This window comes from Schistocerca americana, chromosome 1 (assembly GCF_021461395.2).
Source record: "Schistocerca americana isolate TAMUIC-IGC-003095 chromosome 1, iqSchAmer2.1, whole genome shotgun sequence".
Classification (NCBI taxonomy): domain Eukaryota; kingdom Metazoa; phylum Arthropoda; class Insecta; order Orthoptera; family Acrididae; genus Schistocerca; species Schistocerca americana.
Genome location: NC_060119.1, coordinates 387,456,642 through 387,740,944, shown reverse-complemented (window position 1 = coordinate 387,740,944; position 284,303 = coordinate 387,456,642). Strand labels below are relative to the sequence as shown.

The window sequence follows — 284,303 nt, the reverse complement described above, 5'->3', positions numbered from 1 at the left end:
TTTCTGAAAAGCATTCTACTCAATATCATGTCTATGATTATTAATGAAAGTAAGGTCGTTTGGGGTACCAAGCAAAATATGTGACTGGATTGAGGATTTCTTGGTAGGGAGGATGCAGCATGTTAACGTGGATGGAAAGTCATCAACAGACGTAGGAACACTTTCAGGTGTGCCTCAGGGAAGTTAGTTTGGACCATGCTGATTGTTCTGTTGTTAATGATGTTGCAGACAGTGTCATACACTCGTGGAAATTGAAATAAGAACACCGTGAATTCATTGTCCCAGGAAGGGGAAACTTTATTGACACATTCCTGGGGTCAGATACATCACATGATCACACTGACAGAACCACAGGCACATAGACACAGGCAACAGAGCATGCACAATGTCGGCACTAGTACAGTGTATATCCACCTTTCGCAGCAATGCAGGCTGCTATTCTCCCATGGAGACGATCATAGAGATGCTGGATGTAGTCCTGTGGAACGGCTTGCCATGCCATTTCCACCTGGCGCCTCAGTTGGACCAGCGTTCGCGCTGGACGTGCAGACCGCGTGAGATGACGCTTCATCCAGTCCCAAACATGCTCAATGGGGGACAGATCCGGAGATCTTGCTGGCCAGGGTAGTTGACTTACACCTTCTAGAGCACGTCGGGTGGCACGGGATACATGCGGACGTGCATTGTCCTGTTGGAACAGCAAGTTCCCTTGCCGGTCTAGGAATGGTAGAACGATGGGTTCGATGACGGTTTGGATGTACCATGCACTATTCAGTGTCCCCTCGACGATCACCAGTGGTGTACGGCCAGTGTAGGAGATCGCTCACCACACCATGATGCCGGGTGTTGGCCCTGTGTGCCTCGGTCGTATGCAGTCCTGATTGTAGCGCTCACCTGCACGGCGCCAAACACGCATACGACCATCATTGGCACCAAGGCAGAAGCGACTCTCATCGCTGAAGACGACACGTCTCCAATCGTCCCTCCATTCACGCCTGTCGCGACACCACTGGAGGCGGGCTGCACGATGTTGGGGCGTGAGCGGAAGACGGCCTAACGGTGTGCGGGACCGTAGCCCAGCTTCATGGAGACGGTTGCGAATGGTCCTCGCCGATACCCCAGGAGCAACAGTGTCCCTAATTTGCTGGGAAGTGGCGGTGCGGTCCCCTACGGCACTGCGTAGGATCCTACGGTCTTGGCGTGCATCCGTGCGTCGCTGCGGTCCGGTGCCAGGTCGACGGGCACGTGCACCTTCCGCCGACCACTGGCGACAACATCGATGTACTGTGGAGACCTCACGCCCCACGTGTTGAGCAATTCAGCGGTACGTCCACCCGGCCTCCCGCATGCCCACTATACGCCCTCGCTCAAAGTCCGTCAACTGCACATACGGTTCACGTCCACGCTGTCGCGGCATGCTACCAGTGTTAAAGACTGCGATGGAGCTCCGTATGCCACGGCAAACTGGCTGACACTGACGGCGGCGGTGCACAAATGCTGCGCAGCTAGCGCCATTCGACGGCCAACACCGCGGTTTCTGGTGTGTCCGCTGTGCCGTGCGTGTGATCATTGCTTGTACAGCCCTCTCGCAGTGTCCGGAGCAAGTATGGTGGGTCTGACACACCGGTGTCAATGTGTTCTTTTTTCCATTTCCAGGAGTGTAGTAACCTCACATTGTTTGCAGATGATGCAATTATTTATAATGAAGTATTGTCTGAAAATAGCTGTATGAATATTCAGTTGGATCTGATAAGGTTTCGTAGTGGTGCACTGGTGAAATATTAGGGAAATGCAATCAGTCTACAAAGGAGACTGCCACTAAAAACACTTGTGTGAACAGTCATAGAATGTTGCTCAAGTATGTGGGACCCATACCATATAGGACTAACAATGTACACAGAGGAAGGCAGTGCAAATGATCACAGGTTTGTTTGACCCATGGGGGAGCATCACGGAGATGCTGAAGAAACTGAACGGGCAGCCACTTGAAGCGTACTTACACAAAGTTCCAAGAAGCACCTTAATTGAGTAATCTATGAATATATTACAATGCAGTAGGCATTGCAGTGACAAGATTGCACTAACTACAGTGTGCCAGAGGCATTCAAACAATCATTCTTCCCACACTCTATACATGCAGAGTTGGAAGCTCTGTGCCATACCTGGTGTGATGTAAATGTGTCTGCTGGCAAACACTCAGCTGCCACATGCTGTCCAAGGAATAGCTCAAAGAAATAATACAATGCAAACCAAATATCTGCACTACCACATAATATCATATGCGTGAAAATATGCTCTTGTGTTTTATTTGAATCATACACTCCAACATAACGTTAATAAACAACACATTTACTCGCAGATTAGAACTGTGTGCCGGACCAAGACTTGACTCGGGACCTTTGCCTTTTGCAGGCAAGTGCTCTACCAGCTGAGCTACTGAAGCACGACTCATAACCTGTCCTCAGAGTTTCAATTCAGACAGTACCCCATCTCCTACCTTCCAAACTTCACAGAAGCTCTCCTGCGAACCTTGCAGAACTAGCACTCCTGCAAGAAAGGATATTGCAGAGACACGGCCTTGCCACAGCCTGGGGAATGTTTCCAGAATGAAATTTTCACTCTACAGCAGAGTGTGCGCTGATATGAAACTTCCTGGCAGATTAAAATTGTGTGCCGGACCGAGACTCGAACTCGGGACCTTTGCCTTTCGCAGACAAATTCTCTACCAACTGAGCTACCCAAGCACGACTCATGACCCGTCCTCACAGCTTCAATTCCGCCAGTACCTCGTCTCCTACCTTCCAAACTTCACAGAAGCTCTCCTCCTGTGAACCTTGCAGAACTAGCACTTCTGAAAGAGCACTTGCCCGCGAAAGGCAAAGGTCCTGAGTTCGAGTCTCGGTCCGGCACACAGTTTTAATCTGTCAGGATGTTTCATATCAGTGCACACTTCACAGCAGAGTGAAAATTTCATTCTGGAAACATCCCCCAGGCTGTGGCAAAGCCATGCCTCTGCAATATCCTTTCTTCCAAGAGTGCTGGTATGCATGGTTCGCAGGAGAGCTTCTGTGAAGTTTGGAAGATAGGAGACAACGTACTTGCGGAATTGAAGCTGTGTGGATGGGTCATGAGTCGTGCTTCGGTAGCTCAGTTGGTAGAGCACTTGCCTGCGAAAGGCAAAGGTCCTGAGTTCAAGTCTCGGTCCGGCACACAGTTTTAATCTGTCAGGATGTTTCATATCAGCACACACTCCGCTGCAGAGTGAAAATTTCATTCTGAACACATTTACTCAGTTATAGACGACGAGTGTACCAAAACGTTTGTACCTCTGGGACTTGAGGGAAAAATCTAAATTTAAATCCACAAACATTCTGTACCCTTATGCATGCTGCCCTATATAGATGGGTAAATATTTAACTATTTGTTAAGTAACCTAATTTAAACAGTATAGAGTCATCTTTTTCATTAATTAATTATCCTTCTGCTTAAAACATCATCATCTTGGTTCTTAAATGCTGCCAGATCAAGTTACATCAGGTACGTATATGCTGTTTTTATATTATCATTTATTATTATCATTTTCCTTCTTGTTTTAATGTTAAATAACCATCTAGGCCTCAATACAAACAGTTTTGTTAATGGAATCAGTTCTGTTAATGTGATAATATTCCTATATATATCGGAATAATCTTTATATATAGGGTTAGCCGAAATGATTCACCGGGTTTCAAAGCACTGTTTATTTACAAGTATATAATACATAAAGACGGGTAACAGATGACAAGATAGATGTCTACTAAGAGTCTTGATAAAATGATTACAAAATTAAAAAAGACAGATTAAATCCAAGAATGGAAAACCCAAGATGGAATGTAACAATTTTATGAAATTGATGAAAGCCATGTTGGCCGAAAGCTCACTTTCGGACAGTCTTTTTGTTGTGCCTATCTGCGACTCAGCATCTGTGCTGTATTGTCAGTATCAACTACCCTTTTCATAATATTGAAAAGACATGTTCTTTGGAAGTGCAGTGTTCCAGAGGGAAGAAAAAAGTTGATCTGACGTCCGTTAAAGATGTAGCCACAGCATTACAAGAGGGGTCGAGTGGTGGTATGCAAACATGCAGTGCACGGGAAATGACCCAAACATTCGGCACGCCTGTGAGCATGGTGTATATCATCCTGAGAAGCATTCTGGATTGCTATCCATACAAACTCAGCCATGTTCAGAAGATGCTTCCTGCTGACCTGCCAGCAAGACAGTTGTTCACTCTGAAATTTCTTGTTCGCATGAAAGTGGAAAATTAATGGCCATGGAATGTTTTGGGACAGACAAAGCCTACTTTCATTACCAAGGATATATCAGTATGCAGGTTGCAGAATATGGACAACACAAAATCCGCATGCACATCAACCTGTACCACTTCATTCTGGAGCGGTAACTGTGCGATTGGTGTTGACAGCATTGTTTATGGTAGGATCATATTTTTTCAAAGTGATGAATTTTATGCCTCCTGTTATGTGTACTGTCACTGGTAAATACTATGAGAATCTTTTACAGATCAATGTCATTCCAACCACTGGACAGTGTGGACATCTGGGTAGGATCATTTTTTTGCAAGATGGCACTCCTCCACATGTTACACAGCCAGTTAAGCAGCTGCTGCAGAAGCATTTTGGAAATGCTAGAATTATCAGCCATCATTTCCATACAGCCTGGCCATTCTGATCGCCTGATCTTAATCTGTGTATTCTGGCTGTGGGGTTATCTGAAAGGTATTTTGTTCATTTATGAACATAACTGAATTGAAGGCAAGCATTGCACAACACATTTTGAACGTGACACACCAGATACCCTGATTTGTTGTGGAAAATGCTATTTCTTGATTTCAACTTGTAGAAAACAGGGGCACCATACTGAACATGTCTTGTGCCAGTCTCATGACAGTTAGAAACTGGTGTCATTTTACTTTTATGCAGTTTTTGGCCAAAAGACAATTAAAAACCAATGTTGTTTTGCTTTTTATGCTGTTATGGCCTCAAGAAAATTGAAATAAGTTTTTCCCATCCAAAATGGTATGACCTTTCTGTGGTGGATGGTCTTACCTAACAAACAGTGCCACAACTGTTGATTGCCGAGCTGGTGCAGTAATACACATTGAACAGTATGGATAGTGGAATGTGCAACTCAAACCATAGCCATCATATTGTGATTCATCTGTCATTTGTAGCTGACCCCATTTATGTGAGGATACTTACAGCACCATTTATTGGTACCATTTCTATTAAATTATTCTCTTCTTTTTATTTTCTCTTTCTTGCTGTAAGACATCTCCCCCTGCATCCATTGTACACTGTTCAAATTTAACATCATTCTGAGCAGTGGTTCTCCATCTACAACATTTTTAAACTGGAACTTTAAATATGGACACCTGGTACGTTTTGTGATAGCCTGCCTGGTTGACCGTGCGGTCTAACGCGCCTGGTCCCCGGCATGAATCCGCCGGGCAGATTTGTGCCGAGCTCCGGTGAACCGGCCAGTCTGTGGATGGCTTTTAGGCAGTTTTCCATCTGCCTCGGCGAATGCAGGCTGATTCCCCTTATTTCGCCTCAGTTACACTATGTCGGCGATTGCTGCACAAACAAATTCTCCACGGACGCGTACACCACCATTATTCTACCACGCAAACATAGGGGTTCGACTCGTCTGGTGTGAGATGTCCCCTGGGGGGTCCACCGGGGGCCGAACCGCACAATAACCCTGGGTTCGGTGTGGGGCGGCAGAGGGGTGAAGTGGACTGCAGTAGTCGTCTTGGGGTTGTGGACCACTGCGGCTGCGACAGGGACGGAGCCTCTCTGTCGTTTCTAGGTCCCCGGTTAACATACAATACAATGTATTGTGATGGCATACTGACATTACTGAGTGTAAATATGCAAAATATGTCAGGAGGTTGTTTCATTTGTTTCCAAGAGTTGCAATTATACTTATTTGTTTGAGCAGCTAAGCAATATGCTTCTTCCTGTTCAAGTTGAACAACATCCCAAAGAAGGACTTTTCTGATAGTTTCACTTAGTTGTATGAAAAGTCTGTAAGTTGTACTCAAGTGTGTCTGTGTTATTAACCCGGTCTTGAGACTTTGGACCACAAGGTACAGTGGCAGGTTGAGTTGATGATATTGCTTTGTAATTTATTGAATCAATTACAAGAAAAGGCATTTGAGTTTGCCTGGTACTCAATAGCCCTGGATGAATGTGCAGACATCTCTGATACTCCAAAGTACTGTTGTTTTTGAGAGATATTAACACAGATTTCAAGGTACTGAAGAACTAGTAGATCTGATTTGCTTAGTTGGTACAACAAGTAAGGATATCTTTCAAGGGTTACATTTAACTTAAGATAAAAAGTATTACCTTTCTGTTTCTCAGTTGAAATGTGTGACAGCAGGTGGGGGCAGTAGTGAGTGGGGCAATTACGCAAGTTTCATTGGAAGACTGAAATCAGAAGTGAAGCCAGTGGTGTTGTCAAATCCTTCACAATACACTGAGTTCTTCAACAGGAAGCAATTTGTGCCAAGTCAGTGTTCTGTGTAATGAAGCCTGTAATTTCTGTAGTCAACTGCTTTCAATGTCATGGACGCAAACACTGTCCATTCAAGTTTTGCCTAGAAGAAGTAGACTCTCTTTCAAGTGATCTCCCATACCACATTGCAGTAAGGTTGTTAACCTGCGGTAAAATGTTGTCAAGCTCTTTTTCTTTGAGAACAGAGACTGAAATGTTTCTGAATGAGAATAACAATCCTTTGTAAGACCAGTCGGACAAAGAATGGCAATGGAAACTAACTTTCTTGACTTCTGTTGCTCTCCGTTTGAAGGAAATGAATAACACACATCAATGGGAGGACAATATTATTTGGGACCTGCAGTATCTCAAAAGGCTTGGTCACTGTGTGTGAATTTTCAGAGTAGCTGTTATGTGTCAGTTAAAGTCAGAGGTGCTGAGCACGTGTATATCATGGCTGCCAAAGTTCAGTTATTCCACGGCGTCTTGCAACAGAATGTATGAATTAATACTCACTCTGCTCTAGGATTCTGGTCTGATAACTTGATGAGAAAGGATCTATTGTTGAAATACAGCCATGTTGTAATATATGATTTGGATGAAATAAATCTGCTGGTTGTATTGGTGAAAATTGCCATAAGAATATTATTTTTGTAGCAGTATTCCTATATTTCACAACATTATTGCCGCCAAGATTTGCCACGTTGATGGTGAAGTACGAAAGAGCCAGCAGTCTTTAGAGAAAGTATTTCAGTTACAACTTACAAGAATAAAAATAAGAGTTGCTAACCATTAGCTTGGGAAATTTGTACACTCATTGCAGTCCCTAAGACACATCTGCAAGTGTAGAGACAATAAAATGAAAAATAATAATATAGGGTCTTGCACATAAAGAAAAGAAATGGTTTTCTATGATGTGTCAAATTAACACCTTTACACACATCTTAAAATTTCAGATGGAAACTTATATATTTCGAGCAAACCACCAGACAGAAAATTTTCTCACAGTCATTGAAGTATGAATATGGTTCAAATGTTCCATTCCTCTTTGCAATAGAATTCCTTGGTGATCCTAAGCAAATGTTATCTTCCTTGTTCACAGATTTAGATTCTTGTGAAGTGGAAGATGTTCACACAGCGCTGCAAATGGTAATTATTGATCTGCAGGTGACGACACTATGAAGAATAAGTTGAAAGAAAGAAGCCTTGTTCTGTTTCACATGTTTCCTCCAAAAGGAAACTTCCCCTAAGATCAAAAAGCTCTGCACAAAGTTCTCTCTCTCTCTCTCTCTCTCTCTCTCTCTCTCTCTCACACACACACACACACACACACACACACACACACATTGTGTGTGTGTGTGTGTGTGTGTGTGTGTGTGAAAACAAACAGTTTATTTGTTAAAGTTAACAAAATCTAAAAACAGAAGTAAATGCAGCAGGCTAAGAGCCATAGTTTGAAAAAATAAGTTGGTTTCAAAAGACAAATTTCATGTCTCCCACTAAGAGTAATTAAGTGTGCCTGCAGTTTGCTCTGAATAATGTTTGTGTTAAAAAGACAATAAATGTTGTTACAATTTTCTTCTTCAATTTCTGAGAAAATCTGATATCCTGTCCCATTGAGGTTTGAATCTTGATATGTGGCCCTCATGGTCTAATAATTTGGAGACCCCTGTTGTAGAGTGCCTTCACAGGCTGCCATATAGTGTGCACACACAGCCTTGAGGCAAGCTTTTTACACTTGGTGAGAGTATCTTTCTTTCTTTTTTTTTATGTATCTCCTATCTATGAATGTCATGTACTGGTGAACAAGCAATTTTGAAATCCAATGAATCATTCAGTGTAGCCCTGTATATTCATTTAATAATATCCTTACTTCATTATTGAAGCTTAAAGAATACCAGTGTAACTAGATCCTACTTTGAGGTATCTGTCACAACTAACCTATCAAAATCTTTTACTTATTATAACAATGTAGTCTGTTGGCCTTTCACCACACTATATTGTCATCATCCATCAATTATGTCATTCCATTAATTAATCATTTCAAAATAAATCCAGAAAAATGTGAAGTACATTATAAATGCTAAGATGTTAAAATATGTCATCCAGAAGCTAGTATTGCTACAGCTGGGGCAATCCTGTGTAAACAGGTTTAAGCATACAAACAAAAGAAGGGTTCACACAGTGGAACTATAGAATATGGGAACAGGGAGGATGCATTGATACCGCAAGAGAGGAAATAAGAAGGGAATGGTAAAAGTAGTAATGTTAAATCTAAGAAAGATGAAGGCAGACCTCATAAAGGCAAATACCTTTCCCACCCCCAACCCACAATCCCTCCCTGGTGGAAATATTTCACTGACAGGCCAGAGGACAAAGAACTGAAAATTGGTTCTAACAACCTATTACAGAAAGCCTATGGAGAGAATGCAATGAAAATAAATCCTGTCCCAGTCTCAGTGCCCATCTCTTTATACTGTCTCTTGATTTCCTTCTGCCCTCTCTTGCTATCCATCTCCTTTAGCCCCCATCTCCCTATCCATCTCCTTCTGACCCCTCTCTCTAACCTTCTCCTCCTCCTCTCTCTATGTACTCCTCTTGCCTCACTTCTCTGTGTCTATCCCCTCGTGCCCCCTCTCTCTGTCCAACCTCTCTCTGCACACCTGCTCCTGTCGCATCTCCCTGCCTATCCCCTCCTGCTCCCTCTCTCTGTTCATCCCCTCTCTATCCATCTCAACCTTCCACCTAACCTTAACATTCTGCACATGTAGCCCTGCCCAAAAAGTTGGTGAAGCAGTCCAATACTTATCAAACAGGGAAGCATGCATTTCAAGTGCTGGAAAACCATTTCTTACTATGATATGCAGGCTGCTCTGCAAAGCATATCGATAAGCCAGGATGAAACTATTCTAACCCACCTGTTGTGATGGCAGCCTATATGCCAGGTACCAAAAAACACGTTCTTTCCTGTTGCTCCACTCCTATTAGAGCTAGGAGATTATAACCCCCCTAGTGCTGATACTTATGAAGTTTACTGGTGTGTGTCAGTTTTGATGCATTCAATCAAAGAGTTTGGGAGAAGATGCCAGACATACACATGTATATACAGTCTGTTATGTACAGCATATTAACTGTTACTTCAGCTGCATATGCATTTGACACATATATTGACCACACCACCTTCCACCCCTCTTTGTGTCCACCACTTCCTCCTTGTCCGTCCACCTCATCTGCCCACCTTTATCTGTCTGTTGCCTCCTCCCCACTTTCTCTAGCTCTCCATCTTCTCCTCATCCTCTTTTTGTCCATTTCCTCCACACCCTATCTCTGGCCAATCTTCCACCCTCTCTGTCTGACCATATCCTCCTCACATCCTCCTTTTCCACCTGCCCACCACCCCTCTACACAGTCCATCTGTTCACGCATTTCCCCTTTTTGGCTCTCTGTCCATTTCTTTCCTCTTTCACTCAGTGCAACCCCTCCTCTATCCACATCGACCTGTCTCCAGCATGTTTGTCAGCACATGTAGCCCCTGCAATACTCAACAAATCAGACCAGTGCTACTCTTACAACACACTTGTCATACAGGAAGGCTACGTATCAAGGGCTTACAAGTCATTTATTTGCCCCTTACATATAGGCTGCCATGCATGTTATGTCGATAAAGCAGGCTGCTACTGTTCCAACACCAAATGCCTGTCATCTACAGCAGCCTACATGTCGGGGCCTGGAAAATAAGTTTCTTACTCCTGACCTGCAAGCTGCCTTGCAAATCAGATTGATTTGGCAGGCTAATACACTTCCCATGAAATGTGCCTGTCATGTAGGACAGCCTATATTCCAAGACCTCCAAAAAAACCTTTTATATCCTTATCTCTGCCACTATTGGATATAGGAGTTTATTAACCCATAGTGCTGATACTTGTGAGGCCTACTGTTTCTGTGCCAAACTTGGTTGAAATTAACGTTGGCGTCATGTAAGAAGGCGGCCCAATTATCAACCTTTCTGTGCATGCCCCTCCACTAGCCGCTGGCGGCCAACAATATTCATGCTCTGTCTGAGCGGGTAGCAGAGAGTTACAGTTGGAGAGTGAGAATCTCGCTCCTACGTGCTGCACTGTTGCTGTACTTCACGACAACCAAATTATTCCTTCAACTATCAGTTTTTTTCTTTCCTTTTCCCCTTGCAGCAGTATAGCTGTGAATGTGTATCTTGTAAATGTTTAAGTGTGATTAAAAGAAAAGTCAGGTGTCGGCAATAAATGTGAAGTGCTTCATAAGCAGGTGAGGTGAATTATTCACTGCATTTATAACTTTTTCAAATGTGAATTTAAAAGCAGGTTTCCAACTGTTGACACTGGAGAACACAAGAATGGATTCCAGAACCATGTGGTGTCAGCAAGAGAACTGTAAAGAGGATTGTAAATGAAAGTGTCAGAGCTGTAGGAACCGTAGAAACAGTTGGTTTCACGTTGCCTCAAAAGCATCAAAATCGCAAGGAACGTGTAACAGAAATGGATGGTTTTAACAACGATGTTTTAAAGTGCTCCATGTGAATGATGAATGCCCAACATAACAAAAACATGTTACAGTTATGCAGGCTTCAATGGTAACCTCTTATCAAGGTAAAGAATTTTAAAAGATGTTGGTTCCAAATATGTTAAGAAGAGAGTTTTTAGTTCACGTAAGTGACATAGTTGCAGCATGAACTATATCCTATATACAGATTCATGATACAAGAGAGGGAGGTAGTTCAACAGCGTATTACCTTGATGAAACATAGGTCAGTTAGAATCATTCCAAGAAGATCTGCTGGAAAATTAGGGATGGTACTGACAGTTTTAAAGTTCTCATATGGATAGGCTCTCGGATAATAATTCTGCATGCAGACTTTTCTGGTTTTATTTCTGAGAGTAAACTTGTATTTACGTGTAAGAAAAACAGCTGTGATTACCATTTGGAAATGAACGCTGTCAGTTTCGTGAAGTGATTCACAATTCTTGTCATGCCTTGCTTCAAAGTCGGTCATTGGCAGTTATAATTCAACTGTTATAGAGAAAACATCAAGTACAAACATCAAAAAAGGGGATACTTTACCCAGCTTAAAAATAAAATTATTAACCACTTCATAAATCAGGCTCGTTAATTTATGCAAGACACATGACAGAATGTACGAACTTGATTTCCTTGCACGTGAATGGGATCACACAGTTTTGCATGTCACTGTCATTGTAGCTCCATAGAATTAATATTGGCAAAGTTTTTTAAGGCTATGTGGGAGAAAAAACAAAACATTCAAGATAACATACAGTGAATCGCTTGTTCATGAGGCAATACACAATGAGGTAACAGACAACATCCCACCTGTAGCATGGGCACAGTCTGTATGGCATGCTGAAAAGCTTCAGAAAGAAGAATTTGACAGGGAAGTGATGACAGATATAAGCCTTGAACCTATCATCGTAAACTTATGATCAGGTTGTTCGGAAACAGAGTCAAATAGGAGTGACAATGATATTACGATGTAGACTTTGGAACAAAGTAATAATATTTCTTAGTTTCAAAGACTCGTGATTTAAAAAATGTGATTGTCAACATATCAGTTGCATACATAATAATGAGAACTTCCTAGCCTTTTTGGTTAGGACTTTGTATCCTAATTATGCAGACTATATTGTTCAACACGTTGCCCAAGGAGAAGTTAAGCTTCTCACACCACGTTGTAAAACTCTTGTCATTTTCAAGGCACGAACTGGATAAGGGCCTAAAATGACAGTAACTGTTACTTGTCGAGATATCGGTGGTTTTCGATGTTATTAGTCAGGTTCCCTGGAGTTATTCGGAGACAATTGTTAATTGTTTGCTTGTTCAGTGGATTATAAATGCGGTCTCTCACTGTAATATCGAATGCGCTAGTTTACACTCATAATGCCCGTTAACAATGAAAAATATGACAATTTCCTGACCATTTTTACAATAGTCTTTTACATTAGTCTTTTCTACCACTAATTCTTTTTTACATGCAGTGATCACACTTAACTATAGTCAAACACACACACATACCTTACACATTTTTAAAAATTCTATTGAGCAGAAGCAGTTGTCAAGCAAATATAATGATTTCGGTTTGTGCTTGAAGTTAATTTTATTGTGTATTAAATTTTTACTTATAATACAGTTCAAATCACAATAAATGGTAGTTATTGCAAGCAGTTTCAATTACATTGTCAGTTTGAGAAAAATTGTACTTCACAAAGCTGAGTCAGCTGTACTCGCCTCCCGACGTCACGCAGAGTAAATCTGTGGAACAGGGGACACAAAGGCGTCAAGATGTGAATTAATATTTCTTTCATGACGACTGATCGAAATTGGTTTTAATATTTATTATTCCCCTCATAGATATGAAGGTATAATATAATGTACCGCAGGCAAACAAGTCTGACTGTTGTCCGCAGCAATGCAGTTCGGCAACATGGACTTTTTTTGCCCGCTCTCTGCATGCGCAGTTCTTGCTTGCTTCCGCTCTGCCTTTATGCGCGGAAGTGCCATGCTAGGTGCCGAAAGCTATAATACAAGGCTTTAGGAGATCCCGGACGTACATGGCTCAACCAATATATGCATTCAACACATATATTGAATACATTTCCTGCTTCCGTCTCTCTGTCCATTACTTCCAGCCTTCATCTCTCTGTCCAACTCATTACAGTATCTAGCTCCACCTTCCCACTCTCTGTCACCTTATCTTCTATTCCCTCTCTCTTTGTCGATCTTCTCCATGTCCTCTCTCCAACCATATGTTCCTTCTCCTTTCTTTGTCCATCACCTTCCTCCACCCTCTGTCCACATCTTCCCTCTCTCTGATCCTCCTTTCCTTTCCCCTCTCTCTTCTCCTGCCCCCCTTCCTCTCCTCTCCCTATCCATGCCTTTCTGCGTTCCTCTCACACTGTCCATCCCCTCCTCTACCCATCTCAACCTTCTTCCAGCCATACACACATACAGACAACCTGCCTCCTTTTCTCTGTGGTTTTGCTCTTGTACTTGTTTGACTCATACATTGCACATATCTCCTCCTCAACCCTCTGTGTGTCCCTCTTTTGCTACCCCAATTTCTCTGTCCACCTCGTCCTCCAGATCTATCTGTCAATATCCTCCTCCCCACTTACTTTGTCTCTCCGTCACCTATTCTCCTCACTGTTTGTCCATTTCCTCTGCTCCCTCTCTTCCTGCCCTCTTACTTCTGACTATATCTTCCTCCTCCTCTCTCTGTGTCCATCTCCACATGCCCCCTTTTTGTTTCCCACCAGTCTGCTATCCCTCTAGATCTTCCACCTGCATTCTGCATCTGCCCCTTTCTCTATCACCGTGTCCCCCTTCCTTTATCTGTCTGTTTCCTCAGTTGCACATGTCCAACTGATGCCATCCGCCAAATTGTGTATGTCCATGTTATTCCTCCCATGGCTCCGGCAAACTTGCACCACCTATCTGCTAGTCGCCACCTCTCACTTCTGCAAGAACATTTCTTTTTCCTCTTCACTCTCACCATCCCCACCTCATCCCCATGTCTGTATCTTCCTCCTTTCCTCTTATTCTGCCAATACCCCCTTCCCACCCTCACAGGCTACGTTCCTCTCTCCCCTCTCTTTGCTCACCATCTCCCACACTCATGTCCATCTGATGCTACACACTCTGTGTTTATCCCCCTCCTCCTTCTCTCTCTATCTGTGTGTCTCCTCCTGCCTCCCCCCCCCCCCCCAGTGTCTGCCGATCTCCTCCTTCTCCTCACTCATTGTCCACTAACCCTCCCCCCTTCCCTAGACATCTCAACCCCCTTATCCTCTATCCATGTCCCATGCCCCCTAACCACTCCACTGCCCCATCCCCCTCCATTCCCCCTTGCCCCATTCATCCACCTCCCCCCACTCTATCCATCTGCTCAGCCACGACCATGAGCAGTTGTAGTTCCTGCAAAACATGTTAATAAAACAGCTTATACTACTTCCACACAACATGCCTGTTGTGCAGGGCAGCCTACAAGTGAAGAGCTTGAAAGGCATTTTTATGCAGTTACTCACTGGGTGTCAAACAAAGCTGGTTGATAATGCAGCCAGATACTACTCAAACAGAATACGCCTGTTGTCACAACAGGCTACACCTTGGAGGATGAAAGACCATTTCTGGCCCTTACGTAAAGGCCGCTCTTTATAGCAGGTTGACAAGGGATGCTGATACTATTCCCACGCATCGTGCATGTCCTGCAGGGCAACCTATATGGCAAGGGTTGAAAACACACATCTTGTCGTATCTCCACTGGGATTGGAACTGGGAGGTCATAAGCCCAAAACTGCTGACACTCATGAACTTTGCTATCTGTGAGCCAGTTTGGTAGAAATTGGTCCATGAGTTTGTAAAGACATACCAGACATCCATACATATGAGAATGTTTGGCATATACATTCCGTAACATCTATCTATGTCCACATCGTCCTCCCCCAGCCCATCTGTCCTTTTCATACTCCCGCATCCTTCTGTTAAACTCCTCCCCCACACTTTGTCTTTCTGTCTCGACCCTCTGCCCAGTGCTTCACCTACATATGTATTCAACACATATCATTGTACCCATACCCTAATCCTCCTCTCTTTGTCCACCTCTTCCACTCCAATCTCTTTGGCCACCTCATCCTCCCACCACTTTCTGTCCACCTCCTCCTCCCCACTCTCTCTACCTCTTCCTACTCCCATTCTCTGTCCACAGCCTCTGCCCCCTCACTCTGCCCAACTCCTCCTTGTCTTCATTTTCCACCTTCCACTACTCCTTCACATCTTTCACCTGCCTTCTGCATCTCTCTCTTGACTCACTTCTCTGTCCACCTCCTCCTCCTCTCTGTGTCCGTCTCTTCCTCCCCCTCTTCTATTTCCACCTGCCCACTACTCTTCTACACCTTCTACCACCTTCTGCATCTGCTTCTCCTCCTCCCCTTCTCCCTGTCCATCTCGCCCTCCCGTGTCACTGCATCAATCTCCTTCTACTCTCTTTGCCCATATATTCCTCCTTCCCTCCTCTCTATCCATTTCCTCCTACATGCATCAACCTATCCATGGCCTCGTCCCCACTCTCCCTGTCTGTCTGCCTGCCTGCCTCTGTCTCCATTTCTCTCTGCCCTTCTCTCCTGCCTCTTTTCTCTGTCCATTCCCTCCTGCCCCTCTCAGTATCCATTCTCTTCTCTCTATGTTCTCCCCTCACCTATCCATCACATACTTCCCCCAACCATGCCCATCCGCACTTGTAGTCCGTGCCAAGCAGGTCCACAAGGAAGCCCAAACTACTCCATCAGATCACAGCTGTCATGCAGGGCATCCCATATATAAGGAATGGAAAAAAGTTTTATTGCCCTGATGTGTAGGCCACCAAGAAAGAGCAGGTCGATAAGGCAAGCAGATACTGTTGCTACTCAACATGCCTACCATGCTGTGCAGCCTTCAATTGGCTGAAAAGAAAAACACATTTTAGCCAATATTTCCATAACTATTGCAGCTACGAGGTTATAAATCACACAGTGCTGAAACTCGAGAAGTTTACTGTTTGTGGGCTACATTTGGTTGAAATCAAGCAAGGGATTTCAGAAGAGATCCTGGACATACAGAATAGAATCTGCTTTATATATACACCCAAACAGGCCCTGGAAGGCCCAACAGTACCGACCGGCCGCCATGTCATCCCCAGACAACTGGCGTCACTGGATGTGGATATGGAGGGGCTTGTGGTCAGCACACCGCTCTCACAACCATATGTCAGTTTACGAGACCGGAGCCACTACTTCTCAATCCAGTAGCTCCTCAGTTTGCCTAACAAGGGCTGAGTGCACCCTACTTGCCAACAGCACTCAGCAGACCAGATGGTCACCCAATCCAAGTGCTATCCCTACCCGATAGTGCTTAACTTCGGTGACCTGACGGGAACCGGTGTTACCGTGGCGGCAAGACTGTTGGCTGCTTTGTATATAGAGACTAACCATTGCACAGTGACTTCATTCCCACATTTGACAGTTATGTTGTAGACATTTCCTCCTCCCTCATTCTTGTGTCCCCCTCTTCCTCCCCTGTCTCTCTGTCCATCCCATCCTCTCAGCTCTATCTGTCTATCTCCTCCTCCCCACTCTCCTTCTCATTTGTCCAACCCCTCCTTCCCCTTTCTCTAACTATAATCTCCTCCATTCTCTCTGCCTGTCCATCACCTACTCCCCCTCTCTCTGTCTATCACCTCCTCCATATTTTTCTCTGTCTGTTTTCTTCAGCCTCAATGTGTCTTTCCCTCTTGGTCTGCCTCTGTTTTTATATCCATCTGTTACTGCCCCTCTCACTGTTGACCTTCTCCTCCACACTTCTCTCTGTCTGTATCCATGACCACCTACCCATTCTCTCTGTCCATCCCTTCCTGTATTCATGAGAATCTTCCCTCAGCTGTGTCTGCCAGAACGTGTAGCTTATGTAAAGATATCAAAACAGGTCAGTACTACTCCTACAATAGGCCTGTCATGTAGGGCAGCAAAGATGTCAGCGGTTGGAAAACTGTTTATGCATCTGATGTATAGGCTGCCATGCAAAGCTGCTTGCTAAACCAGGCTGGCACTATTCAAACACAACATATCTGTGTCACTGAACAGCCTAAACATCAGGTGCTCAAAGCAAGTGTGTAGCATTAATCGCCATTCCTTTAGGAGCCAGTAAGCTCCCTTAGTGACCCTATCTCTGTTTTCCCATCTTCCTTCACACTCTCTCTATCAATCCCATCCTCCCCCTCTCTGTCAATCCATCCATTTATTGCCAATCTCCTCCTCTGCCTTCTGTCCATCTCCTCTTCTCCCCTCTCTCTGTCCATCTGCTCCAGTCCCTGGGTCTCTTTCCATCTACTCCTCCTTCTCTCCATATCCATCTCCTCCTGCTCCCCTCCATCCGTCGTCACTTTCTCCACCTCTCTGTGTCCATACACTCATGCCTTTCTTCTTTCTGTTCATCCCAATCTATAAACTCTCTATGTCCATCCCCTTCTTTATCCATCTCAACTTTCTTCTAGTCATACTCATCCACAAAGATAACTTCTGCAAAACTGTTCAATACAGCAGACCAACAATACATATCCCGTGCCTGTCATGCGAGGCAGCCTACATTGCACAAGCTGGAAAAATATCTTTTAACCCATATCCCCACTCCTGTATTTGTGTACCAAACTTAGTTCAAATCGATTGAGAGGTTTCAGAGGTGATGTCATGCGTGTAAACATAAAGTCTGGTTTATACAGGGTGTTTCAAAAATGACCGGTATATTTGAAACGGCAATAAAAACTAAACGAGCAGCGATAGAAATACACCATTTGTTGCAATATGCTTGGGACAACAGTACATTTTCAGGCAGACAAACTTTCGAAATTACAGTAGTTACAATTTTCAACAACAGATGGCACTGTGGTCTGGGAAACTCTATCGTACGATATTTTCCACATATCCACCATGCGTAGCAATAATATGGCGTAGTCTCTGAATGAAATTACCCGAAACCTTTGACAACGTGTCTGGCGGAATGGCTTCACATGCAGATGAGATGTACTGCTTCAGCTGTTCAATTGTTTCTGGATTCTGGCGGTACACCTGGTCTTTCAAGTGTCCCCACAGGGGTTCATGACTGGCGAATAGGGAGGCCAATCCACGCCGCCTCCTGTATGTTTCGGATAGCCCAAAGCAATCACACGATCATCGAAATATTCATTCAGGGAATTAAAGACGTCGGCCGTGCGATGTGGCCGGGCACCATCTTGCGTAAACCACGAGGTGTTCACAGTGTCGTCTAAGGCAGTTTGTACCGCCACAAATTCACGAAGAATGTCCAGATAGCGTGATGCAGTAATTGTTTCGGATCTGAAAAATGGGCCAACGATTCCTTTGGAAAAATGGCGGCCCAGACCAGTACTTTTTGAGGATGCAGGGACGATGGGACTGCAACATGGGGCTTTTCGGTTCCCCATATGCGCCAGTTCTGTTTATTGACGAAGCCGTCCAGGTAAAAATAAGCTTCGTCAGTAAACCAAATGCTGCCCACATGCATATCGCCGACATCAATCCTGTGCACTATATTGTTAGCGAATGTCTCTCGTGCAGCAATGGTAGCGGCGCTGAGGGGTTGCCGCGTTTGAATTTTGTATGGATAGAGGTGTAAACTCTGGCGCATGAGACGATACGTGGACGTTGGCATCATTTGGACCGCAGCTGCAACACGGCGAACGGAAACCCGAGGCCGCTGTTGAATCACCTGCTGCACTAGCTGCGCGTTGCCCTCTGTGGTTGCCGTACGCGGTCGCCCTACCTTTCCAGCACGTTCATCCGTCACGTTCCCAGTCCGTTGAAATTTTTCAAACAGATCCTTTATTGTATCGCTTTTCGGTCCTTTGGTTACATTAAACCTCCGTTGAAAACTTCGTCTTGTTGCAACAACACTGTGTTCTAGGCAGTGGAATTCCAACACCAGAAAAATCCTCTGTTCTAAGGAATAAACCATGTTGTCTACAGCACACTTGCACGTTGTGAACAGCACACACTTACAGCAGAAAGACGACGTACAGAATGGCACACCCACAGACTGCGTTGTCTTCTATGTCTTTCACATCACTCGCAGCGCCATCTGTTGTTGAAAATTGTAACTACTGTAATTTCGAAAGTTTGTCTGCCTGAAAATGTACTGTTGTCCCAAGCATATTGCAACAAACGGTGTATTTCTATCGCTGCTCGTTTAGTTTTTATTGCCGTTTCAAATATACCAGTCATTTTTGAAACACCCTGTATATATTTTAAGACAAAAAAACATGCACAATGAAGAAATTATCTGAATGAGACAGAAATCTGTATAAGTGATATACATGTACACACAAGTACAAATTACAAATTCAGAAAAAGTAGATGATTCATTCCAGAGAAACAGATCCACAAACTGAGCACGTCAACAACACACTGGCCCACCTCTCTCCCCTTCTTCTTTTTAAGGGTGTATCCAACTTGTCATTTCCCAGCAGCTTTGGTCCCAACTTAGACACTTATATTGCACACATCTCTTCCTCCCCCCTTTCTATGTCAACCACAGTCCCCCCCCATCTCTCAGTACACCTGCTCCACACAGATCTATCTACCAACATCTCTATTTGGCCATCACCACTTCCACGCACTCTCCAGCCATTTCCCGCAGCCCTCGTGTGTCTTTCCAGCCCCTTCTGTCTTCCTTTTCATATCCATCTCCTCCTGCCAACTCTCACTATCTACCTCCTCTGTCCATCCCTTCCTGGCCCTCTGTCCCTATCCATCCCCACCTACCCCCTCTCCATGTACATTCCCTCCTCTAATCTTCGGAAACTTACCTCAGCCATTCTGATCAGCACGTGCAGCTTCTGCAAAGTTATCAGTAAAACAGGTCAATACTACTATTACAATATGGCTGTCATGCATGCCAGCCTAGATGTCAGGGGCTTAAAAACGTTTTTCCCTTGACCTACAGGGTGCCATGCAAAGGAGGTCAATAACAAACTCCAATACTGCTCATACACAACATGCCTGTCATTCAGGACACCCTAAACATCTAATCTCCACCCTTATAGAAGTTAAACACTAAGACAAAAGAAAACAAATGCGAAGCTCCATGAAGAAATTACCCAAATGGAGCGGAAGTCGGTACATATGATGTAAGTGTACAGGCAAACAAATATTTAAAATTTCAGAAAAATGGAGTATTTACTCAAGAGAAAGAGCTTCACGAACTGAGCAAGTAAATTTTGTGGTGGTTCACCTCTGATCCCTGTGTAAGCAACTTTTCAGCATACCATTGATTGATAGAGTTGTTGGATGTCATCCTGAGCAATATTGTGCCAAATTCTGTCCACTTAGTGCATTAGAATGTCAAAATCCTACACTGGTTGGGGGGCCCTGTCCATAATTCTCTAAACGTTCTCAATTGGGGAGAGCTATGCCGACCCTGCTGACCAAGATAGGGTATGGCAAGCACAAATACAAGGAGTAGAGAGTCTCGCCATGTACAGGCAGGCATTACCTTGCTGAAATGTAAGCCCAGGATGGCTTGCTATGAAGGGCAACAAAATGGGGCACAGAATATTGTCGATGTATGATTGTGCTGTAAGGGTGCAGCAAATGATAGCCAAAGGGGTCTGCCATGAAAAAAATGGCACCCCATACCATATCTCCTGGTTGTTGGGCCATATGGTGGGCAACAGTCAGACTGGTATCCCACCGCTGTCTGGGAGTCTCTAAATACGTCTTTGGCCTGGAATGTCATTGTGGTAAAATTATCTTCAGTGATGAGTTCCGCATCGAACTGAGCCCTGGTGACCTGTGAATACATGGTTGAAGAGGCCCAGGACAGGTGGGATATCAACCTCAATGTCACCCACAGTACAGTCCAACAACCAGGAATGATGGCCTGGGGTGTCATTTTAGCACGACCCCTTTGGTTGTCACCTGTGGCACGCGACAGTATATGAGAAAGATATTCTACATCCCATTTTGTTGCCCTTCAAGCCAAGACATCCTGGGCTTATATTTCAGCAACATAATGCTGGCCCGCACACAGCAAGAGTTTCTACTGCTTGTCTTTGTGCTTTCCAAACCCTGCCTTGCCCAGTAAGGTCACCAGGTCTCTCCCTAGTCGAGAATGTCTGGAGAATTACGGGCAGGACCCTCCAACCAGCACGGGATTTTGACGCTCTAACGCACTAACTGGACAGAATTTGGCACGATATCCCTCAGGAGAACATCCAACAACTCTATAGACCAATGCCAAGCCAAATAACAGCTTGCACAACGGTCAGAGGTGGACCATTGCATTACTATCTTGCTCAATTGTAAAGCTCTTTCTTTTCAATAAATCAACCAATTTTTCTGAAACTGTAATCATTCATTTTTCTGCACATGTACATCCCATCTATCAGTTTCCATGTCATTCAGATAATTCCTTCATGGTGCATCATTTCTTTGTCTTACAGTGCAGCCGGCTGTAACTCCCATTGTGACACCGTATCTGTCCATCTCATCCTCCCCCTCTATATCAGTGTGACCTCTCATTGCCTCTTCTCTCTCCATCTCCTCCCCCTCCTCCATATGTCCATCTCCTCGTTCCCCCTCTCTCTGCCCATGCATCTTATCATTTCCGTTTCCTCCTCTCCCCTTTCCAGCTTTCTCCCCATTCCCACCTTTCTCTGTCCATATCTACTGCCTTCCCACTCTCTGTCAACCTTCTCCTGCTCAACTCTGTCCTTATCCTTTCCCACCACCTCTCTCTGTCCATCCCATCTTCTACATCTACATTTATACTCTGCAAACCACACTGAGGTGCATGGCAGAGGGTACATCCCACTGTATCAGTTATTAGGGTTCCTTCTAATTCCTTTGGTGTGTGGAGCATGGGAAGAATGATTATTTGAATGCCTCTGAGTGTGCAGTAATTGTTGTAATAGTATCCTCACAATCCCTATGTGAGCAATATGTTACCCAAATTTAAAGCCGGTTATTGAAACATTGTCAATAGACTTTCTCAGGATAGTTTACGTCTGTCTTCAAGATTCATCCAGTTCAGTTCCTTCAGCATCTCTGTGACACTCTCCCACAGATCAAACAAACCTGTGACCATTTGTGCTGCCCTTCTCTGTATACGTTCAATATCCCTTCTCAGACCTAATTGTATGGGTTCTGCAGTACTGAGTAATTTTCTAGAACCAGTCACATAAATGATTTATAAACAATCTCCTTTGTACACTGCTTGTACTTCCCCAGTATTCTACCAATAAACTAAAATCTACCACCTACTTTATCCATGACTGAGCCTATGTGATCATTCCATTTCATATGGTCTACAAATTGTTAGACTCAGGTATTTGTGCAAGTCAGCTGAATCCAACAATGACTCATAGACATTATAGTCATAGGATACTACGTTTTACAATTCTGAACATTTAAAGTAAGTTGCCAATCTTTGCAATTCTTTAAAATATTATGGAGACCTGACTGAATATTTACGCAATTTCTTTCAGCTAGTACTTCATTATAGATAACTGCATCATCTACAAAAAGTCTGAGGTTACTATTAATGTTGCCTGTAGGCTAATTAATGTGCAACATGAACAGCAATGGTCCCTGGGGCACACCTGAAGTTACTTCTAAATCTGACAATGACTTTCCTTCCAATATAATATGTGGTGTACTCCTTAACAAAAAGTCCCTAATACATCACAAATTTCAGTCAGTGCCCCATATGATCGTAGTTTGACAACAAGCGTAGATGTGGTACTGAGTCAAATGCTTTTCGGGAATCAAGAAATACTGCATCTACCTGCCTCCCTTGAATCCAAAGCTTTCCATAAGTCATGTGAGAAAAGTGCGAGTTGGGTTTCACAGGACTGATGTTTTCGAAATCTATGCTAGTTGGCACTGAGAAGGTCATTCTGTTCAAGAAACGTCATTATGTTTGATCTCGGAATATGTTCTAGGATTCTACAACAAATCGATGTTAAGCATATTGGACAGTAGTTTTGTGAAACACTTCTTCTACCCTCCTTGTAGATGGGTGTGATCTATGCTTTTTTCCAAGAACTGGACATGGCTTTTTGTGTGAGGGATCTATGATAGATTGCAGTTAGAAGACGAGTTAACTCAAGCTCAAATTCAGTATAGAATCTGATGGGGATTCCATCAGGCCCTGGAGCTTTGTTCAGTTTTAATGATTTCAGCTGTTTCTCAATGCTCTATCCATTTCAACTTTCTTCTTACTGCACCAGTCCGCCCATGTAGACCATGCAAGCCAATAAAGAAAATTGATATTACCCCTACAACAAGCCTATCTTATAGGGCAGATGGCACTTCAGTGGCTGCAACAAAGCTTTTACATCTGACCTATGTGCTGCTATGTGAAGCTGGTTGCTAAACAGGGCCAATACTACTTCAACACAACAAACCCAGTGTGAAGGGCAACCTATGCGTTGTTGGCTGAAAAACAGTTTTCTGCCCCTGATGGGTAGGCTTCCTTGCAAAGCAGTTTCATAAGACAGACTGATACTAGTTCCACATAATATATCTGTTGTGCAGAGCAGCCTACATCTCACAAGCTGGGAAGACGTTTCTTACCCCTTGCAAAGCAGATTGGTAAAGCAGCCCAGTATCACTTCCACACACCATACTTGTTGCGCCGTGCAGCCTATATCTTTTGGAATGAAAAAACACCTATCTGACCATACCTTCACTCCTATTGGGGCTTGGACGTTATAAACTATGCAGTGTTGATACTTGTGGATTTTGCTGTTTGTGTGCCAAATTTAGTTCAGATATATCCACTGTCCAGGGGATTGGGAGGAGAGCATAGATATAAAATGCTTATACAGTCTGCTTTATATACATGTATCTACTAATCCTCCCTTACTGTGAGCACCTTTTCCTTCCTACACCTGTCTGTGCTCCTCATCCTCGACCTCTATCTGTCCAACTCCTCCTCCCCACTCTCTCTCTCTTCATCTTCTCCTCCTCCACTCCTTTTCTCTATCTTTTGTCCTGTGTCTATGACTATATTTTCCTCTCCAATTCCTATGTCTGTATCTTAGTGCCCTGCTCTACATCAGTCATCTCCTCTATCTCTTCCTTTCGTAAGCGATCACTAACCCTCTACACCTTCTATCTGCCATCTGAACATCAGAGGCAGAAAACTTTTTTTGCATGTATCAATGCTCCTATGGGAGCTTAGATGTTCTAACCCCATATTGCTGATTTTCATGTAGCAAGCAACATGTGTACCGTATTTGGTCTAAACTGATCGTGTGGTTTAGAAGGAGATACTGTACATACACACATTCCATTTTATTTATATACTACCATTCTTGCAACTACTTAAATGGCAGGCACATCAACACATATATTACAACATCCACCTCACTGAATCCCCCTCTTTCTAACCCACCTCCCTATCCATTTCACTCTCACACGTCTATGTGTTTGTGTCTTCCCAATTACTCTCTTTGTCTCTTCAGCTCCTCCTTCCCTCTCTATTTGCCCATCTCCCCTGCCCCTTCTCTATAACCATCTTCCTCACAATCCTTCTATCTGTAACCTCTTCCCACTCCCCTGTCTATCTCCTCCCACCTTTCCATGTGATGAACTCCTTCTCCCCTTCCCCCTCTCTCTGCATGTACACTCCTCTCTCTGTCGATTTCACCCTGTTGTCGCTCTGTTCAACCCTCCTCTATCCATCTCAACCTGTCCCCGCCTTGCTCATCATAAGTGTAGTCCCTGAAATGCAGTTCAAAAAAGATGGCCAGTACTACTCCCACAACATGTCTGCCATACAGGGTAGGCTGCACATCAGGGGCATCAAAATCATTAATTGCCCCTGACATACAGACCACCATGCAAAACAGGTCGATAAAACAGGATGACACTGTCCCAAAACAACATGCCTGTCAAGCAGAGCAGCCTGCATGTCAGGGACTTGAAAACCGTTTCTTGCCCCAGATATGTTGGCTGCCCAGTAAAGCAGGTTGACTTAGCACTCCAGTACTGTTTCCCCACACAAAATGCATGTTGTGCAGGGTAGCCTACACTCCAGGGGCTGAAAAAACACGTTTTGCCCATATCTCCACTACTATTGTAGCTGCGAGGTTATAAACCACATAATGCTGATTTTGGTGATGCCTAATGTTTTTGTGCCAAATTTGGCTGAATATCCAGGGGCTTGGAAAGAGTTCACACACAAACAGATTAGCCTTATCCCCCCTGCTTCACCTGCATACACATTTGACACATATCATTGCACACATCTCCTACTCACCGTCTCTGTGCCCACCTTTTCCTCATGATCTCTCTGTCCAACTCTTCCACCCACTACACTCTTTCTATCTTCTACCCCCACTCTCTCTGTCTCTTCATCTCCTTGTAAGCCCTTTCTCTGTCCCTCACCTCTGCCCCCTCTCTCTGTCCATCTCCTCTCACCTCCGTCCATGTACTCCTACTCCATATCTCTCAGTCCATCTCCTCCTCCCCCTCCTTATTCCATCTGCCCACTACTCGTGCACACCTTTCAACTCTGCTTCTCCTCCTCCCCCTCTACCTGTGCATGATGTCCTCCTCTCTCACTGTATCCATCTCCTTCTACCCTCTTTGCCCATATACTCCTCCTCCATCTCTATCTCCTTCTACCAACTTCTCGCTATCTATGCCCTCCTTCCTACTCCCCTATGCATCTCTTCCTCCCTCACCTGCCCCTTCTCCATATCCATTTCCTCCTGTCATTACTCTATGTTCATCCTTCCATTGTCCATCACATACTTTCTCAGCTATACATTTGCATGTGTAGCCCATGCAATACAGTTGAACAAAGCAGGCCAATACTGGTCCTGCAACACACCTGTCATGCAGTGCAAGCTACATGTCATACGCTTGAGAATCATTTATTTGCCCTGATGTACAGACTGTCACGCATAGCACGTCCATAAAGCAGTCTGACGTTGCTCCATCACTTCATGCCTGTCATACATGGCAGACCTGGGTTTGACCTCCATACTTCCAAATTCTTCTGAAGAGTGAGCCAATTGGGGAAGGGTGCCTTACATGGTGCATTGTGTCCATTGTGCATTGACAACTTTAGCCAGTTTTCTCGTTGCCGCATTGCCGTCCCGCTCGTTCTCCATCTCTTGGGCGAGGATACATTTCTCGGTGCGATTTCCACCATGCACTGTGCAGTGTTGCTTTTTGCGGAGATGACAACCATGGACTTACTTGCACCTAATATCCTGCACAGTAGCCAGTCCGCTGTGGTAGGGCCACCATGTACCCTGTTGTTTGTACCCCCCTGACAACACAGGGATCGCTCTGGTGATGCCTGCACCGTTAACTCCCCAAGTATGCCAAGGAGTAGATGCCTATCTCCCTGGGGCATCGTGACTCCTGGCAATGGCCATCCTGCCAGGTGGCCCTTGCTGAGGCTGGGTGGTGCCCCTGGGGAGGGCCCTTGGTCAGAGTGGGTGGCATCAGGGTGGATGATCCGCAACGAAGCGTGGTACATCATCACTTGCTGGTGGCCAGCCACCAGCAGTCTCTAAGTGTTCTCGGGCTCAATTCAACACTCAGAAATATGATCCCAATTCGTTCCCCTCCCTAGCCACACCATCAGAGGAGTGTTAGCCTCAGGATGGCAGGGACACTTACTTGCTCCAGTTCCTAGTTTGTATGAGAGCTGATAGGGAGTCTTTCATGTCAACGAAGCCTCAATTCTTTGTAGAACATTTAGAGGACAAGTTTGTGGAAGTGGAGGGCTTGTCCAAAATGAGCTCTGGGTCAGTATTGATAAAAACGGAATCCTGTGCCCAGTCACGGAGGTTACTTGGTTGTGACAAGTTGGGGGATGTTTCAGTTACCATCACCCCTCATAAGAGCTTAAATATGGGTATTATTTTCCATACGGACCTTCTTTTGCAGTCTGATGACGAACTGCACACCAATTTAGAGCATTGAGGTGTTCATTTCATCCGGCGCGTTCATTGGGGTCTGAAGGATAATCAGATTGCTACCGGTGCCTTCATCTTGGCCTTCAAGGGTGATACATTACCGGAAAAGGTCAAGGTGATGGTCTACCACTGTGGTGTCAAGCCCTATATCCCTCCCCCAATGTGGTGCTTTAAGTGCTGGAAGTTCGGTCATATGTCTTCCCGCTGTACTTCCAGCCTACATGTCGAGATTGCGGACACACATCACATCCCAATACTCCATGTGCCCCGCCTCCCATCTGTGTCAACTGCGGAGAGCATCATTCACCTTACTCGCCAGACTTCAGGATCTTACAGAAAGAGTGGAAAATCATGGAATATAAGACCCTGGACCGACTGACCTATACTGAGGCTAAGCAGAAGTATGAACGACTCCATCCTGTGCGAATGATTTCCTCATATGCCGCTGTTACGACAACTGCGATAGCCCCATCAGTTCAGCGAATTCCAGTCGGCTAACTGACTCCACATGCCCTCTTGCCCACGGTGTCCACTACCCACCCTGTTGCTCCTGCGCCACCTACCTCGGGAGCAAGACCCACTCCCCCACCCACCCATCTTCTCTAAGCCGGAGAAGCATCCAACTTCTTTGGCTCCTCTCGCTCGCAAGGGGCTCTTGGGTCCCTCCCTTCCCAGGTTTCCACAAGTGGGAAGGATGACGCCCGGCAGTGGCATAAGTGCCCACAAACAGCTGGTCGTAGGGCTTCGTGATCCTCCTCCGTCCCAGAGACAGAATCACTGAAGCCTTCCCAGCCAGTGAAGCGGGAACTTGCAGTGGCACCCACCCCACCTCAACCTACAAGCTCGTTGTCTGAGGGCGAGGTAGAGATTCTCGCGTCCACCGAGGACCTAGATCTCGCCGGACTCTCAGACACAATGGATATCACTCGCACAGGTACTCAATCGGTGGCAGCAGGTGACCCAGCGGCATAATCTACCTCCTCAGTCCCTTCATACCTTTCTCAGCCATGGACAATGTCATCCTCCAGTGGAACTGCAGCGGCTTTTTCCTTCATCTTGCTGAGCTGCGATAACTTCTCAGCCTTCACCCTTTCCTCTGCATTGCTCTTCAGGAAACTTGGTTTCCAGCGATGTGAACCTCCACCCTCCGTGGCTATCTGGGTTATTACAAGAACCAGGCTGCTTATGAGAGGGTATCTAGTGGCGTCTGCATCTATGTCCTTCACTCCATTTACAGCATGTCCGTCCCTCTATAAACACCTTTAAGGCTGTCACTGTTCGGGTGTGGACACCTCAGGCTGTTACTGTGTGCAGCTTCTATCTTCCACCGCATGGTGATGTCCCGCAGCATGTCCCGGCTGTGCTGATTGCCCAATTGCCGCCACCTTTTCTGTTAGTGGGCGACTTCAACGCGCATAACCCTCTGTGGGGTGGATTTGTGGCAACAGGCCGAGGCAGCATCATTGAGCAAGTATTGGCACAGCTCGACCTTTCTCTTTTAAATAATGGTGCCTTAACACATTTCAGTGTGTCGCATGGCACATACTCAGCCATCGACCTTTCAATCTGCAGCCATAGCCTATTACCATCTGTCCAATGGAGTGTGCATGACGACTTGTGCATAGTAACCACTTTCCGATCTTTCTGTCACTCCCGCAGCGTCACTCTTCTGGGCACCCCTGCAGTTGGGTTATGAATAAGGCTGACTGGGACTTGTTCACGTCCATTGCCACTGTTGAGTCTCTTTCCAATGACGCCATTGATGCAGTGGTTCACTCGGTCACCACCGGCATTGTTACTGCCACAGAATCAGCCATTCCCTGTTCTTCTGGGTGCCCTCAATGGAGGACTGTGCCTTGGTGGTCGCTCGAGATCGCTGAGGCGATTAAAGATTGCAGGCGGGCACTCCAGTGTCACAAGCGGCATCCCTCATTGGCACTCGTCATTGCCTTTAAACGGCTCCGTGCACAAGCTTGCTGCCTCATTCGCCAACGCAAGCAGCAGTGCTGGGAAAGTTGGCCTCCGTACCTCTCCATGGCAGGTTTGGGCCAAGATTAGGCGACTCTATGGCTGTCGGACCCCAGCCAGTGTACCTGCGCTTTCACTGGATGGAGCAGTCTGTACTGACTCCAACACAATTGCAAATCACTTAGCGGAGCATTTTGCTCAGAGTTCCGCTTCTGCGAATTACCCAATGGCCTTCTGCTTCCTGAATGAGCTGTTGGAAAGTCGGGGCCTTTCATTTCACATGCGACACCCACAATTGTACAATGCTCTGTTCAGTGAATGGGAATTCCAAAGTGCCCTAGCTACTTGCCCTGATACGGTTCCCAGGCCAGATCGCATCCACTGTCAGATGCTCGAACACCTCTCGGTGGACTGCCAAAGATGCCTCCTACACCTTTTCAACCATATCTGGGTTGAGAGTCAGTTCCCGTCGCAATGACGGGAAAGCATCATAATCCCCATGTTGAAACATGGCAAGAACTCACTGGAGGTGGACACCTACTGCCCTATTAGCCGCACCAACGTTCTTTGCAAGTTGCTCGAACGCATGGTGAGTCTGAGGTTGAGTTGGCTGCTTGAGTCTCGGGGCCTTCTGGCTCCCTCTCAGGGTGGGTTTTGTGAGGACCGCTCTGCCGCTGGTAATCTGGTGTGCCTGGAGTCTGCCACCCTTACAGCCTTTGCCCGCCGTCAGCATCTGGCCACCGTCTTTTTTGACATGCGGAAGGCAACGATATGACATGGCGACATCACATACTCTCTACGCTTCATCGTTGGGGTCCGCTCCTGATTTTCATACAAAATTTTCTGTCGCTTTGTTCCTTCCGCATACAAGTTGCGGTCTCCCAAAGTTCCTCCAGAGTTCAGGAGAATGGGGTACTGCAAGGATCTGTCTTAAGTGTCTGCCTCTTTTTAATTGCTATTAATGGACTCACTGCAGCAGTGGGAACATCTGTCTCATCTTCCTTGTATGCTGACAAATTCTGCCTCTACTTTAGCTCCACTGGCATCGCAGCTGCTGAACGGCAGCTGCAGGGCACTATCCACAAGGTGGAGTCTTGGGCTGTAGCACATGGCTTCCAATTTTCGGCTGCCAAGACCTGCGTTATGCATTTCTGCCGGCAACACACTGTTCACCCTGAGCCATGGCTTTATCTTGATGGCGAGCCTCTTGCTGTGGTGGAGACGCATCGGTTTTTGGGATTGGTTTTTTATACCCGGTTGACTTGGGTCCCTCATATTTGGCAGCTTAAACAGACATGCTGGTGGCATCTTAACGCCCTTCGTTGCTTGAGTCACACCTGCTGGGGTGCCGATCGGTCTACGCTTCTACGGCTGTACCAGGCATTAATCCAGTCCCATCTAGATTATGGGAGCCTGGCTTGTGGTTCAGCATCCCCTTCTGCATTGCGGTTGCTGGACTCCATCCTTCACAGCGGGATCCGACTCGCCACTGGAGCTTTCCGGACAAGCCCTGTCAACAGCATACTTGTGGAGGCAGGTGTCCCTCCATTGCGGTTCTGGCGCCAATGATTACTGGCCACTTATACTACACACATTTGTAGCTTGCCCAGGCATCCCAGTTATCGTCTCGTTTCCTTAGTCGGTTGTCCATCTTCCGGAACAGTGGCCTCGGTCAGTGTGTACGATCATATGATCGCAGTTCGTGTCAGAGCTCTTCTCTCTGGGCTTGAAGTTTTCCCTCTTCCACCTCTTTTCCAGGCCCCTCTGTGTATATCCCCTTGGTGTTTTCCCTGCCCATGCCTTTGGCTCTATTTGGCACAGGGCCCAAAGGAATCAGTCCATCCTGAGGCCCCTCTGCCGTCGCTTTCTTTCAAGCCTTGCCACGTTTCAAGGCTCTGATGGTTCAATGGTTGCTAGTCGTGTCGGTTATGCTCTTACCCTAGGGGATCATTATGAACAACACTCATTGCCGGCTGGCTGCAGTGTTTTCACTGCCAAGCTGGTCGCCATCTCGCGCCCTTGAGTATATCTGCTCCTGCTCAGGTGAGTCCTTCATTATCTGTAGTGACTCCGTGAGCAGTTTACGAGCCATCGACCAGTGTTTCCCTTGCTCTCGTCTGGTGTGGGTATCCAGGAGTCCCTCCATACTCTTGCTCGTTACGGCCGCTCTGTGGTCTTTGTGTGGACCCCAGGTCATGTCGGCATCCCTGGAAATGAATGTGTTGACACACTGGCCAAACAGGCTGTCGGTGCACCAGCCTTGGAGATTGGCCTTTCGGAGAGTGACGTGAGGTCAGTTTTGCGGCAGAAGGTACTTCAAACCTGGGGTGAAGAATGGCACACCCTTCCTTTACCCAACAAACTTCGGGCTATCAAGGAGGCTACCGGTGCGTGACGCTCCTCCTTGCGGGTCTCTTGCAAGGACTCTGTTGTCCTCTGCCGATTGCGCATTGGCCACACCAGGATAACACACAGCTATTTATTGCGCTGCGAGGACCCACCTTTAAGTTGCTGTGGGTCAACTTTGATGGTGGTCCACATCTTGTTGGACTGCTCGCTTTTAACTCCGCTCAGGCACACGTTTGCGCTGCCTGATACGCTTCCTGCACTTTTATCAGATGACATTGCGATGGCAGATTTAGTTTTGAGTTTTATTCATGCAGGAGGTTTTTATCGCTTGATCTAAGTGTTTGTCCTTATTTTTGTGTTGAGTCTGGCCTTTGACCTACGATTTTAGACTGGGGTTTTTAGTGCATTTCTTAGTGGTTGGCTTTTCCTTTTTTGTTTCTATGGTTGGCCAACCACTGTCACACTTGGTGAGATTTTAATTCCTTTCTTCTGGTCTCCGTGTCTTTCTTGTCCCATGTCGTCTCTTGTCATCCACATTGTTTGTTTTTATTCTTTAAGGATGTTTCAAGTTCATGGAAAAAAGGGACCGATGGCCCTAGTAGTCTGGTCCCTTCAATCCCACAAACAAACCAACCAACACAAGTGCACAAAGTTGCCTTTCCCCATGGCTTTGTTCGCATATGTGTTTGAAACAGATATTGCACACATCTCCTCGTCCCCCTCTCTTTGACCATCTCTTTCTTCCCCTACCTCTCTGTACATCTCATCCTCCCATCTTTACCGGTCTGTCTCCTCCACCTCTCTCTTCAGTCTCTTCACCTCCTCCTCTCCATTCTTTGTCTACTCTGCCTTGTCACTCTAACAATACTTTACTCCCTTTTTTCTGTGTCTGTATCTTCCTCACCTGCTCTGCGTCCACCTCATTTCCTTTTCCTCCTGCTCACCCCCTACCCTTCTACACCTCCTACATGTCATCTGCATCTGCTCCTACCTCTCTGTGTTAGTCCCCTCCACTCCTCTCTCTCTGTCCATATCCTCCTCCTTGTACTGTGCTTGCCTCAGTCCTCTCCCCCCGCCCCCCCCCCCCTCACTGTTTTCTCATATACCAAGCAGTATGTGTTCCAAATTTGGCCGAAATCGATCCAATGGTTTAGGAGGAGATGCTGTACATAAGTACATACACACCACATATCTTACATATACACTACCCTTCCCCCCACTGTTCACCTACCTGAACACATATATTGCAAATATCTCCTCTGTCCACATCATCCTCACACCTCTCTGTGTTAGTGTCTCCCCCACCCCCCAAAACTCTCTGACACTTCATCACCTCCTCCACCCTCTATTTGTCCAAGTCAGCCACCCCTTCTCTATGACCATACCTTCCACCATATCGTTGTATCCACATCCTCTTCCTCCACCCCTGTCGACCTGTGTCTACTCCTCTCTCTGGGCATTTCTTTCTCCCGCTCTCAGTAGACATCTCCTGATCCCCATCTCTCTGTATATATTCTCCTCCCCCATCTATCTGTCCATTATACATCACCTCTCTCTCACTAAAACTATCCTCCTCCCCCCTCTGGACAGTTCTGACGCTCAGCATATGTAGATCCCACAAGGCTTACCATTAGCACCCACACAACAGGCCTGCTCCCCTCGTACATGTCTACTTCCTCCTCCCCACACACGCTATCATTTCCACCCTACCTCTGCCTATTCATCTGGTCCTACTTCCTATACTATTCACTTACTCTTCCCCCTCTCGCTACCTATCCATCCCTTCCTGCCTCGTTGCTTTCTGTCCCTCCCCTCCTTCCCCTGCGTCAATTGTCTCCTGCCCTGTATCTCCCTATCCACCCATCTCGCCCTTTTTCTCTATCCGTTCCCTCCTCTACCCATCTCAACCTTCTCCCTGCCATTCCCATCTGCATGTGTGGTCCCTGCAGAATTGATCATTAAAGCAGGCTGATACTATTCCCATACAAACCATCTGTCATGCAGGGACCTATAGAGTACAGGTTGAAAAAACATGTACTTGTCCTGCCGTTACTCATGAAGTTTGCTGTGTGTATTCCATATTTGGTTGAAATCGCTGAACCGTTTGGGAGGAGATCCTAGACTTACATACATAGACACAGGCTGCTTTGTATATGTACTAGCCTTTTCCTCATGGCTTCACAAGGTTACATGTTTCACATATATATTGAACACACGTCTCTGTATCCACTTCATCCTCCCACTACTATCTGTCTACATACATCTGCATCTGCAAACATATTCCACAAGCCACTTACGAAGCATGTCAGAGGGTACCCTGTACTACTACTAGTCATTTCCTTTCCTGTTCGACTCGCAAACAGAAAAAGGAAAAATGGCTATCTATATCCCTCCATATGAGCCCTAATTTATCACATCTCATCTCTGCAGTTCTTACGCAAGTGTGTATCGGCGGCAGTAGAATCATTCTGCAGTCAGCTTCAAGTACCAGTTCTCTAAATTATCTCAACAGTGTTCTTAGAAAAGAATGTCATCCTCCGTCCAGGGATTTCCATCTGACTTCCTGAAGCACCTCCCTGCTTGTATGTTGCTTGGATCTACCGGTAACAAATCTAGCCTCCTGCATCTGAAATGCTTCTATGTCTTCCTTTAATCCTACCTAATTTTGATCCCAAACTAGCATTATATATGCGGTCTCCTTTACAGATGATCCACACTTTCCCAAAATTCTCCCAGTAAAACGAAGGCAACCATTCACCTTCCCTACCACAGTCCTCACATGCTCGTTCCATTTCATATCGCTTTGCAGTGTTAGGCACAGATTATAAATGACATGACTGTATTCAGCAGGACACTACTGATGCTGTACTTGAAGATTATGAGTTTGTTTTTCATCTGAATGAACTTAGATTTTTCTACCTTTAGAGCTAGCTGCCATTCATTACACTAACTAAAAATCCTGTCTAAGTCGTCTTGGATCCTCCCACAGTCGCTTCTCAACGACGACACCTTCCCGTACACCACAGCATCATTGCCAAAATCAGCACCTGCTCATCCTGTCCGTCAGATCATTTATGTATATAGAGAACAATAGCTTTCCTATCATACTTGCCTAGAGCACTCCTGACTATACTGTTATCGCCAAAGACAGATTGCCATTGAGGACAACGTACTGAGTCCTGTTACGGCCCATAAAATATTCCTGCTTTTAACTTTTCTATACTGAGACCAGAAAATAATTGACAAATGTATTCAAATCACTCACTATTATTATCTAGCTTTAACAAAATAATTTATAAGCCCAAGTTTAATATGTAGTGGCGGACGAAAGATTTTATCCCGACTGGCCAACAGTTCATGAATGATGTTATCTTTCCCTATAGTCAGGTTCATTCTCAGTGGCAAGTCTTCCCTACTCCAATGTTCATTTTCCGCATGACTATCCCACAGACAAAGAAAATGGGTATTTAGTGTATCCACTGTGCTGATCCAATAAAAAATTCACCATTTTTAAAGCTACACACCCTGACCACTAATGTTTATGAAATGAAACTGCCTCTAAAACAAGTTTAACATTTTATTATGTAAAAATAGTTGAATGAGCTATCAGGATCAAAGCTAATTTATTTCCATTATGCAGTAACAGAAGTTTAAAACTTTTTTTTAGCTATCTGGGAAAAGTCGGCAGTCTTTTGGTTGATATATTGGAAGACCCATTACATTTAAAAGCCCAGAAATATCACTACAATACATGATATCATTCATCTCATTAAAATATGGAAGAATGTCACGCTCCCTAATTCTATAGGATGTTACTGGTATGGCAGGCTGAAGGCAATGTTTTTCTTTTGGTCTTGACGCAAGAAGCTCAGCTTATTTCTTAGATAAATTTAAATCTTGAAGCAAGTGGTTTAGCCCACCCTGAGAAAAGTCTCGCAGTGTAGGACTTCATTCTTCGCATTCACTTTCACTATTCCTTTTACTCTGACTATCTAACATTTTGACATCATCACAGAAATCATCTGATAAGGACGTAAATACCACTATTGGCAAATCTTCACTGTGCAAGGTTGGTGGCTTACCAGACTGTAAGTTGGGATAAACTCAACAACACTTTCTGTGTCGATTTATACCTTTTACATTCACAGCACAAAAGTAGCTATCATCGAGGTGGTTTCTTCGTGCTCTGTCCATGTCATCGGTTTCCAAACAGAAGCCCTTTTCATCCTCCATGACTCCAGTATCGAAGTGACCCTACACAAGTTATACAAACATTGTGTGGGGCCCAACATTTATCTTGTTGGCCAAGTTGTTTTTCAAAATATGCCCAATAGCTTTATTTTGCAAAATCATTTATATTCCATCGTTGCTTTTCTTAATAATATTTACCATACATGTAGCAGAAGTGGTCAGAGTTATTAACACAAGACTTCCATAAAGAACTCGTACTTTCTGTAACAATAACGCCCAAACAGAACAGTTGTATGAAGTAATTGATACAGTCACGTTTGCAGAGAAATTGTAATGCAAGAAGCTTACTTGCACAAAATAATAATGACTAAATGGCAAACAATAGAAGCTCACCTGTGAAATGACTGACAGTCATGGCACTCTCTGTGAGAAGCAGGGATAGTTAACGTAGTCTTCCAAAAGCACATGAGGTGCCATCTGTCACATTCCTGTCATAGTTACCAATACAAAGGCACTAGGCCATATTGAATACAGTTACCTTACTTCGAAAAAGGCATCTTAATGAGGGTAGGTTAGTAAAACATGTTATTTTTTATAGAACGGTTTATCATGGGAACCAATTCCAACAAAATAATTTATAGGCTAACTACTTCATCATCATATATATCTAAACAGACTCTGTAAATTTATGCTGCACAAAAAAATTTGTTTTGTTCCCCTGTGTTATCGTTAGTCATCTGCGTACCTCTTAAAAGAGCAAATTGGTTGTTTGGGGATTACTGCAGACAATGTAGAGCTGATGCCAGGCTGTAATGTGATCTTCCATCACTGACTTAAGTCATGGCAGTGAGGTGGTGTGTGTGTGTGTGTGTGTGTGTGTGTGTGTGTGTGTGTGTGTTAGCTGGTTGTATGGAATCAGAACACATAAGAGAGATCGATATGACAGAATTACAGAAGGGAGCCATTGAGTTTGGAAGTGCTCATGACCACACCATGAATGAAGTTGCTCAATTTGTTGGTATATCAAAGCAGACTGTATAACATGTCCACAAGGAATGATATACCTCTTGCAGTCATGTAAAATGGTGTGAGAACAATTTTAAAATAACCCTAATGAGGCTAGAGACTAGTCTCACACCTTGTCATTGATAATCAGTTTCAATCCTGACAGGAATTACTTCTGGCAGTAAATGCAGATCCACCTCGTCCAGTTTCAAATTTTGCACAGGGAACTGCATACAATTGACATTTGGAGTCATGTAACATGCGAAAGGGCATTGTTCACCGCGGCAAATCTTTATCAAACAACATGGAAACTGGACAATAGCTGACTGAATGCATGTGGTATGGTCTGACAAGTAGTGATTTGCCTCTTTCCAAATAATGCAGGGCACTGAGTGCAAGGTTGGCCCAGTAAGGCGGCTAATCTACAGTGCGGGAGGGTTTAGTTTAGGATGGAGGTACAACTGTGATGTTTTGGGGAGGATGTTTATTTCAATGTTCTTGTTGAGCAAATGCAGCTATTTCTTCTGTACGTTCATGACGAGTATGCTGAGGTCATTCCCATCTTCCAAGATGACAATAATCACGTTCACATGGTTGCACACATACATTCCTGATTTAAAAAGTCCTCAGGCCCCCTATTCATCTCATCTGGCCTGCTAAATCAATTGATCTTAGTCCCATACAAACTGCCTTCGACTGCTTGAAACAATAAATGAAACATGTCTTTAACATGTCCACAATCTATGTTATCTAATCACGAACAAGCAGTTTCAGCTGGATAAGGTGTACCTGAAGAAACTTGTGGACTTTCCTACTCTCTGAACTGAAACCACTGTGAAAACAAAATGCAGTAACATACAGTACTACCACGGTATCTCTTGTGGGTGTGTGTGTGTGCGTGTGTGTGTGTATGTGATAAGTATGACAAATACATGTACTGGAAAATCTGTTTATGCCAAGGTATATGACAAGGACTCATTAAGATACGTTATCTGCTTTTACAGAATATTCTTATTCCTTGCCTTGTTTTACTTAAGTTCCATTGCCATGATTAGATAATTCTACACAACAGCAGGGAAAAAAGTGTGTGAAATAAGTAAGCACTCGCCAAATATAAAACATTGTGATCTAAGATTCTTGATAATTTTTATGTGGACTCCATTTTAGCTGGACACTAAGGACTTTTATACATAAAATTTCATTTAGTATGACAAACTATCTGCTGTGTACCAGTAGCAAATGTGTTTAGGTATGATGATGGTTCTATCATCAGTAAAAATACAATTTTTGAACCATCATTTAAAGTTACTGGAAGGTCATCCGTGGTGTTAAAAAGAGTGGATCCAGTATTGAGCTGTACAGTGCTTTGTATTTTATGTTCACCTATTCTGTGTTTAGTTTCACTATTGTAGAGCAATTTGACAATGTGACCTTCATTTTTGGCTAACCTTTATATACTGTATTTGCCCAAGTATAAGATGACCCTTTCACGGGTAATGGGGAGATATCTTCCCACAAACTTGAATGTCCTCCAGGGCCAAAGGACTTGACATTCCCACATCTAGCTGATGCTGTCATCTGTAGACTAGAATTAGGAACATGTGAAAATTCCCACCGCTGCCAGCAGTCACTCTGGCAACAATTGACAAAGTAGTATGTGTCTTTTGGGCACAATCTTGTGGCAAGTAGTCATCGTTTTGATGTAATTTCATGATTTTGTTTCTATATCTGCAGACAATGACATTTGGAAATAACTCCGTTGTACTTACTTTATATTTTATGCAATTTTCTACATGTTAATGCATGAAAGAAATTTTCTAGTCAATTGTAACACATTAAAAATATGTTGTAAACATGTAGGAATATTTGCTCCCACGGCCCAAGTTGGCCATATGTCTGGCACTATTTCAAACTTTTAGTGCAGACAACAGACATGATGTTTTATTAGGCATATTCACTTAGCTTAGGTGTTTCTCATTGCAGAATTACTTAACCAGGTGAAGATGTGCTAGAATCTCTCTCCTCGCTTCCTGAGAATGAGTCAGTTTCTGACATTGGATCAGACAATGTTTCAACTGATGAGCATCCACCCACAATCTCCTGCTACTTTTTAACAACAAGTGCCTTCAGTATGAGACAATGTTTCAGTCCAAGGACTGTGTTCAGTCTCCGCAGGTTCTCCCACAGAGTTGAAAAAATTCCAGCTTTGAGTGAGTGATAGTGATGAGTGTGCTGAAACTGACTGGAATGAGACACTGCCTCCGTGATTAGACATAGATTCTGTTAGGAAAAGTTAAGCATTACCGAAGAAAGCATTCTCTAAAATGAATCATCCATATGAGTATTTTCTTGAGATCTTCAACAAAATATCATTCAGAATATTGCCGAACATACAAACTCGTATGATCCCAAGAGCGACACAATTTTCGACTAAGCTCTGAAACACCAGTAAGAACGAAGAACTGGGTGGACACAACAGACTCTGAAATAAAAGCATTTATTGGATTCCTTATCATTATGGGCATCCACAAATTCCACATTTATCAAATTACTGGATTTCAGATACCGTTCTGCATCTTGAATCAGTGTCGAACGTGATGACACCAAAACAGTTCAAAAACATTTTAGAAAACCTTCATCTGAATGATAATTCGAAGGCAATGGGGAAGGGTGCTCATGGATATGATAAACTATATAAAGTGTGCCCTGACTGATGCCGTAAATGCTAATTTCTTAGAGGCATATAATCATTCAGGCAAATTATCTGTTGATGAAGCTGTGATACCTTTCAAGGGAAGATCAAGCATAAAATAATATACACCAATAAAGCCAATAAAAAAGAGGGTACAAGGTCTGGTGGCTGGCCGATGCTAAGACAGGCTATCTACTGAAGTCCCAGATCTATGGTGGAAAAGGGGTTGACAAAAGTGCTAATATTCCTCTTGGTGAAAGGTTTGTACTTGAATTGTGTTCATCTTTGAAAAGCAGTAAATGTATTGTTGCATCTGACAACTATTTCACTTTGTATGTCCTAATGAAAACACTTCTAGATAATGGAATATCTTCTGTGTGTACTGTTAAGAGTCAAAAGAAAAGGTCTTCCATAAATGGTGAAGAAAAATAACAAGGCGACTTCAAGGCGCAAATAAAAGATCCAGTCGTCGTGGTAAAGTGGCAAGACACAAGGACAGTAACAGTTTTGTCTACAGCAACATCTCCCAAGGATGTAACATTCATTTCCAGGAAAGGGTGAGATGGTTCCATATGTGGCACTGCTTGTCCATGTGCCGTAAGTTAGTACAACAGTGTAATGGGCAGTGTGGATCTCTTTGACCAGAAGCGAAAACGATATGAAGTTGCATGGCGATCGCTAAAATGGTGGCACAGAATTTATTTTTTTTCTAGTTGATGCTGCCACTGTGAATACATTTATAATGCATACAGCAGTCACAGGAAATGGAGACCAGCTAGCAGTCTGTCTACAGTTGGCAAGAGAATTACTGTCAGGATTCTCATCAAGGAAATGATGTGGATGTCCACCTGTATTCATTATTAAAAAAAAGACAGACAGCATTGGTGGTCCTGATGAACTCAGACTTTCAAATGTGGGTGAACATCAGCCAAAGAAAATTGTGAAGTACAGATGTCGTCATACGTGCAGTACAAGAAAAGAAGAAAAAAGAATGAGAATAATATGCTCAAATTGCAATGTTGCTTCGTGTCTAGAGTCATGTTTCAAACTGTTCCCTAACATCCAGTAATTGAATTTTTGTTAATATTTTGTGAGTGAAATATAATCTAGTGATGATGTATATTTTTTATTTTGTTTTGCAGTGTCAATATTTACAATAAGGCAATTCCTACAAATTTGATAGTATCATCCTGCAGCCATCTTCCCACATAAATTTTCAAAACAATGGGTGCCTAAATTTTTTTTGTGTTTGCATGGTATGGCATAGGTGGTTCATAACAAGTCACGGAACTACAAACTTTCACCTCTAATAAGCTCAGAAAAATGTGCCCACAAAAGTGTGAACTAATCAAAATTGCAAATTGTTTTAGTACCACAATGCATCTGCCCAAAGAAGGTTAACATTATACCTATTCGAAACTCATGTCATTTATTGATTGTCCACTTCTTGATAATACTTAATCAATAAATTAGAAACAAAATGGTTTACATTAGTTTTTATCTTCACTTCATTTTGTGCTTACTAAAAGCCAGTCCTCCATGCTGTAACTCCGTTTAATCACCACTGCCACCACAGGTATCTTTACCTTCATTTCTAAGCCTACTAGTACTTCTATCCTTATATGCTTCCCACTTTAAGCCACCTTCTGAACCACCCATAGCACTGGATATGCAGCACTTTTTGAATCCTTTCACAGCAAGTTCACTTGAGATTCTGCCCTAGACAGTAATGATACACTGACCCAGCACTGGTCTTGAGAGTTTCTTTAACGTCCACCCTGGAATGAGGAAGCCAGTCACACCTGAAGTTCTGAGATCAGGCTATCAGGAATTACCACCAGGTTTGCGCCGTTCTTTGCTCAACTTCTTAAGTGAGGTACCCCCCTGAAGAAATCCACCATAAACATTTTCCTTCTATTAACTCTTTCAGGGGCAATGGTTATCTCCAGGCACTCTCTCTTTCAATGGCGGCAGTTATAAATTTTAACCACCTATTTTACGACACCTGGTGACCAAATGGGGCGGCAATTATCACTGCGAGCCACACAGTTGAGGGAGTTCTCCCTAGATGGCATGGCATTGGATATCATGCATTTTGCTTTCCTGTTGTTGGTACAGCACAATTCGTTTGTTGCCTTGCAGCAGTTTTGTGCCGTTTAGTTGGTGTACATTTTGAAGAACAAATTTGGCACATATATACTACTTTCATTTCAAGTATGTATTTCCATATGTAAATTTAGTTTATGCCATGACCTTCAGTGCAATAGTTACGTGAAATAAGTTTATTTATTTCATATTTTTGTTAATTTAATCTAGGTTAGCACTACTAAGCACCATGCAACTGGGATACAGCTTTCATTCAGTATGGCTAGGAGGTGTCTTAGTGATGATGAAATACAAAAGCTACTTTTCGAGGACCTTCCATCAGACTAAGATAGTGAAATAAGTTTGTTTAAAGACTCTGACACTGATCCTACATATGAACCTGACTGTGATAATATTGTGTTATGTGCTGAAGAGAGTAGCAATGAAGCAGATGATAATTTACCTGAAAGTAATCATCACTTGTGCGATAATAAACAACCTTGCGTGGCTAAAATTCCATCAAATGATGAATCACTTTCTCTGTCCATGGTTAGACGTTCGAGACCACCACTGGTTAAAGCAACAACATCTGTGACAGTTAGTTCTTCACATACACAGCCAAACATCCCAAATCATTCCGGTACCTCTGGTGGATCTGGAAGTGTACGCATTGTTCAGGACGATTCACCACAATGGAGCCAAATTTCAGAGTTGAAGCACTGCCTAATTTTGTGGAAAAAATTGGCGCTATAGCTGTTTTTACACAGATGTCAAATCCATCACCACATAAAATATTTTGTGAATTTTTTACTGATGAAATGGTAAAACATATTACATTTCACACCAATTTGTACGCCACACAAAACGGAAAGCCTTTCATCTTAACTACCGAAGGAGAGATAAGGGTTTTCTTGGGCATCAATTTATTTACTTATGAGTGTCAAAAAATTACAAAGTTATCGAGATTCTTGGTCTTCAACTCCAGATTCAAATGAGTCATATATATGTGACTCGATGACTGTAAAACGATTCAGTTTTCTCCTCAGTCATATCCATTCAAAATGACAACCCGATGATGCCTAAAAGGGGACAGGCCGATTTTGACAAGCTTTTTAAAATAAGGCCTCTTGTTGAAATGTTGAATAAAAGGTATGCACAGTGCTATCAGCCTCATCAAAAAGTAGCAATTGATGAGTCAATGGTGAAATTCAAAGGCAGAAGCTCAATGAAGCAGTACATGAGGGACAAGCCTGTGAAAAGAGGTTATAAAATATGGATGCTATGTGATGAATCTGCATATAATTTCGAGTTCCAAATATATACTGAAAGATTAGCTACAGAGAAGTCTGAACTGGGACTGGGTGCACGGGAAGTAACAGATTTATGTGAAGAACTTTATGGCAAAAATCGTATCGTTTTCGTGGATAATTTCTTCACATCTTATGATCTTTTTGTCCTACTAAAACATTTTCAGTTTGAACGGTGAACCCTACACATAAATTCCTCCCAAAACTGAAGGAAGATAAAAAGATGAAATGAGGGGACTTTGACAGCTAAGTCAGTAATCATGGTGTAGCATTTTACAAGTGGATGGACAAACGAGCTGAGAGTTTGATCTCTACTATGCATAGTCCAAGTGACACCATAAGTGTAAATAGGTAGGAAAAAGATGGATCAACTACTGTAGTGGCATGTCCCCGTGTATTGAGTGACTATATCAGGAGGAAGAATTTTGTTGACAACTTTGATCGTCTATAAGAGACTATGATTGTGATCGCAAAAGTAAAAAATGGTGGCATAGGCTTTTTTCCCACTTTATTGATATGTGTGTAGTGAATGCGTTTATCACACACAAAGAAACTGAAATGGAACAATTCACGAATAAAGACTTCCGAAGGAAAGCGTACGAAGTACTGCTTGCCAAGGTAATTGTCCATCGCAGTGGCTTAAGTCAAACAGGGAAGAGCATAACTCTCAATAAACATAAACCACATGTGGACAAACAAATCAGATTGGAAAGTAAGGCACATCAGCCAAAACAGGCCACATCAAGATGATGTGCAGTATGCAGCACACGTGCTGTTCCTGTTAGAACGGTGTGGATGTGTTCTTCATGTAATGTGCCTCTTTGTCTACGAAAATGCAAACCTTTCTTTCAAACATTTCATTCTCAATAATGATGTACTTTTGAGTTGTTTGTGTAAATAATTTCCTAAGAAAACTGTTCAAAATTTCTCAACAAATAAGTGACTTATGAGTATCATGTGCGGTGGTTAACAGAGGTAACCACAATTTAATTCACTGTAATTAAAAAAGTAAGGAATATTGTAAAATAGTATTAAAATAAATTGTTTTGTTTGGTAAGAAATTTTATAATTTTGACAAATCACATTTTCATTTTAAAAAATTTCCTGCCCCTCAAAGAGTCAAAAAATGTGTCGTTAACATTGATAACCACTGCCCCTGAAAGAGTTAAGCAGAGTCTCTTATTCTGTTCAAAACAACCTTCAACCAATCTACCATCAAGTCATTTGTCATCCATTCCTTTTTGTGGCACCTAAAGATAAGTCCTGCAGGCAGTTTTTCTTTCGGTATCATTTTCTTGCAAAGAATTGCATATGGGGGCAGAATCCATCCATTTGCTTTTGCATCCAACATCAGTGTTATACTGGCCTTCTAACTGCTTGAACTTCTTATAGGAACACTTGTTATGCACTTCACATCTAGAGTTAACATTTGATGTCATATCAAATTAAAAGGCATCCAATCTGTGATGTCCATGTGACCCAACAAATAGGCATGCTCTTTCCATAGAAGCCTTTATTCGAATAATTTGCAGAATAATCAGGAAACTTTCATTGACTTTCTATTACACTTACTACACAACCTACTGCTCTAATTTGTGAAACCTTCCCTGGTTTGGTCCCCTGAAAGTTTGGCATGTAGAAGTGGTGTTCCTTTAATTTATTCTTCATCTGATGCTGCCTCCGAACATACTCTTCTGCGACACCAAATTTTCTTCCTGCTCTATAGTTGTTTGTAGCCTCTGCTTTATAAACCACTATTAACTTCAAAGTAGCATCATACTGTCTGCATGAACCAGTTGCGAACTGCAAACTTGTAGAACCATATTTCTCAACAGCTGCGGCTGTAATTGGTAGCCGTTATTGATCGTTACAATTTACAGCTATTACAGCACTGTCAACATAAGCAAACTAAATTACAGCCTGATGTCCTCTTGATTCACTACAACTTAATTGGCAGAAATCTAACAACATCAGATTAACACTGTAGACCATCTTCAAAATCAACAGTGCTGTACAGCAGTCACAGTTTTAGGCCCATTGCTGAAGCTCATGCTTCATTTGCTCTTCTATGTCTAAAGTATACTGTGTGAACATAGCATTAATTTGTCTCCTGGGTCAAGAATAGTAAGGGTCACTGCCAGTCAAAGCTGTGTATCTCGAATGCTTACAGACAGGCAATGCGTCAGCCACGTATAGCCAATAGGACAATAGTTCCAGCTAGCAGATTTTGCATGTACATACTTGAGAATGTAACAAAACTGATTAGTCTCTTGCATCCAAACATGTCATCCAGCCACTGCTCTCTCATTGTGTAAAACCAGCAGCTACCACACCTTTCTTTCCCGTTATACATCATAGTAACCATTCACAATATTGCTGAAAGAAACAAGTATGCCACTGGCCCCTATCTCCTGCATAAATGTATACTGTTGCTGAATATTTGGCAAATTTTGAAGTCAGTAAATTCTAACTGCAAATGGATTCAGGCAAACTCTGGTTTAATTGTGGTAGATCTTCATAAAAAGCCATGGTATGCAGTATACATTCCCATGGTTATCAGCACAAAATTTAGTACCCACTTACGACTTCCCATCTTACATCCATCCCAGTTCACAGCCAGGCTGTGATATTGATCTCAGTGGCAATAGTTTAATCCGCGAATGTAAGATGATCCTGTATTTGTCTAATGACGAATTTGGGAAAAACTTCATCTGATAGTATAATCAGAGTGTGTGTGTGTGTGTGACTACAGCATATTTATGTCCGGCAATATGCCTTTATTCATTGACTGATAAAAGGTGACTCAAGACAGTACTATCAAGTAAGCACTGCACTTCAATACTCTATTAAACACATCATACGCAGAAGAAAACTTTTCAAACTAATGTCCATAGGTACTCTGTCTACCGCAGTGAATGTACGACATGTATATTTGGTTTAGTCAGGCAGAGTTTAAATGTTTTGCAAACTACACGAGTGCTGCATCATGATACAAACCCAGACAATTTTCCGTTGTTAGAATTTAACCATCTTTCATCACTTCACTTCAGTACATAAAATTCCAATATAGTCAGAAGCTTTGTCATTATTTTGACTTAACATTGCTTGACAATAGCTATTATTGATGGGTTTTGCTGCTAATATGATACAGCTGACTTTTCAGGCCCAGACCTCTGGCTTGACACAGATTGTGTAAATCAACAATATTTAATCTTGTGGTTGCAGTAGTCAAAAAAGTTGAAACATTATCATCTTCACTGTGACATAGCATATCACTCCATACATACATTTAGTACAAACAGGACTCGGGGATTAGGCCGTAAGTCTCTTCTGACTGGTCGACTGCTGCATACAAGGCATGATCCATGATTGTGATTCATGTAATCAATGTATCGTCAATCCATCCTGCCATTATTATCAGTAGATGAATCATGGTGAAGCCACTGCTTAACTTCCTAGCTCAGAAAAATCAGAGGAGACATATATTTGGTGTAATGAAAATATAGCAGTGCTTTAGAAGGTCACACTATGACAGTGGCAGTTTATGGATTGAATTCCTAGTGATGTTACATCCCTCGTGACAGCATTCCAGACATATTCAATAGAACAAGCAACATTAACAATCATTAAATTAGATACATATCTTCTGTACCTACAGTGCTCATAACACACAGTGTCATCCATCTTTGTTGCAAGATGGACAGTCCCGTTTCGCCAAGACAATGGCAGTTTATGGGATGAATTCCAAAAGATGTCAAAGACATTAGGGGTCCTGACCACCGACATCTGCAGATATGTTCAGATGTGAAATGAGCTGATGCATTGGAAGTAAGGCAAATATCTGCCAGCCACAGTGTTTCGTGAGAAATACCAACTCAGGAAGCGATGGGTTTGTATTTTGTATTGCTGAATCTTCAGTTACACACCGAAATGCTTGCAGCAAACAGATGCTGTCTAAAGTTTTGTATTGTTCACTTATGACACACATCATGTATACCAGATGTTCTGTTTCATATTATGTAAATGTGGGGTGCAAACACTGAAATGAACTGCATCCTACTGGCAAGATGGGACCCTGCCTGTGTGTTCTTTTCGATGCATTTGTACCAGTTGGTACATCATACCATTCTTTCCTTTGCTGTGCGTATTTCAACACAGCTTTTCTGTATCCGTGTAACTTTTATGCCCTGCAGTTTATCCACTCATGTAGTACAATGTATTCTATACCTCAAACCCAGAAGAAGACCCAGAGTCATATGGCTGTATGTCATGCCAAGCTATTCCCTTCTCTGCCACCACTGCCTCGCGAGGCCTCATAAATCGTAATTTCCCAAGCATGGGTAAATTCGAGAAACACCCCACCCACACCTACCCACCCCAAAGCCCAGTGAATTTAATATTTGTTCTGCATTTCCATATACACTGACAGCATTTTACTTATAGTCTAAATAGGAAAATAAGATTGTTTAAGTAATTCTGAAGACAGTGGCTGATTACCTCATAATTTTTAAGGTAATAATTTTGTCTCAAAAGAGATGTAAAACCTGTTATAAATATATGTAGAAGTCGTTTGTACTCACAGATGAAAAGTAATGCGTACAGTTAAGTAGAATACACAACAAATGTCACTGGAAATATTATCCGTATCATTCACTATAAACGTAGCTCTTAAAAGTAAATATTTTCAAATAACTCACTAAAATTGTATTTTAGTTTTATATCATCTTGTTCTCAGTCTGAATGGAAATGAATCACGACCGACTCTTCAACACACAAATCTGCTAAAACATAGAGCATTGTGAATTTTACGTAGCATCGGCATATTTGTTAAAATATAAAATGAAAAGCCTTCCATATTCAAATAAATAGAACTAGAGCAATTAACAAAAGTGATGTCTGATTATTCATAACTGTTTTACAGCAGAAAAAATATTTTATTGCTTGTATGGGGAAAAAAACACTTTAGAAATACACATTAAATATGAAATATATATATTGTGTGAACTGTACTTCATAAATTTTCCATCCACTGTGACGACAAGATTCTTGATCCTATGAGTCAGACAACATACCTTCAATTTAAAAATATATTACAATCAAATTCAAGAAACATTCAACCTAGTTCTTTATGTAAACTTGTCAATTAGCACTGACTAAGTACCAACAAGGTTACAATTAAAACACAGGTAAAATTTGTCTCTGCTGCAGAACAGTTCCATCAAAAAGCTCATAAGCTACATCAAATATTATAGAAAATATTTTAATATAGCTTTTATTAATTAAATGGATCTGCTTTCTATGTTCACGAACAGTTGATTTCTATTTTTCAATTGAAAATTGGGCTGTAGGTTTCAGTGTTATTTACACATGTTGTAGATCCAAAGTGGGTCATAATAGTGTTCCACATTGCAAAATGAACTAAACTTCTATTTAAAGATGAAGTTACAGGAAAATTAACAAAAGAAGAATTAACAAAAATCCACTCTGGAACATAACACTATATGCTGCAACTACAAAATTGATATATTTGTACAGGGTGTCATATTTACCCTAACCCACATTAAAAACAAGCCAAATGACAAAATGAATAAATTTTGGGTATAAAAAAAATCCTTTCTTCCTATTTGCTGTAATACTGACATTCTATGTGACATGAGCATACACACAAATTGTGATATTCACTTCCAACTTACCTACAATACTTCATAGAAAGAGAAAGTGTTTAATGATGAAAACATGGCTAAAAAGAAACATTCCTTACAGACGAGGTTTCCCAAGTCAATATCATTTGCTGAAAAATGGAACTGTATGTGTGAATGTCTTGCAAATATAATGCTAGCACAGATGTGGTATTTTATTAGATATGGAATTACAAACTGGTCTGCACATCACCACATTGCCACTTGCATTAATGTCTTTAAATATGGCAATAACAGTCAACAACAGGAAGAAACAGACATATCTTAAATAGGATACAGATCTTGGGATGTAATATACATATATGTACAATAATGCAGAACAGGAAAGAAAAAAGTCTATTACTGCTTCCTTTCCCAAACCAATTCTCACATGGCAAAGGTCTCATTACATACACATTCAGATTCACCGAACAGTGCACTATGTGAGGGCCAAAAGCTTTCTTGTAACTAGCAATCCCATTTGAGTTATGTATCAATTTCTTGTCATAGGTGAGCAGTACGTACAACTCCAGTCACTTTTTTTTTTATTTTTTTCCCGAAAAAGAATTTCTTGGCACACACATTCAAAAAATCCACAATCACTCAAACAGCATGACAAAACTGTTCTTGAAGTGATTAAGGACCTGCTTCCAGATACACAGGTAATACAGCGGCAGTTAACAAGACACAATAAACTTGTCAGTTTTTCATACCAATAAGCACCAGTAAAATTCACTCTGGATGTAATAATCGCGGAAGAGTAATTACGTATAAATTTTATTTGTGCTTCAAGTTATAAATGTGAATCATGAGCAAAATTTAACAATTTTCCACCATCAAATGTTACTTACATAAAAAAATTATCACATTCAGGTGGCAACTTATTGTAATGAGTAGTAAGAGGAATGGTAAATCGTTGATACCCTTCACTTTACAAAGAACACTCTTCTGGACAGCCTGTTTGTAACAGAGAAAGGCTGCATGGAAACACAAACACCACTTTTGTGCTACACATATTCCAATTATACGGTGTCCGATAATAGCACCTGTTTTGACAATTTCACACTGAAAAATGTGTACAAGAAATCACCATCTGTTTCAGCACATACAGTTCTACCACTTGCTAGGTAGGCAGTGGGCAAGTATTTGTGCAGCAGTTTTCGTAAATAATAACTGAACATTTTGGTACAACGAAAGTTACTATCTTCAGGACTTCACTTCACTTAAATGTCTTCAGAAGTTCACAGCACAAAATTCATGCATGTACACATGAATGAACTAATCATGCACACAAATCTGCATTACAGCAGCAAACACGAGATCCATCTTGAATCGCAGAGCAGGCTCCCATCTCAAAAGTATAAATTATTTTAACAACAGAGAGTCTGTGGATCATTTTGTCAGTCAAGAATAACCACCATTTCATCTGTCCCCTTGAAGTTGAGTTTTCTCCACGGTTTCCTGGCTGCCCGCCTCAGTTCCGTACCCGTCAACTGTCTTCTCATTTTCCTGAAAAGTATAATAATTTCTTTATATTTTTGCACATCTGCTTTTAGCAAAACAAAATACTATTACTCCTCCACAATTACTCAAGAACAGTTGTCTAGAAAGATGAAAACATTTGTGCTCGATGCGCACAGTAGTAGCGCCCAAAACCACCATCTTTTTTCATATTACCCTGCATACAAATCGATTAAGTAAAGGATGAACCTTGCAAACATAATGCGTGGGCAGCTTCATATTTACAAATTTGAAACATACATTTTGATCCTTAAACGATTTAGAAAAGCCACAGCAGAACTAAACTGAATTGGTAGTCTTGCAATTGAAACTCCCCACCCCTTGAATACAAGTTCAGTATCTTCACCTTATTTGGTCAAAAACATTCAGTTTTAAGGGGGAAGACATTTCTCAATGATTAATTTACAAACCCGATGAGTGAATAAATAACTATGGATGACAGAGATGAGTCTTTTTTATTACATTGTGGGCAAAGATAAGACAACGAAACACTAGAAATCAAGTATCACCAATGTTCAAACGGCGTTTATGACAATTATTAGCAATTTTATATATTCTACGTGGGAAAAATGCATCTAAAAACAAAGATTCTGTAACTTACCAAACGAAAGCGTTGGTACGTTGATAGAGACAATAACAAACACAAACACACACACAAATTTCAAGCTTTCACAACCCACAGTTGCTTCATCAGGAAAGAGGGAAGGAGAGGGAAAGACGAAAGGATGTGGGTTTTAAGGGAGAGGGTGAGGAGTCATTCCAATCCTGGGAGCGGAAAGACTTACCTTGGGGGGAAAAAGGGACAGGTACACACACACACACACACACACACACACACACACACACACACACATATTTGGTCTGTAAAGGCCTTTACAAATGTCTGCTTGTGTCTGTGCATGTGCGGATGGATATGTGTGTGCGTGCGCGCGCGAGTGTATACCTGTCCTTTTTTCCCCCTATGGTAAGTCTTTCCGCTCCCGGGATTGGAATGACTCCTTACCCTCTCCCTTAAAACCCACATCCTTTCGTCTTTCCCTCTCCTTCCCTCTTTCCTGACAAAGCAACCATTTGTTGCGAAAGCTTGAATTTTGTGTGTATGTTTGTGTTTGTTTGTGTTTGTTTGTGTGTCTATCGACCTGCCAGCACTTTTGTTTGGTAAGTCTCATCATCTTTGTTTTTAGATATATTTTTCCCACGTGGAATGTTTCCCTCTATTATATATATATATATATATAAAATAGAGGGATTGGAATGACTCCTTACCCTCTCTCTTAAAACCCAAATCGTTTCGTCTTTCCCTCTCCTTCCCTCTTTCCTGACGAGGCAACCGTTGGTTGCCACAGCTAGAATTTTGTGTGTGTGTGTGTGTGTGTGTGTGTGTGTGTGTGTGTGTGTTTGTGTGTCTGTCGATGTGCCAGCGCTTTCGTTTGGCGGGTCGCGTCACTTTGCCACGAAGAAAAGAGAGCAGTACACTCGTACTCTCTGCTGGAAGTATCACTTTGCCACGAAGAAAAATGATCCTAATCCTACCCCTAATGATCCAACTCCCCAAGACACTATCCAAATTGAACCCTGCCTGGAACAGTTCCGTCCTCCGTCACAGCGGGACCCACCTCCTCTTCCTCAAAATCACCCTCTCCAAACCTTCCAGGAATTTCTGACTTCCAGCCTTGCCTCTCAATCCTTCTTAAAAAACCTTAATCCTACTCCCAACATCACCACTGCTGAAGCCCAGGCTATCCGTGATCTGAAGGCTGACCGGTCCATCGTCATTCTTCCGGCGGACAAGGGTTCCACGACCGTGGTACTTGATCTTCGGGAGTATGTGGCTGAGGGACTGCGTCAGCTTTCAGACAACACCACATACGAAGTTTGCCAAGGTAATCCCATTCCTGATGTCCAGGCGGAGCTTCAAGGAATCCTCAGAACCTTAGGCCCCCTACAAAACCTTTCACCTGACTCCATCAACCTCCTGACCCCACCAACACCCCGCACCCCTACCTTCTACCTTCTTCCTAAAATTCACAAACCCAATCATCCAGGCCGCCCCATTGTAGCTGGTTACCAAGCCCCCACAGAACGTATCTCTGCCTACGTAGATCAACACCTTCAACCCATTACGTGCAGTCTCCCATCCTTCATCAAAGACACCAACCACTTTCTCGAACGCCTGGAATCCTTACCCAATCCGTTACCCCCAGAAACCATCCTTGTAACCATTGATGCCACTTCATTATACACAAATATCCCACACGTCCAGGGCCTCGCTGCGATGGAGCACTTCCTTTCATGCCGATCACCTGCCACCCTACCTAAAACCTCTTTCCTCATTACCTTAGCCAGCTTCATCCTGACCCACAACTTCTTCACTTTTGAAGGCCAGACATACCAACAATTAAAGGGAACAGCCATGGGTACCAGGATGGCCCCTTCATACGCCAACCTATTCATGGGTCGCTTAGAGGAAGCCTTCTTAATTACCCAGGCCTGCCAACCCAAAGTTTGGTACAGATTTATTGATGACATCTTCATGATCTGGACTCACAGTGAAGAACAACTCCAGAATTTCCTCTCCAACCTCAACTCCTTTGGTTCCATCAGATTCACCTGGTCCTACTCCAAATCCCAGGCCACTTTCCTTGATGTTGACCTCCACCTGTCCAATGGCCAGCTTCACACGTCCGTCCACATCAAACCCACCAACAAGCAACAGTACCTCCATTACGACAGCTGCCACCCATTCCACATCAAACGGTCCCTTCCCTACAGCCTAGGTCTTTGTGGCAAACGAATCTGCTCCAGTCCGGAATCCCTGAAGCGTTACACCAACAACCTGACAACAGCTTTCGCATCCCTAACTACCCTCCCGACCTGGTACAGAAGCAAATAACCAGAGCCACTTCCTCATCCTCTCAAACCCAGAACCTCCCACAGAAGAACCACAAAAGTGCCCCACTTGTGACAGGATACTTTCCGGGACTGGATCAGATTCTGAATGTGGCTCTCCAGCAGGGATACAACTTCCTCAAATCCTGCCCTGAAATGAGATCCATCCTTCATGAAATCCTCCCCACTCCACCAAGAGCGTCTTTCCGCCGTCCACCTAACCTTCGTAACCTCTTAGTTCATCCCTATGAAATTCCCAAACCACCTTCCCTACCCTCTGGCTCTTACCCTTGTAACCGCCCCCCGGTGTAAAACCTGTCCCATGCACCCTCTCACCACCACCTACTCCAGTCCTGTAACCCGGAAGGTGTACACGATCAAAGGCAGAGCCATGTGTGAAAGCACCCACGTGATCTACCAACTGACCTGCCTACACTGTGACGCATTCTATGTGGGAATGACCAGCAACAAACTGTCCATTCGCATGAATGGACACAGGCAGACAGTGTTTGTTGGTAATGAGGATCACCCTGTGGCTAAACATGCCTTGGTGCACGGCCAGCACATCTTGGCACAGTGTTACACCGTCCGGGTTATCTGGATACTTCCCACTAACACCAACCTATCCGAACTCCGGAGATGGGAACTTGCTCTTCAATATATCCTCTCTTCCCGTTATCCACCAGGCCTCCATCTCCGCTAATTTCAAGTTGCCGCCACTCATACCTCACCTGTCATTCAACAACATCTTTGCCCCTGCACTTCTGCCTCGACTGACGTCTCTGCCCAAACTCTTTGTCTTTAAATATGTCTGCTTGTGTCTGTATATGTGTGGATGGATATATGTGTGTGTGTGTGTGTGTGTGTGTGTGTGTGTGTGTGTGTGTGTGTATACACCCGTCCTTTTTTCCCCCCTAAGGTAAGTCTTTCCGCTCCCAGGATTGGAACGACTCCTTACCCTCTCCCTTAAAACCCATATCCTTTCGTCGTTCCCTCTCCTTCCTTCTTTCCTGATGAGGCAACAGTTTGTTGCGAAAGCTTGAATTTTGTGTGTATGTTTGTGTGTCTGTCGACCTGCCAGCATTTTCATTTGGTAAGTCACATCATCTTTGTTTTTTAAATTTCTTTTGTGGTGGTGGGATCGGTGACATTGCATGCATTTGTACCCAAGTTGTTCTCATTTAAGACGGTGTTCTTCGGAAGACAATCCTCACTGACTACTTTAAACATTTCGAGTACGGAATGTTTGAGCATGTGTCGCTAGCAACGTAATCCTAATTACCGAGTGATGGTGGCCTCTTTCCTATGCTGAAACTTACGAAGCAGTGGTGCAGTGAAAGAAACTGTCACTGAGCAGCTAAATAACTTGAGTAATAAGTGTAGAAAAACTCATTTTATGTTACAGTAACTGTTTTGCTTTGTGTTATGACTAAATAGAAAACTATTTTTAGTTTTTCACAAGTCTCCAAGAAATTTTACCATATTCCCATAATTTCTGCATTTTTTTTTAATTTGAAGATGTTCCTTTTCTGAACTACACCTTTAAAGCGAAGGCACTGTTCTCATTACGTTGTGGAATATTAGTTCATTCCATATAATATATCTTCAGAGTTTATACCAAAGCCAACTGCACAGAACTAAAACATTGTAAAGCAACAGATTAAGAGCTTCAAAACGTAAAAACTACACATTACTAAACAACATACAGAATCCCCCACCCCCCATATTTTTTAAAGAAAAGGGGGAATGATGTAAAACTCTTTATCACCAGAGAAATCACTTTCAAGAAATCCTTTCACAAGAGGTATACATATAGATTAAACTAATAATCTGTTTATACTAGATAACTACATAGCTTTTTTCAGTTTGTCAAGTCAAATAAAACACATTACAGCTATTAAAGGACAAAACCGATAATCAAATACTGCTAATGGTTATTGTAATGGGGGGGGGGGGGGGGGGGGGGGGGGGGGGGGAAGAGAGATTTGACTTGAAATGTGGTCAAAAACTGCAATAAGACAGTTTTATGCGTGTGCTCATAAATAATGGAATTGTGATAAAAACAAACAGATAACACAGTAATTTTACACTATCATAGTGTAAAATTCTATGTGGGATATAAACAACTAACACTTTGACTGCTTTGGACGAGTTAAACTGTCATACTCCACTCTTCCCCAGGTGCTGAGCACGTGTTTAAAAACAGCCTGTGTGTTTTCCTTAAGCACTATTGACGTGTTTAGTTGTTCCCTTCCACTAACCCTCTCCACTGCTGAAGATGAGTTACTTCCATACCTCAGTGAATAAAGAAGTTTGTAGTTATCAAACAACATACATGACTTTTTGCAACCTATCATTTGCCAGAAACCTCGTTTTGATATCTTCAACCATTTATGAAATATGATAATTGCTATGAACAAAATTTCCGATGTACAGGAACGCAATTGGGCACACCACAAGTGACAGTCCACTGGATATAAAGACAGGTAACTCTAAAACAAAATGAGATATTGTTCTGTTCTCAGTTTTATATAAAATTCTGATATTTTGCCACAGGGTTAATGAGTGAAGAAAACTACTCACTGTATAATAAAGATGTTTGCCCTCAAAATAGAATACGTACAGCTCACAAAATAGATGCACTGGAGAGTTCCAAATAAACCATTAGCAATATCCAAGAAAAATCAGAAGGAAATCGTGAATGTGAAAGTTGAGGAAAAGACAAATACCATAAGGGACCACTACGTAAAACTTAGCAAGATTTTTTTGGACAAACTATTAAACTGCAATGAACCAAAGAGACATTTCCCAATTTCATTCCTGAAAGATACTTATAGAACTAATTCAAGACATGAAAAACAACAAAGCAGAAGATTAAGAAAAAATTGCCACAGGACTCTGGAACTGACTAATGGAAATCGATGGCAAACAATAAAACAGATGAATATCATTCTTAACAGTTATAAACAGGGTCTTTTCCCAGGGCCCTACATGATAGGTTAGAGAAGTAGGTAGATGCAAAGATTGGGGAGTATCAAGGTTGATTTTGGAAAGGAACGTAATTATGCAGAGCAGATCCTGCATCATGAGCTCATAATCCACGAAAGAATAACGAGATGCATGCCCTACGTTGCTGTGTTTGTGGACTTCAAAAAGTTGTGTGACTCTGTTGTCAAAATGTCTCTGAAACAGTGGGAGAGTCGAGTATGGATGAGAAAACAAGAAAAAGATTTGACAAAAACTAATAAACACAACATCTAAAATTAAATCTTTAGGCGAGATATTGGAAGCTTTCGAGGTGTGAACATGCGTTAGACAAGGAGATGGTCTATCCCCTATTTTGTGCAATTGTGTCCTCAAAAAAGTGATCGAAGAATGGGAAGAACAACTTGGAAAAAGTGGGGTAAGTGACCTGGCAGACTATAAAAACAAAAATCTCATAATTCGCTGTTTCGTTTTTACTGATGATCTTACAATACCGTCAAGAGCCCCATTGCAATGAACATAGCAGAAAAATCAGTCTTTCAAGTATCTTATGCATAAACAAAAGATATAACGACTATAAAAGATGCTCCAAAGTACAAGAACACTGATTACAGAAAAATTAATAGTATCAATAAATTTAAGTAGCTTGGTGAGATGATAAAAAAAGAATGGCTGTGACAAGAGAGCTAACAAATTCAGAACAAGGATATTGGAAACAACTTTGCAGTTGTTAAAACAAACTATAATAAAATGACTGCCTCCTCTCAAGAAAAATTACAGTACTATGCTAAAACAAAATAAAAGGTTTACACACTGCTAAATGCCAGATTTCACTGAGGTGGGAAGAAATAGAAAACATGGGGAAGAAAGACAGGAAAATCTTAAGAAAAATTTTGGGTGGATGGGTGTGTGTGTGTGTGTGTGTGTGTGTGTGTGTGTGTGTGTGTGTGTGTGTGTGTGTGTGGGGGGGGGGGGGGGGGGGGGGGATGAATTTCAGAATAGAAATAATGAAGACTTCTAAACAAAAATTTAACAACTAAATGTAACTTTGAGAAAACTCTTCATGTTTTACAGCCATCTGGTTTAGATGAATGAAAACAGGTTATGCAAGAGAAATTCTTAACATGCTGACCAGAAAAAATCTCCATGGCGCAAGTGTTTCCAAGCAATCAGAAGCACTCTGAAAGAGGTGAAAATTTAACATCAAATTCTGAATTGAGATACTAAACTCTGACTTTAGATACCAGCATCCAGAGAAAACCAAAAAAGAAAACTGGAGAAAAATCATCAGAATTTCATAAACAACTCTGATCCAAGGAAAAACGAATGGCAAAACCGGAAGTTGCATTAGACATAGTTATTTTTGTGGTCCACAGGACGCCCAAACTAGATAAAACAATGTTTAGTAGCACGCCACCACCCCAACAACAATTTCTCTGTGTAATAAAGGTGTTTAGAACAATACAAGAGTAACAATAAAAACAGCAGCAACAACATCAAGCACATGTGCTCTTTTTCGCTTTACCACAACTAACTAGGATTACCACAGTCTGCTTCCTCTAATACAGTGAACATTTTTGGAATGTGAATACAATCTGCTGTCATATTCCATTACAGCTTCTGTTAATTCCCCTGTGAAACTGACCATATCGATCTTCCCTTTTTCTTTTTTGTGTTAAATCTGGGGAAGGAGCTTACAGAATACAAAGACAAAATTTCCACTGTCTTGTGTCAACATAGTCACCTGTTGATTTCTTTATGTAATAATTACAGACATTTTATTCTCTACTTTTATTCTTATGCATCATAGTTTCTACATGAAACAAAAATGATACTCACTAAGAAAAAACTAAGTGAAATGTCCTGTATGAGAGACAGGGGACGGAAAACTGTTTAAACAGGTGTGTGTGTGTGTGTGTGTGTGTGTGTGTGTGTGTGAGGGTGGGGGGATGTAGAAACTCTCTAGAAATAGAAATGGACACTCTCTCTCTCTCTCTCTCTCTCTCTCTCTCACACACACACACACATTGAAAAGCCAATATTTTGTTGTTCCTGTCATGTTTACACTTCTGAATCTATTACTATAGAAACTGAACCACTCACCCCCACTTCACAGCCTATAAAAACAATAGTAATGAAACAAAAGCATGGAATTTTATTTTTCTTATTAATGTGTAGTGCTTTGCCAAGAAGGCATAGAGTACCAACTGAAGCAATTGCATATCTCACTTGCATATGTATCACCTAAGGGTTTTTTGATGTGCATGTCTTCTAATGTACCGAAGAGTTCACTCACTTGGTACCCTCTGTGGATCTAAAGTACACATCATCTGGTGCATCTGTCCAAGATGTTACTTGCTTTCGACCACTACCAGAACGGATCATTGTTGCCATTTTGGGTTTTCCATTCAGGTGATTGATGACAGATCGCCCCACCACAGGTGGGAAGTTTTCTGGTCCTCGCGAAGGTGCTATTTCTTTATTGGGTCGTTTCGCAGGAGGGCCCGGTTGTGGTACAACAATACCTGAAAAAGTTGATGTTTCATAAGTACACACATCGCAGCGTATTTATGAGACAATAACCATATCAATATAAAACAAAGATAGCAAGATGACAACATTTATAGAATTTAAAAGCAGTTATGACTCAATGATTATTTAATCAATATGTGACAATTCAAGGCAATACAGATACGTCTTTCTCGTTTTCCTCCGCAGCATAACTTTTGTATATGACTTGAGAAATCTTCCCTGTCACTCATGATCACTTCAGAATACTGTTTACGAAATATTACAGATACATTGTCTACTTTTTATAACTGTCCATTTCTACCATTGCAGGTTCAGCTATCAGTGAATACGAAAGTTAAGACCTGAGTTACGTAAATTAAAAGCTTTAAGAACATACCTTCATCCCATTCCAGATCTGATTTGAAGCCACCAACAGAAAGAAAATAAATGTTATGGTCAAATAAATTATACTCTCAACAAAAACAATTATGTATACATAATCACTAGACAATAACAAACTGTTCTGAAACTTAAGAAGTCAAACTGTTGCAATGGTTACATCTATGCAAGTACATATGCATACGTTCCACCGATATCAATGCCGATGTAAATAGCATACAAGACTACTCACATAAAAAGAGATATCTCTTGTGTTTTAGATCTTCTGTTTTCTGTCAGTTCTGACAGCAGATTTACACATAGGCATACCAAACTGCTACTTCTGCTACGTTGCATAAATAATAAGTTTAAAACTATCTCAACATTTCATTCTGAAGAGTTTTGTCTACTATATATTTATAATATTTATAGGGAAAAAAATACTTATTGGAAGCAACAAATGGGACGCACACAAGGAAGGAATTTTATACACGTCAGCTTTTGGAACCAGGGGCTCCTTTCTCAGCAGACAAATAAAAATGTCAAATAAAAGGAAATGAACCTGACAACACTTTTTCTGTATCTTGAAGCTGTGCTGACCCAAATGTAACCCATACTTTTTTCCCAAAAATTTGGCTAGTGATGGTTTTTTAATTTGGAAGGGAGCAACAATATCATTAGTGTTTGGAAATTAATTGTTGTATATGAGGTAACAATGTCACCACATTACATTGTTGAAATTTCTTTTAATAACGGATTCTCATCATGTTCACAGTTCTGTTACTCTTAAAGACAGGGTATGCACAGCTTTTCCTCTAACTAACAAGCAAAATAAAGTCTTCACTATTGGGTGGTAATGTCAAAAGAAAATTGTCAGCACTGTTATGATTCAAATTCCAAACTCTCCATTATTTGTTACACAAAGGGCACATCTAATAGAGAAGCTAACAAAAACCTGGTGGAAAACAGTCTGCACTTGAAGCTAGGGTTCATATTTTTTTGTACTAGTTAAAAGGACAGATGGAATAAAAATATCTTGATAAATAATCCAGTTAAAGGCTTTGGAAATAAGTGAAGACCTCAAGCATACCACAGACTGAATTCCATGGGAGTATCAGCTGGTGCTGCAGTTTTACACACAGAAATGACCTCTCTATCTGGGGAAGCACTTCACTAGCACAGACTCTGTCAGAAGTAAAGTTTAATTCAGTTACTACTTTCCAAGTACTTTCTGTTGTGATAGCAGAGTCTCATTTATGGGTGTAAGACTAGGATCACTCTGATCAGAAGTGAAAAATCATACGATTTAAATCTCTAAGATTAAATGTCTCTTGCATTATGTATAGCACATTGGTCGTTGTCTAGAGACAGGTAATAAAGTATGGTAGTCACTTGTACGTACCCTCTATACAAAATCGGCACCAGCGATGAGTACGAACAGGAAAATTTTGCGAAAACAATAACACGAAAAATAATGCGAAATTAGTAGCTTTTAGCAAAATACGGCAAAATCAGTGATTTTTATGAGATTTAACAAAAATTTGTTATTTCATTACATAACAATTTTATAAATCTGAGGATGTCAGTTTACTATTCAAAACTGATAGTTACTGAATGTTAAAAGTGCATTTTGACTTCGTATCTTCTCAGGACTGAAGGTCATTATAATCTTAAACAACAGTTCAGTTACCGTGTAATGAACTTTGATGTGATGACAAAAACAGCACAGAATTTAGAGAAAATGCCGAATTCAGCAAAAGTCAATGGCGAATTTGGCAAATATCTGCAGAGAGTTTTGCAAGTGACCAACGAATTTGGCCAAAACAACGCCAGATCAGGTACAACAACACTGAATTTGGCAAAAGTAGTAGATTTAGAAAAAATACAGAACCAACACTGATTTGGGCAAAAACACCACCAAACTCTACAAAAAAACTACGCTGAATTTGAAAAATACACCATATTCGGCAGCAAACTACATCAAATTTGTCGGGAAAAAAAAAAAAAAAAAAAAAAAAAAAAAAAAAAAAAAAAAAAAAAAAAAAAAATTATATATATATATATATATATATATTTCAAAAAAAAACCAACTTGGTATACAACAACATCTAAAACAAAAAATGGAACTTGGCCAAAATACAGCGCATTTGTCAAAAAACTACTTTTAAACTTACGAAAAACAATACCGAATTTGGCTAAGAAACATACAGAATGTGGCAAAAAACACCAAATTTCCACAAAAATAACATTGAATTTGGCTGTAAAATAAAATGATTTTTTTCTGTCCCTATTGATGAGATGAACCATGGACCTTGCTGTTAGTAGGGAGGCTTGCATGCCTCAGCGATACGTATAGCTGTACCATAGGTGCAACCACAACGGAGGAGTACCTGTGGAGAGGCCAGACAAACGGTTGGTTCCTTAAGAGGGGCAGCAGCCTTTTCAGTAGTTGCAGGGGCAACAGTCTGGATGATTGACTGATCTGGGCTTATAATTTCAACCAAAACAGCCTCTTGTGTTGCTACTGTAAATGGCTAAAAGTAAGGGGAGACTAAAGCTGTAATTTTTCCAAAGGGCATGCAGCTCACCTGTATGGTTAAATGATGATGGGAGTCCTCTTGGGTAAAATATTCCATATATATATAATTAAATAGGGGTAAGGCAGGATTAGGTGGGGGGGGGGGGGTGGGGGGGGGGGGAAATAATAATAGGAATACAGATAAGGTACTATGAACAGCACAACAAATGCATTATTGTAGCTAACATAGACATGAAGCCCACACCCACCACAGTGTATATATGCCAACTAGCTCACAGATGGAGGAGGAGATTGAGGACATGTATGATGAGAGAAAAGAAATTATTCAGATAGTTAAGGGAAATGAAAATTTAAGTCATGGGGGACTGGAACTCGAGGGAAAGGAGGAGAAGGAAAAGTAGTGGAAGAATGTGGACAGGGGGACAGGAATGAAAGAGGAAGTTGCCTGCTAGAATTTTCCACACAGTTTAATTTCATCATAACTAACACTTGGTTTCAGAATCATGAAAGAAGGTTGTATACATGAATGAGACCTGGAAAAATTGGAAGGTTTCAGGATGATTATATAATGGTAAGATGGAGATTTAGGAGCCAGATTTTAAATTGTTAAGGCATTTCCAGGGACAGATGTGGACTCTGACCACAATTTATTGGTTATGAACTGCAGAATAAAACTGAAGAAACTGCGTAAAGGCAGGAATTTAAGACCATGGGATGTAGATGAACTGAAAGAGGTTGTATAGAGTTCTAGAAAGAGCATTAGGGAACGATTGACAAGAACGGGGGAAAGAAATAAAATATAAGAAGAATGTGTAGCTTTGAGAGATGAAATAGTGAAAGCAGCATAGGATCAAGTAGGTAAAAAGACAAGGACTAGTAAAAATCCTTGGATAAACTGAAGATACTGTATTTTATCGATGAAAGAAGGAAATATAAAAATGCAATAAATGAACTGGTGAAAGGGAATAGCAATGTCTCAAAAATGAGATCAACAGGAAGTGTAAAATGACAAAGCAGGGATGGCTAGAGTGCAAATGTAAGCATTTAGAAGCATGTATCACTAGGGGTAAGATGGATACTGCCTACAGGAAAATTAAAGAGACCTTTGGAGAAAAGGGAACCGCCTGTATAATATCAAGAGCTCAGATGGAAAACCAGTACCAAGCAAAGAAGGGAAAGCAGATAGATGGCAGGAGTACACATGGCAATCATAATTAATAGCGTAAATGCATACAGTGAAATATCTAGGGAAGGAAGAATAACTAACGAAATTAACAGGAGGTTACAGAAGGGAGGCAATTTCTACCAAACAATAAAACACCTGATTTGGAATAATGAAGTTTCAGAAAGAGCAAAACTCCTTTTGTATAAGAATTATTATATCCCTATTGTCACCTATGGTGGAGAAACATGGACAATGACAGAAAGGGACTGGAGCAGACTGCAAGCAGGGGAAATGAAATTTCTCAGAGCAGTTAAGGGTAAAACAAGAATGGACAGAGTAAGGAATGTAGAGGTTAGAAAGGACCTTAAACAAGGAAGTATGAGAGAAGAAATTGAAAGAAAAGATTAAAATGGTATGGGCATGTTAAGAGGATGCATGGGCAGAGACTCCCCAAAATTATGGAAGAACTAAAGATGGATGGGAAAAGATCTAGAGGGCGCCCAAGAACACGGTGGAAAATGGGAGTGAGAATATCTGTAGAAAGGAGAGGTGTGACCTGGCAGCAAGTGGAGGAAGAAAAGTGGTGGAATGACCGAACCAAATGGAGAGGACTCATCATCAGCACCCAGACCCGGCAGTAGCTGGAGCAGGATTTGGATATAGACAGAAATGCATACAGTTGAGAGTACATGATACTAGAAGCAAAAAAGTCTCAGAAACAATAGGGGTGTTGAGAGGCGTGTTAATTATCGAACTATCAGTTTAATAAGTTACAGATGCAAAATGCTGATAAGAATCTTTCACAGAAGAATGGAAAAACTGGTAGAAGCCAACCTCGGAGAAGATCAGCTTGAATTCTGGAGAAGTGTAGAAACAATATTGACCATATGGCTTATCTTAGAAGATAGGTTAACGAAAGACAAACCTCATTTAGAGCATTTGTAGATTAGAGAAAGCTTTTGATAATGTTGAATGGATGATGATGATGATGATGATGATGATGATGATTTGGTTTGGTTTGTGGGGAGCTCAAGTGCACGGTCATCAGCACCTGTACAAAGTCCCAATTTTGACACTTTCCAATTTTTACACAATCCAATCAAGCCACTGTCATCAATGATGATGATGATGATGATGACGATGATGACACACAAACACCTAGTCCCTGGGCAGACAAGATTCCCAACCCAGCTGGAAATCAAACCCAGGACCCCATGATCTAGAGACAGACAATGTTGACTGGAATACTCTCATTCAAATTCTAAAGGTGGCAGGGGTAAAATGCAGGGAGTGAAAGGCTATTTACAATTTGATGGCAGCTAAGATAGACACGAGGCACGAAAGGGAAGCAGTGGTTGAGAAGGGAGTAAGACAGGGTTGTAGTCTATCCCTGATGTTATTCGGTCTGTATATTGAGCAAGAAGTGAAGGAAACAAAAGAAAAATTTGGAGTAGGAATTAAAATCCAGGGAGAAGAAATAAAAACCATGGAAGATTGCGGATGACATCGTAATTCTGTCAGAGACAGCAATGGACTTTGAAGAGCAATGAACAGTGTCTTGAAAGCAGGATATAAGATTAACATTAACAAAAGCGAAACGAGAATAATGGAATGTCATCTAACTAAATCAGGTGATGCTGAGGGAATTAGATTAGGAAATTAAACACTTAAAGTGGTAGATGATTTCTGTTATTTGGGAAGCAAACTAACTGATGATGGTTGAAGTAGGGAGGATATAAAATGTAGATAGGCAAAGGCAAGAAAAGTGTTTCTGAAGAAGAGAAATTTGTTAACATTGAGTATAAATTAAATGTCAGGAAGTCCTTTCTGAAAGTATTTGTATGGAGTGTAGCCATGTATTTAAGTGAAACATGGACAATAAACAGTTTGGACAAGAAGAGAATAGAATAGAAGCTTTTAAAATGTGGTGCTACAGAAGAATTCTGAGGATTACATGGGCAGATCATGTGATTAGTGAGGAGGTACTGAATATAATTGGGGAGAAGAGGAATTTGTTGTACAACCCGACTAGAAGAGGGATTGGTTGGTAGGACGCATTCTGAGGCATCAAGGTACCATTTGTTTAGTGTTGGAGGGAAGCGTGGGCAGTAAAAGATCATAGGGGAAGACCAAGAGATGAATACGATAAGCAGATTCAGAAGGATGTAGATTGCAGCAGTTACTGAGAGATGAAGAAGCTTGCACAGGATAGAGTAGCATGGAGAGCTGCATCAAACCAGTCTTAGGACTGAAGATCACAACAACATTGATGAGATGCTGGTCTTTTGGGAAATGCCGAGCAATATGAGAATGGCCTACAAGAAGGAAACAGGTGCCTCATTACAAATACCTGGAAATGAAAAACAAAGAATTACTGTGATGTTAGCAGTTACTCAAGAGGGCAAGAGTGTGGACAAGTCCCTCTATGTTATTCTGAAGTGTAAAATTTTGAGCAAGGAAAATTTCACTTAGAGGATTGCGATTTGTTGCCAAGAAATATGCTTTATGACAAAATTAATGATGGACTAGCCAGCTGCAGTTTAAAATCGCAGTCTTTGTGTACTGTTCAGTATGAGTGTGTTGCTTGTGTTGGACGTCTTTAAGCATCATCTCACACCTTAAGTAAAGAATAAAGTTGCTGCAATGTAGGCAGACCTAGTTGTTATGCTTGGAGGTATCACTTCGAAGCTGCAAGAGCTTGATGTCATGGTAAACAAGACATTTAAACATCACCTCTGAAAACACTAATGCAATTAGCTTTTAGAAGGGACTCATATACTCACGCCATCTGGCAATATTAAAAAGCCATCAGTCAGCTGAAAGAGTGTGTGTGTGTGTGTGTGTGTGTGTGTGTGTGTGTGTGTGTGTGTGTGTTCCCTCTTCATGGTGTACAGTATCACTAGTTAATGTCGTCAAAGAGTTCAAGAAGTACTGCATGTCTAGTGGGAGGACAATGTATTTAGTCAAGATAGTGGCAAAATATTCAGAGAGATGAAACAATACCAGAGGTAAAATTAATATTAACATCAGAGAAGACTGACAAGATGGCTAATATTTCTATTTAATTTACTTACATAACAACATTTTAAAAATTGTTAATAGTGACCATACTGTGAAAAGTTTTTGTAAATTGATAAGATGACAAATTTTTCTCTACTATGTACCTCCCCCTCAAAATTACAGATGTACCTTACATTCATGCCAATAATGCTTCAAACCTTTCCTTCTGCCAGATGAATGTGCTCTTTGTCCCAAAACTTAAAAAAGTTAACAACTTCTCTCAGTTTCTTGGTCACTCATGAATCCTCTAACGCCCACCACCACAACCACAACTTCATCTGACATCTACTCCTGGATCAAGGTCTTTTCTGGGCCATTATATGCATTGTTTTTAGTTAATGCATCCATGTGGCTCCAGCATATATTCTGATACCATGCATCCATGTGTCTCCTACATGTATTGTAACGTCATATTGACACCTTCAGTTAGGTCACTATCTCAGTCTTCTGTTATCTCTTGGAATCCAGTCAAGAGCTTTCTGGGTTGATCTACAATGTAATTGCTTGGCTACATGTTCCACTCTACTTAGTTTCCTGTTTGCAAGTAACAATTACATACCTCCTCCAGTGGGGCACTTTCAGTCTGCTTGCTTTTCTGTCTGTGTTAGTCATTCCCAACATATACTTCTCCACTGCTCACTGCGAGGAAACCCTCAGTTTTAGTATGGTTTTTACATTTTCTCGTTGCCACAATACAAGCTGGTACAACACACTGACTGTAAACTTTCACTTCCAGACAGTTCAGAAGCTTTTTGAAAAATGTATTTAGTTTACTGTAAGTAGTCCAGGTGAGCTTTACTCTTCTTTTTATTTCTTTCCCTGTCAATCCAACTATCTTCAACTGCCCTAGTTACAAAAACTGAACAACTGGTTCTCCAACTACATTATGAAATTTAACTGATTTATTTTTGATGTATATGTTATAAATGTTTTTAAGTCTTACAGTAACTGATTTTAAGGTCTTTAAGTTCTTCCACTAATAGTTGCAGTCTGTCAGCAAAACAAAGATAACTGAGGTATGTTCCATCAACAAATACTCCTTCAATTTCTCAGTTCAAGGATCTGAAGACTTTGTCTTACACTGCTGAGAACAGTTACGGTGCTGTGGAATCTCCTTTCTTGACACCTCTTTCATTTACGAATTACTCACTAAACTGATGAACTTACTTTGATTATTATTTAGTTTTATCTTTTTACAAGACTCAAATATTGTTATACCTGATGGTATCATTATCTTTACTGCAAATATCACTAAAGTTAATACATCAGCAAATAAGAAGAAAAAGTCTCTTACCATCCATACCATTCACTTCTTCATAAGCTCGCCGCTTCAGAAGAGGTGCAGGTACATTATTGAGGGCAGCTTTTTCAGCTTCTGGTTTATTTGGGACACGTTCATACAGGAGAGTGCCATCTGCAATTATAAGAACAGTATCCTGAAGAACAATTTATGAATGATACTACACTAAATCTGCCAACAGCAGCTGCTATTAAAACAATGCTGTTGATAACAGCAACGGTTTGTGGCTTATTTTACCTGACGATTTGCCTCTCTTATAAATCGTCTATTCCGTCAAGTGTTGTTTCCTGTTACAATCTTAACGTGTTGCGAAACAGGTGCCATGTTCAGATAGGTAATAAAACTCAAATCAAACATGGCACCTTCTTCACAACTATCATATAACGCTATTTTCTTCCAATCACTTTTCAAGAGTGGAAGTATATGTAATGTTAATAGTCCTAAAGACATACCCTTCTCCGTTTCCACTATACTGAACTGCAGAAAATTATGTATCAAGTTGCAGTATCACAACAGCAATCCTAAATTAGAGCTAGTCACACTGAAATGAATACACCCCTATCCACTGGAATTCTTATGTGTGGAAATATTTTATTTTGTTTGAATTGTCTTAGAGTGTTGAGTGGAAAGCTCAATATGAGTGCACCCTTTGTGGAACACTAAAGGAATTATTACTATGAACAGCAATTGGCTACATTAGAAACTTAAGTACACAAGAAATCACAAAAACTGACATGACATGAAATCTGACGTATCCTTCATGTTATGAAGAAGCCAATCTCATCACAAACAGTATAGTATTGCTCATCAAAATAAAATATACTCTGTCTGTAATTGTGAAAGGGATTTGAATGAGTTTCCACATTCTTGGAAACCCTGCACGATCACACTTTTTTTAAAAAAGTTCACCAGAAAATCTATTCCCTGTGGTGAAATGGAGTTAACACAAGAATAATGGCAAGTAATGCTGAGATGATGTAATCAGTGTGATATCTCAAGTTGTTGCAATTCATATACTATTCCGCAGAGAAACTGTTCCAGACTGATCTTATAGTTCAGTCGACATCTGTCTATCAGCAAAATAAATGATTTCCTGCCTCAATATCTGCCCACACATGTCTCTTAAGAGAGCAAATATGTCAATGATAGTAGAATGGAATGTCACACCTCTCCTACATTAAAGGACACAATGACTAGATGACTGTGTGGCCAAGTTGTGAAGAGCAGCAAATAGTTCTATTCACAATGCTGAGACATGTCGTCAGAGCCTATTGTATTATTCAGCACAACAGTGCAGGTGTGTGTGTGTGTGTGTGTGTGTGTGTGTGTGTGTGTGTGTGTGTGTGTTTTTAGAGAGAGAGAGAGAGAGAGAGAGAGAGAGAATTTTCTTGGCTGCTTAATGATTTGCATGTTCTGTGTTGATGCAAATATGGTTAAGTCATCAATATTGTTTTTGAAGCGATACTGAAGTCAAATTTTGCATAGTACTGGAGACTTTCTCCTCTATATATAGTGTGTTTAGCATTGACAACAGAACAACAGCAAGAAAGATTATAGTTGAATTAAAATTACTTGCCAGTTGATGTCAATCACTTGCTGTTGCATAAGTGTTTAAGTGCTGTTACATGTAATGCAGGGCAACGCTGGAAACGGCTGCAGTCAGGTATGATGGCAATGCCAGCTGTCCACAGCTAATTTTAAGTTACCAACGACTTAACCATATCAGACGTCACGTTTTCTAACCCAGAATTTACACTGATGTCCTAATCTAAGAACAATCTTGTGATGTGCAACATATCTGAGAAAACTGTGGTCAACAACCTGTGACAGAACTATTAATCACACTCACTTTTTTCCTGTGAATAAAGATAACCATTACATGCAAATTCAAGACAGAAAAATTTCAGTTTCAGAACTGAAAGCAAACTGCAATTTCTTACTTTCATTGGTTGCCTGAAACCGTCCTCACACTGACTACATGAGCTGAAGCAATACCAAATGATGAGCATCCTTGTTGGCACTCTGTTACAGGTTGTAGGCAATACATGCAGATTGCAAACGAAAAGAGAATGATAGGAAGAAATAAACATGAGTGAACTAAAAAATCCAATACAATTATGAAAATGACGTGGCAAAGAATAAAAAAATTAACTGAATAAAAATAATAATCAAAGTCATTTGGATAAATATTTAAAAATAAAGAAAATTTATCACCTGTTGAGATTCAAACCCACAACCTTCTGAATGAGTAGACAGTTACTTATCCACTACATTACAGCACCACATATTGTTACAGTTCTGTATTTAGTCCTTTACAGATCCAGTCACAATGATGATTTGGTGCCTTCAAGTTCGGCCACACACAATGTTGCATGAAGCTTATCTATTGTAGGCTGACCTCTATGATGATAACTGATTATGTGACACTGAATTGTGTTTTCTGCTAAATGATCCAGTAGTGCAGGTTAGTGATGTGTGTGAAATGTGCATATTTCATTACCATTGTTGTGTCTGTGTTGTTTTTGGTGTGGTTATTATGTCTGATGACATGTGAAATGAAAGGGCCAGATCCAGAATTTAGGATCCAAACACATCAAGAAAGAAAGCAGGACAAGGAGTTGAAAGTGAACTGACTGTTCCTTGTGACAATATGGTAACGGTGAACATTTTGGTGTGACACTGAGTGCTCGGAATAGAGGAAACGAGCTCCAACATGTAAAATGTCAACTGACAAGCAATTTTAATGTTTAAGGACTTTTCTATGGTGAGGAGAGGCACAAAAATTACGTATAAATGACATTTTTAAAATGGAAAATCAGTTTTTAGCAACATAAAGCAAAACATGGAAATATTTACTAAATTTTATGAAACTTAGTATTTTCCATGTTCTTATTTACAAAGTGAAATTGTTGCGAATCTCAATTCCACAAATCATATGAATTAGAACACTTATGAATTATTCCACTGGAGCACCTATGAGTCAGCCTCAGGGAGGAAGTGTTGTCTCAATATCTGAGAAGCGATAATGGATATTGCTGACCAAGTGGCGCCAGAGAACAAACAGGACTACGTGGTTAGCTGTGCCTAAGGAGACAGGCCACACCAGGAGAAATATTGAATATGTAACTAGCCTTGTCTAGTGCATCACAGAATATTCTAGAAGCCGCCCTGTGACGCCATATGAGCCGTATAAATAAGGGCACATGAGGACTCAGTAGGGAGCTAAGATCTGCGGTGTATAGAGACACAGACTCTGTCATTTTGTGCCAGACACGGGGCTTAGCACTATTTGCTAGCCTTGGCTCTGTAGCACTCATGGAGATAGGTTCAGCAGACTGGAACTAGACTGATAGTGGGAATAAGTAGCAGTGCCAGTACGGGCTCTTCATTTTTCAGACGACAAGAAACTTTTGACTTATAACCATGCTTCCCTAACCTAACCTCATCAAGTTCCGTACTCTGCACCGCCTCACAGCCTGATTCTTCCAGCCGTTGGAGTTTCAGAAGCTGCCCACGCCTACTTCCACGCATCGAGAAGGTCGGCTGAGGTAAGATCCCTGAGTTGTAGCAACGTGTCTAACTCACTCCCTCTCAGGACATGACAAAATTTGAGGATATTAGTTTACAAATATTGGTAACTGACTTATTCAATGCTGAATTTAGATTTTTACTTTTTCACAAGGCTGAATGATCAGATTTAGTAGGTTTCTCCTTTTATCAAAGTAAATAAATGTGATGTGTCATGTCAATTAATATAATGTAATTGATCAGTATGTAACGCAGCAAAATAAAGCAAAAAGAATGAATATGCAGTACAACTTCAAAAATAAGCTGCTAGGAAAAACACAAAAACTGGCAAACAAACAGAAAATTCCACTGAAACTGACAAAACAAAATATTACACTGAATTTTCTGTTCCTTGTATATGTAAATAACTTATCTGAACCCCAAAATTGCATGGTTGTAAGCTATGCCGATGACATATCCTACATCAGCTGTGGCAGTGATATGCAGCCTGCAGCTAACAGTACCGAGATCAGTTTCAATACTCTGTCCGCATACCTCACAGCAAACAAGCTCCTTGTAAATAAAGACAAAATGGTAATAATGAAGTTCATCCTCAGTTATAATGCTGCCATAACTGATACTGTATTTACATCCCCATTGGGTCTTGCATATGCAAATTCACATAAATTTTTGGGCATTGTCGTTGATGAACACTTCTCATGGAAAGAACATGTAGATAATATTTGCAAGAAAATCAGTAGAAATTTGTATCTACTGAAATGGGTCTCAGCCTTCTTGGACCATGATACTTTAAGGCAAATTTATTTTGGGTTGATTCATCCGCACCTTCAGTATGGTATTGAGATATGGGGTGGGGCTACAGCAGTTCATACAGATAGACTTTTTAGATTAAAAAAAAAAAAGCAGTAAGAATGGTAGCCACAGTAAAGAAGAGAGAGCCTTGTAGAGACATCTTAAGACTATATAAAATTCTTACAGTGTACTTCATGTATATACTGCAGACAGTCATGTTCGTGAAACAAAATCCTGAATTTAATATGACAAACAGTAATGTACACAGCTATGATACACGGGGAAGGGAAAAGTTTCATAGAATTGTGAGCAATAAAAAGGCAACGGACCACAGCCCACATAGAATGGGAGCAATTTACTACAATGCACTACCCTGTGAACTCCAGAAAGCAAATCTAAATATGCTAAAAAGTAAACTGAAGCAAGTATTAATAGAGAAGTGTTGTTACTCTATAGAGGACTTTAAGTTGTAGTGCCATCTTGGAAAACAGTGTATATAGACAATGTCTCCAATCTATCAGTGGTATGAAACAATGTAATTACACACAGTATTATGTGTACTGCACTATTATAAATATAAGCTAAATTGTGTTACACTATAGTGGACTCTACTTTTAGTGCCCTTTTGAAAAACAGTGTCTACAGACACGTGTCTGATCTATATGTTGTCTGATCCATATGATGTTATGAAAAAATGTAAATATTTTACTGTATATGTGTAATGTAAGCTAAATCTTCCTGACAATGTCCAAAAACTTTTTGTTATATGCACAGAAAATAAATACATAAAAAACAAATAAAAATTGGCAAACAAAATAACACCAAAATAAGCAAATTCTTAGAGAGAAACACACACACACACACACACACACACACACACACACACACACAGACAGACAGACAGACAGAGACAGAGACAGAGACAGAGAGAGAGAGAGACTACTGCAAATTTATTTCGCTTGTTTTTCTCACCATATGTTCCTTTAATGACACATACCTATACATTAAAATTTTATGTGTAATAAAAGATAGAGCTATTATATCCTCTTTTCCGCTCACAGGACGTTCTTGTACAGTTCTGTTTTTCTACACCATCTTTCTGGATATCACACAACACTCTAAGCCCAACAATATCAATAGATATTCTATTTCTACAACACATGAAACATAATAATTACAAACCTGGTGCTTTTGGAGGTTTTGGAAAAGAAACATGATCAGGTTTTGGCAGCATATCTTTGGCTGTGAGGATTAGCCAATCAGGAGTGACAAGATTTGACTGTCCCAACCTGTTTGCAATGTAGGTTACACTACCTCTCTCTTTTTTCCGATATCTCATTAACTCTTTCAGTTCCAGCATTGTCTTCCCTCCCATATGTAGCTGGCCTGAAAGTACAAAAGAGGAATTTCAAAATTAAAAAATAATTGCAACATATCTACATACTTAAATTATATTCAAACATCTGTTACAAGTAATGACACTATCAATTGCCACTAAAAGCAATTATGGTGTACCACTTTCAAAGAAATTTAACAATAGTTAGCATGCATTACAGCTCCTCACTACAAACATTTGAGCTGACTGGAAAGATTAACTGTCACTGCCAAATTTCAAGTTCATTAATATTGTTATTAGATATAGAAAATGAGGGATGGAATGTTTTGCACGGCCAGAGACTTTTTGTGCAAAATTATTTCATATGTATGGTGTATGTATTACTTCCTCAAAGTTTCATCCTAACAGTAAGAAGGGTATGAAGAACACTGATGTGAAGCTATAGGACTATTCACTTAGTATCAAAAATTCATTTACAAGCATTCACCACCATTATCAGCATGACTGAAATTTTTGTTTTCAAAACCTCAAAATTACCTCAAACATTAAATGCAGGCATGGTCAAAACAACAACAACAAAGATGTATATACACAAGAGTTGTAGATTTGGGTATAAGCTAGTATGATTTAATTAAATGTGCCAGAAAATAAACATACATGGATCTCAATAACACCTTTCACTTGGCAGCAAAGAAAAAAGAAATTCTGATGACAATATGTTGCCCGCCCATCACATGAAATCATCATTACTGGATACTTAAAAGTTCCTTTGGTCAATGACTATAGGGGGTATTTTGTTTTCCTGTGCAGCTCTAGCGAGAGAAGCCTGAACTATGAAACAAACACGGCACGCATGTCACTGTCGTCAACTCGTGATGTGTAGTTCAATATCTGTGGGCCAAAGGGCACAAACAGAGCAAAATTTCACAGGGGTATGTGAGGCATGTATGGGGATGACTGTATGGACCATAGCAATGCCTACAAGTTATGTACATTCCTTCGAGAGGGCTGTGTGAACCTTAGTGATTCACCAAGGCTCCATATGGCAGGTAACAGCAGCAACACCACAGAATGTCAGAGTCATTGAGGCACCAATTTTGAACAACCAGCATGTGCAATTGTCAACCTTATAGCAGCAGTTCAACATTTCCTTTGGTACAATGTATGATATTGTTCGTGACACTGAAATTTTGTAAAATTAGTGCTCCTTGGGTGCCTAAGAACCTGACAAACAACTACAAGGGCTAGCGAATGATTACAAGCTTGGATCAATTAATGCACTATGCCACAGAAGGGTGTGACTTTCTGAAAGGAACCATCACTGGTGATGAGTCGTGGGCATTTCAGTAGATGCCCAAAACCAAACAGGCCTCTATGGAGGGAATTATGCTAGTTCCCCAGTAAAAAGTCAAAGTGACTCAATCTGCTACAAAAATACTCATGACATTGTTCTGAAATATGCATGGTGGACTCTGCTGAACACACGACCACTGTGAATGCTGCAGCCTACATTAAAACTTTGGTTACTTTGCATCATGCACTTCATGGCAAACTCCACAACATCAATGCTGATCGTGTCAAACTTCTTTATGACAATGCTCGCCCCCATGTTGCTGCTCCTCTTCACGAGAATACGTCTAATTTGGATGTGAGGTGTCTAACGCCCACTGTACACTCCAGACCTTGCACCACTGGACTTTTATCCATTTGGTCCCACGAAGAAATTCGTGGCCAGCCAATGGTTTGCAACGGTTAGGAAATGAAATCAGCAGTTTGCAGATGACTTTACATCATCCAACCAGACTTATATGAACAGGGAATGTTGAAATTGGCAGCCATGATAAGAAAAATGTGTTGAGAATGTTGATGACTATGCAGAAAGAGGGTAAAATATGTAAATTCGTTCAATTTTTTTTACCATTTGACTTAATGGTAATAACATTCTTGTGTGTTTCTTTTCAATCCTTCCTTCTACTGGTTGAGTTTCATTCAGACATATTTCTTGTGCTCCATTCAGACCGTACTTGACTGTAGATAACTGCATCATGCGTGAAAAGTCTCAGGTTTCTATTAATACTGTCCACATGATCATTAACATACAACATGAACAGCAAGGGACTCGACACGCTTCCCTGAGGTACACCTGAAGTACTTCTGCATCTGTCAATGACTCCTCATCCAAAACAATATGCTACATCTTCCCTACCAGGAATCCTCAATCCCCTCACATATTTCATCTGATACCCCATACAACTGTACTTTTAATAATAAGTGTAGGTGTGGTACTGTGTGACATGCTTTTTGGAAATCTAGAAATACTGAGGCATTTTAAGAGTTCCTAACCAGGAGCGAGTTATTTAGTCTTACCTGTGTGCTTTGGTTCTTTAGTTTTTTAATCTCTGTGAGTTACTCTAATTTATTAGACACAGTTTTTGCGTTTTCCTCAGTGTCTACAGTAGAAGTCTGCAGCATGTGTTGATAGTCCTTTGTTTGTCTGTGTATGGTAGTTTTCCACGATAGGGACTTTGACTGCTGTGTATGGACGCTAGCCGTGTCGGTGACACTTCGCTCTCAGCTCCACACTGTGGAGACCTAGGTTACACAGCTTGAGGCTGCAGTGGATGGACATCATTGTTGTGGGCCAGCTGTGGGAATCCAATGGATGTCCAGCATGACCCATGAGCCCACCAATTAGTCTACACCAATGGCCAGCCCAGTTACTTCCCACAATCAGGTTGACCCTCACCCGTATTTGAGTGGGTGGTCACCTCGAGAAATGGCAGGCCAGAAAAGACTTCGCAGGGGGTCAAATGTAAGGCCTCTCCAATTAATCTGACAAACAGTTTCCAGGTGCTGTCTGTGGCTGACACTGTCCCTCAGTCAGATGCAGTCACTTGTCTTGTCTCCGAGGAAAGCACTCAGCCTGCATGATCCGGGCACTCACAGAGGATGGGATCATTGGTAGTTGGGAGATCCAATGATAGGCGCACTATGGGGACCATTAGGGACATGGCTCCCAAGGAGAGGAAGAAAGCCAGTGTGCACTCCATGTGCATACTGGGTGGAGTCACTGCAGATGTGAAACAGGACATTCTGGGTCCCATGAAGAGCACAGGGTGCATCCAACTGCAGGTGGTGGCTCACACTGCTATCAATGATGTGTGTTGCTTTGGATTGTAAAAGAGTCTCTCTGGTTTCGAGCAGCTATCGAAAGTGGTAAAGGCTGCCAGTCTTGCTTGTGAGATGAAAACAGAGCTCACCTTTTGCAGCGTAGTTGACAGGACCGATTGCGGACCTCTGGTACAGAGCTGAAGAGCATCTGAATCAGAGGCTCAGAAGGTTCTGTGACCATGTGGACTGCAGATTCCTTAACTTGTGCCATAGGATGATGGGCTTTTGTGTTCCGCTAAACAGGTTAGGAGTTTATTACATGCAGGAGGTTACTAAACAGGTAGAGAGGGCTGTGTGGTGTGGGCTGGGCAAGTTTTTAGGTTAGAGGGTCTAGGGGAAACACAAGAAGTGCTACAGTTTCAAAGGATGCAGGTCAAACACAGGAAGAACATATATCTAGGAATTATCGGTATAACAGTTGCAAATTGTCATAGTTGTGCTGGGAAAGTAACAGAGCTCCACGGCCTAAAAGAAAGCACTGCTGCTCAAATTGTTATAGGCACTGAAAGCTTACTAAATTTGGAGATAAGTTCAACCAAAGTTTTTGTTCGCGACCTAACAATGGATAAGCTAAATGCAGCTGGTGGTGGCCCGGTTGTTACTGTTAGTAGTGGCTTTATTTTCCAGTGAAATTGAAGTATGCAGTTTCTGTGAGTTAGTATGAGTAGAGGTCATTCTTGGCAACTGGAATAAAATAATAATTGTATCCTTCTACTAATCTCGTAACTCAGATGATACAATTGCTGAAAGGTTCAAAGAAAACTTAAGTGTAATTTCAAACAGTCATAGTTGGTGGCGATTTCAATTTACCTTAGATACGATGATGAAAATATATATTTAGATCCTGAGGTACGCACAAAGCGTCATCCAAAATTATGCTAAACGCATTTCTTGAAGATTATTTCGAGCACTTAGTTCATGAGCCCACTCGAAGAGTAATAGTTGCGAGAAGGCACATGACCTACTAGCAACAAATAATCCTGAGCTAATAAGAAGCATCAAAACAGATACAGGGATTAGTGAATACAGGGCTGTCCTAGCAAGACTGAATACCACAACTCCCAAATCCACCAAAAATAAATGAAAAATACACTTGTTCAAAAAAGCAGAAAAAAGTTTTGCTTGACGTCTTTCTGAGAGACAATCTCCATTCCTTCCAACTTAACAATGTAAGTGTAGACCAGACGTTGCTTGAGTTGAAAGAAACAGTATCAACAGCAATTGAGAGATTTATACCAAATAAATGAACAAATGATTGAGCTGATCCCCTATGGTACACTAAAAAAAACCACCACCACATGCAAAATTGAAACGAACGTAAAATCCCCAAAATTAGTGATCTTTTACAGAAACTCAAATTTAGCATTGACTTCAATGCGAGATGCTTACAATAGTTTCTAAAACAACATTTAGTCTCAAAACCTGGCAGAAAATCCACAGAGATTCTGGTCACATGCAAAGTATGCTAGTGGTGAGACACACTCAAAACCTTCTCTGGATGACAGCAATGGAAATACAATAAATGACAGATTTACTAAACACAGCCTTCCAAAATTCCTTGACCAAAGAAGACAAAGTAAATAATCCAGAATTAGAATCAAGAACAGCTGCCAACATGAGTAACTCAGAAGCAGATATCCTCAGAGCAGTGAATCAACTTCTTGTCCACACTATATACCGATTAGGTTCCTTATAGAGTATGCTTATAGAATAGCTCCACACTTAAGAATCATATACAACCACTTGCTCGACAAAAGATTAATACCCAAAGACTGGAAAGTTGCACGGGTCACACCAATATTCAACAAAGGCAATAGGGGTAATCCACTAAATTACAGGCCCATGTCGTTAACAACAGCATGCAACAGGGTTTTGGAATATATATATTGTGTTTGTATATTATGAATTACCTCAAAGAGAATGGTGTATTGACACACAATCAACATGGATTTAAAAAACATCGTTCTTGTGAAACACAACCAGCTCTTTACTCACACGAGGTGATGTATTCCTCATTTCCTGTTAGAGTGTTCACAGCTCACAGTAACTGACAGAAAGTCATTATGAACAACAGAAGTGATTTCTGGTTTTCCCCATGGTAGTGTTCCTTATCTATATATACAATTTAGGAGACAATCTGAGCAGCTGCCTTACGCTGTTTGCAGATGATGCTGTCATTTATCATCTAATAAAGTCACCAGAAAATCAAAACAAATTGCAAAATGATTTAGATAAGATATCCGTATGGTGCGAAAATTGGCAACTGACCCTACATAATGAAATGTGTGGGGACATCCACAGGAGTGCTAAAAGGAATCCGTTTATCTTCAGTTACACAATAAATCAATCAAATCTAAAGGCTGTAAATCCAACTAAATACCTATAAACAACTTAAACTGGAAAGAACACATAGAAAATGTTGTTGGGAAGGCAAACCAAAGACTTCATTTTATTGGCAGAACACTTAGAGCGTCCATCCTCTTTTGGAGTACAGCTGCATGGTGTGGGATCCTAGCCAGTATGGATTAACGGAGTACATCAGGAGTGTTCACAGAAGGGAGCATGTTTTAGCTTATCAAGAAATAGGGGAGAGAGTGTCACAGAGACGATACAAAATTTGGCGAGGACATCACTACAAGAAAGGTGTTTCTCATCGCAACGGGATTGTCTCATGAAATTTCAATCACCAACTTTCTCTTCCAAACGCGAAAATATTTTGTCGATGCCACACTACATACGGAGAAATGATCGTCATAATAAAATAAGGGAAATCACAGTTTGCATGGAAAGATACAGCTGTTTGTTTTTTCCCATGTGCTGTTTAAGAGTTGAATAATACAGAATTATTGCGAAGGTGGTTCGATGAACCCTCTGCCAGGCACTTAAGTGTGATTCATGGAGTATCCATGTTGGTGTAGATGAAGATCTACCTGCCCTGGTAAATGGCTTTCAGTATTTCATGTGAGAAAAGTGTGAGTTGTGTCCCATATGATCTATGTTTTCGAAATAAAAACTGACTGGCTTGAAGGAGGTCTTTTGTACGAGCTACAAGGTCCGTTAGAAAAGTATCCGACCTTTTGCCAGGAAAAAAGAAAAACTGGCTTACCTGCTACATTGGATGCCTGATCACCCTCAATGAAGTCTCTTGCCTGAAATTGCGTTCCTTTCAATGACCCTGGGAGTTTGGGGAATAGCCAGAAGTCACAAGGGGCCACATTAGAAGAGTAAGGAGCCTGATGAAGCACAGGAATTTGGTATTTTGCCAAAAGAGTCTGAATCAAATGCGATAATGTGCTCAAACATTGTTGTTATGGAGGCACCAATTTCCTGTTGACCGCAAGTCCAGTCTCTTGTGCTGCACAGTGTCGCATAGGTGGTGGACTACATCCCTGTAGTAGTCTTTGATGATTGATTTACCCTGTGGTGCGTACTTGTGGTGTACCATACTGCGGGAGTTAAAGGAAAGAGTCAGCATCACTTTGTTGTTGTACACTTGGCGGGCCCTCTTTGGCCTTGGTGATGAGGAATGCTTCCACTGTGACGACTGATTTCGTTTCCATGTCATGATTATGGTGTTCACAAAGTTGGAGTCACTGTGGAGCCCAGCATGTCCTGTGGGACTTCAACATGAAGTTGCTTTAGCTCCACGAACAGTAATTTCAGCACAAATTTCGCCAACACTCTCTTCATGGCCAAATGTTCGGTTACAATGGATGTGTCAGAAACTGGTGATGCCCATCTCTTGCACAATTTCTCTGATAATCACACAATGGTTTCACCTCACCACACAGCATTCACTTTGGGAATGACATGGTCATTCTGATACCCAATCATGTGTGACTCGCTCTCCACTGGAGTGCAGCTGTCTTTAAACCAACTGTACCACTCCTTAATCTGTGTGACGCCCACAGCATTGTCACTGAAAGCCGTTTGAGTTTTCCAAATGGTTTCCACTTTGGCTGTCACCCAGTTTCTTGTAAAACTTAATGCAATAGCACTACTTCAATCGTCCCATCATTTCCATTTCAATGAAAAACTGATGCAAGCACTACACACTACCTCACTCAACTGTTTCTTGCCATCAACTGATGCTACTGAGGAGTGGGAAAAATTCACGCAAGCACACAAAGGTTCAAGCTTGAGTCAGCAAGCGTGCTAGGTTCAAATCCATCAGGTTTGTGCACAAAAAAAGAGTAAGGTCAAATACTTTTCTAACAGGCCTTGTATCTCATTATGTTTGAAGTCAGAATATGGTCTAAGATTCTACAAGAAATAGATGTCAGGGATATTAAACGGTAGTTTTGTGGATCGCTTCTACTGCCCTTCTCATATGCATGTGCAAGCTGTGCTTACTTACTTCCAGTTACTGGGCACAGTTTCTTGTTCGAGGGTCTACGATAAATTGCAGTTAACAAAGGGGATAAGTCAATTGCGAATTGAGTATAAAATCTGACAGGGATTCTGTCATGCCCTGGGGCTCCATTCAATTTTAACAGTTTCAAATGTTCTCCATGCCACTGACACCAAAACCTATTTTACTCATCTTCTCAGTGGCACGAGAATTAAATTGGGACAATACTACTGAGTTTTTCTTTGTAAAGTAACATTTGAAAATGTAGTTAAGCATTTCTGTTTTTGTTTCGCTATTTACAGTTTCAGTTCCTGACTCATCCATGAGTGTCTGGACACTAGCTTTGAAGCCTCTAACTGGCTTTCCATATGACTAGATGTCGTAGTTGCTCTATGTGCTGCTACCCTGAGTCAAAAGTTTCAACTTCCTCACTGAGCAATGATACTATTGTTTCTCTGTCTAGTTTGCTGAATATATCAATCTTTCTGCTTGTTTCAGATGCCCTTTGTGTTTTGGCGTTCATTGTTGCTATAAGTGCTTCATGGTCACTGACACGAGTTTCAATATGGACTTCCTCAAAGAGGTCAGTTATGTTTGTTGCCATTACGTCTAATATACCACAGGTGGGGTACTGAACATCTGTTCTGGGTAGTTTTTAGAGAAGATATTTAGTAATGTCTCACAGTATATCTTCTCACACTCATCAGTAATGGAACTATAATTATCCCAGTTGATTGCTGGATGATTAAAGTCTCATCCAATGAGTACAGCATCATTAGGGAATGTATGTACAAGTAAATTGAGTTTCCTCTATAAGTTTTTTCAGTTACATCAGGAAGAGAATCTGAAGGTCGAAAGACAGATGTTATCCTGATTTTTTTGCCCGCCCTTGGCACTGGCTCTTGCCCTTACAACCTAACAGGCTGCTTTGTTTTTATGTTGGTGGAACTGAATTTCTTGTCTACTACGGCAAATACACCACTTCCATTTTTCATTTCCCTATCCTTTTGGTATACACTTAAATTTTCCACAAAGGTCCCACTACTGTTAACTTTAGGTATTAACCAGCTTTCTGTGCATAATGTTGTATAAGATTCAGTGCTTTTTAGGAGCACTTCAAACGCATTTTGTTGTGAATGCTTTGGCTAGGATTTTAATACTCTCACCTGCAGAAGGCATTTCCTTGTACCTCACACTGAGTCTTCTAGCTCATCCCAGAGCCCTCAGAGTCTCTGTTGAAGCCTTTCTCTTGCTGCAGAACCAGGGGGCCATGATCTGTTCTGGGGAAAATGTTGCAGATTGCGAGCTTCACTGAAACACTGTGAAAAAGCTGGTATTCTCAACTCTCTCTGCTAGTTGCCATAATTACTCAAGTATGACCTAGGAACCCAGATGACAGGCATCATCTGTTCCAACATACACCACAATCTGTAGTTGGTTGCATTCGGTTCCCTCAATAGCTGGCACAGTAGCCTCTTCAACATACTGAGTGTACGTAATGTTCCTTCCCATCCCCTGCTGCCACTTACTTAAGTAGTCAAGGTATTTCCCATATGTTCGAACTGCCAATGATTAATAGACCCCCTACTCATTTGTGTTTGGCTCCTCTTGACACAGGACAAAGCTGGTTTCCCTGGAACACATTGAGTGATTCATTGAGTGATTCCCACTAGCTCAGTTTCAGTTTCAGTGAAGGCAGCACACTCCACTTTTTTCCGAGAGGCATTGGTATAACACCGTGAGTCCCCCCCCCCCCCCACCCCCCATGCCCTGTCTCTCCTGTATATGATGAGGAGACCCAACATTGATGCACCACTCACATCAAGTGGATGGGTAATGATGGGACTTTTCTTTCCTGCCGGAGAGACACTGTCTGCAAGGGAGGATAGAACTTAAGGTATCCTTAGTACCTCTGGTACACAACTGTTGGTAGCTCTCCCAACACATCCATTCACAGCCGCTTCCAATTGTTTGACAGATGTTTGGGTGATTTCCAGCTGACTGAAAACAGCAGTGGAGCTGCATAACACCTGGTGTAATGTTTTACAGAAAACTAAACAATTTATGCCTGGTGCAGTATTTTACTGAGTAGCAAACAAATAACTTTATACTGACCTTGCTGATTTTCTTTTACTTTATGAGTTTGATATGTTACAAATACAGGATGTATACGTGGACAAGGAAAAAAAAATTGCCGGATTTTTCCCGGATTTCCTGGTTGAAAATACACTTTCTCCCGGGTGAAAATGCACATTTTCCGTGTTAAATGAGAGTATACTTTCCCTTGGCACTGTAAAACTCATCAATCGTTAGAATGTTTATGGTTTTCTACAGAGACGTAGAATTTGCCGGCACTTTAGGAAACGAAACCCAGGGGAAAAAAAACACATTTTGAAAAGATCTTTGATGTGCAGCAACATGTAGGCTGCATTTCTTCGTTTTACGGAGGTATAAATTTGAATTCCACCAAACACTGCATGTTACTTTCCGATGCAATGAAACTGAGATTGCGACGCGCTTTTGTAAGCCAGTCATAGCTCATGTAACGTGACCTCGGCAGCTGATGACAGCACAGGACACATAGGGTAGTCAACCAAGATCACTCTTAAGTAGCACGGACACACAAAAAGAAAAGTTAAAGGTTTAAATTAATATACATAGTTTTGCTAGAAGAAAAACAAAGCTTTCACAAATAATATTGGTCTCGAAGATTAATAAGCTACAAGAGAAGCTAAGCTTCCACATATAATGCTGATCATTTTGCGCGTGTTACACTTTAAGATACATCACACAAATGTGCCAGTAAAATTTTTAATAACGACGTAAAGGTCTGATCTTCTGGGCTCGAAATTCTTCTACATGGTCATTCTCAAAGAGTTGATTTTTAGATGAGAGTCAAACGCTCTGTGATTTAAGAAATTCATCGTACATTCTCGCATATAGTTCATCTTGCGTAAAAGGAAATTTACTTTGAAAGTAACACTTTTCAAACCACCATTCGTAATACTTTTCCGTGACCTGCTAGAAATTGGTTCGTTTCAGCAGTTGCCAGAGAGCGCCAGATAACAGGCGTCACTGTGCCTGCGCAGCTACGATGATGCAGGAAGCCCGCACGTTCGTACGTGTAAAACATTACAAAGATCTTGCATTATGTCATAAAAGAAACAAGACATAAAAGGATACTTCAGGAGCATCGGAAATTCGTGAACTATACTAAAATGCATAATTTGGCTTAAAATGCACAATCGTTTGCCCAGATTCGGATGTAAATTTTCTTGAGTACCAGTACTGTATTATCTCGTGTTTGGTTCTTTATTATGGCATAATGCTATACAAGCCAGAAGATGGAAAACGTGCACTTGAAATGAAGTGAACAGTTGAAACTAGCCAACAGTGTGAAATTAAACACTTCGTTTCAAATAAATTGACTGCCTCAGAACAAAATATTAATAAAAGCCAAATCTCTTTAGCAAACCGACAAAAATAACTTCATTGTTCTGCAATGTGATTAATGCTTGACTGTCAGAAAGGTGAAACTAGTTACATATTTTGGCCTTCCGTAACTATGTGAACATATTTTAATTCATATGGTGGCTCCCGGCCACAAAAATCCAATTTTTGTTTTCATTTAATGTGAGAGCAATAAACGAAGAGGAAACAGCAAAACCACTAAACGTAAACACAGGTGACGTGGAGACTACCCACCTCCCCACTACAACTCAAGACTGCTCTATGCATCAGCCCTGGATCTACAATGTTTCCGAACCGGAGCAACTAGATAGTGGCACCCAGCCACACATCCGTAGCCAGAAGCGGGAGAACGTACTACTCACAGGCGACTCAACTGCGCATGCGCAAGAGCCCACCCGCAACTGCTCAAATGAATCAAATGCAAACAGCTGTCATGTCACGCTCATCAGAGGCAATTTGTTGTTAGGAAGCACTGCATATTCTTCCTAAAGCCTTTGACACACTTTGGCTGGCAGACACTTGTATGAGCACTGTGTTTTGTTGTTGTAGATGGCGTATTTCCTTTGCAACTTCAATTTTATTTTCGTTTTTTTTTTTTTTTTCTCCTCTCTCGTTCACGTTTTTATGCTGCAGCATTGTTCTGCAGAAGCGGGATACAGTAATATCCTTCGTTAGAGTACTGGTTTTTACCAGTCAAAATCACAAAAATTTTATTGGTGACTAAAACAAGGAAAAGTTCCCGCAATTCTAAAAAATTCCCGGGTTTATCCCGGTTTTCGCCCGGACGAAAAAATTCCCAGATCGTATACACCCTGAAATATTATCTGCAGTCTTTTGGAATTTAAGTAATTTATAACCAAAAACGTGGTCTCTATTATGGCAACAGCACAAAAAAAAAAAATGTTTAAATCTTACGTCAAGCTTTTGTACCTAAGTTTCTGAAATGAATTCAGGTAATGCACATGATTTTATTCCAAGACAAAGGAAATGCTGGGAGTCTGCTTATATATGTAAGTAAACAAATGTGCAAATTGCATGGATTTTGTCATGCAGCTGACTTTGTCCTCCCTTTTACACTAGCATGCCAAAGATGACAATATCACATCTAGTTAACACCATATTATTTCAGGTTTTTATATCATTGGTCAAAAAGGAACTCGCAAATACCCAAGTTATGTAAAGAACATACTCTTAAAATAATACTGCTTACATTCCTGCTTGACGTGAGCAACATTGATAGGCCAGAAAGGCGCTCTGGCTGCATGGCGAGGTTGTATAATGTGCCTGCAAAGGCGACGAGAGAGTCTCGTCAATGGAGTCGTGCACAGGTAAAATGCTGTGCGGGTTTTCATGATGGGCCTCGGTGAACCAGAACGTATTGCCAAACCGTGAGCTGTGGCATAGTGCCTTGCCAAGTGTGCCTTCAGTTTGAACTCCTGAAATCACAAAAGCACATCTTTTGGTAAACTGGAAAAAAAAGGAAAGCTTTTTTTAATTAACAGTATTCTGTTTGGATCACATGTCGACACAGCCATTCAATTGTTCTTAGAATATAGAGATTTTTAATTAAAGATCTTCCCCATACTAAGAAGTGATTTTCTTACATACATGCCAGGATTTCTAGAATATTTCTGCAGTTACTCTCTTTTCCCCATATTTAGCATAATTTTAGAGATTTTTTTTATCTTGTTTTTACTCAATATCACGCCAAAAATTATGAGTGAAAAAACGAAAAATATAAAAGACTTACTTTTCCACAATTCACTAAACTACACCTGTGTGGTCGATGAGAAGTCAAGTTTGATGGAGCCCTCTCTGTAACAAAATGATAGATTTTGTGATTACAAAATAGCTAGCCTGCATAGAATATCGCCTTTTCACAATTTAGTTTATCTCTCTTTCTCCAGATATGAGATTAAATATTCACAAAAACTTACAGTTAATAATTTATTATTATCACACAAGTTGTACAAGCACCCAACATTTATAAGCTATTTCCTTCTGCTCACACAATATCTTTTAGGTAAGAGTGTTGCAACTGATTCCCACGATAACAGCTTTATAAATAATAAGAGCGAGATGAGCAAGCCCAGTAATCTCAAGTCTATTAACAGTGAGATACACTGATATTTACTGTCAAATATAATTTATGTCCGATTCACATTTCAGAATTTAGTGGACTAACTTCAGTGACAGAACTACTTAGCTGCTATGATTTATCTCAGTCAATATCAAAACTACAATCTGAATGTCGTGAGTAAGAACTGCTGAAGAACACAAAAATAGAGACAGACAGATCTGACTACAATTTAGAGATAAAAATTCAGCAGAAAAAAAAAAGACTAATGACCCAAAAAATTGCAGAAACTGGTCTGTCTCCGATGTGTTGATGTGGATGCTCATCAGCTTCATGTTTCCTGAACAATAAATAATATTGCTATCTTTTCAATTACAAGCAGTACCACTAATGAATATTATAAATGATTACCATCATCAGACATGTTTCCAGACTTCTTTTTACTGTCAGGGTCATTTTCTCCTGCGGACACAAAAAGGAGACACAATATCAAAAAATGAAATAATGCACTAAAAACTTTTCTAGTGATGATATAAGGTTAGAATGGAATATTAATACTTCAGTGCATGCTTAACGTAGAACAAGCAGGTGTCATAGGTCTAATTTCCAGAGATATTTCATAGGAATCAACATTCTACTCCAATGTTCAATGTTACACTAAAACAGCGCTCTGAATGGAACTTCAAAAGAGTGCAACAAGAAACAAAAACTTATACTGTGGAATTTAGTTATAAGCTCTTTCAAAAATTATTGATCTTAATAATTAAATAGAACAGAAGGAAACAGTAAGAAGTTGCTGTGGATCACAAATTAACAAACCATTTGTAGGGACAAGCACCCACAATAAGCTATAAATGAAGATTATGGGTAAATAAAGGCTAATTTACAAGAAGACACTAGGTTCCAAAACTCACTTCATGAAAATACTTTTTCGAAACTGATCTGTAGGCACAGTGACGCCACAGTACAGTTCAGTTAAAAGTCGTGTTGTATCTTACTCATGTCTGAAATGTAAGTTTTGACAACTGCATGAGTAATGGTTGAATTAACACTTGCCCACATGGAATACTCCCCACTTCTGGATCGACAAAAGTCTGCTAACTCCGGTCTGCTCATGTTTTGTGTCTGGCCACTGCCAAAGTAAGTGACCTAATACAGAACCTTGCATCCGTACCCAAAGTGACTGTTGTGCCATGTTCCGTTGTGTCGCAAATTAATACATCTCTTGATAAGCTGGCAAGGCAAACATTAAAGTACACAGGAACACTTTGAGAAGAATTCAGAATTTTTGCAAAGATAATCCTGTGAAATCACCAGGGACTCCCGGTAATTCAAATTTTTCAGTTCAACAGTGATTGGAAATTGTCTTCCCCATTGTCTGAATTACTTTAAAATTGTCATTTTGTTTGTGAGTAAAAGCACTAATATTTGCCGTAGGAACTACCGGTACTGTTTGCCTTACAAGGAGAAGAACCCACCCAGAGGTGGGATGGAATTTTTGAAACCACCTATACAGTTGAGCAGATTATGGTCCCAGGCATTATATCACACTCTGCAATTATTTACCTGTTATTTACAAGTAATAAGAATCATTGCATTTCCTGTGATCCACTAAATGACTAAAGCTGCAATAACAACACCAATTTCTGAACCCCCTCTTTTGCATAGTAGTTCACTTTTTTGGCTGGTATACTGCCACGTGTCACTTTTTAAATATCTTTATAGAAATGACTGTCATCATTATTTTAATTCAATTAATGGCTGATGCAATGTGAATATGGTTCTCCCAAATCTTCCTGGAAAGACAGACATTGTGATGAACAACACTCCATATGGACAAGTGGACAAACGTGATATGAAGAGAAAGGCCACACAGTTGACTACTAGCTACCCTATGTTGAAATGCGGTGGAACTGGCATGGGCAACAATGAAATGGTAGTTTAGAAAGCTCAACATTTCATGAGGCACGTCCAATGACACTCTGTTTAAGATTGCCAAGGAATTCTTTTAGTAACAGCTGATGACTGGGAAGGGTGCTGAAGGAAGGTCCAACAACTGGAAGAAGACTATACTAGAGTCACAAAGGTGCTGTTGAACCCATTAATAAACAAAATCATTATTGAAACTGTGGAATCACATAAAAGTAATGATAATAATGAATTATGCACAGATGAGAAATATAACAAGACTGATTCTAAAAGCTTTAAGTTTGCTTACAATTCAGAATTACATATGGCAATAAATTTTGAAAATTTTAATCATTCTTTTTTGTGCCATGGGAACTGATGGGGAATTAGTAGCAACAAGCATCACCACTGAAGACTAAACTATCAATCTTGATTTCATGAATCCTGTATGCTTTTGTTAGGCTCCTGTGTCAACTTTTACTTTCACGGAGGTGTTACATGCAGCGGCTGGCAGTTGGTAAGATGGCCAATAGAAGACACTTGTCAATGCCACTTGAAGCATAAATCAATATGTGAACAGACATGCGGTGCCAGCAGTTTGTGACATAAGCATGGCTAGAGTCCCCCCACCCCAACCACCCGCCCCACGCTATGCCTGTATGCTGGGAGCCAGTGAGCATACCTTGCTTCCTCCACTTCCCACAGAAATCATTCATCTCCTTATGAGCAGACTAAGATACTCAAGAATGGAACGATTTCTTCTGTTCTCAACTTCATATTGTTCCTATGCTGCTGATATGACATCTAGCCTCAAAAACATGTGCAACTAAAAGTTCCATGTCATCGAAGTTCAGACAAGCTGGAACTGCTTTGTTTCACCAACAACTTGTGCCACTACATGCTGCGCCTGTTCAGTGGCCTGGAAGCGCAGTTCACGAAACCTAGAGTCGTCGCGTAAACTCTTTTCATCCTTTATCTAAACTTATTCAAATGTGTGGATGGAGGGTTGTGGAGTAGCTTCCCTTTAATGAAGCCTTATTTCATCCTTTCCTCCTTGCTTGCCATTAACTGTAGTAACAGGAATTAGTAATGGGAGATTTCTCAATCTCATCATCACACAGACATGCATTCCTGAAACCTTTAGCTATTCAAATTCTGAAGATTTATTTTACACAAATATTTGTTTGTAGAGCTTTATTTAATTTCCTACCAAATCTGACTGTTAATTAGACAATAATTTATCAACACAAGTTTTGTTTTTAAAGAACTCTTACCAATTATGTACCTAGTGCATCTAGTAATAAATTGAAAGCAACTACCAAATATTAAAATAATTTACTAAGGCCAATATTAAACTACTTGTACCGTTAATGTTTTTCTACATGTACCTGCCAGAAAATAATTTGGTTGTTTTGTCAACCAACAGCTTGATGAAACTGCAATGTTACTTTAGAATACTGTGTATAAATCTAGAATGATTTCCAAGCAACACTTCTTCAGTTGCATACATGTTTTTGTGCATCACTATCTTCCCCTCAAAGTTTACTCTTTTGGTTTTATTGCATTTAAAAATGAAAATTTAAATTTATTTTCTTTACAATGTGATTCAAAATTCGCTATATCCAAAATTAGGGATGCCTTACCAATTCTTGATGGTACTTTGAGTCCACCGTACTTCTTCCAATACAGCCAACAGTTGTGACACAGCTTACACTGCATGTGCGATGGTCCCCAGGCATACCACTGGCTTGAGACTGTACCTAAATATAAGGGTACACTTCCTATTAGAAAGAAACCACCCTCTCTCTGCCAGTAAAGTAAAATGTCATGCAACACTGACAACGACAGATACAAATTCCTCATTGCTTCTGCATACTTCACATAAATATGGTATAAAGGTAAGTTATACTAAACATGAGTATCTCTACAGAAACAGTATTTCAGTTTGTTTTACAGTAACAGATGCAAAAATTTTATATTTAAATGCAAAACAAACACATATAATTGACAGTACCACTGCAGGATTCACAGGCTTTCCCACCAACAGCAGCTTCACCATTACTGCTACCATTAACAACATTCTTATTGTTGTTAATTACAGCTGGATTGGGTTTGTTGCTGCAAACACAATAAAAGAATAAATTAAAATTTTGGAGAAGGTACAAAATAAAGAGTAGTAAAGTTGTCCTTGACAGATTTGAAGTATTATGTGGGACTAATACTCACTAGTTTGGAATGTAAACCTGTTTTAGTTTAGATTCTGCTTCGACAGCTTTCACCCGCTTCTGCTGCACGTAACGATCTGTGGTTTTCCACATATAATAATACTCTATAATATTTTTCAAAGTCTTCCACGGAAGCTGGAACAGAAGTGTTCACAGTAAGCCCAACAAAACGTACATAAAAATTAGTTTGTGAGTTGCTGAGTAACATAAGATGGGAAAACAGGAATTCATTTTCAAGTAACTCACAAAATCTTGCCGAATATCGTTGAAGTCTTTTCCATATTTTTCAAGAGCCTCTTCAAAAAGATTTGCCTCAGATGCAGACCACTCTTCCATTTCATCACGACATAGTACAGGACCGGTAGATGGAATCAGTGAACTAATAGCTTCTGCTAAATTGTATGAATGTTTGTGTAGTGTATCCATTGCATGGAACTGAAATCAAGTAATGTATACCAATTCAACCATAATGTATTAAACACACAACTCAGCTTAAAATAAGTTTCAGCCCATGCAGATTCTTACCAATGTGATATCTCTTGACGCTGCGGCTGCACTCATGTGAAGACTAGGCTGCTTCACAGAACTTGAACAGTCGAGTGCCCGTGCAAAGGTTCCAACCGATCTCGATATTACAAGAAATTGGTCAATTTGCCTATCATTCAGATGGTGATTTGGTGTCCATACCAATGTTTCTAATTCTTCTAGATTCCTTGTATCCTCTTCATCTGCAATTTACGAACAAATCTGAAATGACACTGACTATTGCTTCCTAATCATTATGTCTGACAATGACATCTGCAAGATCTTATATTTACAAGTAATAAGTAGTGTATGCATCACATTTTGTAGGCGAATAAATAAATCTTGGTAAGTAATGAGTGTGTGACTTTTCTAGGAATTGCATACATCAAATAAGAGTGAACTTAAGAGTGGAAACAAATACATACATTTTGTAATATTGACCAGAAATGTGCATGGTTTGAAAATTTTTCATTCAATAAAAGGCAAAAGTGCAATGCAGTCCACAACTTCTCAGGATACAACAGGAAGAGAATTCTTCCTGCATTGTGACTTAAGTTTGTGTTCGGAGAAACTCGATTTTCTTGGACCAGTACTTGAGCAAATGGACAAAATATATCAACTTACAAAAAACATAGAATTTATCCTTGTCAAGATTAGCATCATATGGGCTAACTGACCTTTTCTTGGCGTGAATAAAACAGTTTGGAGGTTTCAATGGAACAAGATTCTTTATTGTGGTAACAATGTCTGCCAAACAGATTGGACAAGTGGTTACTCTTTAAATTCAGTAGGAAACAAAACATGTAACTCACAGGCGAAACATTCTGTGGGGGTGCATATAACTCAGAATGGGGCAAGTCAGAAAAACAGTCGTTGACGCTGCATCCCTGAGTGACTGAATCAAGGATGGAACATACAAAATCATATAAAAATTCACAAAATCATATAAAAATTCGGATAGCAAAGAATAAACAACACAAGATAATGTAAAAGCGTATTATGAAACACAGCGTCCCTGGTGGTTGGCACGAATGCTGTTTGACAGCTGCAGCTTATTTGTTATCATAAACCACAAGATTGCACCACTGAACAAAATGGTATCGCAGTTGGTGCGAACTCCGTAGCACATGAAACATCCTAAATTCAGCAAGCTCTGTCAATGTTGCAAATGGTGAACAATTTGAATAAATTAATTCATAGCAAAAACTCCAAATAGTTATCAAATCATTGTGGACCTATATGATTTGTCTTAACCTACTGCACTATGAAGCTCATTCTTATCACTGTGCGATACACATAGCCTGTTCTCTGCAGTCCCTCACTGTTTCTGTGATCTTCATGTTAAAGTTTACACTGATTATTAATCATGCTGTGGAGAAGTATGTGCTGAGTAAGCAGATTAAGAATGGAAAAGACCCAGCATGGTTTAATAAAAAAATTTGGAAAATGCTGAGAAAGCAGAGGTCAAAAACCAATGTGGAAATGTCGAAAGGAAAAAGTTAATAGAAGAGACTTGCACATGATAGAATAGAGCAGAGAACTGCATTAAACCAGTCTTCAGATTAAATATGACAGCATGTATAAAAAGATTAGAATGTGGAATGTGGATCATACAAAAACTTTCGCTGCCATACCTTAATGACCATTTTGCAGAGAACTCAAGAAAACTCTGATCCTACATCAAACAAATGTTTGTATCCAGTCAATCGTTGACCAGTCTGGTGTGGTAATAGAAGACTGAAAAAGGAAAGCTGAAGTTTTAAATTTCATGTTTAAAATATCATTCACATAAGGAATCATACAGATATACCATAATTTGACCAATGCCCAGACCCCCGTATGGAGGGCATAGAAACAGGCATATGTAGCATTAAGAAGCAACTGAAAAGAGATGGAAACAAATAAGTCATCAGATAGCATGGGATCCCAATTTGGTTCTACAGAGAGTACTTTCTTTGCAGCACTCGCACCTTACTTAGCTTGTATTTATTGCGAATATATAGCCCAGTGCAAAGTATCAAGTGACTGGAAAAAAAGCGCATATAAGAAGGGCAGAAGAAATTACTGACCAATATTATAACATCGTTTAGCTGTAGAATTTGAATATAACAAATTCTTCTTCTTGTCCTCAATGGATGACTTAAAGAATGTCCAAATATATGGACCAGGTTCTCAGATATGTGAGTGGCTTGAAGACTTCTGAAGCAATAAACTCAGTACGTTGTCCTTAATGGCCAGTGTATTGTCAGGAGTGCCCCAGGGAAGTGTGGTAGGACTACTTCTTGCTCTCTAAATACATAAATGATCTCATGGATATGGTGACCAGCAATCTGTGAATGTTTGCTGATGACACTGTAGTATATGGAGAAGTATTGCGGTTTAGTGGCTGTAGAAAGATACAGGATGCCTTGGACAGAATGTCTATTTGAAGTGATGAATGGCAGCTTGTTTTAAATGTAGAAAGATGTAAGTTAAAGCAAATGAGTAGGAATAACACTCTGTACTGTCCAAATAGAGCAGTAAGGAGTTGCTGCTTAACAAAGTAGCATCAGTTAAATACCTAGGTGTAATGCTGGAAAGTGATACAATATGGAACAGGCTGTAGTCGAGTTGGTGTGAGTTGATTCCTGACAGCTGCAGTACCATAATATGATTTTGTAAATGTCTGTATGACGATACCTCAGTGCTGTCATAGGTCTACAGATGGTTACCGTTTTCACTTTCAGCCACTTGCCGAGGGAGGACAGTAGTAGAGAAGGCAAATATTGGCTTCTGTTTATTGAGAGAGTTTTAAGGAAGTGCCGCTCATGTACAGAGGAGGAGACCAGGTATAGAACACTAGTGTGACTGATTAGTGAATACCGATGAAGTGTTTGGGGTACTCACTAGATTGGATTTAAGGAAGGAATCGAAGCAATTCAGAAGCATGCTGCTAGGTTTGTTACCAGTATGTTCGATCAACTCATGTTGATGCTTCATAAACTCAAATGTGAACCCCTGGAAGGAAAACTTTCTTTTCACAAAACACTTGAGAAAATTTAGAGAATGGGCATTTGCTGCTACTGCAAAACAATTCTAGTGCCACCAACATATAGATGGTTTTCTTTTCTTCCCCCACCTCCATTTGCGAGTGGAACAGAACCAGAAATGAACAGCAACAGTACATGGTACTCTCTGCTATACAACATATGATGGCTCGCGGAGCAGATCAAACTGCTTCATTAAACAACCACTTCATTTATGAGTTTTATTAGTTCTCTACAAAAGTGTGGCACATAACTGACTTTCTTTGATACTTAATACCACTGAATTCATTACAGAAACTTAAAACTAAGAAAAGGTATAATGGCACAGAAAATAAATGCCAGACTAAAATTTAAAAGAATTTATTCACAGAATAACAGCAGCAGTGCATACAGACCTGTAACTTACATTTAACAGGCATCCCTCTTCCCTAAATACAACGTGTACATTACTAGTTCTGAATCCAAAAGACAGAAAAGCTGCATCTCCACAGAAGAAATACTTTCGCTGAACATTGTTAGTTCTATATATACCTCTACATATACTTTTCCATAATCTTCTTTGCATACAACTGTGCAAATGGGAATTCATAATAGGGCAATCAACAGGACTCTTTTTCTGCACAGAAGAACTACTACCGAAAAACACCCCTCGTATCAATGAACCTTTAGGTTGGACGCAGGGCACTGGGGCTGTTGACTTTGCAGACACTTCAGCTTAATTGCTGTCTCTCATAGTTTTAATCTGTGACAAACGTTCGTGTCACAAATCAAAATGCAATATAGTGACCAACTTAAAATTTTTTATTCAGTTGAAGCACTACAATAAAATAGAATTTTAATCATTTCAATGCACAGCTGTACCTGTCAGGGTAATATATAGCTAAATGTAGTCTGTACATTGCATATCAAGCTTCACAAAATGCTGTATTTGTTTTAAGGGATCCATTTTTAAATACTGCTGTAGCTGACTAACTACTGGATTAAGCTAGACATCTAACCTTCTCTAAGCAGAGGTGTTGGTTCTGCTTGGTATCTGCTACCGACTCTTATCTCCCCCTTGTCTGCAAGAAGTGTTTTGTGTGTTGGATCAAATACCAGACAATAGAAGAAAGTATCCTGGAAAGAAGAGACAAAGAAACACAATTTGAAACATTTATTTTTTTATTGTTAAAATACTATAAAAGAGTATTGACAAAACAACCAAAAATATAGACATACAACTTTAATGACTAAATGATCGTGTTAATATAATATTTCCACAATCTTTCAGAATCACAAGTTACTCTTGTTAGGCACATAAGAAATAAGTGAAGTCTAGGAATGGTGTACTGTCAAGGATAGCAAGCACTAAACAGGATAGCAAGCACAAAACTTTAGAATCTAAATGAATTCAACCCTCTTGTCAATTTATTTATTCCATTTTGCATTTACTTTACTAATAATGAATGACATGCCTGTATCTCATTTTTCCTGGTGTAGTACTGACTTTGTAAAAGTAACCTATTTCTTGATCAATACGTTGTCTCAAAAAATTGTTAGATCCATAATGGAATGAAACAATAGCCTATTTGGGATTAAAAGGCATAGTTAAAATTTGGCTACTTTTGGTAAATAAAAACCTGATTAGAAATTCAGCATTCGAAACTAAAAACATATTTATTTTACAACCAAGTGATACTGTATCAGTACAGTAATCTGTGCAATATCTCCTACTTAACAAAGGCACCCCTACAGCTCCAAATTGACACATACTGCTCACCAAGTAGAAGACTTAACACAGAAAGGCTATAAATTTCTATGTTCATTAATGTAAAATAATTATGACACAACTTATGCAGGTGAATGGAAATGAGAAAACTTTGCTTCCTAAGTAGATTACAAATACTGATGGTAGCTCTTCAATGTTTAAGATAATTTGGCTCTTTTTCATCACTGAAGAACAATTTCTGTGGCTACCCAAACTATGGCAAAGACGCACCATATATTTTTTGTTTAAACCATTTACATTTTTCCAGACCAAAAATTATGTCCCATTCACGTAATTTGTGATATATTTTGTTAGATATGTATTAGCCTGTAAAAATTGTTTCACAAAACTTATTTTATAGAAAAAAGTCCTTTGAATTTGATGTACATATGGAGACTTACGTCTTTATTGAGATAGCTGAGCAAAGACTCAGTCTCATTTAGTAAGGTAACAGAACATTTCCCCCTAATGTGTGTGGCTGGTAGCGTTTCAACCTGACGTGACAGGAATAATTCTCTATGCTTTAGCTGATGACGCTGTTTTCCATTCAACAGCTGGTGATCCTTGTCACGGCTGTCACATTCCTCTTCTAAGGCACCTGCAAAACACAAAAACAACAAATTTAGACAACTGCCAAACACAAATGCTTCACTCAGTGTCAAATCAAAAAAAAAAAATTACAACCAAAATAATTATTTCTGATGCAAATCAAAAGGCAGAGGAGTGTGAAGAAGCTTTCATCATGTGTTCCCATACAAGCGAGTACAGAAGTATCTATCTTCTCATTACAATATTAAGATACCGGAAGAACTTAAAGTGTGATAAAAGTGACAGACAAAAATTAGAATGATGACTAGATTCATCCACAATAAAAATTCATTACCTATCAATGGCTTAATACATCCATACAGAAGGGAAAAAAAAGGTGGAACTCTTTCATGTCTAAGAAATATTGAAGTGAAATTCAGACACATTGTGTTGTCAACATTTTGCCTACTTGCCTACATTTCTTCCCATTACAAACTGATTAAATCTTTCAAATGACATTTGATCTATTGCTCACTAATACAAAAACAGGAAGTATTGAAGTAGAGATATAGAAGAGTGTGAGTTAATATAATTCGGTACTTACTGGTGTTACTAACAGTAGGACAGCAAAAGGAGTCAAAAGACACTTTTCAATTTTTACTTCCAAAATAATGAAATCAGTTTTTAATATCCTTCCACCCAACCTATTGACTTTTCCTCGTTTCTTCTACTTTCGGCAATAGTGCACTGCAATTTTATAAATTTTCATGATTTCATGGAAATTTCATGAAGTACACCTAGAACAGTGGGAGAAGTCAATCGTTCCCTTGTGTAACTCTTTGTTAGAATACTGGTGTCCTCATTACTGCAAAGGTACATGCATTGTGTATTGTTTTGGTCAACGAACTCTGGCTCTAATGGTAATGTACATCTTGTCGGAAAGCTTTTCATGCTGGAAATTGTAACATAACTTTTCAGAAATGTTTCATGTGTAGCTCGTTACTCACCACACCAGTGAGTGTGGTTTTACTTTTTTTCTTATAATTACGTTGAGTCAGTGTGGTCTTACAAGAGAGGAGACTGTATATTCTCGATAACTTGGGTACTGAATCAGAAGGTGGCTTATCGAATTCAGTTGATGACTGTCTACCAGAGGCAACTGATTATTAACCTAGAAGAAGAGCTGCTTTGAATGTATTGAGGGAGACAGGATGCTCCACTGCATATGCCTGCCACAAAGGGATGACTCAAACATCAGCGCCCCCCTACTTCTTTTTGATTAATAAGTGCTCCAAAACACACAGAATCGAATACTTGGAATGAAACAAAAAATGTCACTTGGACAGTAACACTGGAGAACTTGAAGGCGGTGACTATTATCATGTATGCTGGAGGTACTTCTTGTTCTACAGGATTTTGTTTGAGACTTTTGGTCATGTTACTGGGGTCCTCATCGGGGCAAAAAGACAACAGAAAGATTTCTCCGCTTTTATGGCAAGTCATCCTGATCACAATACATTCCTTATGAAATAGTCACTCTTATTTCTGAAATGCGGAATAACTTCAGACAAAACTGCCTCTGCTGTTACCACTCTGGTGAAAATATTACAGCTGATGTGCACTGACTTCCAAGTAAAGCAAGATGCAGGTCTACCCAGTTTATGACAAATATAACTTTACAAATATGATCACAAATTTTTGACGGTTGCAAATGTAGCATCCAAGAACATTTGCAAAACCTTTCTATACCTCGGTAAGAATTGGGAGAGTATGGTGTTCCTTGCCTCATGGAGTCATCTCTAAACCAAGAATGAATGTGACAACAGGTAACTCCTTTTCATCCCTTCAGGTTGCCAAGAAACTTCAACATAAGAAAACATCATTAGTGGGAACAATGAAGAAGATTCACCGAAATCTCCCAAACTACGTGAAGAAGACTGATGAGACACGAGTGCACCTTGACAGCGTACCAAGTGAAAAAGATACTAATGTTATTATAATACTTCTTATTCTAGTTTCAGAGCACAAAAATATTTATAAATCACAGTATTAATTTTGGTTGGTACTGATCATATTCATCTTCTTCAAATATCAGCAGACAGACATACTGTGTCTGCACAGGCCTTAAGATGATCATTACTAATTGAAAGTAATAAATAGATTCATAAATATTTTCAGGGCACATAACTGGAATAAAAAATATATAAATATCTTACTAGATCACTGGCAAATTCTGCTCCAACTATGTCGCATCTCATGATGAATGTCATAATTCTCATAAAACTACATCTGAAAGTAACAGTGAACAAAGAGGGAAAGAAGAAACCCAAAGCTGTTACGTTTTATAATGTTATACAGCATGGTCTGGACATTGTATAGCAAATAATTCTCAATTATTCAACTAAAGTTGCCAGCAGGACATACCTGATTCATGTCTTTTATAATATCCAACATATGGCAGTAATAAATGAGTGGATCAACTACAATCAAATAGTCAAAAATAATCTGAAAGGAAGGTGTTTATTCTTCTGCTGGTTAAGTATTAATTTCAGTATTTCAAAACAAACAAGTGAAATAAATGAAGAATGTTAGGATCTTTAGAAATGTGCCACATTTCTGAGTAGCTGAAAGGAAAACATATAGGTTTAACTTTTTCTCATTTTGTTGATTTTTAAAGTGTCTCGTTAGGGGACCCCTTCCCACTGTTCTAAGACTGCCACTTTGTCTGCTGTTCTAGTACTGAATTAGTCATCAATGAAGCTGCTTTTGAAAATAACTGACCTGAGCTTCTGATGTTGGTTAATGTTTGGTGAACAAAGTGGTAGTTTTTTGTTTGTACAAAATAATTTACAAGAGGTAAAAGTCATAATAAAGCGTTATTTTGAAGGTAATTACATATTAGTGCTCTGATATAAAATTAAGCTCTATCACTAGACCACCAGCCAAAACATTCTGTTTCCTTTTGTTGCATACTACAATGAATTAAATGTCTAAATAATGTCTTCAGTTCTGACTACTTGGAACACAATGTTAACATCAAAACTGAGCTCAACATCAAAAGAAAAATTGCCCAGCACGAAAAAGATAATCCACTACTCCGATGGTAGTGCTGCACAATAAAAACTGAAACAATGCTCAACACACACGACCTATTAAAATTTTGATGCAGAATGGCACTATTTTGACACTTCATATGGTTAAGGTGCTTTGATGGACTTTGGGGCACTGTCAAAAGATGAGCTTCTAAAGCAATTTTACAAGAAGAATGCTGGAAAAATTAAATAAGATTATTGCCCCAGTTGAATACTTTAAAAACCATCTAAGGGACTCTCTCATTCAGGTATTTGAATTTCAAGCTGCGATTAAGCCATCATCTACTGGTTAATCAAGTATGCAAACCATTTCTGAACAGCATACATGCTTAGAGGATTTGAATTCCACTGAAGCTTGATTGTTTACAATTGCCTTAACCAATAGTGGCAGTTCTCAAAGTTGGTGGGAAGTTGTTTGCATTCTTGAAAAGGACCATCAATCTAACAAATTCGAAGTTACAGCTTTTTGTCTACAAGAATCTGGTATTTCATTTTTCTATTCCTTATCTACAGCCTGGAAACTCGGATGTGCCAGCTAATCACATTCAGAGAAAGGATGCCTACTGGAAGATTCTACATACTGATCTCAGATGAGATGATAAGAACGCTTCCTATTAAAAAATACATATAAATGGAAGGCAACAAACGGGAAAGGTTCCAAGTAAAATACTTCAAATTGGCTTTGTGTAGCATTTTTATTTCATTTATTTTTATCCTCAGAATCAGAAAATTGGCAGATCTTCTAATAAAAATGCAGATGATGATGATGATTAAAGTCATTTCTGTGCAGCAGTTTTTCTATTTTAGATAACTCTTATTACTTACATATCTTACCAGGTATTTACTACACAATGAACTGACATTTAATTTCTTAGTAAGCCAAATACCTAAACTTGTATTTTGAACAAAAGCATTGGTTGTATTACAGAAAAACAATATTACTATTTTTATTTCTCAAGAACACATTTAAACAACTAGCATTATATTACTCCATTCATGACAAACCATGGCTTACGCTAAGACCTTTACACTGACACCACTTCCATGTTCCTAGCAGGGATAGTTTTAAAGTTCGAGCAGTTCTGTTTCATTGTACCTTCAAAAAATTAGCAAACTTGTAATTTCAAACATAAATGAACTGTGTGGGATGCAACGAAAGATTGTGAAATATTGTTCTTTATTAACTCTATGGGGCACATATATTGGTTGTTTTGATATGGGCTGATCCGTGGGTTGGTGAGATGATGGGGAGGTGGATGCAACACTAAGCCAGTCTCGCCAAGACGGAAATTAAAACACACGGCAATTATTATTTTGGGAGCATACTTTTGAATGATATTGAATGAGCACATAGACTAATAAGTTTTATATCCTATAAAGGTTTCGTATTACTCTTGGGTCTTTGGCGTAAATAGCTGAATAGTTGCCTCACAACATTAATCACTCGCTTGCAGCCACGCACCCGTTTTAATTCTCTTCTCTATAAATATACCAACTATATGAGTTAATTCGTAATCTTCTTTCATTTACTTAATAAAGCTTCGTGAAATGCTTTTATTTTACTCAGTAATATTTTTAATGTTAAATTTAATAATTTTCTTTGCAAGACAACTAACTGGCTGGGCGGCTCGCCAGTGGTGAGTCTCTGGTTAACATGCATTGGGGAAACCTACGTTACTTTCGAGTCACCCTGTGTCGACAAAACAGCGTCAATAAGGCGAGGGGCCGCCGCTGCTGCTGCTGCCATGGTTGCCGCTGTACAGCGGCGAGAAAATGAGTACCCGTTCGTAGTCTGTCCTCTTTGTGACACTCCGGTCGTTCCTTGGCACCTGACATTGTGTGAACGCCTGGAATACTGTGACGCAGCGATTGGGATACGCCGATGGAAAACTATGGTAATGACGTATATGCTTGTAACGGCTTCCGAGATGATAACTTGGTTAAGTCGTAAGGAGATTTAAAAAAAAAAATATCAATGAAACAAAGGCTTCATTCGTCGGTGCAATGGTACGTACCATTCCGACACTTGTGTAAGCTGAAAATCAGAATGTGCAGAGTCCTTCGCTGAAGGTAAAATGAAGCCACGCTTTCAAGAACAATAAAATAATTAATAAAATAGGACTTTCTTCATGGCTGGAGCAGTGGATGCCTCTCGGAAATGCTTCGTTCTCAGTTAAACTGAAACTGTGAATGTCAAATAGAAGATAAACCTATGCCCAACCCAAAAATTTTGAAACGATGCAGTGCGTCACTAGGCACAATCCTATTAGAGATTGCATGTTCTGGTTTTCCTCCGGTCTTCGAGCTATTTCTCCCGTCAGTTAGTGTGGGATTCGGGGGTCGGGGAAGCGGGCGCAACGGTTGAACTTAAAAGTCTCCGAACGACCGTGAAATTTTGCATGTTTCATATACTCAAATGACTACAAGCTGTAAAAGCAGCAATAGAAGACATGAAATAAATCATAGGACTGACAGTGTTGAAACCCAGACATTGGAATTTGTAATCTGACACACCTGACAAAACTGAATGTCCAATACGAAAAAGTTCCAATTGAGCAATTTGCAAGTCTGTGCAAAATGATTTAACCTATATCTTACAGCAGGGGTAGTCAACATTTTATACCTATGGTCTACTTTTGTAGATGTGTTAGTAGTAAAAATTTCTAATCGCCCACCAATTCCACAGTAATGGTAAATTATAAAGTAGCGAAGTAACTTTACTCTATAAAATTTATACAGCAGCGTTGCAGCAAGTTACAGCATATAATAACAACAACAATGATTACTTACCAAATGAAAGTAACTCATACAGTCAGAAAACAGCAAGCCAAACTTCGCGCTCTTCTCTCAACAGAAATGATAATCATAACCGACCGTCTCACACAAAAAAGCAATAAAATATAACAAGCAGGCTACAACACTTACGACAAAGGAATAAATAAAAAGATGTGGCGAATTACACAAATGGGTACGGTACAAATAATTCAAAACTCTCACATTTACGAATGACTCATGTGCAGTCGTCCTTTCTGTGGCGTTCTTACTCGTCTGTAAGTGAGCATATGCTGCGAAAGATGAACTTGTAAAAACAGATAATTCCACATTTGAAAGTTTCAACTATGTGGTAGATAATCTTTCGCAGCATATGCTCACTTATAGACGAGTAAGAACTCCACAGAAAGGACGACTGCACAAGTCATTCGTAAATGTGAGAGTTTTGAATTATTAGTGCCTATTTGTGTAATTCGCCTCATCTTTTTATTTATTCCTTTGCCGTAAGTGTTTTGTAGCCTGCGTGTTATATTTCTATTGCTTTTTTGTCTGAGACCGTCGGTTACGGAAGGCATGCTAAGTACCACATGCGCAATGTGTTTATATTTCCCCCAAAAGCGACGTACACGGAGTCAAGATATTTGTATTACCCTGTAAATTAACGCAAAGTCCCAAGTACGGTTCCATTTATTTCAAACTTAGATTGTACCAAACAATTGGAAGAGAGACAGAGAGAATACCTAAACGAGAATGTCTTGTGTGTCAGTTCTATATGGCGACACACAAATTCTTTCTTTTTAAGCCAGCACAGAAACGAGGCATTTCTCTCGTATAAATCTTTTTCTTAAGTATAATAGGTTTACGCCTTACGTGAAGATCAAAATGAAAACGCTTTTCCCTTTCTTCAGCGCCTCGAGCGAGGTGGAAGTGAAATCTCCTCCAAGCCAAGAAGAATCTTTCAGTCACTACTCTTTGGAATTAAAAACATTCTGGGTACCTGCTAACGAATTGCGTAAGAGTTGCTCAGTTTTTTATGATGGCTCTTGGGGTAATTCACAGACTGAAATACGTGGCGATTTATAAAGCTGCACCTTACTTAATCTCCACTAGGGAGTTCTGACTATACTTCCTCCCCCGCTCCTGCTTTGTAACGTGTGAGCCAGTCCTTTCAGCCCATATACGAAAAGTACAGCAGAGCATAGTCACTACCCATTAAATATATTTATGTTCCATCATTTCGCTGCCAATGAAAGAATTATCTCCTATCCTTGCAAACACTTTACTTGACAATTAAAAAGAGCAGTCACTGAATATTAACGACGATTCAGTAAACAGCACTGCGCCAAGTTTAGTTAAACCTTGACCGATCAACTTTGATTAGCCTCCTTTAGCAGGCATTAAGAAATACCCTCAGAGAAACAGACATTTCCAATGCATTTAATGGACTCTTCTTCTGGGCAGGAGAGTTTTTCCGACCACAGAGCGACCACCTGAAACACCATGTTTACTTCTTGGCACATGAGTTTCGGCATAAATCTATGAAATCTTTCAAGTCAAGTCTGAGCTGTCCTTTTTGAACCGGGAATATGCTACTTATCCGCCGTGAAAATTCCAACGGCATGTCATTCGTCCGCATCCAGTACCAGCAATTTGAATTTTAGACGGTAGTGATCAGTTCTTGGGACTGTACCCCAGTTAACAATCTATCCGTCAAGATATTTGTGTGGCTGAACGAATAATCGTCAAGCTGAACTTATAAAGGTTTCTAGACCATTTTTTTTATCAATGATTATCTAGTATGAGAAGTGTCAAGTTGTACCAAAATTTACAAGTATGAAAAACATTACGGTATATCTACGGTTGCCATAATCTCGGAATCCAAAACCAGGACAAAACTTACGGTCACCGTAGCCGATCGAAGGAAATAAGAGGAATAAGGGGTCCTCATGCCCATAAGCTAAGGGAAATGTGCATTTGATTAATGATCCAGAGTTTAGGAAGGACTGCTTCATTAAGAAAGCATTTATTACAAAAAATAAAAATATGCATTACATTATTCAGTACACGAAGTTCTATTGTCATCATTTGAGCTTTTCTTATACCAACCGTATTTCTCAGAACCTTGAATAGATGAAAGGAACTTAATCTGGTTCTCAATCAGTTTATGAAATTCACTGCAACTTACATTTTTCATATTGTACTGTATTTGCATCGTTGCATTAACTGATTTTACTGTTAACCTATTCCTTTCTTCTGTCCATTACTGATTGAAATGTAGGAACTGTGAAGAGGAAAAACGTATAATAGAATAATTTTTCTAGGAAAACAACGATTTCAATGGGTCTGTGTATAATCGTAATGTTACTCACCCGCAAATTTTGCAGAAAGCTTCGTATTCAGTTCTTCCTCACTTTATACTTGGAAACTGTTCAGTATATTCCTCCCTGTACTTAACCTTCCGTCTAGCCGACATTATTAAACCACCAGGAAAATAACAACAACTACTTAATACAATATAACACAACGAAACCGCAAGCACAAAAAACCATGCGAACATTCAACAAGCTAATCAAAGAGGATAATACTCTTCATTGCCAGAGATGACTGACCGCCCACTGTATCGACAACTCGCAATGTCGCAAATCGAAGAGGATGTACCGTACGCCTGAGCCTGACTGCCCATTGTTTCCATATCTTGAAAGCTGTTCTGTTCTGTTTGGATTTTATATAATGTGATAACATATTGATGCTTCTTTGACAGCAATTTTTGAAGTTACCGGAAGTTGACTTCAAATCCAGCAAATATCGCGGACATTTGCCTTTATGGCCCGGACGTTTTCATTTACCCTAAAATCGCGGACTGTCCGTGAAATCCGTGGCGTATGGCAACCCTAGGTATATCACTTCCAATAGGTCCATAGCTAGTGAAACACTGCACTGTCAAAAGCACCCAACAAAGAGCTGCTGTTCGTCAAAAACTGTTAATTGGCTACCACAATAGAACCATTCATCACTAGCTGGCGAGGACGAGCTGAAGAAAACAATGCTAACTTTATTCTTATCACATTTTCAAATATTTACGGTTCTTTTTCAAACAATCAGTGATTCACTATTTTTTCTTCGTATTCGGTATTGCTTTGCTTTCTCTTCACGAACGCCAATGTCACTGAAGTCACTTTCCTACAAGTGTTTCTCTCTTTTTTACCCTAATTTACATTCTTTTCCCCTCTTCCTACTGCTCGATTTCTTGACCTTCTGATGCTTGCATTACATTCAGTCTTCGTCTATAGCAATATTACAACATAAACTGTGAATAACGCAGAGTATTCGTAAATTCCCTTTACAAACTTCTAGGACCTGTAGAGGGGAGTGAGTACGTAATATACTGAATAGGGACCCATGTCTGGAAACTCACCGTTTCTGTCCTACAACGGTTTCAGTTCAGATGTTTAACTCATCCACTTCTGCTTGAGTTAATTTCCTGTCGGAAATGCAGTGGCACAGCTTTCAAGAATGGGTCAAATACGTTTTGTAGGAAGACCAAGTATGCATGACAAGTTGTCTTGTGTGGAAACAGGCGTGAACGCATTACACATCTGAAATGAAACCGTCGTAGAACAGAAATGGTACTTTACCGGACTCGAGTTCCTGTTAAAAATATTATGTATTCATTCTCCTCTACCAGTCCAGAAGTTTGTAACGGGAATTACCGAATACCCTGTATTTTAGCACCAATGAAAGGAGGCAAATACTCGCGTGCGCGCAAAACGCGCTGAAGTGTTCCACACGTTCAATAATTTGAACATGGATGCGCTTCAGCAACGGTTACAGACCATTAAATGAATCCAAAGCAGCTAACCAAGCTGCAACTGATTGGCTGCTTTGGATTCATTTACTGTTCCATACGTCTTCGACCTTGCGAAAGTTCAAGAAAACGATCGTTATGTCTTAAAACTGAGTCGTCGTTTATTTGTGGAGTATTAAACTCCAGGTAAACTGTTTGTCTTTGGCTGCATGTGAGAATTACACACTAATTTAGATTCAGTCTGCAAATTAATATATCCCTTCGGAATGTTTATTATTCGGTCAGCAATGTGTAAATGTGTTCGTTAAATTAAATTTCTTGTGACAGCATAAAAGAAAACCAAGTGGCATTTCTATTTAAAAACTATTTTAATACTCTTTTGCAGGATGTTTAAATCACTGACTTCAGACAACCTTACTTTTTCTGTTAGCAGAACAAGTATTCTCATTTTTGCTGCATAAGATCAAATATTGATACTGTAAAACAAAGTAAGTAGGTAGGCAAGATTCTAAGCACATAATGAGCCACAGTCAATTTAATCGATCAACTTGTAAATGAAATGATTCCAAATCTTATTTACGTGGTCATAAATATAAAACGTGTCTGTCGCGGTACTCGTTTAATGTATGCTTGGTTGCTTGTATTCCTGTGGAAATAGTAGTACGAAGTTACGTGAAAGATTTCAGACTGTAATAACATGGTGGCGACGAAAGCCTCCCAGCACACCTAGACAACCTCTGCTGGGCATTCGTGTTACGCGGAGATCACTGGCTAGGACGAATCCGCCCATCGTAGCGAGCACGATTCGAGCTATAGTTAGCTCCTGCTCGCTCTCGTTCCAGGCTGCCCGTCGGTCACGCTACGTTCTCCATTTATCTACAATTTTACGGTTTGTAGCCAGAATCGCGTAAGTTATGACAGACCGCGTTAAAGTTGTGGCAGACACAGAGCAACTGCCCTGCTCACACATTACAAGCGGCATGTCCGTTTAGTACAACAGTCCGCTCAGTGTAAATAGATTCAATAAGTAATAACAAATTTTATTATATATTGAATGAACTTGCAAAACAGTGTTTTCTAATTGTATTTTACGGAAAACAAATGTTACAACCATATTTGGCGGAGGGCATCACTACGGGTATTTACCGTCGCTCATAGAGAGAAATATTTCAGTTCGTCTATTATTTCTTTGACATGTTCTTGTATTTCATCGCAGCCTTACCTCGGCTTTGATTTTCCAATTAGTCTTTCTATGTTATTTCTTTAGAAGCTACACTATTGCTGACAAACCGCTGGGAACAACATTTGCCGTAAAACATCTAGTAGTAACTATCCGGAGCGACTTTAAGGCGAATGACCATATAAAACTAATAGTGGGAAAAGCAGATTCCAGACTCACATTCATGGGAAGAATCTTAAGGAAATTTAACTCATCCACGAAGAAAGTGGCTTATAAGGCGCTTGTTCGACCTATTCTTGAGTCTTGTCCATCTACCTGAGATCCGTATCTCATAGGACTGATAGAAGAGAGAGAGAAGATCCACCGAAAAGCGGCACGTTTCGTCAGTGGATGGTTTAGTTGGCATTAGAGCGTTACGGAGATGCGAAAACAAAGTTCATTGGGAGACGTTACAAGAGAGGCGTTGTGCGTCACAGAGAGATTTACTACCGAAATTTCGCGAGAACACCTTCCGGGGAGAGTCGGGCAACATATTACTTCTCCCCACATACATCTCGCGTAATGACCATGAGGAGAAAATTCGAGAAATTAGAGCCAATACGGAGGCTTTCCGACAATCATTCCTGCCGCGCGATATTAGCGAGTGGGACAGGGTTGGAGAGCTCAGTTAGTGGTACAAACAGTACCCTCCACCACACACCATCAGGTGGCTTGCGGAGTATGCTGTGGATGTACATCTACTGCCGTATTCCTTACAGTGACCGCGGAAGCTCTGCACAACGAAGATGACGTTCTTGGCTGAGAGATTCCGTGGAGTTGAAGGCGCCTAAGTTGTAAGTTTTGTTTACCTGTGTGCACTGGCACATTTCTGGTATGAATCACCACTGTCGTCAGTTTCAAGCTTTAGTTTTAATCATGGATAACATGGGTATATGTTGGCTGCAGCACATGACAGCCTGCTAAATTCCCTTAATATACCATCAGTTCGTAAGTAAAACATTTTATCGTATATGTTACATGTGGCATGATGTGCAGTAATATTCCCCTGTTGTAAAATTCTCTTGTAACATCGAGCGCAGTCACAATGGAGTGCCTCACAAATATAGCAGAGAAAGTTGAGAATTAAAACAGCATTTTATTTTTAAACCGAAATATGTACGTTTTCGTTTCACCAAAAATTCTCTGATACAATTTCCAATCAATGAATAAACAGCAGCCAATGAATAAAATGCTGCTCCAGTGAAACATGTTTGAACCATACAATCTAAAATTACACCACCACCACAACCACAAGAACATGTCAGGCACATAAAAGGGGCAAGGCAAGAATTCTACAGAAAGTAAATAATTTTTGGATCTGCAATATATCTAAAAACGCTTAAAACAGTTCTTGGCTAAGTTGGGAAGGAAAATAAGTTTAAGAATGTTTAGGCGAATATCCAGCACACTTAAACACAAACGGAGAAAGATTGATTAATGTGTGTAAAACGTTCCAGTTAAAACCGATGTCTACACATTTTCGCAACTACCAAGAAAAGCCAAAACTTTGATGTCACTAAATACAAACTACGAAAATTTCAACTGTATCACACTGCCGCGTGCAAAAGGAGTACCAAGAAAATTATGAATGCTAAAGTGGTCGGAGATAAATTTGATTCTAATCATTACCTCTCTAAGTTTAAAATACGATTTCTCCCATCTAAAACAAAGAAGATAACCCAGAAAGTAATAAGACAAGTCCGGCAGAGCCAATATTACAACAGAAAATGCGGAAAAAGTTAGAGAAGAAGGAATTGAGACAACTAAAAAAGGTGACTGGCATGAACAACACGTACATATATTAAAGGTGTAGAAAAAAAATTACGATTGACCAAGAATAAAAAGACATGATGGAACAAGAATTGTGATGTAGAACTGGAACAAAAGCGCTCAAAAGCGGAGAAATTCAAAAAACAACAGCACCCACAACAATTCAGACAACAGAAGAAACATCGAATATTATACTGAAAAGTCTAAAGAAACTTAGAAAAATATCAGCTTACAGAAATACAACGAAGTTTCACTAAAATAAACGTAGCATTATTTATGAAAATTTTAAAATGGTTGAAATGGCTCTGTGCACTATGGGACTTAATTTCTGAGGTCATCAGTCCCTTAGAACTTAGAACTACTTAAACGTAACTAACCACAGGACATCACACACATCCATGCCCGTGGCAGGATTCGAACCTGCGACCGTAGCGGTCGCGCAGTTCCAGACTGTAGCGCCTAGAACCGTTCGGCCACCCCGGCCGGCTATGAACACTTACTCAAAGGTCGATCAAGCACGACGATTTGTTTCAAAGATGAAAATCACAAAAATATTATTACAATTTCAAAGAAAATTGCGAAATATTAGCAAAAAGTTTTGACAGGCTCTTAGACTGTCTAGACCAAATAGTCAAATCAGAATACCAATAGCAGAAAATTTTAAGAAACATTTCCCATCAACAGAGCTAGAAGTTCATGTGCTATCAAAAACAGTCAAAAACAACAAAGCAAGTAGTAAGGACTCAATTGTAGCAGAATTATGGAAATGTTCAGAAGGAACTGTTATAAGTGATCTACACTTGCTTTCTAAGAACATCCGAAAAACAGAAACCTTCCTGGGAAGTGGAAAACAGTGTTAATGCACCCGCTTCATTAAAAGGGAGACAAAAATATCAACAATTACAGGGGAATGTCATTTCTGTCAGTGTCACATAAAATATTATCAAAAAATTACCTCAATAAAATCGACGAAGCTTTAGAAAAACAACTGGGAAAGTATCAGAGTTGTTCTCGAAAGGCACGATCTTGCACAGGATGGATTTTTAACTCAAAGTCAATGATTTGCCACAATGTTAAACAGCAAACCTATAATAGTATCTTTTATTGATTTCAAAAAACAATTTTAAAGCAAAATCAGCAAACATAATTCGGGAAACTCTTACCAAGTAGTTAAGTTAAATTCAAAGCAGAAGTATCTTAACCATTTAAGTTAAATACGGATATTAGACAAGGCGTGGCATATCACCTTTCCTGCTCAACTGCGTTTTAGAAAAATGTAAGTATTTGGAACTAACACAAAATTGAACCAATAATTCAGAAAAGCAACAAATGGGCTAATGTAAACTGTCTTTTGCAGATGATTTTTGCAATACTTTCAGAAATCTGACAGAAGCGTCTCAAGCTCAGCTGAAAAAAATACATTCATGAAGAAAATTAAAAATGAACCAAAATACATAGAAACATAAGCACGTAAAACAGAGCGAGTTAGATAACATACACTATGATACAGGATTCTTCCTTTGCATCAACGACTTCAGTTCCCCAATGCTGTATCATGCGTTACTAGTGCGGTCGTTTACTAACGAAATCACTAACCACCACTTATCTCAGCTGATCAAGAATAATTGTTTCAAATGAAGGAATGTAACCCCAGTCTTGCACTTCAGAAGTCTGTCGACCCTATTATACAGTTAACAAGTATACTGGAACTCCTCAGACTCCATATACATTACAATGGGGATAATTCACTACAGCATCTATGATTATTGGCTGCTACCCTTTCAAAAATGACCCTTTTCTTTAAAAGAGGTATCTCGGTCGTAATGAAGTGTGGAAAACAAGTTTCTATTCGCCACTAATTGAAGAGTACTAGATAAGACGGGGAATTTTTTGGAAACGACTTCGCCGTCCTCAGAGGGACGTGTTTCTCATCGCAAAGAACGCCAGACGAGGTATTCGTCGTGGTTACTACACGCTCTGAAACGACCTCCTACATCTCAAGGAACGTGCCCCTCGTCGAACGTGACCGCAGCCCTCTCCAGCGGCGGTCGGTTGTCGTCTGCATTTGTCGTGCAAATTCTGTTTACGAAAATGGACGCGCGTAAATCAAATGGTTCAAATGGCTCTGAGCACTATGGGACTCAACTGCTGATGTCATTAGTCCCCTAGAACTTAGAACTAGTTAAACCTAACGAACCTAAGGACATCACAAGCATCCATGCCCGAGGCAGGATTCGAACCTGCGACCGTAGCGGTCTTGCGGTTCCAGACTGCAGCGCCTTTAACCGCACGGCCACTTCGGCCGGCACGCGCGTAAATCGTCTGGGTTAATTCTGTTTGCGATCGTCGAAGGTGGTGAAAATCTGCCAGTGACATAGGCTGCAGTCACGTAATTCTCTGTTCAATATTCCTTGAGCCCATTAAAAATCTAACAAACTCTCTCCTGGGCGGGCAGAGCGCTCTTATTTATAAAACTGAATTCTGCTGATCACACTTCTACTACACTAACAAGAAAGCCCTATCTTTCAGCAAAAATAAGGCGAAAGAAATTATGCATTTACCAAGACGCCAACCTGCTCCCTTTGCACTGGCAGTTCACAATGTTAGTAACTAAGGTAACCTGCCCGGATAGCTGTGCGTGTTAAAGCGCTACTTTCGAGTCCACCCAGCGGATTAACGATGAAGGTTGATGTACTTCCCCGTCCGGAAGTGGGTGGTTTCCCACATCTGACTAGGTGAATACCGGGCCGGTTCCCCCAAGTACCGTCTCAGTTACAAGACTCGCAAACATTAAAAAACTTTCACTCACTAACAAATAAATAGAACTACACACAGACTGCTGAGGCGCACACTTCCCGTCTCGGCGATAACGGGGTGGCAATAGAGAGGGCACTCCGCCACTCCTTAACTTAAGCATGCTAAATCCATTACCGACCACGCCGCCCCTGCGCAGATGTCTGATGTTTACAGACTGCAACCGTAGACATTATTTAATGTTTAACTATAACCAATTGCGCCAAAAACAACGCGCTTTTGAAAAATCATCATTGCGCCGTGGCGTAAAATGGATGTAGTTCCATAGTCAGCAAGTTTCAATGCAATAGCGTCAAATACGAGACGCCTTCACCTACCGGTACGTAGTTTCCCATCATTTTATTGTAACAAATGGTGCGAAAACAACTAGTTTTTAGGAGAGCCATCGTGTGCCAGCGCTTTGAAGTAGCACATATACACACACGCGCGCACATTATAATTAGAAAACCAGAAACTACAGAGATCGACTACGTATGACTTAATCCATTATGAAGTGTTCTAAGTCCTGCTTGTGACGTAAAACCGATGTTGCACTTCATTGGCCACGTTCCTCCCCCCAAGTAAAAAATCCGACTTTGTAGATTCTTGCTTTCGCGCTTCGCAATGCAGCGGAACGAAATAATGCAAGTATCTTCATAGTTGAAGATCTGAACCACATTTACACTCTATCACTGTACAATAAATGTTAAATAGACTTAAGTGAGTTGAACAGTCGTGGACGTTATTAAAGATCAAAACTAGAATATGTACAGGGCGACCGTGGAAATTACTAATACACTGTACTGGAAACGCTTCAGACTCTTTAAACACCTTTTTTGGATTTGCAGTGTAAGTGGTATGTAATAACATCACAATAAACACTCCATTATATATTTGGAGATATTTATCTGTTCTGTTCTTTTAATGCAACGATATATAAACGGCGTCCGGTAACTTGTGAAATGAGGACTACACTGTCAACACTTGTTAACGTTTCGCAAAAGATTACAGGAACAGTATTGAATATGACGCTGCATGTATGCCGGCAAAGTGCAGCTTTAGTCACATTATTCGATGTTATTACGACTGGGGCGGTACTCTGCTCTGTCGGCAAACTCGGACTTGTCACTCATCACAACGATATTCCGTTTTTGTGAAACGTTTGAATATCAGTAATATGGGGGCCGCAAAACCGGCCACTAGAGGGCGTTACTAGGATGTGAGATCGCTACCTTTTTGTCAGTTGTTATTTTTAGGAGGACAGTTCAGAAATTATTGTTAAAAATGATACTGTGCACAACGTACACTACCTGATCAAAAGTATCCAGACAGCCGTACGTAATGCTGAACTGACCATTAGATGTCACGAAAGGTGGACCACCCAGTATAAAAGTTGGCGGTCAGTACTGTGTTAGCAGAGAAGCAGTAACGGCAAAAGAGCTAAACCAAGACCACGCGGACCTCTTTGTACTAACGGACAAGGCCGTCGAGCGTTGCGGATGCTGGACGGTACATGAGTGACGACGAGTGATTTGGGCAGATGAATAAAACTACACACCCTGGCAATCCGATGGAAGGGTCTGGGTTTGGCGAATGCATGCAGAACGTCACCTGCCATATGTTTAGTAGCGAAAGTGAAGTACGGAAGAGGTTCTGTTTGCATTAGGGTATTATCTCCTTAATGCGCTTAGCAAAAAGCTAAAAATGCGAAAGGATTTAACACATTTTTACAGCACTGTGTACCGCGTACAATGGAGAAACAGTTCGGAGACGATGACTGATTAAATCAGCATAACAATGCACTATATCATAAAGCAGTGTCTACAGTATGTGGCAATGGTTTGCCGAAAATAACATTCCCGAAAAGGACTGACCTGCTCATAGTCCCGACATGACCCAAGGGAACACTTTTGGGATGAATAAGGCCACCGACTTCGCTTCGGGCCGCAACGTCCAACATCCGTGCCTCCTCCGATTTTAGCTAATGAGGAAGAATGGGCTGCAATTTCTCCAAAGGCTTTCAGACAACTAGCTGAAAGTTTCCGCAGCACTTTTCGAGCGTCATAAAGACAAAGGATGGTCAAAACCTACATTCACGTCCACTCGTAGGTGTCCGAATACTTTTGATCACCCAGTGTAGTTGAAGGAGTTCGGCATGTGCCCTACCGTCAGATAATGGCATCCTTAGGCGTACCGAAGACAGCAGTACCTGTGATAACGCATTAATATAATCAGAAGGCAACTGTTACGAGTTGAATTGAGAAAAATGAATTAGTTCATCCGCAGAGCACTTCCAAGAAAAGGTAGCTCGTTTCTTTGGTTAAAATGCATACGTCGCGAACACAGCTTCACCGGTTGTTAGAACAATAAATGCTGAATGCTATACAAAATTAATTTGCCATAAGATACCTATGAAATGAAGAAAAACAACAGAAAATGGTGAATCGTTCTTTATCAAGACAATGCCACACAACATGTCAACTGGTTGGATGTTACTCTCCATTAAATAAAGTACTGACCTATTTATCGCATAATAACTTCCTTTTGTTTCCATATGTCAAATAAAAACTGCCTGGAGAGCAATTTTTATCACATTACGTAAGCTATTCTTCCACTTTTGGAAGGTTAGAACGACAGACTGGGAAAAATATTTCCAGAATTGTTTCGAAATCATGGAAGTGTGTAAAATTTAAAGGCGGAAATTTAAGAACCAAAACTATTTGTACAAAAATTTGTTTTAGTAGAAAACTTAAAAGGCGGCCTAGCCAAATAACACGGGGAGTGTTGTCGCATTTGAAGAATTGCCACATACGACACCCGAATAATGCGGGTTGATGCGCAGTACAGCGCAAATGTAGATGGAATATACTTTGTAAGCGGGCTGATAGAGGTACGAGTGTAGTGTGCAAGGCACCACGTCGCGAGTGGACAATAGATGCAAGGTGCTTGGGTCATTGCGTATCTCATACTGGGCAAGATTTCCGGTTTTCGAAGACAACAGTAGCTTTGGTGGATCTTCAGTTTACGAGAGACAGTGTTCACACACGCATAAAACGCCCACACTGGACGACCACAAGTGTTTGACGAGCCTAGCTGTACGGGTCCATCGGCTGTCTCCAGTCAATCAGATCGTAGCCGTGCTGAGAGTCAGGAATACACCGTATGGAGAAACACACCTCACAGGTATCTGCAGCTGACGACCGACTCATGCCCCGTGCTATCCCAGACTTTTGGCCACTCAGTGTATAGTTACCATATCCAACAGATACAAAAGGTGGATTTAAAATCAATTTCTGTACAAATTACAGCTTTATTATTATATTTCAGGGAAAAATGTATACCAAAGTAGATACTGTTGAAATGGCATTCTTTACCCCAGGCCACGAAACACTGGGACCATCTTAACCCGCACGCTATCGATTTCTACATTCATTACACAAGTCACATTCTTCCTGCATACAGTAGGTACGCCGCAGTCACATGAATCTCTCTTACACAGCAGGCTGTTTTTAAGTAGCGTTATGACGGCGTAAACATTTTGATAATCGTATCCGCAGTGAAAGCTACCAAAAAAAAAAAGGTTTACATTTCTGCTGCTCACATAGGAATTACACAGTCTCACCTTACGGCCCAGAAAAGTAAAGTATTTATTGTTTGGCCTGCTATCAGGTCATGGTCAGTGGAAATTTACAAGGACTCTTTTTAAATCATCAGCAATTCGGTTCGTTTAATGTTGTCAGTTTCAATCCCTCATCCAGCATGCTATGCCTTCAATATGTAATATACATTGGCCATCTCAGTTTTCCCCTGCCGCGACAAATGTGCAATATACTTTCTCTCCTGATTCTGTCTAATAAGCACTTCGAGTCATCAATTTAACTGTTTATTTCAAGTTTTAAAATTTTTTTTTACTGGCTCACGTAACATATATTCTAATTTTCTTCCTTACAAAACTTCATTCTGTTTACGTCTCAAGTTTCATGCTGAACTGCACTGTAACGCACCGTCTCAATCACTTCAGTTAAACTATGCCACAACTGACAAGCTAATTCTTGATTAACAATAGAAATATTGTCAAATGGTAGTAGGGGACCTTAAAAATGTTCATCTAATAATTTATCATGTCAACATCACCCAATTACCATAAGATTCAGATTACCTGTTTCAGCATATCTTCACCTGTGATGATAATCCACAAGTAGTTTCATCATGATGTGTAATCTCTAGTTATACGCAAATTGAACATTACGAAAAAGGTATAAACTTTATCTAGAAAATATGCATCATGTCGTCACATGATAAAAGAGCTACCGGTAAAATCTGTCACCATGTGATGGAATTATGCATATTTTACATACATATTTCATACGATTTTCATGATACTCAGTCTCCATTCGGTGGGTTTTGAAAGCTCTGATTATAGGCGTGCTCCAATCAGACTGTGAAGCAATAGTACTGCTCAGCTGTCCTCCAATGTACTTTATTAATTACTGTATTTATCACCATATTTTCTCTACTTTGCCATCAACTTTTGACGGTAGCATGCAAGTATTGCGCAATGACAGTTCTGGTTTCGTTCCAAGTCTGACAAAAATAATTCTGTTCTCTTATAGTAAGACTTTTTCTTATTCACAATTATCTGAAAATCTGTTACACTAGTAGCTGATAGCATGGCCATTATTCTTCAGTTCTTGGCTTAGAACCAAAGCCGTCCCTTTATTTCCGTAACATATACTCATTACATTTTCTGTAGATCTTCATACTTTCAAGCTTCCCTCCAACATTTAAATTTGTCACACACCACTCGGAGGGCAAGAGCTTGACTTACCTCACAAATAATCCTTCGTCAATAGCCCTTATTCTAATCTTTGATGTCACAACTAAGTTACTTCCACCTACACCGTCGACCCACTTTCCCTAGCGGAATATCAGAAAAAATCATGAGATTGTGCTTACAGTGCAGTTCCGCTTGGTGGATCAATTGTTCTTAATAGCAATGGCTTCCCAATGCTTAAACTGCCATTCCTTGTAGACACGTTCACGTTAGTCTAAATTTTCTAAATGGTTCAAATGGCTCTGAGCACTATGGGACTTAACTGCTGTGGTCATCAGTCCCCTAGAACTTAGAACTACTTAAACCTAACTAACCTAAGGACGTCACACACATCCATGCCCGAGGCAGGATTCGAACCTGCGACCGTAGCGGTCGTGCAGTTCCAGACTGTAGCGCCTTTAACCGCTCGGCCACTCTGGCCGGCCACGTTAGTCTCCCGTGCTCTTTTGTGAGAAATAGCTGGCAGAAAGTTTACTAAGGGTTGTGAAACATAAAACCTTTCCTAATTCTTCGCAGTGACTGGGATTGAAATTTTATGATTTCGAACAGTCATCAGTAACGTTAATCATTATAATGTGGTGCATACTACATCGATTCATATAACATAAACATTACTTGAAAAAAGAACATTACGCCTCTCACACAAGGTAACATGAAATACCTGTTAAACATAACTGTTTATCAGTGACCTAGTAGACTAAGTCGGAAGCTCAATGAACCTTTTCGCGGTTGTGCTGTTGTATAAAGAGAAGTCGCAACGCTAGACAATTTAGCAAAATGCGGGAAGACATGCAGAGGATCGACGTTTGGTGCATGGAATGGCAACAGACCTGCAACACAAATAAATGTAACGTATTGCGAATGGATAGGCAGAAATTCGGTTTATTGCACGACTGCAGAACAATCGCTGGAAGCAGTTACTTACAACATCTAGGAGTATGCGTACGGAGCGATTTGAAGTGAAATGACCACACAAAATCAATCGCGAGTACGAAAGATGTCGGACCGAGATTCGTCAGAAGAATCCTCAGGTCACGTAGTTCAACAAATGCAGTATGCAGCTTATAACACTCGGTCGACCAATACTTGAATACCGCTCGTGAGTCTGGGATCCATGCCAAGTTGAATTGACAGAGGAAATAGAGAAGATCCAAAGAGCAGCAGCACGATTCGCTACAGGTTCATTCAGTATGCGCGAAATCATCACGCTGATGTCCACCCAACTCCAGTGGCAGATGCTGCAAGAGATGCATTTTGCACCTAATCTACTCTTTGAAGTTCCGAGATCGTACATTCCTAGAAGATTCAAGCTACATATTGCTTCCTCTCACATATATCTTGCGGAAAGGTCATAAAGATAGAATCAGACAGATTGGAGCCCACAAGGAGGCCTAACAGCAATTCTTCCTCTCGCAAACCACACGCGCCTGGAACAGAAAATGGGGGAAGTGAGACTGGTACACACAAGTACCCTGTGCTACACAACGTGAAGAGACACTTGCGAACACTGAGGTGACAAAATTCATGGGATACTGTCGTTAAAATATCTGGGCGTAATGTTGCAAAGTGATATGAGATGGAACAAGCATGTGAGAACCGTGGTAGGAAAGGCGAATGGTCGACTTCGCTTTATTGGCAGTATTTTTGGAAAGAGTGGTTCACTTGTAAAGGAATCCGCACATTGGACGCTGGGGCGATGTATTATAGAGTACTCTCGAGTGTTTGGGACCCGTACCAGGTCGGATTGAGGGAAGACATCGAAGCAATTCAGAGGAGGGCTGCTAGATTTGTTAGCGGTAGGTTCGAACAACACGTAAGTGTTACGTGGATGCTTCGGGAAATCAAATAGGAATCCCTGGAAGAAAGGCGACTAACTTTTCGGGAAACACTAATAAGAAAATTTAGGGAATCGGCATTTGAAGCTAACAGTCGAATGATTCTACTGCCGCCAACATACATTGCGCATAAGGACCACGAAGATAAGATACGAGAAATTAGGGCTCACACGGAAGCATACAGATAGTCGTTTTTCCCTTGCTGTATTTACGAGAGGAACAGGAAAGAAAATGACAAGTAGTGGTACAGGGTTCCCTCCGCCATGCACCGTACGGTGGCTTGGCGCGTATCTACGTAGATGTAGATACTTCCTAATATAATGTCGGGCCTCCTTCGCACGGCGTAGTGCATCAACTCGATGTGGCATGGAGTCGACAAGTCGTTGGAAATACCCTGCAGAAATATTGAGCCATGTTGCCACTAAATCCGTCCACAATTGCGAAAGTGTTGCTGGTGTAGGATTCTGCGCACGATATGACCTCTCGATTACGTCCCATAGATGTTCGATGGGATTTAGTGTCGGGCTATACGGGTGGCCAAATCGTTCTCTACAATGTTCTTCAAACCAACCGCAAACAACTGCTGTTCGGTGACATGGTGCACTGTCATCCACAAAAATTCCATCCTTATTTGGCAACATGAATCCAAGAATGGTTGTGAATAGTCTCCAAGTGGCCGAACATAACCATTTCCAGTCAAAGATCGGTTCAGCTGGACCAGAGGGCCCAGTCAATTCCACGAAAACACAGGACACACTTATGGAGCCACCACCAGCTTGCACAGTGCCTTGCGAACAACTTAGGCCGCTGGCTTCGTGGGGTCTGCGGCACTATTACCAGCTCTTACTAACTGAAATCGGTGGTTGCCTGACCATGCCACAGTTTTCCAGTCGTCTAGGGTCCAGCAAATATGGTCACGAGACCAGGAGAGGCACTGCAGATGATGCCGTGCTGTTAAGAAAAGACACTTGGTCGTCAGCTGCCATAGCCCATTAACATCAAATTTAGCCGCACTGTCCTAAGGGATATGTTCGCCGTACGTCCCACATTGATTTCTGCTGTTATTTCACGTAGTGTTGCTTGTCTGTTAGCACAGACAACTCTACGCAAACACCGCCGCCCTCGATCGTTACGTGAAGCCGTCTGCAACTGCGTTGTCCGTGATATGAAGTAATGCTTGAAATTGGTATTCTCGGCACACTCTTGAACTATGCCTCTCGGAAAATTGAATTCCCTAATGATTTCCGGAATGGCATACCCCATGCGTCTAGCTCCAACTAACACTCCGCGTTCAAAATTATTAATTTTAGTCGTGCGCCCACAACCACGTCGAAAATCTCTTTGCACTAATGACACACATGACAGCTGTGCCAATGCATTGCCCTTTTATATCTTGTGTACGCGATACTACCGCCATCTGTATATGTGCATATCGCTATCCCATGATTTTTGCCACCTCAGTGTAAATCCTAGTGTAGGACGATATTAAGCGTACTACAACTCTGGGCCGAATTCGGCGCGGGACGTTTTTACACTTTAACTACACGAACCAACGTTATATACCAAGGTCCACAGTAGTATGAAGATCCATAGTTCGAAACCAAGTACAGATTTTTTTTTTTTTTTTTTTTGTAACAACAAGATAATTTATGGTGTGCTTGCTTCATAAAATAGGCATTCCTTGTAGCTTTAAGTGAGACACGACGCATTTCAAAACCTCCATTGAGGAGACGAAAGAAGTGTGTCGCACAACAGACGCTGAATTACACACGAGACAAAAGTAGTGGGAAATACACAGGAAGCGTGTGCCCAGAGCGACTGCGGGCGCGAAAGGGTTGTGGAGCAGCTCGGCGGGGCCAGAGCCGCCGTAAGCAATTACCGGCCGGCTGCTGATAGAGTGCCTGAGAGGGGAGGCGGCCACTGCACACACCTATCGATCGAGCACCTTACATACGAATGGCCCGGCCCGGCTACCACCGAGACCGCCACCCACGGATGCGCCTCTTCCCAGTGATACGTCCTCCCGCCCTATGGACGGCACAGCGAATTACCAACACTATTACTTCGGTTCGGGACAGACATCAATATCGAGCAATGACTCACGAGCCACTGGTGCTTTGTCCAATATGGCATGCAAAGTTACGGACCTTCTGTAACAGTCTACGGTAGGATAGAAAAGACTATTATCAAAAGCAATATGTACCAAGAATACTTAATACCGATAAGAGGATTAAACAGGAAAGGGGGGAAAAAAGGAGAATCGCGCAAGTTGGCGCAGTACTGAAGCATTAAATTCAAAGGCGGGAAACCGGGTTCAATTTAGGGCCCGGCCAATCTCATTCCTGTCAGCAGTAACTTCCCAGAGTCAGATCGCAAATAGCGCATTAGTGCCTCCACCATGATCACAACCGCTGTACTCCAAATATTCTTCGAAAACGTGGAATCACTCCAGCTCTACTGAGACAGCTGACAGTTATACTGACATTCAAATTTTACGTTAAGTTTATTGTCCCAGTAATATATCAATAACGTGCGTATTAAGAAACTTCCAGGCAGATTAAAACTGTGTGACAGGCCGCGACTCGAACTCTGGATGTCTGCCTTTCGCGGGCAAGTGCTCTACCAACTGAGCTACTCAAGCACGATCACGACCCTTCCTCGAAGGCAGGTAGGAGATGAGGTACTGGCGGAGGTAAAGCTTTAAGGACAGGCCGTGGGTCGTGCTTGGGTAGCTCAGTTGGTAGAGCACTTGCCCGCGAAGGACAAGGTCTCGCGTTCGAGTCTCACGCCGCCAATTTCGATCTTCACGGAAGTTTCCTACCAGCGAACAGTCGGTTGCAGAGTGAAAATCTTATTCTGGAAAAATTACCCAGGCTGTCGTGAAGCCAGGTCTCCACAATATCTTTTCTTCCAGGAGCTTCTGTGAAATTTTAAAGGTAGGAGATGAGGTACTGGCAGAGATAAAGCTGTGGGGTCGATTAGTGAGTAGCTCAATTGGTAGAGCACTCGCCCGCGAAAGGCTAAGGTTAGGAGTCCAAGTTCGGTCCAGCACACAGTTTTAATCTGCAAGCTGAGAACATTCCAGATTACCCGAGAACTTCAGAGAAAATAGCAAAAATGAATCTTCAAAGAAACCGTAAGATGTTAATATTTCAACACTGGGAAAATCTCCTCTTTTACGTTTCGGGACCCTGTTAAATGCTGATATCGCTTACCGCACAAAACTACACTACACCATTCATTACTTTAAGCAGTTCATCCCCACTTAAATTTATTTCACTTTTTCTTTATCCGCTGTAATCGATTTCCTAACGCATCTGACGCAAGCGTCTCGCCCCCAGCTATACAGGTTGAATCACCTAAAACATACAACACAAATATTGCGGAAATGGAAAGTGCTATTGATGTGCGTGTTTAACAGAATGGGTTGGTGGTCAGGGGCTCGTACTGTTAGCCAAGCAACAGATTGTAATAATAATAATCAGAAAGTGTATTTTTGTTCAAACACACACATTTTTTTAAATGGAACAATGGCTATTAAAAATAACAAATTAAAAGTAGGTTAAATCAGAATGTCAGTGGTGTTTGTTGCAAAACTCTAGTGCGAGTCGTTTACAACATATCGTATTTTGAAAAGTTCCCAAACCGACACTTGTACAGTACTTGTGGTAACACACACTAAGAAACAACGTACATACACTAGTTATGTGGATTCTGACCAGAAAGCAGACAATTGACCATCACAGGTTATGTTCAAAATGACCATCGGCAGCGGCAATATACGCTTCCCATCTGAAATGGAACGACTTCTGCACACGTGCTAGCATTTCAGCGGAGATAACCGAGCATGCTGCAGTAATATGTCGTCGCCTATTATCGGGTGTAGCTAATATGTCGCAGTAGATAACGTCTTTCATCTTTCCCCACACAAAAAAAGGGTACAGGTGTCAAATCCAGGGAACGAGCCGGTCAAGGTAAAGGTCCTCTGTGTCCAATCCAACGATTTGTAAACAATTCTTGAAGACACACGGTAGTACTTCAGCCACTATGGGGTGGATAAGCTCCATGTTGGTATCATAGGTTTCTCCTAGTCTGAGAAGGAACGTCTCCTAGCATCTGTGGAAGATGGTTGTTAGGAGGCCCCAATGCTTGTGCGCGTTCGCTGTTCCGTCTATGGAAAACGTGCCTATGAGCTGATGGTTCACAATCCCACGCCAAACGTTTACATTGCTTCAATGCTGACGTTCCCCTTGACGAAGCCAACGCGGACTGTCAACAGACCAATAGTGCATGTTTCGACATGATGGTAGATGTGGCTTCCTTACTGCTTACTCAACAAGGTACATGATACATCTGGAGCGTCCTGTATTAATACCCATCCACGGAAGTTAACACAATTCTCATAATCGTTTCCATGTAGGTCTTGAAGGAGAGAGATGTGCTAGGAATGGAATCTACGTCGATGGAGAACGCCTGACTCATGTCATTTCCTAGCCCTATTGTGCAGGATCTAACGTGCGGGTGCAGAACATTCATCTTCCCCTCTTCTGTCGTCACTTGTTTCCTTCTGTAACGTTGTCTAGGTGTTTAAGAAGCCGATAAATAATTACCACGGTAGCTGACGTCTATTGCGATATCTTGCCACATACACCGTGCAAGAACGAACTGCAGTCTTCCTACACTCTCCATACACCATGGTCATGTCGGCTTTTTCTGCATTGGTAAATCCCGCCGTCCACTCATGATCTACAGCTTGGAATGTCACAAGCTGACTGACCAACAAGTTGTAGTGCACTTAAGGAAAACACAAGTACGATGTAAGCGAAGTTAACAACATCGTACCTACCAACTACGCAACAAGTGTCGCTGTAGAAACCTTTCAAAATACGATATCATACTAGAATCCTGCAACATATTCTAATGTACCCTAGTTTAAGTTTCTTAATGTCAATACGCATTGTCCCGTTTAAAAGTATATATTTGCACAAAAAATACACTTTCTCATTATTATTACAATCTGTTGACGGCTAGCAATACGAGCCCCTGACTACCAATCCGTTCTGCAAAAAAACGAACAGCACTTTCCATTTTCGCAATATTTGCATTTCAAGTTATAGGTGACTTGCCCTATACATAACCTTCTGAACTGGTACGTAACCCCACAACAACAGGGTAAGATAATATTGTAGAACATCCTGGAACATTTTACACTGTCGAAGGTACGTTCTGGCCAGTCTCCACCGCTTCCACACGCTATTCACAGACGCATGATCAACATCCCATACGAACAAGTCCACTGGTGTGGTGCTTTTTTCCCTTCAAATGACTGCGGTACCAGATCGAAACCCTCTGTAGAGATGGAGGAGAAGGGCTACCATACCACATAAACCCATGGGGCTGCGCGGGTGAGTTGAGGAGTCAACAGTGCCACGCACGGCTAAACCAACCTCACATTTAACTTACAGTACATACTGATTTATCGAAATTCTTTATTTCAGCTTCACATAGAACAGCAGCCATGTCTTCTTGCACGATAGTCAGGATGACAGATTATAGTTTCCGGCGCTGTGTCCGTAGTACGCTACTTATCTCAGAGCGTTTAACAGTCTGTACCAAGATAACGTCAAACCCTCTGGGTAAGACTTCATGATATAGCACAGGAAAAAGATAATTCCACCTCGTCACAACAACCGCAACAACCGAGTGAGAATGCAAAGCGGCAAGAAACTATATTTTCTGGAAGAAATAGAAATTCACACTCATATGCGCAACTACCCGAACAAAATCCAAAATGAACAAACTGAATTAAGACACAGAAACTACATCGATAACTTTATTGACATCATCGAAAACGATCATGGACAAACAATTTAGGCAAACACAATATCAGTAAACAACACAATGATATTAGTATACACATCCGTACACTAATAAACCACAGACGCCTTGTCACGGTCCGCATGGCTCCAGCCTTCGGAGGTTCGAGTCCTCCCTCGGGCGTGTGTGTGTGTGTGTGTGTGTGTGTGTGTGTGTGTGTGTGTGTGTGTGTGTGTGTGTTGTCTTTAGCGTAAGCTGGTTTAAGATAGATTAAGTAGTGCGTAAGCTTAGGGAACGATGACTTCAGCAGTTTGGTCCCATAAGATCTTACCACAAATTTTTAATTTCCACAAACGTAAACAAAGTACATCGTTATAAAGTTGTAAGATATTGGGGTACTCGCGAGAAAGATGCTTCATATTCCCGTCCCACCATTCTGACTTAGGTTTTCTGTGATTTCTTAAATGGCTCAAGGCGACTGTTGAGATGGTTTCTTTGATAGTACATGGACTCCTTCCTTCTCTATCTGTATAATGACCTCGTCGTTGGCAGGACGTTGAGACCCAATATTTCTCTCTTCATAAGATCTCAATCTAAATTATGTCAAGAAGGCGCCATAAAAATAAACATTACGAAGGCTCACAGAGTAATAAAAACAGGCCACGATTCATTCCGTATTATACTCTACGTAGGATATCCCCAAACTAGAAAATTCAAATTTATACTTGCGGAATAATAATAAATTGACAACAAATAATTTTCACAAATTGTGTTCAAAAATCATCGATGCCATTAATGATGGAGCATTAAGTTCAGAGGGTACCAGAATAAGCACGAATAGTTTGCTGGCCTCTTTAAACAACCATCCCAGTATTCGCTTGAAGTGGTTTAATAAACCGCAGGAAAAACAGGATTTGAATTACTGCCTCGCTAAACGGGTTACAGACAATAAGACGTTTCCCCCTTTTCCCCTTTTGCGGTCGTTTTCAGTTTATAATCACATTACAATACTTGCGTATCTCGTTGAAATATAAAGTGCTCTAAGATACAAACGCTTTTCTAAATTCAACATGAAGCACATTTTCTGCTGACCAACCAAACTGATGATTCAATTTTTATGATCAATATTTCGACAGCTGAATTCCTCGTCTCGTCTCTGTCAGATGCTTAGAGAGCCTGTCTTTATTCAAATTCACTGTTCTAAAAAAACATAGTATTGTGCTGATTTCTATGCCATCATTCTTTGTTTACTTTTGACGACATTTAAGACAAAATGATCCACAGAGTAATGACAAATTCTCTGAGACACTGTCTGTCGTCAAGAGTGAATAATGTGTTTGCCACGGGTTGTTGACATTTCCGCACTATACAAACCAATGAAGTGGTGCACTTCCTTCGTACCTATTATTTGGGCTTTTTCCCGTTCCAGTTATCTACGCCTCTGTGCAAGATGTAACTAGTCAAAGCTTGTCTTTTCAATCCATAAAACACTGATACGCGGAGGATGGTAGTAGATTCCAAGATTTCTAACTTAGTGCTGGTTCTTGAAACCCAGATAGTAAGCTTTCTCGAGATTGATTGCGTCCATCTTCAAGCTGCCCTATTAATCTTTCCAGCATCTCCATTACATACAAATCTTTGGTATTTTGTGCTGTCCTCCTCCGTAAACGTTCAATATCCCTTGTTAGTCCTATCTGGTACAGGTTCCACACAGTTAAGCATTATTTGAGGACGGATCGCATTACTGTTTTGTACATTGTTAGTCTAACCGTGTATAAAATTAAAAATGTGGAAAAAATGTCTAATTGTTGTAGCACATTCTGTGTTTTCGTTGAAACGCACTTTAATTGAAGAGCTCATCAATCAACCTTGATTTCTTAATTTGACGGCTAATTCCTTACTCTCTTCTAGATCCATTCGATCAAGTCTACCCATTCCAATGAGATAAAAGTCGACAAAACTGACTAAATACCGGACATAATTTCCCATGTGAGTCACATAATCTTTAACCGTGCAGAAAGGTAACACGTCCATTACTTTATTACACTGTATTCAACTAATGCACTAAATAACAAATTCCACTACACACAACCCGAATTATTAACGCTGCCACGTTAAAGATGCGATTTTCTCTTCCTTTTGTGATAAATGTAACACAGTTTTAGGTTTCAACTAGCGTTTACTAACTGAATTAGTAACAATTAAATGACGCCAATTTAATTATTGAATGCTAGCTGTTCCTGGCCACGCGTTACCGTGGTTCAGTCTTTTTTTTTTTTTTTTTTATTAAGAAAGAAAGAAAGAGAGAGAGAGAGAGAGAGAGAGAGAGAAAGCACACGTTTCTAATATGTGATGACGATGACGTCCCATAATCCGAGGAGCGTAGGGGACGATGCGTGAGACCCACACCGCAGGCTAGGTAAGGTCTTAGCGATGGTGGTTTGCCATTGCCTTTCTCCTACCGTAGTGGGGATGAATGATGATGATGATGATGATGATGACGGCGCACCAACACCCAGTTATCTCGAGGCAGGGAAAATCGCCGACCCCGCCGGGAATCGAACCCGGGACCTCGCGCTACCGCAAGTACACGAGCTGCGGACTTCTAATATATACGGGAACTGAATACACGTCCTAATCTCCTTTTCCCCCTTGTCTCTATCTTCCGCTCCATTCCCTCTGTCCATATTCTCCTATCCCCCCTCTTTCTATCTCCATCTCCTCCTGTGCCCTCTCTGTCCATCACCTTTTACTGTCAATTTCTCCCCCCCCCCGCCCCCTCCATCTCATTCTGCCCCCCCCCCCCTCTCTGTCCATATAGTAATAATATATATATTACAAATTATGAAACCTGTATTTGCCCATACAGTAAAAATTTGAAGGAAATTGGTCGAGTGCTCTGAGATTTTTAGTAACAATGTTTCTTCTTTATTTACATAAATAAAAATCAATTGCCACATGTATGAAAGATCATCACTTGATAACGGCTCGACCGATTTGGCTTTTGTTGTTGTTTTTGTAGTTGTCTTGGAAAATGTACGAGAAAAGTCTGAAATTTGGATGGTATTTTGTATAAAAATCTCAACGAAAGAAATGTGACCGTCGTTTCGACAGTTGTGCTGTCACATGTTTCCATAACAACTGAATATTGATATTTCGCGAAAAAGAATGCAATTGAAAGCGATATTTCAGTGTGTTATCGGTGGTGATTGTAAATTTGACTTGTTGAAAGACTGAACTGATGGCAGTTCGTGGTAACTCGGTGTGCTGTAAACACGCAATTGATTTCACTTCGTGAATTATTTCTTTGGAAAAATTGTCACCAGACAGGCGTCAAAATATCAGTCTATTTATACCACGATGCACACGGGTCACTTCGTTGAAATTTTCTGATGGACCTAACGACATGGTGTAAATTTTGTACCCGCTCTTCAAAAATAACCTAATCTCTCCCTAAGTTTCTTAAAACGAGTTTGTTTTTTATTCGTCAGTGACATTTTGAATAGAAGCAATAAATAAGTTACACATAAGTCTATACGAGCATCAACTGCATTCCTAGGGTGGGCATTAGACTTGCAGCACCTAGTAGTGTTTTCAATGCGTTTTCAGAATCCAAATTTTTCCAGTGAGAAATTTCTCTACTGTTAGCATAAACAAAAAATTCAACTGTAGGCCAGCAGAACCACGAAAGCAGGAATATCAGCGTTTCCCTTCCAAAACCAAATGATAGATTCCGAACAGAAGCTACAAGACACGTGTCGGAAGGTATGCTCTCTGAGGTTTAATGTGACGTATAAATTTGGCTTTCCCCTGTTTCAGCAGAGCGGTTCGCCAACGACCCTAGTGACTGTGTCATTGCGACCGGTTCAATCATTATATTACTCACTGTAGGACGCTTGGATTACAAATAAGTTACCTTGGACGTTGTGGGTGTTCCAACGCAACAAATTATGACGATCTATATGATTAGTTGCAAAATAATTACATAAACGATGTACGAGTAGATAAACAGCATCATCGACGAATGTTAACACCTGGGCCCGATTTACAAAGTGGCAGTAAACGCAATGCACCCAACAACACTCTTGGCTGTACTGTACTTCCAAGCAAACCTGACGCATCTGTGGATGTTTCCAAGTCGCAAACAAAGACTGAAGACCGAAGTGTCATTCATCCATCCCTAGAATACATACCATACGCTATCAAACAGAATAATAGCAGAAGGTGAGCTGTTTGCTTTTAAAGCTTATTGACACATTTCCATTGCACGCAAGGTCAGACACCGGGAAATAAAGTTGTCAGACAAGCGGCGCATCAACAACAGTTATGTAAAGGAAATTACTTTCGCAGTATTGTGAATCATCTAAGAATCTACGTGTGTCGGAGAAACTTGTGACACACTATTTTCTTTTACCAGGCATCTTAAACCTTATCAAAGTTCCTGAATAATGATGTAATAACGATAAGAATACATGGCATGGACGAGTTTAGCAGCAATTAAGTGCATCCTTATTATTTTGTTTTCTTCTTGCTTCAATCGCGAATGGATCGCATAGGGCCACTGCAATCAAAATTTATTGGGGTTCCCATTTTTTTCAGTGTTCTTTCAAGCGTAACTAGTAAACATTCTTCCGTTGTTCCCACCATGCATGTTGTTTCGTCCTTTCTTCATCCTCCTCTGAATCTCGTGTTGTGAGATTTTCCTAGTTGCACATCAGTACTGTAGTTATGGTGATACTAAATCGACAAAGTATTTTTCTGTTTTATTGCACCAGTTGGTCTCCTGACACTAATAGGGTAGCCTATTTGGAGCTGCATTGTAACCTAATTAAGGGATTAGCCCGTGGATTCCTGCACTGTGTTTTGGTTAAAGTATTCCGTATTTTATTCAGACCTAAGATTTTCTCCATAATTATGCGTAAACTTACTGCTAATTTCTCTTTTAATTGACGTGTTAGAAAGGAAGCGTCTCTAAAACGTAGAGTTCTTGTCTTGTAGTTCGGTGACTACTGTATGATGTTCCAGAAAAGGAAATTTTTGTTGCAAATAGTTTTTGGTAACAAATGCAGTTTCTACTTTCCGAAGCCTACATTCTATGGACTTCTTCCTTAAAATTGTCATTACCGGTTCGCTTAAGCATTGGAATATTTTAGCAGGGAATACTATGTTATCGCCAATTTTCAGCTCACACATCGATGCATAACACACAGAGCCTTGCCTCACGTACACCTACAATATTGACCAACATTATTGTAGACAGAAATTAAAATACGATTGGAAAGAATTGCATAATAATGCATACAACAAACGTTAGGTGAATCAAGAGAAAAACTTAGAGAAAGTATGAAATAAGATAAATACAGGTATGTTACTTTTGAAGGCTTGGCTGTAAATGAAGATCAGCTGCATAATAGCATGAAATAAGATAAATACAGATACGTTACTTTTGTAGGCTTGGCTGTAAATGAAGATCAGCTGCATAATATGTTCACTAAGATGGAATAACCTAAATTAACGTAAGATCAAGGGTAAGACAATTGTCAGCATAGTTAATCTTTCCCAATATTGTGTTTGTTGGATATTAAAGAAGAATTTATCAATTAGGGAAGTAATATAATGTCTGATAAAATAATTGCATGTGTACGGTTCTAGATAGGCACGATATCCTAAAAAGCACGACTAATATTTCAGGAAAATCTACACCTTGAAATTAAAAAACCGTTTTCTGGGAGGGAAGTCACTGTTTGTACTACAAGTAATAGCAGCTGGAACATGGCTACAGAATCAGTCATTCTTATCGTGCTCCATTCGTTAATGGAACAGAAAAAAATCTCAATATGCGGTGCAATGAAGTGAACACACAGTCAAGCATTTTGCGTAAGTCACAAATACTGAAGTTTTTTGACAAAAAGATATAGTGTGAACCATGTCAATTGGTTTATTTCTTTGCAGACAGTATTGGTTAGGTTTGGCAATGATAAGAAATATAACATTTGCTATCGACTCCGATTACGTGAATATGTGTGTAACACAAACTACGCTGGACGAAACTCGAACCGGGATCGAGGACTGCACTGAAAGACGTCGTTCTGAAACCTGAAGCATTTTGATGATGGAGAAAACCTCAAATAATCTGTGTAGAACCAAAGTACGAAAACCAATCACTTGTGTGCAATAGGTTTTATGAAAATAAATGGAACAAAAATGACTCTGCGGAAGTTTCTAGAAGAAAACGAAATGAGTAGAGCATCAAGACAGGTATAATAAAATTACAGGTAGAGTAGGTATTGCTTAAAGAAGCACCGTATGTTACTGTTCAATGCAAATCGTTTTCAGTTAGGTCTAAAATTAGAATTACGAAGGATCACATACGTGGGGACTTCAGAAAGTAAGTTACCCATGTCGTCCCATATCGAGACCATTGTGCAACAAAAGTGACGCATTGTCACAAGAAACGTTCCAGGTTTTCTGCAGAGGGAGTTCTGCTGCGTTACGGATAACAAGTGCATCACAGTGTGGGAGTGAAACGGCATGGTAACTGGAAGCGTACTCCATAGTTGAAGGGCGTGGGACAGTACAATTATTGTGGGTAAAAGGTCTAAATTGGACCGCACAGATAAAACGTGAAATTCTTGGGATGTATGGACCAAACGCACGCGATGTCTTGTCCTCTCATAGTGAACGGGAGCACAATTTCACCATGGCCGCACAAACTTTGGTAACGCCAGATCTTGTATCATGTGATTTCCATCTTTTAGGCAAACTGAATATCCGGGAGGGGGAGATTTTTCCAATGACGAGGACGCCCACACAGCGATTTTCAAAAAAATGTTCAAATGTGTGTGAAATCTTATGGGACTTAAGTGCTACGGTCATGAGTCTCTAAGCTTACATACTACTTAACCTAAATTATCCTAAGGACAAACACCCATGCCCGAGGGAGGACTCGAGCCTCCGCCGGGACCGCGCCTAAGACCGCTCGGCTAATCCCGTGCCGCCAGCGATTTTCGAATAGATCCTTGGTCAAGGAGCGGATCTGAGGAATTGAACGATTGGTAGAACGTTGCGACCGCTGTTTAGAGAGACTTGGTAACTATGTTGATAAGTATTGCCTTGTTTCTGGGTCACACTGGTGTGTAGTACAACATTTCAATAATAGTTGCTTGGTCTGCCAAGTTCCCTCGTATAACACTGTTCAACTTAAAGCGTTAGAAAAGACTACCCGTATGCCTATGTTTTACGTCTCGTTCTAGCTGTCCTGTTTATGGAAGAGTCTAACATGTTACCTTCCTTGACGCACTGTATACGATGAAAGCAGGAGTTAAAAGGTTAGAAAAGGCGAAACAATATAAGCGAGGCTCAAATATATAACTTTATCCGTCCTATTTTGTCGATACTTTATACTTGCCAACTTTAAATATGAAATAGTAATGATTGCAAATCCGCACCACTGACACACCAAATTCTAATAGCCACGTCACAGTCGCTTTGTCTAACTCTAACCTCGCTATTTGACTGATCATAATGATATACGACTGATTTTAGTTGAGGCCAAGGGGAATCTACGCTACAGCCTAGCATAAATATAGAGAACAACAGTAATGCAAAAGCAACATGCAAATTCTGGAAAGTAAGTTACCCGTAATTATTCTATAGTAGACATTGTTGCATTTTACTGAGATGAAACAATTATATAAAGCTACTTTGACGTATGTAGTTTCGTAGACAAAACATTAGAACTGAGTTGTAGCAAAAAACCTTTAGAGGACCGAAATATTCTTTTCTATCAATCTGGACTAGGGCTGTTAAACTGTCGTAGACGCCTAAGCAAGCGTAGACTACGCCATATTTCCTAGTGGGTTTGGTCAGTTAAGGTTACAGGCGCGTTACCTGAATGCTGGGCGTGTTTCATGCCTATCATGCGCTTTTTTTACGTATGCGATCAGATGTCTTACTAGATTCTCCCAAAAAAGCGGCAGCGGTGAACCGTCTAGGAACTGAGTAAGGATATATATATAATGCGCCGGGTAACCCATGGAAATTTTTGTTCTACATAGTTATCTTCTCATCCATCACTTAAGAATAAACAGTTGTTGTTGTTGTTGTTGTTGTTGTGGTCTTCAGTCCTGAGACTGGTTTGATGCAGCTCTCCATGCTACTCTATCCTGTGCAAGCTACTTCATCTCCCAGTAAGTACTGCAACCTACATCCTTCTGAATCTGTTTAGTGTATTCATCTCTTGGTCTCCCTCTACGATTTTTACCCTCCACGCTGCCCTCCAATACTAAATTTGTGATCCCTTGATGCCTGAGGACATGTCCTACCAACCGACCCCTTCTTCTAGTCAAGTTGTGCCATAAACTTCTCTTCTCCCCAATCCTATTCAATACCTCCTCCTCATTAGTTATGTGATCTACCCACCTAATCTTCAACATTCTTCTGTAGCACCACATTTCGTAAGCTTCTATTCTCTTCTTGTCCGGACTATTTATTGTCCATGTTTCACTTCCATACATGACTACACTCCATACAAATACTTTCAGAAACGACTTCCTGACACTTAAATCTATACTCGATGTTAACAAACTTCTCTTCTTCAGAAACGCTTTCCTTGCCATTGCCAGTCTACATTTTATATCCTCTCTACTTCGACCATCAGTTATTTTGCTCCCCAAATAGCAAAACTCCTTTACTACATTAAGTGTCTCATTTCCTAATCAAATTCCCTCAGCATCAACCGACTTAATTCGACTACATTCCATTATCCTCGTTTTGCTTTTGTCGATGTTCATCTTATACCCTCTTTTCAAGACACTGTCCATTCCGTTCAACAGCTCTTCCAAGTCCCGTGCTGTCTCTGACAGAATTTACAATGTCATCGGCGAACCTCAAAGTTTTTATTTCTTCTCCCTGGATTTTAATACCTACACCGAACTTTTCTTTTGTTTCCTTTACTGCTTGCTCAATATACAGATTGAATAACATTGGGGAGAGGCTACAACCCTGTCTCACTCCCTTCCCAACCACTGCTTCCCTTTCATGCCTCTCGACTCTTATAACTGCCATCTGGTTTCTGCACAAATTGTAAATAGCCTTTCGCTCCCTGTATTTTACCCCTGCCACCTTTAGAATTTGAAAGAGAGTATTTATAGAAAAATTTAAATAGTCAATGTTTAAATTAAGTTTCATTCGAAAATTATTGATTTGTAACGTCAAACAGAGGGATGTTGTAACAAAAATAAACAATACAGATGTTATTGCACAGCGTTAGAAACGCAATTTCCTCAACAGAAAGATAAAATAAATAAAAATCGCAATAGAAAAATTCATCAAACATCGCTCCACTACTTCGTCGAACTTATAGTAAACAAATTCTGTTGCTCATAAACAAGTTGCGCATTTGTCAATAATAACAGGAATCACTTCCCCCACAAATATCAAGATGGCAAGGTCAAACAGCGACTGCAGCATACGGGGACATAGGTGGCAACGCTCTGCGAAGCCATGTTGTGAAGAGAGTGCGCCCCAAGGGCGACGCGTAATGGCCGCGAGGTGCAGGTGCGCGTCCACGTCCGCATCCGCAGCGGCAAATAGTGCTAGCGGAGCGTCCGGCCGCGTCCGACGCCGCCAACACCACACAGCCGCGCCGAGAGCCGTGGTGGGGGGGACAGCACAGTCATTACCGGTCGCGCTGAGCCGAGCCCGTGGCGCCACCGCTCTTTCAAAGCGTAAGCTTTGGCTTTGGAGAATCGGCGCGTTGTACCAGCAACTAATGAGCCAGTGACTAGCACGAATCCCTCAAATATTATTTCCAAAATGCCTTGAGTATTTCCTTTCAAGTATACAATAAGTATCCTGTTATGCTGAAACCTTTCCTCCGACTCTTGGTTCGAAGGTAGTGAAGGTTAGAGTTTAGCTAGCCACGAAAATCGAAGTCATAACGGAGTACTAGTCCGGATGGAACAAATATGAGGTAAAAGAGCTAGCTGTCCCCTAGTTTAAAAAAACAACATGTGCAACTGTCAAAGAGGTTTGAGGAATTTATGTCAGGGCAAAATTTGAATCCGTGTCTTCCAATGCACGGTCGAGCTACACGGTACTGTGGTAAGGCACTGTGTCTAGACTCGGGTGGGTGGTGGTTCAAATTTCTATTCGGTCATCCAGATTTAGTTTTTCCGTGATTTCAGTAAATCTGAGGGCGAGTGCCGGAATAGTTCCTTTGAAGGGACATGGCCGTTTTCGTTCCCAATCCTTTCCCAATCTGATTCTGTGTTGCGCCTCTAATGACGTCACCGGGACGATCAACTGTCTTCCGTCCATTTCCAACAAATGAGTATAGCATCTTAACATCTTAATCACTACGAGATTTCGCTCGGTGCTAGGAATGGGGGTGCTGACAATAGTTTTTGGCGTCAGAGAACCGGTCCCAGCAGAGCCAAATAATCTCTCTCCCCTCCCCCTAACAACCTAAAATATCATAAGGCCTGAAAAGTGATCTACCAACGTCAGATAGATACCCTATGAGCATGTCCAAATAATCAACTGTATGTAGCGTTATTGTGTTGTGTTTATTTTTGTTCGGAATAATCAGTGATCAACCAAGCGGCTTAAAACACCAAACCGCAGCTACTGTACAAAAAACTGAAAATAAGCAACAATAATCGTCTGTCCATGTACAGAATGACAGGACCACAGCCAAATGGCCTATAATTACCTACTCAAAACACACACACACACACACACACACACACACACACACACACACACACCAGTCAACATTTATCCTCATCTGACTCGATCACACGAAAGCGATGTAAAAGAATTTACGCTGAATCACAAGAAGTTGACATGACTACAAGGCATATCATCAAAACGTTAAGTCTTTGAACGCCTTCCAACTATTAGTTACCTATGTGTTTCACTAATGTTTCCTCTAGCAGAGAAAACCATGTTTAACTGGCAATGGTTCTGCCGATGGTAATGTGACATCGCTTCTCATCTTGTGCAAATAAAAGTCACTGAATGGAACATAAACAGCCTCTGCCCCTTCGTTTCACTAAGCACTTTATCAAATTACATTAAACAGCATGTTTAATCATTATAACTTGTTTCCCTACGTCTTCCCGCCAAAACAGAATTTACATTTTTAATTACAACCCCCCTAGATTCTTTAAAAGTAAAGCACATACATTTTTCTCACGTAAATCCTGCCTCTAAGTTCACTATACTTTTAAATGCATGAAATCCAAGTATTTACTTACTGAACGCAGAACGAAGTACTGTGTTCCCACATATGTCGTACAACAATTTTCTTCTCACATGTAAGTAAATAAAATACCGTACTACGTCCTTAAAGAGAAAGCAGTATTGCACACACATGTTGTTGGATATTTAATCACATAAGCGTACAGGTGGAATTACAGACGGTAATTCTACATGAGTAAATAACGCAACTACAGAAACGTTTATTTGCAAGTATTAATGCGTACCACTAATTCTCAATCGCACACTGGACGAACGAGATAGCTTTCAAACCGCGAAGGTTCATGAGGAATTGTACATAAAGAGGAAAAGACAGACTTAGTTACTGCGGTTTCATAAATATGATGGAATGAATAGTGAACTCCAACTGGGGTCGAATCGGCGCTGCTTCGGTCACGTAGGAACACAGTGTGTCCGGGGGTCCATCTTAGTCGATCGATCGCCAGAGGGTGCGCGTCAGGCCCAATCCCCACGCGGCTTTGTCAGAATGCTATATTAAAAGAGCGGCTCGCAAAACAACTGCAATTAATACGAAGAGAAAAGAAAAACACCAACCTCGTTTTCGCACTTATTTCAATCCTTCACTAACACAGCTGTGCAATCACGTCGTGAAAGATATGAATGAAGTAACACATTGTGCTTTTCGAACAGAAAATAAAGATTAAAGAGAGAGAGAGAAACAATGGATTTCGTTTTAATCATTTCAATGAAATATTGCTGCAACAGCTCCGGCAAATCTTCAGTTACTGTGCAATAAATTAGAATTTTCTAATAGTTTTCGATTGATTGGGCCCAAATTAGCGTGCAGCTTTCAGTCAACGAAAAATAAGTATGCTAGTTCAAAGCAGATAATGAGAATGTTTAAATATAGTAGCATTAGGTCTAATCGATGGTATCATAACGTCATACTAGACGTTCCACAACTAAAAATTAAGAATTAACTTCTAGCACGTTCGTGACTCTGCTTCCACAACGCTCTGGAGGCGTACCAGACTGTTATTCGCGGTTTGTTTTAAATACACCTACGATTTCATCGTAACGTCTCATGTGCACATCGACACTGATAAAAAGTCCTTTGTGAGAGAACAAAGAGTTACGTTGTTTTCCGCCCCAAACAGAGACTGCCGTACTTCACAGACGTATTTTCCTATTTTATGTCAACATCAATGCTGCATAAATTTCTAAAAGGAACTAAACCATACAACGATTTACTGTTTCCCAGGGCGCTAGTCTGACAAGATGTGCAGGAAACCTTCTATGGAGCTAGAAAAGTAGATAATATACTGGAAGGAGTTTAAGTTTCGTCATGCCTTTTAATTGTCAAGAGTTTCAGTTACTGTGTATTCTATCAACAAGATTCAAACTTGGGGACGGGGGATTGAAGGTATAGGAGGAAGGGGGAGTGGAAGTGGAATCGCCATGGCTGTTTTGAAATCACTTTACAATGCAATAATGAAGCAAACTGATCATGATGAATTAAGGGCATAGATAAACCAAAGGGTAAACTGTACAGACACAAACGGCGAAAATAGCCCTATCAATGCATCTTGTTCAAAGATGATACTCAACGGTAATCATACCATAACGGATGTAGTTTGGTTCAATACAACGTCCAAACTGATACCATGAGATGACGCTAGAACATCAGTCATACGAGCTTAGATATCAACTAATACAAACAACGCAAGCGGATTAGCAGCGAAAGGTGCTTTTCCAAACGAGTTTCCCTTTATTTTCAACTACACCGATAGGTGCATATACATTAAATGTTAAGTGCCATTATCAAGTAAGCGTTCTAGAGGACCGAACAAGACGAACCGAAAGCGTGACTGCATGGGAAACCACTTAATTCTCTGTCACCTAGGCTCTTTCTTCGACACACATTCTCGCGCTACATCTGTTTTCTTTTTACCACCAACATACATGCACACAGACAGATAGCGTTAGTACCGTGTATACAAGATATAAAATGTCAGTGCATTGGCGGATGGTGGTGGTGGTTAGTGTTTAACGTCCCGTCGACAACGAGGTCACTAGAGACGGAGCGCAAGCTCGGGTTAGGGAAGGATTGGGAAGGAAATCGGCCGTGCCCTTTCAAAGGAACCATCCCGGCATTTGCCTGAAACGATTTAGGGAAATCACGGAAAACCTAAATCAGGATGGCTGGAGACGGGATTGAACCGTCGTCCTCCCGAATGCTAGTCCAGTGTGCTGCATTGGCGGACCTGTCATTTGTATTCCGGTGGTTCATGTCAAACGGGTAGGACGTGATTATGGCCGCACGACGGGAATTACGATTTTGAACGGGGTAGGATAGTTGGAGCTAGCCGCATGGGACATTCCGTTTCGGAAATCGTTAGGGAATTTAATATTCCGAAATTCATACTGTGAAGAGTGTGCCGAGAACACCACATTTTGGCTTACACAAAACGACCGAGAGCAGCAGCGTTTCCGTAGTTATCAGTGCTAAGGCACAAGCAACACAGCGTGAAATAACCGCAGAAAGCAATGTGGGAAGTATGACGAACGTATCCCTTAGGACAGAGCGGAGAAACATGGCGTTAATGGGCTATTGCAGCATACGACCGACGCGAGTGCCTTTGCTAACAGTACGACATCGCCTATTTTGTCAGCAAGGCACTATGCAAGCTGGTGGCGACTCCATAATGGTGTGGGCTGTGTTAACATAAAATGGAATGGGTCCTCTGGTCCAACTAAACCGATCACTGACTGGACTTTGTTCTATTCGGCTACTTCAGACCATTGACAGCCATTCATTGGCTTCATGTGCTCAAACAACGATGGGATTTTTATGGGTGACAATGCGTAACGTCTTAGGGCCGTAACTGTTCGCGACTGGTTTCAAGAGCATTTTGGATGTTAGTTCGTGCACAAAATCCTGCAAGGCCCGTCCAGCTATAGGGGCAGCATGATTCAGTATTTTTGCAAGCGACTTCCAACGACTTGAGTCAATGCCACGTCGAGTTGCTGCACTATGCTGGGCAAAAGGAGGTCCGACAAGATATTAGGAGGTGTCCCATGACTTCAGTCACCTCAGTGTGTAACATTGCAAAGTACCTAAGCAGGCACGCCTTACTGGCTTGTCCGTTTACAGTGCGTGTTAGTGAAAGAAGCGTATAAAAAGCTGCCAACTAATAAACAGACCTCCTCTGCTCAACCAAAACATTCAAAATCAGCCCTGAAGCATTCACATCTCTCTGAAGAGACGGCGGGAGCCTTACTACCACCATATGGGAGCTTTGTAGTGATGGAAAAAACCGAATGAAATCAATCGGTTCAGTCGGTTGGACTACTCATTTATACCTTTGAGTGAAATCAGTCTGCAACCGAATGTGAATAGCGTTCAGTTGGTCGGACTACTCATTCATTCTTTTGACTGAAACCAGCAGGTAGGAGCAATCATGTCAATCGGTTGTAGTTTTACCTGTCGTTTGGATTATTATTCATTTACTTTCTTTGAGAGGTAAGTGGTAGCAATCGAATGAAAAGATTCGACACCGTTGTAACTTTGCATGTTGACTGAATCACTCATTCTTTCTTTTCAAATGAAAACAATCCGTTTAACTAAAATCAATCTTTAGTGTTTTAGATGACCGAGCTATCCATTCATTCTTCTGACTGAAACCGCCTGCAACAATTTAATTAGTTGAACTGAAGCAGTGCTTCATTATACTGACAGAGGGTGGTTTTAAGTGAAGACGTATCTCTGGGATATACCAAAGTTAAAATAAGCAGTAAACATGTTCATTTAATTATGTTCTGAATGGAGTGATTTTTCATCATTCAGAACGGTTTCGTGTATTGTTGTGAATTAAATTGTTCCACGTACCATTAACGCGTAAATAATTAACCTGAAGTATCGCTGGGGTAAGCCTGTCATCATTACATTGCCGACCCCAGAGAAAACTTCGAAAACCCCAGACATCTAGGTCAACTAGGAATTTTTTTTTTTTTTTTTCAGTCACAAACAGTCGGTACACGATAAGTTGGTCGATGGCCACGATGTTGCGCGGGGAAGGGGGCCAGGAGAGGGAGAATGTCTTCTCGCTTGCGCTTCAGTGGCGACAATGCCAGCGAGCGTGCGCCTCCACCCCATCAGCCCATATAAATTACACGTGACAGTGACAAGGATTTGTGAAAGCGCATTACAGAGACATTCATGTTCAGACGTAGTACTATTTTGCAGGAACGAATATGAACGCAAATGATATTTTAAGATAGGTGTATTCAGTTGTCCGGCGGGCAGAGCAGCGTCGCGGTGTAGGGCTATTAGTCCAGTAGAACTAGCATTCAAATCTGAAATAATTGCTACAAAAGGTTTTATTGTTTTAATGGCTTCGTTTGTGTTCCAGTATGACTATTCTAGGTTTTCCCCCTCGGCGGAGTTGTGGAAAAGTGGTATTTTTCGGTTTTGTGATTATATCTCGTAAATGACTCACAATATCGAAAAGATAGTGGAACTAAAAATTGCAGGGCATGAAATTGTGCATTGAATGAGACCACCCGTTTCCATACTAGTGCTCTTCAAAACTGGACCAATTTTACGTGTTCATGAAAAATTTTCGTTTTTACCTCTGTTTTTTCGTAATATCGTTGAAACTAACCCACCTACCAATAATGTCATTCATAAAAAAGATACGGAGAGATAAATTCTGCATTCAATGAAACCAAAAGTGAATTTATTGGACCACCCACTTGTGTACAGCTCCTCATTAAAGTTGGACCATTTCTAATCATCAATGAAGACAATTTCAAAGGTAGTTCTTCAGTAATTCTTGTGTACACACTTTTAAATACAGAGCTATAGCAACCCATTGTCTTGTACTTATTTAATGTAGTAATAGAATAAAATATTAAATTTTTGTAAAATTTGGAAAATAATATTAAAAAGTTTTTCATATATCGAGGGTTAAGAACTAACACCTCATATCTGACAGACGTCAGAAAAAGTCCTAGCCCAAAAAAAAAACTTGTAAGTGAAAAAAATATATGTTATAACAAAATGATGCAAAGAAGACAATGCAAAACCTTAGAGTAATAAATGATTATGCTCTAAATAAAAAAAAAAACAAAGCAATCAAATTTTGTATTAAAAAGTTATGTTTTTTAACTCCCCTGTAAAAATTGTCTTTTGACAGATACGTGATTTCCGTTCTTAACCCTCGATATAATATAGTGATACCCATTCAACTGATATGAAGGAGGCAGGAAGAGAGACACACTCCTTGAAATTAAGTAGTCGCTATTATATTTCGTAATTACAAAATTTTACATAAATGTATGAGATGAAAAGGGTAAAAGTAGGTATGTACACAAATTTCACATACGTCGACGTTTGACTGTCACTGCACCACTTGGCTCCTCAAAGCCTGTAATTTCATAGTCCGACGCCCCGTCACTCGGCTCCTCAAGTCAAAAATTTTCGTCACCTCATTTATATAGTCCAGGTCTTCGTCAACATCTGGTTTGTCAGTTTCATCTGGTTGGAGGGAGTCAGTGCATGAGTTCCCCTTGCAGTTGACACAACTTAATGATCACTTAGCCTTCTGACATCCACAACTACCTGCACAGTCCTCGTTGCATTTGCAGGAAATTGTTGAGAGAAGAGACTGTGGAGCTGGTTCTTTGGAGGTAGGAACGGGGCCAAGACCAAACTCTGAAGCCTGCCATCCCCAGAGGAGCGGATCCATCTGGTGTGCTATCCACATTTGTACTTGTAAGTAGGTCCTCAAGCAATACTGGCGGGCTGCTTCCGACGTTGGTGGTAGGGATGCTAGGGTGAATATGGATTTCACAATCGCTTTGGAAAACAGGTCGAATCGCAATTTGTCTGAAGTGTCTCTTACCGGACCTCCATAGAGGGTAGTTAAAAATCGGAGGCCAGCTTCGACTATAGCTTCAGCTTGAGTGTCATGCTCTAAGAAAGGTCTGATATCTTCCAGAAGACATTTATTTTTGACCAGTAGATTTACCATCTTCTTCTTGCCCTGACCTGGCGTGGAGAAATATGAGTGGCCTTCTGATGTTGTTTGCCAGTTTGAAACTGCTGGAACCGAATACTTTCGATGAGGTCTTTCCTTTTCCAGGTTTCAAGAAATATATATTTGCTGATGGTTTGGCTAGGGCATTGAGCATGATGAGAAGGTCCGTATCCTCACCAACAACCACAGCCTTCTCGTGTTCCTGTGATACCTCCAGCGCTGTGGCAACAATTAGGTAGTCTGCGTCTTCATTAGCTTGATTTACTGAGAAGCCTTAATCTTCAAGCCTCGAAATAAGCAAGCTAATGAGACGTGCTTTATTTTTGTCGTTGGAAAGGAATTGGTCCTGAGTCATAGTCACCATCATTAACTCGGTAAAGATGACCTCAGAAGTACTGTGTCTTTTGCTTCGGCGGAGGCGCTCAGCATATCTGATGTTCGTGGGCAGGTCTTCTGGATAGCCATCGACCACCACACTTGTCGCACTTCCGCTGTAGTGTCTTTTTAAATATTCAACGTATTTGGTTAGCATTAACTGAAATGTTTTACCATTCTTCCATACAACCCACAATCGATAACAAATGCTGCTTCTTCCAAGTTTACATCATCCAGTGGTGTGAACAAGTCATATAAGACTGACTTGGGAGTCTTCCTCATTCCAGATGCATCGAACAGAGAGACAGGTAGGGTGCCAGCTCATATCGGAAGAATTCTTTAAGCTGCTCGTCAGATTTCTTGAGAAGTGCTATCCGGTGGAATATGGTTTCCGGGTTCACTGGTACATCCTCCCCATGAATGGTCACCTTAGATTTAAATCCCTGTATATTCACCATTCTTTTCTTTAGCACAAACTTGATGTTGTCAAAGGCTTGAGCAACTAGGGCGAGCATTGAGTATTTGTCCATTTCAAAGCCTCTGTGACAGTTGATTGAATCATCTCCGACGATTCCTGTGCTGATGGACATAGCAAATTTAGTAACAGGAAAAGGATTATGGGGTTAAAACCACTCAATAAATTTCTGAAAGTCTGCATTGTCACGCTGAACTCTAGCATCCCTCGCATCAACAAGTTGCTCTGGGGTAGTGAGCGATACCCCACAAAAGTCTTCAACCTGCTGGTTCACTGTAGTAACAGTTGGCATCGTCAGAATCCATCTACTCAGAGTACTGTCTGAAATGCCGCGACCATGACTGAGCACTCCGGTACTTTTCAACGAGCGCATTAGTTTGCTCAATCGTCATGTCAGACCATATCCCACTCCAAAACTTATCAGACCACCTGATAGTAAACCAGCCTTTGAGTGCAAACTGTGTCTAGTCTTCCGATATTTTCTTTTCAAGGCCCATCATGTCTTGTAAATACACTGTACAGATTTAGCACACAGAAAATGTCCACTGGCATGAAAATAGGGTAACATTTTCGATGGGTTACTTTCAACGATATTACCAAAAAACAGAGGTTAAAACGAAAATTTTTCATGAACATGTAAAATTGGTCCAATTTTGAAGAGCACTAGTATGGAAACGGGTGGTCCAAAAAATATGTGGATGGTCTCATTCAATGCAGAATTTCATGCCCTACAATTTTTAATTCCACTATGTTTTCGATATTGTGAGTCATTTGCGGGATATAATCACAAAACCGAAAAAATACCCCTTTTTCCGGTACATTTTTGCCCCACCACTTTACCACAACTCCGCCGAGGGGGAAAACCTAGGATAGTCATAATGGGCCACAAATGAAGCCATTAAAACAATAAAACCTTTTGTAGAAATTATTTCCGATTTGTCTAATTTTTAGATTTAACCCTATATGCGATCACCCGTTGTCGGCGGCTTCTCATTGTCTCAATAATGAAGCATGGAAACTACAGGGCGTTCCGAAATTGTCTTTACAGCTTTGATCACATATATTTCAGGAATGGGGATACGTAAAAAAGCGCGACTTGCGGCATAATGTTCATACATACCTAAGGTTCTAGTAGCCGCTTAACAGAGTTCATTGTGTTAAGGTGACTATATTTTCTAGAGTCAAATTCCTGACACATGGAATTTTTTTGATGTTGCTAAAAACGTCGTAATTGAATGTAATAAACGCAAACTATCGCTTTAATTATTTACAAAAAGTACGTTAATTTATATTTTATTAGTACCTTCTAAGATTAAGGAGTGCGAACATAAATGCAGTATTCAACAGTGCTGTAAAATTTCTTCGGCATATCTACTCTTCAACAGCATTATGAAAACATTCAACTCAAGTTTTATCATTATTCACTATAGTAACTATCACTCCTTTCATAGTTTCTACAATAAACTGTTATGTCGCTGCTCCGTACACAACTCATTTGGGAAAACACCCTTTCAGTAACAGCACACAGACACAGATGAAATGAACATATAATTCGGGATAATAGTTTCATGACTGTTAAATCCAGGACCAATACTTTTCCCGAATTAATTTGGAAAAATTTCGGGACAGACCTAGGAAAATCTTGATTGCCACCAAAAACGGAGGGGGGGGGGGGGGGGAGGAGGAGGAGGGACATTGTCCCCTCAAATGTGCGCGACATCTGTAGCACACAGGTTATTTAAACGATATTCCAGTTCCACGTCCGGCCTAGGATGTCATCCATTGAAGTGTGCTATTGCTGTTCGTCGAAGTTCCACCCGAAGAAAGAAAAAAGTGTCAGATCTGGTCTGTGCCAACCATTCCACACTCTCTGCCAAGAAAAAAAAATCAGATTTGTGTGTGTGTGTGTGTGTGTGTGTGTGTGTGTGTGTGTGTGTGTGTGAACATTATGCTGTAAATCGCACCTTTCTATGTATTCTAATTTGTAAAGTTGTAAAGATCATTTTGGCACATACTGTATGCGTATAGGAGAGCTTGCCTCTGCGTTTTAAATAAACTAAAACGAAGAAACTATCTATGCTTATCTTTTAATGAATTTTAACTGAAGCTTATTACTTTCTATTTCCGATCAATCTAATTTCAATCAGGACCAATCGGGGGAAATCCGACGTATTGCTGCCCTATTGGGAATGCAAAGATGAGCACAATGGTTCCCTTAATGACATATGAAGAACTCTAGAATCTTGCCTAGCTTTAGTGACAGTTAGCCTTCCGTTTTATAGGCAATGTGTAATAATGTCCAAAAATGCAAAATCATTTGAATATTCAGCGATTTATTTGTGTGGAAGATGGATATTTTGTACAGGAAATTACGACACAAGCCACATACGTGTCCCCGTCATTTTCAGTTCTACAGCTAGTGTCAGAGGTAACAAAAATTCGCAAGCACAAATTTTCAGGACTATCTGTTTGACGTTAGAAGTCTGTCTGGGGCTAAGAGATATTATTTAATATTTCTTAGTCCGTTTTATATTAAAAAGTTTCTCTATTTAAATACTTTGACTGCTTTTTAATCTTGTGTGGTGAAGTTTTTCCAACTGATTTAAAATATTTTGATGAGATTACAAACAGAGACATGGGGTAAACATCAGGTTTATTTCAGTTTCTCTTCAACTGAGTCGACCAATAAATTGCTTTCCCATTCGCATATCCCACGATAGGACCGCAACTGTAAAAATTAGTCACAATCGAGCTCACAGGGAAGATTGGCACACTCATTCTTGACTGTGAAACATTCGCGACCGGAACAACAAAACCGAGAAATAGCAGTGGTACACCGAGTACCTACTGTCCGCCACACACCAGAAGAGAAGGCGAGTTAATACGGATTGTCGTCCAGTTCTCAGTTAAGTTCAAAGTTTCAAGTATATAGCTTATCGAGAAGTTAGTTGAAAATCAATTGCAAAATTCGTACAAAAAAAAAAAAAAAAGAAAAAGAAATCTACCTAATAAAAACACTAAAAAGTGATTTTTCATATTCATATATAAAAGTCTACAATGCAGCACCAGATAATAAACTTTTAAAACCAACAAAAAATTGATATTTAATACCACAAGTACGAAAATTCGTACTTCTGTAGGTAAATACGTGAATTTTATACTTTATTTTTAGAAATATCCTTTTCATTCAGTTCTACTTCAAATAAGATAACACTTCATTCGTCTCTAAAAACGTCCTAGTCGTGGTTCATATACAATCGGAAAGACGTAAGAGATGTAAGTAAAATCATTCAAACACGAGGAGTGAGTGAAAAAATTCATTTAACGGCCGTAACCTACGGAGACTTGTTTCAATCGGCTGTCTCACACTGAGTAAAACCACTCAAATGCGGTGAGTGACATTCCTACCGCTGACATGGCTGCAGACACTAGTTTCATTCGACTGAAAAAACCGACTGAACGAAAAAACAATCGACTGACCAATCGATTGTTAAAAACTGTCGATTGTCCAATCACTAGAACTTTTGGTCTTTTCACTGCGCGAGATATTAGCCACGATGTCATCTATTTTGAACGAGGACTCTCCCACGGGCGCCGCACAGCCAGTGCAATGACGACCTGGCGCGATAGCCACTGCTGGGGAGTCCCAGTGCTTCCAAAAGTATTGGCAGCTAGTCCTCCGCATAAGCGGGGAGGTACCAGCTCTGGCAGCAATAGTGCGTTCCATGCGTTGTCATGAAGCTACCACCTTATGTGTACCTGACAACTCTCCACCCCCAGCCGTGAACTGGTTTACCATGCTGTGCTTTAGGCGACCTTTCCCTGCACGGCTATACATCTGCAGAAACTTCTGAGGGAAATCTGTCCTACACAGTAAGTCAGGAAAGTTGTAGTCAAACTTAAGTCAGAATAGTTACAGTCAGAGCTCGAATGCCGCACAGGAGAGGAAGAAATACGGCAATGGTTGGGACCCCATGCTCACAAAGCAAGTACTCACAAGAGTTGTGGGCCTCCTACGCTGTTACTCCGATAAAATTTATGTGAATGAGCAGTTCTGGTCGATTACTAGAGATTGTGAACATGAAGTTACTTTCTTTATATTTTTGCCGCTAATCGTAAAGTCGTTGCATACTCTACATCCAAAGGTTCATACGTCACAATGAATGCGGTAGAAGCAGCCCTCCTTGGCGCCTGCTTCACCCCTGTTTATTGCGAGTATAGACCAATAAAAACAGGAGGGGGAGGAGACTACTCTCTGAAGCCGGGATTTACGAGGAGCAATGCGAAAACAGTCTGCAGTTTAGCTTTATATAGACGAATAAATATAACAAAAATATTCTCCAACACTCTACATCACTCCTATACATGGAATCAATTAGTAGTTGTCCGCGCCTTTATCTCACTACTGAATTAGGACGCACTAAATTGCTAAAGTTTTTTCTCCCGTAATAAGGGGAAGATGCTCTCATAGTCAATGTGCTACTTTGCCACCTGCACCTGAATTCGTCTAGTGTGGCGACCCAGAAATAATTAAGTCTTATAACTTACACTGGCAGTTATTACATTTTCAGGATATTACTGAGTTATTTTGAATTAGTTTTGAAATTTAATCACAAGGTTCAAGGACACCCTCACTTTCACATAAAGAAGAAAGTAAATGACTGCGTTATCATCGAAACAGCAGTGACAAAACACCGCGCAAAAAAAGTTAACGAAATGTTGAATGGAATACGAGTGCAGCAGCGCACTTATAAAAAAACTATCAAAGGAGCTTTTTTAGCGCCTGCTGTCAACAACAAACCAAATCCCACGGTTACGAAAGCTGACAGCATATCGTGACATAAAACAAGCTGGTATCGAACAATCACGGATAATAGACCAGCAACTGACGACAGAATGCTGTTGTGAAAATTAATTATGCCTGTTAGGACTGGAATAAGTGCTTGACAACTTACATGCTAACTGCAAACACCGCCAGTGGCGAGATAGTTGGCGGCAAATCAACAGGTTACACAGCGCTGATGCAACATTTTGTTTACGATGCCGCTATGAAGAGGACACGGGAGGGCGAGAGATCCGGCCCAGTCCACGGCTATCAATAACGGCCCGCCACACGCGGATGAGCTATGAGCTGCTACAACGGGGCAATATAGGAAACACTGGCCAAGTGGGAAGCTGCATTGGTGAATCATTCGTCATCGCTTAAACAGTCGCAAGATTTGTCACTCAATTTGAATGGCATTTGAGGCATGTTGCCAGCACCATATTACATTAATCGCAAATTAATGTGGATATGTACAGATCACATTCTTGTTGAAAAAACACGTAGGTTACACTGTCTTCAAAATGCTACGCTTATTTAGGAAGTTTTTCATTTTATGATGAAAGGGTAGTGAAGATATTAGTGGGAATTTTTTTTAGTCTCTTACACTAAGTTACTTGCTTATCACTATACCATTTAGAGGAAAAGATGGTCATTTAAATCACTTTCCGGGTGTTTAAGCACAAGATCAAGCTGGGGAACCTAGCGCCTATTCTGAGTATGTAACCTGGGAAGTTTCCCAAACGGAAACGCATCCTTGTCACTGACACTAGATATCTACCACGTGAACAATACTTAAAAATAATTATCTCCTCGGGGAGTAGGTAGCACATTATAGTACTGGCTGCCTCTCAGCCGTCGTATTTAGTAGGCACCGTCAACGAAAGATGTGCAAGAAAAGAAGCCAATACACAGTCGCTGGTATGCGAAAATATGTATCAATAATGACTGCTTGCGAAGCACAGATATAAACCATGTCGGAAGAATGTCAAGAGTTTAAAATTTCACCGTCAAGGAAATTATTACGCCCATGGCAAATAACGCAGAGAAGGGTCTACCCGGCAACTAGGCAATATACCCGGCAAATAAATTGACCAACAGCTGCGAAAGCCTTAGAAGGATCAGCGTACCCATTGGCCCGTTCGCACGTCAGATATACACTGATCAGAACGTGATGACCACCGACCTAGTACCGACACAAACCCGTCCAGGAGATAGCAGCGTCACATGGCGAGGAGTGACTGCTAGTCAGACACACGCGCAGTGCATGTAGTACCAGTGAGTGTGCTGTCTGTGTGTAGAATGGGAGGGCGCGCGATTTATCTGAGTTAGACCGGGGGCAGATTGGGGTGGCCCCGGGGCTAGCCATGAGCTTTTCGGAAACTGCACGATTCGTCGGGTTTCGAGGAGTGTTGTTGTGAGTGTCTTCAACACGTGGTGAAACCACGTCCAGACGCTGTGGGGTTGGGCGGCTACCCATTATTACATATGTCGAACGTCGTAGCCTGGGTAGACTGGTAAAGCGGGAGAGGCGGCGAACTGTGGCGGAAATAACAGCAGACTTCAACGCTGGACAGAGAACAAGTGCGTCTGAACACACACGGCATCGAACACTCGTAACGATGGGCCTCTGCAGCCGAGGACACATGCATGTGCCAGTGTTAACACCACGACATCGGCAACTACGACTGAAATGGGCACGTGCCCATCAGCACTGAACGTTGGCGCAATGACAGAGCATTGCATGGTCTGATGAATCCAGATACCTTCTTCATCATCATCATGCCGATGGGAGGGCGCGAGGAAAACATTCACGTTGGCATCCATGGGTCCAGTGGAGCTCGTGCAAAGCACCATGACAGTCAGGAAGTATCGTACACTGGTTGCAGTCCACATAATCCCCTTTGTGACGGCCACGTCTCCCGGCGGCACTGGCATTTTTCAACAAGATAATGCGCCATGTCACAAGGCCAGGAGTGTGAATGAGTGGTTCGATGAACACAGTGGCGAGTTCCAACAGTGTGCTGGCCCTCCAACTCTCCAGATCTGAACCCCGAACTCTTCTGGGATTTGATTGAACGAGGCATCAGAGCTCATCGCCCCCCCCTCCCCGAAATTCACGGGAATTAGATTACATGTGTGTGCAGATATGGTACCAACTCCCACCAGCGACCTATCAAGACCTCGTTGCTTCCATGCCACGACGCTTCGCCGCTGTTACCCGTGCCAAAGGTAGACATACTGGCCATTAGGTAGATAGTCATAATATTCTGACCAGTGTACAGCCCAGCTGCAGTCTACACTAGGCCATCGTTCAATCTTTCGTGCATCATGTTAGCCTTCCTCAAAGATTAATCATTACATTAACTACATTGTTATGAAGAACGAACGCGTGGTAATAGCAAGGTGATAACTCCGGACTGTTGGGCGGGTAATATAAATCCTCCCATCCGAAAGAATGCAAAGTATTCTGTATTCCATTGGCAATGTGCAGCACTGCCTCATCGTGAAGCTTAACTCCACCTTGTGACGACTTTGCCCAGCCGTTTGATTTTAATAGTTCTTCTAAGGTTCTGTGGAGAGTCGCAACAGGGTCGAAAGTTGACTGTTGTTCCGACCGGCATTTTTACTTTAATATCAAAGAAGACCAAATCGGCTTTTTCAACCACAGGACACGACTCTGCCACCTTCTTTGGCCTGAACGACGACGGATGTCGTCATTTCAGGCACTTCACTTTTGTTGACAGTTGTTGAAAGTTGGAAACGATAACACTACATTTTATATAAACACACAATGCGCTCTAAAAATACTCTCCTAATCTGATATCTGATCAGATGTTCCAGGAACAGCCCCATGAGCATGTCTCTGCTGGATGCGAAAGTGTTGGGCGCTTTCCGGTATCTCAGTATATACACAGCAGTGTATGGATCATATGCTTGGGCGCTTTCCGGTATCTCAGTACATACACAGCAGTGTATGGATCATATGCTAATGTTCATTGCAGTTAACAATGCGCTTATAGTTATGAGGCGATCCTCCGGCTGCCTTAGCCGGAGCCAGTAAATGGTTGCTGCATGCAGCCCACCAGTTATCTGTTAAGTCGAATGTTCCGTGCAGTTACGCCACATCGTCAACTCGACTACGGTTACGAACTCGTGGCCAAATGGGAACTATTGCTGGCGTTACGGGCTTCGCCAGAGTTACCTCTGCACATCTTTCTCCTTGTTCACAGAACATACGAGGCTGAGCCTACTCCTCCACAGCACTCAACATGCGGGACGGAGCTTGCGTCCTTTGCAGTCCACACAACTCTCTAAACTGGCTCAAGAAACAGGTGTGTACGTACATTTGGCAAACTTCGTCTCGTCATATCTTTTTAAATGGATAGAACATAAAGGTCTATGCACTGCAACCTCAGTCTTCCGAGCAGTGGAAGAGGATCGTCTTCACATTTACTGCCTCATGCAAGTTTAAGCGTTGGTGAGTATTTCGTGAACGATCAAAATTTTTGGTACAAAGCCAGGCAATGAAGAAAACATGCTGCATTCATTGACATACAACATCTTTTCACACCACGTCAGTTCAAAGAACGTATATTTCACCTCGTCTATCTGATCAGGTGAAATCAGGTGAAAGCTCGCACTCATGATCCATGAAGTACACGAACTCTAACACCAAAAGGACGTGAGGTGCAGTTACACAAGAAAATTTGACAAAATACATATACATATACATATATCAACAGCTACTTCCTTCACTTTGTCCCTTTACCATGCAGTGAAGGCAAGCAATTAAGAAGGGACGATACGTTGAACCGTTACATGAAACTCAAGTCCTGCTTCGAATACAATGTCAGACAGAATTCGGGGGCTCTTTACAACGAATTATCTATCTATAGTGCATTCATTTCAAAGCACACATTAGACATGCAACCTTGAGAACAGTGGTACCTGTCATGCCTGAGTGTTAGTATACTGGATTTTTTGATAGTGCCAGTACTTTTGTGTGTTTTCATACATATTGTCTGTTACATAATAGAAATAAATAAATAAAGCGGGAAATGCTGAACAATGCTAATCTGCGGAAACTGTGTACAACTGCAGGGGCCGGCCGCGGTGGTCTAGCGGTCCGGAACCGCGCGACTGCTACGGTCGCAGGTTCGAATCCTGCCTCGGGCATGGATGTGTGTGATGTCCTTCGGTTAGTTAGGTTTAAGTAGTTCTAAGTTCTAGGGGACTGATGACCACAGATGTTAAGTCCCATAGTGCTCAGAGCCATTTGAATTTTGAACTGCAGGGGCAGATTCACGAGCGATAATTGTGCACCGTGGCTTCAAAGTGAGGCACTCATTTTTCACAAAGCGGGTTTTCACGAAACAAATCAGTCGCGATTAACAATCAAATTTCAAAGATTTTTCAGCAAGCAAAACCAAGTCAACAATGGTCGGAACCGAATGTTTTAAAATTATCGAGGCGACACGTCCGTGATTAAAGGCCGCTGGATTCTTATTCGGGAGAAGTATGGTTCAAATTCCAATCCGGACAGACATTCTGATTTATGTTTTTCGTTATTCTAAATTAGATGTTTCAAAAACCAGGGAGGTCTCGAAACACTGCAATAATGAAGACGTCGGTTGAAAGTTAAACTCTAATTTCCTTTTTTGTTCGCGACCTTAATTACATCTACGTGTCAATCGAGTAATCAATCGCTTCCCTCCTCTGCGATGGCAAGTGTGCTAAATTTTAACAAAGTACCAATTTTCGAGTATTACGCTACAGTTGTCCGGGACAGATCTTTCGATTTCCGGAGGGTGTTTCACTCGCCGAGGCACCGTCGTGAAAACGGTCAGCACCACGTCCAACGGCTATGATCGCATCTACGTAGCGTCGGAACCCAGCCAAGAAGCTTCGTGAAACGCGTAACAACACTTATCATGCGATAAATAAAAAAAGTATAATCCATAAAAAATGCTTACGGACTTTGAAAGAGAGCTCTAATGGTCATGTGTTGACAATTTAGTGCCAGTTTGCTGCCTCGTAATTTCGGTACATCTAGTCCACTTTATTTCACGAACTATTACAAAATAAGTTGCAGTGCTGTGCACCTGCAAATGACTCCGTACAAAAACACAAGGAATTTATTTTCACTGTCAGCATCAATCTGGGAAATATTCAGTTCACTCGAGAGGGGTGCAATAAATACAAATTCAGTATAAATCAGAGTGCTGTTAATTAAGATAAAATTAAGAAGTTTTATTATTTAAGCCTATATTATTCTAGGCAGTGATGTTTAAAATAGCTCCGAATCATTATCAAGTGACAATTTTGGACATCACATCTATGGTACCACAGTGAAAAATCGAAAACTCATCTTTAAACAGGCCAAGTCGCTTTTTATTCATTCTTGGTGACCTGTTTCGGTTAAGCTAAACAAGTATTTAAACCAAAATGTCCGTGTTCTGCTGGCAGCTTTAGCGGAATCAATGATATTAGGTACTAGTTACCTGAGTTAGGTAAATAATTTGGGAAATTTTAGTCTAGAGATAGCTTAATACACACCGGCAACGAAAAATAAATAATAAACGACCATGATTATTTCAAAATTAGTTTTCCGTTAACAATGACACTTTTGCTACAAGATGTACATGAAGTTTCGAAAACCAAAGTGCAATAATCTGTAAGTGAACCACGAATCTTAACAATATACAATCCGGGCATGAAAAATCATCGAAAGTAATTAAATGCTTAGCGCCCCGCAACAACACTGTTCGGAATCATGATATGCGTCGAAGTCAAAAAACAGTTTTTAAGGCTTATTATACGTCTTTATTATATGTGTTTCATATTTATTGCGACGATTCCTGGGACTCGGTTGTCTTAAAACTCTTCGAATTGCTGGGTTTCGATTTGAAGTGTACGGTCAACACCCAGCACTAACACACTATAATGGCAGCTACACAGTATCAATGTTTCAAACGACAAAGTTTTCAATCTTGGAGTGTAATTACTGTTTATTTTCCACTGTTGACCAATTTCGGTTATTATGTCATTTTCATGATGTACAAGACATGCATGAACACATCCCACCAAGCAGTCCAAGCACCAGTTATGGTGGGTAAAGATAATAATTACGGTAAGTATTCTTGTGTACAATTGGTATAAAACACTGAACAAAATCTTTGACGTTTTCTGATGACACTGTAATTCTATCAAAGACGGCAGAACTTAAAAAACAGTTGGAAGGAATGACTGGTCTTCTGAAAATAGGTTACAAGATGAAAAATCAATAAAAATAAAACACGTCTAATTAAATGAGGCGATGGCGAAGGAATGAGATTAGGAAATCAGTGGATGATAAGGTTTGCTATTTCGGTAATAAAATAGCTTGGGATGGGCGAAGTAGACAGGATAAAAAAAATCAGACTTCCAATAGCAAGAAAAACATATGAAACGAGAAATTTGTGAACATAAAATATACATTTAAGTGTTAGGAAGTCGTTTCTGAAGGTATTGTGTTGAGTGTAACCTTGTACGAAAGTAAAACATTACGAACAGTTAAGACACGAAGTGAAAAGAAGCTTTTCAAATGTACAGAAGAATTCTGGAGATTTGAGGGGTGGATAGAATAAATATTAAGGAGGTACTGAATCTAACTGGGGAAGAAAAATGTATGGCAAAAGTTGGCTGAAAGGACACATTCTACGGCATCTAAGAATGTTCAGCGCGGTAACGGAAGTGTGCAGTATCGAAGAGAGGAGGCGGGTGTTTAGAGGGCGACCAAGGATAGACTAGTATGGAAAGCTGCAGCAAACCAGCCTTCGAACACAACAACATTAACGGCAAAGTTTCAGTGCACCAACGAAGCAGTACACGAATGGCCTACGCAAGAGATCAAAAACGTATTTCCTGTTGGAAAAAAATACGGGGTGCCAGAAGATGGGTTTGATGCACCAATCTACGCTAGTCTATCCTGCGCAAGCTTCAGCATAACTACACATCTATTTGTACCTGCTTACTCTAGTCAAGCCATGGCCTCCCGCAACAAGCTTTACCCTCCAAAATCCCATTACCGAACTGACTCCCTTGACGTCTCTGGGTGAGTCCTATTGCCGATCTCTCTTTTTATAGTTAAGCTTTGCCAAAATTTCTGCCCCCTACAAATCGATTCAGAACATCCTCATTAGTCATTGGATTTACCCATCTATTGTTTTGTTCGGCATTCTAGAGCACCGCATTTCAAAAGTTTCTATTCTCTTCTCGTCTGAAATGCTCATCTGCCACGTTCACTTGCGGGAAAGGCTACACTCCAGACTAATGCCTTCAGTAGAGACTATATTTTATATTAACAACTCCATCTTTTTCAGAACCGCTTTTCTTTCTATCGCCAAGTTGCATTTTACATCCTCTCTACTTTGGCCGTCATCGGTTGCTTTGTTGTCCGAGCAGCTGAACTCATCTGCTTCTTTCAGAGTCACATTTAGTAATCTAATTGTCTCATAATTGCCTGATTTAATTACAAAGCTTTTCATTGCCGTTGTTTTACTTTTGTTCAAAAATGGTTCAAATGGTTCTGAGCACTATGGGACTTAACATCTGTGGTCATCAGTCCCCTAGAACTTAGAACTACTTAAACCTAACTAACCTAAGGACATCACACACATCCACGCCCGACGCAGGACTCGAACCTGCGACCTTAGCATTACTTTTGTTGAAGTTTATCTAATAACATCTTTTCAAGATACTTTCAATCCTATTCAACTGCTCTTCCAAGTCGTTTGTCGTCTGTGGCAAAATTACGTCGTCGTCGGCAATCTTCAAGTTTTTATTTTTTCTTCCTGAAGTATACTTCCCTATCCAAGTTTCTCCGTGATTTCCTTTACTGCTTGCTCAATATCGGGTACTGACATGGAAGTAGACACGTAGAAAAAAAGTTTCGTGCTACTATCAGGTAAAATTGATTGAAATTAAAATATTTACGGCGAACAGAGCGGTGTGCGCCGTCCCGCCAAAATAACGGCGGCGGGGTCTGCTCACACGCCGGCCGCAGCCGTGGCCGATCGATGGGTGGCCGCCGCCGCCGCCGGCTCATGGCCGCACTCCGGCCGGCCGGATGCTCACGTCACAGTCGGACCCATCCGGGCGGTGCGGCCGGCGCATCCATACGCCGCCTGGCCGATCCTACCCTCTCCCACATACATCGACTGCGCCTGACGGCTTATTTCCGACGTACTACACCGCATCTTCTTACCGGCAGATCTTGATGCCATCTGCGGCACGCTTTTAAACGTCCAGAGCAACGTTGACGCCACTCACATAGAACGTTTCAGCAAACATCTGCACAATTAGCTCCCCATCCACACTAACCTTTTTACTGCTTACTTGAAACAATATTGTAGAGGAGGGAAAAGACTTTCCTAGTGGTAGTACTACTGGTTTCCGTAACTTAGCCCTGATAGTTATCGAAGGTTCATATACGATTTGTGACCAAAAACTATCGGGAGTTTGTTTTTCTTAAAGAATTTCTTTTTATTTATCAACATTCACTTTGTCCGCTCCAAAGCAATCACCTTCAGATATAATTCACTTGTACCAGCGCTTTTTCCTATCTTGGAAGCACTTCTGGAACTCACTTTTCCTTATGGTTTTCGGTTCCTTCAGCGATTCCGTTTTATCTCACCAGTGGTGGAGCAATGACGTCCTTACATGGTTCTCTTCAGCCTCGCAAATAGAAAGAAGTCGCAGGGGTGCATGTTCAAAGTAACGAATAAGCACTGAGGTGTGAGGGGATGTATTATAGTTATGTAATTTCCACGACTGTTCTGCCACAATTCTGGTCGGTTTCTTCGGATTTATTCAAGCAAATGACCCATACCTTCTAGGTAGTATTCCTTATTGACCATACGACCGTAAGGCTGTAGTCGAAGAAAACAATTTTTTTTTTAAGGATTGGCTCTTCGGGCAGTTTCTATTGGGACGATTGGACCTTGGTTTCGACATCGTACCCGTACACCCATGTTTCGTCACACGTTATAACCTTTTTTGTGTGTTTTGGTGCGTTGTAGACTTCATTCGGCAATTCCCGAGAGAAAAATCTATGCGACGTCGCTTTTGGTCGAAATTCAACAATTTCGGAACAAACTTTGTTGCTACACGCACATGCCCAAAACATCTGAAATAATTGCTTGGCATGAGCCAAAGGATACGTCATCATCAGCAAATTCACTGGTGGTGATTCGACAATTTTAGAGAAACATTTCCTTCACTACTTCTAAACTGTCGTCAGTAACTGATGTGCTAGGGCGTCCAGAGAGGTAGTCGTCTTCAGCGTCTTCTCACCCCTCTTTGAAACGTTTATACCACTCGTAAACTCTTGGCTTGCTCATAGTAGATGCGCCAAAAGCCATAGTCAACATTTCTAATGCTGTGCTGCACTTTATTCCATTATCAAGCAAATGTACACATATTCTTTGATCCGACTTTTTCGAACGTAAAAATTAGCCGAGCGTTCGAAAACACAAATAACCATTGCGACTTTCAAAAATAAACGAAACATTCAAACAGCTGAAAATGCAAACATGCACCAGGAACATGCGTACCAACAACATTTTTAAAAAAGCAGGTAGCCTATATAAAGACAGCGAAATTAAAAAACAATCCCGTTCCTTTTTGATCACTCCTTGTATGTACGATCGTGACAACGGGCGAACACGAATTCCACCATTCAGAGAAGGTCGTAGAAAGGTCTATGTCTACTAACCCCATACTCCAATTTCGATACTCCCCCTCAGGAAGAAGCACATGGCCCCTGCGCTCCGAAGAACAAGGAATGTGTGCGAGAGTTTTCATTTTAATACTTCATCTGAATCTGCTTATACTGGCATTTACATTGTTGGTATTTGAAAAGTACAGATTCATATTCAACTAAACAGTGTTTGCTCTCGTACTGTACCAAAAGCTGGCAGGAAATCGAAAGAAGTACAATTTTTTGCTGGATGATTACTTGTTTAATTGTGTAAAAAGCAAAGATGGTTCTTTCTCAAACGAGTTTTGTAAAAAACTTAAATTAGTCGTTAGCATAAAAATACCTTTCTAATAAAAATGTAATAGTATTCTTTAGTTTAACATTGCTGTTTGTCTGCAATACGGCTTCCTCTTGTGTTGCGGGGAGTGACCAAGAAAGATCACATGTTGGCACTGCTGGCGGTGAAGGCCGTTTAGGGCAAGTTGCGGAGATCGTGTGCTGGGCATGTACAAGTTGCGGAGTTCGAGTGACGGCGTATTCTCGGCTCGTCTACGACAAGAATGACTGACCTTTACTTAAACACCAAATGTGGTAGGAGAAATACAGGAAACTCACACAATGGCAGTGAACGCAGGCTACAGTGCACGTTCCGGTGCAAACTACTACTCATCAGGTTACCCACGACCACAAGAAAATCTTCGTGGCGATGTCTCAAAGCGCTCGCGCCAAAAAAATGGGAACTAAAGAAGGGAAAATAAGGAAAAAAAGGATGATGGAAAAAAGATGATGAAAAAAAAGATGACGACACCCATCACGTACGTCACTGTGTTGATGGTGCATTGTAGGCAATAGTGAAAGCCGCAGGCTTCCATTAGGTACAGCTATAGCAGCCGTTTTCACTTCCAGTTTCCGCTTCACTAACCCGCTCGCGAGGGAGATTGTAACACCTACCTTTTTAGTATGTATCATAGTGAAAAGTGTGGTCGACTGCCTTAAAAAAGGATTATATCCTCTTGATGAGCTTTGACGTGTGACAAGTCATTCTGGACGGCCTAAAGTAACTCTGTATGACCGTCCAATCGACTGATGACTGTATATAAAATTTGTAACTATTCATAACTGAGATCCCTCTTCTATGGTACACTGCGTCAAGTATGCGACACATCGAGTGTCTATGTATCAGTCACCAACCACTTAAAAGTGAATAAGCGATTTGCGAGTTAACGTAGATGGAGAAATGTAATCACGTCTCATTTCTTAATGACAGTGCACATACATTTCAGTCAGTCATGTACAGTGAAGCAAAACAACACTTTTGTGAAGTCCTAGAGGACGACCCGAACTGACTCCGTGGTATCAAGCGTCCATTTGCAAGGTGGCAGCCGATAACTGCAGAACACTAGCTTTACTGCACACATGCTTCTCCGATAAAAAAACTGATAAGTGCCAGGAAACTCGGCTAGTTCGAGTAACAGGGAGTATCAACTTTAAAAACTGTAAGGATATAACACTGACGGGGAAAAATCGCAACACTAAGGAGTTATGCGACATAAACGAAAATTGTTAACCGTGTTTCTACATCTGAAAGATGGTGTCTATTCACTTTTCGCTCCAGTCACATAAGAGTGGCGCTAGTTGCGCCACTATGACGATGTAAATAAGACTTCCTTTAAATTCAGGAAGTAACGGTCGTGAGCATGCGGTGCAAGAATTCCTTTAAGGCGACAAAGACGCCATTCTCTACACCTCTATGAGTTTGAACGAGATCGTGTAACAAGACGCGGGATATTCTTCCTACGATACTGCAGAAAGACTTGACAGGAATGTAGTCATCACTATATATGATTGCCGGCAACGGAGGTCACGAGGATGTACGGTCGCAATAAAGACAGGAACGGCCACGTGGCACTACCGAGAGGAAAGACCATTGTGTTCGGCGTATGGCCCTGGTGCATGGTACTGCATCTGCAGCAGCAATTTGAGCAGCAGTTAGCACCACAGTGCACAACTAACTGTTAAAAAATCGGTTAATTCAAGGGCAGCTCCGAGCCAAACGCCCTGTAGCATGCATTCCACTGACTCCAAACCACCGCCATTCGTGACTTCACTGGTGTCAAACGAAAGCTCATTGGAGGGCATGGCGGAGGTCTGTTGTCTTCTGATGGAGCTTGTTCTGTTTCGATGTCACACATACCGCTGTTGTGGCCGATATGTTGCTTTTGCCTGCTCGATCATCAGATCTGTCTACAGTCAAAAATATATGGGACGTCATTGGACGATAACTCCAGCATCATCCACAAACATCATTAACCGTCCCGTTATTGACAGATCAGGTGCAACTGGCATGGGACTCCATCCCCCAAACTGACACACGGCTTGAGATCTGTTGGCAGCAAAATTATCCTGGAGGCGACAAAGTGGCCAGTATGATACAAAACGCACAAGAAAAACAGTCACGTTCCTAAAACAGTAAATATTAAATTGAATAGAAAACGAGTTTAGCGACGCTAACTCTATCCGTACTGGATTGCACTTTCGGGGTTCGAGACCAAGCCAATGTCAAAAACAAAATTCTCGTTACTAAAGTATAAAAAATTGTTATAGGAATGTACTATAAGCCTAGTACCCTTAATAGCAGTAATAGTACTAACAGTAGCGGTTAATTTCGGCTCCTACAATACTGAAGGTGATGGTGGACAGTCTATATTGTTAACAGAAAAAGGCAGCAGTATCATTTTCCTAATACAATTTACAGAAATAGGTACGAAAATTAAATGAATATGAAGTTAGAACGGATAAAACAGAGAGAAAATAGATGATCCTTCTTCAAATACAAGAAAATTTTAGAATAAAGCACAGTTTTTACGTTATGCCGCAATAAATAAATAAACACGAACATTTACAATATAGTCACATATTAACAACTCATTAAATCTACACAGTTCGCTTCCGAACTGAATAGATCGAAAGGAAAAAAATATAGTGTAGTCAGGTATTTTTCTTTCAAGAAAATGATTTTAAAAGTCGGAGTTACGTAAGTTTTTCATGGCTACTTTCAAGTTGCCATGCGCCTTCCAGAATATTAAAACAACTCCATACCTCATGTCTTGGTCCCCCCACCTCCCCTCCCCCCCCCCCCCCCCCCCCCACAAAATCAATCGCATGGGCGCCCTAGGTCTCATCGTGTATATACCCCATTGTATTATATTGTATGGAACTGGAGACTAAGTAACGACGGAGAGGCTTCGTCCCAGCCATAGCCCTCTATGGTTTACAAACCCACAACAGGCTATAGCAGTCCACTCATCCCACCGTCACCCCAGTGGACCATGCTTTGTTTTAAAAGATGACGAAAACAAGTTTAGAGTTTGATGTTCGTTCGATGATTATGTCATTCGAGGCGGGACACAAACTCTGAGAGAAGATAAAAGAGAAGATAAATCTGATTAGTTTATAAGTTATAGAGCGCAGCAGCAATCAGTCTTTTTTGTATGTTTTATTTGGCAAACCCAGATTTCGGCTAGTGCCTAGCCATTATCAATGTACTATATTCTAGTCTCGATACATGTCAGTTCCCTGTTGTTAGGGTGTCAGTCACAGTTCCTTGAATGCTACTCAGTAGAAAATAGTGCATTGATAATTGTTTGGCACTAGCCGAAATCTGGATTTGCCAAATAAAACCTACAAAAAAGGACGACTGATTGCTGCGCTCTATAATTTATGAATATCACAGTCGCTGAGTGCAGCAACTTTCCTAATGGAAGTTAACCCGATAAATCTGCATAATGTTTCAAAAGTAAGCCACAACACGATTAGCATTAACCGCTTTAGGAAAATCTTGAAAATCTATGTCTCAATGATCGGGCGTGGATCTGAACCTAGCTCTTCCCGCGTGTCAAAGCAGCGCCTCACCCACTGTGCTATCTTGCCCCATCGTTGACATCCTCGAGGAGCAAACGCTGCATGTACCAGCGCTAGGTTTCGCATCTTTCATTTACAACAACAGAAGCAATACTGACTTCGAAAAATTTGGGAAAATTAAGAACAGCTTAGCTCTGTAATGGTTCCAACTGCGGACCTCCAGATAATAAGTTCAGCATCTATTCTTTCGAGTGTCCATCATTATAGAGAGAACAGTCTAAGTTATGGATAGAGGATATACTTGGTAGATATCGTCAATATTAACATCTTCCAGTGTGGCTGCATTGTTAACTGTATTACGCAGCTCCGTGACTGGCTAGGGCAAGTAGAAATTGAGAACAGTTACACCATTTCACAGGACTATTATAAAATCACCCAGAAATATGGGGTGTTCGACTGTGTGTTGATACACTATGTGATCAAAAGTATCCGGACACCTGGCTAAAACTAACTTACACGTTCGTGGCGTCATCCATCGGTAATGCTGGAATTCAATATGATGCTGGTCCACCTTAGCCTTGATGACGGCTCCCTTCTCTCGCGGGCATAAATTCAATCAGGTGCTGGAAGGTTCCTGGGGAATGGAAGCCCATTCTTCACAGAGCGCTGCACTGAGGAAAGGTGTCGATATTGGCCAGAGAGGCCTTTCACGAAGTCGGCGTTCCAAAACATCCCAAAGGTGTTGTATAGGAATCAGGTCAGGACACTGTGCAGGCCAGTCCATTAAAGGGCTGTTATTGTCGTGTAACCACTCTGCCACAGGTCGTGTATTATTAACAGGTGCTCGATCGTGCTGAAAGACGCAATCGACGTCCTCGAATTGCTCTTCCAGCAAGAAGGTGCTTAAAATATCAACGTTGGCCTGTGCTGTGATAGTGCCACGCAAAACAACAAGGGGTCCAAGCCCCCGCCATGAAAAACACGACCACATAACACCACCGACTCCGAATTTTACTGTTGGTACTAAACACGCTGGCAGATGACATTAAACGGGCATTCGCCACACCCACACCCTGCCTTCGGATCGCCACATTGCGTAGCGTGATTCGTCACTCCACACAACGTTTTTCCACTGATCAATCGTCCAATGTTTACGCTCCTTACACCAAGCGAGGCGTTGTTTGGTATTTGAAGGTTTGATGAAAACGAATTTTTGTGCGTGCGTAGACCTACGGCCGTCATATCTTTCCCCCAACTGCTAAGAGTACAGTGTTACAAAGCTTTGAAAGGCACAGAGGTTACAGCGAAAATGTGGCGAAAGTAAAAATAACTATTGCCGCTCTTAATTAAGTAGAATTATTGCAGTAATATTGCAAGCGCAGAGTACATCTTGTTTCGAAGTTATAAAGAACCCTGGAACTGCAGCATCGAATCAAAATAGGGCAGAATTTGAACATTTTAAATGCGATATTCCTGGCAGCTATCGTTCTTATTACCGAGTTTCCTCTTCATGTTATGAGAAAGCGAGATCCAACATCAGTAACAGTAAAACTATGCGTTGCGGTGAAATCAAAGCTGCGGTTTACGACCCATGATAGATCTTTCCGCTAACACGCATGAACAGCTTTGGCAATACCTCTACTATCTCCAAGGACAGACTGCGGATCGTTGGCAAAACTCTCTGTAAAAAGATGAAAAACGACAATTGTTAAGATGTACGACCTGTTTTAAACCATCAGGTAACAGGTTTGTAATTTGGCAATAAATAAATAACACTGGTTCTTGAAGCTTCGAAACACGGGTTTCGCGTGATAGAAAGCTGCTGCCGGTTTAGGTTTTTAGCACCTTCGTGACACCATCCAGTGGCTCGAACAAACCTGTGGCCATTCGTGCCGCAGATTTTTGTACGAGGTGTGATCAAAAAGCAACGGGAATTTTTTAATTTCGCTCGTTTTATGCATCAGATTTTCAATTTTTTTTTTTTTTTGTTGGCTCCTTTTCCTGACGTATGTTTGCATTTTCAGCGGGTTTGAATATTTATTTTATTGCTGATAGTCCAATGTTCGGCTAATTTTTACTTTCGAAAAAGCTCGATCAAACAATACGCATAAATTTCGCATGAAAAATAGAATAAAATGTACCACTACATTAGAAATGTTGAGTATGGCTTTTACGAGTGGTATAAACGTTTCAAAGACGGTTGAGAAGATGTTGAAGACGACGACGACCGCCTTGGCACATCAATTACTTACGATAGAAGACGCCGACGACCGTCTTGGCACATCAATTACTTACGACAGTGTGGAAGAAGTAAAGATAATGGCAAATCACCATAGGATAGGTGGCTGACGATGTCGACAATAGCCATGCAACGTCCTGGGCGTGAAGCGTGTAGCAGCAAAAGTTTGTTCCGGAACTGTTGAATTTCGACCAAAAAACGTCGCAAAGACATCGCACAGGAACTGCTGAATTAAGTCTACAACGCTCCACAACTTCTAAAGAAAGTTATAACAGGTGGCGAAACATCAGACTGCAGGTATGATGTCGACACCAAAGTCCAATTGTCCCAATAGAAACTGCCTACAGAACGACGACCGAAATAGTATCAACGAATTCGATCACGTGTGAAGGTTCTCCTCCTTACTTTTTTTCTTCGACTTCAATGGGATAGTGCATATGAGTTCCTACCTTAAGGCCGTACTGTCAATAAGGAATACTACCTGGAAGCTAGGCGCCGTTTGCGCGAAGCAATCCGAAGAAAACTGTCAGAATTGTGCCAAAACCAAACTTTGAATTGTTTCACGATAATGCTCCCACCCGCACCTCAACGCTTGTTTGTGAATTTTTTTGGCAAAAAACAGAACCGTTACGTCGCCTCAACCACCGTATTCGCCGCACATGCCCCCCCCCCCCTTCCTACTTTTTCACGAAGCTGAAGAGAACCATGAAAGGACTCGTTTTTCCACCACTGATGTAAAAACGGAGTCGCTGAATGAACTGAACACCACTGAGTTCGAGAAGTGCTTCGAGGACTGGAAAAAGCACTGGCACGAGTATATTATAACCCAAGGTAATTAATTTTAAGGCAAGAAACTTGATGTTGAGTACCGACGTCGCAAGCTGAAGATGAAGTGACAAAGAAAGTATATGAGGATACTGAAAGGGTAATACAGTAGGAAAGGGAGATGAAAATCTAATAGTCATAGGGGACTGGAATGCAGTTGTAGGGGAGGAAGCAGAACAAAATTTTACAGGAGAATATAGGCTTGGGACGAGGAATGAGACAGGAGAAAGACTAATTGAGTTCTGTAATAAATTGCAGCTAATAATAGCTAATACTCTATTCAAGAATCGCAAGAGGAGGTATACTTGGAAAAGATAGGTGTTACGGGAACATTTCAATTACATTACATCATGGCCAGACTTCAGAAACTAGATACTGGATTGTAGGGCATTCCCAGGGGCAGATATAGACTCAGATCACAACGTATTAGTTATGAACAGTAGGCTGAAGTTCAAGAGTTTGTCAATAAGAATCAATACGCAAAGAAGTGGGATACAGAAATACTAAGCGATGGCGAGACACGTTTGAAGTTCTCTACGGCTACAGATATAACAATAAGGAATAGCTCAGTAGGCGGTGCAGTTGAAGAGGAATGGACATCTCTAAACAGGGCAATCGCAGAAGTTGGAAAGATAAACGTAAGTACAAAGTACGTAACGGCGAAGAAACCATGGGTAACAGAAGAAATACTTCAGTTGATCGATGGAATCAGCAAAAATGTTTAGTGAAATTCAGGAGTGAAATTCAGGAATACAGAGAACATAAGCCGTCAGGAGTGAAATTCAGGAATACAGAGAACATAAGCCGCCGAGGAATGAAGTAAATAGCAATTGCAGGGAAGCTAAGCCGAAAAGGCGGCATAGAAAATGTGAAGAAATGACTGTGGGAAGTACTGACTCAGCATATAGGGAAATCAAAACCACCTTCGGTGAAATTAAAAGCAAGGGTGGTAATGTTAAGAGTGGAACGGATGTTCCACTGTTAAATGCAGCGAAGGGAGCTGGTATGTGGAAAGAGTACACTGAAGGGCTCTACGAGGGGGAAGATTTGTCTAATGCTATAGAAGAAGAAACAGGAGTCTGTTTAGAAGAGATAAGAGACCCAGTATTAGAATCATAATTTCCGAGAGCTTTGGAGAACTTAAGAACAAGTAAGGCAGAAGGGATAGATAACAGTCCGTCAGAATTTCATAAATCACTGAGGGAAGTAGTAACAAAACGACTATTCACGTTGGTGTGTCGAACGTATGAGTCTGGCGACATACCATCGGACTTTTGGAAAAATATCATTCACACAATTTCGAAAACTGCAAGAGCTGACAAGTGCGGGAGTTACACAATCAGCAGCTCATGCATCCAAGTTGCTTAGAAGAATAATACACAGAAGAATGCAAAAGAAAATTGAGACTGTGTTAGATGACAATCAGTTTGGCTTTAGGAAAGGTAACGGCACGAGGGAAGCAATTCTGACGTATCGGTTGATAATGGAAGCAAGACTAAAGAAAAATCAAGACACGTTCATAGGATTTGTCGACCTGGAAAACGCGTTTGATCGACAATAAAAATGGTGCAAGATGTTCGAAATTCCGAGAAAAACAGGGGTAAGCTACAGGAAGAGACGGGTAGTATACAGTATGTACAAGACTCAAGAGGGAATAACCAAGAAAGAAGTGCTCGGATGAAAAAGGGTGTAAGACATAGATGTAGTCTTTCGCCCCTACAGTTCAATTTGTACATCGAAGAGGCAATGATGGAAATAAAAGAAAGGTTCAGGAGTGGAGTCAAAATTCAATGTGAAAGGATATCAATGATTCGATTCGCTGATGAAATTGCTATCCTGAGTGAAACTAAAGAAAAATTACAGGATCTGTTGAATGGAATGGACAGTGGATCTGTTGAATGGAATGGACAGTCTAATGAGTACACAATATGGATTGACAGTAAATCGAAGAAAGGCGAAAGTAATGAGAAGCAGTAGAAATGAGAACGGCGAGAAACTTAAAAAATCAGGATTGACGGTCAACGAGTAGGTGAAGTTCAGAAATTCTGCTACCTAAGCAGCAAAATAACCAATGACGAACGGAGTACGGGGGACATCAAAAACAGACTAGCACTGGCAAAAAGGGCATTCCTGGCCAAGAGAAGTCTACTAGTATCAAACATAGGCCATCATTTGAGGAAGAAATTTCTGAGAATGTACGTCTGGAACACAGCATTCTATGGATGTGAAACGTGGACTGTTGGAAAACCAAAACAGAAGAGAATCGAAGCATTTGAGGTGTGGTGCTACAGACGAATGTTGAAAATTAGGTGGACTGATAAGGTAAGGAATGAGGAGATTCTGCGCAGTCAGGGAATAACTGCAATGGCACTAGAGGGAGCTGCAGAGAGAGCGAAAACTGTAGAGGAAGACAAAGATTGGAAAACATCCACCCCAAGTAATTGAGGACGTAGGTTGCAAAGCTACTCTGAGACGAAGTGGTTGGCACAGGAGAGAAACTCGTGGCGGGCCCTATCAAACCAGTTAGAAGCCTGAAAATTCAAAAAGAGAAACTGGCGTTACTTTCTGTTCACATCTCGTATATGTTAGATATGCCTTGTTCCTGTTTGGTATGGGTCCCACACACTAACACGAACGTGGTCATACCGCTTCAACCCCTGACAAACTGGGATACTCAAAACTGCCTACGTCACGGCTTCTTACATTTCTCGCTTACTCTGTGAAACATGGTAAGTACGCCACCGACGACAGCCGGATGGCCGATCACAGGCGGCAGCGCGCGGGGCAGCGGCGTAAGCGGCAGCTGGTAGCGCGGGGGACGGCCCGGCTTGTCCTTGGGGAGCGACACGCACCGGGGCCGGCGCGGCCACACGCGACCGTTATCGATATCGCGCCGCCTACTGCTACGCGTCGCTCGCCGTCGCCACGCCGGCTGCACGACTCCTCGTTCTCAGTCGGAAGCCGTCCTCACACGGGACGAGGCAGCTAACGCTGACGTGGACGCGGACGGAACATCCGATCCCATGAGAGGCAGCGCCGTCGGCACACACGGCGAGCTGCTTAACGTGATAGCGCTCTCCAACGGCAGTTGTCGGCTTCATATGGCTCGCAAACCGTACAATTTGTTAGCGTCAATCGACACCCGTGAAACAGCTGCGTTAAGTCTGTTGGCAAATGTCAAAGAAGAGCGGAAATATAGTGAAGACCGTTCTGGATTCGTCGATGGTTTCACCCGTGATCACTCGCGTTGTTATGATTTTAATTTAATATTCCAGCACATTTCAAAGCTAATGAACTGACGATCTAGAAATGCTTTCTTTAATATACCGTGCTTCAATCAATCTGTGACTCGACAGTCAAATTTCAACAATAGCTTGCTAGTTGTGCCATTATTTGAAGTGGTGCGCAGTGTTAGATTCTTTACGTAACAATTACTTCTCCTTTCGTAATATCGCCTTGCTTCACTTTTAGGCTGTCTCTTGTAAACATGCGGCTGTGTTCGTTTGTTTTCTCCTAAAACTGTTCAGCGTATGTTACGTCTTTTATAAGAAAACTTAAGTATTCTTATTGGGTTTTACGAACTGAGTTGTTTATAAGAGTACATGACATTCTCTGTCGGATATCAAAACATATTAAACTTTTCAGGGAAGAATTCATGTCAGAGGAACAGGTATTGATGTGGCTAGATGAACCACCAGACGAGGATACTTACATAGAGGGTCTGTCATCAGATACTGACGCACGCTCTGAGCATGAAGAAATCAATACAGCAACAAATCAGTCAGACAGCGAATATGATACTTCTGCTCCAGCTGCTTCTCAATATGCAGATCGTGAAACCTTTCTTGGTAATGATGGAATAACAGAATGGTTGAAGCAACACGATCCTCCATCAAAAACTGCCCGTCAGAATATTGTAACACAACTTCCAGGTGTTAAGGGTGCTGCAAAAAATTAGAAAACCATTTTGGAATTTTGGAAATTATTGGTCGCATTGTGGAATACACGAACTAAGAACTTTACAGAATTACATCATCTTATTCACGGAGTGCTCGAGGCTGCCCGAAGACAGATTTTGAAGAGTTATCTGCTTTCTTTGCTATATTATATCTCGTAGGAGTGAAAGAGGCACAGCATCTATGGGCCACTGATGGGACTGTACCGGATTTCTTCTTTGCGTCGATGATCAAACGAAGGTTCCACACACTTCTCCAAGCTATACATTTTGATGACAAATCTACGAGAGCTCAGAAAAAGGAGACATAATCTGGCACCTATTAGTGAAATATTTGACAAATTTTGGATGTTTGCAGGAAGAGTTATAGTGCCGGTGCACTGACGACAGACGAGAAGTTAGAACCACTCCGTTGACGTTGCAAATTCAGGCAGTATATAGTAAACAAGCCTGCAAAATATGGCCTCGAAGTATATGCGCTCTGTGATGCCAGAACGTTTTATAGGCTAAATATGGAAGTATATGCAGGCAAACAGCCTACTGAGCCATATCAAGTACCCAATGATGTAGACAATGTGGTGTCACGATTGATTCGACCGATTGACAAAACAGGCAGAAACGTGACGATGGACAATTATTTTACATCTATACCATTGGCTGACAAAATGTACGCCAATCATCGACTCACAGTAGTAGGCACTCTACGGAATTTTCTGTTTCAAGACTAAGCAACCGCTGCCCTCTTATACTGTTCTTCAGTTTGTTGAACATCGTAGCAATAAATGCTCAAATAATTTATAAGATTAACATAAATTACTTAATTCCACGGAAAAGATTCATCACAGAATTGAGTATGATGCTTACAAAAGCCCACTTGATCAAACGTATGTGGATTCAGAGAATATCACTTGAAGAAGAAAATAAAAGGTGACATATGCAAACTACCGACAGCTAAAGAAGAAAATGAATCAAAAGAAAAAACAAGATGTCACTACTGCCCTAAAAGGAAAAACAGATTCACACAGCATCGCTGCCATCATAGTTCCAGTCCTATCTGTAAACAACATACACAATCGAGTGTTCTTTTTTGCCAGGAGTGTCTCACACAACTGAATCAGACGAGTAAAAAGGAGTGTGGTTAACCTTAATTCATCACTTGCTATAAATATTACGAACTGCTATTCGCGCAGAGTGTAGTAATTGTAATAAAAGAAGTTTGTGAAATCTTTGCATGTTGAAATATATTTAAGTTCAGCAAATTACATGTTCCATACCATGTTTATACTAATTTATAATGCTTTGGTAATAATAAAGAAATAATTTATTGTATAAACGTGTCTTTGCCTGGCATAAAGAGATAAAAAAGGTGCAAGATCTCATTGTTAGAAAAAATCTAACACGAGAATAATCGCGTGACAACAATACACGCGACCGACCACGGGTTAAACAGCGAGCTGCTGGTAGAGTAAAAATGCACAATGTTGTACGATGATCTGAGATACATACTAGTAGAAGTTATTTCTTGACTGAATCTCCGTCTCACTTTCCGATTTAAACTGAATATAGTTAACGTATACCGTAATGTCAGTTCGCGCACGCATAATATGTATATTCCCGATGTTCCATTGTCTGCTGAGACTCTGAAATAACTTACTTCATCACACATATTTCAAGATCGAGATTGGTTTCGTAATTTGCTTCTAACTGAAGAGGAGATTGTATCGCAGCCGCTCAGCATCACTGAAAAAGGCATTTACCGACAAAATACAAACATTAGAGAGTCCATAAACCCAGAGACAGATCTATATACAGGGTTACATAAAGCCCGGGAACACTTTCAATTATTTATTGCTCAAGAACTAAAAACTGTACAGATGTCATACATATTGCATTTTGAAGAGAAACTCTGAAGGTTCTTTTTACTAACATTCGATGTGTGAACCATGAGTGATGCAGCAGACGTCAATACAATAATCGAATTCTTGTCATTATCGTCCCAGCATGGCATCGTCGACTGTGTGGCATTCGCTTCCTGTATTCTCTCCGGGAGCTTTGCTACATCACGTGGTAGAGGCGCGGTACATACACCAGATCTTTAATGTGTCCCCACAGAATAGTCACACGGAGTGAGATCTGGTGTTTTTGTCGAACTCCAACACACAGAAAGCTCGCTCCGCACCTGAACTCGCCATGTTTGCGACTAACGCTGACCATCGGTATACATTTTAAAAAAAACCTTTCAGGGTTTCTATTCAAAATGACATACGTATGATATCTGTACAATGTTTGGTTCTTGCGCAATAACAAATTAAAAGTGTTCCCGTACTTTATGTCCATCGTGTATTTACAGGAAGTTTCGTAACAGCAACACCTTCCAGGTGGACCTTGTGTTTATTTTCAGACAGACTGGCAGTCACGTCAAGATTTCTGACCATTGGGTAAACATTCCAGTCGTTGCCCTTTGCAATAAGAATGGCAGAAAATACATTATTTGTAATAAATAACATGTAATTTTGGGATAACACTTGTATTAAATGAATACGAAAGAACCCAGAATCTTTTAGAAAACAAAATGTGAAAAAAAATTGGAAGTGGGCGCGTAACTGTGAACTTCCACGTTACACCTCGGAGTTCATGACGCTATCTACAGCACTACCGTTTCGACATCGCAAATGCCCCTATCTATAAATGTCATTATTTGATGTTTAATAAGGAAACTGTACCAAAAAGACGCGCTTTTGATAGATCACCATTATGCCGTAACATTGAACCGGTATACGTTCTTAGCACAAAAGTTATAACGCTAAAAACACCAACTACAGGATTCTATCTACTGATACGTAGGCTCCTGTCATTTTTAATAACAAATCGTACCTAAAACTATAGAGTTTCCGAGAGATCCTCAATTTGCTTATACTCTGGAACAGCTTACATTCATAAGACGTACTCTATGACAAAGAAACTCTACCAAATACGATGTTTAACGTCATGCAATACGGCGGTTATCGCGTTCCTGTTGATAGTAAAACGAAATTTGGGAATTTTTGGTAAGGTTCTATGGGACCAAACACTTGAGGTCATCAGTTCCTAGGCTTCCACACTAATTAAACTAACTTACGCTAAGAACAACAACAACAACACACACACAAAGCCATAGGGAGGGCTCGAACCTCCGGCGGGGGCAAAGCCATAGGGAGGACTCGAACCTCCGGCGGGGGGATGGGGGATAGTAAAACGAAGTCGCATCTCATTCGCCACGTTCCTCTCCACGTACCAAAAATCTGACATATCAGATTCTTTATCTGCTCGAGCAGCGTAGCGGAAAGTGGAATTCCACCGAGACCTACCTGAAAGCCAGGCCGTGGTGCGTACGTCACAGCACACGACACTGCATGCGAGTGCCAGCAGCCGCCTCAGGCGGCGAACGAGTAACTATTCAGACAAGTTTAATCATTATTAACTGCGCGTTTAAATGCAAAATGTCAACAGCACACGGCAAAATTAAGACCAACAGTGGGAACCTTTTCGATTAAATATTGATTTTCCGTGAATCATGCACGGTGCGTAGCGTTCGCGAAGTGTGGTGGGCAAGCTCACTAGTGTGACTTTCAAGTTCGTTACAAGGCCTGTATATCGCCTTGTACGCAAATTCCCACGCTGTGAAGTCACCAGCCCCTCGTCTGTGTTTTCCCGTCCCGTGAGAGTACGTCTTACGCGGATTAAACTTTAAATGAAACATTAAAGCTTACATGACACTAACCACGTCGCTTCCTTTTCTACACACAACTGTGTCGTGTGCGACCCTCATAGGGCTGCAAGCATTAAGGCCGATTCACACTGTACCTCTATGGAATGGAAGGCGCCGTTACCGTCAACTGGCTACGTGTTCACACTGGACGTAAGGACATAGAGCCATTTATACTTTCCCCGTCATGCTGCTCCTAGAGTTTTATGTATTTTAGTATCTGGGTCATATCAAAGACAACTGAATTACATACCAATAACATTATTTTCCAGATATAATTTTAAACTCTGTAGAAAATGCGATTTTAAAGCCATTGTTTTTCCTTAATAATATGATCTCAGGCAGTCACATGCACAACGAATTCCTTTAAAACTATTTATTTCGCAGGTAATTTTACCAGTGTACATCTGCTGTGAAAGCTTTCGTGAAAACAATGATCGCTCGTGCATGAAGTAGAATTTCTGCGCGTATTCAATCGTTTCCGGAGTAAAACGACTGTTCAACAGTGGACACAAAGAGTTATATTTACGGTAAAAATTACGGCTTGTGTTATACAGAACTAAGCTACACCTAGCTCTATGCAGTATGGTTTTTGCATACTATTGAAAAAGTTCCAAGGAAAAAAATGCAGTTCCTCAATGTGATTACTGCAACAGGACCCCGTCAGAAGCAAGCTCTTAGTTATTTCCGTTAACGTAATCTGCCAAAATGTACAAATTAATGGGCTGTACTCTCGTCGAATTCAGTACATTCAATCCTGATCAGATAATATTTGGCACCAATGTGGAATTAGCAGCCGTCGAAGGTGATCTTATTCTGACCCATAAAGGACTGGTAGTAGTCTACTTGAACAATCTGCAGTATTTAAGGAAGTAGATGTCTTCTTAAATTCAAGATGAACATGAAGTAATAGATAACTTTTACAAGGTCGCGCAGAAACAAGAGGAAGAGAGACTTTTCGAATTGTGAATTACAGAGTTTCTCCTCCGATTCTGTAAGATCGGAACTTCCAGCTGAAAATTGACATATCATCCGCCCCAAGATGAGGGAGTTTTGAAACTAACACTGAAAACGTGAAGGCTCAAAGTTTTAACTACAAAAATCAAAGCCTCAAATACCGTTCAATACGAATATGTTTGTATGATAGTACACTACATGATTAAATCGAATCAAACGTTTTGGCGCTGTTAAAAACGACAAAACGTACAGTCGTCGACAGTTAATACTGGAGACGCTACTGAACCTACCACTAGCATAAACTGTGGCAAAAGGTAAGAGCAACGTCAAAGTCTTTGTTATAACGTATTTCAATGAGGAGCGATGTCGATCGTTCACATGCGAATATCTTCGCGTACAATAAAAAAATAAAAAAAAACGAGAACACAAATATTCCCTCTCTCCTAGTAGGATACAATTTGGCTTTCTTGCCGGGTTCCATGGTAAAAGAACCACTTTTACTGGAACGTGACTAACGTAATATTCTTTTAAAGAACAGATCAGAAGGATATATGGTTAGTGTTTGCTACACAAAATTTACCAGTTTTGTAATATCTTTGATGTAACTCTTTTTTCCAATATTAGTGTGATTTTTTCATTCAGAATGCGTGCTTCAATTGTATTTTGTAATCGCTGATTACCTAATTACTGATAAAACAAATTTTGTTGCACGAAAATATAAAATGACAATTTTACACAGGGCTGTTTTTATTCAGAAATAATAATTATGTAAAAACCACCTCCGCCTCGGTCCCTGATCGACTCCGACATAAAAGTTGTGCAGCATTCGACCCTCGGCCCCGGTTGCGATAAAAACATCTCCGTTCCATTCCTACTGTGATCGTACATGTGCGTGGGAACCAGGAGCAGTGGAACCCCGGGTGAGTGACTTGTGCGGCAATTACGCGGCGGCTCGCGAGCAGCTCTGTTACGCAACAGCTCCGCCAGGAGAAAGCGGCGCCAGGACGCCACAGTCAAGTCAACGGTGGAAACCGGCCCCGCAGGCTCACCCTACATGCCTAGCCACTGAGAATGGTTCAGTCGATACCGCCACACTGCTTGTGAAAACGACACCTTGTTAATGCTCCGTGTAACATCCCCGTGGACTCCATTTCGGGGTTATAGAGAGTATCTAGTGGCTATCCCACACCCAATATTGTTGTCGCAATAATACCGTGTCAATACTGTGCGTAAGTTCGAGGTCAAGAAAAATCACAATATTACTGTGCAATTATCTATGACTGGGACGCGCCAATACGAACTCCGCCTTCACTGCGCACATGTCGCCTACTGACGAAAAGCAACTTGGATGAAGTGTCATTGAGTTGCTTGCGTTGAAAAACTCAAGCATAAAATTATGCAGGGAGAGCGAAGAAAGTCCGAGAATCTATTTGTGAATATTTCAATGGTCCGGGTCTGTTCATGCCAGAATAGATTATTAAACCACAATAACTAATTACAAACTAACAAGACAACTGCATAATTTATCGTGTACTTGTGCTGTTTTCTATGTATTCTGTAATGTAATTTCTGTTGCAACCGAAATAAAACAATTATGCTGATAATCGATATGCAGGCGATAGCATGCGTTATCAATATGTTCGAAAACGCCTTGGATAAAAACGGGATTTTTACGCGGCTCTTTCCTCGGGTTCTATTCGTGACTGAAGGGCAGGGCGAAGTGTATTGGCTAGCCCTTTGACTAGCGACCATTTGCACACCCAAGACGAGGATTGTCTTACTGTAAATATCCTACAGTACAGGGCCAAATTTGAATATTACGGCCGGCCTGTGTGGACGAGCAGTTCTAGGCGCTTCAGTCTGGAACCGCGCAACCGCTACGGTCGCAGGTTCGAATCCTGCCTCGGGCATGGATGTGTGTGATGTCCTTAGCTTAAGGGGAGCCGGAGGTGGTAAAATCCAAAAAATTACGATTTTTTTTGCTACCGAAAATTAATTAGAACATTCCTATTTAATGTAAACTTTGAATTATTGTTCTACTCGCCCTAGAAGTGGAGTTATTACCATTTTCCCCCACGCCTGCAGAGGAAATGGGCGGCCGCTGAATGCATCTAACACCCTCTCGTGACTTCTTGGCGAACTGCTTGAGATTTTCTCGGCCTGTTACGCATACAGCGCCTTATGTTACGCATACAACGAGTGTGCAAGGGTTGGCTACATTGTTTTCAGTGACAAATGAAGCGCTAAGAGCGTATGGGTGCACGGCTTCGAAGGCACAAACAAACTTTGGGTTCAAGTAAGCTCAGTGATGGAAAGGCAATAGGAGGGAGAGGCAGGCTTACTGATGAGGTGATTGAACGTCTACAGAGATACTATGGGTATGCTATAAGGCAAAATACTAGTAATGTTAGTGACATGCGAAAAGCAGTGTGGGCATTGTTCCTTCATACTGCCTCTTCCAATGAATACCCTCAACACAGCCTGTGCCCAAAAGATTCCTGGCGCAAATATAATGCAAAAAAGGACTATGATCACAAACATGGTTTGCCAGCAGCTGTGATAAATGCAATAAAACCAATTTTTCATGACTTAGCACAGCCAGAATTGTTACACAAATGTCTACACGGAAAGACGCAGAATCCTAATGAGAGCTTAAACAATTTGATTTGGAAAGTGATTCCTAAAAGGGTGTTTGTAAGCATAAAAACACTGCACTTTAGCATTTATGATGCAATAGCAACCTACAACCAAGGGAACAGTGTGAACTGTGAAGTTCTGAAAGCATTAGGATTTACAGCTGGGGTGAACACTGTACGAGCACTAAGAAATATTGACAGAGAAAGGATAAGAGGAGCAGAAAGAAGAGAAAGGCATATGAAGTATGATGGAACAACAGACCAGAAAAGAAGACAGAAGAGGAAGCTTTTGGAGGATGAAGAAGAAGACCCTGATAATCCATCCTATAGTGCAGGAATGTATTGAGAAACTTTGATAGCCATTTCCCGTAAATTAGAATTTTTCGAATATAAGGAACATTTTCTCAAAATCCACTCAAGCTAGAGAGATGAAATTTTTATACAGCACTCCTAGTGGTCAAACTTACATTGTAACACAGCCAGCCATTTGGCAATATGTTCAGTATTTTCATTTCAGTTTAATTATAAAGCAATTATTTGTAATAAAATTTGGGTCATTAATAAAAAAGATAATTGGAAGGAAACTAGAAAAGATACTCCAAAATCCCTCTGTCATAACTGCAATACTAAACCACTCTATATGTAAAAAAAAAATTCAAATTTTTCTATTTGGTAGTTTATTCATAAATGTTCCTCAAACTTAGTGATTTTAACATGGGCGGCATAGGCACCTCCGGCTCTCCTTAATTCGGTTTAAGTGGTTCTAAAGTTCTAGGGGACTCATAACTTCAGATGTTAAGTCTCATAGTGCTCAGAGCCATTTGAACCATTTTTGAATATTACACACTTCCTCCAGGTTAGGCAAATGAGGAGAATAGGTTGATTCTTCCTGCAAATTAGATGTGGTCTACGGCGCCCCTTAAGAGGCTTCTGCAGCACCATTTAGTTCATGGCCGATTCCTGAGAAAACCAGGAAAACATGTTTTTTTTTTTTTGGTAACAAAACCGAGCCGCGGGTTCAAAGAGCACTACGCATAGCAAATGGCTGAAATTTTTACCATATATACATTCGATTCGGATCTCTAACAATCTCTAAAATTTTCCTGCTACCTTTATCCTTTTCCGAGATCCAGAAGTTCGAAGTTACACTACTTGTACGGGTAAAATCCGCTGAGAGGCGAAAAGTTAGTATGTTCTAGTGCTGACACGCACAAATTTTTCTGCACGTAAAATCCGATCTGAGTTGTAATATTAGTTTTCGTTACTTGAGTTTCATATACGTAGACTATCAAAATTTTACTGATCCATAAAGTTCTTTTCACACAAGCGACATGCCCTACTGTGGCAGGTAAAAGAAGTGAACCAGCTCAAAAATGCTTCTAGTGGATCACAAACAGGCGATTATACGTCTATTTAACAGGCTGACTGAAATGTGGGATACCAGCTGCCTTCTCCTACCTTCCTCAGCACCTTTAACAATTTTCCCAAAAATTGTGGGTTGCGAACATATTCGCGCCTTTTTATGTTGAGAGAGAAAACAGTGGCGACCGGAAAGAAACGGAGAAGTTAATGCATTCTGGAAGATAGGAGACTGGTTGTGGTACAGAAAGAGCGGAGACAATGGCAGTGTGAAAGAGAGGGTCAAAGGGTCATTGTAACATAAATGACAGTGGAAGAACTGTGACAAAGAAAGCAGTGAAGGTGACAATGCTAGTAAGAGAGGAACAAGGAAAAAGGAGAAAGTGGAAGTGGTTGAGAGCCCGTGATAGACTATGACAATGGGCAATGGGGAAGAGAGAGACATTGACGCGTGAGGTGAGGGAGAGGGGGAGGGGGAGAGAGAGAGAGAGAGAGAGAGAGAGAGAGAGAGAGAGAAACATTGGAAAGCAATGAATGGATGAGATAGTACTAACACTAGCGGGTAAGAGGTAGGCGGTGAGAGTGTAAGGAGACCGTAGTAGTAGGACAACGAAGAAGACTATGGCTGTGAGCAAGGAGACAGTGACAAAGAGGTAATGACAATGAGCTGAACTGAATGAGTGAGTGAGTGGGTGGGTGAGAATGGGCAAATACGAATGGACGGGTGTGAGCGACTCACAGCAATGGACTAGTGGGTGTGAGCGAGTTACAACTAGGGGAATTTGTGGAAGTGAGAGGTGATAACTCACCTCATGTTCAGCACGTAAAACGATAGCTGAATCATAAAAAGGCATCTAAACTGAGGTCATCTTGTATAACAGATACAAACAAAATTACTCACCAACGCATTTAAAACACAGCAAAATCCTCACACTCATCAGCTTAGAAAAGCAATTCCTCTAGTACTGAGGTTCCCAAACTTTTGTTTGTCGCGCCTCCCTTCTGCCGAAAAGAAAACTTCCGTGCCCCCCCCCCCCTAAAAAAATATAGAGATTTTTATTAATTATCAAGAAACTATTGAAAAATTTGTGATGGTGACATCATGTAACATGGTGGGCTGTTAATGTATCGAGTCGCAGTTATTACGTCATCAGTCTAGTCTTAGTGATTATAAGCCACTCCTAAAGTAAAGAAAGTCCTTGGTAAACAAGGAAAAATATTTGCGACATTTGCAGATTAGTGGATGCCGGCCATTATTTTAAGTTGAGTGTAGCTTATTACTTTCACTCATTGCCAAACATAGTCACTCAGTCACGGTGTTAACGAACATCACTGATTTGTACGCCTATAGCGCTCCCCATTGTCATTGCGCATAGGTTGGCATTTATGTCAACGACGACAGTTACCGAACGGCGACAAACGCCCAGTTCTTATAACCAGACAAAAAAAAAAAATAAGTTTTACGAAATAATTTTGCAGACTACAAAGAACTTTAAAAAATATGAATAAAACAACTTCCTTACCTTGATTACATTCCCTTGCTGCACATCATTTCTTCACCAGTATACGATTTTAGGACTACTCCGATTGCCATATCTAGGATAAACTTTCTCTGTGTCTTCATCCAGAAGAAATACTATTATTAATTGAAATAACATACCACACGTAACATCAGAATCCATAATGATCACACGCAGTATTTATATTTAAATCAGATTCGCTATTTTTATTTTATATTGTTTCTTCGAAATAGTTTTTTATAATTTTACAGTATTACCTACATGTAAGGATAGTTAGGAGAAAAATAACAAGTTCTCTTATAATGTGACGTATATATTATAAAAATATTATTTCCACACACATATGACAAGAAATAAATCAATGTGAAGGGCGAGCTTGCATATTTTTTACAAGATTTTGAATTCTTGGCTGAATAGTATAAACTACGCAACGTAAATCATTGGCAATACTGAGTTTGCTTCTAAGCTTATTTTTTATCGCCATTACCGCTGAAAATGCTCTTCGCACAAATAAGTGCTTGCAAATGGTAAATACAGTTTCAGTGCTTGTTCTGCTGTGCTGGGATACACCGTGAGATATTTCACCCAAAATAAAGGCTTATCCATCTTCTCAAAGTCATACTTCGCTGCAGAATCATTTTTAATTTCTAAGACTTCCTTTTGTAGTCTGTCTGGCAACACATCCACGTCAACGTGAAATGGGCCCGTCGCTAACCTATAATAAATTTTATCATCACAACTGTTACGAAAGTATCTTTTGAATTCATCAATGACGTGCTGCAAATGGTTAGATATTGTACTCTTAATATCAGTATCCTTAAAATCGTTGTGAAATCGGGCTTCTTCCAGGATTCCAAACAATCTGGGAAAGCAGGAATAATTGCAGGCTAAAATTTTACGTTTCCATTGTTGCAACTTATCAGTAAACACTTTGATGGCATCCCGATGGAAAACTATGTTTGACTCTGCACCTTGTAATTTCAAATTCAATGTGTTTAAAGATTCGAAAGTATCTGACAGATAAGCCAATGCAACATGAACACCAGGCTTTCCAAATTCCACATACAATACAATTTGTTTGTTATTTTCCAAAACTGTATCACTTCGCCTCGAAGTTCAAATAATCTTCCTAGAGAGCTTCCTTTTGAGAGCCAGCGTACTTCTGTATGAAATAAAAGTGTTTTATACTCTGCTCGCAAGTCTTCATAAAGAGCCGTAAATAACCTGGAATTTAACGCACTCTTTTTAATATGATTCAGGATTTTGATGCACAATTTCAAGACATCATTGAGTTCCTTTGGAAGTGTCTTAGCTGCCAATGCTTGAAGGTGTATTACACAGTGGATGGCAGTAACACTAGGGTTTTTTTCTCTGACCATCTGCACGAGTCCTGAGCGACATCCAAGCATTGATGGGGCGCCGTCTGTGCATACGCCCATCAGTTTCTGCCATAACAACTCATTTTTACAAAAGAATTCAGAGATGGCTGCCATTATATGAATTGATGACTGGGTGTTGTGTGACGTCCTTAGGTTAGTTAGGTTTAAGTAGTTCTAAGTTCTAGGGGACTGATGTCCATAGATGTTAAGTCCCATAGTGCTCAGAGCCATTTGAACCATTATATGATTTGCTTTTGAAGTTGTCTTTAACTCTATAGAAAACAGCAACTCTTCTTCAATTGCTTCATTTTCTATATAGCGAACGAAAGCTAGCAGTTGGCAACAATTCGCAACGTCGGTACTCTCGTCTAACTGTATTGCGAAAAACTGCGATTGTTTGACGGCCGTTACTAATTGATTTTGTATGTCTTCGGCCATATCATCAATACGACGTTTCACAGTATTGTCAGAAAGCGGTATTTGTGAAACTTTTTGTTTACTTTCTGACCCAAGAACGATATCAGCAGGTTTCAGCAAACAGGGTTTGACTAGTGTCTCTCCGATAATATGACTTTTCTTGGTCCTTGAAATAAGTAGCGATAACTCATAAGAGGCTTCCAGTACCTTTTCTGATGTCTGAGCGAAGGATCCAGCAGTGTCCAACTTCATCCGTTTCAAATTATCACATTTCGCAGCAAAAAATTCCTTCGGCTTCTCTTTCAATGCACCATGCTTTGCCCACAAATGGCGTTCCAGACGAGGTCTCATGGAATCATTGCTCAATACCTCATAGCAAATAACACATTGCGGCTGGTCAACACCATTTTTTTTGTATAGAAGCAAAACCGAATTTGATATAATCGTCATTATATTTACGTTTTTTCACGACACTCATGGTGAAGTAAAAAGAAAACAAGAAGTCAACAGTACAATTTCGCACTAACACTGATTTTACTGAGGCACAACTGTGAAAGATTCAACGCGATTTCAGCAAAATCCAATACATCAGATGTGTTAACAACTGCAAGCAACCAACTGAAATAAAGGAAAGCTACTGTCATCTGTCGGCACCTCAGATGACTGGCTGTGAGGAGTGGGGCGAAGAACGGGGAAGCCCAGCTACAGCGCAGGTAGTCATTGCACTGTCTGTCTGCGACCTGGTAGCCGAGCAGGTCTCTTGCTGGGAGAAACGGGCTTTTCCCGGATTAGGGCGGAAACAGCCCACAGGCACCCTAAGAATTTGCTACCTGTTCTGTGGTGCTGTTCTGAGCAGTGCAGCCTGGGGTTTTATGCGAAAATCGTTTCCGTGCCCCTATCATTCGTTACTTATAAACGAAACGTTAAAAGTTTTCAGATAACATCAATGAATTGGTTGTCAAATTTCACAGTAATTAAGTAAGGTCATGGATACACCTCACACATCGCTGGAAACTGTGCACACTACCAAGCAGTTATCTCTGTACTCGTATCAAAAGAAGTCATTGTCGCAGCAAAGAACGTACACTAATTTCAAACGAAATTATGCCGTATTTCAAAAAGGCAGAAGAAAAATAACTGTTTTGTCAGATAAGTAATCCGAATGAAAGAACTGTAGTACTGACCGAAAAAAACCTTCATTAATGGACTTCATTGTCTACCTAGATGAGTTATGTTTCATTGTTAGCACTCACGACAATGTTTCCAGAATGGCGTGAAGTACTCTGCTCAGAACGAACACTTGTACTAGTTTCGCATTCACGTCGTGCACATTTTTCTGGTGACAAAGGGCATAACCCTGGCGTCCAAATTACGAACCCGCCATTTCATCTGAAGCGTATACAGTCTTGTTAAAGTCACTGTAATCGCATCACATGGGGATCCGCGGGTTGACAGGGTAAAAAAACGGTATTTTTGCAGTTACGCAGTATAAGTGATTATTACTCTGATGAACATTGCCTACTGCGGCTAAAAGTTATAACATAATTACGTTCAGTTCATGTGTACAAATGTAAGGGATAGTTAATACCTGACTTTTCTGTTTTGCAACTGTCAGAAGTAATTTGTTTACAAATCTGAGATATTAGAATTAACGCATATAGCCTTCGTAATTTTGAGAGTTTCTGTGTGTGAAATTCTCAACGTTATCTTCAAAAGCTGTATATTCTAGGATAGGTTTTTGAGATAGGACTGCGGGAAGTGGGACGCCAAACGATTGTATTTAGCACCATAATCTATCAATAATACCTGCACATTAATTTTTATTATAATATCGATATTAAAAAGAAATGTTAGGTTTATACCGCTAACGCCACACGCGGCCCCCTTGCAACATCATCACGCCCCCCCCCCCCCCCCCCATGGGGGCGCGCCCACCAGTTTGGGGACGTCTGCTCTAGTACACATCCTCCTTTTCGTTGTTGAGAAGCTCGTCATACGAGTCCCATTCTGCACCTCGTGAATCGATTTCCGCTTCCTTATCGGTGTACCACAACAAATTGTCCTCAGTGCTATTCATAGCACTGGAAATCCCCCGTTTGTTGAAGGATTTGATCACTGTTCCCACTTTCACTTTTTCCCATGATTTGATCACGAAATCACACATCTCAAGTGATGCAACCCGCACAGCTCCGCCTTTCCTATATGACTTTTCGCCACTCACCATCCAATTGTTTCATTGTTCACGCATGTGGTCTTTGAATGGTTTATTCGGAAAGACGTCTAAAGGTTGTAGCATCGAAGTCAAACCACCCGTATAACGGCAATATTATTATTTCTTCGTGCCATGTGGTTTTTGGTATTCTCAGTTATGTGGCTATGAAACATATCAGACACCAAAAAATCTTTGTTGATTTCGTAAAGCACCTGGTCGCCTATGCCACACATTTTCCATAAACAATTTTACACCATTCTCGTCCATCCGTCCCTTTTCGTGAAAACATACAAAAATACCTGGTGGAAATTTTATTTTAAAGATGGTTTTTACGCTTGAAAATGATAAGTTTTAACTTTGTTTCGCCGCGCGGTTTATGTCTAGGACTGCGCGGCCCCTCCCGCTGGAGGTTCGAGTCTCCCTCGGGCGTGTGTGTGTGTGTGTGTGTGTGTGTGTGTGTGTGTGTGTGTGTGTGTGTTTGTTTTGTTTTCGCATAAGTTAGGTAGTGTTTAAGTCTAGGGACAGATGACCTCAGCGGTTTGGTCCCTTAGGAATTCACACACATTTTTTAAACTTTGTTTCGTTTGCCATTCATGTTAATACTACTGGAAAACCTTGTCTTTTCACGGCCTATAATTATGACTTGAACAGTTTTTATGCCTTTTGTTTCCAAAATTCTTTAGTTTATCATACCGAAGTTATCGGTGTTTTACCCATATTTCCAATATGAAGTAGTGGAAAGTTGTATTTTTGCCTCTTATGAGTAACAAACTTGTGAGATCTCTTAACTTTATGGGCAAGATCTTTCGGTAATTTCTGCACAACTTTTGTTTTCTGCCATATTACCAGATTTTTTCTGTTCAGAAAACTATTGCACCAACCTACTGTAGCTTTAAATTCTTTGCCGTACTCTGGACTGGCTCGTGCTCACTTCAATGCATAAGCCCTATTTCTTGTAACAACATAACAATTCTGCCTCTGTTCCCACCATTCTGCAACGCTATTTTCTACATCTGGCCAGCAGGCTATTTTCTCCTCATAGAGCACTTTTTCATTGGTATTTTTTTAACAGCATCTTCATTCTTTCGCCAATCTCTTACGATCTTCTCTGTTATATAAAACGCTCTTGTTGCAGCATTGCTGTTCGATTCTTTAGCCCGTTTAATGACTTTTTAACTTGGCTCTTGCTTATTTCCTTCTTTTTGTTGGTTCCATCAGCAGGCACACACATCCCATTTTCCGCCGATTAAACTTACAGTATAAACGGTTTGACCAAACAACACAACCTACAACAATTCTTGTTAGATGCACTTACGAGTTCGTTATTCGGCACGTGCTCCTACAGGCAAAACCATAACAATGCTGAAGGAGGCTTTTGCTTTATGACGTTAAACCGTATCAATTGTTTTGTACTACAAAACGGTTATATGTCCGCAAAAGGGAATAGCGAATATGGCGCTTTTATAAATACTCGCGGTCACTATCCGAATCAGAGCGCGTATTATTATCCACATAATAACTGATCTAAAGTAAATTTACAGGCTGTTGATCGTGTTATAGGGCAGGCATACGGTAAACTATGTATCTTTGACGGAAATTTATACTTCATCTTATCTGAAGGTCTTCTTATCCGCCGAAATATACAATACACGTTAAAATGAGCGCAGATATGTTCGCATGCGAAAATATCTGGATTTTTTTTTTTTTACATGCTGCTAAAGAAGGTAGAACGAGGCAGCTAGTACCACATTTTTCTGTTAGAGCCTTTTGAACAGCCGGATTTTCGTCTTTTTTGTGTTCCTACTGGAGCATTACTACCTCTGGTGATCTTATGTGTGTACTGCGATAAACGTTAGAAGAAAAAAAATCATGAATGCTCATTTGGAAACTGGTCCGATACCCGTCAACTTCGAAAACTACTACAAGTAAAATAAACGCTTCTGTTTATTGTCGTACCACTGTTTTATACTGCCGAATAAGGAACTTCAATTCTTCGAAGTACCACGCGGCCCAGCTTTCCTATACAACTTCCAACCCACATCCTGATTTTTAACATTTAGTTTGATACAGCTATACACGCTACTCTATCCTGTGCAAGCCTCTTCACGTATGAATAGCTGCTGCGACCTACATCCATTTGAACCTGCTTATTGTATGTCTGGGTTTCCCTACACAATTTTTATCGCCAACACCTCCCTCCATTATCAAACTGACAATTACTTGATTCCCCAAGATGTGTCCCGTCAAACGATCCTCATTCTAGTCACGATGTGCCATTACTTTTTTCCCCCTTTTCCGTTGCAATTTGACGTCCGACCAGTGGTGTTATTTCTACAGCGGTTTGAAAGTTTAATTATAATCATCCTGTATATCGTAAATTTTAAAATTTTCCCGGCGAATTGACTGTTCAAACAAATTTCGGGCTTGCAGTCGGTCGTCGTTCAGTACTTCGCACGATATTTCAACTGGGCACCTGCCAGTCACCTTCAGGTGAGCCGTCGCAGTCTGAAGATGACTGGCAGGTGCCCAGTTGAAATATCGTGCGAAGTATTGAACGACGACCGGCTGCAAGCCCGAAATTTGTTTGAACATCCTGTATATCACTTGCGCAGGATGATTATACTCCTAACGCACGACGCAAATTGTAAACGGGTAGCTGCCAATGAAATGTGTATTTATTACGTAGATTGCGTTTGCTGATGACAAGATTTTGTATACTTTCAAATAAATAACTATTTGCCTACCTTCGCACACATGGGCGGGTGAAAATCCTAGCACTGCTGCCAGTAGTAAATAACTAAGTCTAGTTACTGTGGTCAATGGTCTGCATGGAATTCAGTACCCTCCCTTAACTTGCTGTTGACGTAATCGTAGGATGTTCCTTTGGAATTAAGATCAGGAAATACTCCCAACTGAATGGAATACCTGTTAAGTCCCCACACGAAAGTGGTGCCATGTATTAATGGTATCTATTTTACGATTGGGCCGTTAGTGGTGGCTTTGTTGCTTTAGCATCAATATCACCACAATATTTCCTCCACTAAATTATTTTTTGTGGGTATGTTAAAAAATAAAATGTGTAAAAATAGAAACTACAATCAACATAGGAAATACTTCCTCTTGTTTATTTGACTGTGCGCACATTAAAAGGAGGATGCAGATGCCAGCTCCGATTGGCAACACAGGATGTGTCCACAGGAGCAGTAAACATTGAACTGAACAGTCTTGCCTAGTGGTCTGGTGTAGGATGCGAGCCTGGAAACCGAAACGTCGCCGAATCAAATACTGTTAGGAACACGGAATTTTCAGTTTGCCCTTAACGTAGCCTTCACCTCTCAATGATGTGTAGATTCGGCAGGACGGATTACTTATTAGGTTAAAGGTACACAAGTCGTAGAAGTGGCGTCCAATTGGAAGACTTGTACCATACGAAATTATTATTATTATTATTACTATTATTATTATTATTATTATTATTATTGCTGTACTGAAGTGGAAAGAAATGTCCGAACGAACAGTAATAATGACGAAATGCTGAAGCGAGGCGGGTATTTCAAATACATTGCAATAACTAAACAAATCTGATCTATTCTTCAATCAACAGCATAATTAAGGTTGAAACTCCAAGAAACAATTCCCTCTCCCCCATTTTCAATGTTTTAGTACTGAATTACATATTCCGCGGAACGACTGGACGAAGTCGAAAGGAAAATGCCTTCATGAAAGACCGTTCGGAGACTTTCCGCGTCTTTAAAATAATTTACTGAAAGTTACTGTGACTTTTGTTATAAATTAAAAAAAAATAGGCAAACTTGGTGAATAGATATGATAAACGTGTTACGCACAATGCAATTTTAGTTGGATTAGTCCTCCTTGAATCCACAACCAACGGTTCAAAGCACGGTCGACGACAACTAGGGACGATCGCACGCTCACTGCTTCTGCTCGTTCGTGAGGAATATCGCCGTCCATAAGAAACAATGCATCTATCCTGGGAAACGTCGTTGAAACTACATCAGTATAAATGTTAAGGCCATAAAACCAAATGCTGAATTTTATCAAGCACTGTGTTACACTGATTGTCGAAAATCATCAAGGTGTAATAATCTGCAGCATCTGGGACGTCTCTAAGCGGCAGATCACGATTTAGTATGCGTACGTGGAGCCTGTCGGCCCAGGGCCTGTGCTGCGCCCATCCACGGACAACCCTAGCCAGCCCACCCCCTCTTTCTCTGTCCCGCAATTTACTGTGCATGAGAAACTCCTGCTAATCGATAGGAGCGGCACAACTTTCATCTGGCTGCTCGGGCCAGCAGCTACAGCAACACTAACATACGGTCCACATAACGTTTTTCAAATGTACGGAAGACCAGCGAATAAGATATTCAGATGCGCCTGCTGCACAGTACCTGAAGCAAACTTTTTCCATGGGCTATCCTAGAGGCGGAATATTGCATTCCCTTAGCATAAATCTTTGCGAATGGTCAGAGTGGGGTTTTGAACTAGCTGCTCAAGATTGTCATTTAAGTGCCCTTTTTCATGGCACTAAAACGCTCGGTGTGTGTGTGTGTGTGTGTGTGTGCGTACTGACATAGTGCAGCTGCGACAGAGGCGGAAGAGTTAACTTTTGGATTCTTAATAGGTTTGTGTGTTAATAGCCTTTTGTGTTGCTAGTCAAGTTTTTCTTTTATGTACCTATTTCTTCCACGACGCATCTCAGGCAATTATTTTTCAAGTACGTTTTTCGTATATTACGGCACTTATTTAAGATGTTTTCGATGTGTGACGTCCAACACGCATAAATTTTGTAATGCCGCTAAAGGAAAAAAGTTGCAGGATCCAAGAATAATTAATGTAGCGTAATGAATTTTCGGGAGAACATCTGTCTAGGTAATACACTTAAGTGATTGACATGGCAAGATCACAGTTTAATGTAAGCGCGAGGCACATCAATGCAAATTTGGACTGCTGGTACATTAATAACCAGTCAATCGCCAGAATGTTGAATGCAAGATGTGTACAGGAGCCAAATGTCAGTTTGAGGGATGGAGGTCAATGCCTATTGCGCTTGGTCAGTCAATACAGGTACGGTTATGCTGGTTATGGTTGACGATGGAGATGTCGTCCGATGATTGGAGGCAGATCTGGTGATCGAGCAGACCAAGGCAATATGTCGAATGACCGTGGAGCAGTTGGATTGCAACTGCGACATGTGGGCGAGCATTATCCTGTTGGAAAACACCCTCTGTAATGGTGTTCTTGAATGACAGCACACAGGTCCAATCACCAGTTTAACGTACAAATTTGCAGTCAGGGTGCGTGGGATAGTGCACCTGCTGTCACACGAAATCGCACGCCATACCATAAATCACAGTACAGCTCCAGGGTGTCTAGACTACTGACAAGCTGGTGGCAGTAGCTCACCTGGCCTCCTCCAAACCAACACGCGGCCATCATTGGCACCGAGTCTGGACCAGCTTTCATCAGATGATGATAATTGTTTTGTGGGGAGCTCAAATGCATTCATCAGCGCCCGTACAAAGTCCCATTTTTCACAGTCCAGTCCAGCCACTGTCACGAATGGTGGTGGTGGTGGTGGTAATGAAATAATGAGGACAACACGAACACCCAGTCCCCGGGCAGAAAAAATCCCCAACCCGGCCGGAAATCGAGCCCGGGACCCCGAAATCCAGAGGTAGCAACGCTAGCCACTAGACCACAAGCTGTGGTCCCAGCTTTCATCAGATAACACCTGTCCTGCCGTCCATTGAGGTCTCCTTTGACACCACTAAAGTAACAAAACGCGGTGGTTTGGGGTCAGTGGAATGCATGCTCGCTACACGGCGTCTACCTAGGAGCTGTCGAAGTAATCGATTTGTATTAGTTCGTTGTGCAACTGTGGTGCCAATTGCTGCTCAAGCTGCTGCTGCAAATACATCACGATGCGTCAAAAGCAAACGCCGGACACGATGGTGTTCCCTCTCTGTAGTGCCACGTGGCCGTCCGAAGCCCTGTCTTTTTGCGACCATGACCACTGCTGTCAGCAATCAAGTACAATATGTGTTCAAAAAATTCCAGAATTTTGTCCTCAAAATTTTTCTACGCTTACCTTTTCCTTATTGCGCATGGTCTCCTTCGAAATAATCTCCTTCACAATCGATTCAACGCTCCCAACGCAATTTCCACTTTCGGAAGAAGTCATAGTACGCCTCTTACTGTACTGCGCGAAGCGCCTCTGCGAATTTTCTTTATCTCGTCTATCGTTGCAAGTCTTCGTCCTTTCAACGGGATTTTCAACTTCGGAAAGAAAAATAAGTCCACAGGGGCCAAGTCTAGAGAGTAAGGAGGATGAGGCAGTACAGTAATTTCGTTTTTGCGCAATAGTTACGCACGAATAGTGATGAGTGTGCGAGTGCATCGTGATGCAAGAGCCATGAATTGTCTCGTCATATTTTCTCACAATCGTTGCAACATGATCCGTTAGTACCATCGATTGACAGGTTGTCCCTGTAGTACGAATTCATGATGAACTAATCCTTCATAATCAAAGAAAACTATCACTATGGCTCTGACATTTGACTTGACCTGACGAGTCTTTTTTGGTCTTGGAAAACTTTCCCCGACCCACTGTGAAGACTGAAACTTGGTCTCAACATCATAACTGTAGACCCATGTTTCATCACCAGTTATGATTCTCTTAAGGGACACCTCGTTCTTCTCATTTGCGCGATCCAAAAGCTATTCACAGATTGCAAGGCGAACGTCTTTCTGGTCTTGACTCATAAGCCGTGGGACCACCTTGGCGGTAATGCCGTGTCAGGATTTCGTGATGCGTTCTAAATGAAATGTTACAAAACTCTACAAACTGTTGGCCATACAGTATTCGAAGGCACGCACAACAGCGTACATTTAAAGCAAACGTCATTTACATCCTTGCACCAGTCTTATGCGACTGGCGCGAAATTTGAATAGCCATCATCTTTCAGATATAAAAACACGCCTACCAACTTTCGTTTACGTCTCGCAACTTCTTTCGACCAGTGTACTTGCTTTAAATCTTCATATTGACTCGCCGAGAGGCATAATGAAAATGCTGCTAAAATATTAAACATTTCGGACGAAGTCGTCGTCCTGCAGTAGAAAACACAAACACATGCACACAATCACAACTCACTCACATATGGCGCTTTGTGTAGTCTTTTCCATTGTGTCTGCCAGCGACTCAATGCCTCCTCTCTATGTAGAGTAGCAACCTATCCTTTCCATATTATTACTATTCCATCCTGGAATTTCCATGGTTTCCTTTTACGTGATCAGGCATAACGGAGAGTGCACTGCCTAAAGTTTCCTTCTCCACAGCCTTCTATCCAAGGTTGCCATTTGCCCCCCGTCCATATCTACCGCCGACTGTTGCAGGTCTTCATCGACGCCATCCCTCCATATCTTCCTTCGCTTTTCTGGGGGGTCTCCTATCTGAAGGGATGAAATCCGGAGTTTCCGTGCCATGTGTTGTCTTCCATCCGAGCCTTACTTCTGATGATACCACTTCGGTGCAGTTCATCTAGCTCGACCATCTGTTCACTATTTTCAGCCTAACATCGGACCAACGTCCTTCCGCATCAATTTTCATTCAAATACGCTAGGTTTACGAAAGCCCTTGTAGGGAAGCAGCCTACTCACGCCTTATAAAATTCACATGTCTTTCCATTGTGTGCCAGCCAGTCCGCTGTAACTAGCTCTGACGTCATAAATGTTGTGCAATACTTTAAAAATCAAGTAAATAACCTGAAACGTTTCTAGCATGTCAGGAGTAATACAAAATCAATATGTGTTGGCTATCAGTTCAATAACTTTAACCATTTTCGAAATTTGGATGTTTTTCTGTAAAAATCACTGGCGCAACAGAAAAGAGCTAGAAACTGAAAAAATTATATTTAGATTCCTTTTGCATAATAATTTAGTAGAAACAGTATTCTGCATCTCTCAAATTAAAATTTTTGTTGAAATTCATGATTTTCTGGTTTTTGTCTTAGAAATTAAGGAAGCAAGATAGATTAAGTAGGCGAATAAATAAAGCTAGGATGTTTAAATTTAAATAGAAGGAAGATCCGCTATAATCATAAAGATGTGAGAAGTTTCAACTGAATAACTATAAAACTATAGCGATAGCGTATCTCCAAAGGGCAAGTTCAGAGCTCGTCTACTGCGTGTGGTGTAATTAAATTAATTCTCTCGCCCGTCAGACTTTTATTATGATTACTTACTTGTGTGCTGATTGCACAATTAAATTGAAAGCTTCATCAGCCATCAGCAAAGGAAGCAATGATTTATTCGATAGCTTAAAGTGGTGCATTACTAGCCCAGCGGCTAGTCGGGAGAGCAGATTTGATCAGCCGTTCCCTTAGCCGTCCGCATCGCGGCTTTATATGTAAGAACGCTGCGCGAGAAGAAAGAAGGCCCCAGTTCTCTCCAGACGCTGATTAGCGTACCACCTGTGCCGGGAGTCGCGCCGCGTAGCGTCGGTATCATTGCTATAAACAGCCTCGGATGCCGTAAAAGTTACTCGGGATACGCGTAACCATGAAATCGTTTTCGAGTGAAGTGTTAATTTTGGGATGACGTTAATGATCTATCTTTAGTTTGCGTATGTCGTATTTTTACGTGCCGCCGCAGGACAGACATTCTACCATTATTTAGCGTGGCGTTTGATGAACATTATCATCAAATTATGGGGAGTATTCACTTAAACAATTAATTTGAACAGTTATAGTGGCATCATCAGCGCATTAGACTCTGAACTGCTCTGGTAGTTGGATTTGGTTTGTGACTTTCAGAATATAGTGAACATTTTAGAGAGAATGGTTTTTGACTATGAATCCCAGACAATCTCCTAATTCCTCAGAGCTATAAGCTGTAGCTATAAATGTATTTCTCAGATGAAGTGGGCACTAGGAATTCTAATTACAGGTTTCACGTTTTGCTAATCACTTTCTGGTTGCCAATATTGTAGTTAGAGAGCCAGTGTTGTGAACGGCAAACAGCATAAATACAAAACATTTATTCTATTATTCCACTCGCCGCCCCACACCCTGCTTTCGGATACGCCATGTTTCACAGCCACATAGTACCATGGGTTGGAACAGGGTTTCATACAGTCGAATCTTGAACCATATCGAGACACATCTGAACCGAAGCAGTTGTGTTAGGCTGTAGGACGATAGGTTTCCTGCCTGAATCCTGGCGTTGATCTCTACTTCGTGTGACGAGTTCTCCGTTAAATGCGCTCCTAGGAATTACATTCGTGGTCACACTTGTAGAACCGGTCTCCCACCCGCTGTGAATGTAGTCTTAGTAACTTGACCTTGTTGACGAGTTAAAACACGACAATCCACTTTTGCTTCATTTATGACGAGCCCAAATTTGCCAGTGACCATCTCCAGTGCCCTGTCATTTGTTTGATTTCCTCTACAGACCTGCTGAATAAGCAGATATTATCTGCGTAGGCTAGATAGACCAAATTCTTTCCTTTGACTTGGATTCCTTCGAAATTCTCTTTAAAAGTCTCACTATGATCTCCTTACGGCAAAACAGAACAGGCGAGGAGAAACTGTGTCCTTGCCTCACAGCTGTCGCAATTTCCAAGTCGTCTATTATTCGATTTTCCATCTTCACCTTACTGTTTGTTTCACTCACCCCGATCTTCACGAGGGTTATGAGTTTCTGTGGCATCCTGACTCAACAGGCTCTTGCGGCACATGTAGTCATACGCCCCCTTGAAATCAACAAACAAAATGTGCAGTTCTGTACCACATTCTGTAAGTTTCTCACCGAGCCGGCACAGAGCACTCTACTTTCGACTGCCCTGGCCGAAAATCTCCTTGGAATTCACTAATATTATTGATTCTGTCAATATCTGAATTCCATGTATGAGGCAATTGGACAAGATCTCTTAACATACGGCGATTTCTCGATAGTTCTCACATTTAAATTTGTCACCCTTGTTATTGACTGAACAGGTCTGAGCCATTTTCCATTCTGTTGGTAGTTTTTCTTTGATCCAGGTTAATTGTTATCAGCTGATGCAGTCTTACTGCAAGTTTATTGCCTGCTGCCTGGATCATCTTGGCCTGTATCCTACCTTCACCGGCGCTCTTTTCTTCTTACGCCATTTGTTGTGCGTTTTGATCTCACCAATGTAGGTGGAGAGAGAGGGGGGGGCGGGGGAGGGGGGGGCGCAATCAGGGTCATCTGTGGCTAGATACTGGAAACTGAAACGCACTTCAAGTTCACCAAAGTTGAGAAGCTGGTCGAAGTATTCACATCTTTCGGCGATGTCACTACCACTGGTCAGGATTTTATCATCCACGTCTTTGACAAATTTCTGCCTAGCCTGTTACCTTTGCTAAAACACTTCAACCTTTGGTGCATTTCCCTGGTCTCTTTTATGATCACTATCGCCTCAACGATGTCCTGGACATATTACCTATTTGCTGTTCTCCGAGTTGTTCGTGCATCTCTTTGAAACTCCTTAGATCGTGCTTTACCCTGCATCAGATCTGTCTTCCTCAACTACTTGCTCCTAGCTTCGTGTCTCTGTCCCAAAGCATCCAAACAAGATCTCCTCGCCAACGGGGTCTGCCTTGATAGTATATTTTGCTGCATCAGTCACTGAGATGTGGATGTCTATATTTGTTCAGGATCTTCACTACCATACCGTTCGCTGAGTGTGTCGAAATGGTTGTGAAGTGGCAGCTCGTATTGGTTGTTTATTCATCATCTTTTAGCCTTTTAACATGGTATCCCCCAGGCCTCAGCAGCTTATCCCTGGTCTTTCCTACACACAGCACTTGTACTGGGTCTCTGACCCAAAAATTGTTAGTTCCACACTTCAGACTCCCCATCATCATTTCACACTTACATATATGGCCATGTGGTCTATGTGGTTTATTGTCCTCCCATATCAGGTTCCATTACATACAACTTTACAGTGGAAGTCAGTGCTGGAGATGAACAGATCTGTTGAACTGGCGAAGCAAATGAATCTCATCGTTGAGTAGCCCAGGCAGTCTCTTTCTATTGTGTCTCAGTTAACTTGTTCTTTCCAAACTTTAGCATTAATATCGCTGATGAGGATCATCAATTGCTCATTTGAGTCAGTATCAACCACTGCTTCAATCTGTGCACAGAACTCTTCTTTCACTTCAGTAATACTTTCTTCTTTGAGAGCATGACAGTTCACGAAATACGTCTTGTTACGCTTTCCATTTAACATTAAGACAAATTTTCTTGGGTTAACACACAAACTCTGAAACATTAGGGGCCAACACCATGTTCACACAAAAACCTGTACCTCGTTTATGACCTCGATCACAGGCTCTGAAGAAGACTGTATAATCCTCAATATCGAAGCTGCCTGAATCTTCCCACCAGATTTCTTGCGTAGCGGTTACATCTGGTATGTATTTCTTTCCACACGCTGGTTGTTACCCCTGCCTTATATAGACACAAACGCTACAAAGTAAAAATGCACTTGAAAATGGGAATCATTTATCAAAACGCGTAATGAAATAAATAAATGAAAGAGTATAATTTTCTTGAAAAAAGTAAACTGTTTTGTGAAATTATTTGTGTAGCAATAAGAAATAAAACAGAAAAGAGAAACATTTGACAAGCGTTTGAATGATGCTCAAAATCATGTTCAACAAATGAGACATGTCAAATTTTTCTCTAATCTATTTTATTTCTTACTGTTAAACAAGAGACTTCACTAAACATTTGACTTTTTTCTTAATTTCAATTTTTGTTCCGAAAGCATGAAATATATATTTCAATACGGACCGGTAAGCTGCTGCTGCTGCTGCTGCTACAAAGATTCTGTTTATGCTGTAAGTAAATATTTATTTTTTTCAACATTAAAGTATTCCACCAGTTCTACACCAATCGAACTTTATATGCACAAAATAGTTATGTTTTCAATACATGAACTTTCTGACACTTCACTTACATAGCTAACAGCAGCTGTTCGTCAAATATCGCAATTTCCTAAATTGTTTGACAGGGAGAGATCATACTGTAGTGCCTCCTTAAAATCGATGGCTGATATCTAAAGTGACCAAGAAGACAGGAAACGAACAGAAATTGCTCAACAGACGAAAGGCGACTGGGCCTTGCGAGGCACCAATTCGATTCTACATGCAGTATACGAAGGAACTTGCCCCTCTCCTAGCAGCAATGTACAGTATGTCTTTTAAGAAGTCAAGGGTTTCGGACGGTTGGAAAAAAGGACGACATACCCGTTTTCAAGAAAGGTCGTCGACAGACGCACAAAACTATGGGTTTGTATCTCTAGAATCGTTCAATTATAAAATTTTGGAACATGTTTTATGCCCCCGTACAAAGACATTTCTGGAGAGCGAACACCTCTGTAGAAACCAACATCGGTTCCGAAAGCAACGATCCCGTGAAACACTGCTCGCTCTGTTCGTCCAAGACTCCCAGATAGCGATAGTTATCGAAGCCCACATAGATGTCGTGTTCCTTGATTTTCTTAAGACATTCTATACACTTCCGCACAACCGCCAAATAAAATACGAGTGTGCAGAACACCACACTAACTGTGTGACTGGTCTGAAGAGTTTCTAGTTAACAGAACACAATATGACATTCTGAACGGCTAGAAGTCTTCAGACGTAGAAGTGACTTCGGGCGTACCCCCCCCCCCCCCCCCCGCCCCCCAAAGAGAGTACTGTAGGCCCATTATTATTCACAATATATGTAAACAAAATAGTGGGCAACATCGAAACAGTTCCACGAGGCTTCCTGCGGGTGATGCTGTTATATACAGAGAAGTCGAAACCCTAACGAAATGCAGTAAGATCTGCAGAGGATCGACCCTTGGTGCAGAGAATGGCAACTGACCCTCAACGTACACTATGTGTAGAGTACTGTGTATACAGGCAAAGATCCATTATTGTTGATGACACGACTGCATAAAAAGCACTGCGAGCCATTATTTTAGTATCTCTGAGTATGCGTCCAGGGCGACTTAAAAGTGTAACGACCACATAATTAGCAAAACAGGCATATGCCAGACAGAGATTCATTGGAGTGCTACTCAGGAAATGCAATCCATCAACAAAGTAGGCACTTTACAAAACCTTCGTTCGACTTCTTGATTATTGCTCTTCTTTATGGGATTCGTACCAGAAAAGACTGATAGAGGAAATAGAGAACACCCAAAGAAGAGCAGCATCCTGTGTTATGGGTTCATTTATTAAGGACGACAGCATCACAGAGACAAACAAACAACTCCAGTCGTAGACCTGCAAGAGAGGTGTTCTGCATCACGGTATGGTTAGTTGTTAAAAGTTCCGAGAGCGTACGTTCCTAGAAGAGTCAACCAATATACTGCTTCCTTCTTCGTATATCTCGCGAAATGACAATCAATTTCAGAGATTCGATCTTACGCACAGGCATGACAATCTTTCTTCCCGCGAACTATTCGCAACTGGAACAGGAAAAAAAGGAGGGCGGGCGGAAAGTGACGGTGGTACACAGAGCACCCTCCGCCACTTGCGGAGTGTAGATGTAATGCAATATATTTTATTTATTTATTTACTTTTTTGTCAATCTGGAATTCACGCTGTTTAATGTGACACCCCATCTGCCCATTTCCCAGTCTTCGTTAGACCATAAAAATTCGGATAAAAATTATCCCTCAAACCATTAATTTAAGTTTTTCTTAATTATCCAGATTATCTTCAAGTAGCGAAAACATTTTTTTCTGAAAAACGTGGCCTCGCGCTTGTCAATTTGTTGGCCAAACACATTTGATAAATTGGGATATGAAAATTCAGACAAAAATCCACTGCGTAAATACTAGGACTTGCTTTCGCTCTGCTCAACCATTTCATCAAAAACGTCACTCGTAGCAGGAAAAGTTATTTCATAAGCAAAATTATTCTTTTTATATTCGCAGGCTTTCATCGAACATTTCTAATAGGGAAAAGAAATTATTCTTGACTCTGCTTTGAGTATTACGGGCTGCCAACCTGCTTTAGATTTTTCATCGTTCCCTAAAACACTTCTTGCGAGTGCTTGAACGGTTACTCTAACAGTGCTAGGAATAATGATTCTCCTACCTTTGACAATTGATCTAATATTGTGTCTTCAACATTGTAACTGTCAATGTTTTTATTTCGCTGTCTTGTCTTCGAGCCCTGGCGTATGTGGCACTTGCTATCTACTAAGTCACATCAAGAAACACCTGACAGCTGAAAAGATGAAGCGTCGCTTTTGTGTTTATTTCTAGTAAACTGTGAATTACGTTGCGGGTTGTGGTGGTGCAGCGGTTAAGACGCTTGATTGGTATTTGGACTAAAGCAGATTAGCTCTACCCGTTACCGCCCGATTCAAATGCTTCCGTGGTTCACTGTAAGTTAATGATTTCCGAGTGTTGTTCACGACAAATGCTGCCAAAGGAGCAAGCAGCAAAACCACTAAGCTTTATATCAAGTGCCAACAGTATAAAATATTTTCTACGGTAATTAATTAATATAATTTCGCATTCTTGTTTTGGATCTGGACTTTGGACCAGCACTGGTTAAGTTAGAAGTACGTTCTTCGGTTGTTATGTTTTAATTTATAAGTCACCGCCTATTACGTTTTACTTGACATATATAATTCCTTGTTAAAATAGTCCCATCGAAGAACAAAACGTCGAACAAATTGTTTGACTGCTTCGTTGGTCATTGACGCGCGCAGAAAGATACTACCAGAACTGCTAACATTTATTCCTCCACTTAGAATGCACCCAATTTCTGAAAATAACATCGTCTATGACTAATTTATGGCAGCAGCCGTTGATTATCTTCCGCGGTAGACTTTCGATGTGAGCTACTGCTCGCGCCCCAGCAGTCTTCGCGCTTTTCGTGTACAGGCGCCTATTTTCGCCGTTGACTCCGAGCCACGACAACAAGGGGACCTCTTGACAGATTTATGCCAGTGACTAACGGAATTAGACGTTTACTGTATTTCACTGGTTTGATGATCGCTTGGGACGAGCGCAAAAGGCCTGAGAATAGTGACGCTGCCATCAAAATAAAACAAGGTGACGCCAACGTTCAAGTGCAACGACGTGCAAATGACTGAAAAGTATTCCATTTTCGGAAGTGTGTCGGGGATATTATTAAATTTGGTGGTGGTGATGATGATGATGATGATGATGATGATGATGATGATGATGATGATGATGATGATGATAATAATAATAATAATAATAACAATCATAATAATAACCAAAAATGATTGAATAATCAATTCGTCACGAAAACTTCAAGAAACAGACCGAAAATTTGTACGCACAGCATAAAAAGGATCTGGAGACAATAAGAGGTATAGACGAGAGAAACGTCTGTGACATACTTGAAGCCAAACACGCTACAGTGTTTAATACATAGGACACCATTATTATGTGGTCTGCAAACTTTCAAGACTATCAAAGCAGTAGACAGCTATCCCTGAATAAGCACGGCTCCCATAGCTACCGCGTGATGTCCTATTACCAGTAAATGACCAGGAAACAAGTTCATAGAACAACCAATGCGCATCTTTAATATTTAAAATGATGTTTTGTTGTACTCAATCAGTGATCGTTATTTCCTCGCAAGTTTACGGCGCTCATTTCGCCATCCACATTGCAACCTTATTACCTTTGAATATACTCACCACGTACACAGATTCGTTTATTGATACGGGTTTTCTACACTTTTGTTGTCAATTGAGTATCCACGCGATTAATATGATAACAACAGAATCAAAATTCTCGCCTATGCCCAAGGCAGGGCTCGACTCCTGGCTTCCTATCTCCAAAACCAAGAATGTTGGCTCATGAGGAGGTCGAGTTCTAGTCCACGAGTCTGTACGTTTAATGCTAATACAATGTTCTACACACGTTGCATTATTGCGACGCGTGCTTCAACTGATGAAGTTGCCGATTCAAAAACAGTCTTTAACCATTTAACACGAGACACATGTAAGTGACACGCCAAGAAGATTGTGTCTTCATTAAGAGACTCGATTTGTAAAGGACCAATGAAAGCGTGTTCAAAACTACATGGCGAAATAAAAATGTTTAACTAATCAGGATCATCAAGGAACGATCATAACATGGACTCTACAATGCGTACCATAAGAGCTATGGGAATTTCATCTTCGCTACTGGGAAACATTTCTTGTACTGAACAAGCGCTCACAGCTCTTAAGCTAAGCATTTTGGAGTCCAAGTTTACTATAGTGACCCTCAGCAAAATAGACAGATCAAAGTGTCACACCTTCTTAAAGTGTGTCCAGTTAGTAAATATTTTCAAATGTTAGTAAAAATTCTGAAAACTGTCATATACCTCTTTTTTCAAGTCTACAATAACATGAAGTATTTTAAAGAAAAATATTGCCAGTCGTTATGGGAAAAAATAAGATCTTAAAGTTACACGTCATTTTCAAGAAAAACTTTTTTTTTTTACATCAACGTTTGGAAAATGACAGAAACACTAACATACTTGGGATGATAAAATATGTGAACATTTTCAACGTTTATAAATGTATGTAATACAATTTCGTTGTGTAAACGTAAAAGTATTGCGAGATAAAAAATAAAATCTGCAGGAGGTGTGAAACTGTTTCACCTGTGTTACGAAAAATGCCGTCGATGATGAATTTGCGTTCTGTTGGATCTCGTAAAAAGGTCCAGCGAAACATCTGAACATAATTATTGTATCGTGTCACGTGTGAACCCAATTTATATATGAGAGACTTACTGCCCGACAGTGCGCGTATACTTGGATGGCGCAGCCAGGATTTTAGCTCAAACGACTCCTCGTAATAGGATCGAGAAGACGCCCTACCTCGATCGAGAAGACACCCTACCTCAAGGCAATTTTTTTATTCGCTACTGTTACAGACCAATCATCACTTCTCCCATCACCCAAAATGCCGATATACGCTATTCGAATGTAACTGTAGGTACTTTCAGGCCATCATTTCCGTTGAAGTCACGCAAAATATATTTCTTCGTGAGTTTTTGTGAAACTCACGTTTTATCGAAGAGGCTACAAGACTGTCCTCAGCACGGAATATGAAAACTGCACACCAAAGCTTTGCTCTTGCTGTTGCATTCTACATTCCATTAAAAATGTTCGTCCATCATTACACTTTCTGAATCGAAAACCAAGTGAGCGAAGAAGACGAAGGTGTCTGAGCCCGAATAATTCCCCCCCCCCCCCCCCCCCCCCCCACGAGATCAGCCTGTTTTTCTGCCCGTCCGATACGCTCCTCTGTCGTAGTTACCAAGCACAGTTCTACGCCTAACAACCAATTTCCGTAGCTTTCTGTTTTCGTTTATATGCCTTTCTTGGAGAATAAGAATACGTGCTCACATCTGTAGATGCTGCCGATGTCGATGCACTGTTAATAAGGGATTTCCATTCGGAAATATCACAGTATATTTTGCTGTCAGATATGAGTCTGCGCAAAATTTATTATTCCTGGCTTCTTCGCTGTTGGCCTAATTAGTAATTTTAAAAAACCCGCAGTATGTTCAATACGACAATTTTAGCTTGTTTTTGAGTATCTTGTCGCTCTTTTCGCAAGCCGACCGGTGTAGGCGCTTGCCCCTGCTTTACATTCATCACAAAACACGTCAATCGTCTTTTCATTGATGATAAGCCGCACATGAACACACGACATCGCATGAGAATACTACACTTACAGCTGGAGGGCAACAAATCTGCGAAGGAAGCGGCCAATCACAGCGCTTCGCGGCGTGTATGACCTTGACATGTCTATTTTGATGATGGCCACTATACACAGTATTTTTTTGTTTTAATAATAATTAATAATAATGGCGTGTGACGAGGGCCTCCCGTCGGGTAGACCGCTCGCCTGGTGCAAGTCTTTCGATTTGACGCCACTTCGGCAACTTGCGCGTCGGTTTTTGCTCCATACTACATCCTCCCAAAATACTAAAAACAAAGCGCATGCAGTAGAAGGGAGTGTTTCACTGTATCGAAAGTGAAGAAATGCTCACGACTTTTTTGCGTCGATTGATCGTTCCCGTCATATTCCTGAATATTGACCACTCCTCTTGGAACACTCAGTATAAGCATACTTCTACCGAAATTATCAATTTCGCTTATTTTACCGTTTATTTTTCCTCTTGTTTCCTAGTCTCCAAATTGGTAACGAATAATAAATTTGAAAACCAACAGTAACGAAGGAAGAAACAGTCAATAAAGTAGCCATCTTGTAATATGGAAAAATACATACGTAAATACTCTGCTCTTTTCTGATGACCAAGTAATTATTCAGAGGGCAGAACACGACTTCTACTTTGCAACACATCACCTAAACCACATTTTAAGAACTACTGTGTCACCTACAAATTGCAGTAAAGAACACACTGAAGTGCTGGCCATGAAAGGAAGACATCCTGTACATTCCAAAATAATACTAGGTGATTAATCAATGGAACAGGCATCGCTGTTTTACCTATTTATCCATGATGTTGACTACGAATATAAAAAAGTCACTAATTAGTAAAATGAGTTTCAAGTGATATATGGCACAACACACAGCACAATGCATGAAATGACAAGGACGAATAGAAAGCTATAATTTTATAGCTATCCTAATATAATATATGGAAGTGAATCTCGGTAGTAACTAATGAAGGACAAAAAGAATACAGTCGGCTGAAATAAATTTTTTGGGAAAAATTAAAAGATACATCCTCAGAAAACAAATCGAAACAATATTATAATAGAATTAAAGATATACTACGTAAAAGAAAAATACGAGCAAAAGTGTACAAAATGAAAGCAACGTGTCAATACAATTGGCGGGTGATAAAAATTAGTTAAACACATAACCACGAGGAAATTTATACGTACAACGACCGAGAAATAGATAGCCTCAGTAAAGACGTCAAAGGCTGTAATCCTGCTCCATGAAGTGAAGAATTTTTACTGTCGAGCATAGATGGATGTTCCTTTTCAGAACATAGATTTGCTAACTTGTAGTCGTGTGTGTGATGTAAAATTAATTCTGTATTTCGGGTGAAAAATAATAACATGCAACAATTTATGAAGTCAATATTTATCACCAGAAATACGTAAATTTCAGTGCCAGCACAAAGTCCGGATCCTAACAAGGATGAAAAATACGCCTTTTATTTAGGTGTATTTGGTCTCGTTTCGAGCGCCCGGGCGCCCGCGCGATGACATTATTTCCGTGTACAGAGGAGCTCAGTATCACGAACGATTCCGGCCACGTGAGTCTACATGAGACTAAGGCTGGCGTTAAAAGATCGTCTATTAGTGAAACTCCTCCACAAAATAATCCTGCCTGCAATTAAATATTACAATTATTAAGACTTGACGAATACTTTGTCGTCCATGTGTCGGGGCACTACTTCTGGAAGGCAAATGCGAAGTTCTGTGCCACCACATATGTATCAAACGCCATTGTCAATACCGTATGTTCAAAATATATTTCCACCAATATCTGGTAACTGAACGGCTTTCAAACTACCTGTTTGATGTAAATTTTTATACTCGGTCATATACTGGATGATGTAAGCAAAAGCTATAAATTATTATAATGAAATACGAGCCCAAAGACTGCGTTCTATATGTTCCACAGGCATAAACAATCCAACGCAGAGCTAGATGAAACGCGTTAAGAACCTCTGAAGAAGGAAGTTTGTGGTTCATCGCCCGACCAACAAGAAGAAGATAAGGGGACCACAAGCTAGGACAGGACTAGAATGGGGGTAGGATATAGGAGTGACGTTTCTAGGAAAACATCGTTATTTCGAGACACCAGAACAAAACTAAACGTGTATGATCGGATGAGAATGAGTACTTTGCTAATCTTTTAAGAGTGGAATGAGCTAAGCACCGCACGACGTCACTTGTTGCTTTCTCAGATTCATATTGCCAACATACTGATGTGTCCAGTGGTGTTCTTTGTCTTCCCTGTGTGAGTATAAATATACAAGTTGTGTACAGTTTTATTCCCAGATATTCGATTCTGAACCAATATTTCTCAATAACAAGCCGGCCGGGTGGCCGTGCGGTTCTAGGTGCTCAGTCCGGAACCGCGTGACTGCTACGGTCGCAGGTTCGAATCCTGCCTCGGGCATGGATGTGTGTGATGTCCTTAGGTTAGTTAGGTTTAAGTAGTTCTAAGTTCTAGGGGACTGATGACCACCGATGTTATGTCTCATAGTGCTCAGAGCCATTTTTTTTTTTCTCGATAACATTCACCAGAAATGCCCGAACTCGACAATAATGACACGCCAGTCATGAAGATCAGTCGGCAAGATCATACTATCTTCACTCTTAAGCATTGATTACGATTCACTGTCGTCATCATCATCATCATCATCATCATCATCATCATCAATATCAATTTGTGATCATCTACGCTAAAAACTGAATCCTGTTCTTAGACCTCCATCACCGTCCACGACAAGCGCATCGCAGTAAGACTGAAAAATAAGTTATGGGACCTGAATTCTTGAATACCTACTCGAATCGTCAGTAATAAATAGCCTTGTGCGATCACATGCATTAAAAGTGAGTTTTACTGCAATAGATTTATAGTGCTGGACGAAAGTAAACAGCTATTATTCTTCATAGAAACGTTCACTGTACCTCACGGCATACTTGGACAATCTGCTAAGACATTTTAACTGGCAACATACTCTACGTCAGCTATAAAGTTAACGATCAGCAAATGGTGCATGCTTTGCATGTTTTAAAAAAGAATATACTCACATTGGTGTTTGTCAGCCAGCATGATTAGAGTATTTGGCAGATCTCGTCTCCTGAAGAAGCACATCACTTTAGCTTCTACGTTTCCGTTCGGCGTCTGAAACAAATAAAATAGCGTCAGACTATTTTCCAAATGTGTCTCTGCATCTTTAAGACCTTCAATTGGCCTCCATGGATGAACAAACAACTGCAATAATTGTCTTTTGTGAGGAAGTCGGCCAAACCTAAAGTAAAACAAACGATCTCTGCCAATCCACTAGGATTTTCTCAGGGAGTACAAAATATTCTAAACTAATACGATTGGATACATGCCACAATCTATTACGAGCACGAAAATTTCAAATGAATGTCATACTATTTGTGTAGAACGTATTTGCATGTCCTACGTGTGAATTTAATAGGAAGAATTCGGAACACTGGCGGAACTACGCAGCAATACGTGTTACAGTCAGAAAGCATGAGGGCAATGAAGGTAAAGCCACATCTCTGAAGTGTCTAAGATCGTGTTACTGACTGCCAATGCACAGACTTGTAAATGTGAAAATAATCATTTCTGAAAAAGACACAGAAGATTCGACTGTATTAGCAGATGTAAAGCGTTTCCAGTATATGTATCACGTTTCCATTGAAGAACAACATTATGCATGTCCAAAACCTACAGGACGCTTCGACAATGCAATATTCACAGTAGTATCGTAATATTTCTTAGGCATCGACACAGTAATTTAAAATATAGTGTTGAGAGTCTTGTTAAACCCTTCTCAAGAACGAATATAGCATGTGGTCGGTGAAGGGCAACTAGGGTTGCCATCCGTCCGGATATATCGGTACCGTCCACCTTTGTGGATATATATGGACTATATTGTGGACTATACAAGTTCGTTGTAGTTTATTAACAAGCATCTGAGAAATCAAAATGTTACACATATTGTGGTATAGCCCAAAAATATTGTGGCGGGAATCTTTCATCTCTGTCTACTGTTGTTAAGGGATTCGGTCGCAGATAAATACTTGCGGCAAACTAGAGTATAAAGTTTCAATCGCAGTAATTTAAGTTGTGCTCTTAAGAGTCCTGTCTGATCACACAGTCGGAAACCTCTACGTATTCAGAAAAAAAAATGGTGAACTATTTGTGACAAGAAAAAGTATAAATGTCACTGTCAATTGTTTCACGCGCAGCAATTTCATCTTTCATTTCTAAACATACGGAAGTCACGAAATCGAAGATACCCATTACTGAGAAAACGCGCTCTTACGTGTAAATAACTATGAATATTTCATTAAAGTGCTTAACTTTGACAATTAACGAAGTCTCAGAATGTGTTACAAACACAAAGAGGAAAAAATATTTTCGTATCCAGCAGTATGCGAAACTACGACCCTTGACACTGCAGTTCCTTGCCTTACCCACTTTTTTTAATATCAATCATTCATATATTACTCATTTTGTCTCTATGAATAATCATAGTCGTCTCATGGCACGTAAAGGCTTCAGGCTACACCTTGCGTTACCCGTGGCCCAAGTGAAGATTCAATACAGTGAAGGAGAATTTTGCGCGAAAAACAATCGTTAGCTTGTTTATCAGTTGTGCTTCCGAGCTACAGTTGTAAAAATGTTTCCTCCGGGCCGGATTCGAAGTGGCGACCTATGCATTTCTGCTTACAGAGCACCTATAGTCCACACCCATCTAAATTCAAGTCTTCGTTCGAGTTTTATTTTCTTTCTAAGTACTTTGTCATTTTCGTTTGTAATTACTTGCAGTGTTACCTGACCAGCGTGCGAGGGATGGCATTTCAGGGTTCTGCCGAGGCCTTCACGGCTACCGTACTGGCCTCGAGGTCCAACAAGTTCCCACCATACATCGCCCTCAGCAGCTATCATCCCCTACTAGTTTCCATCACCCCTACACACCCCTCCACAGCAATAAATTGAGCAGTTACATGCTGCTTATCCTACAAAGGACTTTTGGAAATGGATGTTTAGCATACTTCCAAATTGCAGTTTTCGATCTTTTAATGAGAGTGTGCGAAAATACTCGTTTGTAACTCCAGTAGGCTGGCATCTCCTTTCCTGTTAATAATGTAACTGACGCAATTCCCGAAAATCCACATTATGGGTTTTTTTTCATGCAGGGATAAGCTACATGATCTGGGACCAACGGTCGACGGCGACGCCGAAAATGCGGCATGCTCTGTCGACGGCTGATTTTAAGTGACCAATGACTGAACAGCGGCAGACGACGCGCTTTGTAACCCTGACTTTAAATGATGTCTTATCCTAACCATAGCCTCGGGCAATTTATCCGAGAAAACAAGTCAACAATCAGCGGAAGAACTAAACTCACTACCGCTTTGTTCAAGGAGATTAAAGCTAACCTCTTTGAGCCAACTGAAAGGTATAAAAAATTCATTTTCAGCGTTAAAAGCAAACTGTAATTTCTCGCTATCACTGGTTACCTGAAACTACCCTCACAGTGGCTACACGAGCTGTCGCGTTACCAACCGCTGAGAGCAGTCCTGGTTGGCACTTGTTTGTAGATTATAGATGATAAAGACAGATTCCCACCGGAAAATGAATGAGAGGAAGAAAAATAAGAGCAAATAAAAGAATCAGTACGATAATGAAATTGACGCGGCAAAGTATTAGAAATTTAAAAAATTACATTTTAAGCAGTTAACTAATTAAAAATAACTGAAATATTTTGATTTGATTTATTTCACGAGGTTCGCAGCTACAACCTTCTACAGGAGAGGTTAATGCGCTAACCAATGCGTTAAGACACTACGCTGAGTCAAGTTTTACGTCTCTGGTACCCCACCCCAATTGTAAGTATGAACTGCGGCCTTCAAAAATTCGGCTTCACGTAATGTCATGCAAAACTTATCAAATGTAAGCCGATGTCTGCGATAGTAATAACGTTATATGTGGCGCTGCATCGCGTTTAGTGCGTAAAGGTGTTTGGTTAGGCGTAAGGATGTTTGGTTAGGGTTGTGTATGAAAGACGTGTATATCGTTAGCATCGTGTGTGTGTGTGTGTGTGTGTGTGTGTGTGTGTGTGTGTGTGTTATGAATGGTAGTTATGTGTGATGAAATACAAAGTAAGGGGGCCAGATCCAGGATTCGACACACACACACACACACACACACACACACACACACACACACACACACACAACCAGAAAAAATTGTTGTCACAGTGTAGTAACGGCAAACGGTTCGGGCGTGAAGGTGTGTGCTCTGAGTGGAGGGAACTAGCTCCAACGCGTGAAGTGCTAACTATCAAGTAATTTTAATTTGACTCTAGTAGCTGTAAGACTAGTAGTAGGTGAAAATATTCCCAGACGCAAATTCGTTACTAAACATGCTATGAATCTTGCTAAGCAATTTTATCTCAAAAGTTAAGCGATAATGTTTCATCAGACTTCTACATATCTATTCATGATCTCAGTTTAAAATTTCTGTCAGATTTCTGCCTCAATTGACTACTGCTTCCCGAATATATTATCGCATACGGTTATCTTGGGGAACGTGTAACGATGGTTCCGTTCATATTCAATGACTTCTGGCCATGGGTGAGATTGGTATCTCGTGAAAGATACACTTTTTCCTTATTTTCAGCATCTGTGAAAAAAGCCATATGCAAAATCGCTTCTTTGGTGTGTTGTCAGCTAAACACAGATGGCGTCGGGTTGCTTCTTTCTGCGATATACATTTGAAAGCCACATTCCGGCGAACACTACGGAGATGCGCCAAGAATCTATTGGGGCTACGTCGTCGTACTATCACATAAAAAAAACGCGTAAAATTCCGTCCTAGTAATGTCTTGCGTCATTATCAAGTGCAACGGTCAGACACCGGAACTTAAGGCATTACAAAAAATTAAAATACGCAATAAAAGGCATAACAGAAAAATCTTACATTGCGCCAATTTATTAACAAGACTGCATTATTGACACAATCGACATATTATGTTAACATCGTGTTGTATTATATTTTTGAAGTAACTTTAAAGCTTTAAATAAAATGCTAATTATACTTGGCAGAAAAATGAAATGTTTTTAAAAAATAACGCATTACAGTGATTTATCGGCTTATTGGTTGCACATAAAATCCAAAAGCTTTTTAAGATTTTCTGATGCCATGTTGAGTCAGTCAGGAGGAGGAGGAGATTAGTTTTTAACGTCCCGTCGACAACGAGGGCATTAGGGACTGAGTACAAGCTCGGATTAGGGAATGATGGGGAAGGAAATTGGCTGTCCCGTTTCAAAGGAACCATCCCAGCATTTACCTGAAGCGATGTAGGAAAATCACGGAAAACCTAACTCAGGATGGCCGCATGTGGGTTGTTTCCGCCGTCCTCACGAATGCGAGTCCGGTGTGCTAATCACTGCGCCACCTAGCTCTGTTTTGAGTCTACCAGGTAATAAATTTTTACTCTGAGAAAATGACCAAGGATAATTGCAGCAAATCTTAAAACACTAAACCACTGTGGGGCCAATTTCTACTGCAACAGAATTGTCACCTTGTAGAATTTTTGGAATGTTTCGAAAGTGTTCACAATCACTGTACACTTTTCCCTAACCAATGAACCCCATTTCCTTAGCACTCCAACATTTGAACTGCATCATCCACAATTTTCACTGACTTCGTCAAAGACTGTCCTGCTTCTTGAAGTTGGTGGGCCTCTTGAGGCAGGAAATCGAGCACGGCCACAATGAAAGTCAAGTCATTTCTCACTTCCCAAATCTTCGGAAGCTCCTTTGCTCTTACAACTGAAGCAGCTTCAGGCTACAACTGAAGCAGCTTCAGGCTCGAGCGATGATTTTAATACTGGAAATTAATTTGTCGCCATCCGAAAACAACCTTCGTACGTCTCCTGACACCCTGTGAAAACCATGTGCTATGCCGATCACGTGAAGCACGTTTGGAAATAGAACTTTCAAAACTTAATAGCTTTTTTGTGTATGGGGCAGCCACTGACATGAAGAGTAATACATAGCCGAATTTCTTCAGGTCACAGGGACTTTAACGAATTAGTAAATAACTATGCGGTAGTTGAACTGTTAACTTTTTCTACACACACTGTTGTAAACTAGGAGGAATGTTTTTATTTGTTCTCCTTCTGAATAATCGTAAATACCCATCCCCAAACAGTGTCTTAATGCAGGATTCTGAAATTTCTGCAAAGGGACTCCGGTACCAATAAAATCTTTACGTAAGTGGAATGCACACCGCGATTTTCGAATCGATGTCGCAGCTGCAGCTGGCAGCGAAGAAATCTTCCTCCCAGAAGCTCTGAAAACTGAATTTTTGTGTTTGGTTGTTCAGATATGTTGAGGAATGATTTTTTTTTTCTGTAGTTCGCCGACTACGCACATATTTAGCCCAGGAATATTTTACCGTCAGTACAAAATAAGTCGAATCTGAAAGTATTAAGGTAACTTTGCAATTTACTGAATAAAGGAACACTGAATTTCGATATGTTACTAGTTCCACGACAACAACGTAATGAAAACTGAAAGAAATATAAATTTACAATAATAATGAACCCACGTTTTAGTTACGGAACTCATTGTTGCTTTTGAAAGAGGTATGATCCGACAGGGCTACAAGTAAACACACGCCATAACTGAACCCTTACTGTTACTTCTTTTCACAGCGTCCGTCATTGTTTATTATAATAAAGGAATAGATAATAAAAAAGGCAAGATCAGCAGCATTTGTGTTCTGCCCAAGTTTTCACATGGTAACTCTCCAGCTCTCCTGTCTTCTGCCGTATCTTCAGGTCCTTGTAATTTCCGCTTCCCTTTAATGTCGTTTATCATCTTGTATCTCTTTCTTCCTCTCAATCTCCTCCCACAAACTAGTCCTTCCAAAGCGTCTAGTAGGTAGCACTCTTGTTTAAACAAATTTTCCATACAGTTGTTCGTCCCTTCTCTTATAACCTGCAGCAGTTTCTCCTCTCACCAATCCTATCCAACACTCTTTAGTTACTCAATCTTTCCATCCAGCTTATCTTTCCCCTTCTCCACCCCACATTCACATCCCAAATGCTTTTAGATTTTTTTCATCCTCTCGTCTGCCCCATCGAGTGCCACACTTCTGACAAAAAGAAAAATTTGCCAAGCCTATTCCTCAAATTTTTATCTAGTTTGCCACATATTAATCTCCTATCTCTATTGAATGCCTCCTTTACTATAGCAATGCGAGTTTGCGCCTCCTTATGACACCTCAAATCAGTGATCCCATGTTCAAGATATGTTCTTACTTGGTAATAACAACTTGTCCTATTTCAATATTTAGCAGTCTCGTTCCTGTGCCAATCATCATCATACTCCTCCTTTCTGCTGCATTGATTCTCACCCTATATTCCACACTTGCTTATTTCAGATATTTCGTAGTTTTATTTACAGTTCGTTCACTTTTTGCCACTAATAGCATGTCATCAGCAAATTTTAAACATTCTATTCTCTTCCCACCAAAACATATTATTCTTTTTCCATCTAAGTCTTTCGCAATAATTTCTTCCAGTTAAGTTAAACAACAAAGGGCTCAAGCAGCAATCTTTTCTAACGCCCATTCCAATGCTGATTCTTCCCGACATTTAATTTCCAATTCTTGTTCTAACTTTCTGTTGTAAACATAGATTGTTTTCCGGTATTCTATTCTACCAATCTACTCCTGTTCTCTTCAAAATATCTATATAGATGTTCCACTTAAATCTGTCTAAAGATTTTTCCAAATCAATAAAAACAGGATAGATTTCTCTATCTTTCTCAGTACATCTTTCCCCGATGGTCTTAAAACCTTTCATTGATACTGTCAGGTCTCTCAGACCCAGGGCTATGTTGGTGACTAGTTTTTATTAAGTCTAGGACACTATACCCGCGCCGCATTTCGTGTAGCATCTTATCTTTCACTGTTGTGAAATTTGATTGTTGAATGTGGGTTGAAGTGCATTGTCTACGAGTGAGTTTGACGTATCTGGATCTGCCAAAACCTCCGGTAGCAAGCAGGTAAGTACTGTTTGGGTCTGCAGGAGCCACAGTAGCACTTGTGACATCTTTTCTTTGTAACACAAATACGATTTTCGCACACATTCAGTAGGCTGAATCACGTTGTTTATTTCAGAGAAGGACTAAAATGGATGAGAGAGAAAATCTGTTTAACTACACACTGCTGAATAAAATGGCTAGCAAAGAATCACGTGAAGAAGCTGTAGACTCAGGAGGGTTAAAATGGATGAGAGAAAGATCTGTGTTAAATATGCATTACTGAACAAAATGGCTAGCAAATAATCAGGTGAGGAAGGTGTAGACTCAGACTCCAGACTATATAGAGAGAAAGTGGAGACTATATTGATACAAATCAGAATAATAATTAACACTCTTTTGGCATGGATAATCATGCTAAATGGACGAAAGACATTCCTAATCCTAGTAACAGGACCAAGTCACAGGAAAATTTATTAGATGTTACAGGAGAGTGGGAAATTGTGGAGAAAAAAAAAAGAAAAGAAAAAGAGAGAGAGAGATGCTTATGATAAATTTAAATGAACCCCAGGGGCAGAGATGGTAAAGGATTAGAAATATTCTATTCTGCAATGACTCTACACGGGTTTAGGTTTCTGGTATAGTGTCTAAGGTTTGATAATAAGTCAACTAGTTCAGATGGAGGAGTATTTGATAAGAAGGCTGTTACACGAAATCTCTCGGATGTGCTCACAAAAAACTGCATGGCGCACTATTCTCATGGGGAATATGTAGCTGTAAGTGAAATGCTTGTAAAATTTCGAGGAGATGTTTTCGAATGTACATTTCTTCCAAACCTCTCAAATATGGGATGAAAAGTGTTCAGTCTAGTTGGTTCAAGAACAGCTTACATCTCAAATCTGGAAGTTTATTGAGGGCAGTAACCAAATGGGGACCTTATTAGCTGAGTAACCGCAACTGATGCCGTGAGATGTTGTATAATCCGATTTCCAAAACATTACGGAACTTAACCATGGATACCTGGTTTACGAGCTACGAGCTGGCCCTGTACTGTCATTTTTGAAAGACCAACAACCAAATAGTAAAACAAAAATTTATTGAAATCTAAAGCAAAACGTATTTGCTTACTTCACAAATCAAAGTCATTCCTTCCTGTACTCCGAATCATTGCAAATTGAGGAAAAAATCAAATTGGATCTAAGAGACCCATCATAGCAAAGGTGATACGAAAGTATCACTCGGTGCAAGCCATCAGGGGCCGTTCTCCTTTGTCGTATATCTCATCACAGATGCAGATTATTTCCTTCCTAGCCTTTTCCCATCATCACTTCTGCTGGTACTTTATCGATTCCACATGCCTTCCGATTCTTTATCTCCTTCAGCGCCTATTCTACTTCTGCTTCCAAGATACTGTACCCATTTCCATCTTCCGACACATGTGCCTCCTCTTCAAGCTTGATTCCACTTAATGTCTGATACATTTTGTACAGAATATTTGTTTGGTGCTTAAGTTTGTTGCCTTTTTGTTTTGCATGTTCGTATAATGATTGCAATGGGTTTATTGATCGATTGTCATTTCTTATTTGCTGCACTCAGGTGACAAGTCATGGGATAGCGACATGCACAAATACAGATGGCAGTAGTATCGCGTACTCGAGGTACAAAAGGGCAGTAAATTGGCGGGGCTGTCATTTGTTCTCAGGTGATACGTGTGAAAAGGTCTGCAACGCGATTATGGCTTCTCAATGGGAATTAACAATGTTGATGCTAGACGCATGGGACATTCCATTTCGGAACTCGTTAGGGAATTCAGTATTCCGAATCCATCGTGTCAAGAGTGTGCCGAGAATGCCAAATTTGATACATTACCTCTCACCACAGGCAATGCTGTGACAGCGGCCATCACTTAGCGATGGAGAGAGCGGCATTGAAGTAGAGTTGTCAATGCTAACAGAAAAGCAACACTGCATCAAATAACCGCAGAAATCAATGCGGGGCTTACGACGGACATATCCGTTAGGGCAGGGCAGTGAAATTTGACGTTCATGGGCTATGCCAGCAGGCGACTGGCACGAGTACCTTTGCTAACACCACGGTATCGACTGTAGCGTCACTCCTGGGCTCCTGACTATATAGGTTGTATCCTAGACGACTGGACAGCCGTGGACTGGTCAGATGAGTCCCATTTTCAGTTAGTAAGAGTTGATGGTGTATTTCGAGTGTGGCGAAGACTCCACAAAGCCATGGACCCACGTTGTCAACAAGAGATTATGAAAGCTGGTGGTGGCTCCATAATGTGAGGGTTGTGTTTACATGGAATGGACTGGGTCCTCTGGTCCAACTACACCGAACATTGACTGGAACTGGTCATGTTCGGCTACTTGGAGACTATCTACAGCCATTCATAGACTTTTCATTCCCAAACAATGATGGAATTTTTATGAATGACAATTCGCTATGTCCCCTGGCCGCAATTGTTCGCGATTAGTTTGAAGAACATTTTGGACAGTTCGAGCGAATGGTCTGGCCACCCATCGAACTTTTATGGGACATAGTCCGACAGATCAGTTCGTGCACAAAGTCCTGCGCTAGCAACACTTTCACAATTAAGGACGGCTATAGAGGCAGCATGGCTCAATATTTCTGCACAGGGAACTTCAACGACTTATTCAGTCCATGCCACGTCGAGCTGCTGCACCACCCCGGACAAAATGAGGTCCGCCACGATATTAGGAGGTATCCCTTGACTTATCGCCTCAGTGTGTTTGAGTTAACGTATTTTGTCATTTGGAGATAGTGAATGGAGCTGCAGAGCTAGAAAATGGAGTACAACAGGGAGAAATTTGAACATTTCCGACATATTCTGCTGTGTTAAGTTCAACAGCGGGGCGACAGCAGCGCAGGCAACCAGAAACATTTGCGCTGTGTGTAGGGATAATGCCATTGGAGAGCACGGTCAGAAAGTTGTTTTCTCGTTTTAAGGAGAATGGTTTTGACATTAGTGATTCTCGATGTTCAGGAAGAACTTCTAATGAACTCAACTTCATTATCCTAGCTTAATTAGAACACACGTTATGAACAAATCACTATAACATTGCACATCATACGTTCAAATTTTTTTTTTTTTTTTTTTTTTTTTTTTTTTTTTTTTTTTTTTTTTTTTTTTTGAGCACCCGTTTACTCCCTAACCACCGGTCAGAAAAATGTGAAAAACCTGTTCTGTATAACTATTAATGAACAGTACTTGCATATTTAATTTCAAATAAATCCAAGAGGGTAAGGAGAAAAACATTTTTATTTGTTGATTTGACATGGATTGACCTGACAGGTGAACCATACAAGCTAGAGTAACAGCCAAGTTTGCTCCAGTCCTTCAAATTTGTTGATAAATAAAAATTATTTTATGCTCCTCAAGAGTTCTGCACTACTTTCACTGGGAATCAGCTCGGTGAGAAATAAACCTGGTACATACACGTAACCGAGCGAGGTGGCGCAGTGGTTAGACTCTGGACTCGCATTCGGGAGGACGACGGTTCGATCCCGCGTCCGGCCATCCTGATTTAGGTTTTCCGTGATTTCCCTAAATCACTCCAGGCAAATGCCGGGATGGTTCCTCTGAAAGGGCACGGCCGACTTCCTTCCCCATCCTTCCCTAATCCGATGAGACCGATGACCACGCTGTCTGGTCTCCTTCCCCAAAACAACCAACCAACCATACACGTATGAAGTCTGTAACGTTTAATGATTCAAAAACATAAATTATGCTAAACGCAGCAACATACACGGTTGAGGGATGTAATGGATTTTGGTCAAATAATTTGATTTTTCAAAAATATTTCCTTGATCTACACAGTTTAATCTACGTTGTGAGTAAATTTCATCGTGACAGCAGTTTTAGAAATACCTTTGAATTGTTAAACTGATTAACTCTGCATTGGCGGCCACTCCCACTTTTCCGACATTTGGGAATCTGCTTGCTTCAGCGGAATTTTTGTCAGTGTGAAGGCTATTTTCTTTCGATATCTTTGGCTGACATCTATATCTTTGCCTGAAAACTTTCTTTCACGTGGTTTGTCTACGTTTTGAAAATACTAACATATATTAGAAGGTGGAAGGTTGAATTCGCAAACCTTTTCGTGTGAAGTCAAGATTTATGCATAATGGGTGGTAGAAAAACTGTGTTTAGGAAATGGAGGTTTCACGGAAATCGGTTTACCAACAAAAAGGAGGAAGCAGCTTGAACTGAAGAACATAAGCTCTCAAGCTTCAGCATCGAAACTTAGGACAGGAGAATTGTAGAAGTGCGTGAATGATGTTGATATGGATTCCACTGGATGCAGACTTATTGACTTAAAGCTTCTCTGGCAGGCTATAAAATTTTCATGTTCATGTGTTAGCTGTAAAAATACGGAATGCACGATTGTTGTTGGAGAAAGAAGAGTGGGAATAGCTTGTGATTTTAAATTAATTTGCAATTCGTGTGGCTATGAATTTACATTTTCCTCCTCCAAAAAAACTGACATTGGTACCAATGAAAGCAATTCTAGGTTAGGTCTGAGATGCCTTGAACAGGGCATGGAAGGAGGTAATTTATTGTATGGTTTTCTGAACATGCCTCCACCTTGTGCAAGGTTTGAAAAAATTAATAAAGAAATGTCTGATGTTGTATGCAAACTGCCAAAGTTTCTATGAAGGAAGCAGTGGAGGAATTGGTGGAAATAAAAAAAATAGATCTTGGGATAGATATTCATGACATTGAATCCCCTACAAATGTTACTGACATGTGTGTGCCTGTAGATGGGACCTGGATGAAAAGGGGTCACACATCTCTGTATGGAGTTGCATATGTTATTGGTATTGACTCAGGTAAAGTTTTAGACGTAGAATTTATATCTAAATACTGCCCCAGTGTGCAACAAGGAAAATGTCCAACAATGAACGTAGTGCGAAACTGTGGCAAGAAAAGCATGCAGTTGAATGCTCTAAAAAGTATAGTGGCTCAAGTGGGGGCATGTAGGCTGCTGCAGTAGCGAGGATGTTCTCCAGATCTGAGGACTAATATGGTGTTAGATACACTAAATAACTTGGTGATGGGGACTCCTCTCCGTTCAATGCTGTAACAGATAAAAATCTGTACAATACAACAATAGAAAATTTGGAATGCGTTGGCCACATGCAAAAGAGGCTTCGTGGTAGGCTTCATCAATAGCTGAAAGAGAAGAAAAGGTACTTGAAGATGGAAAACCACTAGGAGAAAAAGGCGAGTTTACTCTGAAAGAAAGTGATTATCTTCAGTTAGTTTATGGGAGAGCTATCAGTACATAATTTAGAAGTGATGAGGCGTGCTGTGAGGGCAATTTTTTTCCACAAACTATCCACTGGCCAATCACCAATGCACAATCTGTGTCCAAAAGACAATTGGTGTACGTTCAACAACAAAAATCACACGTTTTCACATAAAAACCCATTACCAGAACCTGTTATGAATGCAATTAAGCCCACATTCAGATTTGTTGCAAGCCCTGTTTTATTGAGGAAGTGTCTTCACGGAGAGAGACAAAATGCAAATGAAAGCCTCAATAATTTAATTTGGATTAGATGTTCAAAAAGGACATTCTGTGGACTTTAAGTACTCAAAATAGGTGTCCATGATGCAGTTTTATGTTAACAATAACGGAAATAATGGCAGAATTGAAGAGAGTTGGTATAGATCCTGGTGTGTTTACAAGAGAAGCATTTTACACCATCGACGAGAGCAGGGTCAATAAAGTTAAGAAATCAGTGTCTTACCTGCAAATACAAGCCAGGCTGATTCGAAGGGGAGAAAAGAGAAACCTGGAGGACGAGGAGTATCAGTATGGAGGATTTTAAAATTGAGGTAAGCTTAATACATGTAGAAGTATGAGAAGAAAATCTTTGAAACTAATATTCTCTGTTTTACATTTTTTACATTATTAGAGAGGGAGGCAGATGGGGGAGAGGGAGATATGCAACCAGTTGGTTGATGAATATTCAAAGTGATATGAAGAGACTGAGCCTTACAAGAGGAAGCCCTCAGACAAGGCCATCCTACTTGGCTCATTTTTGGCAGTTCGCTTTCGTACAAACTAAAACACACCCCTTGCTGAGAAAACCATCCCTTAAGTTCAAGACACGCAATCGATTCAGAATTGACGAGGTCGACAGATAACTCATAACTGAGCAATTTTCATCATCATATATGGGTCAAAACGCACACCGATGGTGTATACGGAGAGTTCATCCACCGAGGAAATCGAGAACTGCGACGATTTTTGCCCGTTATCAGTATTTACACTTGCAAGAAACCAAAATATATGACATTAATGGCTATATCTTTTGATTGCATTGACTTAGAAGCTTAAATTTTTTACACCGCAGGGGGACCGTGGATTTCAATATGTGACACGAATTTCAACTTCATACCTCTAGCCGCCCTTGAGAAAAAAGGGGTCATGACAGACGGACGGACGGACAGACAGACAGACAATAAAGCGATCCTACAATGGCTTGGTTTTTACCGATGGGGAGGGGGGAGGGGCAGGGGGTACAAAACACTACGAAATGAGGAAAGAAACTTTTTCGACAGTCGCTTATGTACCCATATGGTAAAAGCTGTTCAACGAAAGAGCTGCTGAAATATCGAGAATGGCGTCAGGCTTGTGTAGCAGAGAATCTGTGTTCGATTCTCAGATGTATTCAGTAGATTGTATTTCAGTTGCATCTTTTCCGCATCGAAATTGGTAGGAACACCCGGGTTAACAAGGGAAGTAAATCAAAAAGGAATAATAACGAGACAAGCAAATAAGTTTCTCAAAGGACTTGGGTAAGTACATAATTAAAATATTATGTCCCGTTGTATGAAAACAATTCGACGGACGATATAGCTCAAGGCAGAAAAAATAAACCTTGTCGCATCTGGTAGAATACATACAGTAACACGTTCCTATATGGCGCTATATTCCACGTTTGGAAAATGGTTGCCTAAAGTTTTCCTGTGCTTTCAAGTAACTAATGATTAATTTGGTCCTCTCAGCATAGAAGATATCAATCGTTAAAGCTATTCGTTAAAAATTGTTTACGACACTGGCAAAAAATCCAGGAAATTGACAAATTCAATTTACAAAACATATATTGGCAATATTTTAAAATCATACATTGCTGATAAGTTTTGTCTGGTATTGGATTCCTGGGGTGGACAAACAATAATACGGTCAGGTATGACAGCACGTTTACAGATGACATGAATCAACCGACTTCCGCGATAGCAGTAATACCACGAAACTGGAAACGTGTGTGCCGGCTAGTGGTGTTTACTTCTACTGCCACGTTAAAAACTTTACTTTTGAAGCCTCAACATTGCAATTTGTTTCTGGAAATCAAGCGGGAATTATACGACAATGCGGCCGCAATAACAATTCAGAGCACATTTCATGTTCAACTTTTAGCACCGTTTTTTCAAGCAGTATTACCGTATGCATGATAGGCATCAAAATTAATTCCCGAAAAAGAAATGTTTTTAAATGTAAACCAAGTGTGTTTTCCGCCGAATCTTTGGAAAGAGTGATGTAGTTGCGCGAGGACTGCATTCATTGGATGTTCTTGGTGGTTCGAGTATATTTACCTAAATGTTTACATTATGACACGTACCAACCATCTAGTTGTTGGAAGTAAACTGAAGACATGTAACGGAGCGAATAAAAGAGTCACTCCACTGAGGTGACAAATGTCATGGGATACCGCCTACTGCTACCCGGTGTAGCGCAGCAAAACTATGTGACATGGACTCACCAAGTCGTTGGGAGTCCCCTGCAGACATGCTGAGCCATGCTGCCTCTATAGCCGCCCATAATTGCAAAAGTATTGCCGGTGCAGGATTTTGTGCACGAAATGACCTCTCGGATTATGTCTCATAAATGTTCGATGGGATTCATGTCGGCCGATTTGGGTGACCAAATCATTCAATCGAACTGTCCAGAATGTTCTTCAAACCAATCTCAAACAATTGTGGCCCGGTGAGATGGCTCACTGTCATCCATAAAAATTCCGTCGTTGTCTGGGAACATGAAGTCTATGATTGGCTGCAAATTGTCTCCAAGTAGCTGAACATAACCATTTCGAGTCAATTATCGGTTCAGTTGGACCAGAGAACCCAGTCCACTCCGTGTAAACACAGCCCACACCGTTATGGAGCCACCATGATTGCACAGCGCCTTGTAGAGAACATGGGTCCGCGGCTACATGTGGTCTGCGCGCACACTCTTCATGCTGCCATAACCACGTCGGAAAACTTTTTACATGAATAACCTGCGTACAAATGACAGCTCTGCCAATGCACTGTCGTTTTATGTCTTGTGTACGCGATACTATCGCCATCTGTTTATGTGCATACCGTTATCCCATGACTTTTGTCACCTCGGTGTAGAGCGAACAGGCTTAAATGTTTAATTCTTTACTAATTCAAGTCAGTTGAGGAATTTATTTGCTTCCATTGTTATTATGCCTTACTGATTTACTTACCTTGTTAAGCTTCCTATAGCTACCAATTTCGAAAAGGGAAAGAACTTCATGTCGGTATCTAACGTAGGTTTTCTGCTCCCCATCTGATAAGCGCAGGTCGTTAAAGTTCCTTTCCTCGATTTCTCGATAAATAATGCCTTTTGCGGACCCCACATATGATGATGAAAAGTGCTCCATTGTGAGTTATCTACAGTTCCCGTCAATTTTAAGATTGCGCCTCATGAACTTAAGGGATCGTTTCTCAAAATCAGGAGTTTTGACTCAAAATATCGTAAGAGCCTTGCCTTTTAGGCTGTTCACACGCAACCTGCCAAAAATGAGAGGAATCGGTTGGCCGTCTCTCGAGCCTTCTCCTTGTTAGTGGAGATGCCTACTTGCGGGAAGTATATGGCGTCGCATGATTAGGAAAGCCGATCCTAGTAAACTAGAAAAGAGAAAGACAAAGCTGGTGTGCCTTTCATGCTCATTTTAACGACTATGTCGCTCACGTTACTGTAATAACGAATATGTGCATCAGCTTAGTAACTGCCTCTCATCTTTATTTATAACACAAACTATACGACAGAAATTTTCTGAAAACAAATGCATACATCCGTGTAAGGCAAAGTTTGTTCCACGATAAATACCTGTTTTCTAAACAAATGTAATGCATCTCACCAACTTCCTGAAACAAAACCTTCATGTTCCCCAACAAATTTTCGAAGATTGCAGAGTGGAAATAATGTATTAGTGGATGTATTTTTGACAAAATAGGGAAACAAGGGCTTGGATATGGATTATCATTACGAGATTCCAGTCCAAAACTTGAGTTTTTGTTTTGTAGTCTGTGCTGGTGCTAGGCCGTATAACGTTCTAATACTATTTTTTGCTCCAACACAGAAATAATTGCACAAATCAGTTCCTAGAAACATTACCGACGAAACGTATGCGTTAGCGAGCCTTGTTAAAACATGGGAAAGTGCAAAAATATACTACAGATTCTGCTTGGTGTATTGATCATTTCCAAAAATCTATATAACTCTATACAAAATCCACATACACCGTCAGTCCAAAAAAATTCGACGCTGTTTTTATTTCTGGCATATAAGCAAGCAGCTGCAAAATACTAACGCGAATTCTTTACAGACGAATGGAGAAACTGGTAGAAGCGGACCTCGGGGAAGATCAGTTTGGATTCCGTAGAAATGTTGGAACACGTGAGGCAATACTAACCTTACGACTTATCTTAGAAGAAAGATTAAGAAAAGGCAAACCTACGTTTCTAGCATTTGTAGACTTAGAGAAAGCTTTTGACAATGTTAACTGGAATACACTCTTTCAAATTCTGAAGGTGGCAGGGGTAAAATACAGGGAGCGAAAGTCTATTTACAAATTGTACAGAAACCAGATGGCAGTTATAAGAGTCGAGGGACATGAAAGAGAAGCAGTGGTTGGGAAAGGAGTGAGACAGGGTTGTAGCCTCTCCCCAATGTTATTCAATATGTATATTGAGCAAGCAGTAAAGGAAACAAAAGAAAAATTCGGAGTAGGTATTAAAATTCATGGAGAAGAAGTAAAAACTTTGAGGTTCGCCGATGACATTGTAATTCTGTCAGAGACAGCAAAGGACTTGGAAGAGCAGTTGAACGGAATAGACAGTGTCTTGAAAGGAGGATATAAGATGAACATCAACAAAAGCAAAACGAGGATAATGGAATGTAGTCGAATTAAATCGGGTGATGCTGAGGGGATTAGATTAGGAAATGAGACACTTAAAGTAGTAAAGGAGTTTTGCTATTTAGGGAGTAAAATAACTGATGATGGTCGAAGTAGAGAGGATATAAAATGTAGACTGGCAATGGCAAGGAAATCGTTTCTGAAGAAGAGAAATTTGTTAACAACGAGTATAGATTTAAGTGTCAGGAAGTCGTTTCTGAAAGTATTTGTATGGAGTGTAGCCATGTATGGAAGTGAAACATGGACGATAACTAGTTTGGACAAGAAGAGAATAGAAGCTTTCGAAATGTGGTGCTACAGAAGAATGCTGAAGATAAGGTGGGTAGATCACGTAACTAATGAGGAGGTATTGAATAGGATTGGGGAGAAGAGAAGTTTGTGGCACTAGAAGAAGGGATCGGTTGGTAGGACATGTTTTGAGGCATCAAGGGATCACAAATTTAGCATTGGAGGGCAGCGTAGAGGGTAAAAATCGTAGAGGGAGACCAAGAGATGAATACACTAAGCAGATTCAGAAGGATGTAGGTTGCACAAAGTACTGGGAGATGAAGAAGCTTGCACAGGATAGAGCAGCATGGAGAGCTGCATCAAACCAGTATCAGGACTGAAGACCTCAACAACAACAAGCGACATCAGCTCAGTAACTACGGTGCCAGCTTGCTCTAATAATTGAAAACAACCAATGTGGATTCGACCATAGTCGAGTCAATTAACTTGCAGTGGCTTTGGTGCATCATCTTCTCGCGCTTACCTCAACCAAACGCGATAGTTTTCGATTTCCACAGGATGCTGAGAAGTCAATAATCTCACGAATAACAAATGCCCATTTTTGGGATGGTAAGTTATATTTTCGTCAATGCGAGAAAATGTTAAACATTTCCATTCACACGTAGTGTCTACAGAACTTCGGCTCTTAATGAGGACAGCAAAATCTTAATCTCCATTTCATAATGTTACTACTGTGTAAAAATATTTGGAAGTTTCCACGTTGCAGATAGGCGATTGACAACTTTTTCAATGGGGCCTACTTAGTTTCCTACTTCAATTTCACAGAAATATACATACCTATTTATTTTTGCGGTCTTTTATTAGAACACGGAAATGCTTGGTTGCAAATAATTACTATAAAGAAGTTCATGACAGAAAGGAAACGTTCTGGATAGCATTAGGTTACACTGTTAGGTTATAAAAAAAATTGATACTTATAATATTTTACGGAAGGCGTAAAATGTATTGTGAGCCAATATGCATGCGTCATGGTTTTTTTCATAAAGTAATCGTTTATTTTCACTCCCCAGGAGCAAGTTGTAGCTTATAAAAACGAGAAGGGTCGATCTGATGAAGAAGGACAAGCATTAATTTAAGATATGCACATAAATAAGAAGAAAGTCTCACAGGTGGTCACTGTGATACCTGGGAAGCAGGGAAGATAACCATGATAGGTAAAACGCAAGGCATAGAATCAAGGACAAGGCGAAATAGGCGTTTATAAGGAGAAGTAGAACTTAATCTCCAAGAATGTAAAAATCATGTCTAATTTTGAATGTATTAAAATGAGTCCCCCGAAATCCGCTTTAAAAAAAACCTCATGAAACGATCGACAATCTGCGCAAAGCATCAGAAAGCACGCGCCAAGCAGCGGATATTATCATACTCAGTTCTTCTTGAACTTTTACACATCCAGTTACAATCCATGTCTCCTCTTAACACGCTTTTCCAGCTGAACGATTACGACACTGCTACTGTAAACCGTATGTATTACATTGCATTGTCATTACTATAGGCTGATATTAACAGGAGATAGGATATTACTTTAATTGCATTTTGCTATCCGTATTTGAAAAATCCAGCACCACCACCTTTAGTGACTGGGAAATATAAAGTAACAGCATCAAACATAAGTTCTCCGTTTGTATCGTGCTTTTCTTGTGTTACTACAGGCTAACCGCTTGGAACGCTAGCATCGCTGCAGCTGTCAAAAGGTTGCACTTTTTGCCCCACAGAGTTTCGCTACTAGACGGCTAGGCGCAAACTGAGACACGTAAAGTGAGTGTGGCGCGGCGGAGCTGAGCACAGCGCACATTTTTGGAACTACACAGGGTCAAATGAGACCGCGCAAATTGTGACGCGATGCGACTGGGACGCGGCACGCGCCTGCGCTAGGTGGCGCGGCGTTGTGCTTGCTCCACAGTTTCTCGCGCCGCGCGAGCACTGTGGGAGGGGGGAGGGGTGAGGCAGGAAGCGGGAAGGCAGTCCTGCCTTATGCTCACTTCGCCATGGAGCATATGGGCAGTGGAAGTGTTGCCCATCCGAAAGATACGGCCTTACTGTATACTGGATTTTATTACTGAATAGGGTTTCGTTTTTCGCCGTTTAAGCTCTACATCTCTTTTCGTTAGTACATGATAGTTTTCAGTTACATATATCTGCACAGTTCTTTTGTTTTGTTTCTTCTTTTGACAAGAACAATGCACAGTTCAGTAACTGGTGAAGCATTAGCTACTGGGATTACATCTGCCTCCACAATGTTTTCAGATCGTAAGAAGGGTCACACTATTCATCGGAGGGTAGTGAATAAGGCAGTAAAGAAAAATAAAACGAAGTTATCTACCTGCTGCTGCCTATTAGGGTATCTCTAATATCTGTTACAAAAAGTAGGAAAGGCGTAATTTTCACAGGCATGATCCCTTTGTGCTCCTGGTGAAAAGCGTCCGACATATGAAGTACATAAGTTTCACAATCATTATTTGGATATGTATGCAGTGAGAGACATTATTCTATGTACATGTGGACATCGCATTTCCACTGCAAGCTAGAAAAAATTGAAAAGCTCTCACAAATGACAATGTTTTAATTGGTTCGCCGTGACAAGAAAAAGTATTTCAATGGTTGCATTATCAGCATCAATAAACTAATTATACAACAGGCTACACAAATCAAAAAGACGGTCGATATTATTACGAAAGTATGAGTATCCTGAAAGAGTGTGGTAATTAGATTATTTAATTTGTTGAAATGTATTGCTGACAAAAGGCAGATCTACTTTCATAACAATGTTTTTCGAACGACGTGAACTCCCGCTCACATGCCACACAAGTATAGCTTCCGCAATCCTGTCGTGCGCATTATCCTCAGCTGCTGACAGTGCACTGACCATTGTGTTGTGCGGCAGATCAATTGTTTATTTTTCTCAATAAGAACTATTTTATTCGCGAATCACACATTGTCAGTTCGGCAAGCCGTCGGTGAGTAACTAGCATCTGGCATGTGCCTATCATTCCAACCGAAGGGAACACTAGTCATTATTTTAATACTGCTCTGATCAAGAAAAGGATTAAAATCCTTTGATAAGTTTCCATTCCAGTCGTTCAGGGTTAGAAATACGATGGGTTACAGGGATTCAACCAAAATGCCAACAGAACTGGCAATTAATTTTGTGTGAATTGTTAACCTTTTCTCATTCGAAGAAGCATCATCATTTATGAGTAACGGCCACATTTCTCTTGTTGACAGGTTTAATTGTACTTCCTTCGAAGAAAAAAAAATGGAATTTGCACAAACTCATCTAACAGCAGCTATTGCGACAGAATTCTGAAAGAGTGCCTCATTAAACAAGTAACTGGCAATCAGAGCGCTCAATAACTTACGAAAAACCTCATAGTGTCTGTCTGCAGTAACATACGAGAAGAAATTTCATGTTTATTTTCATACTAGGAAACTCTTGTTTCACTAGCTGTCGATAGCTCTTAAAAAAATTAGTCACTGGAATGAAAAAAATAGGAAAGGAAGTATAACTACCGATATGTATTGTCATAGATAAGGAAATTCCGTGTGTTTACAATTTGTCAAAATACTCTCCTCCTTGCGTGCTATCATTTGCCAAAATCTCGTTTCGATTTCTCTAGCGGTTTAGGAGATATGAGGGATGTTGCGACTATATCATTCTCGATGGCGTGAGATCGGAAGTGTGCGCGCTACATAGGATCCATTTTCTCGAGATCGGAAGCAGATATAGATCTTCTCCCAAGTCAAAAGAAAAATTCAACATGTCAGTTAAATTTCATACGCAGCAACATATGGTGTATTACGCACGAAATGCAAAATCATAGCTACCCCTATTTTTCATTGCAAACTTTCCGAATTTTGCGCATCGTCTTACTAAAATGTGTATACCACAATAAGTATGACCATTAGCGAGACGATGGGCACTTCGCCACGAAGCTGACATATAACGCTATAAGTAACGTACAAATGAAATATTTTAAATGAATAGTTCCTTTAAAATCGTTTGTGAAAAATTACAGTGTGTGCTCGCTTCGTTTGTCAGCGCAGAGCGTCGCCAACCTGCGCGTGTGAAGTATGTGACGCGTCTCAATATGCGTTGGACCTGCGCGACAAGTGCGGAACATGCGCGTCGCGCAGCAGTGTCGTGTCACCGCTATTCCCCCACACCTGGACTAGTTATCAGTAGTCAGGCGGCAGTGTAAAGTAGGGGACGTGCGGCTAGTCTGTCAATATTGTTTCACAAAGCGGAATGGAAAAAAACTTTAAATCAAGAAAAAGAGAAAGGTTTGTGCAAAGTGTGTCCACGACTCCCTAACAAAAACAACACATAGACGCCTGCCTCGAGATGGTTGAAATCCAAAAGGCGGATAATTATTTCTGGGAAAAAAGGATCAACCACACTACGGCTGACGAAACTTAGTCATCAATATGAACGTACCACAAAAAAGTGCAGAAATTCAGATGAAGAGTCTGCGCTTTGACGACATACCCAACTTTCAAGCCAATGTGACGCAGGAGTTGAACAACATCTCAAAGAAGGACATTCCTGTCAATTACAAGAAATTCTACGAACGTTCTGTGCACCATATTCAACTGAGGGGAGACTATGTAGAACACCGAAACTATTAGAAATCATCATCTTAATTCTGCTCTAATGTTTATTAATCCTCTGTTCTAAACTTTTGGGATTGGTATAATGATGTCGTTAACGACAGAGAATTTTGCAGAACATCAATGTTTTTTTTTCCTTTTTAATATTTAGAAACCTGTATAGCTAGCCGTTAACACCGCAAAGAAGAGGACCAGTCTGTCTCAAAATATGGCAGAAAACCCAAAAATATTCTGGTCGTATATAGAGTACACCAGCGACAAGACACAATCACTACCTTCACTGCACAATAGCAATGGTAATGCTACCGATGACAGTGTCACTTAAGTTGCTAATCACGGTTTTCCAAAACTCGTTCCCTCGTCAAAGAACACGTAATCAATATTAAACATGAGAAATTTACATCTCGATATCCCCGTCGTCGCAAAACGAAATAAACAATTTACTAAAGACAAGCCTCCCGGTCCAGATTGTAAACCAATTACGTTCCTTGCAGAGGATGGCGATATAATAGCCCCGTAAAAGCAACCACATACTACTACTCTACATCTTCTACTACTAGTACTACTATACATCTACATCATACTCCGCAAGCCACCTAATGGAGTGTCGCGGAGGGTACTTACGGTATCACTATCTGTTCACTCCAACCCTGTTCCACTCGCGAATAGTGCGTGGGAAGAATGACTATGGGTACGCCTTTATATTCACTAATTTCTCGAATTTTCTCCTCGTGGTCAATACGTGAGATGTATGTGGTGGGAAGAAGTAAGTTGTCTGACTCCGCCTGAAAAGTGCTGTCCCGAAATTTCGATAGTAAATCTCTCCGTCATGCACAACGTCTCTCTTGTAACGTCTGACAATGGAGTTCGTTCAGCATCTCCATAACGTTCTCTCGGCAGCTAAACTATCCCGTGACGAAACGCGCAGCTCTTCGTTGGATCTTCTGTATCTCCATTATCAGTCCTATCTGATAGGGATCCCAGATAGATAAACAATACTCAAGAATCGGGCGAACAAGCGCCTTATAAGCCACTTATTTCGTGGATGAGTTTCATTTCCTTAAGATTCTTCCGATTAATCTGAGTCTCGTGTCTGCTTTTCTCACTATCTGTTTTATATGGCCAATCCACTTAAGGTCGCTCCGGATAGTTACGCCTGGATATTTTACGGCAGACGCGTCTCCAGCTATTTCTCATCAATAGTGTATCTGTACAGTAGTGGATTTCTTTTCCCATGTATGCGCAATATGTTACATTTATTAACGTTCAGGGTCAACTGCCAGAGTCGGCGCCATTCGTTAATTATCTGCAGGTCGTTCTGCAAATTCTTACTATCTTTTGGTGTTGCAAAATTGGTATAAACAACCGCATCATCTGCGAATTGCCTTAAAGAGCATCCGACGCCTTCTACTAGATCGTTTATATATAGCCCATTGTGAACAGTGCCGGTCCTATCACATTTCCCTGTCGTGCTCCTTTTTTATTACCTTTACATCTGCCGATTTAGTTCCGTTAAGAGCGATTTGTTGAATTCTATCTGCAAGAAAGTTTTGCATCCAATTGCAGGTCTGCTCCGATATCCGTAAGCTCATATTTTTGTCATTAAACGGCAGTGCGGGACGGTCTCAAAAGCCTTACTGAAATCAAGGAACACGGCATCAACCTGAGCGCCGTTGTGCATTGCGCTGTGGATCTCGTGGAGGAACAGAGGGAGCTTAGTTTCGCAGCATCTCTGTTTGCGGAATCCATGTTGATTTTTATAGAAGACATGTTCATTTTCCAAGAAAGTCATAATTCTTGAGCATAAAACATGTTCCATAATTCTACAACAGATTGACGTCAACGTTGTAGGTCTACAATTGTGTGGATCTATTTTACGGCTTTTCTTAAAAATGAGAATGACCTGCACTTTTTTCCAGTCGTTAGGTACATTTTGTTGCTTAATCGATCTGCGACAAATCAATGCTAGAAGGAGAGCAAGTTTTTTCGCACAATCTTTATAGAATCTTATAGGTATCTCATCTGGGCATGAAGCCTTTCCACTATTAAACGATTGTAGCTGCTTTTCAATTTCGCGATCGCTTATCTCAATATCTCCCATTTCGACGTTCGGACGGCGAATGAAAGGAGGGACAGTGTTACGATCTTCCGCGATGAAACAACTTCAGAAGACCGAATTCAGTATTTCGGCCTTCTCTCTGTTATCTTCCTTTTCGGTGCCAGTGTGGTCGTTGAGAGAATGATTAGATGATTTTGACCCACTTACTGATGTTACATACGACCAAAATCTCTTGGGGTTTTTACTCAGGTCGACTGACAACGTCTTACTTTCAAAATCACTGAACGCTTCTCTCGTTGCTCTCCTTACGCTCATTTTCGCTTCGTTCAGCTTTTGTTTGTCAGCTAGGTTTTTACTTCTCTTGAATCTGAGATTAAGTGCTCTTTGTTTACGTAGCGCTTTTCTTACACGGCTAAGAAACAGCCTTGGTAGATCTTTCCCATCTCTTAAAACCTTACTCGGAACATACTTGTCTAGGTCATATTGAACGATGCCTTTGAATTTTTTCCCTTTGTTCTCCACATCTTCGTCGTCATCACCGAATGTTTGATGCTGGTTGCTCAGATATCCTGAAATTTGTATCCTGTCACCCTTCCTGAGCAAATATATCTTCCTGCTTCTCTTAACATCCCTTGCAGGACACGTGGTCATAGATGCTGTCACAGCCTTATGACCACTGATATCTGCCTCTACGTTAATTGATTAGGAAGTTCAGGACGGTTTGTTGCCAGGAGATGTAAGACGTTACCCTCACGAGTTGGTTCTCAAACTATCTGCTCAAGGTAATTTTCGGACAAGACATCCAGAACAGTACCACACGATTCCCTGTCTCTGGCACCAGTTTTGATGGCATAACACTCCCAATCTACACCTGGCAAATTGATGTCATTCTCTATTACAACGGCATGATCAGGAAAATTACTAATGATACTCTGCAAGTTCTGTCTGAAGCGCTCTACAACTAAAGATCCTGACCCAGGTGGTCTGTAAAATCATCCGATCACCTTTTTTGACCGTTCTTTGCTACTCAACTTCACCAAGATTAATTCACATTCCGAATCCGTGATAACCTCGCTGGATTTTATCGAATTTTTTCTGTAATAAACACACCGCCACCATTGGAGACTAACCTATCCTTACGATAAACATTCCAGTCTGAACTGAGTATTTCGTTGTCACTGACGCATGGCTTCAACCAGCTTTCTGTTCCCAATACTTTATGTGCATCTAACCTTCATAAGCGATACTAATTCTGGGACCTTTCCTTGGATGCTCCTGCAGTTTAGTAAATATTAATCTTTTCTATCTCTGATCTGCAAGGATCAAGATTCTCTGAGGTCGCTGTGGCTGATTTTACAGGCAAATCGTCTTTGCTCCAAAGAGAGGAAGATCCGTACCTGAAGACTAGGAAGGTGCACATCAATATTCATAGAAGAAAAATAGGAGTAATCCACTGAATTAAAAACCATATCACTGATGTAGATTTGCACTAGGATTTTGGAACATATATTATGTTCGAACATTATGAATTACCTCGAAGAAAACCATCCACTGACACAGTCAGCACGGGTTCAGAAAATATTCAAGTAATGAATGCTATCGACAGTGGACCTCAAATGAATTCCATACTTCTGGTTTTCCAGAGGGCTTTTGACACAGTTCCTCACAAGCTGCATCTAATCAAACTGCATACCTATAGAGTATCATCGTTTCAGTTGTGCAATTGGATTCGTGACTTCCTGTCAGAAAGATAACAGTTCGTAATAACTGATGGAAAGTCATCGAATAAAATAGAAGTGATACCTGACGTTCTCCAAGCAAGTGTTATAGGCCATCTGCTGTTCTTACTCTATATAAGCAGTTTAAGAGAAACTGAAAAGCTCTCTTAGATGGTTTGCAGATGATGCTGTCATTTACCGTCTAGTAAAGTCATCAAAAGATCAAAACCATTTGGAAAATGATTTAGATAACTTTATGATGCGAAAAGTGTCAACTGACTCTAGATAACGAAAAGTGTGAGGTCACGCGCATGACTATTAAAAGGAATCCGTTAAATTTAGATGACACGATAAATCGCACAACTCTAAGGGCTGTCAATTCAACTAAATACCTACAGATTACAACTGCAAACAACTTAAGTTTGAACGATCACGCACAGAAAAAAGTTGTGGGGCAGGCGAACCAAACACTGGGTTTTGTTGGGGGAACACTTAAAATATGCAACTGATCTACTAAAGAAACTTCCTACACTACGCTTGTCCGTCCTCTTCTGAAGTATTGTTGCGCGATATGAGATCCTTATTGAACATGGTGTACATTAAGTCCAGGAACACCTTCAATTATTTTTTGCACAAGAACCAAACATTGTACAAATATCATACACGTGTCATTTTGAAGAGAAACCCTGAAAGTTTTTTTTTTTCACGTATACCGCCACAGCGTAGTTTGGTGATTTGCCGATAGCAAACATGGCGAGTTCAGGTGCGGAGCGAGCTTTCTGTGTGGTCTGGTGTATGCACCGCCTCTGCCACGTGATGTAGCAGAGCTCAGGGAGAGAATAGGGAGCGACTGCCACAGTCGACGGATCCATGCTGGGACGGGTATGGCAAGAATTCGATTACCATACTAACGTCTGCCGGGTTACTCATGATTCGCATATCGAATGTTTGTAAAAAAAACTTTCAGAGTTTCTCTTCAAAATGCAATATGTATGACATATGTACAATGTTTAGTTCCTGTGCAATAAATAATTGAAAGTGTTCCCCGACTTTATGTACACCCTGTATTACCACAAGATATGGATTGACATGCGAATTGGGTGGCAATAACTAATACAAAGGTATTTTCCGTTACAACATGTTCTTTACAAGTTATTTCAATCATCAACTTTTCCGTGCGTTTCTCTGGAGTGGAACGATAGAGAATCACAGATTAGTCATGTCAGCCTGGATGGATCAGGAAATGATGACTTGTTCTTAGCCCAGTAATAGTAATTTTTTTTTCCATCACAGGACCTGCAGATTTAATAGTTGAATTCATACTCGAAAAGGTGTAACTCTGCATCTTCATCTTCATGCGTTGTCTTCTGTCACGCGTCTCTCTCTTACCAGCGAGGTAGTAGTATGCAATCAGAGCACTTGGCATTGAGGCTACACGATCTCTGATTGCTTTACCATCTAGAACATCTTCAGCCATTCCCTTTGCAGCGTGTACACAAAACGATACTCCCTTCTGTTTCCTCTTTGAGCCTAGAAAAAAGTTTTACATATTCCTAATTTTATTACCTGTTGCTACATACGTTGCAAGATATGATGAGGTGACAGAGAGCATGGACAAGCGAAACTTATTGTCTCATAGTTACTGCTCTCCCCTCAAGCTGACAGGTTTCCAACACGAACAAACTGAGCAGAGAGCTGTAACTACCCTTGGTCGAAATTGTGCTGCAATTAGTTCTTCTCCTCCAGAATGAGATTTTCACTCTGCTGCGGAGTGTGCGCTGATATGAAACTTCCTGGCAGATTAAAACTGTGTGCCCGACCGAGACTCGAACTCGGGACCTTTGCCTTTCGCGGGCAAGTGCTCTACCATCTGAGCTACCGAAGCACGACTCACGGCCGGTACTCACAGCTTTACATCTGCCAGTATCTCGTCTCCTACCTTCCAAACTTCTTCTCCTGATTGCGTACTCTGATTTTAATTGAGGTAAGCCATTGAAACCATATGATCGTGAGATGGAGATGACCCTTGTGAGAACAAGTGATGGACAAAGTAATATCAACACTCTAGTACAAATGTCTCACTTTCGGACAGTTTTCTGACTTGTCATTCACTCACACTCTTTTCTGTTATCTCTTGTACTGTGACATTTCTGCAGCTGTTTGGAGCCGCCAGCAAACTTACATTATGGTGGTGGTGGTGTGTTTATCCAGCAGTACGCTAGGTTTGCTTACATTTACATGGTTACTCTGCAAATCGCATTAAGTAATTGGCAGAGGGTTCATCGAACCACCTTCACAGTAATTCTCCATTATTTCCACTCTCGAGCAGCGCGAGGAAAAAACGAATACCGATATCTTTCCGTGCGAGCTCTGATTTCCATTATTTTATGATAATGTAAGTCGTCGTCAACAAAACATTTTCGCATTCGGAGGAGAAAGGTGGCGATTGAAATTTCGTGAGCATATCCCGCCGCAACAAAAAAAACCTTTGTTTTAATGGTTCCCAACTCAAATCCTGAATTATGTTTGTGACACTCTCTTCCCTATTTCTTGGTAACACAAAATGTGCTGTAAGGATCCCACACGCACAGCAGAAGATGGACAAGCGTAGAGCAGGCACTCTTTTTAGTAGATCTATTGCATCTTCTAAGTGTTCTGCCGATAAACCGCTCTATTTGATTCACCTTTCCTCACAACATTTTCTTTGTGTTCTTTCTAATTTAAGTTGTTTGTAACTGTAACACCCAGGATTTAGTTAAATTTACGGCCTTTTAATTTGACTGAAGTTCCTTCTAACATTCATCTGTATCAACGCTCACCTTCCATTATTTAGAGTCAATTGCTGATTTTCGCACCATACAGGTATCTTACCCAAATCATTTTGAAATTTGTTTTGATCTTCTAATGACTCTACAAGACAATAAACGACAGCATCAACTGGAAACAACCTAAGACGACTACTTGGATTGTCTCCTAAATAGTTTATATAGATAAGGAACAACACAGGGCTCACAACATTACCTCGGGCAACACCAGAAATCACTTCTGTTTTACTTGAGGTGTGACCCCTCAGACAGAAAATCACGAATCCAGTCAATTACAACACAGGAAAATTTTCTAATGTTCACTTCTTAGAGCATCCTTGGTAATACATTCAAATCTTTAAAAAAGATGAGAGTGCCTGTTTTTAGTGCCACGAGAGCTTACAGAGTTCAAGTAAAACAACCGTCTATTGGCAAAAATAGTTACAGAAAAAACTAAACGCATTGTTTCGAAACAGAGGGGGCATAAAAAGAGGATTGTGTCATCTAGTAATGAAATTGCTGCTATGAATGCACCACACGGGGCACTACATGAAAACAGAGCGATGGGGACTTCACGAAGGGGAAAGAAATGGAATTTTCTGTTGTCAGAACCAGTGAAAAAATACATTTTAATCCACTTAATTCAAAGAGAATACCCACCTTCAAATCATCCTCCTTCGATTTATCTTTACCTTGCCTTCAACATAAGATCGTGGCACCGAGAAAGACAAGAGTTCCAGGTTAGTCATTTCAACCGGAAAGTAACAAAACCATCATATTGCTCTGTGTGGAGACACTGCAAGTTGCCACTTGCAAGAACGGGATCTGGATTAGCTTTGTAGTTACACCTGTTCAATTACATTCTTCTTTTAGTTAGTAATTTACTAAGTACAATGTACTACACACAGAGTATATGGCCTGATGGTAAAACTGCCCTCAGTAAACACCATTTGAACTGACTGTTACATTGCTGTTTAGCACCAGCCACAGACACTTTGAAGCCTGATGAGTTCCTAGTACGCTGAGAGCATTTAGCCAATCTTGCGTACAACTTCTGTTTTCGCCACTGAGAATTTAGAACACAGTTCAGTGCCCGATGTAACTCTTTCATCTTTTAATAACTCTTCACAACTTTTGACACAGTATGAAGGCTCTTTGGAGAGCCATACAAGATGAAAACATCTTTTGAAAAAGGATATGACAGAAACCCCACAGGGTTGTGATGAAGAGTCACGAGTCGTGCCTGAATAGCTCAGTAGGTACAACGATTGCATGTGAAAGGCTGTGTTCTTGGTTCGAATCTCGGTCACACAGTTTTAACCTGCTAGGAAATTTTTTTGTGGAGTCCAATTGGTACTATGAAAGAAATATAATTTTTGTATGTTGATCAAAAGGTGAAAACTTTCATCAGAAAATAAGTAATAAGCTAGCTTCGAAAACTACCATTCCAAGCTAAAATAACACTGGTGGATGTTGTCACTACGAGAGGTTCCTTCATCAAGCGCATCAAGATATTCGATTTCAGTAATTCGCATGCAAAATCATATGTAAATAGACGGCCAAGTGTAGAAACATTTGATTATTGAACTCATCCTCATATTAACAGAAATTCATAATGTGGTCTCCAATGATGGAATCACAATATACATGCATCAATGAAATGTCTTCTAATGATTTACATAAGTTATTTGGTAAAATTTCTGAAATCATGAAAATGGAAGTTAATACCAATTTCTAAAAAGATCATGACAAAATCAATTTTATGCCTTTCCCAGCACAAAACCAATACCTCCAGCGGCATTCCAGATTGTTAAGAATACAATGTGTCTCACAGCCATTCATACAAGGGAGGACAGAAAGTAATGCACAATAATTTTTTTTTTTTTTTTTTTTCTGGTACTGCAGCTTGAATGTTGAAATGTCATGACAATATAGTTTGAAGTTGGCATTACAGAAGGTATTTTGTTTTCATATGCAGCTCTAGTGAGAGAAGCCTGAACTACAAAAGAAATATGGCGCGCATGTCACTGTCAACTTGTGAAGAGCCACGAAGTGTAGTTCACTATTTGTGAGCCAAAGCGCATAAAACAAGTGAAATTCACAGGGATATCCACGGTGTCTATGGGGATGACTATATGGAGAATAGAAATGTTCCAGGTGGTATGCATTCTTCCAAGAGGGCCGTGTGAAACTTATTTGATTCTCCACGCTCCAGACGGGCTGTAACAGCTGCAACTCCACAGATTGTTGCAGCCACTGAGGCAGCAATTTTAAATGACTGGCGTGTGCAACCGTGAAGCTTATCACAGCAGTTCGACATTTCCTATGGGTAGTGTACAATATTGTTCATAACATGTTGAAATTTCTTAATGTTAGTGCTGGCTGGTTACCTAAGAACCTGACAGAAAACTACAAGTGTCAGAGAATAGTGACAAGCTTGGATCACTAAACGCATTACGCCACAGAAGGGCATGACATTGTGAAAAGAATCATCACTGGTGATTGTGGGCATACCACAATATGCCCGAAAACAAGCAGGCCTCTATGGACTGGAAACATGTTGGTTCCCTAGTACAAAAAATATTCAAAGTGACTCAACTTGCTAGGAAACTGCTTGTGACAGTGTTGTGGGATATCCACGGTGTGTTATTGATGAACTTTGCCGATTATGGAACCACTGTGAATGCTGCAGCCTATATTAAAACTTTGCTTAAGCTGCATTGTGGCCTTCGTGAGAAACGGCACAACATTAATGTTGACAGAGTCAAACTCCTTCCTGATTATGCTTGCCCCATGTTACTGCTCCTGTTTATGAGGAAATGGCTAAATTTTGGTGGGAGGTGCTCCTGCATTCACCACACAGACTGACCTCGCACTGTTTGACTTTCATCTATTTGATCCCACAAAGAAATTCCTGGCTGGCCAACACTTTGTGACAGATGTGAAAGTGAAATCGGCAGTCCGCAGATGGCTATACTCCAACCAAACAGATTTCCACAAACAGGACATATTGAAACTGGTACCATAATGGGAGAAATGTGTTGATAAAGTTGGTGACTACGTAGAACAGCAGGTAAATGATGGAGTTCATTTGTGATTCTTTTTTGTTTTGTTACTTATTAACCTTTTTTGTATCAAATTAATTTGCATTACTTTCCTATCTTCCATCACATTTAAACTAAATATTTCAGGAAGTGTTGTTGATATGACTAAACGTGAAATTTAAATTTTAGAAACAGAGGAATGAAAAAAGGTAAGAAATTTTGGAAACTTTGCAAGACTGAAATTCCATCTACGTAAGCAGTTTTTGTTAAACAATATACATGTATTACTTATAAAGAGCTGGAAGGACATCACAGACAGAACTGAATTATATGTACATCAAAATGTCCAACTGTGCAAGGAGAAAATGGACAAAGAAATCAATGTTCAAAGTTACTGTTAATGTGGTGGCAGTTGCTGAGGTTGGATAATCAACAGCAGAGGTGGTCCTACCCAAGAGTGCACTGCGTAGAGTTTGTGACAGTTGTGTGAAGATGGAAGTGTCACAATTTCTAAGGAGCCCACGACACTTCAAGTAGTGGCCCTCAGAGCAGGTTGTTCCAGAAATGGGATACACCACCCTGTTTGCCATTATCTGCGACACATACCACTGGGAAAGATTATATCCAACTAGCTAGAATATGGTTTTCTGACACAGATATTAAGAGTTGCGATTATAATTTTAATCACTGTTTGTGGAAATAAGTTCAATGTTGTGGCCTTGCTCCTGCCTGTTCTGATCTAATACATCTTTCCCCAGGAATGTTGGATGATGGTTGGTAGTGTATTCAGGGGAATATACCTGAAAATCAAAAGTCCGTGGTCTTCTATGACTGTTTTGTGGACCAGTGGCTCAATAATGAGCATATGGCAAGAGATATGTGGAACTGCGTTGGGTTTACATCGCTGCACTTCAATGTCTCCGAAGATGAAACCAAAGGATAAATACATTCAGAATGAGATTTTCACTCTGCAGCGGAGTGTACGCTGATATGAAACTTCCTGGCAGATTAAAACTGTGTGCCCGACCGAGACTCGAACTCGGGACCTTTGCCTTTCGCGGGCAAGCGCTCTACCATCTGAGCTACCGAAGCACGACTCACGCCCGGTACCCACAGTTTTACTTCTGCCAGTATCTCGTTTCCTACCTTCCAAACTTTACAGAAGCTCTCCTGCGAACCTTGCAGAACTAGCACTCCTGAAAGAAAGGATACTGCGGAGACATGGCTTAGCCACAGTCTGGGGGATGTTTCCAGAATGAGAAGCTGTGAGTACCGGGCGTGAGTCGTGCTTCGGTAGCTCAGATGGTAGAGCGCTTGCCCGTGAAAGGTAAAGGTCCCGAGTTCGAGTCTCGGTCGGGCACACAGTTTTAATCTGCCAGGAAGTTTGATAAATATATTACTATTAAAAATTCACCGAAATGTTTACTCACTGGTAAAAAATCTTGGAGAAGATGCAGAGTACTATGGCCACCAACTTGGCTGATCAGTTCTAAATTTCAATGGGAATAGAAGAAAGAAGTTAGCGATTAAGAATAATGAAATTATTGCAACGATTTTAAATTTTTTCTAAATTTTGTGCCCTAAGCACGGAAATTACAGTCAAGATTAAAATGCCACAACCATTGGGCATTATGTAGAAACTGAAAAGAAGTATAGTGCACTGGCAACCTTGTAGACACTGTAACTAAATTTAACGGGAGACGAAGAGAGACTACTGCTCATGGCATTCTCTGTAAACGATAAGAAGTCTACAATGTCAATTACATTTTGTAAAATATTTGCTAACAAGGACAGACAATGCTATCTCAAGGCCATGCCTTTTCTTGGAAATCACTGCAACATCCCGCTCGAGACATTCTTAAAATCAAAATCTGTGTGGGTGGACACACAACACAAAATTGTTGCAACAGAATCACAGACAAATCACATGCAACTACTTTCACTCATTCTCTCTCTCAAAAATAAATCTTGTTTAGCCAAATAAAGCACACATCTACTAAATATCATTTTACCAATTTTTTATTTTTATTTTATACATTTGGTTCCACAAGACAAAACTGAAGAGTAAATCCTGAAGGTCACGGAATGAGTGAGTACAGGAAATCAACGTTAAAAAAATTAATACAGATAAAGCAAAATTTACACGGATCTTATGCAGATGGCAAGTTGCTGCGTATATATTAGAATAATCATCAATGTAACACAGGAATTAGCTCAATTTTTTACTGGAAGCTTTGTAACAAAACGGAAAGATTGAGACATGAGGTAATTCTTCACTTTAGACTTTAATGTATGAGGATTACTCTCAAGATTTTTAAATTTTTGTGGTAGCTTCCCCATGGTGGATGTGACTGTTAATATCCTTTAAGATAAAAAAAAAGAACCAGTCACTTTTTTATGATAATTTTTTTTTTTTGCTTTTTCCCTTATGAACTTTGTTATTACATACTGATAGCAATAATTTATGCAACACTGATATCTTTATATATACATAAGTAACCACCATCTCCATATGCACAAACCTGCACCACCATCTCCATATGGACAAACCTGCACGGAACTTCACTTCATCTCAAATTCAAGGGGAGTAAAAACCTATCTGACAAACAAAAGCTGAACAAGTGAAAATGGGGATAAGGAGAGCAATGAGAGAAGCGTCCACTGATTTTGAAAGTAAGAAGTTGTCAATCGACCTGAGTAAAAACCCTAAGAGATTTTGTTGTATGTAAGTGGGTCAAAATCGTCTATTCATTCTCTCAATGACTACACTGGCACCGAAAAGGAAGATAACAGAGAGAAAGCCAAAATACTGAATTCGGTCTTCTGAAGTTGTTTCATCGCGGAAGATCGTAACACTGTCCCTTCTTTCAATAGTCGTCCGAACGTCGAAATGGGAGATATTGAGATAAGCGATCGCGAATTTGAAAAGCAGCTACAATCGTTTAATAGTGGAAAGGCTTCATGCCCAGATGAGATACCTATAAGATTCTATAAAGATTGTGCGAAAAAACTTGCTCTCCTTCTAGCATTAATTTGTCGTAGATCGATTAAGCAACAAAAGGTACCTAACAACTGGAAAAAAGTGCAGGTCATTCTCGTTTTTAAGAAAAGCCGTAAGACAGTTTTACACAATTATAGACCTACAATGTTGACATCAATCTGTTGTAGGATTATGGAACATGTTTTATGCTCAAGAATTATGACTTTCTTGGAAAATGAGCATCTTGTCCATAAAAATCAACATAAATTCCGCAAAACAGAGATCCTGCGAAACTCAGCTCACTCTGTTCCTCTACGAGATCTACAGCGTAGTGCACAACAGCGCTCCGGTTGATGCCTTGTTCCTTGATTTCAGTAAGGCTTTTGACACTGTCCTGCATTGCCGTTTAATGAAAAAAATACGAGCTTACGGAGTATCGGAGCAGACCTGCGATTGGATGCAAAACTTTCTTGCAGATAGAATTCAACAAGTCGCTAGTAACGGAACTAAATCGGCAGATGTAAAGGTAATAAAAAAGGAGCACGACAGGGAAATGTGATAGGACTGGCGCTGTTCACAATAGGCTATATATAAATGATCTAGTGGACGGCGTCGGATGTTCTTTTAAGGCTATTCGCAGATGATGCGGATGTTTACACCAAAGTAGCAACTCCATAAGATAGTAAGAATTTGCAGAACGACCTGCAGATAATTAACAAATGGCGCCGACCCTGGCAGCTGACCCTGAACTTGAATAAATGTAACATATTGCGCATACATAGGAAAAGAAATCCACTACTGTACAGATACACTATTGATGAGAAATAGCTGGAGACGCGTCTGCCGTAAAATATCCAGGCGTAACTATCCGGAGCGACCTTAAGTGGATTGACCATATAAAACAGATAGTGAGAAAAGCAGACACGAGACTCAGATTAATCGGAAGAATCTTAAGGAAACACTCGTTCGACCTATACTTGAGTATTGCTCATCAGTGTGGGATCCGTACCAGATCGGTCTGACGGAGGAGATAGAGAAGATCCAAAGAAGAGCGGCGCGTTTCGTCACAGGGTTATTTGGTAACCGTGATAGCGTTACAGAGATGTTTAATAAACTCAAGTGGCAGACTCTGCAAGAGAGGCGCTCTGCACCGCGGTGTAGCTTGCTCCCCAGGTTTCGAGAGGACGCGTTTCTGGATGAGGTATCGAATATATTGCTTCCCCCTACTTATACCTCCCGAGGAGATCACGAATGTAAAATTAGAGAGATTAGAGCGCGCATGGAGGCTTTCAGACAGTCGTTCTTCCCGCGAACCATACGCGACTGGAACAGGAAAGGGAGGTAATGACAGTGGCACGTAAAGTGCCCTCCGCCACACACCGTTGGGTGGCTTGCGGAGTATCAATGTAAATGTAAATGACAGTCATCCACGAAAGAAGTGGCTTATAAGACACTTGTTCGCCCGATTCTTGAGTACTGTTCATCTACCTGAGATCCCTATCAGGTAGGACTGATAGAAGAGAGAGATAACATCCAATGAGAGTGGTGTGTTTCGTCATGGAATCGTTTAGCTGGTGAGAGAGCGTTAAGGAGATGCACAATAAATTCAGCTGCCAGATATTACAAGAGAGGCGTTGTGCATCGCGGAGAGATTTACTATTGAAATTTCGGGACAGCACTTTTCAGGAGGAGTCAGACAACTTATTACTTCCCAACACAAACATCTCACATATCGACCATGAGGAGAAAATTTGAGAAATTATAGTCAATACAGAGGATTACTGACAACCATTCTTCCCATACACTATTCGCAAATGGAACAGGGTTGGAGGGATCAGATAGTGGTACCTTAAGTACCCTCCAACACACACCTTTAGGTGGCTTGCGAAGTATGATGTAGATGTTAATGAACTGGTAAAGGCAAAATAAATTATCATAAAAAAGTGATTGGTCACACTTTTTTCAACTTTTCAACATATATTAAAACTAATTCCTTGTTTTTTCAAACACCGAACATAAATTAAAACTAATTTCTAGTAACTCGTGTCATAAGACAACAGCAAGCTGTGGTACACTGCTAGATAGCAAACAAAGTCTTAGTGTGCCTATATGCCACTTGCAATAAGCGGATTAACCCAACAGGCACCCCCGGCTCCGCAGAAATGTCTCTCCAGATAAATATCACTACATACAACTGTTCCAATCCCCAGTGCAATCAGGTGCCAGCTCCAGAATGGTGCCAAAGGCTGAGTGACAGACTTCTGAACACCTATGACACAATGGTAGAATGTCCCTTGTACGGTTGCTATACAGTCATTACCTTCCCACTTCCACTCATAAATGCAGCCATGGAAAAAGGACTGTCTATACAATTTCATACGAGCCCTGATTCTCCTATCTTGTCTTTGTGGTCATCACACAAGTTTTATGTTGGCAGTAGTAGGAGCATTCTGTTTTTTGTCACAAATGCCGGTTCTATAAACTTTCTCAATCGTATTTTGCGAAAAGGATTAACGTTGAGTTCACTGAGCTTTTCCATAAAACTGAGTGTTGATCAAACCTACATGTATCACTCAAGCAGTTAGATTCGAACGACTTCAATGTCTTCTTTTAATCTGACCTCACAGGGATTCCAAACATATGAGCAATACTCAAGAATGGGCATAGAAGGGTTTTGTACACGATCTCCTTTATAGATGAGAAACACTTTCCTAATATTCTCCCAATAAACCATCTCAACCATTCATCTTCCCTACAACTGACCTTACATGCTTGTTCAATTTCATGTCACTTTGCTATATTATGCCTAGATATTTAATTGATATGAACGTCTAAAGCAGGACACCACTAGTACTGTATTCGAATATTACAGGATCGCTTTTCCTATTCATCAACATTAACTTACGTTATCCCACGTTTAATAGCAAGTCGTCATTCATCACACCAAACGAAAATTCTATTCACATCAATCTGTATCCTTCTACACCCACTCTAAGACAACACTTCGCTGTATGATACATTTTTATCAGCAAATAGCAGCAGATTGCCGTGGACCCTATCTGTCAGATCCTTTATGTGTATATAGATTAAAAGTGACCGTATCACTCTTCCCTGGGGCATTCCCCACATAACTTTTGTCTCATAACAACACATGTTATCCAGGACAGCATTCCGAGTTCTATCACTTGAAACATCTTCAAGCCGTTCACGTATCTGAGAACATATTCCATATGCTCAAACCTTCGTTAACAGTATGTAACATGAAACTTTTAACTGGTCCCTGGGGGCAAACAGTAGTTCTCATGCCCCAGTGACGGATAGGCTAAGGCATTTTCTCATGAAGTCACATCATTTTGCACTACACATTCCTAGTCAATATTATTGGTGTTGACTATCATCAACAAGTCTGGTAGCATACAGCGACATAGCTTTACCTGACTAGTATTGGACAACAACAGATTTGATACCACGGGGTAAGGAGATAAAGTACATGACTCACTCAGTGCTGACAGTTATTAATGATACCCAGATGACACAGCAACAAACTGCAGGCATTATAATGCTGAATGGTTCAAATGGTTTAGTTGTTACAGCACCATACTTGCATTTGGGAGAAGCAAACTGCAAATCCCCTTACAGCCATCCCGAATTTAAATTTTCCATGACTGCCCTAAATTAGTCACAGTAAAAGCTGACACGGTTCCTTTGCAATAGACAAGATCAACTTCTTACCCACACTTGCCCAATCCACACTTACGCTCCTTTTTCTTATTGTATCTTTGACGCAGTACTACACCAAATCATTCCCTTCTACGGGCATTTGACAGCAAATAAACAAACGATTGCATAACACAGTATCTGCTATCATGTCCAATACAACCAGGGTTCTTTACTATAGTTGTGGATCGTCTTTACCAGAAAATAAACAATGGTCACACAAATCCTTGTGGGTGCCTTTATACAGACCACAAAGGGTGCTACTTTTTAATGGTATGTTATATACAGTATGCACACACTAGACATTTTATCTGTCCATTCGATGAGACTCGATAACCACTCGCACAAATGTGAAACTTTTAAACATTTGCCTTAATTTTTCAATTACCTATGTCACATACTTTTAATCCAAATGTTAGAATTATTTATATTATGTTGTCTTTATATGATTTCCAGACAGGCAAAATTTTGAGTTTAGTTGCAGCATTAACAACTTCCCTCACTCCTAACCTTCTATCCCTTCCCCTCCCCACCCCATGCCATGTCATTCCCGCCACCACCCATCTCAGATTGCCAGACATAGTGGCAGCCCACAGGTGGGGATCCAGCGGCGGGAGATAGTGGCCATATGTGTGTAAGTTGTGCTTGTGGGAAGGGTGGTTCTATTTCTGAAGAAGGCCTTTCAGCCAAAAGCTTAAATGTCCTATCCACCACCTATACAAGAACCTCCAAACCTCCCATATGCATCCTTACAAAGCCAACAAACCTTGCCTTTCACACCTAATGCATTTACATCTCAGAATCCATAACCTAATCAGACCTGGAACGCAGTCATGAACCTGTCCTCCGAAGCCTCAGTCCCACAGAAGTACAAGGGTGGTTTGATAAGACTGGTAAAAAGGCAAGAAAAAAATGTTTGTTTCTTAAACAACTCGCGTAACAACTCACGTTACTTCTCGGCATAGTCTCCTTTGAAGGATACACACTTGGTCCAGCAACCCTCCTGCTTTTTCATCCCATCAGAAAAATAAGTTCTGTCAAGCTCTGCAAAATACTCATTGACTGCAACTATCACTTCCTCTTTTGATGAAAATTTCTTCCCAACAAGCCAAAATTTCAATTTAGGGAATAAAAAATAGCCATTTGGGGCAATGTCTGGTAAATGGGGTGGCTGAAGCACCAATTCAAAGCCCGATTAATGCGCTTATTGGTGATGTGTGGGATGGTGCATTATCCTAGCAAAAGATACTTTCTTTGGTGTGCCAACCTTGGTCTTTTTTCAGCCAATGCAACTTTCACATGCCTCAACAATGAAGCAAAATACAGGCCTGTTATTATTCTGCCTTTTTCCAAGTAGTGTATAAGGTTATTCCTTGGAAGTCCCAAAACAGTTGCCTTCATATGTCTAGCCAACAAAATTGTCTTAACCTTCTTCGGTGCAGTTTCATCAGCCTTTGTTAACAGTTCTGAATATTGTAATGACAAATCCACATTTCATGAACTGACACAAATGGACTAATTTGTCTTGCAGAAAACAATTAAACATCATCAGACATTGTGTTGAAATGTTGTGCCAGATGCACTTTTGGTAGATTATTAGCAACCACGGTACCCACCTCAGATTTCGATGTTTGCAAACAGAAGTTCAACAGGGCCTAGATGTAGGGAAGGCCAATAAAACTCCGTATGATGCCAAAAATTTACACAGATGGTCTTACTGGGAGAAAATCTGAAGCCAGTTTTGATGTTCCACGAGTGGAGGTGATCGAGACATCCTTGAAGATGTCGTTCAAGAAGCCTGGTCCATTGAGTGCTGTAGTAGACTGCAAAATTGTTGACAAAGAGGGAGCCCGAGACATTGTGAAGGAGACAATCCATAATTGAATTTATGGCAATGGAAAACAGTATAACACTTAGCATGGAGCCCTGGAGCACTCCGTTTTCTTGGTAAAAAAGTATCGGATAGAGTAGTGTTCAATCGCACCTTAAATGTGCGCTCTGTCATAAACTGACTGATGAAAAGGGGTAGCCAACCTCTAAAGCCCCAAGAGAACAGTGTGCAGAGGATGCCTGTCTTCCAACAGGTATTGTATGCTCTCTCCAGATCAAAAAATGTGGCTACTGTGTGGCATTTCCTCAGAAAATTGTTCATGATATAAGTGGAGAGAGCAACAAGATAGTCAACTGCGGAACGATGCTTTCAGAAACTGCATTGGGCAGTTGCTAAAAGGTGTCAGGACTCCAGCAACCAGCCTAATTGGCAATTTACCATACGCTCCAAAACCTTACAAACACTAGCCATGAGAGAGATTGGGCGACAGCTGGAGGGGAGATGTTTGTCCTTTCCAGGTTTCACAACAGGAATGACGATAGCTTCCCACCATCTTCTGGGAAAGGTACTGTCAAACCAAAGTCGATTATAAAGATGAAGGAGGTAGCACAGACTAGGATATGAAAGATACTGCATCGTTTGGACATGGATACCATCCGGTCCCGGAGCAGAAGAGTGAGAGGAGGAGAGTGCATGTCTAAGTTCCCCACAGAAAAAACAGCATTATAGCTTTCACGGTTTTGAGAGGAAAAAGCAAGAGGTAGCTCTTCTGCCACCTGTTTCTTCACGAGTAAGGCTGGTGAGTAATTAGAAGAGCTCAAAATCTCAGCAAGGTGTCGACAAAATGAGTTAGAGATTGCAACTGCATCCACTAAGGTATCCTGCGCAATAGTTAGCCCAGAGGTCAGGGAAAAACTGGACGTGCCAGATATCCGTCAGATTAAACTCTAAACAACTGAAGAGGGAGTGAAGGTATTAAAGGAGCTGGTAAAGAAATCCCAGCTTGCCTTCTTGTTATCGCATACGATGAGACGGCAACGCGCACGTAACTGCCTATAGCGGAAACAGTTGGCCACCGTAGGATGATGGTGGAAAATGCGAAGAGTGTGTCTCTGTTAGCATACTGCATCACGGCAGGCGTTGTTCCACGAAGGAACTGGAGGACGCCGGGGCAAAGCAGAGGTACGAGATATTGAATGTTCTGTGGCTGTAAGAATAACTTCCGTAACACGAGTGACCTGATCGTGAATGCTAGGAAATTGGCGGTCATCAAATGTTGCTAGAGAGGAGAAAAGTGTTCAATTGGCTTGAGAAAACTTCCAGTATCTTGGGCACATAGATGGCAGCTGTGGCTGTAATCGAAGGACACATGGAAAATGGTCACTCGAGTGTGTATCAGCAAGAGCGAACCATTCAAATCATCACGTTACCCAAACAGTGCTGACCGAAAGGTCCAAATGAGAGTAGGTTGATGTGGAGGCAGACAAAAATTTGGGTTCCCCAGTGTTCAGGCAATCAAGATCTGCTTGGTGCAAGAGGTCAAGGACGCGGAGATCTCCAAAGCGGGTAGTGGGCATTGAAGTCCCCAACAAGAAAATAGGGGATGGGAGCTGACCAAGGAGATGAAGGAGATCGCTCTTGCCATTGGTGTGGACGATGGAATGTATATGGTACAAAGAGAGAAGGTGAATTCAGGATGGGAAAGATGTACAGCGACAGCTTGGGAGGAACTGGTTAAGTGGATTGGGTGATAATGGATGGTACCATGGAGAAGACTCACAAGTCCCCCATGTGCCAAAATGCCAGCAACAGCGGGGAGATCCAACCGGACTGACTGGAAGTGAGAGAAGACAAAGCAATCATTGGGACGTAGCTTTGTTTCCAGAAGGCAGCAAGTAATCAGAGAGAAGGATCATAAGAGGATCAACAGTTCATCCCAATTGGAGCAAATTCTGCAGACATTCCATTGGATAACTGACATAAGGTGGACGAAAAACGGAAAAATCTCACCACAGCTGCCATCAACTCAGCAACCGCTGAGAGCTGGTGGCCGACAGCGTGGAATGGCAATCAGCCAGAGTTGCAAGATCCTGATCCACAGGTTGTTCGGGGGCAGCTAAAAAATCTTCACGAGTAGGCTCTTTTCGGAAGTCCAGGAGTCCGATATTGTGGCCTGTGATTTAGCACGAGTCGGTGAAGGTTGAGCCTTAGAGTGAGCAGGTGATAGTGGAGAGGCTGAACAGGCGATCTTTGGGCTGGCTAGTCTGATGACCGTAGTGCTAAAGGTGAGATCGCAAGTCTGCATGGCTACCGCCTTAGTAGGTCGAGGAGAGGTTAGGACAGTGCTATATTTACCCACTGGGAGCGCAGTGGGCTTTCTACTGGCGAATAACTTACGAACAAATTTTCTGAATAATTCATTCATCTTTAAATATAGGGTAATCTCTGGAGGAAGCAGCGTGGTTGCCCATACATTTGATGCAACGAGGAGTTGGGGGTGGGCGATCACCCTCATGGACATCCCTGCCACAGGTAACGCATTTGGCCATATTGGAACACAACTGGCTAGTATGATTAAACCTGACACTGATAGCAACGCATAGGGTTGGGGGTGTAAGGGCGAACTGAAATTATCTCATATCCCATTTTAATGTTTGATGAAAGTTGAACTGTGTCAAACGTCTAGAAGAGAGTGTGGGTCGGTACCAATTCCTTTTCAACCCTTTTCATTACTCGAAGTACGGCCGTTACTTCCTGATCAGATAGGTAATTTTGAATGTCCTCATTTGATAATTTGTCAAGTGATCTTGTATAAGCAAACCCATGTGATGAGTTTAAAGTACAGTGGGTTTCCGCCCGATGAGGGAAAGTGTGTAGCAGTGTAATTCGAAGCAATTTTTGTGCCTGGACGGCACTGTTTCTAACTAGGTGCCGTTTCATAAGCAGGAACAAGACTTTACACAACCTGTAATTGCGTTGACACGTTTCTGAATAATGAAAGGGTTGACTGTTGAGAAGTCTTGACCTTTGTCCAACCACGGAACAACTAGGAACTTTGGCACTGATGGAAGGATTTTCTGTGGCCGAGACTCCTCTAGCCTTCTCTTGTGGGCTGAAGTTGTAGTGGGAAAGTATGGGTTGGCCTTCAGACATGCACAGGGAGGAAAGAAAGAAAAAGGGAGGAACAAAGAAAAGGAAAGAAGAGAATTCTCAAATACCAAGGGGAGAAGAAGGTAAAGTGAAGAATAAGGACAAAGTAAGGACAGATACTTTACATTGTTGAGAGAAAGGAAGAGAAACCACTTCATTCATTCACAAGCATCCGTCTCCGGATGTAGCTGCAAAGCATACTCCCAAAGAGAGATGGAAGGGAGGGGGGGAGGAGAATTGGGGACAGGGAGGGACGTGGAAAGGGAAGATATGCTGCCAAGAGAGGACAGAGAGCTGCACACACTTGGGCTTGGGATCCCGTGCTCGCCATTCACGTCTCCACAAAAGAGTTGTGGAATCCCTGGGTCTCTCTCTCTCTCTCTCTCTCTCTCTCTCTCTCTCTCTCCCCACCACCACCACCACCACCACCACTCCCCACACTCACACCTTCTATACGCTCCCTAATGTCCATAAACCGAACCACCCAGGATGCCCATTAGGCTGGTTACTATTATCCCAAAGAGAGAATGTCTGCTGCTGTGGACCAACACTTTCAGCATACTATACCTACCCTATCCTCCTACATAATAGACACCAACCATCTGCTTCACTGACCCTTCATAGTTCTTAGTCCTCTACTACCTGGTACCCTGCTTGTCACTGTTGATGCCTCCACTGTCTACTTTAACATCCCCAATGCCCATGCCCTTGGCACTGTTGAACATTACCTTTCCTGACTCCAAGCCACCCTTCCTCATCACCATGATCAACTATATACTGATCCACAATTACTTCTCCTGTGAAGGGATCATCCATGGTACTGCAATGGACACCCATGTGGCGCTATCCTATGCCAACTATTCATCAGCCATCTAGAGGAATCCTTCCTAGCCACCCACAATTCCAACCCCTCACCTGGTTTAGATTCATCAGATCTTTGTGATCTGGACCAAGGGTATTGACACCTTATCAACATTCCTCCAGAACCTCAATATTTTCCTCCCCAGTCGCTTCATCTAGTCCTCTTCAACCCAACAAGCCACATTCCTCAATGCTGATCTCCACTTCAAGAATGCCTACATCAGTACCTCTGGCCACATCAAATCCAACAACCACCAACCACTAACAATACCTCTAGACTTCGACAGCTGCCATCTATTCCATACCAAGAAGACCCTTCTATACACACTAGTCACCTGAGATCAACGCATCTGTAGTGACAAGCAGTTCCTTTCCTAATACACCAAGGGACAGATTTCCCTTATCTTGTCTATCCAGTTGCCTACCACCTCTAATATACCCACCATCAGACCATCAGTCCACAATGGAGCACACTCCTCATGACTCAATATCACTCCATCCAGGACTGGAACAACTCAATCACAGTATCTGCCAGGGGTTTGACTACCTCTCATTTGTCCACTCACACGAGGAATATCTTACCCACTATCCTCCCCAACCCTCTCACTGCAGTATTCTGCCACGCACTGAACCTAGGCAATATCTTTGTCCGTCCCTATGCTACCCCTTCTCGCAACCCCTTGTCTCATAGCCCATATACCTTCAAAAGACATAGATGCAAGACCTGTCACAGACATCCTCTCGCTACCACATCCTCCAGCCCTGTCACAGGCATCTTCAATACTATCAGAGGCAGGGTTACTTGTGAAATCAGCCATGTGATCTACAAACAAAGCAGCAACCAGTGTGCTGCTTTCTACATAGGCATGACAACTAACAACAAGTCATCTGCCCACATGAATGGCCACTGTCAAACTGTGACCACGGGACAGCTGGAACACCTGCTGGTGCCCAACATCGTGGGCTTCACTTCAGTGATTGTTTCACATGCTCCACTGTCTGCATCCTTCCTACAAACACCAGCTCTTCTGAATCGTGCAGGTGGGAACTCTCCCTACAACATATCCTTCGTTCCCATAATCCTCCTGGTACCAACCTTCGTTAGTCTCAGTCCTCCACCTACTTAACACTCTTTCCCTCTTCCTACTCCAGCACTACATACACCTTCCATTCCGCCAACATGCCCTGTCCCCTTCTCTATTTCTCCCCCCTCTCTTTTATGCTCTATTGCCCCCTCCGCCCAAGCACAGTGACCCAACTCTGTACCAGCAGCATTATGCTATTCACACCATATCCCTGCTATCCCTCCGCCTCATGCCGCCTCCTTGCTCCCATCACCCATCTTCGATGCATGCTCATGTCAGACCCAATTGAATTGCAGCCTACAGTCTGCCCACAGCAGCTGGAGACAGTGGACAGTGGCTGTGTGTGTGTGTGTGTGTGTGTGTGTGTGTGTGTGTGTGTGTGTGTGTGTGTGTGTGTGCGTGTGTGTGCGTGTGTGTGTGTTTGTGTGTGTTTGTGTTTGTTGCTCCCCCCCCCCCCCCCCTCTTTGAGCAATTGGCTATGTGCTTCCTACTTCCAAAGATGGCCTTTTGGCCAAAAGATTAAATATTTAGTAGTATTCTGATTGTCCCAACCTGCAACTCAGTACCTTCTCTTTGTGGTGAGTAGCAATCTATCCTTCTCATAATATTCTTGTTAATGGAGTTTGGCTTTCAAACCAAAAAGAAATGACTGCCGGCATTTCCCACAATTTTATCGCAATCTGCTACAAAATCTGAGACAGCTTCGTGTGAGGAGCACAGGACAAACAGCAAGTGGATGACGGGAAAAAAATAAATACGTAAAACCACTCAAAACTAAATAAAAAAGTAACATAGGAATGCCTTTTGCACTGCAATAAAGTCTTATTTGGATCACAGGCATTTCATTTTATTCAAAGTAGCTTCAGTGGTTACTCTTTAGCCTTTTACTTATTTCCACTTACTTTTGTACACACTGGCATTCGATTTTTAGTACACCGCACTACACTGACATCAAATATTTTCTCATTTGCATGTTTGAATACATCTACATTTACCTCTAATACACTATGTATGTATGGAAATTATGCACAAGTAAAAACTGACCACTGAAAATATTTTAAGTAAAGTGAAATGCATGTGATCCAAATAAAACTTTATTATAGTGCAAAAGACTAAATTTTGATATTCGTAAATCCCCAGTTTTTTAAAGAATCATATGCCTATGAATAAAATGGCTTCATACTCCTGATTTTTTATGGATACCTTATGGCAGCCACACATACCGCAAGACAGAGCACTGTAAGTGCCCAAAATCTAACAACCTTTTTGTTTCATGGAAGTTTTGTAACCAATAACTAAATTTCCGCTATTTCCGCCAGCACAGCGATAGCGTCTAACTGAACTTTGTCCAGCTAAGGTACAGAAAATAAACGGTATCAAAATGTCCAAAACAGGGACTGGTTGCAGATTCATACCCAAATGAATGCCAATTAAAATTAGCGTTTCTCTTCATCATCCATAGTGGATAATAACATACGAGATGAAACACAAGACATTCTGACATTGTATCTGTGGACTAGATACAGCCGAGCATTTCCTGAACAAGAATTCAATTCTGCACTGTTTATGATCTTGGAAGCATGAATTAAATTGTCAGATTAATAACACTGATTTCCGGAATTAGGAAGTATTGTATCAAACTCTAACATTACTTCTTGATGAAACTACTTGTGCACTACACTTTTAGAAGTCAAACACATTTCATATACAATTAAACTGCACTAAATTGTTCTTAAAATTTAGCCACATTTGATCCTTCAATTTCTGGACTGTAAATCAAACTTCTGTAGCAGTTCCCACAATGTAACGAAGGGCGATACGGAAAAACTTAAAATCTATCTAAATATTGTTTTATCCAAATGGAAAAGACTACTGGTACATGTTGTTGTTGTTGTGGTCTTCAGTCCTGAGACTGGTTTGATGCAGCTCTCCATGCTACTATATCCTGTGCAAGCTTCTTCATCTCCCAGTACCTACTGCAACCTACATCCTTCTGAATCTGCTTAGTGTATTCATCTCTTGGTCTCCCTCTATGATTTTTACCCTCCACGCTGCCCTCCAATGCTAAATTTGTGATCCCTTGATGCCTCAAAACATGTCCTACCAACCGATCCCTTCTTCTAGTCAAGTTGTGCCACAAACTTCTCTTCTCCCCAATCCTATTCAATACCTCCTCATTAGTTACGTGATCTACCCACCTTATCTTCAGCATTCTTCTGTATACATAGCCCAACAATTTATGCCTAAAACGTCAAAATCCGGTAATGCAGCCGTCAGTTACAACTATTTCACTTTTGAACTGGGTTTCAATAATTCTACTATCTGAACAATTTCTTGCTAACAGTAACACGAATAAATATATCTACAATGTCATCAACTTAGAATAAGCAAACACACTAATCATATGTACACCTGAATTACTTGCCCACTGCGGGACTTTCTCTTTATCAATGATATCCTTAACTATGTTAAGACTTGTGCAGATCACAACATAGTGAAGGAATGATCAGTAATGAATTAAATTTTGTCCGCAAAAAATGACAGAATCAACAAATAAAACTATCCACTGAGAAAATGTGTCTCTGAAGTGAGCCATTCTCTGCGTTTTGTCAAAGTAAAAATTTCACCAAGGACAGACCAAGAAGGAAGCACTTACAATTCAGACAAAAAGTCTGAAAAATTTATTGAAACCTGGAATGGGCAGTATTCTATTGGATTATAGTTATAGTAACACACTGAACAGGTATACTTTCAGGTTCCATAGTCTCCATGAACCAAATATTACTTGTGTACAAAAGCCACAGTGAAGAAACATCTTCAAACAGGTAGCAGTGTCCCCATATTGTGCGAAGACTAGAAATGAAATTCCACATTCCTCCACTGACTCGCAGAACAAGTTTCTATCATTTAGTTGAATACACATAGGGCCAATTCTCACTGCCCTGCATCTTTAAGTGCAAATATCATCAGTAATGCATCTCCCTTTCTCCTACGGAATGCAGTTGCACAATTACACAATATCGCAAATGCACACATTGCCAAAACTGCAACACATCCCCTCCAAAAATAAAAAGAAATTAAAAATACGTAAATAAGTCACCTTAAACTCCGTAACTTGTCCACATGCACACTTTGGAAAGTTCAGTTTACTGCAGACAACACACAACGTTCAACACTATCATATTGTCTATATGTGCACTTGAAATGGCGATTCAGAAAGTGTTGGTCGGCCCAGGAATGCGCAATTTCCCTGTAACTCCAACCATTAATGTGTTATGCCCATTTTTGTGGTCTTCAGTCTGAAAACTGGTCTGATGCAGCCGTTCACACTAGTCCATTCTGTGTAAAACTGTTCATCTTTGTGTAATCCTGCAACCTACTATCCTCAGATGTAGACAAGTCATAGTAGCTTGCAGAAGATATCAGCTGGTGACGACCTTATAGCCTGAACTACCAACAATGGTCCCTTACCACAATGACAATGAGATAGAGGATACTTATCACTTCCCTCCAATTAAAATTACTTTGGAATTGACAGGGTGCAGTGGCATGGGGAAGTGTTGCCAGCAGCAAGCAGCCACGCTTCACAAGGCTCTCCATACCCACAAAACAGGTGACACGGCAGCCATGTGGGGCTCAAGAGAGAACTACAATTGGTTGTACACAGGACCCTCCCAATTTACTCACTAAAACGTCAACCACATAATAATTCTAATCAGTACAAGACTTTTAACACTAGTGTTGGGCACGTATACTGGACAGTTTCTTCTTTCTGTGCCTCTCATCCCTCTCACAGGGAAACCCCTCTGTGCGACCATAGAATATGCATTTGAAACTGCTTATTGCAGTCAAGACTTGGTCTCCCTCTACGATTTTTACCCTCCACACTTCCATCCCTTACCAAATTGATGACTTCTTGGTGCCTCAGCATCCTGACTATTAGTCAAGTTGTGCCAGAAATTTATTCTCTCTCTAATCAGACTCAGTATCTCTTCATTAGTTATATGATCTGCCACTTAATCTTCCGTATTCTGCAACAGTGCATTTCAAAAGCTTCTGTTCTCTTCTTGCATGTCGTTCTTATTCTTCAAGTTCCTGTTCCATACAATGCTACAATCCACACCGCCACCTTCTGGAAAGACCTGTTCATAATACCCCTATTTAAATACACTATATGTTCTTATATGTTTGTTTCATATCTACATTTTTGGCAGATAGTATAATTATGACGGTACATCCCCAAAATAATAACAAGTTTTCAACTTTACAACATCTGTTCACTATGGCGGTAGCAAAGTTTTTTTCATCAGGGTGTTAGCAACAAGGTCAGCATGCCACCAAAAGTACTCTATATAAGTATACATACATGTTGACATTTACAAATCCTCTTACTTATTTTAAAGTCATCATGTGTGTCACAAACTGGTAAGAATCTTGCCAGACATCTCATTCACCCTCACAACATAATACTATTATTGGCTTCTTGGCAGAGAAATGGCGCATTAGAATAGGGAAGGATCTGACCTACCTCATTCTCTCTAGTCACTGTATAACTAGTTTATGACACATGGAGAGAGCTACAGTTGGCACATGTATAACCAGATGCATACTACTGGCGATGTGGTGCCTGTAAGGTATCCAATTCTCCACAAGATGGTGCCCACTGGTGACAAACGTTCTGGACTCTCCACTGATGCAGAAGGAAATAACATTCAAAAATATTTGTACCTTAGTAGTTTCACAGAGATTCATTGTTGGGGAGGAGTGAAGGGCAGTGCAATGAAAGTTGGTGGGAAATACCCTATGCACACTTAATTCATTAAAGCTGGTGCACCAGCTCAAATCTGAGAGTTTGCGAGAAAGAACCAGCTGCCGTACATGGAACCAACATTGCATCCCTCTGAAGTGATCTGGATTGACTACAGAACGTCTAAATAACACTGAGCAGAGTTTAGCTTTGCTGCATGTCATTACCAGCCAGAGTTTTTGCACCATTTTGTATAAAAGTTGTACAGCACATTTTTGTTTCTTCCAGTTCTTTTTTCTGCGGATCATAACACCATTACTTGTCCACATTCACTGTCACTGAATTATAGATCACATAATGACCCATCTTTGATTTCTCCAATAACTATCTGGTGCATAAAACACAATAATAAACTGATTTCTCTATCAATAAAGTAGCATATCAGGTGACAATTATATTAAAAAAAAACTGTATTTTGTCAGATGAACTACCCTATGCAGACCTATCATTCTTCCTGTTGGCATGTTCTAAATAATTTTATTAATTTTTTTTTTAACATGTGATCTTTCATTATCTAACTAGAACTAACAACTTTATAGCAGCCTAACAACCTTAGAACTTGTAGCAAACAGAAAGTAGCAAATGCTGTAAACTATCATTGGTCATGCTTCACCATTCCTCTCATCTCTTTTACATAAGATTGCAAGTTTTGCATTTCCTTTACATCAAGAGAAACTCTCAAGTGTCCCTTGTACTCCACTTTCTAAAGATTTTCCTTCCTTCTTCAATAAAACACCACATATATTTGTGTAGATGAAATTGCTAATGCATGACTGTGCAGTGGCACTTAACTGTTGAACATCAGGCTCGCAAGATGAGGAGAAACAGCTGCGTACAACATGTGCAGTACTAGATTACAAAGTTCTTTGCTGTGCCTGACGGAATGAGAATATGAGGAACTGCCAAGAGCAACGTCACTTGAAAGAGACCATTAAGCATTGGAGCATCAGTGATGGGAGGCTGTATGTAACTGGCAGGTTTCACTTCTTTCGTACGTATCTCATTGTCAGGAACATAATCACGAGACATTACAGCTTTACAGCTACAAACACACACACACACACACACACACACACACACACACACACACACACACACACACACACACCACCCGCTTGTTACATATACTACTTATCCACAAGCATACACACCACCACACCAGACATCATAAATATGGAATAATAAAAAGATAGATAATGAAAAACGGAGATATGGTGCATTTCTTGAACTGACACAATCTTAAAAGCTACTCAAGAAATCTGACTTGAACGCCAACTATGTTTGCAGATCTCACTGTAACTGAAAGTGATAAGAATAAGAGCATTGTCACAAGGGCACTTTTCTTCCAATGCACTTGGAGTGAAAAGTTTCATACAGGAAATAGCAGCACAGTTTCAGCTAACCTGTAAGAGCTAAATATATGTAGGCATAACATGGTTTAATACAAAAATTTGAAGCTTTTGTCAGTGTCTGGAGCCTGTTTCCTGTTCTGTATCATTCCTCAGAATTTAACCCCCCCTCCCTCCCCCCAGCTCATTTTTGTGGTTATTTTAGAACACACAAGTGAAACTTAAATTATAAACAAAGGGAGCATGCTTAATAATTCAGCAGCAGCTAATGCAATACTGTCTGTCCCCAAGCATCAAAATCATTTGAATTAAAACAAAATCAAAAGCACCAGGCAGATTTATAAATTAAAGAGCTGGTACACAAAGTTAAGGACTGAACTGCCACACAAAACTATACATCATCACTCAGTATATGCATCACCAAAATAATACGTAGAAGGAAAATTAGGATGATGATTTAAATTCTGACACATAGATAATGTAATGATTGTATGGGGGGTAGTAATGTAAATAGACACAGGCAGAGAGGAAGAAGGCAAGCAATAAGAAAAGATTCAAGAAGAAAAAGTTAAATATGTGGTAATTCCAATTATGCTCTCGAACATAACAAACCTAAAAACAGAGCACTGATTATTAGTACAAAGCTTTTAATTTGTGACCCTAGTAAAGTTATTGCATGAGAGAACGCTGGGTGGGAATTATACACTCGCTATTAGCTATCAACAACTGGTGGATAAAAACCGATCCTCCATTGCTGGGGTGGTTGTACAACAGAACAAGTGCCACAAGTATATTTGCAGTTAATATAACAGGTGAAGTGAGAAAACAGTTGGTATCCCAAACAACATGAGTTTGCAATCACATTTTGTTGGAGGCTGAACGTAATGCACATTCGTAATGGTGTACCCATCTTTCACTATTGGCAAATAAATGTTAGCCTAACAACATACAAACGGTGCCACAGCAATGAAACATGAACAATGTTTAATGATGATACATGATGAGACATCCTTCATATGCTGGAGATTACATATACGTGTGTGTGTGTGTGTGTGTGTGTGTGTGTGTGTGTGTGTGTCAATGAGGGGGGTGTGCACATGTGCATGCGTAAGCGCATTGACATGAATTTTTTCCACACCTAAATTATAAGTAAGTGATCATTTACAAAACTTACCTTGTTTAATTCCTCTATCCTCCTAATTTGATATGGCGAAGTAGATGATGTCTCGAAATATACATAATCTGGAAGAGACAAAGAATTTCTAAAATGATACCTGCACAACATATACACAGGAAAAGAAAGCACAGCCTTAGTGTGCAGTGAAAATGCACACTACAATAACAATTTTACAAATCTATACATCTTAACACTACTTGTTCACTGTAGCATAGTCAAGGGTTGATCACACACAGCAGACAAAATCTTGTAAAGATTTTTAAGCTTTGTATGTCGAGCAGCGGCTATACAAAACCTTAAAAGTTTCATTGCTGCTAATCACATAATCTTTGATTCCCTGACTACCCACTCTTTTATGTGTACTCAATTAATTGATTTCACTACTTCCACAACATTTTACGTTTTCACTGTCAAACTAAACAGGCCATGACTACTTTAACTGCTCTAAATGACAATGTGTACAACCAAATTGCTGTAGAACAGCTGATTGGAAAACTGCCCTGTTACATTCCAAATTATCACAGAGAGAACTTCATCTCTCCAACAAATCACCCATTACCAATGATTATAAGTCTGACTTGTGGACATCCATTTACTTGAAATTCAAGTATAGGCAAGTGTAAGAGGCAGTCAGAAACATCCATCTCCTCATTCAACAGCTGTGATATGAAAATGTTAACTTAATCGACTCCAAATTGTTGCTTCTACACTTAATATGAACTTACCAATGGGTTAGTTTGACAAAACCATGAACAATAGCAGTGTGATAACGTTTCACAAGTGTAGTAGACATTTTAATTAAAAGACATATATGCTACAAAATTCTTTTATGAAACACTTTTTCCCTCATTTGCCAACAATCTGAAGCCTAAAACTTTACCACCCAGACACCCACTATACCTCATGGAACCATAAAATTAGTTTTTGAGTACACGGAGACTGATCATGCACTGATATGAACCTAATGAACCACCAAACATTCAGGACACATTTACATAATACAAAATTTTATACAGTCCCTTCCTTTAGCAAGATTTGTTGCCCATAAAAGGAATTTTCTACAAAAAGCACCAGGCATATATCGCTATTTTAGCCACGGAAATTACGAAGCAATCAAAATCTACATATACATCTACAGAGCTAATATTATGAAATCTGATACAAATGGAATTGACATATTCGCTCACAGTGCTATTTAACTGAACACTGTTACAATATAAAAATATAGTTTTATGACGTTAATGGAGTAAAGAAAAGTTTAAAATAACGAAATTAACAGAGGAAAGAGGACATCGACTAGCTAAGACAACAATGGCAGAAGTGCAAAATGTTTGACTAAATGGTTCCTACAGACTTTCTGAAGATGACAAATATCATCAAAATTTCAAATGGGGTACTAAATTTCTAAAAAAGTTATTAATTATTTTTCTGGAAATTGTCTCTACCCTTACACTATGAATGCAAATTATGCCACAAGTGTTTTAATGTGCATCTAAGAAGACAAAACTAAGTCACGTCTACAGCTTTTAAAATCAACGTGGGCCATTGTTGTTCCTCTTCTGTGTTGAGCAACAAATTTGTTTCCCTACTTGGACTCTTCTGGAACCAAAAAGAATACTGTAAGAGAAAACACTTTAAATAGTAATGACGTGCCCATTGTCCAGAAGTATCAACAAATTACACTATGGTCCCATTATGGACCATCATGTAACCATCTTAATCACAGTATACCTCCAATGAACACTTATTTCCTTTAATGGGAACTGTTTTACACAGTTCCTCTCTGATAAAAGGGTTTATTAAAGCTCATAATTACATTGGAAACTCCATGCCCCAATAACAACAATCTAAGGAAGAAGACAGATTGCTATTCACTGTAAACATGATGCGCTAAGTTGCAGACAGGCGCAACAAAAAGACCGTTACACATTTAGCTTTCGGCCTGTCTGCAACTCAACATTTTATATTAATGTTGGGTAGTAATTTCTCATTTTTCTTGTATTGTTCACAGCCCTAATTACTTTAACGGATAAAACCTATCATTCACTTCATAAAAATACTTAAAAAACCTTCATCCTAGGTTGGCCGTGCATACCAGGAACAATACCAATTCCAAGATAAAATTAAATCCTCCTATCAAAATTAATAGTAACTTAAAATACAAACAGTGTGATGTGCTCTGGAATAGGCCTACATGTTATCTGATCACTATATGAAACCACAGTAATAAAATGAACCCTCACTAAACAATTGCAGTAATAATGGGCTCCAAGTTAAATAAAATATTTAAAAGAAACTGACGCACCAAAAATTTTATGTACATGGCAAAACAACTTGAAACAGTTGACGAGTAAATACACTGATATTGCTGGTCAGTCCTACAGTTAGTTATCAAAATTATCATTATTATCTCCACTGGAAAGTTTTCAAAGAAAATCTCAGCTTCCAAGTAAATAAGATGTTAATTTGGAATCTAAGTGACCTAAGCAAAATATACAAACCATCCACGCATCCCGTTTGATTGCAACTGAAATCTGTTTTATCCCAGCAAGAAAGAATTGGAATGGGATAGTTTCTTTTGTTTTAATGTGAATTTCAGCTATGGACTCCAGTTCTGATGTAAAATTAATGCTAATAAGCTTGCACCTGACTGAGACAACAGTGGGTGATATGCTAGACGTTATATACGTAACAAGGGCACGTTCAGCCCTCACATCTGGTAAGAAACACAAGTCAACTGCTGAAATGCCATATCAAGTTGTTGTTATTGCTGCTGCTGCTAGTCTCTCATGTGGAATCTTCTTTATCTCTGTGTAACCATGGCAACCTATGTCATTTGGAACCTGTTTACTGTAACCATGCTTTGTTCTCAACAAGTAAACAATTCTTTTTCTCCTTGCCACAGAACGCATGAAGTCCTCATGTCATGTTGATTTCCACTCCTTGGCACAACAGATTGACATTACATGATTCTCCTTATTTAAATTCATTTAATAGAGACATCTGACCTCTGCCAGAGTCAATATGAATGCTATGAACTTCTACTATTTCACCAAACCTAGTACTGTAACTATAAATGACACCAAACACTGTTACTGAGAGCAACTTTTCACCATATCTTTGGAAATCTTAATTAAAACATCCTTATGAACTACTGGATAGATTGCAGAGCTCTTTACAATGTAGAATTTGTTTGTGTTCTTCATTTATATCTCGAGAAGATAGACTGTTGTACAAGAAGGAAATCGGGGTTTGATAAAAGTGTGACGAAGTGAAGAAAATGAGTGGGCCCTACACAGCTTACACAGCTAGTACCTTACTTCTAATCATAGGATTTGTCTATGATAAACCTCTCATGCAACAAAAAAGAGATCCATTGATTCCAAAATAATGCTGCAACAGCCTCTGGCATCTCGAAAATGGCAGTTACTGGTGATCTGGGGAGCCCTTGCAAAAGATACATCCACCATAATTTCAAAACTGTTATGTTTGCACAATGATCCACTTAAGTAATATCATTGTTTTTACAATACAAATCAAGTGTAATGATATTCATGATCTTGTGCAGCATGGTTACTTCACATAAGCGAATCTGTGGTTCTAGTAATGGTCTGGATAGACTGAACCAGGGACTCACAAATTACTTCTCCATCCCTAAGAGAATTTCCATTCTTCTTACAGCTCTTCATAATTATCAAATGTAAATCAGTGTAAAGTGTGGCGTTCAATATTAATAGGAGGGGTCGGCTAAAATTTTGTACAAATTATATATCAAAAAAGCTGTTCATATTCAACTCATAAGGGAGAAAGCTTATGTTCTAATATTTTGGATAACTACATGTAACTGTAATTAATCTCTCACTACTGGAAACCAACATTGCATTCACTGACAAACAACATGGTGAAGTGACGAACACTTAAATAAAGCTGGTCGAAAGATAAAAAACCATTTTTGCAAAAGGAACGAGCCGATTAATATAACTGTATACCCAATAACAAAGCCACTACTAGTTGTCAGTACTTCACATTATATTACAAATCAAAACAAACATATCCCGACATGTAAACAAATATTATGGCGTGGTCTCTAGCCGTCTACAATCGTAGTACAACAGCTACAAATTAAGCAGATTTTCCAATTATTATATATGCACCTAATTATTTTTCCAAATTAATGTTTAGACGCCTTCCAAACTAACACCAAGCATTCATGTGCTCATCCGAAAAAATAGTGCAAATTTGTTTGCCAAACAATTAACAATGAGCAAGATTTCTGATATGGAATGGAATAATGTTAAATACAAACATGTGAAACGTGCACATAAAAGTCGAATGTTTATTTTCACTCCAAGAAACGCATTTTAAACAATCGAGTAAAGCACTACAATATCAATGCGCGCGCCCAGCAGTCTAGTGTGTAGCCGGCCTAGCTATTTAAAACATTATATATATACATGCCTACCTCCAACTCTATACATGTTTGCTGTCATGGTGTCGTCTTCAGCACTTCAAATCACTATCTTCGACAACTACATTTAACACACACTTTGTCTATGTCTCTGTTCACGCAGTTACTACAACGGATCACTGGACAACCCACAGCAACAACTCGCCATTTTCCTCTCCTACCTCTCTTCCACCACCGACCTATGACGTCACACTGCACAGTCCGACGGAATTTTTGTCAACAAATTATTTGCGAAATAATAACGGATCATACTTTTCTTCATTAGTGCCCCTGTTCAAGACGACAGAAGAAGAACAAACAAAGGTAAGCTTAATGTTTCAGTCCTTTGTCTCACATTTGCGTGCGATGGCGTTTCTGCCGCAGCGCGCAATGGACTGTCAACACGGTTATTTCGCAAACTGCATCGAAAATTGTCGTGACACATATAAGTCTCTGTTTATAGTACTTCCAAAAAAGGAGCAATAAGAGGATAAAATATCTTATGAGCGCATTCTGTGATTAGCAGTGCAGTGTTTCTACTTTTACATCCTTCTCGGAAAAAGGGATGCAACTCCCAAAGTTTTAAATGTTGCACCCAATATATGCATAGAAATTGGTACTTAGGTCATATAAAATAGTTTCCAGTTCCGAAACTTGGTCCTCTAATCAAAAGAAATCCGTAATTTCTGCGTTGTCTTCTAATCTAGAACAGTCGCAAACATGTCGGTGTCCAAACGCTTTTCTTTTCCAAGACGTAACAAGTCGTTCAGATGACTAATTCATTGACTTCTATAGATATTTTATGGTTTTGAAAATAATATTTAAATTTCAGCGCGTCTTATAGTTGGCATGGAAACAGATCCAGAGCACATACTTTAACTGGCAGTTGAACCATGTGCTTCGATTTAACGCCATCTATGGATTGCTTCATTAACGAACTCGATAGGATATTCCGAACTTGTCATTGGGGAAGTAATTCAAATCGAAACATTTGGAAAGAAAGACAGACGAATAAATATCTCAAACACGAATAATATTTGAAATTTATGAAAGTGGTAGAGAAGTTAAGGATTTAAAAATGTTATTCAAGAGAAAAGTCTCCTGCACAATTAAATTTGCGCTGATTGAAGTACTGTAATTCGAATTATGAGTTAACTACAAGAATGTCACTGAAAATTAATTCAGATACATTCATTATGTTAAAATAAAGAGATGATTGCATAATACATATCGTCAATAGAACCGCATTTAATGGAATGTGACAAACACTAGGGCAGAAATGGAAACAGTGAGACACAAAGCCTGAGAAACAAATATGACTTAAAAAAAGTGACCGTAATATTCTTTAAAAACGTATAATGTGCTTAAAGTCGTGCAAAGTGATACATTTATATTTTATATCATCATCTTTCATTTTAGAAAATAAAAGTTTGTTAGCTTGTTGTTCTATGGCAATAACATACAATTTGCTTAAGTATGTGCATAGTGGTTTAATTATATTTTATAGCATCTTCTTTCTCTAAAAAAATAAAAAATGTGAGACTGCTTTTGTAACACAAAGTGTTGGAGGGCTCTGCCGGCAGTAGCGTGGCTAACCGAAGGGTCACCCATGCCGGACAGCCCGTAGGGGAGGAGCCAGACCAAGTGTGTCCCACAACGACCTATCGAAAACCTGTCTCCTATCCTTTTCCTATCCCTAGCCCATCCTTTTTCTTTTCCTTCCCATTTCCCCCATTTAACCGATGCTGGCGTTTAAACCACGTATAGGGGTGAGGAGGAAATGCCAAGCCCATATGCCGAACATCTGGAAAATCGTCAGTGCCTGGGCAATAAGGTGGCAGCTCCACTTAACGCAATCGGAAAGGGTGGGCCAGTCACCCGCCCTTCTTAAACAACCTGATTACTGAAACCGAGATCCATTATAATAACGAATATTCTCTTCCTTTGAGGGACTTTCAAGACAATTAATTTAATTAACCTGTTAATAGTGCTCCTTAAAGGTAGTTATCATTTCCATCTCTGATTTCACAGAACAAACATGGTATATAGATTTAGAAAGTACATTAAACAGCGTTCTTAACCTGTGATTAAAAACACCTTGTTTTAAACCACCCTGAGCAGTATTTGGACTGAACAAGAAAGACTAAAAGGCTTCGTGAAAATAGTATTAACCGTTATGATCGATCTCTAAACAAATTGACCTTTTATACAGTGAGTCCCATCTAAACTTTTCATTGTCAATATCTCTGGAACCACAATAGATATTGACAAACGGTTTTCACGGGTATGAATGTACGGCAGGGGCTCACGAAAGTAAATACTATGAGACATTCTAAAACGTACGCAAATATTCGTTTCAACGCTTTTTTTAATGGACACCCCCGATTATTCCATACGCAATAAGTAACATGACAAATCACAATAATAATGGCGTTGGTTGCATTGCAATACATCAATTACATCCCAAGAAATTGGAATGCGTGAAAGAATGAAACGCACCGATAGTGCTCTTCCCGTAGTGCAAGCATGAACGCACATTCCGCGCAATTGCGATGTGATTGTCGTAGTACGTAGCAAAAAATGCTGTTCTTACATATTGTTATGTACCTGATAGTACGCGGCCTGCGAAACATACGAATATGTCCAGTCAACTACAATGAAAACAAGGACACTGTTTACTGGTACGTGCTTTTTGAACTTTTCGACTGTACTAAAATAGACGGTAACGAAATACCGATAACCACCGACCAGAATGGACAAAATTAATGGCTGGCAAAGCTTCGCACAGAAGGATACATACTATCTGATTGTAGTTGTGCATCAGTTACACAGTGGTACATGCCACATACAAGACATGTCACTGAACATCTTTAATGACTGCGACACAATTGAACTGTTGCAGATGGTGCAACACATACATAAACATAGAGTAGTACTAACAAAACAAACATACATCCTCTTCAAAAGACACAGAATGTATGCCGATATATAATCACACGTCTCACACCCGAAACGCTACAACATATGTTCAAAGAGATCGCCATTTGGTTGGCAGTACTGCTGTGTATGCTCCAGCAAAGATCAGCTCATGGCAGTCAGCGTCTGTGCTGTTATTGCGGCGCAAGCAGCAGTAATATGGTCTTTAATGTTGGCCATTGTTGTTGGGACGTGCTGATACAGCACGTCTTTCACATGCCCCCGAGAAAAACGTCTATGGGGATGAGGTCCGGCATCCATTCTGGAAATCCATGAATAGGACTGCCCCTTCGAATTCATTGATGTAGGAATTGTTGGTTTAGCAGCTGTTGTACCACCATGGAATTATACGCAGGGCATCCATCATGTTGATACCAAATTATTTGACACAGATGAAGGAGCAGGTCGTCCATCAGTTCAGGTAAGGAACACCGCAGGAAACGCTCATACTCTGGCTCATTAAAAGTGCCATCAATGAAATATGGGCCAATGATGTGGTGTCCTACAATATCACATGATACACTGACACTCCACTGACGTTGATGTTCAATCCGGCGAATCCACTGTGGGTTTCCTGGTGATCAGTAGTGCATATTGTGTAAGTTGACATTCCCATCGTTTGTAAGCATGGCCTCACTGGTAAACAGTACCCTGTGCATAAAATCATGGCATTGCTGCAGAACCCACTGACATACTCCAGGCAAATGTGAATGTCGTTGCCATGGAGGCCTTGATGGAGCACCATGTGACATGGGTGGTATCTATTCCTGTGCAGAATACGCATCACACTTGTTCGAGAGATTTCCGTCTCTCTCTCCATTTCACAAATACCTGCATGAGGTGTATTGCAATGGCTGCCAGAGTAGCTATCTCTGCTACTTTATGTTTTACATCTCTGCTCCGGATCCACATTCCTGGACACAACCGCCCAGTCGTGCGAAGATTTCTAACAGTATTCATACAGGTATGGCAGGTCGGATGAGTCTGTTAGGCTACTACTGGGTGCACACATGTGCCATTTTGGTGATATTCTCCATACAGTAATATCATGTTAACCATTTCCTCATTTGTGAATACCATGTCGAATGCCTAGAATGGATGGAAAGGCGAATTAATATCACAATTACAGCAATGATACCAATTATGGTGTACAGTACACCGGTGTCATGTGCCAGTATGTAATTCCACACAGAACAACCTGCTTCGTAGTGAGCTGGTCCTACACATAGCACCGATTGCAGCCCGTTCCTGTAAAAAGGGTTGAACGGGGAGGCTACACTGGCCGGTACTGCTCCGTAGTCTGTAAGTATACAAATGCAACATAATATGAGGAACCCTGTTATGTACATACCAACGTTTGTGGTGGGAATCCCTTTTTCCAGCTCTCGTTATAAGAGTGAAAGTAAGAATATGTACGTCAATCACTTCACAATTACGAGCAAAGTGCAGATCATGCTTGCATTGTGGGAAGTGCAATAGTGGCGCGTTCCATCCATTTCACGCGTCTTTTTATGTTCCAATTTCTCGGGATGAAGGTGACGTATTGCGATGCGACCACTACCATTATCATTGTGACTTCCAGTGTTATTGATTGCGTATGGAGCACGTGAGCCCCTGCCATACAATCATACTCATGAAAGTCGTTTGTCAACATCTATTGTCATTCCAGAAATATTGTCAATGAAAAATTTATGTGAAACACCCTGTATATTATATAACGGTACATTAAATATCATTAAAACTTTGCTTACTCTACATTTGAAAGACAACATTCTTGGTGCCTTCCTTTGAACCCTATGATTATGTAGCACTTCAGTCTCTTCATTTATATGATCGCTAAGAGAATTCTTGTTTGAAGTTCAGCTTAGCTTCTTTCCACAAACAATTAAGTTATTTCTGGTGCATTTGGTTTCACTTTTTGGCGTGCCACTTACAACATGTCTCTCCGGTGGACATGCATTTGGATGCCTCTAATGAGCCTGTGTCAGTAACTCAAAGACACAGAGCCACCATATCAGTGACACTGCTATCAAAATTATACTCTTGAATTTTCAAGCAAGTGACTGTAAAATGTGGCCCTGTGTAGGGAAACTGGAGACGACACATTGCATTCCTGATTGTAAAACTACTCCTATTATCTTCCACGTAAGTAATTAACATAAATAAAAGGTGATGATGGAACCTTGGGATGTGAATATCACGACAGATTTATTCATAAAAACATGAGTCAAATGGAATATACGTCAATATAATACATTACTTATATTCTATTTTATATTCATAGCGTAAAAAGCTGCGCGGGATTAGCCGAGCGGTCTTGGGCGTTGCAGTCATGGCCTGCGCGGCTGGTCCCAGCGGAGGTTCGAGTCCTCCCTCGGGAATGGGTGTGTGTGTTTGTCCTTAGGATAATTTAGGTTAAGTAGTGTGTAAGCTTAGTACTGATGATCTTAGCAGTTAAGTCCCATAAGATTTCACACACACACTCGCTCCTAGGGTAAAAAGATCTGATTGGCGGTTGAAACTGTTGAACCCAGGGTGATGACTCGACTTTAATTGTGACTTTCCTCCCTCCATCAGAGATAGGAAAAAACCGTTTCTCCAATCCCAGTACATCAACAGGCATCCACTGTGACATTTCCGACGTCTCAGGCCCCAATCCAATTAACACACTGTTATTTTGCATGTGAGGGAAGCCGCGTGATCCAGAGCATCTAAGTGACCTAGAAGAAATGCTACACCATTCTCTGCCAGCCAGTGTCTGCCCACTAACAAAACTTTCACGAAATGTTTTCGTTGGTCAAATTGATACTGATCTGAGAGGCAGCAGGATAGAATATGACGTCTCCTGCCGAAACAGTGAGCTGTGCTTCGACTCACCCAGCAACAATCGCCGCTCTCACATTCCTATGGAACTCTGCGAAATAAATTGTGAGAACTGCTTCTTTTTTTATTTTTTTGACCTGGCTTCAGGGAGAATAAGCCACGGCGCCCTCCTCCTGGACTCCCCTGCCTCACCAAAAACAAATGCTCATCTTCTCCACCTCAAGCAACAGCATGCATCTAGCTGCAATTGAATTCAGCATTACAACCACCGTCAGTCCTATCTAATAATCTCATGGACCATAGAGTGTGTGTTTATCAGCTCGACTGAGTAAATAAATTTTTCCTGGTAAATGTCACTTCACACTCAGACAACACTCCTACAATTGCAAGGATTTTTCCTACAATATGTATATTTTCTTTTTCCTCTAACGCTACTAAAACAAAATCACCTGACATGGATGAGCACTCTAAGTATTCAGAGTTAACAAATTCTGGCTCTGGAAACAGGTATTACAAATTACAGTTCTCAGCACTTACGAATCTTGAAAAACTCATTCACTTTCGTCAGAATCATTGTCACCATCTAGGAATAATGCTCATTTTGGTTTAGGTCTCTTAATGCCCTTTGGTTTTCGTTTCATTTGTAGTCCATTCCTTCCTAGCATGCCTGTTGCAATCCTTATTTTTCTTTTAGGTCATGATGAGTCCAAGTTTTTCTTCGTTTAGCCTTTTGGAACCTCGTATACCCCCTGGAGAGAGCTAAGATGCAGATCTTTCTTATGGTGGTGAAGAACTCGTCATCGTACATAGTGTTTGACTATCAAAATTTGATGGATGTCAAACCTCAGTTTCAGGTATAAGAACTTTGTGAGATGCTTTGTCTGTTTCCAGTCTTTTATGTACAGGCCTAACAGTAACAGAGGATGGGAGAAATTCATCTTCATTGAACATATGGCGAGCAAATGAAAAAAATGCCTGTCTTCTTACTGTAATAACCCTTTAGTGTCGTTGTTAATAGTTGTTAGCCTATCAAAGTAATAAAAGAAGGTACAGCCAATTTTTTTAAATATTTTTGGAGTAACTAAGAGAAGCACTTGTCTTTCTGCTTTCAACCTAGGTAATGTAAGCATTGTGAGCTGTAGTTGTAGTGATTGCACAATATACTAACTTATTTTGAGTTACTTAATAGTTTTATTATTAATCGTCCAGTCAAAAAGTTTAATTTCATTATTCATTGTAGTACAAGTTTCATTTTTCCACATTTCTATCAGGGAAGACGCAACGCTTCGATGTAACACTAGTTCGGCATTGGCGTGATTTCATTATTAATTTGTGATGTCCATTCTTACCAAAGGAGATGAAGTTGTTGTTATTGTTGTTGTGGTCTTCAGTCAGTCAGTTGAGACTGGTTTGATGCAGCTCTCCATGCTACTCTGTCCTGTGCAAGATTCTTCATCTCCCAGTACCTACAGCAGCCTACATCCTTCTGAATCTCGTTAGTGTATTCAGCTCTTGGTCTCCCTCTACGATTTTTACCCTCCACGCTGCCCTCCAATACTAAATTGGTGATCCCTCGATGTCTCAGAACATGTCCTACCAACCGATCCCTTCTTCTAGTCAAGTTGTACCACAAGCTCCTCTTCTCCCCAATTCTATTCAATATTTCCTCATTGGTTATGTGATCTACCCATCTAATCTTCAGCATTCTTCTGTAGCACCACATTTCGAATGCTTCTATTCTCTTCTTGTCTGAACTATTTATTGTCCACGTTTCACTTCCATACATGGCTACACTCCATACAAATACTTTCAGAAACGACTTCCTGACATTTAAATCTATGCTCGATGTTAACAAATTTTTCGTCTTCAGAAACGCTTTCCTTGCCATTGCCAGTCTACATTTTATGTCCTCTCCTCTTTGACCATCATCAGTTATTTTGCTCCCCAAATAGCAAAACTCCTTTACTACTTTAAGTGTCTCATTTCCTAATCTAATTCCCTCAGCATCACCCGATTCAATTCGACTACATTCCATTATCCTCGTTTTGCTTTTGTTGATGTTCATCTTATACCCTCCTTTCAAGACACTGTCCATTCCATTCAACTGCTCTTCCAAGTCCTTTGCTGTCTCTGACAGAATTACAATGTCATCGGCGAACCTCAAAGTTTTTATTTCTTCTCAATGGATTTTAATACCTACTCTGAACTTTTCTTTTGTTTTCTTTATTGCTTGCTCAATATACAGATTGAATAACATCAGGGATAGGCTACAACCCTGTCTCACTCCCTTCCCAACCACTGATTCCCTTTCATACCCCTCGACTCGTATGACTGCCATCTGGTTTCTGTACAAATTGTAAACAGCCTTTCGCTCCCTGCATTTTACCCCTGCCACCTTCAGAATTTGAAATAGAGTATTCCAATCAACATTGTCAAAAGCTTTCTCTAAGTCTACAAATGGTAAAAACGTAGGCTTGCCTTTCTTTAATCTAGCTTCTAAGATAAGTCGAAGGGTCAGTATTGCATCACATGTTCCAACATTTCTACGGAATCCAAACTGATCTTCCCCGAGATCGGCTTCTATCAGTTTTTCCATTCGTCTGTAAAGAATTCGCATTAGAATTTTGCAGCTGTGACTTATTAAACTGATAGTTCTGTAATTTTCATATCTGTCAACACCTGCTTTCTTTGGGATTGGAATTATTATATTCTTCTTGAAGTCTGAGGGTATTTCGCCTGTCTCATACATCTTGCTCACCAGATAGTAGGGTTTTGTCAGGACTGGCTCTCCCAAGGCTGTCGGTAGTTCTAATGGAATGTTGTCTACTCCGGGGGCCTTGTTTCGACTCAGGTCTTTCAGTGCTCTGACAAACTCTTCACGCAGTATCATATCTCCCATTTCATCTTCATCTACATCCTCTTCCATTTCCATAATATTGTCCTCAAGTACATCGCCCTTGTATAGACCCTCTATATACTCCTTCCATTCCATTCTAAAATTCTAATCAAGAACAGCTGCCAACATGAGTAACTTAGAAGTAGATATCCTTGGAATAGTGGAACAACTTAAATCACTTATTAAAAGCCAGCCTCCTGGTCCAGACTGTATACCAATAAGGTTCCTTTCAGAGTATACTGATGCAATAGCTCCATACTTAACAACACAATTGCTCGCTCGACGAAAGATCTGTACCCAAAGACTGGAAGTTTCACAGGTCACACCAATATCCAAGAAAGGTATTAGAAGTAATCCAATAAATTACAGGCCCATATCATTAACGTCCATATGCAGGAGGATTCTGGAACATATATTGTGTTCGAACATTATGAATTACCTCGAAATCGAGCGAAGTCGCGCAGTGGTTAGCACACTGGACTCGCATTCGGGTAGACGACGGTTCAAAGTCGCGTCCGGCCATCATCATTTAGGTTTTCCGTGATTTCCCTAAATCGCTTCAGGCAAATGCCGGGATGGTTCCTTTGAAAGGGCACGACCGACTTCCTTCCCCATTTTTCCCGATGATCTCGCTTTTTGGTCCCCTCCCCCAAATCAACCAATCAGTTACCTCAAAGAGAACGATCTATTGCCACACGTTCAACACGGATCGAGAAAACATCGTTCTTGTGAAACTATTTGCATACTTTTAATGTTGAGTGCTATTAACAAGGGATTTCAAATCGATTCCGTATTTCTAGATTTCCAAAAGGCTTTTGACACTGTATCACACAAGCGGCTTTTAATGAAATTGCCTGTTAATGAAATATCGTCTCAGTCATGTGACTGGATTAGTGATTTCGTATCAGAGAGGTCACAGTTCGTAGTAACTAACAGAAAGTCATCGAGTAAAACAGAAGTGATTTCTGACGTACCCCAAGGTAGTGTTATAAGACCTCCGCTGTTCCTTATCTATATAAATGATTTAAGAGACAGTCTGAGCAGCCATCTAGTAAAGTAATCAGAAGATCAAAAAAACTGCCAAACGATTTAGAAAAGATATCTGAATGGTGCAAAAATTGGCAACTGACCCTAAATAATGAAAAATGTGAGGTCATCCACATGATTGCTAAACAGAATCCGTTAACTTTGGTTACACGGTAAATCAGCCTAATCTAAAGGCCGTAAATTCGATTAACTACCTAGGGATTACAATTACGAAGAATTTAAACTGGAGAGAACACGTAGAAAATGTTGTGGGTAAGGTAAACCAAAGACTGAGTTTTACTGGCAGAACACTTAGAAAATATAACATATCTACTAAAGAGATTGCCTACACTATGCTTGTCCGTCCGTATTTGGAGTACTGCTGCGCAGTCTGGGATCATTACCAGATAGGATTAACGGAGTACGTCGAGAAAGTTCAACCAAGAGCAAAACGTCCAGTATTATCGCTAAATAGGAAAGAGAATGTCACGGACATGATACAGGACTTGGGTTGGAAACGATTAAAACAAAGAGGGAATTAGGCCTATTTTACACTTTCCTGTCTAGAAATGCCTAATCGTGAGTACTGTTGGCGTTAAGTCACACGGGGATGGGATGGAGATTTTTATGACAACTGAGCTGGGTAATGGAGCAATAGAAGCCCTTTGATCAATTAGTTACTGACTGCCTGATAGGTGTATATTCTCTGAGAGAAAAAGTTGCAAAAATTGATTTAACCTTAGGAAATTGTTTCTTGACGCTCATCGGCTATAAGATTGAAGTAAATCTTCATAGATAAAAGTTAAATCATAGCAAATACTGCTGGAGCTATCGTATACTATTTTTAGGCAATGATGGCAGCCGGAAAAAAGACAAAATACACTGAAGACCCAAAGAAACTTATACACCAACCTAATGTCGTGTAGGGTCCCCGCGAGCACGCAGAAGTGCCGCAACACGACGTGGCATGGACTCAACTAATGTCTGAAGTAGTGCTGAAGGGAACCGACACCATGAATCCTGCAGTGCTGTTCGTAAATCCGTAAGAGTGCGAGGGAGTGGAGATCTCTTCTGAACAGAACGTTGCAAGGCAACCCAGATATGCTCAATAATGTTCATGTCTGGGGAGTTTGGTGGGCAGCGGAAGTGTTTAAACTCAGAAGAAGCCATTCTGTAGCAATTCTGGATGTGTGGGGTGTCGCATTGTCTTGCTGGAATTGCCCAAGTCCGTCGGAATGCACAATGGACATGAATGGAAGCAGGTGATCAGACAGGATGCACCTGTAAGAGTCGCATTTAGACGTATCAGGGGTCCCACATCACTCCGACAGCACACGGACCACACCATTACAGAGCCTCCACCAACTTGAATAGTTCCTGCTGACGTGCAGGGTCCATGGATTCATGAGGTTATCTCGTTACCCTTACACGTCCATTTGCTCGATACAATTTGAAACAAGACTCGTCCGACCAGGCAACATGCTTCCAGTCATAAATAGTCCAATGTCGGAGTTGAGGGGCCCAGGTGAGGCGTAAAACTTTGCGTCGTGCAGTCATCAAGGGTAAACGAGTCGGACTTCGGTTCCGAAAGCCCATATCTATGATGTTTCGTTGAATAATTCGCACGCTGACACTTGTTGATGGCCCAGGATTGAAATCTGTAGCAATTTGGGGAACGATTCTCTTCAGTCGTCTTTGGAGCCGTTCTTGCAGGATCTTTTTCCTGCCGGAGCGATGTCGGAGATTTGATGTGTTATCGGGTTCCTGAAACTCACTTAGATCTTGATGATCTGTCATTGTAGCAGCAGTAGCCGATGTACGAGTAACAACTGCGCCAGACACTTATGGTCTTATATAGGCGTTGGCGACCGCAGCGCCGTATTCTGCCTGTTTGCATGTCTTTGTATTAGAATAGGCATCCCTATACCAGTTTCTTTGGCGCTTCAGTGTGGCTAAATCTTCTTGTAGCCAATTAAATGTTTGACTCTATCACAATTAGAAGGAAACATCAAGGTAAGTTATATGATTTACTACTACACTTCTTGCGGTATTTACATGAAAACCGCATGTCATTAAAACCGCTGTTTACGGAATGGAAGTTTGCTCACATGATGTATTTTGCCTCAATACCCGTATGATCCCCCGGTCAAAGAGAGTAGCAATAAGAGATGAAATCAGGCAAATACCACAATGGAATATTATTGAACCGTCTGTAACATCATACTACAGTTCACTGTTAGTGGTAACCAAACCTAATGGAAGTATTTGTCTCATGTTAAGCGTAAGAACCCTAAATAAAATAATTGTACCTGTACGCACAAGTCCTGAAAATCTTGATGAGCAATTACAGAAATTCCATGGTGTCGAATACCTCACAAGTTCTGATTTAAGAAGTTCGTACTAGGAGGTTAAATTAGCACCAGAATCTACAAAGTATGCACAGAAAGAACACTAAGAGAAATTTTTGCAGAGAGATGTCACAGCAAATTTACAAAAATCTAAGTTTACAAGAGAGGAGATGATATTTCTAGGACATATAATATTCTCACAAGGAATATGACTAGATTCTGATAAAATAGCGCAATCAAGAATTTCCCATACCCAGATACAAAGGAGCAGTTACAGGCATTTTTTGGACTCGGCTCTTACTCTCGACATTTGATTCCAGATCCATTATTAAACAGTACAGCATTACTAGATTTACGTAAAAAGACCCCTTCATGCCTTTGAATAAAGGAATCTACTACTGATTTTAAAGCAATCAAAGAAGCGTTATTTTTTTCAGGGATGTTGTGTCATCGTGGTATGAGCAAAGATTTTTGTGTCGCTACAGGTGCTTCAAACATAGATTTGGGCTTATGTCTGTTTCAGATCGATGAAGAACATGATAAGTATGAAGTAAAAGTGTTTACCTTTGCAAGTAGAACACTCAAGGAATACAAGCATTCTTATTCAGCGACAGAATTAGAAACACTAGCGAATGTGTGGACATTCAAAAAGTTCAGTTACTACATTTGTGATAAAAACGTAAAATTATATACTGATCACCAAGTTTACAGTTTTTTGATGTCATGCAAATTGTTACACCCGCACTTAGCACGTTAGGCATTAGCCTTACATTTGAAGTAAATCATATAGTAGGAAAGCAGAACATTGTAGCTGGCGCATTATTCAGACTACCACAAGGTGTAATTGAAAATGCAGAAACACAAGAGCAGTCGCATTTTACTCATGAAAGACAAACACTGCAGACAATACTACATTGACATATGCAGAAACATGAAAGAATAACATGAAGCAAATCCACTTTGGCACAAGATGAGAATACAGTTAAAACAGAAGACCACAGACAGTTTGAAGCAATATTAAGCCTTACACAATGACATATTGTCGTACTGGAGAGATCCTAATACAGACACTTGGTGTGTATGCATTCAGTTTGAAGCTGCAGATAAACTTATTTGGTATACACATCACACGCTGTGTAATGTAATAAAAAAAATTTAAAAATTTAAAGGAAAACAATGAAAGAAATTGATTGGTAATTGTCCTTTTGCTTGCAATGAAGAGAGAATATTAGTACAAATGCATTATTATGAAATGTTCTGCATGTACAAAATAGTGCTATTGTTCATTCACTTTACCTTGCGTCGTTTATTTTTCTGTGTCGATCTTCTGAAAGCTTCTCCTTCTGTTAATCTTATGAAAATATGACCATGGACTTCTTTTTCTCCATTTCAATTCTAGATGCAGGCAGCCGATTCCAGGAAACACCAGTGACTCTCAAGATGATGCAAAATATGAAGGAATATTTCTTGACTTGGTTCTATTTCACTTTAATAAAAATGCTTAACACTGTTATTAAGTCTTCTCTTATTCAGAAACAGATAAGATACAAAAGACCCGTAGCCTGTCGTACTCCGAGCAGTACAGCCTAACAAAACTTCTACATACGAGAGAGCCAAACTGAGAACTGTCTAAAAAACAAAATCATATACAAATAATTGATGAAAGTCCCTTCATTTGTCTGCGCCCCACCGCGCATTCACAATTAACGTCTCTGACAAGTCACGTTCAATCGGTGTTTCATTTTTATTTTCTTCTTAAATAAATATTAACTTTACGGTATGCTGGAGGTCCTTCATCATGTATCCACACAATTGCCCCCACAATGTACGTTGACATGGTGGTATGGGGACGTACGGTGTTTCTATTTTTATTTATTTATTTATTTTTTGGTTGTTTGTATTTACAATTGCCGATAGGGGTCGATGTCCTTTATTGTCACCTTTTTTATTTGATGGAATGGATATGTCAGCTTACAATATAAAAATATTATATACATAATATGTGAGTCCATTACATATTTAAATTTAGGGCGTTAACAATAATGTCCAGTTTGCTCCATTCTCGCTGCCGGGTTTCGCGCTGGCGCACTGGCTGATTTGGCGGCAAGAACTAGGTGCCAACGGTCAACATGATATATGCTAGCGTTGCGCGTGCGTGCACTCGTTTTCTTGGTGTTGATGTCACACTTTCACTTGAGTGCCACGTATCGAATTGCTGTGGCGTTTGTCTTCATTCTGAGTGCAGTGAGTGTGTGCTTATTGTTGCAAAATCCGACGCTGTGGCAGATCTCCATTTTTACGGCCCGGGCGTCATTACTACCCGCCGTACCTGCATTTTCAGTGGAGAGAACCCTGACCAACAGCATCTGTCGATGAGGTGAGTAACTGCTCGAACAACTATAGTTCACTTGTCCATGAGTCAAACGTTGTGAGCCACAATATTCATAAGTTATTTCGTTGCACAAGCATGTTCATGTCACCACCCTTGACCGTGCACTTGTTGAAAGACACATATAACCGTCCAAAACATTTTGTAAATTGCTTGTCTTTGAAGTTAATTTCTTCATATAGAGTTTGGTTACCGAAGAAAATTCATACAAGTATTGAGTTACAACAATACACATACGAGGGGCGTTTGAAAAGTCCGTGCAAAGTCCGAGAGGGGGCACCACCGGCGCGTATCGAGGTCATGTTTAATTAGTAGCATCTTTGGAAAGAACACACACCAAGTTTCAACCATATTGGTTTATTTCTTTGTGTCTGGCATTCGTGTGAATCAAGGAAGTCGAGTGATTGACAAAAAAATGGACGAAGAAGAATTTCGTGTGGTGATTAAACATTACTTTATGAAAGGCAAAACGCCTCAGGAGACTAAAGAGAAGCTTGATAAACATTATGGTGACTCTGCACCATCGATTAGAACGGTTTATAAGTGGCTTCAAAATTTTCGGAGTGGCCATATGGGCACAAGTTGGCCATATGGGCACAAGTGATACTTAACGTTCTGGACGCCCTGTGGATGTTACGACTGCAGTAATCACTGATAAAATCCATGATATGGTGATGGATGACAGAAGAGTTAAGGTGCGTGAGATTGCTGGTGCTGTGGGCCTCTCGATGAACGGGTACATAATATTTTGCATAAACATTTGGACATGAGAAAGCTATCTGCAAGATGGGTTCCGCGATTGCTCACGCTTAACCAAAAACAGAATCATGTGAAATGTTGCAAGCATGGTTTGCAGCTTTCAGGAAGAATCCACAGGACTTTTAAGTGTCGTTTCGTCACTGTGGATGAAACATGGATACATTACTATACTCCTGAGACCAAACAACAATCTAAACAAAGGGTTACCAAGGGAGAATCGGAACAAAAAAAAAGCGAAGACCAGTCCTTCGGACGGAAAGGTTATGGCGACTGTCTTTAGGGATTCGCAAGGGGTAATCCTCATTGACTATCTGGAAAAGTGTAAAACTGTTACTGGTGTATATTATTCATCGTTATTGGACAGTCTGAAATCGAACTGCAAGAAAAACGCCGACAATTGGACCGCAAAAAAGTCCTTTTCCATCACGACAATGGACCAGCACACACCTTAGCAGTTGTGGTCGCAAAATTAATGGAAACAGAATTCCAACTCGTTTCACATCCCCCCTATTCTCCAGACTTGGCTCCCTCGGACTACTATTTGTTCCGCAATTTGAAGAAATGGCTGGTGGGACAAAGATTTTATTCAAACGAGGAGGTGAATGCAGCAACTAATAGCAATTTTGCACACTTGCACAATTCCTATTATTCGAAAGCGATCAACAAATTAGAACAGTGTTTGATGAAGTGTATAAGTCTGAAAGGAGGCTATGTCGAAAAATAAAAAAGGTTTACCCCAAACACATAAGTAGTTTTTATTTTTGCCCAGACTTCTCAAACGCCCCTCGTAACATAATAGTTTATACCAATGGGTGACATTCCATCCATTGGTTATATTACGAACATAAATTTCTTAAGTTTTAAAACGTCATAAAAATTTTCATTAACTTGGTTCTGTTAATACAGTTTGTTTGTTAGCTTCAACTTATCTTCGTTCACATCGCATATACTAATTAATTGCATATCACATTTTTATGACGCAACACAAACCATATGATACATTTTTGCTTCATTTTATAGATACGCTTTTATCACTTATGGGAGCTTATTTATTTCTTAGGTAGAAGCGGGAGAAAAACATTCGAAATAGGACTAAAACATTGCGCATTGCTGGCCTAACTACGCTTGGCGACACCTACTTTGTTTGGAAGGGAAGAAAGGAAATATCTACTGGTTCAAGGACCGGCCGGGGTGGACGAGCGGTTCTAGGCGCTACAGTCTGGAACCGCGCGACCGCTACGGTCGCGGGTTCGAATCCTGTCTCGGGCATGGATATGTGTGATGTCCTTAGGTTAGTTAGTTTTAAGTAGTTCTAAGTTCTAGGGGACTAAGTCTCATAGTGCTCAGAGCCATTTGAACCATTTTGAACTGGTTCAAGGATTTATGTGGAAATGTTACTCGTAGAATCATGGACTAGTTGCCAAGAAACTTTTGCTTCATTGAAAGAATGTATACCGACTAATCATTGACGAAGAGTCAGGTTGTTTCTTCATGTACTAGTGCTGTTTACTTCAATTCACGTGTAGCTTAGTGTGATATCTAATGTTTTAACCATCGTATGCTTATCTTTTTCAAATACCTGGAAATGTCATTATTAAAGCTTTCATGTGTGACGATAAAAAATTAATTGGTTTTTGTAAAATCTCATGCTTAAATGTATATGTGTTCTCTGCAGCGAATAGGTAGTGATAATTGTCACGGATTCACATTGCGACGTGGCATATTTCATTTTTCATTTGCCTTATGACCTTTATTGTAAATATCCTTATAGCTAAATTGTTTACTCGAGATGCGGCCCGTTTCTTCATTTGGCACCGGCTACTCTCGCGTAATTCTCTTCTTCTGCGCCGTGACGATGCACTGGTCGCTGAAAGAAAAACTTTAAACTAACGTAAAACTAATTGCATTTCGTAGCTCGGTGCACACTGATACATTTGCTCATTACATACGCCGCAAATATTTTCATACTTTGTGTAAATTCATAGACATTCGTTTACTCTGTTATCCATTATGATCATTTACTCTGCAAAGAAAATTAGCTGACATTTCATACGGTATTTTGTCGTTAGTCCATAGCTTACACGTCTCGTAAGTTTTTCGTAATGCTACCTTTTGGTTGTAAATATGTTGTATATAGCTTAATATTTAAGTAAATCTCTGTGTACATATATCAATAGGTTCCTTAGTTTCCTAGACAGTAGATGTATTTGCGCATTATTTCCTTTTACTTTGTATTTAGGTTAAGTACATATTGCATTCCCATTTTGGCTGCGCCTCCAGCCAGTCTGTCGCGCGTGCGCACAGGTCAGTGTCTCCCTCCTGCTACTGACGTCAGCGCGTATTGTTGAGCGCGCGGCAGCTGAGCCACAAGCTAATTTCGTTTATACACTCCTGGAAATTGAAATAAGAACACCGTGAATTCATTGTCCCAGGAAGGGGAAACTTTATTGACACATTCCTGGGGTCAGATACATCACATGATCACACTGACAGAACCACAGGCACATAGACACAGGCAACAGAGCATGCACAATGTCGGCACTAGTACAGTGTATATCCACCTTTCGCAGCAATGCAGGCTGCTATTCTCCCATGGAGACGATCGTAGAGATGCTGGATGTAGTCCTGTGCAACGGCTTGCCATGCCATTTCCACCTGGCGCCTCAGTTGGACCAGCGTTCGTGCTGGACGTGCAGACCGCGTGAGACGACGCTTCATCCAGTCCCAAACATGCTCAATGGGGGACAGATCCGGAGATCTTGCTGGCCAGGGTAGTTGACTTACACCTTCTAGAGCACGTTGGGTGGCACGGGATACATGCGGACGTGCATTGTCCTGTTGGAACAGCAAGTTCCCTTGCCGGTCTAGGAATGGTAGAACGATGGGTTCGATGACGGTTTGGATGTACCGTGCACTATTCAGTGTCCCCTCGACGATCACCAGTGGTGTACGGCCAGTGTAGGAGATCGCTCCCCACACCATGATGCCGGGTGTTGGCCCTGTGTGCCTCGGTCGTATGCAGTCCTGATTGTGGCGCTCACCTGCACGGCGCCAAACACGCATACGACCATCATTGGCACCCAGGCAGAAGCGACTCTCATCGCTGAAGACGACACGTCTCCATTCGTCCCTCCATTCACGCCTGTCGCGACACCACTGGAGGCGGGCTGCACAATGTTGGGGCGTGAGCGGAAGACGGCCTAACGGTGTGCGGGACCGTAGCCCAGCTTCATGGAGACGGTTGCGAATGGTCCTCGCCGATACCCCAGGAGCAACAGTGTCCCTAATTTGCTGGGAAGTGGCGGTGCGGTCCCCTACGGCACTGCGTAGGATCCTACGGTCTTGGCGTGCATCCGTGCGTCGCTGCGGTCCGGTCCCAGGCCGACGGGCACGTGCACCTTCCGCCGACCACTGGCGACAACATCGATGTACTGTGGAGACCTCACGCCCCACGTGTTGAGCAATTCGGCGGTACGTCCACCCGGCCTCCCGCATGCCCACTATACGCCCTCGCTCAAAGTCCGTCAACTGCACATACGGTTCACGTCCACGCTGTCGCGGCATGCTACCAGTGTTAAAGACTGCGATGGAGCTCCGTATGCCACGGCAAACTGGCTGACACTGACGGCGGCGGTGCACAAATGCTGCGCAGCTAGCGCCATTCGACGGCCAACACCGCGGTTCCTGGTGTGTCCGCTGTGCCGTGCGTGTGATCATTGCTTGTACAGCCCTCTCGCAGTGTCCGGAGCAAGTATGGTGGGTCTGACACACCGGTGTCAATGTGTTCTTTTTTCCATTTCCAGGAGTGTACTTTCGCTTCGCTGGAAGCGGTGTGTTACTTCTCATTGCTGTTAATTTTTATTCATATCTGTACAAATTAAAAAGATTACTTACGCCTATACACATTACTTTACCTTAAAGTACACTCCAGAAGAAAAATTACACTTAGAATTATGTACACAATTGATGATGATGATGATGATGATGATGATGATGATGAGGTCCTATACTCCAAGGAGCGTAGGGGACGATGCGGGAGACGCGCACCGCTGACTAGGCATGGTCCTAGCGGAGGTGGTACAATTATCCTGTGATAAAAGAAATTGTTACCACGCTTCGTCATTCTATAAATGCTTTTATGTCTTTGTGACGGTAGAGACCCTTGTCTCTTCCTGTTTTCTCATAGACTAATCTGTACGTCCAAAGATATGGTTTTTTGGAAATTACATATGGTCCTGAATAGAGTAATTGCCACTTCTTATTCAGTTTGCCAAATTTTGTCGATTTAACGTGCGTCCGTAAGAGGACTCGTTGTCCTTTGCTTTGTCGGGAACATCAGTTCATTAGGTGTGAAACCTGTTGAAGAATGTGGAGGGTTATTGACAACTTGCACGCAAGGAGTTACGTATTCTAACCATTACCATTGGGTATGTTTGTGAGGGATGTATGTTCTAATAAACCGGTTAAATTCTTTAAAGACTCGTTCAACTGGGCTTGCTTCTGGGTGAAAAAAGCTTACTAATATGTGCTTTATGCCCTGTGAGGTCATAAATTGTTTTCACTTTCGCACAACGAAATATGGAGCTTTATCAGTTAGTAGTACGTTTGGTTTACCTACTCTTCTCAAATAGTCTCCCACAATTCTTTTTCTGACATTTCTGGCTGTTGCATTTTTAATGGCATACATTTTGATATGTTTCGAGAAAATGACGTATAGTGCTACTATATATTTTACTCCTCCTTTACTTCTTGGATATGGACCAGCTATGTCCAGTGATTCAATATCTAGTGGGTTTTTGTGAGTATTGGGTGTAGCTCAGTATATTTTGACACATTGGACTGTTTTGATTTTTGAAATATCCCACATTTTCTTAATACCTGTAGGACTCGCCTTCTCAAATTTGGAAAATAACGAAGTGTTGCAAATTTTGCAGTACATTTGCTCACTCCATAATGTCCCCATACTTTATGTGTGTGTCTTATAAATTCGTCGATATTATCTTCCGGGATACACACACACTACTGATCAGATTTTTCATGTTTCCTATGAAACAAAATGCCCTTATACTCCTGATACCATTTACTTACCTTTCCAGCAAAATCTTGCTTAAGATTTTGCATGACTTTACTCCCTCTGCGATCTTGCTGTTGTATAATTTTCATCTGCTTACAAAACTTACGATAATGAGACTGTTGTATTGTACCTTGCATTAATAACGTATTGATTTCTGCATCTTGCTCTGTTACTTCACTAAATTCCTCTAAACCTAGTGGTAGCCTAGACAAGGCGTCTGCAATAACGTTCTTTAATATAAATGATCTCAAAATTGAATTCTTGTAAATACAGACACCACGAAGCTCATCTAAAATGCAATAGTTTACATGTTAAAAGAAATGACAGTGACTGGTGGTCACAGTAAATTTTGGTATTCTTGCCTCACAAAAAATATTCAAACTTTTTAAATGCCCATATTACCCCAAAACTTTCCAATTCTGACACAGAATAAGACCTTTCTGATCCTGATAACGTGCGAATAGCAAAACTGATGACCTTGGGTACTTCCTTACATTCTTCCTCTCGTATCTGGAATAAGCAGGCCCCCAGCCCTTGGGATGAGGCACCAATCTACACAGTGGGGACACTACAGTACCTCAAAGTTTTTAGGAAACTTAACATATTTACTTTCTTTCTCAATATGTGGGGAAAAGTACATCGATTTCTATGCACTTGTGTCATCTGTCAGAAAGCAAAATACTTTAACAAAAGTAGTAAGACTGAATTACACTCAATTGTTCCCAGTGAACCACTTGAAATTGTAGCCCTTGATATTGCTGGTCCTTATCCGACTCCCGATGGTGGTATGAAATGTGATATTGCATTATATGCCTTTTTTTCCAAGTTTGTCAAGCTGTATGCTGCAAAGTCTGCTATGGCTGCAGTAATAAACAAAAGAACCTTAAATGATTACCTTTCCCCAGTAGAAAAACCACAGTCACCACTCGCACACAGCATTTACATGCGACACAACTTCCGAAAGACCAGAAACGGTATTGGGAAATCGGTTTACGAAATCCAGTTTTGGGAGCCCCACACCAAGGGATGGGAGACAATGCATCATACTTCACTGGCTATAAACGGAGACATTTTTTACAATACAATGGCATAAAAATAATTTTAATATCACGCTTAAACCTGCAAGCAAATTCTTGCGAACGAGTGTTTCGCGAACTGACGAGTTTCATATGCGTTTTTCCCGGAAACCAACATACATGTTGAGTGCAATATCTTGATTTGTTTGAGCACATAGTGAGCCATCTTCCTATTTATGCCACACAATACACTCCTGCTGAATTGATGATGAATGTCGGAAAAGCAACGAGTGGGAAGACCCTCTTCGAAAATTTCCGATATACGCAGAATGCTACAAAGAAAGGGTAAGATCCTTGTTAATGGCACTCACTCATCAGGTACATCTTAGAAAATCGCAGTATGACAAGAATCTTAGAAACACGAATAATTATGAAGTAGGATATTACGTTTTACTTAGGACCCAGCACAAATCTTCACAGCTTAAACGAAAAAACACTTTACGAAAGACCATATATCATCAAATTCATTCCACACCCAGCTTGTTATTTGCTCACAGATCCTAGAAACAATAAAATGCATGGTTTGTACCAACACAAAAATATGAAGTTTCAACATATACTTCTCTGCCTCGTGATGACTGGGTGTTGTGTGATGTCATTAGGTTAGTTAGGTTTAAGTAGTTCTAAGTTCTAGGGTACTGATGACCATAGATGTTAAGTCCCGTAGTGCTCAGAGCCATTTATTTTCAACATATACAAAACCAGTAAATAAGTAACATGACAGGTAAGAGCTACCTATGAGAATGTTCGTCATGCTGAGTGCCGAGTGATGTAAACCCATGAAATATAATGCACCCAGATTTCGTTAAAGAATTAGCATTAAATCTGCGACACCCATCAGTGACACAAGATCTACACTACCTCGTACTGTATTTATCTCTTTGTATACCGGTATAAGCATCGATTTGAGGATGATATGCAGAGCACGATCTCACATTGATCTATGGTTTTTCTGTGTTCATTATAATGTGAAATATTTTTACTTGTACATGTATAAGATTGCTTTCTCAGTGCGCATACGTGTACCATAGAGTTACATGTTGCTGAATGGCTTCGTATCTTTAGCGTATTTTAATACTGTGACAGTTACTTTGTGAAGTAATGGATGATCATAACCGGAAAAAAAACTGAACAAAGAGCAAATTACCAGATGACGTCCTGTCAAGAAGTGAAAAATTGTATACAGGTACAATGCATTGTGCGCCATATATCATGTAAACCATGGTACAGTCACATACATGGACGTAATGTGCTGGTCTGTATACAAAGTAAACACCAGCAGTACTTACCCATAACACGGTCGAGCAGCATAAATGGTAGTGTACTGCTCATTTTTCATCGGCAATTGTTTGTTTTGTAATTGAATCATTTCTAGTAGCAAGTACTTCAGGTAGTGTTGTGTTGTAGTGGCTTTTCTCTAATGTGACTTTTACGTGCATGCAACTACTTGAAACACTAACTTTATGATACGAGAATATTAAAACCAGATTCTAAAGCATATTTATAAAAAAAGCAGGAAGACTGAAAAAAATTTTAGGAGAACTTTGTAAAAACATGTGACTAGTAATGAGAAGAATATTAGCGACAAAATGACTTAGCCAGAAAAACTATAAATGTAAAAGCCCACATTAGATAAGAAATCACGTACGTAACTACCTAAAGTTTCGTCATACTAAAAAAAATAGTGGTGTGCATCTAATAAATAGTGACCAGTTGTGTGTTGTGATAGAGAATGAGAGCGTCACATGTAATGCTGTCCCTGGTGGGGAGCTAAATGAACATTAGGTTGACTAAGCAACATTTCTGGTGGATACTAAGGTGTACACTTACCTTGGGAACGTTCTGAAGCCGCTTCCTTCGAGAGAGTGTGCTACTGAAAGTTGTTGTTGTTGTCTTCAGTCCTAAGACTGGTTTGATGCAGCTCTCCATGCTACTCTATCCTGTGCAAGCTTCTTCATCTCCCAGTACTTACTGCAACATACGTCCTTCTGAATCTGTTTAGTGTATTCATCTCTTGGTCTCCCTCTATGATTTTTACCCTCCACACTGCCCACCAATGCTAAATTTGTGATCCCTTGATGCCTCAGAACATGTCCTACCAATCGGTCCCTTCATCTTGTCAAGTTGTGCCACAAACTCCTCTTTTCCCCAATTCTATTTAATACCTCCTCATTAGTTATGTGATCTACCCATCTAATCTTCAGCATTCTTCTGTAGCACCACATTTCGAAAGCTTCTATTCTCTTCTTGTCCAAACTATTTATCGTCCATGTTTCACTTCCATACATGGCCACACTCCATACAAATACTTTCAGAAACGACTTCCTGACACTTAAATCTATACTCGATGTTAACAAATTTCTCTTTTTCAGAAACTCTTTCCTTGCCATTGCCAGTCTACATTTTATATCCTCTCTACTTCGACCATCATCAGTTATTTTTCTCCCCAAATAGCAAAACTCCTTTACTACTTTAAGTGTCTCATTTCCTAATCTGATTCCCTCAGCATCATCCGACTTAATTCGACTACATTCCATTATCCTTATTTTGCTTTTGTTGATGTTCATCTTATACCCTCCTTTCAAGACACTGTCCATTCCATTCAACTGCTCTTCCAAGTCCTTTGCTGTCTCTGACAGAATTACAATGTCATCGGCGAACCTCAAAGTTTTTATTTCTTCTCCATGGATTTTAATACCTACTCCGAATTTTTCTTTTGTTTCCTTTACTGCTTGCTCAATATACAGATTGAATAACATCGGGGAGAGGCTACAACTCTGTCTCACTCCCTTCCCAACCGCTGCTTCCCTTTCATGTCCCTCGACTCTTATAACTGCCATCTGGTTTCTGTACAAATTGTAAATAGCCTTTCGCTCCCTGTATTTTACCCCTGCCACCTTTAGAATTAGAAAGAGAGTATTCCAGTTGACATTGTCAAAAGCTTTCTCTAAGTCTACAAATGCTAGAAACGTAGGTTTGCCTTTTTTTAATCTTTCTTCTAAGATAAGTCGTAAGGTCAGTATTGCATCACGTGTTCCAATATTTCTACGGAATCCAAACTGATCTTCCCCAAGGTTGGCTTCTACTAGTTTTTCCATTCGTCTATAAAGAATTCGCGTTAATATTTTGCAGCCGTGACTTATTAAACTGATAGTTCGGTAATTTTCACATCTGTCAACACCTGCTTTCTTTGGGATTGGAATTATTATATTCTTCTTAAAGTCTGAGGGTATTTCGCCTGTCTCACACATCTTGCTCAGTTTTGTTAGGCCTGGCTCTCCCAAGGCCGTCAGTAGTTCTAATGGAATGTTGTCTACTGCTGGGGCCTTGTTTCGACTCAGGTCTTTCAGTGCTCTGTCAAACTCTTCACGCAGTATTGTATCTCCCATTTCGTGTTCATCCACATTCTCTTCCATTTCCAGAATATTGTCCTCAAGTACGTCGTCCTTGTATAGACCCTCTATATACTCCTTCCACCTTTCTGATTTCCCTTCTTTGCTTAGAACTGGGTTTCCATCTGAGCTCTTGATATTCATACAAGTGTTTCTCTTTTCTCCAAAGGTCTCTTTAATTTTCCTGTAGGCAGTATCTATCTTAACCCTAGTGAGATAAGCCTCTACATCCTTACATTTGTCCTCTAGCCATCCCTGCTTAGCCATTTTGCAATTCCTGTCGATATCATTTTTGAGACGTTTGTATTCCTTTTTGCCTGCTTCATTTACTGCATTTTTATATTTTCTCCTTTCATCAATTATATTCAATATTTCTTCTGTTACCCAAGGATTTCTACTAGCCCTCGTCTTTTTACCTACTTGAT

The 284,303-nt window shown here is 40.8% G+C and overlaps 2 protein-coding genes across 6 annotated transcripts; one reads left to right on the top strand and one right to left on the bottom strand.

The window, feature by feature from the left end:
* The first annotated feature begins 42,453 nt into the window (after positions 1–42,453).
* Positions 42,454–42,864, top strand: LOC124552987 (piggyBac transposable element-derived protein 4-like). Its single transcript, XM_047127092.1, has one exon. The coding sequence runs from the start codon at positions 42,454–42,456 to the stop codon at positions 42,862–42,864; it is 411 nt and encodes a 136-aa protein (XP_046983048.1).
* Positions 42,865–47,598: 4,734 nt separating this feature from the next.
* On the bottom strand, positions 47,599–259,473 carry LOC124601660 (metastasis-associated protein MTA3). 5 transcript variants are annotated; one of them, XM_047136264.1, is made up of 18 exons: positions 259,135–259,473; positions 254,670–254,737; positions 201,951–202,044; positions 95,270–95,466; positions 94,120–94,237; positions 90,096–90,298; positions 89,817–90,005; positions 89,572–89,705; positions 89,360–89,463; positions 88,989–89,105; positions 85,849–85,899; positions 85,111–85,175; positions 84,571–84,796; positions 72,214–72,417; positions 66,706–66,825; positions 58,667–58,684; positions 58,003–58,283; positions 47,599–49,872 (listed from the first exon to the last, which is right to left on the bottom strand). In XM_047136264.1, the coding sequence occupies exons 1-17, from the start codon at positions 259,160–259,162 to the stop codon at positions 58,051–58,053; spliced, it is 2,169 nt and encodes a 722-aa protein (XP_046992220.1). In that variant the 5' UTR covers positions 259,163–259,473; the 3' UTR covers positions 47,599–49,872; positions 58,003–58,050. The 5 variants fall into 5 exon arrangements, 4 of the variants coding, with proteins under 4 accessions (XP_046992220.1, XP_046992216.1, XP_046992219.1 ...); XM_047136260.1 differs by having other exon boundaries at positions 58,055–58,283; positions 259,135–259,469; XR_006978581.1 differs by having other exon boundaries at positions 49,752–49,872; positions 57,988–58,283.
* Positions 259,474–284,303: the final 24,830 nt, after the last annotated feature.

Bases quoted from the DNA above. Each gene is read 5' to 3' on its own strand.
- LOC124601660 (XM_047136260.1), bottom strand. From the start codon at position 259,162: ATGACAGCAAACATGTATAGAGTTGGAG. The intron at 84,797-85,110 runs GTAAGTCTTTTA...TTGTGATTTCAG, and splicing joins GTTTAGTGAATTGTGGAAAA to GAGTTCAAACTGAAGGCACA. The intron at 49,873-58,054 runs GTGAGTGAACTC...TATACTTTTCAG, and splicing joins AGATCCACAGAGGGTACCAA to GAAAATGAGAAGACAGTTGA.
- LOC124552987 (XM_047127092.1), top strand. From the start codon at position 42,454: ATGCCTAAAAGGGGACAGGCCGATTTTGACAAGCTTTTTAAAATAAGG.